At 40.9% G+C, this 204,783-nt stretch overlaps 10 protein-coding genes, 2 long non-coding RNA genes and 1 other non-coding gene across 18 annotated transcripts; 9 read left to right on the plus strand and 4 right to left on the minus strand.

Annotated features, from left to right (window-relative positions):
- The first annotated feature begins 19,922 nt into the window (after positions 1-19,922).
- On the plus strand, positions 19,923-39,216 carry LOC133220024 (ubiquitin carboxyl-terminal hydrolase 42-like). Its single transcript, XM_061367777.1, is given in 16 exon segments — positions 19,923-20,215; positions 20,890-21,041; positions 21,590-21,790; positions 22,807-22,917; positions 23,066-23,168; positions 23,330-23,397; positions 23,542-23,612; positions 24,157-24,239; positions 24,884-24,995; positions 25,603-25,743; positions 25,945-26,066; positions 26,505-26,559; positions 27,218-27,306; positions 27,973-28,814; positions 28,817-28,847; positions 35,918-39,216. Coding segments are annotated over 16 exon segments (2,784 nt in total). The 3' UTR covers positions 36,228-39,216.
- LOC133219745 (uncharacterized) lies at positions 26,739-28,048 on the plus strand. The gene is made up of 3 exons (XR_009727513.1): positions 26,739-26,838; positions 27,218-27,306; positions 27,973-28,048. It is a non-coding gene; the product is annotated as an uncharacterized LOC133219745 (long non-coding RNA).
- A 790-nt stretch (positions 39,217-40,006) lies between the features above and the next one.
- ZP2 (zona pellucida glycoprotein 2) lies at positions 40,007-53,359 on the minus strand. The gene is made up of 19 exons (XM_061366772.1): positions 53,280-53,359; positions 53,134-53,207; positions 52,869-52,952; positions 52,686-52,780; positions 51,988-52,143; positions 51,630-51,674; positions 51,207-51,371; positions 50,654-50,750; positions 50,393-50,574; positions 49,843-49,972; positions 49,487-49,668; positions 49,302-49,393; positions 49,090-49,214; positions 48,624-48,813; positions 48,212-48,347; positions 48,029-48,125; positions 47,856-47,942; positions 47,593-47,769; positions 40,007-40,017 (listed from the first exon to the last, which is right to left on the minus strand). Exons 1-18 carry the CDS (start codon positions 53,324-53,326, stop codon positions 47,624-47,626), a joined length of 2,130 nt encoding a protein of 709 aa, XP_061222756.1. The 5' UTR covers positions 53,327-53,359; the 3' UTR covers positions 40,007-40,017; positions 47,593-47,623.
- Positions 53,360-63,296: 9,937 nt separating this feature from the next.
- Positions 63,297-68,642, plus strand: ANKS4B (ankyrin repeat and sterile alpha motif domain containing 4B). The gene is made up of 2 exons (XM_061367263.1): positions 63,297-63,605; positions 66,938-68,642. The coding sequence occupies exons 1-2, from the start codon at positions 63,442-63,444 to the stop codon at positions 68,004-68,006; spliced, it is 1,233 nt and encodes a 410-aa protein (XP_061223247.1). The 5' UTR covers positions 63,297-63,441; the 3' UTR covers positions 68,007-68,642.
- A 2,715-nt stretch (positions 68,643-71,357) lies between these two features.
- On the minus strand, positions 71,358-83,485 carry CRYM (crystallin mu). Its single transcript, XM_061367282.1, has 8 exons — positions 83,277-83,485; positions 82,837-82,987; positions 81,730-81,792; positions 79,553-79,654; positions 78,205-78,388; positions 75,818-75,939; positions 74,339-74,423; positions 71,358-73,671 (listed from the first exon to the last, which is right to left on the minus strand). Exons 1-8 carry the CDS (start codon positions 83,447-83,449, stop codon positions 73,607-73,609), a joined length of 945 nt encoding a protein of 314 aa, XP_061223266.1. The 5' UTR covers positions 83,450-83,485; the 3' UTR covers positions 71,358-73,606.
- Positions 83,486-83,868: 383 nt separating this feature from the next.
- Positions 83,869-94,914, plus strand: LOC133219796 (cytochrome b-c1 complex subunit 2, mitochondrial). Its single transcript, XM_061367313.1, has 14 exons — positions 83,869-84,030; positions 85,571-85,663; positions 85,783-85,932; positions 86,940-87,004; positions 87,894-87,950; positions 88,311-88,435; positions 89,146-89,243; positions 89,565-89,622; positions 89,783-89,878; positions 90,783-90,982; positions 91,257-91,337; positions 91,905-91,981; positions 93,676-93,829; positions 94,670-94,914. The coding sequence occupies exons 1-14, from the start codon at positions 83,995-83,997 to the stop codon at positions 94,751-94,753; spliced, it is 1,374 nt and encodes a 457-aa protein (XP_061223297.1). The 5' UTR covers positions 83,869-83,994; the 3' UTR covers positions 94,754-94,914.
- Positions 94,663-103,844, minus strand: PDZD9 (PDZ domain containing 9). The gene is made up of 4 exons (XM_061367327.1): positions 102,777-103,844; positions 100,529-100,705; positions 96,741-96,936; positions 94,663-95,792 (listed from the first exon to the last, which is right to left on the minus strand). Exons 1-4 carry the CDS (start codon positions 102,895-102,897, stop codon positions 95,735-95,737), a joined length of 552 nt encoding a protein of 183 aa, XP_061223311.1. The 5' UTR covers positions 102,898-103,844; the 3' UTR covers positions 94,663-95,734.
- Positions 103,845-104,921: 1,077 nt separating this feature from the next.
- On the plus strand, positions 104,922-134,398 carry MOSMO (modulator of smoothened). 2 transcript variants are annotated; one of them, XM_061367338.1, is made up of 3 exons: positions 104,922-105,271; positions 127,235-127,447; positions 133,574-134,398. In XM_061367338.1, the coding sequence occupies exons 1-3, from the start codon at positions 105,166-105,168 to the stop codon at positions 133,756-133,758; spliced, it is 504 nt and encodes a 167-aa protein (XP_061223322.1). In that variant the 5' UTR covers positions 104,922-105,165; the 3' UTR covers positions 133,759-134,398. The 2 variants fall into 2 exon arrangements, with proteins under 2 accessions (XP_061223322.1, XP_061223330.1); XM_061367346.1 differs by lacking the exon at positions 133,574-134,398 and adding an exon at positions 128,313-132,368.
- A 3,810-nt stretch (positions 134,399-138,208) lies between these two features.
- VWA3A (von Willebrand factor A domain containing 3A) lies at positions 138,209-167,965 on the plus strand. Of its 5 annotated transcripts, none has more exons than XM_061367359.1 (32): positions 138,209-138,524; positions 138,763-138,883; positions 139,490-139,614; positions 139,692-139,766; positions 141,065-141,119; positions 141,879-141,977; positions 142,828-142,934; positions 143,214-143,339; positions 144,632-144,740; positions 145,946-146,011; positions 146,479-146,604; positions 147,803-147,941; positions 148,031-148,134; positions 148,387-148,467; positions 150,110-150,204; positions 151,189-151,308; positions 152,241-152,315; positions 153,023-153,167; positions 154,128-154,326; positions 154,772-154,842; positions 155,917-156,075; positions 157,650-157,740; positions 158,184-158,281; positions 158,433-158,585; positions 159,131-159,245; positions 159,807-159,951; positions 160,439-160,583; positions 161,583-161,734; positions 162,587-162,713; positions 163,334-163,431; positions 165,511-165,573; positions 166,760-167,965. In XM_061367359.1, the coding sequence occupies exons 1-31, from the start codon at positions 138,460-138,462 to the stop codon at positions 165,560-165,562; spliced, it is 3,438 nt and encodes a 1,145-aa protein (XP_061223343.1). In that variant the 5' UTR covers positions 138,209-138,459; the 3' UTR covers positions 165,563-165,573; positions 166,760-167,965. The 5 variants fall into 5 exon arrangements, with proteins under 5 accessions (XP_061223343.1, XP_061223351.1, XP_061223360.1 ...); XM_061367367.1 differs by having other exon boundaries at positions 159,131-159,239; XM_061367376.1 differs by lacking the exon at positions 165,511-165,573.
- Positions 167,966-172,446: 4,481 nt separating this feature from the next.
- On the plus strand, positions 172,447-188,154 carry LOC133219842 (putative short-chain dehydrogenase/reductase family 42E member 2). Its single transcript, XM_061367406.1, has 12 exons — positions 172,447-173,923; positions 176,055-176,290; positions 178,029-178,124; positions 178,868-178,928; positions 180,187-180,305; positions 181,835-181,910; positions 183,155-183,237; positions 183,738-183,875; positions 184,310-184,375; positions 185,186-185,249; positions 185,614-185,687; positions 186,881-188,154. The coding sequence occupies exons 1-12, from the start codon at positions 173,710-173,712 to the stop codon at positions 187,082-187,084; spliced, it is 1,431 nt and encodes a 476-aa protein (XP_061223390.1). The 5' UTR covers positions 172,447-173,709; the 3' UTR covers positions 187,085-188,154.
- Positions 188,155-188,309: 155 nt separating this feature from the next.
- On the plus strand, positions 188,310-190,048 carry LOC133219453 (uncharacterized). Its single transcript, XR_009727444.1, has 3 exons — positions 188,310-188,414; positions 188,861-189,070; positions 189,541-190,048. It is a non-coding gene; the product is annotated as an uncharacterized LOC133219453 (long non-coding RNA).
- A 1,426-nt stretch (positions 190,049-191,474) lies between these two features.
- LOC133219850 (putative short-chain dehydrogenase/reductase family 42E member 2) lies at positions 191,475-201,326 on the plus strand. Its single transcript, XM_061367418.1, is given in 14 exon segments — positions 191,475-191,518; positions 191,520-191,550; positions 191,552-191,592; positions 191,594-191,813; positions 192,312-192,407; positions 192,826-192,883; positions 193,677-193,795; positions 194,747-194,822; positions 196,256-196,338; positions 197,510-197,647; positions 198,250-198,315; positions 198,982-199,045; positions 199,742-199,815; positions 200,420-201,326. Coding segments are annotated over 14 exon segments (1,359 nt in total). The 3' UTR covers positions 200,669-201,326.
- A 776-nt stretch (positions 201,327-202,102) lies between these two features.
- On the minus strand, positions 202,103-202,184 carry TRNAL-UAG (transfer RNA leucine (anticodon UAG)). The gene has a single exon. It is a non-coding gene; the product is annotated as a tRNA-Leu (tRNA).
- Between the last annotated feature and the right edge of the window lie 2,599 nt (positions 202,185-204,783).

Genomic DNA, 204,783 nt, shown 5'->3' on the forward strand with positions numbered 1-204,783 from the left:
TGAGCTATAATGTGTTCCACATAGCACTGGTGGTAACATTTTCAGCTCTGAAGATAAGCTGGCCCCAAACTTCAGCAGTGGGATGAAATCATGCTCAGCCTTAGTCTGTGTTACTCTGCAGGAGACTGACAGGACTTGATGCTAGTTCATAAAGGGCTCCAGTAGTTACTAAATTATCTTTGAATGTGAAGGATTTACAGAATGGAGATCACACCAAGTGATTTTTTTCATCATTTACTAAGTAGGTAAAATATTCAGGTTTTTTTCAGGTGCTTCAAAGCTTTATAGCAATCAGATTTCGTTTTTTTATCTTCCAGTTAATAGTAGCATACAAGTGGCAAGAAGGAAAGAAAAAAAGAAGTAAGGAGAAGTATTCTCTCTACTTTCCTTGTAAGAAAAGCTAGTGCTGTGTTACTGTTTACATGATGTACAGCCTGGAGAAATCTAGCTGAAATATGGAAGAAAGTTTTAATGTGAATGGATGTACACAGTTTATTTACATTGCTGGGATTCCCAGTTTAGGATCTAACCATAGCACTTGTCAATTACAGTAGAGCTCTGCTGGTCTGCAGCAAGTGAGGATCAGGGTGAGGAATAGAATGGTATTCTTAACAATTGTGTGGTGCTGTGCAGTGATGCATATCACAGTTATAGGTAATGCAACCTAAAAGCAAATTCCCCAGTGCCTAGACAGGACTTCAAAAAAACTGAAAGATATGGGTGTTTGCAGGTGAAGAGATTCCAGCTAGGCAGTAGGTCGGGGCAATGAGGTGAAAGAGGCATTTTGCACTGGCTGGTAGATAGAATGCATTATCTCTTGTGCAGATGGACTGGTGCCTGCCTTTAAGAGCTGTGAAGTACTAAAATAAGAACTATTTCTAAGTGCTAGAAATCCTTATGACTAGCAAAAAGTGAGCCTTGAAATAGCAGCCTGATCATTACGGAATCCATCCTGCCTTTCACCATTCTACTGGCTCCCCTCAATTTGGGATACAATTTGTGTCTAACTTTACTTTGCAAATCTTCTTCTAGGCAGTAATGCCTTCAATCTAGGAGTTTACTGGCTGCTAAGAGAGCAAGGCAGAAATTAGTGTGACTTGATTATAACACAGTCACCACTTCATTTAGTTAATGTTTCCAGTGTTGTTTTTTTACATGTTGAACTGCCATGATTTCAAATACACCTTGAAAATAAATCCCTTGTTTATCTCCTGTTGTCTCCTACGAGTTCACCTAAAATGAAATATACATAAATATTACTGTGCTCGAGACCTCAAATGAATTGAAATGGAGAAGGCACTCCACAGGAGGGAAATAATGATGCTGTTTATCATCTGTGCTACAGCTTATCAGGCACAGCCAGAAAAACACTAGCTTTCTGCATACTCACTCACACAGCTTGTACCTTTTCACTTTTATGATCTTGCTTTAGAATCTAAAGAGATTAACCCCAGTCTATACTTGCAAGTATTGCTGCAAACTTGAGTTTAGCTTAACAGAGTTCTTTGCACAATTTTATTTAGATATTTATACTTAATTAGACCCTGAAAGTAAAGAAAGTAAAGTGTGCTCTCAGTGCTGCCTAGCCATCATTTTAGTTATAGGATTTACCTACTTCCAGGCCCCATTTTCCCCAGCAGATGAAAAGATTTCAAGCCTTTTATTAGATCACCCCACATGCAAAAAATACTTTGGTACAAAATCCCAGACAAGTAACAGTCCTCTGCTCAGGGATGAAACAACATCACAGTTTGAAACTCAGGGACTTTCAAGTTAACTTGTTTTAAGCCACTAAGGAGGAAAGAAGTAATTTGGACCATTGTATTTTTTTCACTGAAACATGGCTCAGGAACACAACAAACTTCAGAAAGGATTTTAAACAACAGGACAATTATGTTATCTTCTCCTTTCTAACACACCAGCTCAGTGGCATGTTTAACAGGGCGTGAGACATCAATAATTTTCTGTCGTTTTATGCCAACAAAACTGCCCATTTTCCAGAATCTGCAATTGTCAAGAAGTCAAATAAATATTCCCAAATACATTCAAATTAAAAGGAACCAGCTTGATTTATTCCAAACCACACTAAGAGACAGCTCTGTACCATCTTGTTAGGGAACAAACAGAAACCCAAATTACTCAGTTGCTAGAACACACAACCTACTTCAGTTTTAATAAAAGCTGCAGACTTCATCACTAGCTTGATTGATTCCTTCTCCCATAAAGTAACCAAATGTCAACACTGGGAATGAAGAAAAGCACCTACGGTTATTCACATGCATTCTGTAAGGAGGAGGATCTTTATCTCCACTCCTTAGATTTCCAGAAGCCATTTATTTTAATGATGCGTTAATTCAGCAAACAACTATTACAAAAACACATGGCCAGCAATCCCTGAAGCAAGGCTGCCTAAAACAGGAGGCACTTCCAAAGACAGAGCAATAAAACCCTTAACACCTGTCTCAAGCAGCAACACTCAAAAACTTTAGGCCACAGCTCATATGTGGAAGCACAGCTGAAGGGTTCTAATCTTTTTCCCTGAATTTCCTTTTGACCTTTATCTTTTGCTGAAGGGAGCAGGCATTGCTTAATGAACTCCGCAGACACAAGTGAATTTATTCCAGTTCAGGATCTGCCCAAATGAACTATTTCCTTCTGCATTTTAAACTGATTTTTCATTATGTAGTTCATTCTGTCCTCAGCACTTACCAGGAGCTAAAGCTGGAAATTCTCAGTTACCAGCAGGTAACCACGGAGCAGTTTCACTCCTGCTGCCCTTGCCTTTGCATGTTTATAAGTCACTGCTGCTTTAAAGTTTCTCACCACATCCTTTTACTAAAAGCTGATTTCAGTGCTGTGCCATCACCACAGTTTTTGATAGGGATAGGCTGAAGAAATAAAACTAGGTCAACCCAGACCACATGTTTTTACTGGAGACAATGGGGCCATCCCTCAGCTGAGGGTGTTGGTTGTTTAATGTGGGTTTGGTTTTAATTATTAAACACTGCAGTAAAACTAAGAAATCCTTAGCAAAGGGAACTGGGAAATGGTGGCAAGGCCCCATGTCCTCAGCCCTTCTTTTGGCTCCCTACAGAACAGCACTGGCCCAGCAGGAGCCTTTCCTACCCTCGCAGGAAAGTGGCACCGTTCTCAATTTGGCCCTCAGCATATCCAACCCCAAGGATATAGTTTACTGTCCCTTACTTCAAACATAAACGTGCCTCAATAAGTAGCAACTCCCATGGTGCTAATCCATACATCCTGAGGGAGTCTCAACATCCCAAGTCTTTCCAAGGAGATTTGGAGCAAGCAACTTTGTGAGAGTTCCTGAAGCAGCTGCTAGGACTTAAGCCACAGAGAACCCAAGGCTGACTCCACAGGCAACAGGTTCATTGACTCTCTTATGCCTCCTCTTGCTGCACTGTCATTCACGCTTCACCCTTCCATGTGTGTCAGAAGAGAGGGCCATCAGGCCTGAATGCAGTAAAGGAACCCTTTGCATTTGTAAAGTGAGCTTAAAAATTCCACAGCGCGCTTCCACAGTGGACTGAGAAACACCAGCACTTATACAAGAAGAAAGGAATGCATGTGGGCTGGGCTCCAAGATCAATTATTTACAGAGTAGGGGGCAAAGAAAACACTCCATGTTTTCCTTAACTCAGTTCCAGGAGTTTTCATTCAAACTTCCCCTGTGATGGCCACCAGTAGAGCATAACTGAGCCACCCTGGGAGTTAATCCTCACAGAGGCTAGGGCAGATCTCTCATGGGCTGTATGGCAGCCTTTCTGTAAGCAGACAATATTAACCAGGGACAGGAACCAGGCAAGAACATGCATCCCTTTGGCCTGGATGGCTGGCACTGTGTGCAACTTCTGTCTCACCTACCCAGAGAGGAGTGAAAGAGCAAGAGTGAAGCTTTTGCATCACTTACATTTAGTGGGCATAAGTATTTTGTGGTCAATGGCTGAATGTCCAGCTGGAGACCAGTAACGAGTGGTGTCCCTCAGGGATCAGTGTTTTGACCGGTCTTGTTTACTATCTTCGTCGCTGACATGGACAGTGGGATTGAGTGAGCCCTCAGCAAGTTTGCTGATGACACCAAGCTGTATGGTTTGGTTAATACACTGGAGGGAAGGAATGCCATCCAGAGGGACCTTGACACACTTGTGAGGTGGGCTGATGCCAACCTCATGAAGTTTAACCATGCCAAGTGCAAGGTCCTACACCTGGGTCGGAGCAATCCCAGACACAGCTACAGGCTGGGCAGAGAAGAGATTCAGAGCAGCCCTGCGGAGAAGGGCCTGGGGGTGCTGGTCGATGAGAAAATGAACATGAGCCGGCTTCAGTGTGCACTTGCAGCCCAGAAAGCCAACCGAATCCTGGGCTGCGTCAAAAGGAGCATGACCAGCAGGTCGAAGGACATGATCCTGCCCCTTCACTCTGCTCTTGTGAGACCTCACCTGGAGTATTGTGTGCAGTTCTGGTGATCTCAACATAAAAAGGACATGGAACTGTTGGAACAAGTCCAGAGGAGGGCCACAAGGATGATCAGGGAACTGAAGCACCTCCCATATGAAGACAGGCTGAGAAAGCTGGGGCTGTTCAGCCTGGAGAAGAGAAGGCTGCGTGGAGACCTCATAGCAGCCTTCCACTATCTGAAGGGGGCCTATAGGGATGCTGGGTAGGGCCTCTTCATTAGGGACTGTAGTGATAGGACAAGGGGTAATGGGTTCAAACTTAAACAGGGGAAGTTTAGGTTGGATATAAGGAGGAAATTCTTTCCTGTTAGGGTGGTGAGGCACTGGAATGGGTTGCCCAGGGAGGTTGTGAATGCTCCATTCCTGGTGGTGTTCAAGATCAGGTTGGACGAGGCCTTGGGTGATATGGTGTAGTGTGAGGTGTCCCTGCCATGGCAGGGGGGTTGGAACTATATGATTTTAAGGTCCTTTCCAACCCTAACGATTCTATGATTTTATAATTCTATGATTCTGTGATTCTACGATTCTATGATTCCATGATTCTATGATTCTATTTTAAACACCCTCTCTCACTCACTCAACTCTCCATACATATATACAAGTTCTGTGAGAAGTATTTTAACTTATGGGGATGTTGGCTAGTATTTCTCTTTTAGAGCATTCCTGTGACAGCCAACTTAATGTTCCTTTGTAAATTCCAACCATCCTGGATTGGAAGTTCAAACCATCCAGCAACAAAAAATAAGGAAATACTTTACTGCCTGAAGATGCACTGATCTTTTCCCACACTTAGGAATGAGGAGAAAGAGAGGGAGGAATATTAAAATATCAGCCTTGTTTGGCTCAGAAGAGCTAAAAGCTCACACAGTTAAGTACAATGTGCTGGCAAGTATATAAATCCTCATCTTTGAACACCACTTTCCTAGCTTTTGCAGAAATACTAAATACTCCGTCCAAGTGCCAAGTCAACAGGACTTAAATATAGTAGGTGGTTTGATGGGCAACAGCCTAAGTAATCACTTAAATCCTAACCCTTATCAGACTAATAATAGTAAGAGTGGCTTGCAAATAAACAGCTCCAGTATGAAATTCATAGTTTCTTTGCACTTTGACACTGTAACAGCAGCATAAATCCTTCCTAACGGCTATATTCTCAGCACTCCAATGCTCTCCTTGCATGGAATTTACATTAACATTTAGAAAATATACCCTGAAATCTGTTGTATTAAAAATAGCTCATTAACAGGGCTCATTAAGTGAAGCAAGGACTGTGACAGATAAGCCCCAGCCCAATGTTATTGATACACAGCATGCTTGACAATTAACATTAGTTACTTGTCTTGAGCAGTAACTTGTCAAGTTACTGACTTGAGCAGAAGAACTGCATGCCCAGAGAACAGAGCTGGACTTGTGATGATGAGCCTACCTGTTTGCACAAAGTTGTCAGACAATATTTAACCTAAGGCTGTTAATGGAACAGAGCACTTTCATCTCTTTCATTGTCACATGCAATTGTATTTTTATGTTTTGTTTCCTTGACTGTGTAAGGCAATGTGTACAGAATACAAAATAAAAAGCATTATTGTATGACTGAAACAGCCTCACTTCAAATGGACTCTCAAATCCACAGGTAGAGCTGTCCCTGCCTATACTGAAAGCTGCAGTGAACTAGAATGACATTTCAAAAATATACACTGACCTTTAACAAAACACTCATTACTATATTTGTTAAACTACTCAAGCTTGAAGCGCAGCCACCTTTCATGCCAGCTTCCACAAAGAAAAGTCTTAGGCTCCCTTTCAGGGATATTAAAACTAAAGGGCCAGCATGTTTGTGTGCCTCAAGCATGCAGCAAGTCTGAGTGACTCAGTCCTTTTGCTCTGCTACCAGCTCTAGGATGGAGGGTTTTTAATGTATTTGCTTTGGATGCAACTCCAAACTTTCAGGTGTTTGAAAAGGGCAGTACAGGTGAACCTCACTAATCCTAGCACTTCAGGACTCACTATTTGGCTTAGCACTGAAGAGTAACTCTTAATACAAGTCACATTCTTCATCTATGGCTACAGAAATGAAATTTCCCCTAAAAATTAGTATTTTGGTACAAAACAAAAGCAAAGGAAACGATAGTGTATATGTGAGAGCACTAAGCACAGAAGCTTAGTAACAGCAAGGTAGGAAATGGTATATTATTGGGTAGGAAATGGTATACCGGTTTAAGCCCAGCCAGTAAATCAGAACCACGCAACCACTTGTTCACTCCCCCCCTTTTCCTTCTCCCGCTCCCAGAGGAATGGGAACGAGAATTGAAAGAATGTAACTCCCACAGGTTGAGATAAGAACAGCCCAGTAACTAAGGTGTAACACAAACCACTGCTGCTACCACCAATAATACTCAGATACCCAGCCCAACCCGAGCAATGATCTGGGCCTTCCAGGTAACTCCCCCAGTTCATATACTGGGTATGATGTGCTGTGGTATGGAATACCCCTTTGGCTAGTTTGGGTCAGGTGTCCTGTCCCTGCTTCTTCCCAGCTTCCCTTCGTCACTGGCAGAGCATGAAACTGAAAAGTCCTTGGTTGGAGCAAGCATTACTTAGCAAGAACTAAAAACATTGGTGTCTTATAGCACTGTTCTCAGACTAAAGCCAAAAACACAGCACTGCACCAGCTACTAAGAAGGAAAAAAATGACTGCTACAGCTGAACCCCAGACTGCATACACCCCTTATTCCATACCATTCATGTCATGCTCCGATCCCACATGTTTCAATATAGCATAATTTTTGTCTCATATATATACGTATACACACACACACACACAGATATCATTCCTTAGTCCATGCACTATCCCTATAAAGTCTGCTGTATTCACTCAGTCCACAATGTCAGGCTCCACCTCTTGTAACAGCCTCTCAGGGCAGGAGAGACGGTGAGTTGGGTTGGGTTGTTGCCTGATGACGACACTGCTGAACTCATCTGGTCACTGCTGAGCTTGTCTGGTTTCATCAAAGTTCATTCTTTGTTGGGATGATGTTCAGAGGGAAGTCAAGGTCAGTCCATGCTTACCTGAGGACAGTTCTGTTGCTGCTTTTGGCTTTCTTATGACTTTATTCTCCACTGACGTTCATGACAGCACCTATCTTCTTTTCAAAGCCCAGAGTGGTAGAGATGGGCATCTGGCTGATGGGCTATAGAAGCATTGTATAGCAGGCAACAGCATATAATTGAGTTCATTGACTGTTTTCCCCCCAGATTAAACCCCCTTGAGGTACACACTGGACTTCCCCATGTTCCCACATTACCCACCAAGTATATCCAGGCACCTGAGCAAAAGCAATCCCACAAGTGGGTTTGCCTTTACCTGAAGCAGGAATAACCCAGACTGTCTTCCCCAGCAAATTCTTTATGTGCACCACAGGAACTTTATCCCCCTCTACAATATGTGAAAGTTCTGACTGGGCTGGGCCAGCCCTGTTGGCAGATCCTCTGGTGCTGACCAACCAGGTGGCTTTTGGTAAATGCGTATCCCAGTGTTTGAAAGTCCCACCATTCATTGCTCTCAGTGTAGTTTTTAACAGCCCATTGGACCGATAGTTACTATTAGTCTTCACTCTCCATTAGACTTTCACACTGGACATATAAGGCTATTAAAGGGTGAGCGGGTCCTACTGATCACTCCTTGGTTCTCCAGTCTATGGATCAGCTTATGGATGGGAATCAGGGAGTCTCAGTTGGTGCGATACTGCCACCGGTGCACTGTTGTGGTCACAATTGGCACTTGTTTGACCTTCATCAACCCCACAACAGAAGGATCCTCTGAGAGACCAGGCAAGGTGGACAGCTGCTTAATTTCCTCCATCTCCAAGGCAGCGACACCAAAAGCCCATCAGTACCCTTTTGGATCTTTGAAGTACCCTCCTCTGAGCTAGTCTATGCCAAGGATGCACGGAGCCTCTGGACCAGTCACAATAGGGTGCTTTTGCCACTCCTTCCCAGTTAGGCTGATTTCAGCCTCCAGTACAGTCAACTCTTGGGATCCTCCTGTAACTCTAGAAATACAAATGGGTTCCACCCCTTGATAGCTTGGTGGCATCAGAGTACACTGAGAATCAGTGTCTACTAGAGCCTTATACTCCTGTGGGACTGATGTGCCAGGCCATCTGATCCACACAGTCCAGTAAACCTGACTGTCCCTCTTCTCCATCTGGCTGGAGGCAGGGCTCCTCTAATAGTGATCATAAGATTCTCCACTTACATCTTGTAGAAAGGGATTAGAATTCCTTATCATAGAATTTGGAGTAAAATCAGCTCTTCCACCCCATCTGGAAGCTGCTCACCAAACACTGGAGCAGCAACTTTCTTGGGAGGATCATCCTCGACCATTGTTTTTCTCTTCAATTCATGGACCTGTTCCTCCAGAACTGAGGTAGGTTTTCCATCCCACTTTCTCATGTCTTCTGCATGATCCCACAGGTGAAACCATAGGGTGGCCCACAGCGTGTAATCCCTATATCCTTCCTCAGGCAATAGGGTGCCTTCTGTTAATAGCAGAGACGCCTGTTGGTACAACTGGGGAGCTGAATAGATCGGATAGACTGTCTTTCAACTGTTTGACCTCCTAGAACTGTTTTTCCACAGCTGAAATGATGGAAGGGATGAGATTGTCTCCAGACTCTCAGAGTTGATGACTCACTTCATCCACTGTTGGTGGTGCTGCCTCACTCCAGGTCATTGATGCCAATGAGTGGGCATACGATGATGGCGCACTCTGTGTAAGTTTCTGCCACATGGGTTGTGTACATTCGACTCACAGTTGTGTACATTCGTCTCAGTTGTCTCGGTTTGTCTCTCTAAAGTGGCTAGCTAAAGACAAATTCATACAGTGATTTTAATTTTTATTATTAAATGCTATCAGACTGCAATACACTTCTTTACCGGTCCTGCATCAGGAGAACAGTGAGTGGGGAAACTGTAGGAAACACAGGGCATCTGAATAATCTCTCTGGTTTATCCAAGCTGAGTTGTTCAGAGATGTCTGAAGTTTCATCATTATTTTTTTAACAATAAAAAGTACTTGCCCTACTGTTAATATATAGCATGAAAAATTTATATTTTATCTAAATACAGCATTTGCTGTTAAACCTTTGGTTGTTTCTGAGAACAGGTATTTTTAAATGAATCAAGAATGTATTTGTGTGATCCTAGCCTGTGTTTTTAGAAGGGTTTTTCTCAGGCTGTTCCATGAAGTTTTTCGGGGTAATTTTTGAATATTCCTGTTTCGTGTTTAGGATGTAAAATACCCTGAATATTTGGATCTTCGAGCATATATGTCCCAGTCAACGGGAGAACCACTCATGTATTCTTTATATGCAGTTCTTGTTCATTCTGGTTTCAACTGCAATGCAGGACACTACATCTGCTTCATAAAGGTGGGTATCATCTTGATTTCTAACAGGGTAAAATAAACCAAGAACATAAATGTTACTGGTGTTATAAATTGAGACCACAACGGATGATAATCCAATTAAAATTTTATTAATTATAGCAAGTAGAATATGAGCAAACCCAGCGCTGGACGACAGGGGAGTCTGCGCTCCGCCAACTGCCGTGCTGATCAGTTCAAACAGCCCCCTTTTATACATCTTTACTTCCGTGTTCATGAAGTAGTGGAGGTACTCTGCGCATGCTTCAGTTGTTGTTAGGGGGTCGTTTTCTGCCTCCTGGTGGTCATTGAGGCCGAAGTAAGAAGTCTTCCTCTTTTGTCCCATAGTTGACCCCTCTACTCCTATGTCCTCATATGGAGTGGTTTGTCTTATTTCTGCCAGTTCCTGGAACATCTTGCAGGCCAGGTCCTGGAACATCTTGCAGTTATCTTATGTTTGCATAAGCGGTCTCTGGTTTAGTTGGTGTAAGCGTTGGCGGTTATCTTATCTTGCGTAAGCTGTGTCCGGTGGCTATTTGCATAAGCCATTTCATATCTTTTGTTGCCTAACCTTTACATTGGGCTTAACATATATCTTAATAAACAATACCCTAGTCTACAGTTTCTCACACTGGCAACCACCATTTTGATGGAGAAAGGTTGAATGATGTATTCTGTTTGGTACGTTTTGTGCTGTCGTGTTCCTCCTCTGATGTCATTTGGACCACGTGCATTTTGTCTGAAGATACCACTGTCTTTTGTTTGCAGGCCAGCAATGAATTTTGGTATCGAACGAATGATGCCATAGTGCGGCATTCTGATATCAAAACGGTTCTCAATCAGCAAGCTTATTTACATTTTTGCATAGGTAATACCAGCTACGGAATCTGTTCAGAATATATTTACTTTCCTGTTACTGATACTTTTCTTTTTTTTTCCAAGTGTTTTTCTTTCTCTCCTAGGAAAAGTTTAGTGTTTCTGTAATTCAGTTCTGTCTAACTTGAACCTTCCACAGTCATTTACTATTTTTCATTGCTTGGCGTTAAACTGGTGTGCTTGTGTACTTGCTCTGTATCTGCTCTATGTAGCTGGCTAATACAGGGGAGGAGAAATTACGCCATAGATGGTGTAACGGTGTCATCGTTTAACCCCAGCCAGACAGCTTGCTCAACCACTCCCCCCCCTTCTTGCCCTCCCCCTACTCCTGGAGGGACGGAGAAGAGAATCACAAAGAATGCAACTCCCACAGGTTGAGATAAGAACAGTTTAGTAATTAAGGTATAACACAAATCACTACTGCTACCACCAATAACAGTAATGATAAAGGAAATAACAAGGGAAGAGAATACAACACCTCATCACTAGGCAACCGATAACTGTCCCCCTCAGCCCGACCAAGCACCGACTGATACCTCCTCCAGCCCTGCAGTCCACCTAGCCCTTCCGGGTAACTCCCAGTTACATCCTGGGCATGATGTGGTATGGAATACCTCTTTGGTCAATTTGGGTCAGGTGTCCTGTCTCTGCTTCCTCCCAGCTTCCCCTCCTCCCTGGCAGAGCATGAGGCTCACAAAGTCCTTGGCCAAACCAAAACATGATTTTTATCAGCTCTTCTCCCAGGCCGAAAGTCAAAACACAGCACTGCACCAGCTACCAAGAAGGAGAAAAATGACTGCTATTGCTAAACCCAGGACATTATCCACCCCTTATTCCATACCATTCACGTCATGCTCAGATCCCACATTTTCAATATACCATCACTCTTATCTAAGTGCACTCTTATCTTAGTCCATGGACCAGTCCCTATAAAGCTGCTGAGTCCATCTGGTCCATGATGTCACGCTCCATCTCTTGTAACAGTCTTCCAGAGCACGAGAGACTGTGTGCAGTGTTCACACCTGTGAATTACCTGGGCAATAGTGTCCATTGCTAAGTCCACCCCTCGACCATGAGTCCATCTCTATGTTGCATCTCTGCTCTGATGGCCTTAAGGGTTGTGGCCCACCAGGCTCAAAATAATTCACTGTCCGCTTCAGCAGTTTCTGCAGCTTGTTGCTGGCGACTCCATACAGATGCTTTCCATCTCCAATGCTTCCAAAGCACTGGAGGGGCCCAGTGGACTAGATACTTGCCCATACTGTCCCACATGCCCTGCCACTCATGGCTGTCCAGCCTTGGGGGAAACCTCTTGGGGCTCCCATATCGTTGTCTAACCCCAGACAAGACCCAAACCCGACTCTGCTTAACTTTCGAGATCAGACAAAATGGTGGTGGGTAAAACACACTCAGTGTGTGTGCCAACATGCTGATCCCCATCACAATCAGCAGGCAGATCCCAAGGATACCCAAAGGCCATCCAAAACGTTCAGAACTCTCAAATGATGCTGCTGTACTTGTCATTGGGGCTGGTGTAGCTGCTGTGCTTGCCGGTTCTCCCACCAACAGCTTCTCTTTTTCTGAGTCCAGCTCTTCCTCCTCTGCCTTGCCGGGAAATGCTGCGGGGTCTCCTGCATCCTCCTGGGGCTTGGCGGGCGGCTTCCAGGGAATGCTCTCGGCCGTTGCGGGGCTGGGCTCGGCGGCGGGGCTCGGCTCCTCCGCCGCCTCCTCCCGCTGCTCCGCAGCCACCTCCTTCCGCTCCTTGACCGCCCTGATCTCCTCCACCGGCAGCCACTCCCTGCCGGCCTCCGGCCCCGCTCCCGCTTGGTCCCGGGGGCTGCTCTCCCGGGCCACTTCAGCAACCGCCGGCTCCCAGGGCTGCTCCCCCTCGGCTCCCGGCGGCCAAATGCAAACGGAGGCGAGGGTGAGGGCCAGAACGGTGAAGAGCAGCCGGACGGCCAGGTACCAGTCCACAGCCACGTCCATCCCTCCCTGCTACTGGAGCCCGCCCGTATTACAAGTCATTGCCATAAAGTACAGTGAGACAGGAACCTTAGCCCAAGCCCCACACTTGATAAACACTAACACAGCAAATACTGGCTCTAAGTAAGTTACAATATTCTGAAGCTGTGAGATCAAGAGGAACAACTGAGAGCCAATAAATCAGCATTGTGACATGTCACTATTAATCTGGTCAGATCTGTCATTATCTCAAACCCTTTGAGCCCCACGTTGGGAGCCAAAAAGAACTGTCGTGGTTTAACCCCAGCCAGACAGCTTGTTCACTCACTCCCCCCCCCTTCTTGCCCTCCCCCTACTCCTGGAGGGACGGAGAGGAGAATCACAAAGAATGCAACTCCCACGGGTTGAGATAAGAACAGTTTAGTAACTCAGCTATAACGCAAATCACTACTGCTACCACCAATAATAGTAATGATAATAACAAGGGAAGAGAATATAACACCTCATCACTAGGAAACCGATAACTCTCCCCCACAGCCCCACCAAGCACCGACCGATACCTCCTCCAACCCTGCAGTCCACCTAGCCCTTCCAGGTAACTCCCAGTTACATCCTGGGCATGACGTGCTGTGGTGTGGAATACCTCTTTGGTCAATTTGGGTCAGGTGTCCTGTCTCTGCTTCCTCCCAGCTTCCCCTCCTCCCTGGCAGAGCATGAGGCTCACAAAGTCCTTGGCCAAACTAAAACATGATTTTTATCAGCTCTTCTCCCAGGCCGAAAGTCAAAACACAGCACTGCACCAGGTACCAAGAAGGAGAAAAATAACTGCTACTTGTAAACCCAGGACAAAGGGTGAGTTGGTGCTCTGACAAGAACAGTCATTGTAGGGAGACCGTTGTCTGTTTTTTAGTTTGTAGTCTTGGTTGAGTCTTTTATATATGTCTTTTGTGTCATATCATCTGTTCTTGTAAAATTATAGATGGGGTTTTTATCCAAGAATAGATTGAAAGAAAGACTCCAAACTTAGATCACTCTTATTTTTCCAAGGCGCTACGATTTGACACTTGGAGAAGGTGGTTTTTACTTACCAGCACCGTCTTATCCCCGTTCATTCCTTGGTCAGCGGTGGCCTAATAGTAAGCAGGCTGGATTTATGGGACCACGATTTCCTCCTCATATGATTAAGGTAATTTGCAGGGAGCAGATAATGGCACCAAATTGACAATGTTGTTTTCTTTTCATGGGGGGGGAGGTTGTTGTTCTATAGCAGGTGGTCGGCACATTGCAGAATTCCCATTCTTTCTGTGAGAGTGCTGAAGAAGAAAGATCCCATCATGAGCTGCCACAACATGATTCCCTAAATGGTGCTATTAGTTTAGATATTGGATCTAAACAAAAGGGACTGAAACATGATAATTTTGCTTGCCAAGTCAAACTGCTAAACCTTCTGAGATTTTCTTTGCTAAAACAAATGGATTGCTTGAAGCAGTGAGTTGTTTGTTCCATCTAGAACTTCTCACCTATGGTGTGTTTAGTATTCAGGAGCATTAAAACATTCCTAATTCATGTGAAATACTGTGAAAACAACAGCACAAATTTCATCGTTAACACTTTGTGCTGTTGTCCCGTTAGAATTTGCACTGCTGAACTGGCATGTGAGAACCTGTTAACTTCAGAAAATTTCACCTGAGATAGTACTTCATAAGTTTCATAAATATATTGGGGGGGGAAGGTGTGATGTGTGAAACAGCAACGGTGCATGTAAGGCAAAGTGATCTTGTTTAATAACTAATGAGGAAAATTTGCAAACCATTTTCTACTAAAGGTAGTACTTTTTTGCCTGTTAACGTCTGTGTTTTACTTGTAGATACCTGTAGCTGAGTCACCGAATCCTCAAGAAGTAATCTTGGGATCGCTGAACAGGATGTCAGAAAAAACAAGGTAAATTAACTACACTCTGATGAAAACAAGATTTCATACAAGTTTATCATTGTTTTACCCATTTACTAATTCTATTTAATAGAAAGCTTTAAACCAGTACAGCAAATTCCACACTGTACATGTAGGGTTGCAGACATGAGCACTGAACAGGCATTATTCTGATACTAAATACAATCAGACGCCTCCCAGAATAGTTCTGTTTCTTCATAGAATTATTTTCCTTTATTTTTACGATTGGATTTCTTTTCCTGATGTCAGTTCCCACCTCCTGCCCTCCCATTCTGGGGAGAGAGAGAAATCAATGAGTTGACTTTTTTCTAGTTGGGGGAGAGCGAAGGTAGTGGTGTTGGCTACTGATGTGAGGCAGAGCAGTGAGCAGAGGGAGACAAATGTGTTGGGTGTGGGTTTTAATGTACTACTTGCAAACTCAAGAGAAGAAAAACACCTTCTCTGGGCACTGCTGAACGTGTGAGAATCGGTTTCTAAAGCGACTGCCTTACAGAGTCCCTTTAGAAAGGTACAGTTTCCAAACTGTGTAAGGGAGTTTAGAAACATAGAGAGTTTACCAGTAGCCACCAAATCTTTTACTTCAAGGGAATTTGCTCCTGACATTTATCATTTAGGTGAACTTTTTCATGTGAAAAATTTGTTTTTATTTTGTCCCTGCATCTCGGAAGTCTGAGGAGCAGCTGCAAAATCAGATCGGAACCTCTTAAACAAGTATATCAGCACCCACCTCCCATGTATTCCTGGTAAATGAGGAGCTATGCAACAGAGTTTCCACACATTATTTTAGTCTCCAGGCTGAAGCAACAGGTCCTCCTGATAAATGAAAACGTTACTATTGCAGTGGATTTACATCGAACATCATATTTTTAACAATGATTGATGCAGAGCATGTCCTGTAAATCTCTTGTGTACACCAAGTAATACTTAAATCAGTCCCTCTCTGTGAAGCATTTACATTTTCTCACAGTTTCTCACAGTATGCTAGAGATTGGAAGGGACCTCAAAAGATCAGCTAGTCCAATCCCCCTGCCAGAGCAGGAACACCTAGATAAGGTTACACAGGAATGTGTCCAGGCGGGTTTTGAATGTCTCCAGAGAAGAAGACTCCACAACCTCCCTGAGCAGCATGTCCCAGTGTTCTGTCACCCGCACTGAGAAGAAGTTTCTTCTCAAGTTTAAGTGGTAACTCTTGTGTTCCAGTTTGTACCCATTGCCCCTTGTCCTATCATTGTTTGCCACTGAGAAGAGCCTGGCTCCATCCTCGTGACACCTCCCCTTTATATATTTATATACGCTAATAAGGTCACCCCTCAATCTCCTCCAAACTGTAGAGACCCAGCTCACTCAGTCTTTCCTCATAAGGGAGATGCTCCACTCCCTTAATCATCTTAGTTGCCCTGTGCTGGACTCTCTCCAGCAGGTCCCTGTCCTTCTTGAACTGAGGGGCCCAGAACTGGACACAATCTTCCAGATGCGGTCTCACCAGGGCAGAGTAGAGGGGAAGGAGGACCTCTCTCGACCTACTAACCACCCCCCTTCTAATACACCCCAGGATGCCATTGGCCTTCTTGGCCACAAGGGCACAGTGTCGGCTCATGGTCATCCTGTCGTCCACTAGGAACCCCAGGTCCCTCTCCCCTACACTGCTCTCTAACAGGTCTTTCCCCAACCTATACTGGAACCTGGGGTTGTTCCTGCCCAGATGCAGGACTCTACACTTTCCCTTGTTATATCTCATCAAGTTATTCCCCGCCCAACTCTCCAGCCTGTCCAGGTCTCTCTGGATGGCAGCACAGCCTTCTGGCGTGTCAGCCACTCCTCCCAGCTTAGTGTCATCAGCAAACTTGCTGACAGTACACTCAATTCCCTCATCTAAATCACTGATGAATATATTAAATAATACTGGTCCCAGTACTGACCCTTGAGGCACTCCACTAGATACAGGCCTCCAACTAGACTCCGCCCCATAGACTACAACTCTCTGGCTTCTCTCCTTCAGCCAGTTCACAGTCCACCTCACTACCCGACCATCCAGACCACACTTCCTCAATTTAGCTGCGAGTATGCTGTGGGAGACTGTGTCAAACGCTTTGCTGAAGTCAAGGTAGAGCACATCCACCGCTCCGCCATCATCCATCCACCGTGTTATTTCCTCATAAAAGGCTACGAGATTGGTCAAGCATGACCTCCCCTTGGTGAAGCCATGTTGACTGCCCCTCATAACCCTCTTATCCTTGATATGCCTTAAGATGGCACCAAGGATAAGGTGTTCCATCACTTTCCCAGGAATGGAGGTGAGGCTGACTGGTCTATAGTTACCCGGGTCCTCCTTCTTGCCCTTTTTGAAGACTGGAGTGACATTTGCTTTCCTCCAGTCCTCAGGCACCTCTCCCGTTTCCCAAGACTTGGTAAAGATGATGGAGAGCGGTCTAGCAATGACCTCCACCAGTTCCCTCAGCACCCGCGGGTGCATCCCATCTGGACCCATGGATTTATGGATGTCCAGATTGCTCAACTGGTCTCTAACCCATTCCTCATCGACTAAGGCAAACCGCTCCGTTGACCTGACTTCATCTGAGGTCTCAGCGGTACAGGGCTCTTCAGGACTGCCTCCAGCAGAGTAGACAGAGACAAAGAAGGCATTCAGTAACTCTGCCATCTCTGTATCTTCTGTCACCAGGGCACCCGTCCCGTTCATCAGCGGGCCTACATTGCCTCTGGTGTTAGTTTTATCTGCCGTGTATTTGAAAAAGCTCTTTCTGCTGCCCTTGACCCCTCTCGCCAGCTTTAATTCCAAGGAGGCCTTAGTCACCCTAGCTGCCTTCCTACGTCCTCTAGCAGCAGCCTTATATTCCTCCCAGGTGGACAGACCCTCCTTCCATGACCTGTAAACTCTCCTCTTCCACTTGAGCATACCCAGCAATTCCCTATTTAGCCACGCAGGTCTCCTGGCCCTCTTCCTTGACTTCCTATGTGTCGGGATGCTCTGATCTTGAGCTCAGAAAAAGCAGTCCTTGAACGTCAACCAACTCTCTTGGGCCCCTTTCCCTTCAAGCAGCCTAGCCCATGGGATTTCCCCTAGCAATCGCTTGAAGAGGCCAAAGTTTGCCCTGCTAAAGTCCAGGGTTGCGATTCTACTTGCTATTCTACTAGTCCTACCGCACAAGATCCTGAATTCCACCATCTCGTGGTCGCTGCAACCAAGGCAGCCCTCAACCTTCACTGCTTCGATCAGACCCTCCTTGTTAGTGAGGATGAGATCCAGCAGCGCACCTCTCCTGGCTGGCTCATCCACGATTTGCATGAGGAAGTTATCATCCATACACTGGAGGAACCTCCTGGACTGTGGCTGGGTTCCCGAGCAGTCCTCCCAGCAAACATCAGGGAAGTTAAAACCCCCACAAAGACCACGGCCTGTGACTGTGAGGCCGCTCTCAGCCGCCTGTGACTGTGAGGCCGCTGTCAGCTGCCTGTAGAAGGCCTCGTCAACTTCCTCACCCTGATCCGGTGGCCTGTAACAGACCCCCACAACAGTATCGCCCCTGCCAGCCTGCCCCTTAATTCTCACCCACAGACTCTCAACTCGCTCGTCATCTGTCCCTGGACAGAACTCAGTGCATTGTAGCTGCTCTCGCACATAAAGAGCAACCCCACCACCCCGCCTGGCTGGCCTGTCTTTCCTGAAAAGGACATAGCCCTCCATGACTATATTCCAGTCATGTGAGCTGTCCCACCACGTCTCTGTAATTGCCACCAGATCATAATCTCCTGACTTAACACAGGTTTCTAGCTCCTCCTGCTTATTTCCCATGCTGCGTGCATTGGTGTACAGACATTTCAGGGAGTGAGCTGAGCACACCAATTTCACCCTAGGATTACAGGAGGCCTCCCAGTCTTCATCAGTTCTGGAGTGCTGCCCCACTGGGGCAAGCCCAGCTACAACCCCATCTCCCTTTGAATCTAGTTTAAAGCTCTCCAAATGAGCCCTGCTAATTCGTGCCCCAGCATCCTTTTGCCTCTGTGAGATAAACCTTTCCCACATGCCATTGTCCAGAGTGGTGCCCTATAAAACCAGCCGTTTTCTGTTCAAACTGTAGCTAGAAACATTTTGCAAGCAAATACAGAAATGGAACTTGTAAGCCATAAATCTTAGTTTGTAGGATTTGGCCTACAAGAGACCTAGCTTTTCCAGCCAGCATATCTACATAGGTATGTAGTACTAAATCTTAAAACTGCATTTTCATCTAGAAAGCATTATACCTGCTGCTCAGTTGACAGAGGTTCAGTTTTGTACCAGTTTAAACTGGTTCAAAATGTGAAGCAAGGTAGAGCTTATTTTGTCAGAATAGTGTCAATTTTAAGTCAGCCCAGCTGAGCTGAAGTTTTCTGTAGATTTCTCTGCCTGCACTGCACTGGCACCGCGGCTGATGGAAGGGGCCGCACAGTTCCCATGCTGAGCGAAGCCACCTGCCTGGCTCTTCCTGGCCCCTGCAGCCACAAAAGGCAGCACTGAAAACAAGGAGCAGAAGAACTACACGAGTTTCAGTGCGACAGGAAGGGAGAAGTCTGTAGTCCCCACAGGGCTTTTCCTCAGCATGGCCAACCTCTAACAGGTGCTGCTTTAGGCCACTGAGCAGTCGGTCTGGCTCAGTAGCTACCCCTGGACTTAAAGCCCAATAGTAAAAGGGAAAAACAGGTTGAGAGTTTCTTCTTCACCCTGTGCCTCCAGCATGGAATTTGGGGCTTTCCCCTAAGAACAGTACATGCGCTGGGAGCAGAAACGCATCGTGGTAAAACCGCAGCTCCCGAGCCATGAGCGGCGTTGTTCCTTGCTCGGCGAGGAGGCGGCGGCTCCACTTCTCGCCGTCCTCACGTCCCGTCCGTTAGCTGCCATGAGCACAGAACCGCCCTGGGCCGCTCGCTGCTGCGGTCCCGCTTCCGGACGGCTCTCGAGGTGGGAGCCCGGAAAGCGACTCCCGGGCCGGGGCGGGGCGGGGCGGTCCGGGGCGGGGCGGGAGGGCGCTGAGGCGGCGCGGCGCTGCGGCTGTCCCCGCAGAGTGGTTGCCGCGGGTCTGCAGTGCAGAGCGCGGCTGGGTCGCAGCGTGAGGTGGAGTGAGAAGGGCGAGGCGAGGTGAAGCGAGGGATTCCTCGGAGCCGCGCTCTGCCCCCGCCTTCCGCGTCAGGGTCGCTTTGGTTTGGCTGTGTTTGGGCTCTTGCCGCTCCCGAGCGCGGACATGCTGCGTGCCGCGCCGGTCCGTGAGAGCGGCGGTGCCAGACTGCTTTTAGGGGCCAAAACCCGTCGGAAAGGCAGAGCGGGCGGTGAGCGGGTGGGTGCTTCAGGCCTAGCGCTGGTGACAGTTCCATTTGGAACTGGTATTATGACATCAACCGACTCTGAGAGCTTATCTTGCAGACCCTCAGACCCCGGTGACACACTGGGCAGCTGCGCCTTGGGAGAGCAGAGAAACCCCTGGGCGGACGGAGACCCCGATCCCGGAGCTGACAAACTCGGACCCTTTGCTTCCAGGTAAGGTTAAAGTGATAATTAACCTGCGGGTTTCCGGGGTTGGCAGCTGGATTATTTTTGATGAAAGTAAACAAGCATGGCATGTGTGTACGGGTTTGTGTGTGTGTGTGTGTGTGTGTTTTTGTATGTGTGTCTGTGTTCGAGATGTTCCTTATTTCGAATTTGTGTGTGTGTGTTTGGTTGGGTTTGGGGTTTTTTGAGGGGTGTTGGTTTTACTTTGTTGTTGTTGCTTTGGTTTGGGTTATTTTTCTTACGGTAGTGTTGCATTGTGGAAGTGTCGTTTGCAATTTAGAGACATAGAAGTGCCTTCGTGTCTTCATGTCTACCTGTAGTAGTTTTGTATTGCTCATATCTACTTAGGTGGTTGTGTATGTTACTGTTTTACGATCACCGCTGCAAATGTTTTGTCATGAGACAAATGTGTAATCGCTGCTCCCCACTTAAACGCAGTTTTGTGATGGGGGGGGTTTAGTTTGGTTGTTGTCGTTTGGGGTTTGTTTAGTATTTCTTACCAGCTATTTAGTTCTTCAAGTTATTTCTTTGATACTGAGTGACAGAATTTCTTTCTGGAATGCTTCTTGATAGTCTTAACCAGAACTTTTACCTCTGTTTCAGATAGGAGCAATGTCTTTAAAGAGCAGAATACCTTTGATATTTAAAGAGCGGTCATTCAGGTGCCCCAACAAACAGCCTGCCAAGAAGACAACAGCATGCACCGCAAACTTGGGCCGAGCACGTCCTGGGTTAGATGCAGAGAAAGAACCGAGAGGTTCTGTGTATTCTAGAACCTCTGAAAAACCTAAGCCTTTTGGCCGGGAAGAGCTAAGTAAGTGTGTCTTCTGTCCTTCTCCCCTTTTCTTCAGAACAAAAACCCAAAAGGTAGAAAACACAGTTCTCATTTGTTGCACTGATGTAAGACAGGCTTGTGAGGAATAAAGCCTTCAGCACTAGGCTGCAATTTTGTGGGTCCCCTAAGGCAACTGAAGGGGCTGGTGTTGGAAAACCTGTAGTTTTTTCTATTTAAAAATCTATTTGTAACTATCGGTTTTGAGGAGGTTTTTATAACACACAGACTCAGCAAGGTCTTCTGTGTTGTGCAGAGAAAAGTACATTTTACCTTTGTGTTTACTTCCATTATTCACAAGCCTTTGAATGCTAATCCTGCTGAGGAAGAGGTCTGGTATCTGTAGGGTTACCTGCTCAGCTAGTTACTCGCTTCCTTTTCCATCCTAGTTCTTACAATCTGTTCATTACGTGGTTTTGCGTGGTGGAGTAGACCTGGTTCCTCTGGGTGCTCCTGAAGAATGCTCCCTTTTAAACATCCCTTTTCAAACAGAAACAGTAAATATTTTTTGAAATCTAATTTTCTCGCAGTTGTTAACGATGGAATTGCCCCACCACGTAAAATTCTTTTTCCACCTGAGAAAATCTGCATGGATTGGCAACAGCCACTGAATGTTGGAGCTGGACTGCAGAATCTGGGCAACACGTGTTACCTTAATGCTACTCTCCAGTGTTTGACGTACACACCTCCTCTGGCCAATTACATGCTGTCTCGTGAACACAGCAAGTCATGTGAGTACTTTCTAACCTTATTATAAATATGTTGGGCAGCTGCAAAGGTGAAAGAACAAGAGTGATTCTGTGGAGAAAACGGGTGGCTTTCCCGTTTTACCTGTAGAAGCCGGCTTTGCACGCCACCTTAGTGGTCTTTTTCAACCTAAATGGTTCTGTGATTCCGCGCTTATTTAACAGGAAGCTCAGCATGGCATATCAAGTGCATTTGTTCATTTAATGCACAATGGTAAAATTGCAAATGAAGACCATTTCTTGCCTTGTGCGGATAACGAAGTACATTGTAAAGGAAGGCATTTGATGAACTTTTGGCATTTGGGTTTCCGGCTGGTAGAGAGGTGGTAAAATTTAGGATGTTGGCATCGTAGCTTCTTTGTCTCTGCAGCCTAGATACCGTAATGTGCTAATACTGCAATAAATGACATGTTCACTATTGACCCTTTAAGAAAGCCCCCACCCTAGAAAGCACTACGAGCTAATTTCTGCTGACGTGAAATGGAAATTTGTGTGGGGCAATGTTCAAATTTAGACTGGTTTTATTCTAGTTAAAGGTTTGTATTTTTTAACCCTTTGAATTTGCGTTCTTCCCATTTCCATTCTACACTCGAACTGATCTGGCATAGGAGCCTCTTTTCATATCCTTCTAGGTCTTTTTTGACAAAGGTACATGCATGCTTTTTGGGTTGGCATCTTAGTGTTTATTCCTAGAAATTTAACTGTTTTTCTGACATAGATAAAAATGTTTCCAGTTAAGAACCCTCTTGCAAAAAGGAGGGCAGAAATACCTATACATACCTTCCTTTAATCTTTCCTTTCTCCCAGAGGATTCTTAGCTCTGTGTCCTGTAGCTCACCTAACAGCAGCATGCTGAAAATCACACGCATTCTCTCTTAGCGCTGTGTCATCAATGTCAATAGTGTTTTTCATGGATAGTGTTTTTTGGTTTTGTTCTTTTTTGGTAGCAACGCTTATTTGACTAGACTGTCAACTAGGCTGTTGCTTCTTTCACTCTTCAGGTCACGAAAAAGGCTTCTGTGCGATGTGTACGTTGGAAGCTCACATTAACCAGGCCCTGTTTTTCTCTAATAATGCTATCAATCCTGTATCTGTCATCAATGGCCTTAAAAGTAAGTCATTTCAGATGGTTTTCTTCTGATATATTTGGTAACTTTTCAAAGCACTGTCTGATGCATAGAAACGATTTTGATACTTTTAGAAACGTGAGTTTTCTTTCAATTTCTAGGACATAAATATAACCACCTTCTTATTTATTAGGTATAGGAGAGCATTTCCGTTACGGCAGTCAAGAGGACGCCCACGAATTCTTGTCCTTCACTGTTGATGCTCTGCAGAAAGCTTGCTTGAATGGAAGCACCACGTACGCGTAAACAAATTATTTAACCTTTAGATTGTTCTCTAGCCCCTTTTACTCCTTTCTTTACTATACTGCATTAAAATGAATGTCCTTGGTAAAAACTGTTTGAAGAGTTAACTCTGAGCCTCGCATCATCGGAGGTCTGATTCATCATTTCTTTCCAGATGGGATCCATCTTCTGAAGGCACCACACTTATTTATCAAATATTTGGAGGATATCTAAGATCCCAAGGTACTTGTTAAAAATCTTCCTGTCCTTTGAACTGGTCTGTGTCTGTTTGTCTGTAGTAAAGGACTTTGTGCTTTGACTAAAGTAAAATGTATGAAGACTTTAAATTTGTCCGGTCAGTGTTGAGCATTTGTATTTTGATTCCAGTAAAATGCTTGAACTGCCAAGCTGTTTCGGAAAGGCACGAACCATTCCTCAATATTACTTTGGCTATAGAGGTAAGGTGGCTTGTGAATACGGGTCGAGCTGTAGGGGTAGAGCTTTCCAAATAAAGTCATTTTACACTAAAAATATACACTGCTAAAAGGAAAGAGCTTGGTGGTGGGTGGGAGTGGATTGGACTTTGCTCTTGTGTGGAAGGCATCGAGATGTTCTCCATGTTTGCAGTGGGTTTAAGCTGTAAAAACAGTTATTACATCTACACAAACACCTCTACTCTAACACTTCTCGATTATTCTGCTTCAGCATCTATACCTCTATTGTTAGGCTGCTGGGTTTGGTTGTTCTCATTATTGAGGCCATAGCATAGTACAGATGCTGTCTGTGGCACTGCAAACTTTATGTTTTTATTTCAAAGTAGCATGATTTCCACAGGAGGTAAATGCTCAGCGTACTCTGAGGTTTCTGCCTCCTTCACAGTGGTTGCCGGTTGACAGTAGGTCGCTTGAGGATGAACTAGCAAGGTTCTCCCATTAACTACCAGGAAGTGTTTGAAATTTTGCATTTCCAGTGACTCAGTGCTCTACTTTCTTATTCATCCAGACCGTTACATCTGTCACCAAGGCTCTGGAACAGTTTGTGAAACCTGAACAACTGGGCGGAGAAAACAGCTATAAGTGTAGCAAGTAAGAGTCTTACTAATTCCATCTGAGTCCAAGAGAAGGCATTTAATGTGTCACATGAATATTTGGAAATAGAAGTCTTGTGACCATTAGCTCATATTAGACTTTTATTCCTACTGCTGCCTCCACTGGGTTTTATTAGCCTTCGTCCGTGTGAGGTTGCACACAGAAATATTTGTGTGGCCAGGAGTTAAAGGGGATGTCTGCTAAGTCGTGGTGAGCTGAAGCACGGAGCTAAGGACAGCGATTTGGGGTGGGAGGCAACCTCAGCTGGCTGAAGGTCCTAGTGCTCCCTGTGCAACAAAGTGGGATTGGGTCTCAGTGCATGTGAACGGTGGTCGTTAACATGAGCAGCCTCTAATGGCTCACTGAAAAATGTCTTGCATGGTTCTCATGCTGAATTGTTGGGAAGTCTTTCCTTTTTGTCATTAGGATAGAGGCTCGGGTGTTTGCTTGGCTATGAAAAGACAAGTCTAAGTCCTTTCTTTTGGAGAGCTGTCCGCTTACATGCTGTTACCTTCTGTCTATTAACAAACCTGAAGTGCAGCGTATGGGTTCATAAGCCTGTGCGAGGGATGAAAACTTGTTTGAGTTTTGGGAGGGGGAAGAATTTGCTGTTAAACCTTTGTCTGTGCTTGTTTTTTAAGGTGCGAAAACATGGTTCCTGCCTCCAAGAGGTACACAATACATCGCTCCTCCAAAGTTCTCATCCTGTCGCTGAAAAGATTTGCAGATTTGACTGGTGCCAAGATCAACAAGGTATATTTGCAGCTGTAAAGCAGCTTTATCTTCTTGGAATGGGACATTTCCCCAGGAAAATAATCGTTTTAAACAGGGGAAGTTTAGATTGGATGTAAGGAAGAAGTTCTTTACTGTTAGGCTGGTGAGGCACTGCAATGGGTTGCCCAGGGAAGCTGCGAATGCTCCATCCCTGGCGGTGTTCAGGGTCAGGTTGGGCAGAGCCTTGGGTGGCATGGTTTAGTGGGAGCTGTCCCTGCCCATGGCAGGGGGTTGGAACTAGATGATCTTAGAGGGCCTTTCCAACCTTCACTGTTCTATGATTCTATGATTTAAAAGTTGTTAATGTTTGCAGGCTGTAAGTATAATAACAATAGTCTAAGAAAAGTCAATCTAACAACTATGGCTTACGGTAACCATGAGAGTATGCCTCAGTCTTAGAGCTAATTCTGCAGAAAACAGTTCTCTGCAGCTTAAATTATGAAATATTGTTTCTGAGAATAGGTATTTTTAAATGAATCAAGAATATATTTGTGTGATCCTAGCCTGTGTTTTTAGAAGGGTTTTTCTCAGGCTGTTCCATGAAGTGTTTCGGGGTGATTTTTGAATCTTCCTGTTTTGTGTTTAGGATGTAGAATACCCTGAATATTTGGATCTTCGAGCATATATGTCCCAGTCAACGGGAGAGCCACTCGTGTATTCTTTATATGCAGTTCTTGTTCATTCTGGTTCCAACTGCAATTCAGGACACTACATCTGCTTCATAAAGGTGGGTATCAGCTTGATTTCTAACAGGGTAAAATAAACCAAGAAAATAAATGTTACTGGCAACCACCGTTTTGATGGAGAAAGGTTGACTGACGCGTTCTGTTTGATTTGTTTGGTACGTTTTGTGCTGTCGTGTTCCGCCTGTGATGTCATTTGGACCACATGCATTTTGTCTGAAGATACCACTGTCTTTTGTTTGCAGGCCGGGAACGGATTTTGGTATCAAATGAATGATGCCATAGTGCGGCGTTCTGATATCAAAAAGGTTCTCAATCAGCAAGCTTATTTACTTTTTTATATCAGGTAATACCAGCTACGGAATCTGTTCAGAATATATTTACTTTCCTGTTAATGATACTTTTCTTTTTTTCCAAGTGTTTTTCTTTCTCTCCTAGGAAAAGTTTAGTGTTTCTGTAATTCAGTTCTGTCTAACTTGAACCTTCCGCAGTCATTTACTATTTTTCATTGCTTGGCATTAAACTGGTGTGCTTGTGTACTTGCTCTGTATCTGCTCTATGTAGCTGGCTAATATAGCAGAGGAGAAATTATGCCATGGATGGTGTAAGGGTGAGTTGCTGCTCTGACAAGAACAGTCATTGTAGGGAGACCATTGTCTGTTTTTTAGTTTGTAGTCTTGGTTGAGTCTTTTATATATGTCTTTTGTGTCATATCATCTGTTCTTGTAAAATTATAGATGGGGTTTTTATCCAAGAATAGATTGAAAGAAAGACTCTAAACTGAGATCACTGTTATTTTTCCAAGGCGCTACGATTTGACACTTGGAGAAGGTCGTTTTTACTTACCACCACCAGCAAATGTAAGTCCTACATTTGGCTCTGATGCTACAGTCCCTTCCAGTCCAGAGCCTTCAGAAAAATCTGAGGTGTCGAATGGCGTGTTTAAAATGAATTGCAACATATCTTCCGATGGAATTGTAATTGGCAAGGTGGTCGGCACATTGCAGAATTCCCATTCTTTCTGTGAGAGTGCTGAAGACTAAACAAAAGGGACTGAAACTTGATGATTTTGCTTGCCAAGTCCAACCGCTAAACCTTCTGAGATTTTCTTTGCTAAAACAAATGGATTGCTTGAAGCAGTGAGTTGTTTGTTCCATCTAGAACTTCTCACCTATGGTGTGTTTAGTGTTCAGGAGCATGAAAACGTTCCTAATTCATGTGAAATACTGTGAAAACAACAGCACAAATTTCATCGTTAACACTTTGTGCTGTTGTCCCGTTAGAATTTGCACTGCTGAACTGGCATGTGAGAACCTGTTAACTTCAGAAAATTTCACCTGAGATAGTACTTCATAAGTTTCATAAATATATTGGGGGGGGAAGGGGTGATGTGTGAAATAGCAACGGTGCATGTAAGGCAAAGTGATCTTGTTTAATAACTGATGAGGAAAATTTGCAAACCATTTTCTACTAAAGGTAGTACTTTTTTGCCTGTTAACGTCTGTGTTTTACTTGTAGATACCTGTAGCTGAGTCACCGAATCCTCAAGAAGTAACCTTGGGGTCCCTGGCCTACAGCCACCTGAACAGGTTGTCAGAGCAAACAAGGTAAATTAACTGCACTCTGATGAAAACAAGATTTCATACAAGTTTATCATTGTTTTACCCATTTACTAATTCTATCTAATAGAAAGCTTTAAACCAGTACAGCAAATTCCACACTGTACATGTAGGGTTGCAGACATGAGCACTGAACAGGCATTATTCTGATACTAAATACAATCAGACGCCTCCCAGAATAGTTCTGTTTCTTCATAGAATTATTTTCCTTCATTTTTACGATTGGATTTCTTTTCCTGATGTCAGTTCCCACCTCCTGCCCTCCCATTCTGGGGAGAGAGGGAAATCAATGAGTTGACTTTTTTCTAGTTGGGGGAGAGCGAAGGTAGTGGTGTTGGCTACTGATGCGAGGCAGAGCAGGGAGCAGAGGGAGACAAATGTGTTGGGTGTGGGTTTTAATGTACTACTTGCAAACTCAAGAGAAGAAAAACACCTTCTCTGGGCACTGCTGAATGTGTGAGAATCGGTTTCTAAAGCGACTGCCTTACAGAGTCCCTTTAGAAAGGTACAGTTTCCAAACTGTGTAAGGGAGTTTAGAAACATACAGAGTTTACCAGTAGCCACCAAATCTTTTACTTCAAGGGATTTTTGCTCCTGACATTTATCATTTAGGTGAACTTTTTCAAGTGAAAAATGTGTTTTTATTTTGTGCAGTGTCCCTGCACCTCAGAAGTCTGAGGGTGATCGTCTTATGGAAACCATAGTGACGGAAACAGTGTTTGCCTGTGAACATGAGGTGAAGATAGACGACTCCAAAAAAACTGACAAAGGGCGCTACCAAAGGAAGAGACAATACTCTGACATTGAAGAGGAGAAGCAAAGCAGGAGCAAAGTGGATGATTGTTCCTGCAAAAGGAGGTGCTCTCGCAGCATGGAAACAAATAAGCAGTATCATCATAAGCAGGACTATTGCAGTGAAGGCAAGTACAGACCTTCCCATAATGAAACAAACAGTCCAAATAATGGCAAAAGCTCAGGAAAATACTCTGATTATGGATCCCGAAGCAGAGAAAGAACAGAACAAGACAGGAATAGGTATTACCATTCCAAAGGAGAGAGAACCTGGAGCAGGAAAAGATACTATCAAGATGAAGCACGGAGATGGGAAATACGCAGATATTACGAGGATTATGACTCTTTTCGTAGAACAGGAGATGGTAGAGAGAGGAAGTCCTCTCATTTTGATGAAGACTTTGAAAAATGGAGTCAATTCTCGAAATCACAGAGGGATGATCCCTGCAAGAGCAGATGGGCTGACAACACTCCCTGCAGAGAGGAAGGTGCCCATCACTTGAGCAGCCACAGAGGAAACCTCCGTCATTGTTCAGTACCTCAGCAGCAGTCTGAAAAACACTCTCGGGAAGGGCACGCACCTCCACCTGCCTCAGCTCATGCACAGTTTGACAACTCTCTCTGGGAAAATGAGAAACTGAGGCTTGGCAAGAGGAAGCATGGCGACACAGAAGGAAGCGAAAGCGAAGTGGAAAAGAAACGCCGCTAGATGATAAATATCAAGAGAAGGATTACAAGTAAGCAGGAATTCCAGCATAATCCGCCATTTTTTCCCTAACTCTTTTCTGAATGTGTCTCATGCCTGCCTTTTTCCCATTTTGATTTATATAGGATAATCTGACTACGGGTTGGTCATTAGGCTGGTCATTAGGTTGGTCAAGCAAACATAGGAAGGATGTTGCCGAATAGCACTAGAATGCTAGATCTGGAGCACAAAGTTAAGAACCTGTCATGGTTTATGCCCAGCCTGCTGGACCCAGGACAGAACCACATCCGCGCACTGCTCTTGATTACGTTGCAACAATTACATATTTTTAATTCCACATATGTCACAATTAGCCCCTGTAAGGACTTGTGTACAAACTAAGACTTACTGTTCTTTAATCTGAGGGCTTATGTTTGTTGCATCTGAAGTCAGATGTGCAGAAATTACTACAAAACAGCTGACACACAGCAAGTCACCACCTGTGGTGAAATAAATAACATTCCATACATGCATCGAATGCTGCATCCATTTTCCTATTTTTAACCTGCATGTTTCCCTCAGACTTCAGGATTTGGATGGCCTTGTGTTCCGCATTGACAATGACTAGGACTGGTTTGGCTTTAGTGAATGCTTTTGCTCGCAGGTGGCCCACTCCGGTTATTTCTAAACCAGGCAAAAGTATAGGAAGAAGTTAAATGCCTTGCACCCCACCACACAGGTCAGGGGCACTAAGATTACTGTGCTATCTGTGTAGGCGTAAGAAATGTTAGCCAATAAACACAGTGATAGAACCCCACTTTGATCCACTGCTTGCAACACAAGTGGGTGCTGCAGAAAAAATAAGGACTTGGAGATCAGTATGATCAGACAAAAGGCGTTTATTGCAAAGCCTTAACTCCTTAAATACTATTGCTTACAAACACAGTGATTTGGCATATTATGATTGGATACATGTATGGAAGACCCTTAGTGACTAACATATAATTGGTTAAGCACAGGTGTGAGAACTTGACTTCAAAAGCTTGCCAACAGTCCACAGTTCTCATAACTCGGTGAATTCCAGCTTCTTCTTATCTTGCTTGCTTAAGCTTCCTCGGGGCTCTCATAGCCTTGCTGTATCTTTTGGGATTATTCAGAGTTCATGTACCAAATATCCATTCTCCTGTGAGAACAATGTCTCCACAAGTGGGATATGAGGGCTGTGGAAAGCAATTTGTTAAGTCTGCAGAATTTTAGTATTTTCTCAAGTCCATGGATGTTCATGAACTTCCTCCTGTGGAAGGTCCGTCTTTAAAAGTATTAAATAAATGGGTCCCAAGTAGGAATTTTCACCTTAGCATAGATCCAAAATGCAGTCAGTTTGGATGTGGGGAAGCTACCTTCTCAAGTCTGTTGGATAATATTGTCACAGAGCAGATGGAGCTGTGTGCAGGCTTGAGACTTCTTTTTCGGAAACCTAACTACTGAGACAGGGTTTGATGTTAAATGTCATGACATGGAGTGACATTGCTTTCTTTTGTCTTTCAGATACAAAGCTCACTGATGGAATCCTTCGATACCCAAACTAAACCTACTGTCAAAACCAACAATGTCTTATCATCTGACTCTTTACCATCAAAACTGTGTACAATCAAAGCTGATGGTTTATCATCAAACCTGGCTGTTTACCATCAAGAATGACTCTACCATCAAAACTGACTGTTTACCATGAAACCTGGCTTTGCCATCAAAACTGACTCTTTACCACCAGACCTGACTGTTTACCATCAAACCTGGCTTTACCATCAAAAATGACGAGTCTTTACCTTCAAAAACGACTCTTTATCTCCAAACTGGACTTTGTCAATGTTGACCATCAAAACTTTGAATTTATTATTGAAACATTTACCGTCAAAATCCATATATTTTAATTCCGTTTTCTTAATATCCTGTCACTTGTCTGAAGTCTCAGTTGTCTGGGTTTGTCTCCCTAAAGTGGCTAGCTAAAGACAAATTCATACTGTGATTTTAATTTTGATTATGCACTGGTCCTGCATCAGGAGACCAGTGACTGGGAACCTCTGTGAAATACAGTTCATCTGACGAATCTCTCTGATCTAATTAATCGACTTGAGAAGAGATCCGAGTTGTTCCCCTGCTTGCCTTATATTTGACCGAAGATCATGGAAGGCAACGGTCAAAATCCCTCCTTAATTCAGGGTGGGAAACCAGCTCTTAATGGAGTAACGTTCATAGCAAGACAGCTATGAGTGTTCAGCCTTACAAAAACAACCGATTTTGCAGCTGAGGAGTTTTCTCTCTGAAAAATTCAACCTGTCAATTTAAATCAGTGTGCTTAAAGGTAGGCAAAGAGGCCTTTTACTTACAGGAGCAGCTGCAAAATCAGATCGGAACCTCTTAAACAAGTATATCAGCACCCACCTCCCATGTATTCCTGGTAAATGAGGAGCTATGCAACAGAGTTTCCACACATTATTTTAGTCTCCAGGCTGAAGCAACAGGTCCTCCTGATAAATGAAAACGTTACTATTGCAGTGGATTTACATCGAACATCATATTTTTAACACTGATTGATGCAGAGCATGTCCTGTAAATCTCTTGTGTACACCAAGTAATACTTAAATCAGTCCCTCTCTGTGAAGCATTTACATTTTCTCACAGTTTCTCACAGTATGCTAGAGATTGGAAGGGACCTCAAAAGATCATCTAGTCCAATCCCCCTGCCAGAGCAGGAACACCTAGATAAGTTTACACAGGAATGTGTCCAGGCGGGTTTTGAATGTCTCCAGAGAAGAAGACTCCACAACCTCCCTGAGCAGCATGTCCCAGTGTTCTGTCACCCGCACTGAGAAGAAGTTTCTTCTCAAGTTTAAGTGGTAACTCTTGTGTTCCAGTTTGTACCCATTGCCCCTTGTCCTATCATTGTTTGCCACTGAGAAGAGCCTGGCTCCATCCTCGTGACACCTCCCCTTTATATATTTATATACGCTAATAAGGTCACCCCTCAATCTCCTCTTCTCCAAACTACAGAGACCCAGCTCACTCAGTCTTTCCTCATAAGGGAGATGCTCCACTCCCTTAATCATCTTAGTTGCCCTGTGCTGGACTCTCTCCAGCAGGTCTCTGTCCTTCTTGAACTGAGGGGCCCAGAACTGGACACAATATTCCAGATGCGGTCTCACCAGGGCAGAGTAGAGGGGGAAGGAGGACCTCTCTGGACCTACTAACCACCCCCCTTCTAATACACCCCAGGATGCCATTGGCCTTCTTGGCCACAAGGGCACAGTGTCGGCTCATGGTCATCCTGTCGTCCACTAGGAACCCCAGGTCCCTCTCCCCTACACTGCTCTCTAACAGGTCTTTCCCCAACCTATACTGGAACCTGGGGTTGTTCCTGCCCAGATGCAGGACTCTACACTTTCCCTTGTTATATCTCATCAAGTTATTCCCCACCCAACTCTCCAGCCTGTCCAGGTCTCGCTGGATGGCAGCACAGCCTTCTGGCGTGTCAGCCACTCCTCCCAGCTTAGTGTCATCAGCAAACTTGCTGACAGTACACTCAATTCCCTCATCTAAATCACTGATGAATATATTAAATAATACTGGTCCCAGTACTGACCCTTGAGGCACTCCACTAGATACAGGCCTCCAACTAGACTCCGCCCCATAGACTACAACTCTCTGGCTTCTCTCCTTCAGCCAGTTCACAGTCCACCTCACTACCCGACCATCCAGACCACACTTCCTCAATTTAGCTGCGAGGATGCTGTGGGAGACTGTGTCAAACGCTTTGCTGAAGTCAAGGTAGACCACATCCACCGCTCTGCCATCATCCATCCACCGTGTTATTTCCTCATAAAAGGCTATGAGATTGGTCAAGCATGACCTCCCCTTGGTGAAGCCATGTTGACTGCCCCTCATAACCCTCTTATCCTTGATATGCCTTAAGATGGCACCAAGGATAAGGTGTTCCATCACTTTCCCAGGGATGGAGGTGAGGCTAACTGGTCTATCATTACCAGGGTCCTCCTTCTTGCCCTTTTTGAAGACAGGAGTGACATTTGCTTTCCTCCAGTCCTCAGGCACCTCTCCCGTTTCCCAAGACTCGGTAAAGATGATGGAGAGTGGTCTAGCAATGACCTCCGCCAGTTCCCACAGCACCCGCGGGTGCATCCCATCTGGACCCATGGATTTATGGATGTCCAGACTGCTCAACTGGTCTCTAACCCATTCCTCATCTGCTCCGTTGGCCTGACTTCATCTGAGGTCTCAGAGGTACAGGGCTCTTCAGGACTGCCTCCAGCAGAGTAGACAGAGACAAAGAAGGCATCCAGTAACTCTGCCATCTCTGTATCTTCTGTCACCAGGGCACCCGTCCCATTCACCGGTGGGCCTACATTGCCTCTGGTGTTAGTTTTATCTGCCATGTATTTGAAAAAGCTCCTTCTGCTGTCCTTGACCCCTCTCGCCAGATTTAATTCCAAGGAGGCCTTAGTCAGCTGCCTTCCTACATCCTCTAGCAGCAGCATTATATTCCTCCCAAGTGGCCAGCCCCTCCTTCCATGACCTGTAAACTCCTCTTCCACTTGAGCATACCCAGCAATTCCCTATTTAGCCACGCAGGTCTCCTGGCCCTCTTCCTTGACTTCCTACGTGTTGGGATGCTCTCATCTTGAGCTCAGAAAGAGCAGTCCTTGAACATCAACCAACTATCTTGGGCCCCTTTACCTTCAAGCAGCCTTGCCCATGGGATTTCCCCTAGCAATTGCTTGAAAAGGCCAAAGGTTGCCCTGCTGAAGTCCAGGGTTGCAATTCTACTTGCTATTCTACTGGTCCTACCACACAAGATCCTGAATTCCACCATCTCGTGGTCGCTGCAAGCAAGGCAGCCCTCAACCTTCACTCCTTCGACCAGACCCTCCTTGTTAGGGAGGATGAGATCCAGCAGCATACCTCTCCTGGTTGGCTCATCCACCATTTGAATGAGGAAGTTATCATCCGTACACTGGAGGAACCTCCTGGACTGTGGCTGGGTTGCTGAGTAGTCCTTCCAGCAAACATCAGGGAAGTTAAAATCCCCCACGATGACCACGGCCTGTGACTGTGAGGCCGCTCTCAGCTGCCTCAGAAGGCCTCGTCAACTTCCTCACCCTGATCCGGTGGCCTGTAACAGACCCCACAACAGTATTGCCCCTGCCAGCCTGCCCCTTAATTCTCAGCCACAGACTCTCAACTCGCTCGTCATCTGTCCCTGGACAGAACTCAGCGCATTGTAGCTGCTCTCGCACATAAAGAGCAACCCCACCACCCCGCCTGGCTGGCCTGTCTTTCCTGAAAAGGACATAGCCCTCCATGACTATATTCCAGTCATGTGAGCTGTCCCACCACGTCTCTGTAATTGCCACCAGATCATAATCTCCTGACTTAACACAGGTTTCTAGCTCCTCCTGCTTATTTCCCATGCTGCGTGCATTGGTGTACAGACATTTCAGGGAGTGAGCTGAGCACACCGATTTCACCCTAGGATTACAGGAGGCCTCCCAGTCTTCATCAGTTCTGGAGTGCTGCCCCACTGGGGCAAGCCCAGCTACAACCCCATCCCCCTTTGAATCTAGTTTAAAGCTCTCCAAATGAGCCCTGATAATTCGTGCCCCAGCATCCTTTTGCCTCTGTGAGATAAACCTTTCCCACATGCCATTGTCCAGAGTGGTGCCCTATAAAACCAGCCGTTTTCTGTTCAAACTGTAGCTAGAAACATTTTGCAAGCAAATACAGAAATGGAACTTGTAAGCCATAAATCTTAGTTTGTAGGATTTGGTCTACAAGAGACCTAGCTTTTCCAGCCAGCATATCTACATAGGTATGTAGTAGTAAATCTTAAAACTATGCATTGTTTTCATCTAGAAAGCATTATACCTGCTGCTCAGTTGACAGAGGTTCAGTTTTGTACCAGTTTAAACTGGTTCAAAATGTGAAGCAAGGTAGAGCTTATTTTGTCAGAATAGTGTCAATTTTAAGTCAGCCCAGCTGAGCTGAAGTTTTCTGTACATTTCTCTGCCTGCACTGCACTGGCACCGTGGCTGATGGAAGTGGCTGCACAGTTCCCATGCTGAGCAAAGCCACCTGCCTGGCTCTTGCTGGCCCCTGCAGCCACAAAGGGCAGCACTGAAAACAAGGAGCAGAAGAACTACACGAGTTTCAGTGCAACAGGAAGGGAGAAGTCTGTCGTCCCCACAGGGCTTTTCCTCAGCATGGCCAACCTCTAACAGGTGCTGCTCTAGGCCACTGAGCAGTCGGTCTGGCTCAGTAGCTACCCCTGGACTTAAAGCCCAATAGTAAAAGGGAAAAACAGGTTGAGAGTTTCTTCTTCACCCTGTGCCTCCAGCATGGAATTCGGGGCTTTCCCCTAAGAACAGTACGTGCGCTGGGAGCAGAAACGCATCGTGGTAAAACCGCAGCTCCCGAGCCATGAGCGGCGTTGTTCCTTGCTCGGCGAGGAGGCGGCGGCTCCTGGCGGGGCTTGCTGCCTCCCGCGGGGAATCGAACGCTTCGAACGGTTCCACTTCTCGCCGTCCTCACGTCCCGTCCGTTAGCTGCCATGAGCACAGAATCGCCCTAGGCCGCCCGCTGCGGCAGAAAAAAATAAGGACTCGGAGATCAGTATGATCAGACAAAAGGCGTTTATTGCAAAGCATTAACTCCTTAAATACTGTTGCTTACAAACACTGTGATTTGGCATATTATGATTGGATACATGTCTTGAAGACCCTTAGTGACTAACATATAATAGGTTAAGCACTGCTGTGAGAACCAAGGACAGAAACACATCTGCGTAGTGTTCTTGATTTGGTTACAACAATTATATATTTTTAATTCCACATATCCCACAATTAGCCCCTGTCAGGATTTGTGTACAAACCAAGACTTACTGTTCTTTAATCTGAGGGCTAACGTTTGTTGCATCCAAAGTTAGATGTGCAGAAATTACTCAAAATAGCTGAAACACAGCAAGTCATCACCTGTGGTGAAATAAATAACATTCCATACATGCATCAAATGCTGCATCTGTTTTCCTATTTTTAACCTGCATGTTTCCCTCAGACTTCAGGATTTGGATGGCCTTGTGTTCCGCATTGACAATGACAATCGCAAACGGAAGAAAAAGAAGAAAAAGAAGAAACACATCAGGAAACTGAAAGACTTCTCAGAATATTTAGATTCTCGTCTCGAGAAGATGACACAGGAGGAGAAGAAGAGAGTACCCATTTTTTCAGGCAACTATTTACGTGAGCAATACAGAAACCAGGGCAGTGAAGAAAACTACAAGGACAGGAAGCCTTCTGGGGCAGGTGACAACAAGAAATACAGCTTCATCCCATCCAGTGAGTATGTGAAAGGTAAAAAGGCATAGGATGTTTGCAGGACTCCTTTTTACTGACAGAGACACTTGTTACGCTTGAAACAACCTTTAAATGCTTTTGTACAGTAGTCCAAGTTGTAGATGATGACATGAGACTTCCAGGCTAGTAATATTGTAGTAAAGCAACGTCTTCCCCAAAATGTCTGCCAGGGTAATTGATTTAAATAAAATACTATGTTCAGCTGTTTCACCACATAGAAACGGAGCTGACTGCTTATTCAGACGAACCTCAGTTGTTGATAATATTGAACTGTGGTTCCAGATATAGCTCAGTCTTCTCCTAAACACAGTTGTTAACCTCCCAGAGGACGCTTTGAAACTTAAGACCTGGAGAGTATGTTAAATTCCTGCCACTGGTTTAGTTCCTTCTGATTGTTTTCTGTTAGCATAGTCTTAAAAATATAGAGAAGCGGCCTGAGGGAAAACTCTTTTGTAATCGGAAGAAATTCATCTACTCTAGATCTGGTTTGGCTTTAGTGAATGCTTTTGCTCGCAGGTGGCCAACTCTGGTTATTTCTAAACCAGTCAAAAGTATAGGAAGAAGTTAAATGCCTTGCACCCCACCATACAGGTCAGGGGCATTAAGATTAGTGCGCTGTCTGTGTAGGCGTAAGAGATGTTAACTGATAAACACAGTGATAGAACCCCACTTTGATCCACTGGTTGCAACACAAGTGGGATATGAGGGCTGTGAAAAGCAATTTGTTAAGTCTGGAAAATCTGAGTATTTCCTCAAGTCCATAGATGTTCATGACCTTCCTCTTGTGGAGTGTCCGTCTTTAGAAATGTTAAATAAATGTGTGTCAAGTAGGAATTCCTGGATAATGGAATCTCTCTCAAAAAAGGCCACCGCAGCAGTGTGTTTTTAAAGAGCCTGGAACCTCTCAAACAGGCTAGGGACAGACAACAGCTAAGAAGGAATTGTTAGGTTGTGCCTTTTCACCAGGACTCCCCAGTAAATTAATAAGGATGGAAAGGGCATGTGATAATGTGTAATTTAAGGAAAATGGAGGTGAGATAGGAGAAGGAGCAGCTTTAAAGGAGTTGCTTTCCTGCATTCCTACAAATTCTCTCCAGCAAGTTTCTACAGGCTTCTGAAGGTTTAGTGCGTGAGATTTGGTGAGCTTGAACACAAGACTGTTGGTAAAACAAGGATACTGTCTAGACAAAACCTCACCTAAATTTACCTAAGTACCACTTGCTATGAAAGGAGGTAGCTTTGTCCTAATACTGTGTACAGTTTCCTCACCTTAGCATAGATCCAAAATGCAGTCAGTTTGGATGTGGGGAAGCCACTGTCTCGAGTGTGTCGGATCCTGTAGTCACAGAGCAGACGGAGCTGTGTGCAGGCTTGAGACCTCTTTCAGAAACCCAACCACTGAGACACGGTTTGATGTTGAACATCATGGCAGGGAGTGACATTGCTTTCTTTTATCTTTCAGATGCAAAGCTACTGATGGAAGCCTTCAATACCCAACCTAAACCTACCAACAAAACCAGCTACTTCCCACCCTCAATCCTGACTTCTTACCTTCAAAACCATCGACTCTTTACCTTCAAAAACTATGACTCTTTACATGGAACTCGACATCACCAATATTGACCATCAAAACTTAGAATTTATTATTAAAACATTTACCATCAAGACAAAATCCAATCATAAGTGGTGCTTAACATTTCTGTACAGAATTTTACCATGAAGGACTTTGTTCTAGCTTTGAACTTGAGACTTTGTTTTTTAAGACATACTTCTAATCCAAAAGGGTGGAAACTTCTTAAAACTGCTGAACATTGTAAATTACCATATTAACATCTCACAAGTGTGAGATAAGGCCCTGGAATAGACCATCTCAAATGCTGCTTATTACAGACTCAGGTTGACTTTATGTTATTCATATTGTGTTACTCCAAGTTAGACATCTGGTGCAAGAGCAACCAGGGATTACAAAAATTGCAACTGACAGTCTGTATATTTAATTTAAAGACTTATTTAATATTTCACAGGTAGAATTTTTTGCAAGAGCTTCATCTTCTTTCCTGTTCTTTCGGACACTAGGAACTAATGTACTTCACATACGAGTTATAGTCAAGATCTGGAAGGAAATCATCTGGTTCTCAGCATTGTGAAACAACAGATATGCAGTTTTGAATGTATTTCTCAAGATGATCACTGATTTTCTTCCATATGTTTTAACCACATTTTCTTAATATACTCTCACTTGTCTGAAGTCTCAGTTGGCTGGTTTTGTCTCTCTGAAGTGGCTAGCTAAAGACAAATTCATACTGTGATTTTAATTTTTATTATTAAATGCTATCAAACTGTGATGCACTTATTATTCACTGGTCCTGCATCAGGAGATGAGTGGGGAACCTGTATTAAATACAGTTCATCTGAATAATCTGTCTGGTTTATACAAGCTGTGTTGTTCAGAGATGTTTAAAGTTTGATCTTTGTTTTTTTTAAAGATAAAAAGCACTTGCCCCACTGTAAATATATAGCATGTAAAATTTATATAGTATATAAATACAGCAAAGTTAAAATGGCTTTTTACTGGAGTTTTACTGGAGTTATTTAACATGCAGTATGTCATGTGAATTGACAGCTTTCAGAGTGTGTTTGATGCTCAAGAAATCAGATCTTCCGTTCAGTGGTGGGGGAGATGATGCTGTCGCTGTGACCCAGAGAAGATCAGTAACTTGGGATTTCATCTGCCTAAACAAGAATGCAGAAGGCTTTCTCCTTTGGTGTTAAAAGCTTCCACCACCAGGCAGCAAGCTGGGAGCTCATCAGTAGCTTTTTACCGTGTGTGACACTAAATCAAAATCCAAAGGAGCAAGGTTAATGTTTCAGTAAATACTTAAAGAAATATTTTGGTACATGGAAAACCCCATAAAGCCAATCTATAAGTGTACCCTGCATAATGTTCCTATGGCAACAGTTCTGTGAAGTTACATAAAGTAACATGACAAAGAAACCACACACTGTTCCTGTATCTGGCTTTTTCTTCCTCTTTTGTCCTCTGGCTCCATGATTTGGTGTCTTGTCTTTGATGAATAACCCTGTCATAGGTGTATAAAAGGAGCTTCAGCATTGACTGCTTGTCATGGTTAAAGCCGAGCTGGTAATTCAGAACCATGCAGCCACTCGCTCACTCTCCCTTTTCTTCCACCCTGCTCCCAGAGGGATGGTGAGGAGTATCGAAAGAATGTAAATCCCACAGGTTGAGATAAGAACAGTAACTACGGTACAACACAAAACCGCTACTGCTTCTACCAATAGTAACAATGATGAGGGAACTAACAAGGGGGGGGGGGGAATATAAGCTAAAAGGGGAGAAGAAAAAACAAACCAATAAACACAAAGTCATGCTCAATACAATTGCTCAGCACCCACCAACTGATACCCAGCCCAACCTCAGCAGCTATATGGGCCTTCCAGGTATCTCCCCCCAGTTCATACACTGGATATGATGTGCTGTGGTATGGAACACCCCTTTGGCTAGTTTGGGTCAGGTGTCCTTTCCCTGCTTCCTCCTGGTTTCCCATGCCCCTCCTCACTGGCAGAGCATGAAACTGAAAAGTCCTTGATCAGCGTAAGCATTACATAGAAACAACTTAAACATCGGTGTCTTGTAGCACTGTTCTCAGACTGAAGTGGAAAATAGCACTGCACCAGCTACTAAGAAGGAGAAAAATAACTCCTACAGGTGAACCCGTTACAGTATCACCCATGGAATATCCATGCCATTTAGGTCATGTGCAAATCACATTTTTTTTTTCACTATACCATTGCTTTTTGTCTCATATATATATACACACAAAGAGATACAATTCCTTAGGCCATGGACCATCCCTATAAAGTTTGCTGAATTCACTCAGTCCACAGTGTTAGGCTCCATCTCTTGTAACAGCCTCTCAGGGCGGGAGAGACAGTGTGTTGGGTTGGGTTGTTGCCTGTTGACAACACTGCTGAACTCATCTGGTCACTGCTGAGCTTGTCTGGTTTCATCAAAGTTCATTCTCTGTTGGGATGATGTTCAGAGGGAAGTCAAGGTCACTCTGTTGCTGCTCTTGGCTTTCTTATGACTTTATTCTCCACTGACGTTCACGACAGCACATACCTTCTTTTCAAAGCCCAGAGTGGTAGAGATGGGCATCTGGCTGATGGGCTATAGAAGCACTGTAGAGCAGTCAATGGCATATGAGTTCATTGACTGTTTTCCCCCCAGATTAAACCCCCTTGAGGTACACACTGGACTTCCCCATGTTCCCACATTACCTACCAAGTATATCCAGGCACCTGAGCAAAAGCAATCCCACAAGTGGGTTTGCCTCTACCTGAAGCAGGAATAACCCAGACTGTCTTCCCCAGCAAATTCTTTATGTGCACCACAGGAACTTTATCCCCCTCTACAATATGTGAAAGTTCTGACTGGGCTGGGCCAGCCCTGTTGGCAGATCCTCTGGTGCTGACCAACCAGGTGGCTTTTGGTAAAGGCGTATCCCAGTGTTTGAAAGTCCCACCACCCATTGCTCTCAGTGTAGTTTTTAACAGCCCATTGGACCATTCAATTTTCCCAGAGGCTGGTGCATGGTAGGGGATGTGATATACCCACTCACTGCCATGCTCTTTGGCCCAAGTGTCTATCAGGTTGTTCCAGAAATGTGTCCCATTGTCTGACTCAGTTCTCTCTGGGGTGCTGTGTCGCCACAAAATCTGTTTCTCAAGGCCCAAGGTAGTGTTCTGGACAGTGGCGTGGGGCACAGTGTGTTTCCAGCCATCCAGGGGTTGCTTCCACCATGGTAAGCACATGGCGCTTGCCTTGCCAGGGCGATGGAAGTGTGATATAGTCAATGTGCCAGGCCTCCCTGTATTTGTACTTCAGCCATCGTCCTCCATACCAGAAAGGCTTCATCCTCTTGGCTTCCTTAATTGCAACATGTTTCACATTCATGAATAACCAAGGCAATAGTGTCCACTGTTAAGCCCACCCCTCAAATCATGAGCCCACCTTTATGTTGCATCTCTGCCTTGATGGCCTGAGGTGTCATGGGCCCAGCAAGCTAAAAATAATTCACCCTTATGTTGCCAATCTAAGTCCATCTGAGCCACTTCAGTCTTAGCAGCTTTTTCCACTTGTTCTGGTGCACCTCAGTGGTCTGACTCTTGGGTACATGAGCATATACATGGCATACCTTCACCACCAGGTTCTGCACCAGGGCAGTTACACCTTGCCCCAGTGGAGCAGCCCAGATGGGTTGACCTCTGCCATCTCCCCCACAGGGCATTTGCCACCACCCATGAGTCCGTATAGAGATAAAGTACTGTCCACTTTTCTCATTCAGTGATGTCCAGGGCCAGCTGGATAGCTTTCACCTCAGCAAACTGACTTGATTCACCCTCTCCTTCAGCAGTTTCTGCAACTTGCCATAAGGGACTCCATACAGCTCCCTTCCAACTCCGATGCTTTCTCACACCACATCAGGAGCCATCAATAAGCAAGGCATATTGCTTCTCACTGTCTGACAGTTGATTATATGGGGATTACATGAGGAGCTGGGTAGATTGGATAGATCATCTCTGAATTGTTTGAACTTCTGGGACAGTTTTTCCACAGCTGAAATGATGGAAGGGGTGAGATTGTCTTCCAGTTCTTGAAGCTGACAACTCACTTCATCCACTGGTGGTGGTGTTGCCTCGCGCCAGGTCATTGATGCCAATGAGTGGACATATGATGGTGGCGCATACCATGTAAGCTTCCACCACATGTGTCATGTACCTTCAACTTCATCTAGATCTGCAGCTGAATTCCTAGCATCTGCCCTACAATAGAATGGTTGATTCCCTCAGGGACTGGATGCCTCTCTCTATCATAGTCCACTTAGCTAAGCAACACATAACATCATTCTTGTAGGGAAACTTTTCCTTCACAGCTGCCAAGAGCCACCTCCAGAGGTCGAGGGCTCATTTCTCTTTTGCAATCGCTTTGCCAATTCCCCTTCCCTAGCAAGCGATCCCAGTTGCTTGGCTTCCCTACGTTCTAGTTCAGGACCATCTGCCCCATTTTCCCAGCATATGAGCAACCAGATGATCATGTGCTCACCTGGAAGATGGCTGAAATCTTTTTGCCTATTCTGCGGCTCAGTTGATGTCTGGGATCGAGAAGTTACCACTTCTTCTGCTTCACATATTAATAACTCCTATTCAGATGCCATTCACTGTAGGAAGTGCATTGGGTCTTCATCTTTCTTCACTGCACGAGTTGCTCTTTCTTTGTGGCCCTTGTTTGCTTTTCCCCTTGCTTATAGAGGCAACTGATACTGGCACAGATTGGTCCTTTGGGTTAGCTGCACTATCTACCACCATGTTTGGAGTGGCTGCAGGGTCTGTCACTGGAGTTGGAGCTGATGCTGTGCTTAGCAATTGAGTAGCTGCATTATCTGTTGCTTTGCCATCAGATCCAGAGACGTCTTTTTCCAGAGAGGGTCCATAGGCATAGGCCAAGCCCTAGCGCACTGACATAATTTGTCCCTCTCTGGTATTACCAGGGTGGCAGCACACTTTAAGTAAGCGTTTTACTAGTTTTTCTGGATTTTGCACTTTTCCAGGGGTGAAGTTCTAAAGCACCGGAGATAGCACTGTCCCAGATACCTGCCTATACTGTCCCAAACACCCTGTCACTCACAACTGTCAAGCCCTGGGTAAAAAATGTTGGTGGACCTCTTAGATCATCATTTAACCTTAGGTAAGACCTGACCCTGACTCTCCTTAACTTTCGTGATCAGACAAAATAAGGCATTCTCAGGGTCAGATGGTGTGTAAAACAAATGCTCTATGTGTGGCAACATGCTGATCCCCAGCAAAAGCAGCAGGCAGGTTTCAAAGATATTCAAAGGTGATCCAAAACCCATCCAGAACCCTTCAGAATTCCCAAATGCTGTTGTAAATAGCCTGGTAGGAGAGTGGGGAGTGTGAGACAATGTCTCCTTCACAGATTGACCCAAGGAGGGAGAAAATACACCCCCCCCCAGTGTATTTCCTTGAAATTTCCATTATATGACTCCTAATCTATAGCTGTGACAAGCACACTGGAAACGCAAGCCAGACCTATTTCATGATCAATGATTCTATTATATTACAAGTCATTACCTTGAAGTACAACAAAACAATTACTTTAAACCCAGGCCCCCCAGCTGATAAACACCAAACCAGCAAATGCTGGCTGCAAGTGAGATATAAGACCAGCTGCAACAACTGAGGAGACCAAGTGCAACAACTGTAGGGAGGAGAACTGAAAGAATGTAAACCCCATAGGTTGAGATAAGAACAGTCCAGTAACTAAAAGTACAATACAATACTACTGCTATCACCAATGACAATAAAGGAAATTAAAAGGGGAGAGAATACAAAACTAAAAAGGGAAAAAGAAAAAACAAACCAATAAACACAAAGAGGTGCTCAATACAATTGCTCCGCTCTCGCTGACCTATCGGCCCAACTCGGGCAGCTATCTGGGCCTTCCAGGTAACTCCCCCAAGTTTATATAGTGGGCATGATGTGCTATGGTATGGAATACCCCTTTGGCTAGTTTGGGTCAGGTGTCCTGTCTCTGCTTCCTCTCAGCTTCCAGCGCCCCTCCTCACTAGCAGAGCATGAGAGACTGAAAGTCCTTGATTGGAGTAAGCATTACTGAGCAACATCTAAAACATTGGTGTGTTGTCAGCATTGTTCTCAGACTAAAGCAGAACACACAGCACTGCACAGAATATTAAGAAGGAGAAAAAATAACTGCTACTGCTGAACCCCAGACAGTATCTACCCTTTAATCTGTACCACTCACACCATGCTCAGATTCTGTATTTGTTAGCATACCATCACTTTTTGTCTTATATCTACAGACACACACCCTACCCTGACAAGTAGTGAAAAGACACAGGGGGGAAATAAATAAAGGCAACAAACCTGAAACAGATCCAATAAAGAAACATTCATTTACAACCCATGATTTGCCCAAGGTATTTACCCAAGATGAAAGGTAAGAGCAGTAGAACCAGAAGTAGTTTGTTAATAATGAGCAACAAACCTGTTAGTGAACCTTTTAGGCAGGCCTTTAGTTTTAAGTCACTATTTTTCAAAGCACCTAGTCATCCCTAGCTGACCCCTACTGCAACACAGTATAATCTAGCAGAATAAAAACCATTGGATGATTCAAGAAGCCCAAGTTTTAACCTCCAAACTCTGAGCCTAAAAGGTATTTATTCACTTACCAATAATCATGAACAGGCTTCCTCTATTTCCCTAAAACCCACAAGAAATTCTATCACCTTTCTCTGTAGGGAAGCAAGGCAATATAGGGATAGTTCTTGCTCCTTTTAACTAGGCCAGTTGGGAAAACTGAGTTACAATATGGATACTTCATTTATAAGCTGTTTAAGTGACAGCAGAACACAACATCTGTTCTGGTCAGAATGGAATTTTCTACTTTGGAGAGATGTTTTTTATTTTATCAGTTACAGCAATCTCCAAAATAAGCCACTAATTGGGCTACAGGGAATAGAATAAGCAGATAATGTGTTAAGAAAACCTTCTAAGATACATTACTAACAACGCCTGATAACAAGGACCAGGCCTATTAAAGTAGAGACGGGCAAACAGAAACTACTGCTAACTATATCAGAAGATAAGGCAGCACTCAGATGACACATTTGCAGCATGAGCTAACTTCTTTTGAGAGCTTAGTTCCCAGTTTGAGACAGACACCAAGCACCTGCTGGTTAGTGAGGTGACTTGAAAGCCTGGTCCAGTCCTCCCATACTGGACATCAGCCTTGGGTTATCATTGATTACAGGTCCCTCACCTCCAGGTGCCTGTGGCCCCGTGCCACAGGTGGGCTGTTGGCTGCCCAAAAGATAACTCTGATGTAGCTAGAACAGTCTAATGCAAGGGAAGCATGGCTAGTAGGAAGGTCAGCTGCACTCAACAGCAGCACACCTGTGGCAGAGCAAATGGGAACAGGGTTTTTAATCCAGAGGTACAGAAAGGCAGCCTCAGACCAAGGCTGAACAGCTAGGGGTTTAATCATAGAATGGTTACAGTTGGAAAGGACCTTAAAATACCACCATTAAGCTTCATTCAGCCTCAAGAAACTTGAGATCTTTGACTCAAGTGTAGTTAAAAACCAGCCAGGGATCTTAAAAGCTGTGTTGCAGTCTTCAGCTCCTCAGGACAGAGCTACTGAGACAAAGGGGCACAAAATCACAAAATGGGATATAGAAACTTTTATAAGTAGTTTTAAGTAATGTTAAGTTTGATGGCTTTGTAACAGTAGCAATGGAAAATTACTGAGGTGCAAGATACATAGAGAAAAAAAAATAGAGTACAACTAGAGAACATACTGAGAATTCTCACAAGATAAATCGTTATAGTTGGCCTAGTTTTAAGGAAAACAGTCTAGAAGAACAGGACACAGGGATAAGGAGTATCTGAGAATGGCAGGTGTCCAGGATGGGCTACAGTTAAACTAACTGATAAGTAGGAGGATAGGAGGATTATTATGTCTCTGGTGCTAACGAACCAATTAAACTGGTATGAGCATCTACTGCGCGTGCTTCAAAGGCTGCCAGAAGTGATGAAGATTGTTGGAAGAAGTAAACGACCCTCAGAGACCACCACCACAATTCTGTACGCATGCGGGGAACTCTCTGGAAAATGATGTAATCCATACGTAGCCTCATGAATATGTATGTATGCCCAAGGACTATATAAGGGTGGCTTGTATAGCAATACGGGGACACACGTTAGGAGGATTTATCCCCCGTGTCTCCCGGCGCCGCAATAAAGAATACCTGCTTGTCAACTTGAAAACTTTGTTGGCAAGTTTGTTCCTGGAGTTTTCTCCGAATCACTACAGCACTGAAACCAGTTTGAAAGCATAAAACTAGCATATATATAAGTATCTAAAGTTATTCTAGAACATCTTATTCCTTCACATTTAGTTCTCTCTGCCTGTATTAGTAACACATAAAGCCAAATAAAATATCACAGCTTCAAGGGGTTTTGCTATTGCTGTAAACAACATACCTAATGCTATACAGCTAGTGCAGCATATTCCACATTTCTCTCAGCCACATCCTCTGTAATCACCTCAGTGTTACCCTCAGATTTTCCTTATGTAAAAGTTCATTTTATACATTAAAACTGACCTTGAGTTTGAGGCAATTAAAAGGTCTCCAAGCTGCTGTGGGCTACATCACATCAGCCTGTGCCAGAGCTAGAGGGCACTTCCCAACTATGTTCTAAGCTAAAAGCAACAGAACCATGCACATGTGCAGTTTTAAAATCCAGGAAGCTTAAACTGACATCACCCTCTAATGTGGCAGCTCTCTTGGCCTTTACAGGTTTCAGCAAGAGACTTGCTGGTCTCTGACAGCCATTTGATTCATTTCCACATTCACTAGCAGTAAGCTTAAAGCTCTTTACAGGCTGGTAGCCTACACATGGCACTCCCACACCTGCAACAGTGATTTATGAAAGCCAGAACCAAGTGAAATTACAGCTGACTTCACTTTTGCCTTGAAAAGCAATGTAGCATTAAGTACTGCTGCCCAGGTTGATCTTTAGCCACTAGAGAGAGGCTACTGCCTGGAACATGCAGCTCAGTGTGTATAAGTGCCACAAAATATTCACCAAGCAGCTACCGTTTGTCCTATTAAAACGTTATGCTCTCCCAAGATTGCATCTAGAGTTTGTAATCTAGTGACCAGCACTAAGTGCAATTCACAGTTGGGCTTTGATTCTGCCCAGCAGGTGTCATGAAACACTGCTTGTTTTCATATAGCCCCAGCTAAGCTACTAGAAGATTTAAACTGAGTATTTGTTTACTGCTGTGAAGGGCCTAGAGGATGTTGAGTTACCAGTATTGTGTCTAAACACTGCAAGTTAACTGCACAGTTAAGGAGCACTACACCTTAAACTAATACTTTTTTAGCTAAATCCTCTTCTACAGTCCTAGGAAAGGGCAGAAAAAGTATGGAATCTTACTGTGAGAAGTGGCTTCTTACTATACTAGAAAAGATTGATTAGTACCCTGTTAGTCATCCCACAGTGCAAACTAAGGAGGTGAAAAAGCTCTCTTATAGGGCAAGCTGCCACAGTCACTTGAGTCTTACCTAAAAAGTTTGGGCTTTAAAGAGCCTCAGTTCTGGTTTACATCTAGAGCACTCTGACTGAAGACACTGGGAGCAGTGCCACTGCTTAGCAGAACAGACATCCATTTTTGTCCAGTCTAGTTCCTTGAATCCTATACAGCAACAGCTCCACAGCCACACAATTCATCCAGAAGACCTTTGCAAACACATTTCTACTGAGTTTATTTGTAAAAAATACACTAACATACCACATTTACCATGGATGCTCTTCTCTTTAGGCATTTAAGAAAAGCCAAAAATAGTAGCACTGTGGCCACCAGAGAGAGAATACCAGCAGCAGCCATTGTAATGCCAGCCAATGCCTCCTTGCTCAGGAGAATGCTCCCTGCAAAGCAAGCAGAAAGGCAGTTTGTGGAGGTAGATCTTCACTCATCATAAGCAACACACATCAATACCATGCTGGCTCAGTACCTTGGGTTGCAGACCACTGTTCTGGCACAAGGAGGACAGGACCCTGTAAACTCACAACTGCAGAGTTCACACCTGGCATCCCACTCCCTGCAACAGCAATGTGGTAGAAGTGAAGCCCATAGTACAGTGGGTTATCTTGGACCAATGCAACCTAACATCTGCTAGGACATTACCTCGCTTGCTTCTAGATGGCCTGGGGCATCTTCTCATGCACAAAGGGGAGTCTGGTTGAAAACGGTCACAGATCAGAACACTGCAATGGAAATATACCTAGGACAGATAGTGAGAGGTCCATTCATTTTAGGACAATAACTGCTTCTACTTACTGCTCCAAGCAGGAGGATAGTATAACTTACTAAGCCAGGGAGGGTTTTGTCACCAGAGACAAAGGCAAAAGTTTTCACTTCCAGCCTTTGGCGATAGTTTGCATAGCTGACACTGTGCCCCACAGGATGAAACACAGTCCTGTAGCTGTCTAGGTCATATTCACAGCTGCCAAAAGATAAGAAGCAAGTCAGAACAGCAAGGTAAGGAAGGTTTAATTCTTATTTTTTTCTAAGCAGCAGGCCAAGGTTCAAGATAGTTCAGGATACGGTTGCTACCATCTTACAAGTCCCAGCATACCAGGGCAGGACCTGGAAGGCCATGTTGAATTAAGCCCTTGTACCTGAAGCTCTGTTCCCAAAGGAGTGGCATGGGAGAATGAGGGAATCCTCCCACCCACAGACACCAACAGAAGTGCTTCCATTTCTCTGGCAGGACACTCACCCATCAACAACAATACTCCATTGGGGAAGTGAACTGGGATCTTGTGAAGCTGTTGCCCAACAGTCATCCAATACTAGATGGAGGTTGGGATCATTGCGTTTCAGGACCTGAACTTCCAGGAAGATAGGCTGCCTTAGGTACCTCACTATTGGGTACTGATCATCACGGTATGGCTGCCTGTACGAGTCCTCTGCAAGAACAAGAACCAAAACCTTGTTAGGTAAGCTAGCGTGCAAAGAGAAATTCCTGAAAAAACTGGTTTGGAGCAATTCCACATCAGCCAGTCCACCAGCTGCAGTTTGCCTTAAAGTCACAGACTTGACGTCTACCTCAAGTAGCGTAGGTGGGAGAGAAGAAAGCATATCCAGTCACTAGAAGCCCATGCACCAGAACAGTTCACTCCTACATCCTTCCCCTCACAAACCCCACTTGCTTTCCAGTCACCTGAGCCCAGAATCAGCTTTACCTGGGTAGCTTAGAAGAACTAAGGAGAGGGGACCTTGGTTCACTGAAGAAGCCGGAGAAGGAAGCTGGTCTACCTTTATAGTGAGGGAGGCATCACCATTTCTGAAGGAGCACTGGACTGTTAACCTGTAATAAGGAAAGGCAAGCTAAGTATTATGTTCTATATACAAACATCCAGGACTAAGTATTAGCCAAAGAGGTTTGCAGACACACCTGAATTCACTGTCCCTTGAGATCCTGTGCACTACATGGTCTGCCCATAATACTCTCACCTCATTCTCATAAGTGATCTTCTCCCCATCTACCTGCAAATAATATATAGTGTACAGAATAACAGTGTTCATGAGGACATTCCCAGTGCATGAAACCCACCCCATCAGTCTCGGCTACACACTTACCCAATACCTGGTCCCACATCCTTTCAGTGGGACGTGAAACCAAACCCTGTCATTCAGAGATGACTTGAAAGCTGGCCGGCATGCAGGATCTCTAAGCCTAAGTGTGTCCAAATCTAGAAGTGGCATAGTACTGTCAGCAAGGACTTCAAAATCCATGTACCCATCCTGAGTGCATACAGCAGCTGTAACAAAGGTTCACAAGTTGCCATGCCAGTCAGTGACAGCTCAATCTGCCAAGAGCAGTTGTGCTCTGGCTATAGATACTGTCCTGTGAAGGACAAGCTCAAGAACAAGCCATGCTGAAGAATTATCTGAGCAACACTTGAGCCAAGTCACTGCAGAAGTCAGTCACTTACCTAGTGGTGTGTGCTGGTCACAGGGGCACTCTGGATGCATCACCATTGTCACAGTCTCCCCATGGTACTGAAAAGCCAGTTTCAGAGCAGACATGTAGGACTGAAGTCCTGAACAGCTCTCCCCATGTAGCTGGAAAGACAAGAGTTTCTCTTCTGGAACATAACTACAAGAGCTCACTTTAACACATGCACATATTAGAGTGGCTCCACTTGCCCTGAGGCCATGATACTCTCTAAACTCAACCAGTTTGTTAACTTACATTGTTCCAGACATGCCAAATACCAAGGTACTCCATAAGGAATATTTTCACCTCCAGCTGTTTTTGCCAAGAGGCTTCATGAAACCCAAGTTACCTTTGAATGCTGCTACCTATTATAAAGTAGGCAGTCAGTTTACACACATCTTAATCACAACCGCTCTGAGACAGCCTAGAACACACGGCTGACTTGACAAGTGCTTAGTCAAGGTTAAAGCTACCGGAATCTACCTCTCAGGGAGCACCAGAGTTGTGATCACACCAACCCCTGTAACTTGAAGATCAGGACTCACCCTGGACTTCAAGACTCGCTTGTTAATATGCAGCTTGACCCCTCTCTTTGTGTCCAGAACAATCTCATCTTCCTGAAGCTTGTCCATGGGAATGGTCTTATCCTCTACACTCACAGCCATAAGGGTCCCTGGGAAAGCTGGGATAGCAATAGTCATGTGCGTTGCATTACAAATTGCTGGACCTGCAAAAACATCTTTGTTAAATACAAGAATTTCCTTCAGGCAGAAGCAGTCCAGGTTCTGACTTTCTTCGTGCATTACCTGGGGCACACAGCATTCTTGACTCCACAGTCCATTTATGTTCAGGAGGGCCATACGCGAGTTTGAGTGCCACGGTGTAGAGCACCGTATTATTGTGCTGACAAAGAAGATAAAGCGCTATTAAAGAGTGCTCAGCTCATGATCCATCATATGACCAAACCTCCACGGCCATATACGATATCTGGTTCAGGACCACTGCTATTCATGCTTGCAACAACAGTTTCTTCCCATCTCAACACCCTTTCCAAAAGGGATCTGCTCATGAGACTACCAGATGTTCACAGGACAAGCTATGGCTAGAATTCCACCTATGTGGATGCCCATCAGCTGTGCTGATGTCTGCAGTGCACACTGTGCTTCCCTCTTTAGAGGGCTGGGCTGTTCAATGACAGCTATACAAAGTCAAACAGCTTTGCACACACTTGCTGCATGCTGGGCCTATAGCACTGCATCAGTTCTGCAAGTGCTTTCCACAGGTCTAGAGGAGGGAGGTGTCATCAAGCCTCTGTTAAAGTAGCACTGCCCCCTCCATGCCCTTTCTTTCTTCACCTACCTTGTAGGAGACAACTCCAGTGGCAGTAAAGGCCACCTGAAATATGAAGTTGTTGTCATCAGTTAGAAAGCTATAGCCCTGCTGCATGGCTTGCCCAAGGCTCAGCTGATGTATTGTGGTTCCATCATCAATTGATAGAGTCCAGTTCACTGGAGTTGTGAGAACCTGTAAAGCAGGAGAGCCTTGCTTCGGGAGGGAAGGCACAGAAGCACTAAGTCATTACAGAGCTCTTCACATGGCAGTTCTGTGACCTTGCAGGTTTTACATTCAAGATCACTATGCTGATAGCCTAGAATTAGGCTTCCCAACAAGATGGAAGTACCCCAGAGAGGTAACTACTCCTGCTTGGAGATACCAGGCTCAGTTTAGGTCCAAACCCCAGGCACTCCTGCACCTCCCCTCTGCAAGACAGAAGGCACATACCATATGCTCATCACTGAGGCTTGGAATGAGTCTTGGGAAAATAACCTGAAACACAGCACAAGGGTTAGACCACTGGAACAGTTAGTGATCACAACCCTACAGCTTTAAGAAAAATCTCTAGTATAGTTTTAAAAGGAGACAGCTGGCACCAGCATCCCTGTTTCCCCTGCAGTAGGGCTGGAACCAGACCATGTTCATTATTAATGCTCTTCAAAGAGCTAGTGGCCATGCCAAGATGGACATGCAGCCAACAGACCTCCCTGAAGCTGGCTGGAGCTTTCCCCAGCTTTCCACAGATCCCAGCCATCCAGTTCCAGGAGACAGCCTGGATCTATAGCACTCCAATTCCTCTACTTACTGCCATGAAGTCTTTTGTACAGTTTGTTGTACCAGCAAAGAAAGGAGTAATGATTTCATCGGCATGAGCACTATCACAGTGAGAGCTGTAGGTTATATTCTCCTCTCCCATTGTGTCATTCACCATCAGCCTCAATCTTAGCTGGTGCTGACCATACTATAGACAAGAGACATTAATTAGAAAAAGGCAGTAATGCTCACTACAGCATAAGGACAACTAAAAGCCATTGAGAGCAAACTTAAACTTGAGAGTTGTTTCACGGTGCTTATACCAGTGCAAGGACAAGATGAATTGTTATTTTAAAAGCTCTCTAGAAGAGCTAGGGTCACAAGGTTAGGTTGAGGAGCAGAAGATAGAGAATTGCAGGGATCAAGAACGACACTCCAAGGACCAGCAGGCTGCTGTAGCAGAATCAGCTGTTTGAGAAGCAAGTTAATAAATGCCAAAACCCAGAGTCTTGTAGCATTTCAAATGCCTAAAAGCAACAGATTCCAGAAAATTCCTGAGACCCATTTGGTAGTATTCTGGTAGTATATTTTTTTTTCTAGACTTCTGGCATGAACAGCTCTTGTAGAAGAATATTATCAGCAGTATAAGTATTTCTGTTTTTAAAGTTAAAGCTATTAAACCCAGTCCTTGCCAGGATAAAAGCCTCACATTACATCACAGCAGCTTCCCAGAATGAAGAACCCCTTTACCTCTAGGCTAGTGCAGTTGACAAACAGGACACTAAGCAGGAGTCTCTCATGGTCCACAGCATAGTCACAGTTCACCATCTCCTCATCACTCACATCTAGAGAGAACATGGAAGCTTAGCTCTGCAGACAGGAACCTGTTTTCAGGCCACAGCAGAAAGGGGTCAGGGCAGTAGCAATACATACCAACAACATACACATGCCAGGAGTAGTTGCCTAGCTCTCTGGAAAACTCAACATCCATTCTATCCTTGTGACAGGTCACACCCTCTGCAGAAGAAAATCTACTATCAGCTCCACTGTCCCCTCCTAGAAACACATATGCTACAAACCCTCCAGCAAGCCAGCCACACTTGAGAGCCCCCTTCCACACTAAGGCAGAGGGGAAGCAGCTCCAAGAAAACATAAAGCCCACATTCACAGCACTACCAGCTTGGAGAAGTCTCTTTACCCAAGAGATCCTGATCCCCCAGACCATGAGCACAAAGGGCTAAGGGCAGCAAAAATCCAAACAGAAGCAGCAACCTGCAAGCAAAAAGAGGACCAAATAAGACAGCAGCAGAGGAATGACCCAGTTCCTGACCATATCTAACTCACCACTTCCTTGAAGCATTCAAGCACTGCTGCTTCACAAACAACCCCATCTTCTCTCTGAGACCACAAGCTTACTCTCTGGCTGCCCAGGAAGGATTATATAGGGCCTGGTTCAGGCTCCACACAGGTGCTGCCTTTCTGCTGGCCAAGACACTGAGAGCTCACACCTGCCTCTAGTGTGGTCTCTGTACTATGAAGAGGTGGGCTTGCAGGAGACTTTGAGGTTATAATAAGTCTTTGGCATGGGTTGTTGTTTCCTTCTATTTTGAAGGTATTTCTTTTCTTGCTCTGATAGTGTACTCTTCATTCTCTTTATTTCCTTGTCAAGTGTTGTGCAGAAAAATGTGTGGGGGTTTTTGTTTGGTTTGGTTTTTTGTTTTTTTTTTTTTTTGGTTGGTTGGTTTGGTGGTTTTTTTTTTTTTTTTTGGTCAGTTATTTTTTAAAAAGGACATTTCTGGGCCACTTTTTTTCTGGTAATTTGAAACAATTCCACTGGTAGATTTGAATGTAAATAAGCGTATTTTGTTCCCCTGTATGAGCTAGTCTGCAATGCTGATATAGATATAATTAGGAAGAAAACACAAGTGACAAGTTTCAGGTCTTTAGTCTGGAAGATCTCTGGAGGCTTTGTCTTGGCTGTCACTGTTCAGAGCTGTGGGGAAAAGGCCTGAGAAGAAAAGCGCCTCAGATTTATGCTGCCTTTCAGCTTCCCCAATGCTTTTGATTTCAAACAGATTTGTAAAAAACCCAGAAACTCATATTTTTAAAAGTAATTGATTTCTTGAGATGTGAGAAAGCAAAAAAGATAGATCATAGGAAGAGACTGAAATGAATAGTATGGATGGTAATTTAGGAATGGGATGTTAAATTTGGCTTCAGGGAATGACAAATTTTGTATTAATGTAGCACGTGTTCATGTAAAATATATTCCCCCTTTTTTTTTTTTTTTTTTTTTTACAGTTACAGACCCAGACCTCTGCCTAGAGCAGATTTTAGAGTTTCCAGCCCAAGTGACAGTAGTTCCAATTCTCTTAAAGCCAGAGTTGTCAGAAAGAGCTGTCTGTCCACTGCTGGTAGATACCAGAGCACTGGGAAGTGGGACAACAGCATGAGTGGAAGTAGCTGCAAAGTGTGTGACTGTCACCAGTGCACTGTGTGGCAAAGCAGTATGATCCATACAGGCAATGCAGATCACTAGTGTAAGTAACCAGAAAGATTGACATTCTTTACGAGCATCTCCTTCATCCTTATGAGAACATGGCAAATGCAGAGTTAAAGCTAGTATGCAAGTGGGGATACCAAATGTGCACAATGCCACTCGTAGCAATAAGCAGCCCTAGCTTGGATCTATAACCACACCAGAGTAAACAGCACAAAAAGAAATCGCCCTTCCGCTTTTGTCATCAAAAGGATTAGCAGGTGGCTAACCTTTGGCAAGTAATTAACTTCCCAGAGATGCCTGAATTTGCAAACATACATCATGTAACTTTTTTTTTTTCCCCTCTCTTTTTTAAATAAGATTCATTGTTTTCAAAGGCCATGGTTATACAGAAAACTAATGGAACTAAGCCATACAAAGTTTATTTTATCACATATCTATTATTATTTAGCTTGGGATTAACCAACACAGTAGAGGAAAAAAGTGTTTCAAGTATACATCCTTTAACGAATACCACAAATTAAGTACTTTCAGGCTATCTAATCCAATGTAAAGTTAAATTTACTTGCAATTTCTCTGCCCCTGGTTCCCAGCTTCATTAAGTTGATGGGAAAGCTGTAAGTCCCAGAGAGCTATGGATCACGTTCTCAGAGTGTAGCTGACTCTGGGTTGGTAGAATCCCAGTCTTGCATCACACCAGGGTGATGCTGTTAGCACAGGAGACACCTGTGGAAGGCTAAGCAGCAGCAACGCATGGTCCCTGTGCAGAAGCACAGCCTGTCCTCACCTGCTAGAGTTAACTCAGTGTTTTACCAACTCCCAAACGCCTCATAACTGGTTGTGGCTTGCGTAGGTGAAAGGTGATGTTGGGCCAGACAACATTTAACAGTTAAAGCAACACTATTGTGACAGTCACCTCAACTGGGTCAGCCCTCTGGTGCTTTAGCATCTCCTAATACCAATCCTTGAGTATGTAAGTTTGTCAGATGTAATTCAGCGGGGTGTGCTATAGTAATTAGCTGTTGCTTCACTCAACACATCTGAATCCACATGTTAAGCTACAGAGAAAGCCTGGCCATTCCCCCTCCACAAATTGTTAACCTGTAACAATATGGCCTGAGTTGTAACATATGTTTACCACCACGGCTTGCCTTTTTTTTTTCCCTTCTGCAGCAAAAACCTGCAAGGTCTCCTCTTCCAGTTCTCTGCTTTTTTTCTGTTGTTTGATTTTCTAATGTCTGGAAAAAAGGCATTGCCCCAGAGCAGCGTTGAACACCCTCAAGCATTGGGGTGTTACATACTGTCTTCAAGGAGCACGGATCAGCTCAGCAGATAAGCACTTTCCTATGGGCTTTGCAGTCCCTGTCCCTCACACACTGGCAGCAGGACAGCATTTGCGACACCAGTGAGCTCAATATGGCTGGCCTTGGGACTGTTCGTATAGCACTGCTGTTGGTATCAGGGGAAAACGAAAAACCAAAACCAACAAAAAGGCTTTAGCAATGCAAAGAGCCCAAGGCTGGGTCAGGGCTTCTATTTTTGAAAAGTCCCAAAACACTCATTGCAAATGTCACTATGACAAAACAGGAAATGTCACTGCTTCTAGTCTTATAGAAACCCCGCAGTCTGCTTTTATGCGCCCAGTATGGTGGGGAATCGAGGTGTGCAGGTGAGAAGAGACAAGGCTTTGGTAGAGTTGGCTTTATTGACTTTCAATTTTAGTATCTTTCCCTACTGATTAAAGCCTTGCTCCTCTCTTTCACGGACACCCCCTTGTCGTGGGGAAAGAGCTTATGTGCCCTTGTGAAGTTGGGAGTTACGCTGGTGGTGGCTTATGCTTCCGGTAGGGTCTCCCATGCCAGACAGGTCTCAGCTGAAGGGTCAGACAAAGTGTGTCCATGGGCAGGATGGACACTAGCCTTCGGGCAACCATCCTAGGAGAAGGACAACTCCAACTTCAAACCCGGGCAGATGGAGCTCGTGTAGCCCTGTAAGGCCATCCATCTAAGAGAAGGATACTCTATTTAAACCTACGACCTGAGGACTTTGCTGTCACCGTCCAAGCTCGCTAGGCCCTGGCAGATAAACCTCAGGTGTAAAGGGTGAGGCCAGTCCTGCGCACGCTGTGCCTCACCTAAAATAAATCCACTGCGCAGGCCCGAAGGGTTTACCCACACTTGCGAAGCCCTGTAGCGACAGGCGAGGGACGAAACGGCAGGTGATAAGGTGCACTGGAAGTCGCAGACCCAACCCTGCATGCAGGCGGTTCAGGACATTGGTCGCTCAAGTCTGACCCAGGAGATGACAGTCTTGTTCGGCAGCATCCTAAATGAGCAAGCAGCCTTTTTCAAGGACAACACTGCTTGCTCCATATGGAGAGAGGCCTAGAAAAGGTGGCCTAACCAAAGCTCATCTCCCCCTCCACCTGGTTGGCTAGCCGCGGCCAACGGGCATCTTCTATTGCGGTCAATTAAAAACAAAGAGACAAAGGCATACACCTGCCTCCAAAGGTGTGTCCAGATTGACACTCGCATATTGGAACATCAGAACCATGCTTGATACAGTGAACAGTGGGCATCCTGAGCGCCGGTCTGCACTAACTGCCCATGAATTGTCACATCTTAACATCGATATCGCTGCACTCAGTGAAGTTTTCCTTCGTAGCCTCAAAGAACATGGTGCTGGCTATACACTCTACTGGTCAGGCAAACCCAAAACTGAAAGTCATCTTTCTGGAGTCGGCTTCATGATTAAAAACTCCATCACCTCTAAACTTGAAAATTTGCCAATAGGTCATTCTGATTGTATTATCTCCTTACGTCTTCCACTACACAATAAGCAACACGTTGTTCTTTTCAGCATATATGCTCCAACTCTGCAAGCTGACCCTGCAGAAAAAGAAAAATTCTACTCCGACCTGTGTCACCTCACTCAGAAAGTTCCTATAGAAGATAAGATCATAATCCTTGGTGACTTCAACGCCCGAGTAGGAAAGAACTTTGAAGCCTGGAAAGGAGTACTAGGCAAGCACGGTGTTGGCAGCTGCAATGATAACGGTCATCTCTTACTAGAGTTCTGTGCAGAGCAACAGCTTACCATCACCAACACTATCTTCCAGCAGAAAGACAGCTGGAAGACAACCTGGATGCATCCTCAATCTAAACATTGGCACCTTATTGATTATGTTTTAGTGCGCCAGAGAAATATTCGTGATGTCTGCCAGACCAGAGTGATACCTAGTGCAGAATGCCAAACAGACCACTGCCTTGTGCGTTGCAAACTTAATTTCCACTTCAAGCCCAAACCTAAGAGGGGCGGCATTCCGAGGAGGAGGCTCAATGTTGATAATCTTCAAATAGCTGCAGTGAGGAACAGCTTTCAGGCTAACCTTCAAACTAGCCTTGAAGACCAACTTATAGATTCTTCTCCTGATGTGCTTTGGTAACATATCAAAAATAGCATCCTGCAGTCCTCCGTAGAATCCATTGGGTTCTCCTCAAAGAAAAACAAAGACTGGTTTGACGATAGCAACCAGGAGGTCCAGGAATTGCTGACAAAAAAGAGATCTGCCCATCAAGCACACCTCGCTCAGCCACTCTGCCATGTAAGAAAAGCAGCCTTTCGTCTTGCATGTAGCAAACTCCAACAGAAACTTAGAGACATCCAGAACAAGTGGTGGCTCAGCCTAGCAGAAAAGACTCAACTATGTGCAGATTTGGGTGACCACAGAGGATTCTATGAGGCTCTGAAGGCAGTGTATGGACCCACATTCCAGGTTCAAAGCCCCTTACTTGGTGCAGATGGCCAAACGCTTCTTACAGATAAAATCTCCATCCTGAATCGTTGGTCTGAACATTTTCAAACCCTCTTTAGTGCTAATCGTGTAGTCCAAGGTGAAGGAATCCAGCACATTCTGCAACATCCGGTGAAAAACGAATTGGATTTGGCCCCTACCATGGGAGAGACTCTTAAGGCCATACAGCAGGTGAAAACTGGCAAGGCAGCTGGGGTTGACGAGTCCCACCTGAAATATGGAAGCATGGAGGCCAAGCACTTCACATTAAATTTCATGAGCTAGTTGTGTGCTGTTGGGAACAAGGCAAAATACCGTCAGACTTTCGTGATGCAATCATCATCACTCTGTATAAGAAAAAAGGTGTCAAGTCAGACTGCTCAAGCTACCGTGGTATAACTCTGCTTTCCATTGCTGGTAAAATTCTTGCAAGAATACTATTGAACAGACTAGTACCTGCTATCGCAGAAGAACTTCTACCTGAAAGTCAGTGTGGTTTCAGGGCTAATAGAAGTACCACAAACATGGTATTTGTTCTCAGACAATTGCAAGAAAAGTGTAGAGAACAGAATAAAGGGTTATACGTAACTTTCGTTGACCTCACCAAAGCTTTTGACCCTGTGAGCAGGAAAGGCTTGTGGCTGATCTTAGAACGATTAGGTTGTCCCCTCAAGTTCCTCAAAATGATTATTCTGTTACATGAGGATCAGCAAGGCCAAGTCAGGTATGGCGATGCACTCTCTGAGCCTTTCCCAATAACCAATGGTGTGAAACAAGGTTGCGTTCTCGCACCGACCTTATTCACAATCTTCTTCAGCATGATGCTCCAAAGGGCTACAGCAGACCTCGACGAACAAGACGGCATTTATATTCAATATCATACTGATGGTAGCCTATTCAATCTAAGGCGACTGAAGGCCCACACTAAGACCCTAAACCATCTTGTCCGTGAACTGCTCTTTGCTGATGATGCCGCCCTTGTTGCCCACACAGAAGCAGCTCTGCAGCATTTAACATCTTGCTTTGCGGAGGCGGCTGAGGTTTTTGGGCTGGAAGTCAGCTTGAAGAAGACAGTAGTCCTCTACCAACCTGCACCGCAAGAAGATTATCGCCATCCCCATATTACCATCGGCGAGTCAGACCTTAAGACAGTTCAGCAGTTCAGCTATCTGGGAAGCATCATTTCCTCGGATGCCACGATCGACAAAGAGATAGACAACAGAATAGCAAAGGCATATAGAGCCTTTGGAAAACTCCATAAAAGAGTTTGGTGTAATAAACACCTGAAGAAAAGTACAAAGGTCAGTGTCTACAGAGCCATTGTATTGTCTACTCTTTTATACGGGTCTGAATCATGGGTCATCTACCGTCACCACCTGCGACTCCTTGAACGCTTTCATCAGCACTGCCTCCGTACAATTCTAAACATCCATTGGACTGACTATGTGCCAAATGTCACTGTCCTCCAACAGGCAGGGGTCACCGGTATCGAGGCCATATTGCTGAAATTGCAGCTGTGCTGGGCAGGGCACATCTCTAGAATGAAGGATCACCGCCTCCCCAAGATCGTGTTTTACAGTGAACTTGCCACCGGTAGCCGCAAGAGAGGTGCCCCAAAGAAGAGATACAAGGACTCCCTGAAACAATACCTTAGCCTTGGCCATATTGACTACCATCAGTGGACCACCTTGGCCTCCAGTCGGGAGACTTGGAGGCACACCGTACATAATGCCGCTGACTCCTTTGAGAGTTCACGAAGAACTAGTCTCGAGGAGAAAAGACAATGCAGGAAGAATCACGCCCCACCTGTTCCACCCAAGGAGACCTTCTGCTGTGCTTTTTGTAGCCGGATTTGCCTATCCCACATTGGCCTTCTTAGTCATCAGCGCGCTGGTAGTAAGCGTGGGTAAAAGCCCTTCCCAAATCTTCGTTCGCGAAGTCAAGCCATGAAAGCCTTGCTCCTGAAATGATATGTGCAGGCAGATTGCAAGGGCTAACTTTGGACCCCTGACTTGGGCACAGATAAACCTGAACAGTGATCTTGTCAGGATGGGTCTTGGGCAGCACCAGTAAGGGTCATACTTAACTCCACTGTGGGAATGGGGCTGCTCACAGGACATCAAGCAACAGTGTCCTCAGGCACAGCAGTTTTGCCTCTCTGAGGAGTGAAGAAATAATCTCTTATTGTTGTTTAAATGTTGTCCTCATCTCTGAATTGTGTAGCCACAATTACCCTGTGTGACTAACTTCATTCTTCTCTAAGCCCATTAGTTCCAGAGATCTCATTAGGCAAGCAGAGACTTACTTGCCTCATCCCCTATGGCCTTCATCATACAACATTTGATGCTTATAAAAACTGTAATGAGGAAATGTTGTGCTGGGTAATACCTCATGCAAAACAGATGGCACAACATCACTGTTCAGATCCGTCTCTGCGTTATCTAGAACAACGTAACTAATGATGCTGTAGTCTTTCAATCTAAATAGTTTAACTGGTAATATTTTATTTAAGCTAGTTCTAAAAAAAAGGAGAAATAAGGATATCCATAACAAAATCCAATAACAAATCAGAGCTGCTAGTTAAAGAATTCATTAGCTTACAACAACACATACCGCCACAACAGAGTTTCTCCTGAGCCTAGTAAGACGTTTCAATTGGAAGTGGAATAGTTTTGAAGTTCTTTTCAAACCCCAAAAGAAAAGCTTCATTCTAACTACTCAGGCAATTTAAAAAGTTCACAATTTTGAGCTTTCATCCCAAAAGAAAAATCTCCATGCAGGCTGAGAAATTTAGCTCATTTGACACTGAATCACTATTGCATTTCAAGTTGAGGTTTTTTGGATGGGCCAAACATGAACAAGTACCAGGAGTTTAGAAACAGATGGAGATTTTGTTTGGTCTTTTCTTTCTTCTTTCTTTATTGTGATGGCCACTTTTGTGACATAAATAATAACAACACTTGCAAAGTGCCAGAGCTTCTCTCCAATTGATGTGGGTTTTGCTTTACCTCTTAATTAAAACTTGCCACAACAGTCTCCCACTTAGCATCATACAGATTCTTTCAAAATCAGTGTTTACAGAGATTTATGAGATCAACACTGTGTGTGCTGAATTAAAGAACAGAAAAGCAAATGAATGTACTTCTGCAGTAGAAATCAATAATACTGAAAATAAAAAGGTCTCTTTTGCCACCAAATCACTGTAATGGGTGTAGCTAACAATGTGAAATACAAGAAATTTACCGTCTCCTTCCTCTCTTCCTTCAGGCACTAGTGATATATGCAGTACACACCTTGGCAATCATTTTACGCTCTTGAGAGTAAAAAAGCTTACACTACCCAGTAAATGAAATAAAATTCAATGGCATCAAGAAACAGCTAATTGTAGCAAAAATAAACATATACATGTATTAGCTGTCTTTGTTCTGCAACAGCTAGTTTTTTCCAGTATCTGTAGATTTAACTTGGTGCTGAGCCTGGTTAAATAAAAAAATTGAATAAATGACTGCATGTTTATTAGAAAAGTATTAATGGCAGTGCAGGGAACTTGAAAAAGGGCTGAGGGTAAAACTGTCTTCTAACACGGGGATGGAGGTGACCTGGGTGAAGTACAGCCCTTCCTTACTGCCCTGAGATGGCAGGATAGCACTGGAGCTGGCTGTGTCTGTGGATAACTTGAAGGGAAAAGGGGCTTTGGTTTACTCCCGCCTAGACTTATTTATTCAAAGATTCAAACCTCTACAGCATCTAACTGACTCTCCCTGACCTCATGGAAGAAGAATACTGGTGCAAGTTTTTTTCCTGAAGAGTTCTTCAATCCCTGTCTGAGAAAATAATTAAGAAAGAAAGCTCTTTTGGAAAGGTCTCTGGTGTATTTCATGGGTAGCATTATGGGAAGTAAATGAGGTGGCACTCCATTCAGTAATTGCACCAGCTCTGGGCAATGAGTTAGTTTGCAATTGCTACTGCATCTGTAAAGGGGCATAATAAGGGACAAAACCTCACAGCTAATTGCTGAGGTAGGTTCTCCAAGATACAGGTTAATTTGGTTAGTCACAGATAACAGATTGACAAGAAGTAACATTCAACTCGAAACTGCTGTGAATGCGACCAGAATAACAGATAGCCTGCAGCATTTTATTAAGCAGCAGGTAGTTTCTTACTGCTTTCTCAGCTATTCTTTTAAAACTGACCTTTTACATGGTTTTCTATTAGTAATTCTTTTGAACATAAGAATTAGAATATGGTCTAATTCTATAAGCTTCTACTCACAGAGGTAGCCGTTAATGCCACTGAATCAAGGGATATGATTTCTAAAGCATGATTATAGAAGATGGGACCTGGACCCATATATTCCCAGACAAGAACCATAGTGCCCAGGCAGGGGCAGCTGGTGGAGGACCATCAGGTTCCTGTTTCTTGAATTCAAAGTGCTATCCTGAAGAAATCTTGCACATTTTTTTCTATCTAAACTAGAGATTACGATACCTGTTAGATGAATGTATATTTGCCAAATGCCTTAAGATCCTCTGATGAAATTCAACTTGTGGTTAAAAGGATCACACTCTATGCTGTGGTTTTGCCTACTCTGACTTGCAGACCTGCTGGTGGTTTTATCCCAACACCACCCTGGTCCAAACAGGTCTGTTTCCATCTGCACACCAATCTGTGTTCCCAAAACTGCTTCATGGATGTGCCCAGTTTGGCAGGGAAAAGGTTTGTTTTCAAATGCAGCAAACCAGTAAACGATAGGTTACAGAGGACTTCACCAGTAAAGGGAGCTGCTCATGCATTTCATCCTATCAAAACTCAGGGATACTTTATTACTAAGGGTGTAACCTGCTCATACTGACATTCATGGCTTTTGAAGGTTGCTTGAAGTTCAAGGTCCTTTTGAAGTTTTCTCAGAACAGTTAGGCAAAGGCACAGAGAAGATGAATGAATTCACTTTAAGTTTAAGTAGTCGAATATGCAATGAATGGTAAAAAGCAGAGCCACTTTCCAGAAAATGAAAGCATTCACCACACCACCACCTTATTACCTATGCAGAGCTGTAGCTAAGTTGTCTGCTAAGATGAACTTTGCCTCCTTATTTCCATCCTCACAGGGACGTCTCAACTTGTAATCATTAATGAACTACCCCTGTAATGGAAGGGTGACTGTACACCCTGGATATAGTTCAAGCTGCTTTGGGAAACCAGAAGTTACTGAAAATGTCAAGCAGATATCATAAAGCAGCAGCTGATGGCAATTTGGACCTCTTGAAAGAAGCAACTAGGAAAGACCTTAATACTTCAGATGAGGATGGGATGACGCCTACCATTCTGGCAGCATACCATGGATATCTAGAAGCTCTGGAAGTCATATGCCGGAGGGGGTAAGTCATCAGTCTCCATTGCTTAAAGCTTGTGGTTCAAAAGTGTAATGTGTGTCATGTTTCTAATGCCTGATGATCTCAGACCTAAAAGGCTGAAAATCACAGTAGTTTCCTTCAAAGCATTGCCAAGAAGTGTTTCCCTTAATTTGCAATGCCTTAGCTCCAGAACCTGCAAGCAGATCTGTACATTCAGTCGTTGAAACTGCATTGGCATCAGCAGAACCATCTCATATATGGAGCCTGCAGGGAGTGGTTGGTAGGAGCAGGGACCTGGGATCTTGCTTTGCTGTAATGGAGGAGAAGCTGGGCAACAACCTTTGATGGTAATGTATCTTTGAAATGGGCTCCATACGGAAGTGCATTGTTTGAAACATTTTTAACAAGAAATCTCTCCCATTTGCTTCCAAAGAGCAGTTGATAGACCCCTGTGAAGATTTAATGCTTTCCAGAGGCCAGTCACAACTAATAGTTTTGAGACAGTAACACCTAAAATTCTTATTTCTTTGCTTTTTACAGCATTAGCAACTACCACAATGCTAAAAATGATTATACTGTTTCAGAAGCTGGGGTAGGATCCTTGTCAAACAAAACAAAACAAATAAAAAGAAGAAAGGGAAGGAAGGTTTTCTACAGGTTTATTTTGTAATAATAATATTTCTGTTCGGTATCATTTAAATGTACTGCATACTTAAAATTCATAATTGACAAGGTAATTACCTCCCACCCCTCCATACTCTCTTGCTTGGAGCCTACCTTTTAAGCTGTGATTCTGTAGTAAGATCTAATGAAAGAAAACATGCTCTTGTGTAGAGAGACAGTTAATAAAATGCTACTTCACTGAGATGAAGATTAAGTAGACCTGTATTTTCAATCCTAAAAGAATGGATAAAAAAATCTAAATAACTACTCAGATGTATCTCAGTTTTATTAAAAATAAGAATTGAAAATATGGAATAAATTTTTTTTTTCATAGATTTGCTTTATGGCTCATTGAGCTCAGGTGTGGCTATAATAACATAATAAAACAGACCTTTGGACTGAATGGTTATTGCTTTGTCCTCAGGAGAAGCAAAAAATAGATTGACAGTTTTTCAACTCATATAATTAAGGCAGCTTCACAGAGATATCTAGAGTTGATAAAGGTTTGTTCCTGACCACCTCGAAGACAGACAGCTAAGGAATAATTAACAAAGTACTTTTCACTGTCAAAATTAGAGTGAGAAATACGTCTTCTACCACATGAGCTGATAGGAGTCACAGTGGACAACACAAAGATCAGGATTTCTATGTCATTGTTATTTAATGTATTTCTAGCTCTTTTTCTTGCTAGAAGACAGCTTGGGACAGCATTGCTCTCAAAATGTTCAAACACACACATTCACCTCTATTTTAATCCAAGATTTCCTGACACAATCCGCAAGCTGTGCCTGTCAGAGGTATGGGTGCAGCCTCACTGGTTTTCCTGAGAGAACCTGAGATTTGGAAGATGTTCAGTCTGTTCTGCAGTCAACATTTTCCTGAGAGAAAGTATTTTATTATTTTTAACAAATTCATCCTATCCTTGAAGAGGTTTCCTGACAAAGGCACTGGGGTACAGGATGGTTTTCTTTAGGGTGGTTGCAGATTTTAGGACTCTGAAGCTTGCAACATATTCAGCCCTTGGATGATTTAGCAATACTAACAATAACCCCTTTCATCTTGAAATAGTTTATCTTCCCAGGCATCAAGAGATATTTTCTCTGCTTGCTTTGCAGGTACATGAATAAAGACAAGACCAAGTAGCAGATCTGTTCTCTTTTGTGTGAGCCTCTTTCTTGGGAAAGCAGGGAAAATATGAGAACCCAAAGTAAATGTCAAATCTTACCCAAAGTCACACTGAGCTGGGAACAGACACTCCAGTTTGACAATTGTCTGAGACTCAAAGGCTGGAAGCATCTATGGGAAAGACAGACCACAAAAAGCTATGGAGAGACCTGAGGGAGAAGGGATGGCCCAGCACTCCCAAGTCTCAGGATAACACAGCCTGTTTGCTAATGTGGGAATTAAGGAATCTGGCATGCTTGCCGCAGCCAGGCAGTTCCAGAGGGCAGAGCTACAGAAGCAGAACCATGAACACATGGTTCCCACATGTCTAAGTGGGGAAACTTTGATCCACAGCTGCCACCTCCCTGTAGAAATGCCTGCGCTCCCACAGCCTGGCATGCTGGGGCTTCCTATTGTTTCTTGATGTGGGCAGCTCTGTGTCTCAGCTCTGCAGGGACACCTGACCTCTCTTGCCTGTGGCATTTCAGGCTGAAGGATGTTTTCAGATTTGGCCCTTGACAAATACATTAGTGTTTTTCTTCAGAGATACTCAAAGGCAGAGATCAGTGCCTGAAGGAGATGTGATAGCATGTACAATTTTGCTCATAGTTCGGCTTCCGTGGATCGAATCTCCAAGACATCTTTGAACTCCCCAAAGTAGAAATTCTCCTTGTAAATTGACCCCTGTCTCTGAAGTTATTGAAAGTTTTGGGCTGCTGTGGCTGCCTTGATCATTGGTCACACGACGGCTCAAGCTTTGTTCTGAACTTTGCTAATGTTGATTATGCCGAATACATATCAAAAGATTCAAGCCAATTTTTGTCTGCAGGCAGCAGCTGAGTGCAAAGTCAGTGCAAGAGTTAAAAATAAAGCAATATTTCTCACTGGCTCTAAATTTAATTGAAAAGATGTGGTATTTTATTTTCAAATGAGCTTTTGCTTTTCAAATGCCATGAGCAAAAAGCAGCTTAAGGAGAATAAAAGAATTGAAGAAAAACAACAGCATCTATCTGAGCTTAATATAATAGCAATGGAGACAAATGTGTAATCAGGGCTTTACTCCTAACCATTTACCTATTACCTACCAAAAAAGTTACTCCATGGGCTCATTACATATGTACCACTGTGGCCAGTGAATAATCCTCCTAATATTGTTCCTCCATTTGATATGCAGAAGGATAGTGTCACTAAAAAGTCTTTAAAATATTCCATACAAAATCTATTGAAACTGTCTTGCCATTAATTCCAGCAAGTGTAAGTAGAAGCCTGAGCCCATTTTGAGCTGTCAGCAGCAAAGCAGTCAGAGCTGCAGAGGCAGGAATTGGAGCTTATGCCACACATGCAGCTAAACTCAGTGCTTGCGTTAAGTAGGTGCAGCGTGGTTCTAGAGGATGGAGCTAAGCTGACTCATTTTCATTGGGCTGTAGTACTCATAGCAAAGCAAAGCTAAATGTTTAGTATCTGTTCAATCCCCCTGTAGTGCTATGCTTGGGTACATCCAGCTCACTCTGTGCTGTTTTCCTCCTCAGAGGCGATCCGGACAAATGTGACATCTGGGGGAACACACCTCTCCACCATGCTGCTTGCAATGGTCACATCTCTTGTGTTTCTTTTTTGATCAACTTTGGTGCCAATATCTTTGCTCTGGACAATGATCTCCGCACCCCCCTGGAGGCAGCTGCCAGCAGAGACCACAAACAATGTGTCCAAATCCTGGACAAAGCAGCCACCGAGCAGAACATGCTGAATCCAAAGAAGGTCTCCAAGCTCAAAGCACAGGCCCAGAGGAATGTGGAGAAACAAATCAAGGAATGTGAGAAGCGCCAAGAGAAACACCAGCATGAAATGAACAGGAATTATATGAAAGAAAAGGTTGGCACAGTAAACTCTTCCAGAGGGACATACTCCAGAGTAAAGTTGCCCAGTCTCTTTACTTCAACTACAACAAATTCTTTCTCCAAAAATCTGAAAGATACCTTCAAACTGAAGGCAAAAAAGATAGATGACAACACAAGAAGCCAGGAAAGCAACGCACAAGAGAATGGTACAGGTAGGAGAACGGTGATGCATTTGTTTGATGAGAAAGAAGAGGATGAATTACTGAATGAGCTTGGAGAGAAAAGCTTTTCTGATAATGACAGTCAGCTCTCCATTTTTAAGCGGCCGGGTCTTGGCAAGATTGTGTTTGGAAGGAATTTGGCTGCAGATGTAAATCCTGGAACTGTATCTTCTGAAAAAGAAGATACAAGCTTTAAAATGTCCAGTGAGCTCTTTCAGTTTGAAAATGCTGAAAACAGCAGGGAAGATGATGTTGAAAATGGTGCTGATATCCCTTGGTATGAGGAAGAAGTCACTTGGGATGATGAGGAAGCAGAGAACACACCCCTTGAGGTATTTCTGGCATCACAGATGCTGGATGAGTTTCTTCCTGTCTTCATGAGGGAAAAAATTGATTTAGATGCCCTGATGCTATGTTCTGATGAGGATCTACAGAGCATTCAGATGGAACTTGGGCCAAGAAAGAAAGTTCTGAATGCTGTGAATAAAAGAAAACAGGCACTCAAGACCCCTGGAAAGACTGTAGACACCTGCTTATAAACTAAGATATCTGCTGCTGTAGCCTGCACCCTGACTAATTATCTTTTCCTCTTTCCAAAGAGCATGCAATTCTTTTCAGAAGTCTGCTAAAGCAAAAGGCAGAAAAGTTACCAATTGCTTTAGGAAGTACAGCAAGGACAAAGATTTTTCTCTCTGGACAGATGGCTGTGATAAACAGGATATTAATTCAAGCATAATCTGACAAAAAGAAAGAATGTGAAGATAAAACCCTAAAAGCTACAGATTCAAAGCTTTTTCTCCCGGAACTGTTTATGGGGATTGGATTCCTTTTGGTCTGAATAACATAAAACATTAGTGAAGGACAGGCACACTACATTCCTTATTAAAGTCCTTCCTTCCTTCTCCAAAACCACAATGCAAAGAACATTCTCAAAGCTGGAGAGCTTTGAGTTTTCTCCATTCACTTCTGTTCGATTCTTACAAACTGCTCTTACTAGTAGTGATGATATGTTAGAAATAGGATCTGAATCTTGTTTATTGACTCAAATAACATCTGAATTAATGTAAATAAGACCGATTTACAGCAAATTTCATGTTCTTGTCAGTGACATGTTTTGCTATTGTATTGATTCTAATCTAAAAACACATGAAACATCTTGCCAAGAGATGTTCAGTCAGAGCTGTATATTCTTGTCTCTTCTTAGACTGGGTCCAGCTGCCAGTACCCATCATGTCCTAAATGGTCTCAAGACTGCAATACTTTTAACTACAAGAAGCTGAGGTTTTATTTTCAATATTTTTGATCTGTTTTGGTGTATCCTCAGCTTGGTTCCCATAGGGTGCATTTTTCATGTAAAGTCCCAGAAAACAAGATTCTTATCAAACAGCATTTTCTGTTGGATGTTGCCAGCCTTAGCCTGAAAGCTGCATGTAACTGGGTACACATTCACTCAGCTCATGAAAAGAGAAAGAAAATGAGACTGTGCTTCTATCCTTTGCAGTCTAACTGGAGGCATTCACAGCAGGGTCCCCTTTATCTCTCTCAGGCCTAATGCCTTGGAAAACCAGCGCTATTTGATATGAATTAATAATTCATATTGAGTTTTGTGAATCCAATAAGATGTTTGCAGCAGCCATGCTATGGCTGAGATCACAGATTTTAGATGCACATTCATTAGCAGGACATTTCTCTTTAAATCTCTTTATACAGCTTTCTATAGTCAGTGACGATCTTTTCCTTAGGAAGTACTGCATTTGTGGACATGAATTCTAGTTAATGATCTATTTTTTCAAGAGTCCTTTTTTCCACATCTTCTTGTTACTTGATTTATATATTATAATTCATTTGCTTGGCTAGACTTTATACCACCTTCTCTCCTCCTTGGATTCCTGTACTTCAGCAGCTTGGTATTTTCTTCTGTTAAGCAGTCACATCACAGTCCTGTTCTGTGCAACCTTAAATAATTGCTGTGCTCAGTGCAGTAACTAAACAAGACAGCACACCCCCACGCTCTGTGTTATTAACCTGCTGTGTTGTTCTCCTTTTGGCTAAGAAACTCCCAAATGTTTAACAAAGCAAGAAGGAACTGATGAATCTTACATATTTGAAGGCATTCAATGAGTGGATTTTGAAGGGTCGAATCCTACCATTCTCAGCCACATGACTGATGTAAAAAAGCAAGGCAGTCTACCACTCCTAACATACATGGTTGAGACTAGGTCTATATTGCTGCAATGACTTCTTACTAGTGCAGAGGTGAGCAAATTTTAAATAACTGGGTTAGATCTATTTATGCAGGAAACACTTTCAAAAAAGCTTGCTAACCACACAAGCGCCTGTTACTGAGGGCAGCCAAATGTAGACGAGAGAAGGCACCTGGAGTAATTAGACCTTGGGGGGGAGTGGGGGCGGCAAGGAATCAGGCCCCAAGTATTTCTAAAATGCACCAAAAATCTGCCTCCTTGCATACTCTGCAAATCTACCCCCTGCTGCCCCTATGTATGTACAGTAACTGCATGGAGCTAGCAAATACCACACATATAGAAATCCCTTAGACTCTGGAACCACATCTAGAGACTGAAGACGCAGCCCCAGAGCACCCCACAGCATATTTATTTTTAGGCAAAGGAATCAACCTGAATATATATAGACTTATAAGCAATACTGCTAGCCCTTTTCTGCAGTTAATTGTGGAAATGGGCCTCTGGCATAAAGCAGCCACATGGAAAAATTTAGGGTGGTGGTGGGGAAATGATAAAAAGGAACACTCACATTTCAGAGTTTTTTCCTCTAATGTGCTTTGTTATGTTCTACTTTTTTGTCACCAATCCCTTTGTTTATTTTGTAATTTGGAAGTATTTAAATTAACAAATCCTAGATCTAACTCCTTAGTAACATCTGGATAGTGCGGTTTAGTTGGAGAGACTTTTGTTCTAGAATGGTTTGGGTTGGAAGGGACTTTAAAGCTCATTCAGTTCCAACTCTTTACTACAGGCAGGGACACCTTCCACTAGACCACGTTGCTCCACTAGAACACTTGCCACAACTTCTCTAGGCAATCTGTGCCAGTCTCACAATAAAGAAGCTTTCTAGTATCTAATCTAAACCTATACTCTTTCAGTTTAAAGCCATCACCCCTTTTCTGATCATTGATTGCCTTGGTAAACATCCCCTCTCCAGATTTCTTGTCAGTCCCTTTAAGTATTGGAATACTGTTAAAAGATCTTCCTGGAGTTTTTCATCTACAGGCTGAACTCCTTCAGCCTGCCTTCATAGAAGATGTATTCCAGCCCTCTGAGGATCGTTGTGGCCTTGTCTAGACTCACTTGATCAGGTCTACATCCTTGTTATGTTGGGGGCCTCAGAGCTGGAGTCAGGACTGAAGGTGAGATCTCACAAGAGCAGAGTAGAGGGACAGAATCCCCTCCCTCACCCTGCTGGCCAGGGTCCTTTTGATGCAGCCCAGGACATGGTTGGCTTTCTGAGCTGCGAGCACACACAGCTCATGTTGACCTTTTCATCAATCAACACCCCCAACTCCTTCTCCTCAGGGCTGCTCTCCATACCACACGCCTAATCTTACAGCCCAATCCACACCCAAATCATAAGCCAGCACAGTCCTGCCAAATTCAGAATTTTCCTTCCTTAAGGATTTAATACTCTGCACTGGACAGACATCAAGAAGAGGGAACATGCAATATGGGACAATTACTGAGAAACTGAGTATCACAGTGGAGCAGGGCAGTCTCCATTTATTTTTCCCCTTTACATTCAGTGATCATGTTTACTGAGGCAGCAGTCACTGCAGGAATGTCAATGCTTTCCTTCCTCATCTTCAAAAAAAAAACCCAACCCCAAACCAGAAAAGCAACAGACAACAAAATGGAAGACAAAGAAAACCAGAAGTATCTATTTAATGTTAACAGAAATGAAAGTTACACAATTCTTGAGAGTCTAATTTGTAAGAGAAGGAAACATGGAAACTAAGACTATTGATTCCCAAAAAAAAATTCAGAAGACAGCATTCCAAGCAATTCCCATTGTAGCTGAACCAAATACTCTTCAGGAATTCAGAGGTACAATGCTGAAGCCAGGCTCCCAGAACCTCCTATTGTCAATGAAAGCTGAGAACACTGTGGGTTTTCAAATCCAGGCCTTTGTACTCAGTCCATCTACTTTTTAAAGAGCAGTCATTAGAAGTATTAAACTGGACTTTTTTCCCCAAACACCACATGTCACTTCAAATACCAATCTTGTTTTACACAAGCACAGAACCTGACAATATTGTCATAATTAGTGAGTGCAAGTTTCCATGCATTTCTTGAATTATGGAACACCGACAGCTGTCATTTTTGTCTCAAGCTAGTGAGGTTATCTATCACTGAATAACAAGCTAAGCCAACACATATGCTTCTGATCACTTCAGAAATGACAAAGAAAACACACATGTAAAAATACAGGGGTAATTTTGCTACAATTAAAAGATGCAAAAGCTGATATAGAAATTTCTGTTCTTGTTTCTGCTGATATGAACAAGATCAGTGGAGTTAGGTTTCTATCCATACAAACACATCCCTTGGCCCTGTTCACTTGCTGGTGTGGTACCCTTCCATGCTAAAACTGCAAATTACAGACTCAGACACTTACTACTTTTTTCCAACCAGTTTACACCAGGCTTATAATTTGGAGTATTGTATCACATCTACACTGTACTCAACCTCTTCTACACTTACTTGTCACCATCAAGGGCGTTAATGCTAACTGCTTCTAAACCTTCCTGTTGCTGTATTCTACTGGCACCATTGATCATGTTATCTAATGATCATGTCATCTAATCCTCACACAAACAAAGAAACACTTGATATCCTGCATGAAGTAATATACAAGTAGAAATATGATTTCACAAGGCATGACTCCAGTTGAAGACAGGAATTTGTTTCCAGGGCAATACTGGTTTTCAGCAGGTGCTCAGTCGTTTGTAAGGCAATTGTATAACAGCACAAAACTGAAACTTTTCCTTATGTAGAACATTACAGGGTTTTTCTGCCAGGAAAGAGACCATGGAAATTCCTGCCCTGCTAATATCTACTGGGATAAAAGAACAATTACCAGTTGATGCATGACACAGCCAAGCTGAAAATATTTGCCTGTATACTTCACATTTATCCTACTGAAATCAGCTTGCATGGCTGCAGCCTTCAAGAAACTTAGAAAAAAGAACTTGGAAATAACACAGATTAATAACAAAATCTCCCCATATAATACAGATAAAAATTAAATCAAAAGACATTTTAGTGCTCACATTTTTGGTGACTTCTTGCAGTATTAAAATGGCAATATCCCACTCGAATACACTAAGGGAGGCACTGGGTACAGTTTCCTTCCAGTTAAGTAAGATTTATACAATACTAGCTTTGACTTTTTTTGCACTCTAGCCTTAGTGAGCCAGGTCTTTTAGAAAAACTGGCAGAAATCTAGCTGTATGGAGACATCATTATTTATGTAAAGTCCCACTCAAGAGTGTGTCTTTAAATGGAAAGCCACACAGGGGGAGGGCAGGTGAGAGGGACTGTGGGTGGTGAAAGCAAGGATGGCAACCTCCAGATCCCAGTCTGAGCTTGACAGGAAGAGGAGGCTCAGGAATCATAAGTGGGCTGTGTTCTAGGAGACTGAAAACTAGGTTACTGTCACTCTAGCACTGAAACCCGCAGTTGCCCTTAATCATTGGCAGATATGATGCCAGAGTCCATCTTCCAGATGGTACCTTTTACACCAGTATGAGTTGCCTCTCTAAAAAACCCACAAAATCTACCCACAGACTGCTGCTACATAAATAATTAGGAAGGAAAGGCATTGATTCCAATATTATACCAAAATACATAGTTACCTTTGTTAGTATTCCTGCAAACATCTAGTACTTGCCATTATGCAAGTTATATTTATTAGCAATACTGCAGGTAACTAACACTTACCATTAGAAAACTATAAGAATTAGTCCATTGCTGAAATTTTACCATGCATTCTTGAATGCTGTAGAAGGGACATACGCAGATAGGGTTGGTGTCTGTCTTGTTAACATGAGTTCTGAGGAAACTAAGTGCAAACAATTTTCTTGGCCTCACTGACTGTAGACTTCTCTCTAGTTACCAGCAGACCATGAGTCATAAACAAATTTTGCTGCTACTGTATCTTCAACTGCTATCCCTGAAAGAGAATTGAAGTCACCTTCAAACAGTTCTTCAGCTGTACAAATAATATAGCTTCAAAAGGGAACAGAAAGACTCAGGAAGTTATCTAATTGGACAAGAATAGGAATCATTTCCCATCCCAGACACCTACAGCATTATATTCAAAGTTTATAGCTATCATGGTATGCTATATGGAGCTAATGTGATAGCACGAATCCAGTTTTCCATGTTCATATTGCAACTTGGGCTTTCAGACATGTTATGCAGTTCAGAGTGTGGTAACCCACTATGACTCCCACTTTTCCCAAACATTAACACCAACCCCACAACACACTGTCACATTGTCGGTAGGTCAGACAGGTTCCATGGGCACAACAATTAAGGACTGGGTTGGAGTTGTATTAACAAATGCTACAGTCATGTGTTCAATTACTATGAAGTAGAAAATGTACTACTTCTTATTGTTTGCTTGCTTTCCAATCACTTTTAATTACATCAGTCCTGCTAGACAAATAAAGAGGGAAATAGAAAAGGAAAAATGTAAATCACATTCTAGTTTTTAGGACAGTGCACTGCCATAGCAGCTTTGAAGATGATCAGCAGCTTTCCCACACATGGGGGCCCTAATAAATAATAGAGCATTGTTTTCTGTCAGACTTGTACACAGAAGGGGTTGTCCTTACCGAGTGATTTAAACACTGTTGTTTTCTCAGGCAGGGCTGGTTTTGTACCCTTCACTACCTCTCCCAGCTCAGCAAAAATCTCTGCCTGTGAAAAGAAATACATATTTATACAAAAGCATACATTCAGAGACAAACTTTCTTGTAAGTCACTTCATAAGAAGTGACTCCTTCAGTTCTGCTACCCCAGAACAAATTCCTTTCCATGGTGAAGCAGATCAGTATTCAGACAAATACTGAAATTATGCAGAAATCAGGAGAATGGTTTTCAGACAGGAGCAGCTGGCAGACTATCCTCAGCAGGGGGTATTATTTTTCACAGAAGATAGCTTGTTGCTTATCCAACAAAACACACAGGATTCCACACAGCTTACCATACCTGGACCTCTTATGTTAAACCTCAGAAATGAAAGTCATATTTATTCTACCAAAAGCATTAAAAAAGAGAAATAAAACGCCATTAAACCTAAGAGAGTCCCTGCTGTCAAATTTCTTCAGGTCATAGAATCATAGAATAGTTAGGGTTGGAAAGGACCTTAAGATCATCTAGTTCCAACCCCTGCCATGGGCAGGGACACTTCACACTAAACTGTGTCACCCAAGGCTCTGTCCAACCTGGCCTTGAACACCCCCAGGGATGGAGCATTCACAACTTCCTTGGGGAGCCCATTCCAGTGCCTCACCACCCTTACAGTAAAGAACTTCTTCTTTACATCCAATCTAAACTTCCCTGTTTAAGTTTTAACCCGTTATCCTTTGTCCTATCACTACAGTCCTTAATGAAGAGTCCCTCCACAGCATCCCTATAGGCCCCTTCAGATACTGGAAGGCTGCTATGAGATCTCCACACAGCCTTCTCTTCTCCAGGCTGAACAGCCCCAACTTTCTCAGCCTGTCTTCATACAGGAGGTGCTCCAGTCCCCTGATCATCCTCATGGCCCTCCTCTGGACTTGTTCCAACAGTTCCATGTCCTTTTTCTGTTGAGGACACCAGAACTGCACACAATACTCCAGATGAGGTCTCACAAGAGCAGAGTAGAGTGGCAGGATCACCTCCTTAGCTCTATCACTAACTGCCTGCTTGGTTTCTGTCATCCATTCTCTAGAGGCCTGATGCGAGTCATCACTGACATCTCATGGGAAGAAAGTTACAGATTTTAATAAACAGATCTGAAAAATATTGAACATAAACACCAAACATTGCAGAAATGTTGGGGTTTCAAAAATACATTGTTATTGTACACAAAGTCCAATGCTGGTATATGGTACTTTAATATGGTATCATGTAATGGTTGATACAGAACTTGCATTGCTTTGGCACAGACATACAGAAGTCTCAGACTGAAATCAATTTTTCTTTCCATTTGTGCCTCGAAAGTGTTAACAACTCTATCTAATGCTCTAAAGAGTTTTAGTGCAGCACATCATCAGTACCAATTCATTTTGAACACAAGCCAATTGCCAACAAAAAGTAAGTCTTACCCCTGATAATATAACATCTCCTGATTCTGTAAGAGCAGCATCTCTGGAATCCACAAACAGAACAGAATTCTTCATCAATTCATCGTCCAGTTCTCTCCAGTCTGGTCTGCTTGCTCCAATAGCTAAGACAACAAAACTGATGAACTCAGGAGGAATGTTTAAAACACATTTAAACAATATTTTGTCCAAAAAAAAAGGGTGAATTAACAATGGACGTTATTGTGGAAATGTAATACAGTCTGATGTTAGCACTGTAGACATGCTGATTGATAAAACAACAAAAAAAAACTATGATATCCCCAAGCAACTAGGAAAAGGCCTGGATTTCTCTCAACCTGTTCTCAGCTGTAATGCTGACATATGTATGGCCTGTTTCTATAAGGTGTTAACCCTTATATTTCCAGTGATATCAACAAAGGATAACATTGTGTGAAACCCTACGAACTACAGCTCATTAAGACGTACAGCACCCTGGATTTTAGCCATGCAGACGCTGCTCCAACAAAACCTTGTATTTCCCATAAGCACAGCTAGAACAACTGGAATCAACTGGCCTTCACATTTCAACCCGCTGAGGCATTACACTGCAACTCTCCAGTAAGCAGCGGTGAGATTCTTTACTGCCACTGTTTCCACCTCTTTTGCACACTGATCAAACTGCTCCTTCCAGATAATGCTGACCGAGAAGGGGAAGCAGTACTGCTTAACCATTCATCACTTCATCATCCCATAATTACACAAAAAAAAAGTAAGAATATGTGTAACCATGCATAGGTATGAAACAAACAAGCCTTTGCTAGCAGCTCTGAAAAACAATACCAGTGATTAAGTGTGACAATTACTCTCTTCTGCTTACAGAGGCCCCTTTAGAATAAACTTGGACCATTTGGTCACACAAGATAATCTTAAGAATTATACAAACAACTCTTGTGCAGACAAACAGCAACCTGTTTCTGTGACTGTTAAATTAACAGGTTTCTGTTGCTTTTCATTTTTAAATAAACTAGCATCTAGTACAGCACCTCTAAAAACATTCAATATCTGATTTGTCAGCAGACTCTGGGTAGTTGAGACACAAGAAAGTAATCGCCCTTTATCTCTAGCACTCTTGTCTTCCATCAGATCATTACCAAGAGATTTTTATAGCCCTTTGATTCAGATTGGGTTTGTTATGTGTCTATACAGAAAAATAAAATTTGAAGAATCCCTTCATTATCCTGAACAGATAAGAATCAAAAGTATTGTGCAACAAAGGCTCACACAAGCAGACAGAGTTCAGTGTTACTAATTTGGATTTTTAAACCTATAATCTTCTATTAATCCCCTGTAAGCTTATAAGCAGTACAAATTGAGCAGATTGTGGATTTTCACTTATCTGGAGAAACTGAAAAATCAAGGAGCTTAACTTTTTAAATACAGCAAGACCACTATCAACTTCTTGGCTAAAAAACCCAAACCCACCCAGCTATACTGTAGTTAAATGGTTTTTAATAATGTCTGTTATGGAATAATAAATTCCATGTTGCCTGAATGCCTCCTCAAACAGCACAAATGCCACAACAGAGAAAAAAAAAGAAAGCAAGGGAAGGAGAGGGGGTCTTTGTGCATGCATTGCCTCAGTGATTGTAAACCTTAATGGATTTTGCTTGTACTTCTGGCTTCCTTTTCATGACATAACACGAACAACACTCAATGACAAAGAACTGAATTGAGTTTGAAAAATTAGTAGGATGCTGCTGGAATGTGGGACATTGCTTTAAATTGTTCCCTCTGACAAGTTCCTTTTGTCTTACTACCATGCTATCTGGAAAGTACACAGGGTCATCTCAACCAGGCCCGCAATTAAAAGAACATGGGCATGTCCGGAGACTCAAAACAAGTGTGGCAACATCACTGCAAGGCAGGGAAAAGTAAGCCCCAAACCCTCAAAATAATTAGTGGTTAAATGATGAAGTTCTTAACTCAGTTATTGCATCTTTTTAACTCAAGTAAAAAAAAAAGTAAATCAGTGTGATCAGCCCCAAAAGGAACAGAGGAGCTTACAAAACTGGTTGAGAAGGTGAGTTTCCAGAGAAACATTACAATGAGCAGGAATCACTTTGGAAATAACATGTTTGTATGGATTATTTAAATGGCGAGCAAAGTGAGCATCAAATGACAACATGGTGTCAAAGATGATGCATCACTGGGAAAAAAACATACCCAATGCTCTAGCAAACATCCAGTGCTGGAATATGCTGGAGTTGTGACTCCAGACAAGAAGGAAAGCAGACCTGGGAAAAGTGGTCCTTGCCAAAAGGGAAAGTCAAAATGGAAAGCACATTCATTCTGAAAAGCTTTTGAACAGTTCATGATGCTATCCTTCAGATGATGAGAACATAGCATACCATTGATATGGGCACCTGGTTTTACCCAGTCTCTAAATAAGATTGGTGTTGTTGCCATAGTGACTGTTACAATTACATCAGCCCCAGTAACTGCCTCCTGAGCAGAAGAGCAGACCTGCACTGGACCATTAACTGAATTAGCAAACTTCACCGCCTTCTCTTTAGTGCGATTCCATATTCTGACCTTCAAGGAAAAAAGAAACAAACAGATTAGCTTACAGAACTTCTCCTTGCTGAAACAGGATATTTTCAGTTGATTGTTACACATATCCTAAAGGTGGGGTTTTCTTCCCCTTTACTGTTCTCATAGAATCATTTATATTTGAAAAGACCTCTAAGATCTAGTCCAACTATCAACAGAGCACTGCATCATACAAGTGACAGTTTCAGGTGTGTGTGCCTACATTTGAGTGACTGGTTAGTGATGCCAGAATAACAGCTCCTTGTAGAACTGTATTTATAAAATACAAAGATTTCCAATAAACGTATTTAAGGAAAAAAAAAAAAAACAAACCAAACCACAGAAAGCGTATCCACTAGGATTTTATCAAAGACAAGAAGCCATCTGAAACAACTTTGTTTCCAACCATTTCCTTTCACCCTGCTTTTTTTAAAGGCCAACATTTGAGCAAGAAATTTTACAGCTTTTCAGAGTATTCTCGGGTTCTATAGAAAAAGAGTCAAAATATGATTACTCTCTTAACTTCTGGGGTGGGTTGACTTTGGCTGACCGGCTGACCACCAGATGGCCACCAAGCTGCTTTATCATTCCGCACCTCAGCAGGACACCAAGGAGAAGAAAATTAGCAAAACTTGTGGGTCAAGATGAAGGTGGTTTAATAAAGGAAAAGCAAAGGAAAACAAAAGATTTATTTTCTACTTCCCATCAGCAGGCAATGTCCAGCTACTTCATGGAAAGTAAGACTTCAGTATGCATAGTGGTTGCTCCAGAAGACAAATGTCTGAATAACAAACTCTTCCTTCCCCCCCACTTCCCTTTCTCTCAGCTTTTACTGAGACATCAAATAGTATAGAATATACATTTGGTCAGTTTGGCTCAGCTGTCCTGGCTCTGTACTCTCCCAACATCTTGGCCCCCACCAGTGTACTGGTAAGGGGGAATGTTGGAGAGTGCAAGCACTACTCAGCAGTAGCCAAAACACTGGTGTGTTATCAACACCTGTCTAGCTACCAACACAAAGCAGAGCACTATGAGGACTGCTACGGGAAAATAACTTCATCTCAGCCAGACTCAACAAAACTTCATTGGCTGTATTCTATTTATATAAAGTGCTCCTGAAACACAATAGAGAGAAATAGATGTACACTGTTAAGACGTTGTCATTACCTCTTTAAATGTGAAGAGTTCTGTGAAAATATCATAGTGGCTGTATGCTTGAACACCAGCTCCCAAAATGCACAGCACTTCTGCAAAAGGTGGCATTAACAGCTAAAGAGTATCAAATACACAAAAAAAAAGTAAGACAATATATTAACAGATATCAAATATATACCAAAATGCCACAGAAGCAGCATCCTTAGTCCTTTTATCTTCAAAAGACTGTACGCAAATGCTAATATTGATTCATATTAAGAGAAAACCATATTTAATTACCGCTATTTTTTCTTTTGTTTAACTGCAAAATCTGTTGTCAATAGCACCAACATAATCTTGATTTAATTCTGGGTTTGAATTGTCTGACTCTTGAAATTCAGACTTAACATGCAACAACATAAGCCAATGCTAATTTTGCAACCTTGGCATGCTCCAGTATTACTGCAACATACTATACCTATGTGACCAATTCAGTGTAAAACCATAGTGCTGGTGTTCTGTGCTGGCTGAAAACAGGGTTTATGATACCAAAAGCTATTTACTGAAAGTGGTAGCTGTGTGGATAAACTGATCCTGGTAGCCCCACACTAAACCACCTTTTTCAATTCACTGAAGTCATAAATCATCTCAAGCATATTTTGGCATTGAAAGAGCTGTAATATGCATGCACCAAGCATTGTAAAAAGAGAGATGGTTCTGAAGGATGAGTAATAAAATTCAGTTCTGTAGCTGATTTTGGTTTTCTGGTTCAGCTCTTGCCTGCGATTCACCAGTATTCGGCAACAGGGAAGAGAGGGCTGCTGGAGTCCAGCCCTAAGCTATCATTGTGTTTTGTTTATGCATTTGCTGTGGCCACTCACTTCTGTATAAAAAGCTTTGGAGTTGTCTAGGCTCTCAACCCTTATTCTGCTGCAAATAAATTGAAAAAACCTCATTGATCCTTTTTTTTTTTTAATGTTCCTTTCAAAGACTCTAGAGCACCGATTTCAAAGGTTTCTTGCATAAAAGCATGGGTCTTTGAGAAGCAAATGCCATAAAAAGGAGAAGATGACAACTACGAGCTAAACTCAAACGCTCCTGAAAATCTCCCAAAACAGACAACAATAAAGGATCTGCTCTTAAAGATCCTTCAGCAGCCAAGCTCCTTTGAGGCCAGCAGAGCTTTGCGTGTGTTAAAAACTCTCAGAACTGCCCAAGTACAGAACAGCTGAGATGAATGACGACCTATAACCTCCCGCCCAGGGAACCCATTGTAAATTGTTCTATCCCTTGGTTCAGGGGAAGGTCTCTGGGACAGGTTCTTCAATTTTATGTCAGTTTGGCTCTACTGCCACTAAAAAAGTGGTGAGATCAGCCTTCATTCTGACACAAACCAGATGGGTAAAAAACAAGTATTTTTCAGCCCTGGCTCTCTTTATAATGCCTCATTCTTTGAGGTTAAGACTAAAACCTTCCTGTGCAATGGATAGTTACTTGCTCTCCCCCATATTACCAGCCCAAACAAATATAGCTTGAAAAAGGAATCCAAGCCCCACTATTTCCAATTGAAATTGAAATAATGTAAAGCAACATACACCTCACCTGTCTTCAAACACTGAAGTTTACAACTGTAGTCAGGGATAGTCATCTGGACATCTTCCAGTGACTACAGAGAAAGTGAGAAAGACAGCCACCTCTGGACAAGTCATCCATCTATCCTGGGCATCACTATTTTAAGAGTACTTATATTGCACCCTGGAAATGTAGTCTTTTCCTCTTTCTTCAGGTCCAGTGCAACCCACCTGTCCTAGCCAAACAGCAGGAAGCATACACCTGAACAAAACTGAATTTATCACCACAGCTACACACCTAAAGCCATAAAGGAGCATATTACGACAAGCACAAAAATCAAGAAAATTAGAGAGGAAGGCAGCTTCATAAATTCCCAGGGAAGTGTGCAGAACAAGCCACAGAATAACAGCTCAGATTCCTTCTTCACTCACACTGTTAAAGCCATACACGACTCGCTCAAAACAGAAAATTCCAATTTTAAGTTTTCCGTGAAGATACATATGTTATGATAAATCCAATTTAAAAGCTGTATTTGATGAAAACTCACACACTTTTACATGTCTTTTACATCACTCCTTCTACTTATTGTATATATAACACCACTAAATCTGTCTCAATTTAGCAACTGGAAGGCATACCTTGGTAGCAATTGCAGAAACTGCAGCTGTTCGTTTTGCTGTTATGACACTACCATCCATCACCTTAAAAAAAATAAAAAATAAATTCAAACACTCCAAAATGAATACTGAAAACAAGAGTAAATACCAAACATTTTCATCCAATTTGTGAATTGTGTGATATTACAGGACACAGATAAAAAAACATAGAAGTTGGTAGGTACAATTACAGCAACCAGAAACCACATACATTCACATTTAAACCAGGCAGATTCCCTGTCTGTTCCAGTTCTTTCATGTCATTCCACCAGTACAAATGAAGTGAAAACAGGTCACAGCTGAGCCGTCCCTAACTCACGACTCTTCATGCACTGCACTTCCCTGGCCCTGTAACGCATGGAATAGATAACACAACTGCAGTACTCTGCACTCCAGTGAGACCAGTGCAACTGGTTCATGAGCCTGCATTTTCTTGGTCTGCATAAACGGATAACGGAACCAACAAAATTCCTTTAATACGTACCACACACAGTGGGGCACTCCTCCCTCAGTACACATTAGCTACTTGTGTACAAAGGAATTCTAGGACTTAAACTAACACGGTTTTGAAATAAAAGCCCAATACAGTTTTCTTGACCAGTTTTGGTTCTTTAATAATAATTATGATTAAATTGTAATACAAATGGTCAATAGTCTTAAAAAAAATCTTAATTATTTAAGCAAAGAAAAAGAAACAAATCAAACTGAATATTATTCCTTGTAATGACAATAACTGTCTTGTGATTTAGACTTCACATGATTCAAGATCAATTCTTTATTCAGTAAGGTTTAGGTTTCTTTCTCCTTTTCAAATGCAAGGAAACTTTTCCTGATCATGCCTCTCTTCCAATCATCCTGCGAGCCATCAGATTCCCTTCAAATCACAGGCAGCAGTAAATAGCAAAATACAGTTCAACAGGTATAAAAGAATAAGGCTTTAGGCTAAATCCTCATTTGGCACAAACAAATTTTTGTTTACAATTAAGGAAAAGTCGGGCCAATTTACATCAAGTGCACCTTCTAAGAATCAGAAGGAAGCACCTACAGGGCATTAACAGAGAAGAACTCAGAAGTATCCGTGAAACTCACAGCTTTTAAAGAACCATTTCTTGGGTCAAATAAGAGAATGGTCGCTTGATGTGAAGGGACAGAGGAATCCTTCTTGTGCTCGTAGAAAGTCACCAACTTGGTTGTCAGAGCATCGTCAGCAGCACTGTAAGCAGGCATGACTCCTAGGAACCTTGGGAGAGATTCACGCGTATTACGTACATACCTACAGACACCGGCGCAATTAACATCGAACCTTTATCTTACAGTTAACCAGTAACTCGGTACCAATGACCCTTCTTGACGCTCAAAGTTGTTCTACGCGGTCCCTTCCCCACCGCAAGCCCGGCTCCCCCCGTTCTCGCTCTGGAAGGAACGCACAAAGCAACCCCCCGCTGTCCTGTCCCACTCCGGGCTCTGCCAGACCACCCCTCACAGCTCCCACCCTGGTGCCAGGCAGGTGACCCCGCAGCCCGCCTCACCCGCCGTGCCGGTGCACCGGCACCACGGTGCGCACGGGCTGCGCGACGCCTCCCGCAGCTCCAGACGAGAAGTTGGCCAAGGCGGCCTCCAGCGCCGGGAGCAGAAGGCTAGCGCGGTGCAGATGCTTCTCCACCTCCTCGGCGCCGATGAACACGGGCGGAGCAGACCCCATAGCCAGCACCAGACTAACACCACAAAAGCGCGCACAGCCAGTCGCCGAACTCCGCCGCTATGTACCCGGCGGGGGACCCGCCCCCGCCGGCACCGCCCCACGCCCTCCGTCTCTCCGCGCAGCGCTGCCCTCACGGGCACGGCGGGAATCGCTGCTGAGAACCGTTGAGGGCCGCTCCGCAGTGCGATGCGCGCTCCTGCCCCGCGCCCCCTCAGGCACCGCCGGTCTCCACTCCCGATCAGACACCGCCGCGAAGGGTCCGGCCGTAGCTTATTTACGGTTCACCGCAACGCGGAGCCACCACGGGGACCCTGAGGGCTGGGACAGCCCCGCTGACTTGGAGGCGGTGGCACTCTACGCATGCGCAAACGCCGCGGAAGCCGCGAGGTGTCGCTCTCCCCTCACAGAGTGACTGTCGGCGCGAGCAGTAGAGTTTATGCCTTCTCTCGCTAGAAAGTCAAAGCGGCGCAGGGCGTGCTGGGAAGGTCGAGTCCTCCTACAGGCAGCCATCTTCTCGCCGGGGCTGAGCTGAGGGGCGCGGAAGGATGAAGGGATTCCCGGTGGTCGCACGTTCCCTCTCGGTAAGGATGACCTGGACACCTTGGGTGTAGCAGGCGAGAGGCATAACGTCAGTTGACAGCGCTTGCCTGGGTCCCAGTGGCCCTGGCTGGGCCTGACCCCAGACAGCTCCGGGGCGGCAAGCCGGGCGGGCGAGCTGGGGGTGAGCTGGGGGTGAGCTGGGGGTCGGCGGGTGAGCGGCTGTGGGGTTATCAGCGAGGGGCGTAGAGGGGAGGTCAAAGCCGGCGGCGAACCGGATGGGCAGATGGTGGAGTGGGGCGGTGAGGCTGAAGGTCAAACAGGCCGCGGGCCGGGCCCGGGGCGGCCTCCTCGCAGCGCTGTGGCGGGGAGCTGCGGCAGCGGCGGCAGGTTTCTTGGGGGCTTCCCCTGAGGTCTTTCCGGCCGGCGATGCGGGGCTGCCTGTGTGGCCAGGAGAGAGGAGGAGGATCCCTTGTCGCTGTTTGAGGCAAGGTGCCCTTGGCAAGTGGCTCTTCCCGGGGCGTGGAAGGGGCAGAGGGCTTGTTCTGCTGCAAAGGATCTCCTGGAGCCCGCGGGCAGCTGGAGTATGATTTGTGTAGGTCTCCACTGGAAGCAGGATGGTGAATGACCTCTGAGTCATAGTGTGTTTGCAAGTCAATTCTAGACTCACGTTAGTAATTTATAAATAAGTAGGTTTAGTGGTTAAAATTTGTGGTTGGGGAAGAAAGTACTTTTTCCTGGACTCATACATTGAACAGAGTATGTGGCAAAGTGAGGGGAGTTATGTCATTGGTATCCCTCCAACTGACTGCAGTGGGGTGTCTGTCACTCAGGGTTTGCTTAGAGATATATGAAAATTAAATTGGGTTTTGGTTGTTAGGTTTTTTTTTTGTGTGGTTTTTTTTTTTTAATGTGAAGAATAATAAATTTGGTAGGTTTTTTAATAATCATAAGAAACTTCAGAAAGGGCAGAAGGAATAGCATTTCAGATTTGAAGTTAAAAGTCTTGTTATTTCTGCTGCCAGCTAATTGCAGTGTTCATTTTCTCAGTTTGAAGGTCTGTTTCTGGTTATTGCTCTGCAGTTTGGGGACTTGCATACACATCCTTTTTGTATGCAGCAGTCAGTGTAGTTCTGTTGGTGAGAGAGGTAATTCTTTAGGAGTTGAGCTGCCTACACCTAATAAGTTGGAAAGTTGTCTCCAAAGTTATGTTCTGAGTATGTGGAATTCTGTGGCTTTTTTTTTGAGTTAATTGCTACACAGTGATCCTACAGACTATACAGTATCAGTAGAGATACCCACTGCACAACAGCAAAGAAAGGGAGGGTGGGAAAAGCTTTCTTAACAATGCTGATTCTTGAGAATAGCACCAAGGTCCAGAGACCTCATGTAAGTCATTCCCCAGGTTCTAGCAGTGATTTAAAAAAAACAGTCAGAAGAATTACAAGGGAATCACTGGTTTTACTCTGGGACTTGAAGTTATTGATTGTATTTCTACTTCAGAATTAGTTGCTTCTTCAGTATGTAATGGAATGTGCAATGAACTAATTGAGGAAATCCATTTTCTTATGCTTTCTCCTCTAGAAGAGATTTTATTCACTTAAGGTAGCCCCTAAAATTTCAATCTCGAAACCTGCAGAACGAGTGAAATTATCTCGAGAGTCTGAGAATCTTGAGGTCAGTATGAATGCAGGTATTTTTTTTTCTGTCTCCTTTTTATTTTGTAAAAGTCAGAGTAGAGGTGTGACAGTATTTCTAGTGTGTAACTAAACCAAATGTTTTTCTGTTTAATACAGATCACAAAATTACCAAATGGCTTAGTTATTGCCTCTCTAGAAAACTTTTCTCCAGTTTCAAGAATTGGTGTGTTTATTAAAGCAGGCAGCAGATATGAAACCACTAGTAACTTGGGAACTGCTCACTTGCTTCGTATTGGACCGAATATGGTAGGTGTTTGTTCACTTTGTTATTACGTTGGCAATAGATGAAATGGTGAAAAGTTTATGATGGAAAAGTAAAGGATACAGTAAAATTTAGTGTAAGAGATCTTATAAAGTGGAAAACAATGTACATTGGTTTTTTGGTTACCTGGTTCAAGTGCAGGAGAAATGACATTACTTTCTGGAAGATAGGATGTGATGCTTAATTTAGAATTATGCTCTCCAAGTGGCTTCATTTATACAAGATGCTCTGGAGGAAGATACAGTAGGTTCAAAAAAAAGAACTTGTCAAATTGCTAATAGGAGCAACTCCTGCAGATACTGCAGGAATACCACTGAGCAGGTTGTGGTATGTTACATTTAAACAGCCTCTTCCATTGCCGCTGTACAGAAGGTTGGGCAAGTACAGAAGGCTGGGCAAGCCATCCTACAGCTTGATCCACTGTGGCCACCCTTCCCTTTGTTCCTGTTCATCTCAGTTGCTGTCTGGCTGTGGGTGTAGATGTAAACAGCCAGACTGTGACAGTTAATGCTACACAGCACCACTGACAAGTCTGTGACTGCTGTTGCATGAGTTCAATCCACATCAGCTTCAGGCAGAAAAAAAGAACATCCCAGCTGCTTATTGCCCATCCCAGCTGCTTATTACCCTTCGGAGCTGCTGCCTGAACTTCCCTCAGACAGCCGTCAGTATAATAGCATGTGTAGGTATTCTTGCCCTGGTCTTGTCAAGTTTATCTAATTCAAAGAATCCTAATAAATGTTCAGGCAAACCTGGATCATTCTAATATGGGGCTGGGGAGCAAACATGTGATCAATTAAACTGGAAAATTGGGAGGATGATAGAAATGATTGGGAGTAGGAATGCAATAAGCTGGCTCAGAATGGCTTTGTATAAATGAATAAACAGATACTGTTTCAGCGTTGCTTGAGCACTGAACAATGTTGGGCAAGTCTGTTCTTAAAATAGCTGGAATTCTAAGTTGCTTTTTTTTTTTTAATTCCTTTAATAGACTACTAAAGGAGTATCTTCTTTCCGGATTACTCGTGGCATTGAAGCAGTTGGGGGCAGTCTGAGGTTCGTAACCCCAAAGGATCTGTTTTGGTGACATGCAAGCAAGCTACATGATTAAAGGAAACTTATAACAATAAGCACAACAATACAGAGGCAGATAAGCTCAGTGTGGCAATGCCACTTGATTGGTGAATGTTGACAAGGAACATCTTCTGTACTTGTTCAGTGAAGGTGCAGAAGTGTACCCATGATTTGTATTTTTAAAACACCTTTCAGTTAACAAAACAAATGTTGTGTACCTGGAAGAAACATAATTTGTCCAGAAAGCTTAATGTTCTTTCTGCTTTTTCAGGCTTCAAGATTAAACTTTGTGAAGTCACTAGATTATTTTCTTTTCTACTATCTTTTGTGAATAGGTACCACTCATCACACTGCAGTTCTGGGAACAATTCAGACAGTAGTTGGCTTTCATTGTTTGAGAGTTTAAAGCCTAGAAAACAAGCCTAAGAGAAATAAAAGAGGGATCTTGCTGTGCCTGCTTTCTTGCATATGTAGGAATATATTTCTTCCATATATAGGAATACATGTTCCTATTAGTCACAGATGTGTTGAAGCAAGTGGGGAATTTTCTGCCCAAAGAGAATAATTTTGAAGTTGCCTTGTTTAATAAATACACACATTTGTCTTCAAGTTTTTTTATTCAAATTTGTTGTTTTACCTTGAATTAGCATTGTATTTTAAATTCTGATGCTCACAAGACACTTGTTATTACTACAGTACTTAGGATGGGAGTTCTAGTTATGTCTGGTTTTGCTGTGTTTGTATTATCACTCATTTTAAATGGTCATGTCAAGCAGATTTAAGGTTAACTAGATAGTGAGGAGAGGAATATGTGTGAAAAACCACTTCTGTGTTCTCTGCTGAAATGGGGTTTGTATTTTTTCTCATTTAGCGTGTACTCAACAAGAGAGAAGATGGCTTACTGTATTGAATGCCCACGTGACTACGTGTAGGTATCTAGATATGCTGTAAATGGCATGCTGTAAATGGCGTTGCATGCTTTGCAAACTGCTGTGTGGTAGAGACCATTTTACAGGGTAGGAGTAATATGTATTTTTGCATTTGTCTAGTAAATCTAACTACTGTATTAATAATTCAGTTTCTGTATCACATTATTGAGTATATGAATACTGCAGAACTGAAGTAGAATTTTGGCACTCTGTAGGGCAGTGCTAGGAACTACTCTGGCTCGAGTGATACATTTTGGTGTTAATATGTTGCTTACAGATTAGTTTAACTTGCTTTCAACTTCAAAAGAAATGTGTGCTACTTCTGTTGTGTTTAATGCCTTCGTAACTTTTTAATCTAGTGATACAGTTATGGAGTACCTCCTTAATGTCACCACAGCACCAGAGTTCAGACCATGGGAAGTAGCTGACCTTCAGCCACAGTTAAAAGTTGACAAAGCAATTGCCTACCAGAATCCTCAAGTTGGTAAGGGTACTTTCTGATCTACTGCATTGGCTTCAGGGGAGTTTCCTCAGAATTAAACACTTCTGGAAAAAATAGTTTCCCCTTTTGCTCTGTCATGTGACCATTTAATCTTTCAGTTTTTCCCCATGGATAAGTATGTGTCTTTCTGTTGTTACAGAACCCTTTTTTTATAAATACACAAGTTTTTGTAGCCTGTGCGTAACATTCAGCAAGTAATATGCTGATGACAGCTTAAACCATTCCCCATGGCAGCTTCCATTTCACCTTTTTAATTTAAGTACAGCTAAAGAATGTGCAGGACATGACTCTTATTGACAGTATATTTGCAGCAGATTGTGTTCTGAAAATGATTCTTAGGTATTGCTCACCAGTGCAGAAAAGACATTCTGCAAAAGACCTCTTGAATTTGTACGGTTATTTTGATAGAAAACCAGTATGGATTTTCATTACACTGAAAATGGATCCCAGCTTTAGGGTTATGAATTTAGGTTTGTGGGTTTGAAAAAAACCCAAAACAAAGCCTCAGCCAAACCAGTGCATTTGGATGAAACTTCTAAGTGTATTAGATTATTCTAGACCTGCTTTTGCAGATCTTGTGGGTACATAAAAAGGGCCACACCTCTGTTTCAGTGGGTTGACATTTCATTCATGATCTTCACTAAAAGTGGCTTTTACGTTAGTCATCATCATTGAAACGTTGTTCCCCTTAGGAGTGCTGGAAAACTTGCATGCTGCAGCCTATAAGAATGCTCTGGCAAACCCCTTATATTGTCCAGACTACAGAGTTGGAAAAATTACTTCTGAGCAGGTAGGATTATTTGTGTTGTGTTGTGAAGCTGTTTCAGTTTCTTTATCAAGGATAGATGATAACACTTGAGAAAGTAAACACTGACTATACTTATTATATAAATTTTCTATCTTCTGTGCATAGTAAGGTTGTCAGTGAAATGCAAGTGTTCTTGTATAAGAGGGTTTGTCAGAGAATGCGTAAAATGCTGTTCTATAGAGAGCTCCTTTTGGAAACGTTGGAGTTTGCTGCATGAAGAAGTGTAAGGGGGGATGTCAGAAACACACTTGCCATTTTTATAATTTATGCAAAGTACTCTAAAATACGAATTTACTGTTGCAGCTCCATGATTTCGTACAGAACAATTTCACAAGTGCAAGAATGGCTCTAGTAGGATTAGGTATGTACGTTCTTTAATGGGCATTGCAATTCGTAAGGGAAAACTGCCATGGAAAGTGGAGTTCTCCATAGAAGTAAAAAGTTACAGTACACTTAAAATACTTTTATGTAACTGCTGTAGGTTTTCAATGCCATTACTTGGAATAACTATTGTGTTGCAGGTGTGAAGCACTCTGTGTTAAAGCAAGTTGCAGAGAACTTTCTAAATATCCGTGGTGGAGCCGGTGTTTCCAGTGCAAAGGCTGTCTATCGAGGGGGTGAGTCTGTATCTTGTATCTGCTCTGGATGACCCTTTTCTGCTTATTGTAAATGTACTGGTATTCAAAGTTGCAACTGGAAACAATATAGTAGTACCTAATGCTGTACATGGGAAGTGACAGTTCAGACATCTCTCATCTAACTAAGCAGAGGATTATTCCCCACCATGGGAAGTTCTGGGATAAAACTGAACCCATATTTCCAGTAAAGCTTTACCTGTAGGATCATTTATTCCATAAAGTGGGAAACAAACTGGCTTGTGGTTTCTCTTGGCATTTGGGGAATATTCCCTGAAGAGTAGATTAAGGACTGTCTGGAAGTGGTGGCGATTTTTCTCGTTAGGGAAGATCTATTAGAACATTGTAAATCTTTCATAAAAGGTAACGTAAAAAAGATAACTTTTTCAGAGCAGTATTGTGTACTAGTTAATACCAATACCCAGTCTTCTCTTGGAGTATCAGGTCACTGTGACGAGATGGGGAAAATTATTAAAGTTTTCAACATTTAATATTTACCTGGAATAACTTCTTTTTCTATAAAACAGGATCAGTATTGTTATGAACAGAAGGCAATGCTGCTTTCCTGGGTATTTGTTATCTGGAGACTCGCTGGGTTTTATTATCTCATACTATGTATGGTTTAGGGTCAGTTTCAAATAAGGCAGAGGAAGGTGCATGGGTCTGTGATTGCAAGAAAATTTTTGAATGTTAAGGACTGTTTATAATTACCTATAATCTACTAACAGCTCTTTGCTATTTTCCTGAGGGGTTATTGCAACTTCACACCCTGGCTTTTCTCTCATGAAACAAACTCCTGGCTAGGAATGTTCCTTTCAATACCTCTGAATATGTAGTAGTTTCTAACTGAATACTGTATTACTTTTTATTCTGTTGTGTTTTTTAGGAGAAGTCAGAAAACAGAATGGTGAGAGCCTTGTCCATGCTGCTGTTGTCACAGAAGGAGCTGCTGTTGGGAGTGCAGAAGCAAACGCGTTCAGTGTTCTTCAGCATGTTTTAGGTGCTGGGCCCCTTATCAAGAGGGGAAGCAATGTTACCAGCAAATTGTGTCAGGGTATTGCTAAAGCTACTACCCGGCCATTTGATGTAAGTTCAGAGGTTTATTGTACTCTGATGTTTTAAGTAAAATGAGTATTATCCTTTAAGAGTTTACTACCTCCAGATGCAATCATAATTAGTCCACTCTTGCACAAGTTACAATATTTCAGAGAAGGAATTCCAGTCTGATCTTTCCTCTGCACAGATGGAGTTTAGCTTCCTGACTTACAGTATTTTAGATCCTGATAGTAATTATTTTTCTATGCTTGATGTTGAGTTGTTCTGATACTTGAAACAGTTGGTGATAATGTTTGTGTTGCAGGCTTCTGCAATTAACGTTAATTACTCTGATTCTGGGCTCTTTGGGATTTATACCATATCCCAGGCTTCAGACACTGGGGAGGTGAGTTGCTGATTAGAATTTAATTATTATGAACATAACCCTTAAACTGGTTTTCATTTGAGATACAGTCTGATTCATCTAAAACACTCAGTTCATCTGGTTTCTTATATGAGAATCCTGCATGGTCAGTTATAACTTAGCTTTGTAGGCTGGGATTGAGACTTGCTGTCTGGGAAGTATAAATACCTAATACAAATGAGAGCTAGTAAAATACCTTGGTTGCTGGCTGTAATTGCTGACTTACATGTGTAAGCCTAAGTATATCATAAGGAACATGTTGGCTCTTGAAGCTGGCAGAACTGAGTGAACTCTAATGAAAAAATGGTGAGGCCATACAGATTAATGTGGTGTTGCAGTTTCATTCCGCAGTTAATTTTGTGTCTTGCTTGGGCATTTATTATGTAATTATTATGGTTTTAGTTTTGTTATGAAGCTGTTTAGAAGTGAATTCAGGCAGACCATCCTGACATCATCAGCTGCTCTGAAGTTTCTGAGATGTCATGTAATAGAAATAACATGTTGAAATTTAATGCTGGAAGAAGTCTTAACTGGTGTAATTTTCCTCAGGTGATTAAAGCTGCTTTGAACCAGGTAAAGGGAGTTGCTCAGGGCAGCGTCACTGATGACGATGTCACAAGGGCCAAGTAAGTGCATAAAGAGCTCTCTTGTGTGTTGCAAAGAGAAGTTTCTTAACATGTAGCTACTTGTCAAACACTTAAATTATTCTGTACAGCAGAGCTTACCATTGTCCTGTAATTGTTTCCATGGGGAACTGCTCAATTTCCTGTGTTAAAAATGAAGCAGTGTCAGTAGGTTTTTTTCCCAAAGCAGTACTGATCCTCTGCTAGTGGTATTTACTTATAAAAACTTGGTAGATAATGGTTTCTGAAAACTGTTCCAGTGTAAGATATCAGCAAGTATCCACAGATGCTGTCATTTTAATTGTACTCTGTAGTATTGAGATGTATTCAAATTAGATTCTTAAATTGCATTATTTAGGTAATTTCCTTTATAGTTGCACTGCAGCAGTTCCGCAAACAATTACATTAGACAATCTTCTGCATCTTCAAAGAATAGTAGTAATTAAGGTCTGCAAGTGTAAAGCACTGAATTAGCACTTTAGTGTTTGAAATATGTGCCCATAGGAATATTTAAGATGTGGGGGAAATTACTATTAGAGATGCAGTAAAAACCAACAAAGTTTTAGGGTTTCTAATTTACAGAGGGCTGTGCACACTAGTTGGGCTTAATCTCCAGGTTTTCTTAGACTGCACTGAGCCTCTTGAACTGTAGTTACGCAATATGACAGTATGGTACAGATTCACTCAAGTAGCAACATTAAAGTATTGCCTGTTACACATGCAAAATACTTACAAGACTCCAGGTAAAGCCTGCTTACAGAAAACATAATAACCTAGACATGCTTGATTGTGCCTTTGTCACTAGTAGCTAAATGGTGAATTCTGGACCTTTATATGTGACATCATTTGTTTTGTATGTGGGAATTGTTTTGTGGGGCTTTTGGGGTTTGTTTGCAACAAAGCTGCCTAGTATTAGGGAGTTACAGTACTGTGGCTTTCTGGGGGGGAAGAGGGGTTCCTTTTCCTCAAATGGATTCACATATTTTCTATCTTGCTCTTTTTTCTTTAGTGATGAAAACCAACCAACCAAACAAAAACTAACCCAAAAACCAAACCAAATTCAAGGCCAGCGATATTTGCAGTCTGGCAATTCAGTCTAATCATATTCTATTGGAATGAAACATTTTCTGCCATTTTGTTGTTTAAAAATATCATAGAATGACTAGCTTATAAAAATCAGATTTTCATAGGTAGCAGTGAGACTGCATGAAACAGAACAAACAGTGTAAACTTGTTGTCTTTTAACAGAACATGGAACTATTGCTTAAGGAGCCTAACCATTGACATCCACTGCTGCTTTGTCACTTCCAACAAAATAGCTCTGCATTGTCTGTTCTTGATGAGAAACGGGAATCCATTTTAAACCTAATTTTAAAACTTGATGAATTAGTTTGTCTGAATCCTGTGGTACCTGCATCACTTCCTTCAAACAGAAACAAATTCTGAGCTTGAGATCTTCTGACTGCGGGAGGTGGCAGTTGGTGCTGGGGTACCCTGTCATTTTCATGCTTGGAGTATTTGTGGTACCTCTTTCCTAAGTATACGGAACCCTTCCATAGTTGACAAGGAAAATCTTCCAAAATGGAGAGGAATTTTTAAAACTTAAAAAGCACCGAAAACTCATTGCGCTTACAGGTGTGGTAGCTAAAGTAATAACTTTCATGTTCACTCATCCTTAATGCTTTATTTGATGGCAGAAATCAGCTGAAAGCCACCTATTTGATGTCAGTGGAGACTGCAGAGGGGTTGCTGAATGAAATCGGCTCAGAGTCTTTGATGTCTGGCACGCACACATCGCCATCTGTTGTTGCTCAAAAAATTGACTCTGTAGCCACTGCTGATGTTGTGAATGTAAGTATGTGTAAGCATTACAGGTGTTTATTAATCACTGTGTAAGTGGTTTTTGTACAAAAGGGGTGCTCATTTATGTATGTTTATAAACACACACACTATCTTTTAAAAAAGCCAAAGCAACTTACAGCTCCCAGCTGCCTGTCTTACTAGGCCTTTATTACCAGGGGACCCTTTAATCCAGTATGCTGCAAAACTGGTGTAGCTGGGAGTGTATGAAATTCTCATCTACTTTACTTGAGTTTACCAAAACTGTCAACTAGTATTCAAGAAAAACGCGATGCTAGTTCCAGTGCAGACACTTCTATGTCAAAGGTTTTAGGATTCCTGAGCCTAAAATATTTGCTGTGATTAATAAAATGATTACTCTTTCAGTAATAAACTGATGTAACTGCATTGCTATTTCAGTTCACTTTCTTGCTTAGCAACTTGAAGCAAACTTTATACAGAAATCCATCAGACATTCTAAGAAAACTTGTTTTTTTCACAGTTATCACTATTTTGTGTTGCAGTAGCAACTAGCAATAGCTTTAGTAGTAAGGAAAGATCCACTGTAGCTTGTGGTGTAATAATTATTCTAGACATAACTATTTTCTAAGAGTTTATGCCTTTTATATCCAACTGTCATTCTGACATTCCTGTTTAGACTATAAAGTAATAAGAAGGAGCTGGAATGGAAACAAGTTTTGACAGCAAAAAGAAAACTGTTTATTTGATGTATGATGGTAGTGTTGGGATTTGGCTTTTGCTTTAATAACTTGAAGCTGAGGCTGTGAGCAGCAAGATAAATTCTGTTGTAGTGAATATTTCCTTATATCTATCTTTCCAATATATTTTCAGGCTGCCAAGAAGTTTGTCGGTGGGAAGAAATCGATGGCAGCTAGTGGGGATTTGGGAAATACTCCTTTTCTTGATGAGCTGTAAAAATGAAACTGGGATGCAGATTCACAATGGACCCACAATGAGCTCTAAGTCACCTACGCTCGAATTACTACTAATTTGTTATTTATGCATTCATTTATTTCAGCAAATTTCTCTCAAGTAATTGTGAGCTTGCACTTGTCAAATAAAGTGCTGCGTTCATACATTGTGTTGATTTTTTTTTTTTTCTACTGAAAATGGTATGTAAAATGCTGGTAAGTCTGGCTCTGTACACTGAAGATAGAACTACAGTGAGCAAAGAAGGTGACATTTTAGACAATGTGAAAAACAGATATATCATCATGATAACTGTGATGCAGACAAATACTGTGGTTGCCACTAGTTGTCTGTATATTCTTGTATGTTCAGGAGGGGTTTGTGATCAGCTGTCTCCACCATCCTTATATCAAGAAAATGAAGAAACTTGCCTTCAAAGAAAGATGAATATATTAGACTTCCCTAGAGCTTGCAACTGCTACTTGTCAGGGATGAGCAGAGGTAGTGTCTCTGACTTTCTATTCTACAAGTAGTACTGATTGACATCTTTGTGGGGAGGGAAGGCATTGTTAAACAGCTTTCTGTAGCTAATACAGCATTTCAAATATCTTGGGACATTCAGATTTTTTGAAGGCATGTGTTAGAAGAAAACGGATACAACTTCAGAAATTTATATCGAGACAAGTCAGGTTCTGAGGTATTCTGCAATAAAGCAAATTCTTCGAGATGTATATGATATAGAAAGGCAGGAAGAAGAGAAACTGGTCTCACAGTTTTCTGTAGCTCGGTATGGAGGAGCTCTAATACTACTACTACCAAACTCAGGATTGTACGATGCTTCAATATCATTATGAAGAGCAGCATCACAAACATGGTCTGTGCCTACCCCAAGTGTCTGGTCCTTACCAGGTATCTTCCGGATTTTGTGCATTGATTGTAACTTAGGAGTGAACTCACAGCAGTTTGGGGAGATTTGTACTGAAAAATTTACAAGCCTTCATCATCATCAGTACTGGACCCGATGCCATCTTCATCATAGTCTGTGCTGAAAATACAGAAAATACTGGTGTTACTTAAACATGCAGTAATTGCCACAGCCATTTAGTTCACTAATAATGGACTCTTGTTCTAAAGACAAGTTTATTAGTTCTGAAGCTGCTCTAATATCAAACTAATACTATTTTCCATAGTCCTTTGCACTCTGTTTCCCTTGCACTCCACAGCTGAGTTGTAATTCAGTCACCAGAAAAGCAAACTGTCTTTTTTCTGCTCCTTCAGAATAGAAATAATTTGATGTATTTAAACGTAAGCATACAGGTTTAATCTCTTAGAAAGCCCCTTGTGTCCAAGGAAGCTCCAGCTTCGTTTCTGCTGTTCTAGCCTAATTATCTCCTTTAAATACTCAGTTCCTTCCCCTACCTTTTAGGCTTCTTTTCTACTAAACCTTTGTGCCTCAGGAAAACTTGCATCCCATCTACATTAATCATACTGACTATGGATCCTGTGCATGTAGGATTGAGCACAGTGTATTTTTAGGCAGTGGGTCTCACAAGAAGAGTTCTTCCGGAAGTTTAGTTTCAAGTCATACTCATTAGCCACTGTCAGTAATTAAGACTGATCAAAGAAAAGATAAGCTTTTTAGATGGTGGTAGCAAGACCTCCATCTTGGTACCCTCAGCTACTTGCAGTTGTCTATATCTTTGGCTATGACAAACTGACATGGCCTCTTGACTTCAGAGGCATTCCTGCCAGCCAGACTTCTGCTTGCTGTGGAAGCAGGAAGGGGCATATCTAAAAATGCTCATCCTGACCCTGTCTCCCCTGTAACTAGAAAAATGAGCTTTTCTTTGGTATATGTTCATTTCAAATCACAGGTTTTTATTTCAGAAAAAGAAAATACTAAACTGTAAAAGCTATTACACTATTTCTTGTTTCTCGCTGGAATTATAAGCAACATGTGAAATTCTAGTTATGTATAATAGTTATTTCTTACTCTACTGACACCACAGGCAGCTTTACTTCAGGAATTAATTCAATTGCACTTTGCCAGTCTTGAGGTACTTCAACAAAATCTCTGTAAACTCTGATTTGTAGAGTAGTTCCTACAGGGATATTGTGCAGGAGTTGCCTAAGCTGTCGCAGGGTCCATCCCAAAATGGTGGCATGTCCAATTTTTATTAGAACATCCCCTGCCATGGAAGAAAGCATACAACAATCAGTTTAAGAGACTTGATTTTTAACTGTTCATGTGATAAAACATGTAATCTTACCACTGTCACATTTTTATTGCATGTGTTTGGCAGTTCTTCAACTGGATGCATTTCTTTTTCTTTCTATTTTAATGAAAATGATTTTAGCTCTGTTAAGAACTAACTGTTCACAACACTAAGGAAAGCTGCAGATTGCTTGTTTACATCAGGATTTTTCTGAGTTAACATGATAAACTTTATGTTGCTTATTCTGTGCTATCTTCCATTTCTGTGGGGTTTGGGGGCCAGGTAAAAGTAGAATGGTGAATGCTCTGATCAGGATCACTGCCTGGAACCAGACAGACTCCAGCAAGGTTCAGCTGAGGTTTTAACAGCTGCACATGTCACCTTGTGTTTGTTTGGGCCCCTGGAGGCTTTCAGGGTTGGCTCTCCTTGGTGGCTGGTGCCTGTTGCTCTGTTGCCAGCACATTGGGTACATTGCAAGACAATGTCAAGCAGGCCAGGAGGTGCCTACAAGAGCTGGTACAGAAGCTGAGGAGTTAAAGCAGAAAGTGGTGGTGAGGTTTTTTGTTCATTGGTTTGTTTTAAGGGATAAGGCTGTAAATAGCATTATCTACTGCCAGTGGAAAGCATTGAGCTGCAGTTTGGCAAAAAGCAGTACTGCATCCGAGAAGAACAGAGTACAGAAGCCCCAGCACCTATATATACCATGGGGTGTAACAAGGTGGGCTTTGAGGGTTTGGGAGAGTTGGAGTTAGTGTGTAAACCTGTAGTTTTGGAGACTGCAAAAGGCAAACAGAATCTTCCTGCAGCAGACTACAGCTCCATGAGCAGCCTGGCAAAAACAGTTGCACAGCGGAGCAGTATCAGTAAGCATTATGCACTGAACTGCAACAGAGCATCATAGGGGATTTTAAAAATCAGTACAGTTGTCTGCTGCCACATTAGCAGAGCAAGGAGCCTCTCTCCATCTGTTCTATTTTCTTTATATCCTTTTTGGGTTAAAAATGCCTATAGCAAAAAAATTGCAGGCTTTCAAACTGTTTAGCTGAACTACTACCATTTTTTCATTCTCCTTTTTCCACTGACCACTCCTAATCCATCACCATCACACCCTCTCTCCACTCTATTTTATCACAAGATACTGGTTCTACTGGGGTGCAAACAAGAAGTTCTAGAACAACTACCAGGGTAGCAGATAACAAAGCAACAGAAAACATTTTACCAACAGTTTTATGTAAGCTCTCAGCATCAAGCAGAAAGATAAATTACCCAAATTTATGTTTCAAAATATACAGACATAAATTTACTTATGATTTAAAGTATCTGCAAGACACTCTTGGCTTTGAATAGATTCTTTTAGAATTCATTTTTTTTCTGCCCATCCTGTTCTGATAACACTGCTGTGGTGAGTCAAAGCCATCTCTGAACTGCAGATGGAGATAATTTTGCTCCTTTGCTCCAGCATCTAGAATCTGAACCACACAGCTTTTCAGCTCATTCATCAGTGATTTTGTGATTCATATCCTTCAGTGGCCACTGAAGATTAATGTGGAGAAAATCTCTTGTACTATGAAGGTATGCTGAGGAAACATGTCCTAAGCAGCCCTGTTTCTTCTTGCTGGCATGGAGAATAGGGCATGCATATGTACATACGAGTTTGGTAAATACAACCATAGAATTTTAAGACATTAATGCCTCCCACTACCTTTGTTAATTTCTAGCTCCTCCCATTAAAGTCAGCAGAATGCCACCAGCTCTTCCAAGCTGAAAGCAGTTATAAAACTGTTTTTTAGGTTTCTGTTTGACATTGTATAGATAACAATCAACTGGAAAAAAAAAGTTATTTAAAGATAAAACCTAATTCACTGCAAGAAAAAATCTTCAGCAATACATTTGTGTATCATATTTTTCTCAAGCCCATGCTCTGTACATTGGTATTAATGCCAAAATAACTGTGCTGCCTGTGGTATCCTTGAGGGATGGAGCTTCTACAAAATTTTACAGCTTTGGTCTTAAAGACAAAGGTTTTGTAAGTTCACTCTAAACATGAATTGATCAAATTCAGCTGTTTGCTGGTTTGGGGTTTTTTTGTGTGTGGAATATGCTGAGTTAGATCCAGGTGCTCCATGAAGCATGCTCAGATTGTTTCTTTTGGCTCCAAAATCTAAGATCAGCTACTACAAAGGGACAATGTTTGTTACCAGTCCTTAGGACCCTTTAAACTGTTCAATACTTGCTGCAGTAAATCAAACACATCACATACTGTAAATAATTTGACTCCTTGTCCTTGTAGGCTTTATTGAAAATGCTTTTGGAGCTTGCCTTTTTCAAACTATTGCAAACAGGACTACTTAGTTTCAGTGACTAATATTATTTATGTTTTGCTTTAGAGATGTAAAAAAACCTTAAACAAATCAACAACCAAATCAGTATCATATATATGGTTTTGTATAACATAGGGGTTTTGGATTTTTTAGGAAACAGATAAAAGCTATCAGCTCCTAAGATAATAAAGGTACTTAATTCATATCCAAATCCATTCCTGTATTATGTTCGGGATTTTTCCACTGATTTTTATACTGGGATCAAAAATGCAAAGCCTTTTCTAAAATGAGGTTAAGAACTCTACTCACTGGTTTTTATTTCACCAAACAAGTAGATCTTTCTTCTTCTAATTCTCTCTGAAAGGTGCAAGAAGAAAGAACTGCCCACATTATAAAGGTGATGCTGGGAAAATGGTTCTAATTTAAAGACATGCCTTTGCACTGTACAGCAGTAAAGTTCTAAATGACCTCATTACACTCAAGTCATAGCTTCATAGATTTCTACATTAGAGACAATTTAATATTTAGTAATAACATAGCACACTGACATCCCCAAACTGTAGTTCATGAGTCTAATATAATCGGTCTAGGGACCCATGTAAAGCATTCACATTTACAGAGCTTTCAATTACAAGCTTAATATAGGTGTCTGATGTTCCACAAGAAACCTTAATAACCAGTAATAGTCTGTTAGTACTGATCTGGCACATTTCAGGTTTAAAGCATTTAGCAAATGAACACCTGCATGGATTGTTAGAGCACAGAGATTTATCTATTGCCACTTTGTAACTGTTCTGTATAATACAGAGAAATAAAAAGCAAACAATAAGGCAAATTAATTTCAAACCTTTGGGAAGTTTTGTGTTACTTGTAGAGTGAAATTACTTGAACAACAATGCACTGAACAAAGAATGATACTACTCAAGTTTAGTTGCTATATAAAGGTAATAGTCGAACTATTTTTTGACAAACCTGATGAATAGAAAATCTGGTTTTGCTGGAGAAAAGTACATAGACTTAAATCTTGATCTGGTTATGGAACAGTCACCCATATGAGCTATTTTAAGATCACAGGTATTTCATTGCAATGGAATGCTGGCACTGCTTTACACGGTTTATGCTAGTTTCTTTTCTCTGTAATTTTAAACTGAGTTTCTTTTGATGTAAGTGTAAATAAATCAGAGCAGAAGTGCAGAACATTCTCAATGCTATTAAATTTGAGTATCACTGTTGGTTCTTTTTACCTGGTTTTAGCTTTCCATCGTTAGCTGCAGAGCTTTTCTCAACAATGCTTATTATCTGGAGATATGGCCCATTCTGTATGACTATGAGACCTAGTCCGTGTTTACCCATCTTAATAGTTGCCTTCAGTACTGCAACCATTGTACAGTGAAAGATGCTTTCCAGTGACGGCACCTGCCCTTTGAAAAGTGAGAGGAAAATTTTACTAGTTGAAAGTGTGATATAATTCAACAGGTTTAAGGAGACATTTGAGTAGGTGCTGGACCCAGTCTTAAGTGTCCAAATAGTTAAGTCCCTCGTCTTTAACTGCTTCTTTAGATAAGAGTTGCCTGCTGTGTCATACATTTTACCAAGAGAAAAAGCAATACTGCTGTTATTTAAGTGTTCATTACTAATGGTGATATATTCAGGGAAAGTAGAGAACACGATACAGGATAAAAGAACAGAGGAGCTGTCAGCTATGAAGGACTTCAAGAAAAGACAGAATTCCTATAAAAATGGATTTTTCAAATCAATATTTATAAAGGAGATTAATTTCTAAATTTCCAGCAGACTGGTTCCACACCCTACTGCTGACATGAGGGAAGGGGCTGCACTTGCCATAGCTGGCATCTACAGAAATAAAATACTCTTGAGCACCTGCTATGCATTAAAATGCAAAGTAATACAATATAAATGACATTTATCTCAGTATCTCCACCAAGAAGTATACTAGGGATAATAAAGAAATCTCCTCCATCTCTCAAGCCTGTTCTCATTAACAGCCAGGAAAAATTAAGACTGTCACATGAGTGCTTCAGACTCCTAAACCAAACTGTATTCTGTTAAAAATTACTTTCTGTCTCTGCTTTAAGATGTAATCTCTAAATGTAACTTCTGTCAGTAGAGTACCAATAAATTAACTACTTGAGACTGTCTCCAGCAGTCTGAAAACACTTAATGAAAATTCCCACCACTCTACCCTCCTTCTCTAAAGTACAGAAACTTAGTCATCTTTCCAATGGCTTTAGTAAAGTTTTGGATTAGGCTGCAAATGGCAACCCAGAATGTCTATAAAAGAATTAAGATGGAAAGTATAGCAATGTGAACATGTTATTTGTCAATTTGGCTGCTGAACTGAAAAACAGAGAAGGAAGCTGGAATGGGTTTATGTTTTTTTTCCTTCCCAATGAAAAATGCAGGGTTTTTTTAAATGTTGTTTTAAATTTAATTTGGATTAAATACTTAATTTGCATGGTCAAGCAAGAAAAGCAAAGGAAGACTCACTCTAGCACACCCTTTAACCTGTTGATCATTCTGACAAGTTGGATATCTGACCTGTGACTTTTTCTCTCGCTCAGGAATTTATGCAAGGTGGAACAGGATCAGTAGAAGTGATTAAAATCTGACCTGTGGTGTTCTTAGTCACTTTTCAATGTGTTTCAATCTATTTCAGCCAGAAAAGGGAACTGAATCCTAGTTTCCTACTTCCAGAATAAGTACTTAATTCCCAGGCCAATAAATATACACAGATTGTATGAAGTAAGACTATATTGTTTTCTAGCCAAAATTATTCATCAAATCCCATTAAAATTCATGAGCATTTGTAGGTCAGCAAATGCTCAGCAATGAAATGGCAAACAAAAAATGCTATTATAAATCTAGCTTTAGTTATAGATACCAGAATCCTGATCTTAGGCTGCTTCTTATTACATGACGTTATCTTGCTGGACATGAGAGTTTTAAAACCATGAAAACAGTGACAAAACCAAAACCTACAGAACAATTAGAAAGAATGCTAAAATTCACAGCTGAGTCTCTTGTCTTTTTATTATACCTGGTATCAGTCTATATACTGTCCAAGGAAGGTGAATTTTCTCTTTGTTCTGTGATACAGAAAGTTTAGGTACTTGACAGAACTTACATTACAGTTGCCCTAACACTCTCCTGATTTTCTCCAAGTTACCCTCCAATTCTTGAGTTTGCAGGCAGCAGTGCAGGATCTCTCTCTTCTCATGAAGAAACATCGTTTTCCTTGTCACCTGCCTTTAATTCTGTTCCACATACTTAACCTCAAGAGCAGAAATGCCTCTTGATACTAGGAAAATTTGGGGCACTGGGGGCTCTGTGAAGAAGATAAAGTGTCTGGTAGCACAAGGACTCAAAAACTTTCAGATACTGAAATGCAGGAGTGGAAGAATAGTGCTGAGGCAGCAGTGGGAAGGTGGAAATGAACAGAGGAAGAAATTACCAAAAGAGATGGAGACTTACTCATAGTTTCATCCCCAGGCTCTTGTAAAGACTGGGTATGTTCCATCAAGTCCTGAGGAAGATTTTTTCCTTTAAAGTCAAAATAACGCCGGAGTGTCCGAGGTGAGCCTTTTGGAAACATGTTACTGCTCCATGGTGACCTGTGGAGGAAGAGTCTACCAGCAGGTGAGGAAACAACAGTGTCTACCAACTACTCAGAATGCCAGGGCAGGCAGGTTCCAAGCTCCCCCATCACCACAACAGCACCACGGGCATAGGGAACTCTGGCATTGGGCAGAGGATGTGTCTGCATCTAGTGCATTGTTTCAGTCCAAGAGGAGTTAGATTTAGGCTGCCTCTCTGTCAATACCACAGTTCTGTCTGAAGCCCCAGAGCTTTCTGGAGAACCTATAGCTGCTGGTGTCCTGCCATGCAGCATCCTTAGGCACATACTCATTCCCTGATAAAACTGAGACAGATTAAATCAAATAACTGATCACACAGCCTGCATGGTATGAAGATGACTCTGTCACTATTTCAGATTTCATATTTTCTGTATATCAAAAGCCAATGAAAACCATCTCTTCCCTTTCTTTACCCTTTCCACCTCTCCTTTCTTTATGCCTTTTGCCACGAAGCTGAGTTATTTGGAGAGAAACTTATCTTGAGACAGAATTTTACATAATGCTTGTATTAAAAGCTATTTCAATACCACTTAAAGCCAGTTTATAGGATAGTCACAGGTGATTCTTGGAAATAACATATTTTCAAGGCTGCTGTATTGTTGTTGTTAGTGCAATATAATTTCTATTTTTTTTTTATAAAGAAATCAATTGTCCCATTTATTCCATGCACCAATTGTTCCCTGTTTAAAGGGAATTTCAGCAGGTTTTCATCAAAAGTCTTATTACTTTCTCTACCCTTAAGAAAATCTGTCAAGAATAGCTGATTTCAATAGAACCTAAGTACAGCTCTTGCCCTCCAAATAGTAAGCCCTGCTGATTGCTGTTGAACACTTTATTTTACTAACATGTTCATTTTGGTTGTATAGCCTTCCATCTACACAAAAGACTTACGTAAAGAGTTCAGATAGTTGCTCACTTGGCTTCTGGAGTGTGCTGTTGCTCTGGAAATAAACAAGGTGTTTGCTGTTAGAAGGAAAAAACTATGCAAACATTAGATATTTTTCCCATTACCTGTAGATGTGAGGCCTGCTAAACTGATTGAGTTCAGCATTCCCACGCCAGCATGACAATGTCAAAGGCACAGAATTATTGTGGCCAGAATTGGGCTGGTTTCTCACATTTACTGCATAGTTCATTTATTGGCTACAGATTCCCCCATGCTTCAATACAAGTAAATCCATGGACAAGCATGTAACCAAAAATCGCTCTATTTGGGTAAGTTTTCTAGTCAGGATGAACTAGGTTTTCTTCCAAGCATACAGCACAGACAGCAATGCAATGTAGCGCTGTTGTGGTGCTCCAGAGTCATGTAAGGCCTGGAGGGACCTCCATGAATCAGGCCATCCACTTCCCTGGTTTTACAGAAGCAACTCTGAAATTTAAGCTGACGCCCGCTGTTTCAAAGGGACAGCGTGATAGTGACACGTGAAACAATAAATTTATGATCGTTCCTCAACCCCCTACGCAGTGCCCACCAAGTTGCCCATTCTCGATTTCCCTTGGGGAAGGGCAGGCCTTCCCGCAGTGCACTGAGGTCTCCGGGCCGGTGCAGGTATAATAGGAGGGATGCCCGTGCTCCTGTTGAAAAACACCTTTGGAGACCGGGATGCGGGACAACTGCTGGACCAGATGTGACAAAACGAGGCACCGCTGCCGCGCGTACCGGCCGCCCTCACAGCAGACCCGCCCTGAGGCGGTGGCCGCCCCACCCTCCCCTCCCGGCACCCCCCCTCCGCCCCCCCCTCTTTCGACAGGCCCGCGCACAGGGCCCTGCGGCAGCGCCCCCTACAGGCCTCGCGGCGGCATCATGTCCCGCCCCCTCCCCTTGGCCCCGCCCACCTCGCGCACGGCCACCTCCCCCCCCCCCCGGTGGCAAGCCCCGCCCCCTCGGGCAAGCTCCGCCCCGCCCCTCGCCGGGCCCCGGGGAATCCCACCGCCTTGTTGAGCGTTCCCCCGCCCCGCTGCGGTGGAGGCACCGCCCCCCGCTGGAAGCTCCGCCCCTCCAGGGGGAGAACGCCGGGGACAGCGGGTTTCCCTTCCGGAGTATTCGCCGTACCCCCCCACCTGGCGGGTTCGCTTCCGGCTCCGTCCGGGGCCCCGTCTGTGGCGCTGCTGCCGAGGGGAGCGCGGGGCTCATGGAGCCGTGGCTGTGAGGCGCCCCCGGCCCGGGCCCATTGTGGGAGCCGGGCGGAGGCCGGAGCCGGGAGCCTCCGGAGCCGGAGGAGATGGACAAACTGACCATCATCTCAGGATGCCTCTTCCTGGCCGCCGACATCTTCGCCATCGCCAGCCTGGCGAACCCGGACTGGATCAACACCGGCGAGTCTGCGGGTGAGCGGGGCCGGCGGCGGGGACCCGCCTGGGGGGGGGGGGCAGGTGGCGGGGGAGGGCCCTGCCGGCACCCGAGGTGTCGGGGCCGGGCGGGGTGCGTGCCTGAAGCGGCTGCGGGGCTGGAGAAGCTCCCTGTAAGGGGCAGCTCCTCAGCCGGGGCCGCAGGGCCTGGCACTGCCGCGGTGGGGCTGGCGTCACGGAAGCCTGGGGGGCTAGAGCTGTGGGGGGCTCCTGGCTCCGTTCTTAGGGCGAGCTCCCCACGATGTGGCCATGGGCGAGGCTCTGGGTCAGAGCTGGCGGGACCCTCCTGCCCGGTCAGAGCCACCGGTGCCCCCCGCTGCCTCCCAGCTGCTGGTCCCAGAGCACATGACCCTGAAGCCCCTCCGCTGTCTGTACTGCCGGAGGTCCAGGGCAGCATCCCTGCCTGCGCCTCGGAGGTTCAGTCACCTTGGACAGGGAATGTGCATCAGTGTCTGGACATTTATGGCAGGTTTTAAGTCTTTCGAACTGTACTGATGCTTCCTTTGTTGCAGGGAAGATCTTGCTTTCATTCATCTTTTTTTTTTTTAGTTCCCCCCAGAATATTTCCTGCATGCTGATTGTTATCAGCTTTTAAGCCTAGATCCCATGTGGTTTTCATTTTAGAATGTGACGTTGCTTTCTTTTAGAGAACAAGGATTTGTGTGTCTTTTTACTAATGATGTAATTGCATAACCAATTTATTTGAACCTGTTGATAAGAACCCACATGTTCTGATCAGTGGAGGAGGGAGAGAGAATAGGAGGAGGGCTGCTCTTTCATTTCATGTCCCAGAGAAACCCAAATCTCCATGTCAGGAAAAGAAACCATCCTTACTGCGAACAGATGAAACTATGTTAATCACCTTTTCCAAAACTTGCGGTTTCCAAGCAAACCACAGGTATAGAATAGAGAAAAGCGCTCTTGGGGTAAAGGCTTCTGTCATACATTCTTGCAGAGGGTTTGAAGAATTTTCTTTGTTTTGTCTTGTGTCTTCCATGCCTAATATTCAGGCGTGTAAGAGGATCAGACTGGTTCAAATGGAGAAATATTTCTTTTATTCTGGTGAAGTAGATTACTGGAAATGTTGGCTGTTAGGGACTGATGACTGTAAGGGATTGATTGATTCCCTCTGACCAGGTTATCCTTATGGTTGTTTGAATTGCTTCTTGTTACCAAGGCTAGAACTTGGCCTTTCATATGTGGTCCAGAGGAGAGAAAGGAGTCCCTTTCCTTCCCAAAGTGCAGCATTCAGGAACTCAGCATGACTTCAGCATTCCTCCTATAGCTAATTATGATGTTCTTGCCTATGGCTATATAAAACAGTTTGATCTTTCTTCTTACAATTCCATCTAGAAGTACTGCTGTAGTGAGTTTCTCTTTAGGGGCCTGAAGTCAAATAAAACAATCTTCATTTTAAATATTTAAGTATGACTTTCTTAAGTCCTGCCTTGTGTTAACAGATCCTGTAAGGTCTGTGCAATCTGTAAAATGCTGGATTTTTTCTGCCTGTGTTGAGATGAAAGAACAAAAACTATTCTGATGAAGGTGCTGATGGGGGAAAAAAAAAAAGAGGTCTTTGGGGAACTAAGCAGAGCCCATTATCTCCTTCATTAAAGAAAAAAGTTTAGTATCTCTTTATAATGCAAAACTCGTTTTCTGAAATATTATACCTGGAAACCATAAATTCTTAGTTACTTGATGGATAATTACTTAAGATTAATTTGCCATTTTGGCCCTGTACTCCTATTAGGGGTGTAAATAACAGTTTTAATTGGGCTGGCAAACATGAAGTCTGTGTTTCTGAAGGACTTCACTAGTCAAATAATGTTTTGACAGACCTAAGCATTTTTCTTTGCTATATTTTGAAGCCAAACAAATTGTTGACTTGGTAAAATTGTAAAGGAGAACTAGCTGTCATCCTTCCTTAATGATTCTCTTGTAGATTTTTATTGGTGTGAGATTTGATGCACTCTAAGACGACTGGCTGAAAGCAATATAAATGTATCTTTCTAGTACTTAGACCTAAAATGAACCTTTTGCCCAAATTGTAAAGAAAGGAAGTGTGAGGATGTCCATTGAGTCAAGGACTTCCTGTGGCAAACACTGTAGTATTGAATTATGAGATAAATGCTTTTATGAGTGCCATTCATTACCAAGAGACTGCTGTGGAGAAGTATGGCACAGGGGGACACAGCCCTGATGGTAAACCCTGTCCCAGCTGCTAGAGAGATTCAGGTGCTCTCAGCAGGCTAATCTGCTTGGACCACATTCAAGCCATCCAACATCCATATGTGCCACTAAGAAGTACAGGGTTTTTTGAAGCAGCCTGCTCTCAGCTGGCAAAAGAAACTATTTGGTGAAGGAAAATGTTTGCTTTTCCTCTGGGTTCTTAAATTCATCTCCTGTGGGGATTATTCTAGATTCTCCTTCCACAAGTCAGCCTAATATGAAAGAGAAAAGGGAGTAATACTGTTTCTCTTGTTGATTGCTGTCCTCAGGGTTCTGAAAGACAGCATGGAACAGCCTGGTCATCTCAGTACTGCAGCTGTTTGAGAATTGCATAGAGCAGAGGTCTTGGCAAACCTGGGAAGGCAGCACTGCACTGGTTTGTTGAGAGCTGTTTACAGCTATTAAGGTTGGGAACCTGGGCTTCAAGGAAAGAAAGAAATCTGATTTGAATGCTAAACAACATGTACATCTTACTCCAGGGATAATTATGATTTTGTGCTAAATTGGATAGCAAAATAAATCAGTGGCTTTAATACTTTTCTGAAAAATCTAGATAGTTTTCAATTTATTTTTTTTTAAGGAGCTTATGTTCTGGGGAAGTCAATACAGGGGAAGGGCTGATCAGTCTCTGAAAGCTTACTCTTAAAGATAAGTTTTACAGTTTGAAAAATGTTGGCTATAAAAATTCCTCTCCAGCACTGTAATTATGAGCAATAGATTACAGCTGAGATCACTGAAGGTTTCAGATGCTTATCTTTCTTTAGGCCAGAGGAACTACACATCTGTGGACATGGGTCCAAGTCTCTATTGGGTGCTTTTTCTTTATGCAATTTTGTAAGAATTACTCATTAACTTGGCTTCAGGTATTTGATACGTCTATAAGATGATAAAGGAAAGATGAACATTTAATTGATTTTTTTTTTTCTCTCAGTCAGTGAGGTTTCATTATTCGTGTTGTGCAGGTACAGAAGACGATAACTCCAGTCTAGAAACCAGAGGCTTCTCAGCATTCCTGCACTGGCATCCTTTCCTTGTCAAACTGATACTTGATGTAAGAAATAAGGACAGAGTTGCCTTTAATTTAAGCCAATGCCTAAGCTCCCACTGGTTTCAGTAGTAGTGAATTTTGCTCCTGTATCTCTAAGCTTCTTTTGTGATGAGCTTTAAAAGCTGATAGTTTTGTCTCTGTATGTTCCTTTTTTGTGTGGGAGGGTCTTTAATGATTTTGATATTTTGTCTTCAATATGGGAGGAGGGGGAATAGAAGTTGCTTTAGCTTCAGCTCTCAGCCCTTTTGTAGGGAAATGAGCAGTAAGCACAGTTGAAATTAGACATGTTAAAAGCTGTACATGTAAGGGGATTGGCAGTTTGAAACGCTTTTAGGATAGGTCAAATAATTAAAGAGGATAATTTAGTCAAATTGCCTCTCAGAAAGCTAAGCTTTCACTTTGTTTATATGACTTAGTCATCCCCTCCTATGTAGCGTGTTTCTTCATTTGATTCCAATTTACAGAACAACTTGTACCTTTTTTATAGCAGTCATTAAGCTAATATGGATGTCAGGATTTAAGGCTTCTGAACCCTGATGGGTAACTTCTAAAGCAAGTATTTATCACATTCTCTTATGCTGATACATGCACCAAAACAGGACACATGGTATAATGTTATAGCGAGGCCACTCTGTGTCTGCACACAGTGCTGACTTGGGCGATCCTAGTGTTCAGCAGAGCTTCTGATTTCGTCTTTCGTCTGTGACATAGCATCAAGGTCACTTATGTCAGGAATTATACTTTTAATTTAAACTGCCTTCTGTTCCATGCCATGAAGCAGCTGTATTATAGTAAATTGTGAATCTACGACATGCCATTCATTTTAAATTGTCTTTTCTTTTTAACAAATGATGCCTTTCCACGTATCTTCCAAAGTATTATGTGTAGTTCTTCGTTTTGCATACTCAGTTGCATTTTGTTTGTGAAGCATGATTCCAGATTCTGTGTTATTTATAGTCTTACAGACAAGGAAGCTATACCCAACAAGCCATCCCTCCTGAAGCAGTTAACTCCCTGCTCTTGTGAAAGAAGTTGCCTAGTACTGAGTGACAAATTACTGTTGTTCAGTGCTATACCTCTGTGTGTGATAGCTCTTCCTGAGGAATTTTGCTCCACAGCTCCAACAGGAGCGGTAGCTTTGATGGCATCAGCTTAATGAAGTATCATAAGGTGATAGGACCAAGCAATGATTGCTGGTTCCTGCTGAGCTTGAGACCATATTGCCACAGAAACATTTTTCTGTACTTGGAGCACTGATTATGCAGGGAATAAACCCTATACCACATGAAGGTACTTGAATGAACCAGTATTTCTAAGTAGAATAGATAGAATAGAATAAAAAAAAATCAACAACTTAAAAGAGAGTGTAAACCCTAGTTCCAGCTAGCATTGTTGTTCTAAACCCAGTCATCTACTCAAAAAGTAGTCGTATGTAAAAATTAGTATGGCATATTGCCACTTACTTCTGCCCTTTAGGGCTTGTGCGGAGAAACTCTTGATGTACAGTGCTCCTCTGTGGAGAAATCATGGTATAGAGAAATCTTTTGCTGTCAGGCAAAATAGATAATGTTTAACACTGAACATCGGAGTGATAAAATTAGGTTCTGAAATAATAATTTTTAGGAGAATACCTTCCTTGTGGTAGATGCCTACAGGTGTGTGAACAAGGAGGGAAAAGTGGTCCTTTGTAATATATTGCTGATCTGGACAGTGAGGGGATTAGGACCTGTTGTTGAGGTGCAGAACCTGCTAACAGTATGTGTGTTTTTGTGTTTCAGAGATGTTGCCAGTGCCTCAAAACCAGCAATACAAAATCCAAGAAAGAACTAGTAAGGACTGACAAAAAAGCTAAATCCCATATAATCTGAATACTTTAATGAGAGTAGTCTGTCGTAGGTGTGACTGGACTGGGAGTGTCAGTGCTGTCTTTTAATATTTCCATTCTGCTTTGTGACTGTAGATGTCTTTTATGTGGGCATAAAATCTGACAAAGTGTTTGAATTGTGCTTGGTTTCTGTCATTGATCAGGCCTTAAGGCACAAGAGCAGTCAATAGTAAAGGCATTGTTGTAATGAATTAATTCTGTGCTAGCTCAACCACTCAACATTTAAACATATGGAACTATTTTAAGTGTAGGAAGAATCTCATGAAAGAGAGCTGTGTTGGCCTGGTTATTTGAGCCTGCCCAGGCCAAGATGAGAGAGCCAATTGGTTTTGTCCATAGAGGAACTGATCTTCTACATCTGCTTTTTGACCAAGACAAATTAATACTGCTTCTGTTAGGTGAATGTTTTGGTTTTTCTTTAAGGTGTGTAAAGGTGTAAAACTATTGGTTTGCCTCCTACCAAATCCTGTCTAATTCTTCATTCTCTAATTACTGTTAAAGAATTATGGAAGAAATACCTGATTATAGAGTACAGATCTGGGAGCCAGTATTTACCTTTCAGTTCTAGCATCTGGCACAACTGACTGGATGCTGGAAAGTTACTGTGGTAGTACCTCAGTTTCTTCCTCTATGCAACAGAGGTGGTATCTTTGTTGGCAGCAAAGCTTTAATTTGATACTTTATTATTTTTTTTTAAACTTACGTTTCCTATCACAATTTACTGAATAGAGAAAAAAAATCTAAAAAAAAATGGGTGTTTTCTGACAGGAGGTGTTTTTGCTAAGGTACTTGAGCATCAGGGATTTGGAATAATTTTTTTTCTTGAAAGTATTTACTTTCCAGCAGTATGTGCAGTTACTATAGAACCAAATTATATTCAGTATGTGCAGATACAGATTTGGTTTCTGTCTATCCTATGCTTTACTCAAGAAGTATGTAGTTGTAAATCTGCTTTATAGACAATACAAACTGTGGAAAAGGTAGAGACTTCAGCTTTGTGGCTTCAGGAACTGGCTGCATTGTGCGAACAGTGATGAGTTTTTAAACCAAATTAGAGCTGATTTTAAGCGTGGGTATTACATTTGTTTCCACAATATGATACTGAGATTAACATAAAAGTGACTTAAATAAATGAATCCTAAAAGTAAGGATTCTGTAGTATGTACTGCGAAACAAAGATTTAAAACTGTCTAAAATGAAATCAAAAAGGAATCCCAGTAATGACCGAGGCTTATTAAAAACATTTGTATCCTTTGGTTTCCAGCCAGCACTTACATGTGAGCAGCATTATGTAAACTCCAGTTGTACTTTTGCCAAAGCAAAAAAGATCAGTAGGTCAAACTTTTAAGCTTGACCTACTTTTTTTTTTTCTTTTTTATAGGTACCTCACAACAGCGCAACTTTTTTCCACCTGTTTTCTTGCTATTCTTAAAACAAAGCAGAGAGAATGAACTTTTCCCGTCTGCTGCAATAGAGCTGCAAGATGTAGGATTTTCATCTTATGCGGGAGTTTTCCACGTAGTTGTTGAATCCTTTTCCAGCAATGGTTGATACCTGTGTATTTCAGATGGCAATTTGGAGGGACTCATGGCAGAGAAGGAATAGTGACCTCTGAAGAGGTTAAGTGCTGCTATTGATTTTAAAATCTAATACAAAATTACATTTGTAATGTGGTGGAACAAATACAATATGGAAGCTGGTTTTATTTCTTGTACAAAGTAATTTGGGGAAATTATAAATTATAAATTTATAGCTTATACAATTATAAATTTAAAAATCCATTTCTTATTACATAATTTTAAGTTCTTACTGTAATTCACAGTGCCCATAAATTTAGTGATAGACAAGGCCTTTCTGTTTTTTTATTGGGGGCTATATGCAGGAAAAAATTCTGTGGTAATTCTGCAGTCAACCCCTTATGTGTGCTCCAGCTGCTTTGCTCAATCTCACTTTTCTTCCCCAAGCTTCTGACTGATGGAGATACACACAGATCTGAAAAACTGGAGATATGGCCAAAAAGAGGATCTGTGCAGGGTATGTGTCTATTTTAAGGAGAAGGGAAACAAGCTAGAGCATTTGACTGGCAAAGTACTTATATTGGCCTAATTCCACAGGAGTCTATACAGAATTAATAGTCCTAAATTGTATCCTTTCTCAGGCTGGAGCTCTTGATTTCTTCCTGTTATATTTGATTACCTGTTTGATGTATTAACCTGTGGCCTATTTTTTGTTTGTTTTTATCTATTTATTTTAATTTTGTAAATAGATTTGACTGTAAGAGTTTTGTCTTTCTGGTACCTTAGGAAACAGCGCCTGATTATGGTGGTTTATCTGTGGGATGGACTAATACAGTATGAAACACTAGCTGCTAGGAGTTAGAGGTTCAGAGTTCCTCAGGGTACATACTAGTTCTTCTCTTTGAGCAAAATGTACTCGGTCTATTATGTCTGGGTCCTTGATATGAACTAAAATGCTCCCTTGTAAAGGCATCAAAAGCCTGTCAGGGATTTACTACAGTATCAGAAGCTGGCGTTTGCTATCCACACAATGTAGTGTGATAAGCAACTGTTGGCTGCTACCCAGGAGCTCCACGGTAGCTGAGTTCTATGCCATAAGTTACAGAGCACTTTGGGATTATTAAGGATAACAGACTCTCAAGGTATAATGATTACTAACACACTTAGATGTTTAAGTATTTGTCCAGTTGAAGGACAGTTCACATTAAGTCTTTAACTTTACCTTGAGCAATTCTTTGTGCAGTTGTTTGGATACTGCATTAGTAGGGCTGAGTTGTCTCTGAGCTTGGCACAGCCAAGAATTTAGTAATCAGGTAACAGTGTTCATAGTCAATAAAGTCAAGTAGTTTACTTTTGCAGTGCTCATCACTGAGCTGACGTCCCAGTTTATAGTGTGGCAGTTCTAACTGGATTTCCTGTTCTCTTGCTCACCAATTATTGCCTAAATTGTTGTTGCCTTATTTCTGCTTCTCTTGCTGTGACTGCTTCCAGTTATTGGCAGCAGCGTAATTTAGTTATATTTTAAGGAATAGGTATGGGATCAAAATAAGAGAGAATTGTTTGACTCAGAACTGCTTTGCTGTGAATACTTCACAAGAGCTGCTTTTAATCTAGATTCTTTCTGCACTTCTCAAATTCATGCCATATATGCTAATGTTATTAGGATGTCTTGGTGAAACTGCTTGCTTTCTGCAATAAAATCTTTGTATACATCTGAAATGAGATGGATGCTGACTTCTGTGATAGGCAGGGCAAATGTACAAGTAAGAGGGAACAGTTCTGTTTGTAACTTCATCAGTATGAGCTTCACGCATGAAGCGTACATAGCCTTTAATTGTAATGTCTTTATACCAAAGCAAAGTGAAGACAATTGACCTTGAAGACAAGGTTTTCATGGACCTCAAGTTTCCTAAGGGGTGAATTTTGTATAGAAAGTGACTGATTTGAGTTGAAAATTTGCTCTAATGTTCAGTCCTTTCTGTACAAAATAGTGATATTATTAACTGCAGCATTAAGAGATCTCTTCTTGAGCATTGACAATGACCAGCAGTATTCCCACAGTCAGTGGAAGTATCAGCTCCAGAGCTACCACAGTGGAATATTCTGATATCTTTTCTTGTAGAGGAGAAAATGCATTGCATCTTCAGTGCCTGTTGATGCGAGGAGCATTGTGGGCATTGCGTGCTGCGGGGGAAGAGAAGTTAAAAGGATGAAGAAATAATTGTTTTTCTCCTCAGGTTGAATTCCACTCTGAAACTAATCATGAACCTGAATTCATGTATTAATGATGTAGCTCTCCATTGTAGAAACTCATGTGGGAAGAAGCATGTTTCACTTTGTGTTGTTTTTTTTTAACCCACACTTAATTCCATTTAAAAACTATGCAACAAGATCGTACAGGAAACCTGAAAAGATTGAATGGCCAAGAATTTCCAGTGTGGTCTCATAAATTCTTTCAGTGGAATATTACTGGGTCACTTGGCAAGTCAAAAGCACCCTGAAGCTTAATACATGAAAAATGGTGAAGGTGAGAAGTAGTAGTTCTGTTTTACAATCGGGAGTCTGTTGACTTATGCCCAGTGTAATCTGAAGTAAATGCTCTCTGTAAGAGTATGTTCAGTAAGATGCAGCCGGTTATAAAGACAGAGCATTTCTTGGCTGTTTATATTGAATCTAAAATTAGAGAGCCTCTTGTTCCACAATGTGAGTATAACAACTGTGTATGTTAACAGATATGCTCTTTGGAGCACTGTATAACATCTCATTGCTTTTTAAGAATAGTTCCACTTGTTCAGAAAGGACTGACCCCTGCTGTTAAGATAAAGTTGTATTTTATTTCAGTAAAGTGCCCATTTAACTGTTCAGGAGTGGTCTGTCTTCTTTTATTCTAGGGGAAAAAAAAAGAAGTCTCCAGACTCTTACAGTCTATTTTTGTAGATGTTGATTTGTGATAATGCAGAAAGTGTTATCAGCACACAGACAGCACCTGTTAATTGCCTAAATAATTCAAGCTTAAATTATGGATGCTTCTAAAACAAGGACTCCCCCTACAAGAAAGTAAATCCTGAATATGCACCCTGCCTTCCCATTCTTCTTTGGTTTTAATGTTCTTGTTGTGATGGGAATAGTAGGCAAATGCCTACATTTTAAAATTATTACTGCAGAAGGTGGTTGGGTTTTTTTTTCCAGTTTGCCTGAAAAGTTTAAGCTACCTTTTGTACTGGGAGGGGGGGAGGTTAAATGTTGTGCCAGCTGTCCCTGAGGACACACTGTATGCTAGTTAAGTTATATGTCAGTTGGTCTTTCAGCACTTAAAGCATTAGTCCTACAGAATAAATCTTTGTTGGCTCTGTACCTAATCCCTATTTAAAGTGCAGTTTAACCTGTATTTCTGGTTGTTAGAAGCATGTCATACACAGATTTGGCAACAGTTACAAAGTGCCTTCAGGGATAAAAATTAAGGTTAGGTTTTATTCTACTTGAAATGTTACTCTTGTTGCAATGAAATACATCTTAGGACATTTTAGAGGCCATTCTTCAATTGACAAAGATACTTTATAGAATAAAGGAAGTCTAGTAGAGATAGTATCTTTTATATCCTGTTAGTAGGCTTGGGGAAACCTGTGTGTCCAAAGAAGGGCCTACAAGACCAGAAATGTGCTTGATTTTTCCAACTATTTCAGTGGTTCTAATAAAAGGTATTACTTCTACCTGTAAACTTCCCTTCTCCTGGCTTCATTGCTGTAAATATGATCCTGCCATCAGTTATGTGATTAAAGAAATTGCCACCAAATTGTTACTACATTTTATTTGCTTTTTTGAGCGTTTTAATCTTTATTTAGGAAGGTCTGTCATACCTTATGGCAGTGTAGGCCTAAAATTTGCTCTTAGCAGTGGACCAGGATAAAGTTAGTCTCAGCTTTAAGAAAGCATTATGTGCTCATAGGGTGTATTTAGCTGAGTGTTTGCAGAGCAGACAACCAAAATGTGCAAGCCTGTTTCTAACCATATAAATGCCCAAAGTCATTTAAACACTTCTTTTTTCACCTCACACCACTGGGTGATTCATAAGGGCATGGAGGAGCCAGATCAGTGGGTGTCCTTGGAGCATGTCTGATGCAAGCTGAGATCAGCGCAAAGCTGCAACAGTTATGTCTGACAGAGGAAGATGATCCTTATTCCTCCTGAATTTCATTTGATAAAATGCACAATCTTGAGGGCAGGACCAGAACCTGAATCTTCTCCCTACCTTTGTCACTAGGCCAGAGAAAATGTTGACACCTATTTTTGTCTCTGTGAGTATAGGATATTGTACTTGGTGTGATTTGGGGGTTTGGTATATCTGTCCTGATCGGCTTGGACATCTTAAGTTTGAAACTGAAACTGGCTTGGTGAAATGGTGCAGGAGTTAAACTTGGAGAGCTCTGAAGTCCATTTGTTGCCAGCCTGTGAACAGACCACCTTATAAGACACCCATGTGTAAGGTGATCCTCTAAACCACGAGGATCCATAATTTCTGTGTTTTCTGGTTGTGCTGAGTTAGTACCATGTGGCAAACTCTGGTGCTGCTATTACTGACCCAGCCTGGCTACCTCACATCACTGGCTCCTTTAGGTGGCTGGCCAGCCTTGAAGAGCCTGTGCATCACCTGTAGAACTGTGAAGTGATCAGCAGACCATTTCTGAGAAGGTTGGGGTAGGGTTGTGTGATGTATTCGATGGAGAGGTATCATTTTACAGCTCTGTCTGAAGCCAAATATAACTCTGTTAAAAAGAACACAAACTCATCAGATGTTAAATGGCAGAACAGCTGTAGGTGTCATAGCTTCTAGCTTTTAGTTGAACATATGGTATGAGAGTGGTGTAGCTGACTAGAAAACTCACTTTTAAATATTGACACTGCCTTTGATCTTTCAGCTTTTTAGGCAGTGAAATTTGTCAGCTTTGAAGAACTTTATTTTGGTTGGGGAAAAAGGAAATAACTGTGGATGTTTTGGGTTTGGGGGGTTTTTTTTGGTGTTTGGGGGTTTTGGGTTTTTTTTTGGTTTGTTGTTGTTTTTTAGCTTAATAAAACATCAAGTTTTGTTTTCGCTTTTTTTAAGTTCTCTTTTTTATTCCCCCCCCCCAGGCCCTTGCCACTTTAGAAACTGCAAAGATACCAGTCACTGACAACACTGTCCTGTTGTGAAAGTGCTTACAGTGTCAGAAAACAAACAGCCAGAAGGATGCAACTTATTAGAGATCCTGTTTACCAACATTTAATTAATTCTGTCTTCTGAAGTAGGAAAGAATACCTTTAGCATAGGTGGATTTCTTGGCTGTGATGCGTGAGAACACGTAGAGCCTTTGTTAAGGCCTCAGGAGAGCTGTTCCTGTGATGTTGCCTGAGGAGAGATCTTTCAGTGTGTGGCAGTTCAGCTCTTCTAAAACTAATTTAAAAAAAGGGCAAAACAAACCCCAAGCATTCAAAAGCTGCACCCCAGCACAAAAGCAGCACGGCATTGGAACTTGCGTGTTGGAATTCAGAAATAAACTTGGTTTTTACTGGTCCAAATGCCTGCAATTCAAGCAGTGCTTAAAACTTGTATATCATAATGACTGTCATCTGTAGTAATAAACTCTTCTAATACATGTAAGTCATAAGGATCTTTCCCAGTAGATGGCCCCTGATTTTTATATTTTTCCTCTTTGGGGGTGGGAGGAGGGAAGGAGAAGTCTGTGGTTTTTGTGGAGGGGGATTTGGTTTGAATTAGGCATGATGCAGACACTGAATCGAAAACTTGTGAGACGACTCAGACACCAGATGGGCTTCAGCAGCAAGGCAGGCTTTTCTGTTCATATACCACAACTCTTTTAACAGTGAGTTTAAGCTTTCAGAATGAGAATTCTTCTGTTTAAAAGCCAGTAAGCTTTGGAGTTCTAAAGAATGTCAAAAATGATACCTAATAAATTAAATTCTCTGCAAATTAGATTGTTATATAACATTCTATTGGTAGGTTTCTCATAGCTAGCATAAGCTGGCTTTTAAGCTAGGGATATTACCTCATCTGTTGTTGCCAATGTGAGTATCTTTAAGAAAGATGGTTAGTTTCTGAAACAGAGAAATGTGCTTTATATCTCTAGAGCAAGAAGGATGGTGCATTTCAGAGTTGGTTTGAAAGGGAGAGAGCTTTTTGATTTCAGAGAAGGAGATAAATGGAGTAGAAGAGAAATAGCTTATATAATAACATGCTCCATCTTGCAGTACTGACTTGAATGGCTCTTAAAAGACACACTGCAGATATAACAATGACTTTGCAAGTAAATCTAAGTCTTTTTAAAATTGATCTTTTAACATTTTATGAATACTTTTATGTGTTCGTTTTGTACCATTAAATATCCAGCAGACATATGAATTATCTTGCATCTGGTCTGCTTCAGAGTGATAAACTCCCAAAGCTTTTCTGTCAGGGTTACAATACCTATTAGATTATTTGAGAGACAAATCAGAGTGAATGCCAAAACCATAAGATCTGGCATACAAAGGATAGGAAAGATAATATATAATCCTTTTGTTTTGAACTCCTCTATGTTCTGTGCCTTTGCAGTTAATCCTCTGCTATTCTTTTAAGCCTTTCTCTAGATCATCTTTTGACATCCATAAATCTTATTTTAGTAAGTCTGAACTTGGTTGCCTTTTAATCTACTAAGTGAACAACATACTGGAACATCCGCAGTAAAAGAATCAATCTGTCATGCCACATCCTGAATGCTGTACTTGCATGGTAACCTTGAAGTTATTTTAGTGGCATAAGTACTAAAGAGCATCTATTCAAACTACCCCCATCCCTCACAAAAGAAGTAATTATTTATGCAAGAACAGTAGCAGATACGGTATTCTCATACTTCATTGGAAACTGGCAGTTGATCCTCTTATGTTTTGATCCATTTATATACTCTTTATAGTTATTTAGGTATAACCCAGTTTTAATAGAATCATAGAATGGTTAGGGTTGGAAAGGACCTTAAGATCATCAACTTCCAGCCCCCCTGCCATGGGCAGAGACACCTCGCTCTAAACCATATCACCTAAGGCCTCGTCCAACCTGGACTTGAACACCCCCAGGGATGGAGCATTCACAACCTCCTTGAGCAACCTATTCCAGTGCCTCACCACCCTAACAGGAAAGAATTTCCTCCTTATATCCAATCTAAACTTCTCCTGTTTAAGTTTTAACCCATTACCCCTTGTCCTATCACTACAGTCCCTAATGAAGAGTCCCTCCCCAGCATCCCTATACGCCCCCTTCAGATACTGGAAGGCTGCTATGAGGTCTCCACACAGCCTTCTCTTCTCCAGGCTGAACAGTCCCAACTTCCTCAGCTGATCTTCATATGGGAGGTGCTCCAGTCCCCTGATCATCCTCATGGCCCTCCTCTGGACTTGTTCCAATAGTTCCATGTCCTTTTTATGTTGAGGACACCAGAACTGCACACAATACTCCAAGTGTGGTCTCACGAGAGCAGAATAAAGGGGCAAGATCGCCTCCTTTGACCTGCTGGTCACACTCCTTTTGATGCATCCCAGGACACAGTTGGCTTTCTGGGCTGCAAGTACACACTGCTGGCTCATGTTCACTTTCTCATCGACCAGCACCCCCAAGCCCTTCTCCGCAGGGCTGCTCTGAATCTCTTCTCTGCCCAGCCTGTAGCTGTGCCTGGGATTGCTCCGACCCAGCTGTAGGACCTTGCACTTGTCATGGTTAAACTTCATGAGGTTGGCATCAGCCCACCTCATAAGCGCGTCAAGGTCGCTCTGGATGGCATTCCTTCCCTCCAGCATATCAATTGAACCACACAGCTTGGTGTCATCAGCAAACTTGCTGAGGGCACACTCAATCCCACTGTCCATGTCAGCGACGAAGATGTTAAACAAGACCGGTCCCAACACCCATCCCTGAGTGACACCGCTCGTTACTGGTCTCCAGCTGGACATTAAGCCATTGACCACGACTCTTTGTGTGCGGCCGTCCAGCCAGTTCTTTATCCACCAAGTGGTCCATTCATCAAATTGATGTCTCTCCAATTTAGAGACAAGAATGTCATGTGGGACAGTGTTGAACGCTTTACACAAATCCAGGTAGATGACATCAGCTGCTCTACCGCTGTCCATCAGTTCTGTAGTCCCATCATAAAAGGCCACCAAATTGGTCAGGCAGGATTTCCCCTTACTGAAGCCATGCTAGCTGTCACCAAGCACCTTGTTGTTTTTCATGTGCCTTAGCATGCCTTCCAGGAGAATCTGCTCCAAGATTTTGCCAGGCACAGAGGTGAGACTGACTGGTCTGTAATTCCCCGGGTCATCCATTTTCCCCTTCTTGAAAATGGGGGTTATATTCCCCTTTTTCCAGTAGTCGGGAACTTCACCTGACTGTCATGATTTCTCAGATATGATGGCCAGCGGCTTAGCAACTTCATTTGCCAGCTCCTTCAGGACCCGTGGATGGGTTTCATCAGGACCCATGGACTTGTGCACGTTCAGATTTTTAAGATGGTCTTGAACCAATTCCTCTCCTACAGTGGGCCCAAGGTCTTCATTCTCACAGTCCCTGCATCTGCCTTCCAAGACTTGGGTGGTGCGGTCAGAGCCTTTGCTAGAGAAGACCGAGGTAAAGAAGTCATTCAGAACCTCAGCCTTCTCCAAATCCTGTGTAGCTAGTTCACCCGAGAGCTTCCTGAGGGGGCCTATGTTCTCTCTAATCTGTTTTTTATTTGCTATGTACCTGTAGAATCCCTTCCTGTTATCCCTAATATCCCTAGCCAAGTTTAATTCTAACTGGGCCTTGACCTACGCAAGAAAGTGGAAGAAGAGGTGTTCAGCTTGCTTAGTTTCTTAGCTGCAGTTTATGTTTATATGCTATCTTACAAAATGGTCTGAGATGACATAATTTGAGGTTATAAACATTTTTAAATTGCTTTAATGGGTCAATGGCTGAAAATTTAGATGAGGACAAAGGACTTTTCCATTTAAAACTCTATGAGCTGTGGCAGTTGGCATCATTCAGTGGGACCTTATGTACAGAGAGACCTTATGATTTTAAGTATTACAACATGGACCATGCCTTTGGGAATCAAGAAGTCTTCCCCAGCCTTATTAATCTTTTTTTCTCCCCAGATTTGCAATGTATCTTTTTCCTCTTCACACCAGAGGTGGTGCATATCCTGCAAAGGCCAAGCTTTTTCAGTAACCTTCTGCACTGCTTAGTCTAAGCATAACTAATTTTCTCATAAGAGAGGGTATAGGGCCTTATGTCTGATCAGAGTTTTACACTGGAATAAGTAGAATGTACTATATGTACCCTGAAGTACCTCCTAGGTTATGGCAGGGAAGGATCAGCAATGTCAGTTCCCTAGATTTTGGGAAAGGCTGAAGGAAGAGTACTGTGTTTCTAGGGAGCCAATACTTAAGAGTATAGAATTAATAGAAAATTTCCCCAAAACAAAATACATATAAGTAAACTTGAAGAAGTCATTCTGTTCTCCCTCTTTGTATAGTAATATCATGTAAAGTGCCCACTGTAAGGAAATAAATTCCATATGTAGGACTGGAAAACATCCCACTTAAACTGCCAAATTCCTTGGGTGACTTTGAAAAATTTTCTTTGTAGAAATGCCTCCTCCTTGTTTGCTGTTACGGGCAGTTGCATTGGAACTATTCTTACCATGCTCTGTTGTTTGTTCCTCTCAGGAATTCCTCGGCTATGCTTCGCTCACTTTGAAAGCGGTCTTCTGTCAGAGAGGCTTGGTTGCAGGCAAGGAGCAGCAGACATGTTAAAGGCAAGGTGGCCGATATCAACTTGATGGTTATCCTTAACATTGGTACAGGGAATTGGTCTGCCATGACAAAATAACTGCGCTCTCTTTAAACCTTTTAAGTCTCCACTTGGACTGGGTGACAAGCTACAGCAGTGCACTACAGCTGCAGCCTGTTCCTCCTCTTAGGTGAACCTAGACCTTTTCCCATTCAAGTTTATTAATTTCATAGAACTTAGAAACTTTACAAGAACAACTTGATTTCCTCCTGTCCGTGTCTGTGGCCCAACAAGAGCTACAGGGAATGGCTTAACTGAGCTGCCCTTGTTTTAATATATGTCATTCTCTGGGATGTGACTGTTACCTAACCAGCAGCAATGAATGTTGTAGTGTGCCCAAATAACACAGCTCCATGTACTGTGCTCATTACTAAAACATAAAACTTATCAGTGTCCTTGCCATATTGGTGGTACTCTAAGATTTACGTCACCAACAACTCTGTTAACTGTGCTCTTCACATAGGAAAGATGGTTTAGGAAGTCCACAGTAGACTAAAGAAAAGGATCGTGTTTGAGCAGAAATTGTCTGGCAGTCACAACTGGGGTTTCTAGCAGAACCACACCATTTCATCAGGACAGGGAGGGTGGGCAGGCAGGCTGGATGGAAGCGGTTGGATGTTTTAACCTCCTCAGTAGGCATATTGGCCTGTAATATTTATTTAATGTTGGTAATCAGGATTTTGCTAAGGATGTGGTTCATATACGGAAGGCAAAAGTGAGGAAGCTCTTGTCAAAGAATATGAAGGATTGCAGGGGCATTTAAATGCAAGGAATAACACTTTTCTTTAAAATGCGAGGAAAGAGTAAAGATACTGTCAAGTGGGAACTGTATGGGAGGACAGAGGAGGAGCAGGTACCCCAAGTGGTATGAGCAAGAGCAGTTCTGAAGATTTGTGCTTTGGTATGTTCATGCTACAGCATAGCTGTTGAGTTCTGTGACCTTCAAACGTTTGAGCCCCACCTCATTCACTACGTCGTTCTTTTACCATATCAGTTGCTTCTTATACTGTGGTAAACTCTTCATGGCAGTGGCACCTCTCCTGTGTCCATGCTTTATCCCATGTGTTCCAGCAATGAAGTAACAGATGAGCAGCCATCATTCTACTACTGCTTTCCAGCTGTGATACTGCTGTGCCACTTTTAATAATTCAGAAGTGGTGGAGAGGTGGGAGAGCAAAGGGCTGCAGCAATCTTTGTTTCCTTGTAGCGTGTGATTCCTTCTTGGTGGCTCTGGAGTTAGCACGGAAACGGGAGAGGGATGGCACAGCACTGTGGTACTCGTGGGTCAGTTGATGGTGGTGGCACTTCAGCATGAAGGGATAATACGAGGTCTTCCCCTTCTCTGGTTTGGTGCTGTTCCCCCTCTTCCCTCAATGGTTCTGTGAAATTTGATTGTTAAACAGGTGATGCTCCCAAATATTTGTTAAAGCGACTTTTTTTGTTACTGATTCAGGTGAAAATATGCAGTGTCAGAAAATGAGCATTACTGGTGGTCTGGAGGAGTTGGGGTAGTGTAGGAATATGATCATGAAATCTTTCACCAGTATAAACTGGAGTCCTGGTTACAGTCAGACTGTCACTACTGGAAGGTTGTTTCATGTGTTTGAAATGAACTGGTACTTTGGAAAACAGATCTACTGGAAAAGACCGAGGACTACTTGACTGACATTTGTTCAGTGCAGCATTCTCTGTTCTGATGAAGGCTGAATCTCGTCTCATTACCAGTTTTTAGTAATTAGAGTATCTATCCTAATCACCTCTCACGCTAGCTATACTGATGTGCATAATACCAGTCTTGAAGCTATGGAGTGAGTGGCATATAAGAGAAAAGGAGCAGCATCTTGCATCTCAGGTTGTTATAGCTGCCGGTGGTTGTGCAGTATGGGCACTGGGGAGTGGAGGCTGGGCAGCTGTGGTTAGTCACTGCACGTGGTTTAGGGCTGTATCCATCTTTAAGCTGCCTAATATGCTAGCATTAGCTGTGCTGTTTGCTTTATGCCTGTGTTAGAGGCTTAGATTTCCAGCTATTATGTTGGAATTGTTTTGAGGGAATGACTAAAAGCCTCTTACCTAGGGATCAGAGTAGAACTTGGTGACTGGATTGAGATGTACTGTTGGACTATTCACTAACTACAGGCAGAAGGAGACTATTCAGCTTAGTATCTCTGTCCCTTCTTTCAATGATAGTGACGGATATGACTAGACAGATAATGACTAGAAAAACATTAAACAGGATTTTCTGGAAGAAGTTAGTTTGTTGGCAGCTGCCTGGCAACTGTTTGCTTTATTGCTCTGAAATGGGACCAAGACAAGAAAATGCCATGTAAACCCACTGTTCTTTTGAATTTTGTAGCAAATAAATACTGGTTTTCCACACTAGAGACTTCTGTTGAAGTCTGCCTCCAACAGGAGATTTGTCACTATGGGAACAGCTATGAGGTTTAATTTTCTTCTGCCCAGTTTATGTACACAAGTGAGGTATCCCTGTAAAGTGAGCCTAAATATGAACTTTAAATTTATTTACAACCACATAATGAATGTTTTTCTCCCAGTTACTTGTGAAACCTTCAGAAATAGTTCACAGAGCTTCTCTTGCTCTCTGTGTGCCTCTCTAGATTCTGCAGACTCAGGGTTCAAAACCTTGAATGTGGAATAACTACTTCAAATTTGTAATCCATGAAGCAGAGTTCAGAGAAAATACTAAGTAGGTGTAGCAAAAGCTTAACCGTAAAGTTCAGTATTTTTCCTCCAGAATGGCAGATACTTGAATTTAATTGCTGGTGCTTTAAAACTCTCATTAAAGTAGAGTGGAACAACACAACTGGGCACCAGAAGTGATGTTTAGGAAACCCTGCACTAAGTAGCTTCTTGCAACTATCCTTGTGTCTTCAAAAGGGGTGCTACCATGGTATTCACAATTCCGAGATTTGTATTCTATTCTTTTTCATTTTCACTCGTGGGTTTCTTGGGCTTTTTTATGTTTTAGAAAATCAGCCTTTGGAGAAGTAGACATTGACAGCAAGAGTTGCACTGGAAAACAGCAGTTCAAGATGGATTTATCTTCTGTTTTATATAAATATGGCACTGCTGGCCTTAGCTTTGGTCCTCTCTGAATCTGACATGTTGTATGTGCTCTTACTAGTTGAAAAGGTTTTCAATATAAACTTTAAATTGCATCTGAAACACAAATTTGTTGTCTCTTTCTCATACATGCTCATCTATAGCAACTGTTCTTCAGTTTCAGTTAACAGACAAAATGGAACAGAGTCCAGCACAGTGGTTCTTAGCGCTGTTGCTTTTGCCAAAGTTAAAAATGCACTAAATTATTGCCACTGAATTCAGGAGACATGTCTGAACTCATAAAGCATCTGTTGAGTGTGCGATGTCATTTTTATGAAGTCATTTTCTAGATTAGAATTGCAGCTTAGAAAAAAACCCTGACTTCTACTGCAAGCATAGTAAAATTATCAAATCCTATTCTTACAGAATGATTGGGATTAATTTCCTGTTCTGTGATACTGCAGTGAATAGGCTCTTTACCCCTAAACTACAGGAAACTACTTAGTGTTTTGTATGAGGATCTGCAAAATGCTTGTGTTTCAAGGAGCTTGACTTTTAAGGACACATGCACATCTTCCCTCTGCCCCAGAAGCTGATGTAAAATGAAAACATGGCAGGCTGTAAAAAAGCAACTGAGAAGCAGTTCATGTAAAACTGTGTACTGCACAGGCATGTGAGCTGTGTAGGATTGCTTGTGTAATTCTGGCTCAATTTTGTGTAATCCTGGTGCTCAGCAATGGTGTGATTGCTATATATTTGGAGTAGAAAATGCCAATTTTGTTGGGTTTGTAACTGACAATTTTTAAAAGGATTTTACTTCAACTTTTATCTGAAAAGTAATCTCAGAATCTTTCAGTTGGTAAACACGTAGTTAAAAGGATGTATATGATTAGGGCTAAAAATTTGTAGTCTAAACAGGTTACAGGAATGCTTCAACAGAACTGATTCAGTAATGGTTTTGTTCTTGGTTCTTCTCATCCTCTATGAGTGTATTAGAAGAGCTACATCTAATAAAACGTAATATTCTGCCTCCTAACCCAATGACTCTAAGCTCAGAAACTGGTTCTGCTGTTACTAATCGCTGAGGTGTAAGCAGACAGCATCTGAACACTTGCAGAAGTTGGCTCCAGAGTGCTAGGAGATGCGTGCAAGGACTGGTTACCCTTTTGACTCTTAGCTTACTTCTTTGTTTCATGCTCTCCCCCTCAAAAAAAAGTTAAAGTAGTATGATAATTGTTTCTCCCTCCAAAAGACATGCTATACCTGAGCTTCCAAGTCTTACTGTAATTGTTTCTCTGAGTTTCCTTCTTTGGGTTTTAAACAGGTCAACTACAATAACATTAACTTATAATAATTTGTGGAGGAATATGTTGATTCTAGTATTATCCACTGTTGGTTTTTTGCTCCTAATTTAGATAAAGGACAGTTGTGATTACTTAGGAAAGCTGTTCAGAACAAGGGAAAAATAAGAAATACATGACATAATGCTTACAAGATACTGAAAGAGATGGATTTTAATCTTGTATGTTAATCTTGGGTTAAAATTTTCCACATAAAGATAGTATCATTATTAAAGCTTATTAAAAGCTTCTTTATGAGTCTAAAAAGCGCTGAATTGGATTTTAAATCAGATTTTTATATTTAATAGAAAATACCTTATTTTATGTAAAACTCTAGGTTCCTGTACCAGCCTCATCCTTTTCCTAGGATCTTTTTGATAGATCTCTTGTGTAGAAATCCCAGTTTGTGCGTAGTAACGCGTTAGCTGTCAAAAGGATTGGCCAGCCTCCTGTGTAGAGGGATTCTTAAAGAGTCACTGTAAAGAATGGGGCTTGGGGGTTTTTTTTAATGTTCTTAAAATTTTGGCATGAATCAAGCGCAATTTCTGCTGCAAGACTTTGAGGAGTAAAGCTGTATTTACAGATAACGAGAAAAGGCATTTGACAGTTAAAGGCATTTTAAGGGCTGCAGCTCATTTTGTTAGATGATAAAAGTATTTCATCTTGCACAGATGAGGGAGTGGTCCTCCATACAACTCTGTTGCCACTTTAGCTATTATTGGCAGGCTTTATAGGAGTGCTTTATCCCTTTGATTAGACCTTGATTGCCACTCAAGAATCAGATACAGCTTGCAGCCATCTCGCTTCAACTTGTGCAAGCCTGTGATGAAAGAACATGAAAATAGATGTTTAAAGCATGCCGTCTCCCCCGTCCTCAGAGTTTGAAAGGCTTACTGAGGTTCATCGGAGAAAAAATCCCTCATTTTTGGAGAATTCTGAACTTTGGTTTGCAATTGAGCGCCCCTCAGAGAGGATTTTGAAAGTTTACTTGCCTCTCTGCTATGTATTTTCAGGTGCTCTCACAGTTGGCCTTGTGCGACAGTGTCAAACCATCCATGGACGTGACAGGACCTGTATTCCTCCACGGCTGCCTCCTGAGTGGGTCACTACGTTATTTTTCATCATTATGGGAATCATTTCACTTACTGTCACATGTGGTTTGCTGGTGGCTTCCCACTGGCGAAGAGAAGCTACTAAATATGCCCGCTGGATAGCTTTCACTGGAAGTAAGTGACCTCAACCTCACAGTTGACCTGTATACAGGATAAACTGATGGAGTCTGCAGTAACAGTATAGTGTTGTTTAGGAGCACTGCTTAGGGCTCTTACTATACAAACCATTCCTTCTCTTTAAATGCCACATCTGAGGAAAAAATAATATTCTTCAAAAATCAAGGGGTTTGTATCTTAAGTGACTGTGATTGAGAGGGAGTAATAGAATGTGGGCCCAAAGTGAGATAAAGAAAGGCCTGATCCTTTTGCCTTCCTTGGGCAGTGTATTAACTGACCTAAGAAAATGAGCAGGGATAGAAGAGGTCAGTCACGAACTGTGCGTATGATAGTCTTTCATTCTTCCCCACTCCCATATATCTAGGGCTTATTCCTAGCAGAGTGGAATGACTATAAAGATTCCCTCCCCAAGTAAGAGGCAGCAGTTTGATAGATATGACTTACTGCAGTAAGTAAAATCCATCCCTCTTTCAGGTGTCTCATGAATACCTTGTTCAGGGTTGATGCTGGTTCAGTTGTTCATGCTCACAGTAGGTGTTTTATTCAGAGTATCTGTATCCTAATTGGCTATGCAAGAGGACTGCCCACTGCAGAGCATCTGCTGTGCTTCACAGCACTGAGACTTTTGCTTCCCTAAGTGACCTGCAGCAGTGCTCTAACTGGAAGGAGTATCAGTGTTTTATTGCCTCCCTTGATCCTGCTCTGTATGAGCACTAGCACAACTCCTCATAGCTGAGCCTTCTCTAGCAGCCCTATGTTTCTGCACAGGGAAACACATCCTATGGCTACTTCAGTGCAAAAGAAAAATACAGTGAGGAAGGGGAATAACTTTCAAACTTCCTTTTCTTGGTGTGTGTTACAGGCTTAGCCCAACTGTGAAATGGTGCCTTAATGGTGGGGATGACTGCATGAAAAAACTCAAAACCTGAGGGCTTTAAAATTGCCTTGAATTATGACATACCACTAAAGGTAGTGTGAATGCTAACTAGAAAATGCAAGTTTGTGGTTTCCACAGGCATAAATAACTCTGTGGCATCTGTGACATCTAATGATATCTACTATGAATGAGATTTAAGCTTGTTTTGGGGAAGGGGATAATATAAAGAAGCACTTAGCTTCAAAAAAGGTACTTCACTGAGGCACTTGTACAATCAAATCCATCCTTCTGACAACTTTGCTACACAGCATATTAAAGTACCAGTGCAGCTCTTGCAGACAATGGAGCTATTGAAATGCTGTATCCGTTGTGATTGACTTCAGTTTATTTTCTGGTGAAAGATTAAAATGGCAGACAAGAGTATTACTGAATATTCCATCCCAAGTTTTCCAGTACCCTTGTTTGTACGTACATATTTCATGTATGTCTAATGTATGCAGGGAGGGTTTAAACTCAAAATGTCATATAAAATTAGGATGTTTACAGTAAGCTGAAGTCAAAGCTCTAGAGTAAAATGAATTTTTGGACTACTGTACATCAACAGTTAATATCACAATATATTTACGAAGGGTTTTTTTCCTTAATTCAGAGCTTGTATTTTGGGCTTTACATATTGCAATTTTTTAAAATATCTCCAATTGTAACATCCCTGCATTTCAGTTTTCTACAACTGTGATGGTTAGTTCAGCCAAAAAGCCTGGTACTCTAAAGCTGGGTTCTTTTTCTGTAGATCTCTTTAGGCTTGCCACAGATCCATTATTGGAAGACTAAATATAGAAGGACACTTTTATTTCAGCACTTGCCTTTTTGTTATAAGATGTTTAATAGTGAAACATACCGATCTTTTCTCTTGCAAGTCAGTTATTCATAATTCTATTAAGATACAATCTCTGCGTCGCTGAAATTCTAAAATTCAACATCTTGAGTAGTCAGCTTCAACACATACAGCCGTGACCTTTGTATTCCAGTTAATGATGATGGGAAATACTATTGCTTAACTTGCAAGAGAAGACACTTAAAAAACCCAAAATGAAAGGGAGGAAAAGTTCTGTGTTTTTCATTTTTCAAAAAAGTTGATGTGACTTCTGTGTTTCATTAGATGGCCACAAAAATTAGTAACCTACATGTAGATCAGTATTAGGAAACCGCGTGGAGTCAATCTGGAATACCATGAACAGGTCCCTCCTGTGAAGTGCCAGCGCTGGAAGATGAAAACATGTAGAAGGGGGGTAGGGAAAACATAGTTGTATTACATCCCTTCTGCAAGCAGTTTCAAGACTCATCAGCTTAGCACAGGCTGCTAGCAGATATTCTTCCCACAGAACTTTCTGAACACAACATAGGATGTGCTATCCTAGGCAGGCAGGGAAGTCTGCTGGGACTGCCAAAGGCAGCTCTGGGACTGGCAGTTCCATTCCCTTTGAATGCAAGGGGTCTAGAGTAAATCATCTAAAGGCAAAGGAATCCTCTTGCTCAGTCCTTCCCTTGCAACTCTGATAGCAGCAAGGAGAGCCTGATAAGAAGTCACTCTTTCCCAGTTCATGCTGGAATTTACATGGCAATGGGTAGTTCATATTTTTCATGGAATTTCTGCTTGTAATCTTGTCACCTTGAGTGACTTCAGATTTTTTCAACCATGTATTTACAAATATGAATTACTGCTGAAGCAGTATTGTCTGTCTTGGTTAGCTATGGGACACATGAAGGACAGAGGTTTGATCTGTCAGTTCTCTTTCCAGTATACACTTCTAAAGGGAGGCATCTGAGAGAGTATTTACTAGCACAGTGTTTGCATCCTTCCCCAGCCGGGTGATTTTACTGCACAGAAACTTGTCTTTCTGGTTTCTCTGTGAAACAGCTTTGTAGAAAGGAGAGATGTTTCCTTCTTCCAGGTAATATTGTGTGAGTGACAGAAGCCTTCTAAAGGCAAATGTGAAATTTTACCTTCAATTTCTGTAGAGTTTTTCAAGAATCACAGTATTCTTTCTGGTGTGATAGGTATTGTCACTTTGGGCATAGTTTCGTCAAAACTAGCACTGGTGTCTGGGTCCTGTTTAGTACCAAATTCATACAGTGTAATGGAGATTAGATTCCTTCTTCGTGTTCATTCCTTGGCTGTTGCAGGAATTCACAGAGCTCCCACAAGATCCGTTTACATCTTACACAGATTTTGGTCTCTTACCATCTGCTACAACTAGAAAAGGAATTAATTCTGTGTCTGCTACCACTGAATGAGATGCTTCTCTGAGATGTGTCAGGGGAGGGGATGCTGGACAGAAAAATATTTCTGCTTTTTTTCAAGCATTTACCAGATAGTCTAGTATTCTTTTGCCAGGGGATTTCAATGTTGATGAGTATGATGGCCTTGGGTTTTGGAATGCAAGTAAAAATGGGGCAGAGAAATCACATTTTTAATTAACCACAGCTATCCTGTAAACGTCTATCCCTGGTGTTCCCCAGTGATAAAGTGCTGCTTGAGTTACTACAGATTTGTGCCAGGTGCTGCTTTCTATGTTACCCATCTCTAAAGAGACAAGCAGGTATTACAATGAGGCCTCTAAAGACTAGACCATAGCTTTTTCCTTCTTTTAATATGATGTATCCTGGATTTTTGAAGTTATCATTGGATGCTCAAAACAATTTCAAGCTAAAGAATTACAGGAACTAGATCTTTTTGTGACAGCCACCATCCAGAAGCAGTCTAGAAATTATTGTGTTTTGTTACCTAAATATTTTTGTTAGTAGAAATCGTAGTCATTAAATGCCTTTTCTGCAAATTTTCCTACCCAAGGAAGAATTTTAAATCAAAAGCAACTACTCTTGAGGAAGAGGTTCTGTATGGGTTGCTGGGAATGTTTCTGGAAATTCACTGAGTTGGTACTGCCAGATATGGAGAGTTGTATTTGGGCTATAGCTTGTGTAAGAAATTCCTATCCTCTAGCTTACAAATCTCCTTCATAGAAAATACACTAATTAATTGACCACTTCATATATTGGATTTTCTCCTTATTTTCTTTCCTTTTTTATATTGGATTTTCTCCTTAGCTGCTGCTTATTAAAATGAATTTATCATGCAGTCTTTTCTTAATGACTTGCCAAACCTTTGCCCTAATTCCTTTGCCAGGCTTCCTAATCCGAGAGAGACTTTGATGAATCCATTTTTTATTTGCTATTTCAGTAGACTAAAAAATTCAGACCACACTAAGAAAATTGCTTGGACACCCCCATAGCAGAACATGTGCGCTGTGAGGATGCAGAGTGGAAAAGATGGCTGGTTACTTGTGTAGTGAATGTGTGAAATGTGGGTGCACATCAGCATTCTGCACACACAGAAGTTATTTTTTGGTCCTGCTATGAACTGATGGAGAGTTGAGGTGCCTGCACGCTTCTGCCCCCGAGCAGAACACAAGGAGACACCAGGCACACACTCCACAGTGCCACTAGCAGATTGCAGACCTGGTGTGTTATGTCCAACACACCTCAAAGAACAGCGGTTTAGTAGAGAGGATTAAAGATCTGTTCTTCAGCCATATCCATGAGTCCATCAGAACTTTTCCAGCTGTGTGGTTTTTGAATATAATAACAGAGATTTAATCTTGGAAGTGCAGGTTGTTTTCTGAATCCTGAAGCTATTTCCTGTGTTAAAATGTTGCAGAAGTTTTGTAAATAACTGGAATGCTTATCAGGGACTAACTGGATGTAACAGGAAGCGTGCTGAGTTATAATGTGACTTACCCTGGGAATATTGTTCAGATTGTTACTTATTATACGTGTGTGTTACTATTACACATCAACCTCTGTTTTCTGGACTACTCAAGCATGGAGCTCTTCTATGCTTACACAGGTGTGCTCAAGAAGCACATACCCAAGCTTCCTCTCCTCAGATAGACCAGCTGTTGGTTAAGATACATTTGAAAGAAGGGAGACATTCTTTAAGGATTAGATTGTGGAGTGTGGAATTTCATGGGCCAATAATCATGTAGATTATTTAATGTTTAACGTCTGGTTGCCAGTTGTTTGGTTTTGTTTTAATAGATAGCCTAGCGAGGTAGCACTGAGCAAGAGTGTAGTAACTATGCAGCTGCCAGATGGTTTTTGTTTGTGCTCTATTTCTTCCCCTTTTAACAAATATTCTGAGGTGTTACTACATTAAAAGTGGGACCGGAGCTCCCTCTCGTGGAACATTTGGGTTTTTTCCTTTCCTGAAAGCAAGGAGCAGCTGATGCTCCGGTTGTAGACCGTGATTCATGAAACCATCTTTTTTTGTTTATGCCCAAGTTCTGCTTGGACACGTTTTGAGTTCAGATCGATCATGCCCAAAACTAGTCTCTTCTATGGAACATGAGTGCTTTTGTCCTTAAAACTGAGGCCTGTGCTATGCAAATCATAAGCTTTGAGCATTGAGATATATGGGATAAACTATTCATCTTGGATAAACATGGAGTCCTTTAAAGTTTTTATTATGGGCAGGTAATGCCGTAGCTGGATAAACTGGAGCATGTGTGTTTAGTCAGGAAAAGCATTGGTGAAGTTACATTAAAAATATTGGGGGTGCTCCAGCCCATCATTTCCTGGTTTGGAAAGACTAGAAACTTTGCCCTGGTAAGGCAAAAGGGGATAGATGAGCTCCTGAATCTGTTTTATGTACCTTGGAAATAAAAGCAGCTGCAACACTGCTGACTTGCACAAGAACCAGTGATTAAGGTTGGCAGTGGATTTTGCTGTTGCCTGTTTGACTTGTGGGGAAGCTGAAGCAGGGAACAGCATCCACACTTTGTTCTGTGTCTTAGTAGTGGAGACAAGAAGGGAAAGAAAAAGACAGCACATAGGTCCCTTACTAACAAACAAAAAGCAGCAGTATGTGTTACCTGAGGGAAGACTGAAAAAATCAGCATGAAAAAGTCATGGGCAACCTGATCTAGATGAAGATGTCCCTGCTCATTGCAGGGGGGTTGGACTAAATGACCTCTAGGAGTCCCTTCCAACCCAAACTATGCTATGATTCTGTGTTTTAAAAGCAAGATAAAGCCTCCTGAGTCATTTCAAGCAAATTAAATACTAGAATCAGCTCTTCAGTTTGGTCAGAATATTTTGCTTGCTTTTCTGGACTGCTCTATGAACAAATAAATAATTTTACCTTAACACAGCAGTGACCATTTTTTTTTTCTCTTCTTTTTTGTTTGCAGTGATTCTATTCTGTATGGCAGCCCTAATATTTCCAATAGGATTTTACATCAGTGAAGTTGGAGGTCAACCATATAAATTACCCAACAACACAGTGGTTGGGTCTTCATATGTACTGTTTGTCTTATCCATTTTCTTTACAATAGTTGGACTTTTATTTGCTGGCAAAGTTTGTTTACCTGGCTGATGAATGTCTGAACTGCGGGACTTTATTTTGCAAAAGACCAAGACATCAGAATTGCATTCTCAGGAGGATGCCTGGATCAGACTGTCAAACATGTACTGAAAAGAGGAATGCTTTGACTTGTTCTCACTATGCACTTTGGATGAAAAAAAAGGAGAGCCTTTCCCATAACCAAATACAGACAACGCTGACTAATCTCCTGAGCATATTTTAATGCAGTCAGGTCTGCACTGTGATAGAACTAGTGAAGAATGCTTTACACTGAGAAGCATAATGCCCCGTGTTACTGTACTGTTCCTGTTTTTAACGTCTCACGATTTGGAAGTCGAAATACGAACTTTGTGGTAGACCAGAGGGTTGCAGAGGAATTCAAGTGAGGCTGGCCTCGCTGTTTAGGAGATTAGTATTTTACATCTTCCTTCTAATGAGCAAAGCCTTTGGCACCAATGTGGATCAATCTTGCATTACTGCACCAAGAAGCCAATAGATCAGAACATGTTCTCTAAATGTATGTAAGAGCAAGAAGACATACATCCCCTGCTCCCCCATAAGCTCTAGAAAAACACTAAGGAACTTTTTACAGGGGGATTTCTTCCTTATATTTATATAAATATATATATATATATATTTTGCTGATGCAGTATACAGTGTGTGTGTGTACATGTGTGTGTGTATATACACATATATGTAATATATGTATATACACACAAATGGTTCCTGGAAAAGAACTCGGAACGCTTTGCTAGCAAAACACTGTGGTGTGCAAAACTAGGACTCAATAGAAAAAAGCCATTTCTCTGAAGGCCGCATAGCTGAGAGTCTTCAGTTTACCTCATTCTTTGTAGCAGCCCTTGATTTTAACAGTTTTTTGTAATAGGTACAAATGATCCCATGCCTTTTTAGGTGCAATTTTAAGTTAAGCTAAAATTCTTTTTATGGTAATTTATTTGTATATGAGGGTAGAAGGTGAAATCATGTCATACCTTAAAGTTAAAATCCTAATTTTGGGAAACTGACACTATTTAAATTATTAGCAACTGTTGTACAGAGTCTCTTTTTGTACTGCATTGTCATATTAGCATTCATACATGTTCAAGCACAGCATTTTACCACAGGTAAGCATTTCTCTAGCACATGTAAAATTCAATGCTCAAAGTAATGCAAACACTATTCCACTGAAAGATGAATGAACTTACTGTCACTTAAGTATTAAAATGAGCAATATAATTGTTTAAATAATATATGCCTTGTTTACTGAAATGATTTTAAATGTGGATTAAAGGGCCACCCAAATTTGGAGTAAATATTCATCACTAAAGGTAGTTTTATTTTTCAGCACAAAGATAAACCTTGGAATCCATAGATGTCTTAATTCATTACTCCATCTAACCTTGCAGGAAGTACAATTTAGTGTCCTAGGAAAGCTGCCCTATTAGTATTATCAGTATTTTCCAGTTAATACATGGTTTACCTAAGATTCATTATGAAAACAATAAAATTCTGTATTTCAAGTGCTGTTTCACTGAGCTTATTAGAACTGTGTTACTGAATAGACATTTTCCTAACACATTAGTGAAATTGTAAAATATTCCAAAGTAATCACTTATCTGATAAGCTTAAGTGTTTGACAATAAGAGAATTTGCACAATTCTTTTAAACTGTGTGCCATTCAAACCCTAGTGGGTCCCTGGCCTCCTCCTCCATCTTTCTCCTCTCTCCATCCCAAAGGTTATTTGCTGGATTAAGTATTTTTTTCTTTTGATATTTTTTAACAAACTCATCGCTGGAATGGTCTATAAGCAACTTCTTTCCAGTCAGCTCACTCACAGGTGGAAGGGGGTGTTTACAGATCACTACATTTTTCTGAAGTGTATTAATCTGTAAATATAGCCAGGCACCAACTTGAAAGTAATGGTTTAAATATGATTTGGTTTCTAATTTAAGCCTTCATCTGCACGAGCTGCCTGAAGTCCCCAGTGATGTTGATGGAGACAGAACACAGGGTTCAGCTGCTGCATGTGTGTCTAAATTTCTGGTGTTACCACTGCTGTATTCTAAGCTGAAGTATTCACTAAAACTTAGAAATTATGATTTTGGGGAAAAAAAACCAAAACACCTCTGTCAGAAATGTCATTCTTGTAAATAGTTTTAGGAGATTTTTGTAACTGGAACACGGGGAGAGGAGAGTTTCTCAGCTGCTAAGATTCTCCCCCCTCCCCAGCTTTATAGTCCAGTTATAGTAACGTCATGTATACAGTGGATTTAGGCTTAGATTAAGTGGATCGATGTTTGATTAAAAAATTTAAACTCTTATCTTGGAGAATACCCAGACTGTGGCTGGGTGACTGGAAATATATCTGGTCTGCCAATGCTACTGTTATGAATTATTAAATGATAGCAGAGATTTAACAAGTTAATCGGTGAGATAAATATTTCACCAGGAGCATCTTAAATCCAGAAACAGATGCAGCCACCTGCATTAAAAAAACCCCAAACACCTCCACAACCATTATTTGAAGAGACAGCTGTCAACAGTTGCTTTTAATGAGGTCACTAAGTACTATATAGTACAGTATTAATTTATAGCAGAAAAAGGTCATATCTTGTAAACTGTATATAAAACACTGTTTTATGGTGCAATCATTTGTCAAACTTATGTCTGTTACTTTTGTTTTAAAGCTGTGTGCATTTTTTCATACCTAAGAGCATCACTGTACAATCTGCTGAGGACTATAGGTTTTATTTGCACAAGGTTTTGTTTTAAACTACAGGAAGTTTGTATTGAACATGCCTAAACTTCTGTAGACTTTTTCAGTTCATGAAAAGCAAATGTTTCCATGTGGGTCTTCTCCAGAGGTAATCCCATATTTGTGTTGGGTGTTTACATAAGCTTTTCTGATTATGCCATTATTTTTCACTTTTAAAGGACAGCTCATTTCATATGTCACTAGAGAGTCTTATTTAATCTTTTGCTTCAAAGTTCCCCCAAAGGTTTAATGTCCCAATGTAATGTAATTTATGCACACATTGTGATGCGTGTAGCTAACAACATGTAAGATTGGAAACTCAAAATACCTTCAGAAGGAAAACTATTTGATTTGTCTGTATAGATCTTACCATTGAGCTCAGCTGAAATCATCGCTTGGAAGCTGTTTGTCTCAGATGTGGGGAGGGTGTGCTTACCTGAAGGCACCACTCTAACCATTTGACACCATTTTATGTTGTGAATCTTGTTGGTGAGTGATAGCAGTTTTCAAAAGACGCTAGTAGCGTGCAACACCACTGAGCCCCATCCTCTGGCTGAGGTAAAGCCGCCAGACTAGGGCTCCCCTGTCAGCCCTGTGTTTCAGAGCTGTTGTTTAACCACTTCAGAACACAACCGTAGATGACTGCCCCAACACACAAGAAATGAAAGCTGTCCTTTAAAACCTTTGTGAAGGATGGAAATAATGAAGGAAACGGTGTCTGCAAGCGGGTTGTCCTGCCTGGGCGTCACGTCGCTCCCCGCCCGAGGCCTGACCGTCTGCGTCCCCCGCCCCGGCCTTTAGTGAGGATTGTTTTCTAATTGGTTAGAGCATTTTTCAATTAATGATTTCCGAACAAATGTTAATACAAACTGTATAAAATGAACATAATTTTCTTCACTTGTATTTTTGTTATTGAGCAAGTTTATCAAAATAAATTGTCTACTAAAGCGACTGGCCTCGGCTGCGCTGATTGGAACCGGCTTCGCGGGCCCCCCCCCCCCCCCCCGGTTTCCTCAACCCCGGCTCCCGCCTACCACCGCCCCGGGGCTGTGGGAGGCGGTGTCGGCTCCGCCCGCTTAGGGCCTGTCTGTCTCCACCGGCAACGCCGTAACACGCCGAACGCGGACGGCGGACGGCCCGCTTGCGGGACAAGGGTCGGGCGAGTGCCGGGAGGTGCCTTGGCAAGACGAGGCTGAGGGGTTTGGGGGGAATCTCTGTCACTGGCTCAGTGGCCGCCCGTGCTTTCGGGGCCTGACCAAGTGAAGCGGAGGTGGAGGGAGGGTGTGTGGGGAATGGGGGAGCTTTTTTTTCCCCCGTGAGGTGAAGAGAGTCTCTGGGGATAGGGCGCCGGTGTAGCTGAGGGGCGCTTCCCCCGTGAGGTGGGGACAGTCTGGAAGGCAGAGGGCTGGCTGCCCTGACGCACTGTGACCGGGAGGGCACAGGCGGGGTGAGGCGCGGAGCCTAGCGAAGTGAAAAGCAGGATTTTATCCTAGTTTTTGCTCGGTCTTAGTGCACCACAACAGGAAGGGCAGCTCACCCACGGCCTCCATCCGCGCATCCCACAGACCGGGGGTGTGCCACAGTCCGGCTGTCTCCGGCTGCTTGCCCCTCACACACCGCAGAGCTGTGGGGTTTGTCTTGGTTAATCTTTTCCTTCAGGTTGAGCCGTGTAGTTAGAATCCTTGCTTACTGTGCATACACATAATTAACTGTGTAAAATCCCTTAGCAAATAGCTCTTTCAAGGTAGTTCCTAAATGTGTTCTCTGTAGATAGGTAATTGTAATTCCTCTTTGCAGCTGTGTTTTAATTTGCTGTTGTCCCACGTGCGATTTAATTACCACGTAAGTTGCTGGCGATATTAATACCTTTTTAAGTAGTATATACTCCTGAGGAGTTAAACTTTTTAATACTTTGAATTTTTCCTTTTTTTTTAACAATTCTAAGTCTATTTGAATAATGGATACACGCATCAAGAAAACGGCACAGTTGTTGGACAGCGATCAGGGTTTGGAAAAAGCTGGGTGAGAATACTGGTACAAAAACGTGTTGGGACTTCATACATAAATACAGAGTAAATAACCAGTTTGTATAAATTATGTACTATGTCCTTGCAAAATATTTATCATATATCAAATGGAACGTGTAAACAAATGTCAAAGCATAAAGCATTTCCTGCAGAAAAAACCTTGCAAAGATTTTATGGCAATACAGGAATATTAGGAGTAATGAAGCAATAGAGTAAAATTCATTGTTTTGTAGGTTGACCAAGAAATCCAGTCTGCAGGGTGTTCATCCACCATGGCATGACTTTACTATGTCGCATCCAGGATCAGATAATGGATTGCTGGTCACACACAGCAGCAAGATTCATGATATGCTGGTAGGAGAGTTTTGTTGCTAAATGGAACAACTAGAAAACTAACGCATGGCCACTATTCATAGAGAGTGGGGAATAAATGCATTGATAGGCAACTAATATGTTTCCTTACATGTATTTGCATATAATATAATGACAGATATAATCACTGAGGTTATGAAACTACATGCAGCGATGAATCAGTCTGTGAAAAATCAGGCAAAACAATAAAGGTAGTTCAGTTGTTCGTACTGCCTTTTTCTTCAGAAGAGGAGAAGACAATATATACCCCTTTGAACTCTGTGAAGCAAGTTTTAGAGATACTTGATATTTTTTTTCCACTGGTAAATCACTGGGGTATGTATTTCAATTCTTCTGCTAAACTCTCCAATTTCTTCCTTCCTGTCTTCTCCAGACTTAAGTTCTCCTTCAGTTTACAAACTGGGGATGTGCTGAAAGCTGCTTTTCCTTTGCATCCCACATCCAAGAGTATGCCAGTGCGTAAGATTGTGGTGTTCTTCGACATGCACTGCCTACCAGCAACTTTCCTTAGGATGTACATTTTGTCACATTGGAACAGCACATTTCTTTTCTTGTATTGCATTTAATTTTTTGTTACTTGATCTGCAGAGAGTACAAATGAAGGAAGTACAGTTTGAAAAGGTGCAAACCTCTGAAGAATGGCTAAGAAACTACAGTTTAGAATCCTTGCAATTAACATTAGAACATCTGGTAGATGAAGGCAATATTATTTTGTAAGTACAACAGTGCCCTTTCTTTGCTCTGTCATTTTTGTGTGCACCTCTGATGTTAATGATGCATAATGTTCCAGGAATTTAAGAAATGGTGTTGAAGAGATAGAGTTTCCAGAAGAGACTGTTAAAGATTTTGAGTCCAGACTTTCTGAGTAAGTATCCATCCTGTTTATGATTTTGATGCATAACTGATGCTGTTATCATCACCCATCACCCGTAACTACAGGTAGTGCCTTAAATCTTAATTTGTTATTGGTGGGAACTTTAGAGTATCTCAGCATTAATCCTTTCTGCTGAGATTTAGGGTGGGTGATAATTCTTTGTCACTACAGCTGAGGTTTTACTTTTTTAATGAAGGTGCCAATCAGGCAGGTTTTGAACTGAAGCAGTTAGCTCATTTTAGAAAGTCAGCTAATGAATGGTTGGGTTTTCAGAGGTAAGACTGCATATTTGTGGATTATGTTTACTGTAACTTGGGTTAGTTTCAAGTCATGGATCTAGTGAGGACAATTGGAAGTTAAAAGTTTTCTAAGTGAATTTCAAATATATAAAATCAAGGAAACTTAAATTGAGAAAAATGTGTAATTAATAGATTGAATAAGCTGTAGAATAATCACAATGTTTTTGCTGGTCTTCACAATACTTGTAAGACTGTTCTTAGGAGTGCCACTACTTCAGCATATGTTACTGTGCCAAGTCATGAAGGTACAGAATCTTCCAAAGGTCCAACCTCAGTACTTGGGCCATGAGCCATTTAAGCAAACTGTCTGCAGATCTAGTTTAAAAAAGAAGTAGCTTTTGTGTTTTGGAAAAGCAAAACAGTTTTTCCCTTTAAAATGTTGATTTAAACTGTTTAAATTACAAAAACGATGCATATAAGTTGATTGAAGTAAAACAATTTTAGACGGCAGCAAGCATTTCATTTTACCTCAAGTTTTACCTGTTTTGAAATGGAAATTGTTGAAAGTTAAGCTGCAGTTAGTCTGGCACTTCAGTGAGTGTGCTGCCTTTCAACCACAAGGTTCTATTTCATGAGTTTCTTAAGCAATAGTGTAGTTTGTATTAAATACATCTCCTGACAATAACCTGTGTGTGCTGAACTAAACTCAGTTTTGCCTGAACTTCTGTTGTTCACGCATACACATGCTGAATACCCTTCTCCTGCGTCTGAACAGAATAAGCCAGCACCTGATTAGAAAACGTTCTAGTGTTCTGTTTTTTCAGACAGCCACCTATCTAATCAAATAGCTTTAGGAGAGAAGTATTTAAATGGTTAACCCTGCAACCACCAGCTGTATGAGAACACTGGAAAGAGTAGTTTTAAATACTACTTCTCACAGATTTTGCATCTGTGAGAAGAAGGATGTGATGAAGACAAATGGTTGATTGTAACATTGATGTACAATGCAAGAGATTTCCTTAGTTAAATGTGTGCTATGCCTTTTGTCAGAGCGATTGAACTTTACCAGCAGCGAATTCAGTGGCTGTTGCAGGACAGCAGAAAGGTAACTTTTAAATTTGAAGTATGTTTTTAGAATGGAACTGTATATGGCATTAAAGAATAAAATATTTTTTTAGTATTAGTGAAACGTGTCTTCCATATCTTGTATATTTTTGTTATCTACTGTTAGACGTAATATGCAGTGATACTTATCTTGTCCATGGATTGTTTTCTTGATCTTTTACTGGTATGCGATTTTCTGCTTTCTAGATCTAGCCTTTTTCTTTCTCTTAGCAGTCTTAATCATTAAAACCTCTTGCTGACATTTAAGCTGGAGCAGACAATGCTGAGCTTAACCTCTGAGGGAAGTGGAGCTGTCTTGTAGTCCATTGTGCCCTCTCTTGCACAGCTGGTTAATCAATCACTTACTGTGCCTAGCAGGGCTAATGATCAGGAATCAGAAAAGGATATGACTGCTTCTCAAAGGGGAGAGGGATAGAAGCAGCACTCCAAAATTTGGTTTCCACAAAGCTCCTTGCTTTAACCTGAAGGAGATGCTGTAGACGAAGTTATTTTTTATCCTTTCAAATATTGAATAGGTTGCTTGGGAAGGATTAAATACGATTCACTGGTAAGGTTTTAATTCTTTTTCCTTGGATTTGTCAACTGTGTCATCTTTATGCTAAAACTCTTAATGTGCAAATAAATACCTAATATTTGATTTTAAAATGGTGTTGTACAAAATAAGCAGTAAAATTAATAAACAGTAAAATTATTTAGCTGTAGATAAGCTTTGTATTTATAATAACTTTTCTCTTTTAAGGTGTTTGGCCTTATAAAAGGAACCAAAGTTGGACTTTTGGTTGATGTGTCTCATGTAAGCTGTAGACCTAGACTGCTGGATTTTCAGAAAGATCTTTTAGTAAGTTGTAATAAAGCAGACTTTGGCAATTATACTAATCAAGCTTTTATGTAACTACAAGCCAGGAACTACGTAGAAGAAAAACCTGCTTAAATTCATAATATACAATACATAAAATTTGTCTGTTGTAGGACAGTATGTTTTAAATGTCTTTGAAAGTGTAGTCTTAGTTCATGTCTAGATTCAAACTCCAGTATAGACTGTAATAATAATACTTTCCTTATTAATATTTGGTAGTAAACTTGCTTAGCAGAAACAGCTCTAAGAGCTGGAACCAAGTTGTACATAGAGCTGTTTATAGTAAATATGTTTTCCTTATGTTTGTTCCAACAAGGTACACTCCGCAATTACAGTCAGAACCTTGGTGAATTAATCACTTTCTCAAGTCCTAGGAGAAACTTGGACTTTATTGTGCATTTTATTTTTATAAAATTCTCATAGTTTGGTTTGTTCAGCCTTAATATCTGAACTGTTGTTTAGCTCTACCCTTGAATAGGTGTTAAATGTTTTTTAGTAATTGCTCTGTGGGTGAGTAGGCCCATTCTAGATCAGTATGTTGTTTCATGTGCTCATCAGCTGAAGAGAAATCCTGATACCAATTCAATAAATATTCCCTGCCTCTTGCCCCATTAACAAATTGGTGGGATTACCAGAGGCTTGAGGGTTTTGTCTGTCTATACCTTACCAAATATTTGAATCTGTGTTACTTGTTCCCAGAAGCTTTTTTCTGTGGTATGTGAAAATATTGCTGTCAGCTATTTTTAGGAAATTACTGTTTTCAGTGGTTTACGTAATAATCCTACTAGAAACAACATGGATAGTAATGCAATAATATTTCTTAATTTATTAGTGCTTAATAGATGAGCAGCTATGTTATAAGAAGCAACTGTACTGCCTCTCATTCAGTGCAGAAATGTCAGCTCTGTGGGAGAGTCCAAAAAACATCAATGTTCATGTGTAAGTACATTTCTCTATAAAATAAAGGTTTTCCAAACAGGGTCTCTGTTTAATTAGAGCAGTCCCTTGTAGATAATAGTGGTTTTCATCTTGTTCCTGCAGTGATTTTTAAGAAAAAAAAAGCAATGAATTTTAAATGCAGTCAGTGATTTCAAGGTGGTTGTTCCTGCATAAAATATCTTGGCAGCTCCTGTGGTTTGTAGTAATCTTCATAATCTTATCTTATTTAGCACCTGCATGTTAAGTGCATATGGTCTTTTTTCTGTTTTCCTCCCCCAGGCTACATGAAGCAAGACAGTGGATAAAACAGCTGGAGCCTGGTCGAGGCTGCAATTTACTGAAAGGCTTAAAACATGTCTTTACGATGAAAGAACTCAATTCTCTGGTTCTTATTTTAGGAAGCTGGTAAATTTTTTATCTGTCCTAACAACTAATTTTAACTTGGATACAGAATTGGTTCAAGAATCTGAACCCGATACAAAAATAAATAGAAAATTTAAGATCCAGGTTTTATGGATAAAGTTTAGTTCATATCCCTGAACTTCTTTATTTTTTCCAATTTTTACTGATTATAAATCTCTTTTTTGATACAAAGCTAGATTTTTCCTTTGCAGATCGATTATCACACTAATCCACTAGAAGTCTGCTAGCTCTAATTTTACACTAATAAAAGTCCTTCAGCACCATTAAGGATGTCACTGAAAGGGCCCACACTGCTGGGTTAGATCAGATGACAAGGTTGATTTTGCTATAAAATGGCATTAAACATTCAAAGGTAGTTTTGAATGTGTTTGTGAGAAGACATTCTCTCTGATCTCAGTGGTGCTGATGGAAAACTTAAAATACCTGATTTAAATATATGAAAAGAGGCTGAGATTAGATAAAGTATGGACTTAAATTCTAAAGTTCTACTGTCATGTAAAAATTTTTAGTACTGGAGTCAGGATTATAAGCAAAAGACTGCAGTAAGGATTTGGGGAGTGTTACTGTACTCCCAATTTATTATTTGTATTTATTTTAAATGTGCCAAATGGGATGATGTAACCTTTGACAAGATTGATATTTAGGGAGATTGAGATTACATTTACTGAATGCTCAGTGTTCAGCTGAAAGGTTCCAAGTTTTGCTTAGACCTGCTTTGAGCAGAAGGCAAAGTTTAGAGTGTGTGCACATGAAAACTTGATTAATTTCTATCCCTGGCAAAAGCGTAGCTGGGAGGAAATGATTTTACTAGGCATGAAGAACCATGGGTGGCTAAGTTCTGAACGCAAAGCAAAGTTTTACTTCCTTTAATGAAGACAGTGGACATCTTACAGGTTGAAGATCTGAATTGAAAGCTTTTCTATCAGAGATTGTCACAGTGGGCAAAACCTCAGTTCCCAATTTTTAGCTTCCAGAGCTAGCAAGGAATAACTTGGAACATTTCATCCACAAGCCATTGTGAAGTAGAATAGAACTTTAGTGCTTTTGTTACCCTTTGGGTTTTCAAGACAGAGCTAATCTGTAGTAGTGGTACCTCAGTAATGGTTGAAAGAGGGAGAGGAGGTCAAGCTGTGCCAAATGACTGGATTACATTCCCATGATTTGTTAGATACTTCCCATTCATTTTCTTCCCTGTCTTCTTCAGTGTGGTCTTCTTCCCCCATTTGATTACTGCCATTGTTATTATTCTTTTCTTATTTATTTATTTATATCAGCCCTGATCAGTCTTTGCAAATTCTGTCTGACTATGCTCAGCAGTGTATGCTGGGGAGAAAACTACACCTTCATGCTGTTACATATGATTGCAGCAGTCCTTCTTCTCTTGTAAGTAATTGTATTAATACTTCTTTAAGTATCCTGTCATTTGTTTCCTATTCAGCTGCTGTGTCTTCTCACATACACTTTTGTGGGAAAGCCAACCTACTCATTAAAGAGTTCTTGATCTATCATTGTATTTGCACACATGAAAAAGTCTGTTTTGGAGTATTTATCATGATTCATATCAAAGCCAGAAGTGGCAACCAGGTGGTGTTGACAGGCTTAGCAGCTAAAGGGAAGCAGTTATCTCCAGATACCCTGTGTGTTTCCAGGGAAGACTCGGGCTGAGAGCTCTTTTGCAGGTGAAAGCAGAAAGAGGGGACTTTAGGTAGGCAATACTGCAGTAAGGACAAGTGGGTACAGAGAAGGATCATAGGAAAAAGGCAGGGACTTGGGAGTGAGATCATATTAACATGGCAGTCTCTGGATAGGAATATTTTGGTATGGAATAGCATCAGACCTAGTAGACTGCTCAAATTATAGTGTTGATCATGAGCAGTGGTTTGGATGTTGGCAGTGACTGCCTCAAGGAAGAGGAGGACAGAAGGATAAGCAGATATTTTTTATTAGCTTCTTCACAGGAACTTGGATTTAGGTGTTGATTGCTTGCTAAAGCTTATCCCTAAGGCATGTAGTAACTTCAGTAGAAGGGAGGACATGACTGAAATCCTGGTTTTATAGAGAATCATAGAATAGTTTGGGTTGGAAGGGACCTTCAAAGGTCATCTAGTCCAACCCTCCTGCAATGACCAGAAGTTTCTTCAGTGAGAAGATTGGATGCAGTAAGGGGATTGCAGTGGTAGGTAGTATGAGAGAAGGAGCTGGGAGAGATGAAAAAAGCAGCAAAGTATTTAAGAGGTAATTATGGGCAGGGGAAGGTTAGCCTAGCATTTGTACTTGTAGACTTCAGCGATATGCCTTTGATCTGACTAGCAAGAGCCTGCCCTAAAAGGAAGAGAAAGTGACACAAGGTGAATAAGCTTGATCCTTATTGTCTGTTTTGTAAATTCTTTACTGAGTTGATTTTTCAGTCATATTAAAATAAGACTGGTAAGAAAACAGCGGAAACATAATTACTTTGGCTTTTTCATTACATGTACCTCAAAGCTTCTTTCTTTGTCACTAATTCAGAATTAAATACCAACAACCCACATTATTAAAAGATACTACTGAATCAAAGTAACTGTTTTTCTTCCTATTTATGTATGTAGGCAGTTCTAAAGAACCTTGCAGAAGCTGTAAGAGGCCGTTATCATTGTTACTCTTCAAAAGGAGAGGTAGGTGACAGCTAGAGGGGCAAAATATTTTTCTCTTTTTGATGATTCTTCACTTCAAAATGTAATTTAGTTATAATATGAGTAGAAGTTCACAGCAAGAACTGGTGCTGAAAGTCTCCATCATGGTAGTGCTAAGGATGTGGTCAATAAATTGTGGCTAATTCCTTCTGCAACTGAAAATGCTTTTCTAGAAGCACAGTAAATTTTGCAGGTGTTGTTCACTGACTTAAAGTTGATGAATAGGATGAAAGCAGTGGCTTATTGTAGACTGACTCAAAATAATAAAACAATGTCTTGTTTATAACATGATGACTAAATTATCCGTGGTGCATTAGATACATTTTCACTCAGTTCTGCAATGCCAGGCAGTCTTGTACAGATACATGCACATCAAAGTAAGAAAGCTGCGTTTGGTTGGTGTTTGAATAGTAGTTAACTTATTTTTCCCTTTGTTTTTATATGTACAGAGTTTTGATAGCAGTGACTTTCAATTGCTACTTCAGGAATCCCAGAAGGCCAAGGATCTACTTCGGAGCATCAAGCAGACTTTCCAAAGAAGAATTGGTGACTCACTTACTGGTAGAATAGCAGATGTATGTATCTTTTTATTTTCAGATGTACATCAGATACTGTGAAGTATTGGTAGAAGTTTTTAGTGTTTACTATCATTTATCACTTACTATTTTAGTGTTTACTATGATTAATCAGGTATTTTGGTAAGTGAACTTTGAATATTATGTATTGGCCATCCACTGTAAAAGCAAATTAAGGCCCAAACCAGTAAAGAAGACATTTTGCTATATGTTCTCCGAAATGCAGTAAATTTTATATATCAACGGAAGTATGATGAAAAGAACATTGTACTATGATCATAATGGAAGTTTAAGAGAACCACTGGCCTAACGGTATGCATAATCATTTAAATGAAGTTTCAATAGTCCTTTAAATTGGTAAAAAGATACTTGTCCATGATCAAGATGGACAGTTACTTGAGTTGCAAAATCATAAGGGCTTGCCTAGATCTATTACTAGTATTGATGTTAGGAAGCCAGAGTCTGCCTGTTACACATCTGTGTCTGTTGGTCCTAGCTTATAATGAGGATTTGGTGCCATTTATTCTGTAACAGTTGTCTTAGTAATGTTTCTATTTTTACGCTTTATTTGATCAGCATACCAGGGATTGGTTCTTTGTTTGCTTGTCTTTTCTCCAGTAATGCAACTTCTAAATACTCTTGATGGAATACGTGTGAGGAAGAAAAAGAAACTCTGTGATTTTTTCTTTTTTCTACAGAATATTTGGAAATTCTAGTTTTGCTTTGATCTGGTAGAGAGTTTGTTTACTCATGTCTGTCTTTCACCTTGTTTAAAGTGGAAATATGCATCTCTCTTTTGCCGTATTCTCATCTCTGTACTATTTAGGGGCCTGGAAGTGTAGGAAGTGGCTAAATTTGCTTATGGTCACTAAACTTGAAAGCTAAAAATTTGGCAGCACTGCTCATTTTCATAGTTACTTTTCTTGGAAAAGATGATTTCCTGTATGTACAACCATGATCTTTCCATTTTCCTGTGGGTTTTTGCATTGTGGCAAGCATAGTGAAGTTAGTGGAACATTGTCCCCCAAACCCATCTTTAGGAGGACCAGTTATAGCTATTTTCAAAGTGTTTTTCTTATTGAAATCCCAGTACTTTGAAAATAAGTAAAACGTAAGTAAAATGGGATATTTTGGATTGAGGGTAAAAAAAATATAAAATGCAGAAAGTTTAAAGAGTTTTTCTTAAAATCCATTTCAGGTTTCCACAGAATTTGCAAGTACAGCACCTTGTAGCTTCTTCCCAAAGCCTCCAAAGCACGAAGGACTGTTAGTTATTCAAACACCATGCATCCTGGCCAAAACCTCAAAAGAATGGTTGAAGACATATGGATTGAAAGGTAATGCAGAAAGAAAATCTTAACAGGTGTGAAACATGAACACAAGGCAGAGCATGTGTTTTATTTCATTTCTTTGTTTCTTGCTATAGCTAGAAAGTTAAACCTTTACCAAGTTCTGGCTCCTAATGCTTTCTCTCCTGTGGAAGAATTTGTACCCATTCTTAGAAAAACAGTATCATCAACTCTACATGAGGTATGTAATGAGGACTCTTTCTTTTTCTCATTGTTTTCTTTTTTCTTCCCTTTTTCTTCCTATTGCTACATTTTTCTATTTGAAATCAGTACTTTATAAGTCATGAAATTCTACAGGCCTTAATTGAAATTTGAGTCACTGATTCAGATCAAGTACTTACGCATTCTTAAGAATAATTCAGGAAGGAATTCCATGTTAGTGTAGCTTCTATAGGCTTCTGTAAACACACAATTGTGTTATTTATCATTCTAGAAAGCAATGATTCAGTTTGAATGGTATGATGGAACTGTGAAAAATATCCATGTTGACCTGCCAGTGTTGTACAACTATCAGGTGAGTTGTATGTAATGATGCGGCCTTGTCAGGGCTAGAGATAATCATCTAGCTAGTTGTGCGCTTTGTGAAATGGTGAAGTCCAAATGTAGCAAGTTCTACATGATTGCCAAATGGCAATATTCTGCAGGTCGTCACATTAGAAGTAATGCATCTGAAGTTACTTTTTTTTTTACCAAGAGTAGCATTTTAGCCTTAATGGTGCTACTACAACACTCTTGCCATGCATTTAGACATGTTTGCTAATGTGAATGTCAAAGACATGAGATTTCTGCATAGCCAACTGGTTTTTAAGAGTCAAAGCAGAAACTATTTCTGCTTGCTTGACGGCAGGTTGTCATATCTTTGCTTTACTCTGAAGTGTCAGTAGAATCTGGGTATTTGTATTTCATGTTTTAGCATATGCTCAAACAGTCTTCATACTTAATATGAATTCCCAGAATTGTGCCAACATAGTTTTTGAACTGGCTGTACCAGCGTATTATGCTGCTTTGCATTTGCCTTCAGCCCAGTAATTGCCAGAGTTTCTTCAAGAGGATAGCAAGGCTACTGCTAGAGTTTTGTCAAGTTTGCAGATGAATTAAGAACACTGTCAGGTGGGAGATGTAGGAATTTTTGATATTTGCTATGGTGTGTTACTATATAGGAAATCTTAAAAATACTGGGGTATCAGGAGAACATTTAAACTGTACAGGATATTGAGGACCTTTGAGGACTTAATTTGCTCTTTTCAGTATAGAAGTAGAGATACATACATACATACATACATATATATATAATATATATGCAAATAACATAATGAAGGCCACTGGAATTTTTATAGACAGTAGCTGTTCTTTAAGATTTCCTCAGTCAGAATGCAGATGATCAGAGTGTGGCCCAAGTTTAATGAAATAGAAGGTGCGTGTGGATATTTGCAGCCAGGGTGTGTTATATAGTGGTCTTTTCATTTTCTTTTCTCTCTTCTGCACCACTCCAGTAGCAGCCCTGACAAAGGGCTGTGGGTATATTTCCAGGCAGGACAAATATTTCTTTAAAATGGAAGAGGGGTGAGAAATCTGTAGATTTCTATAGTTGGGTCAAAAAGGAGAGTGTAAAGTTTAACAAGCTGACGTGGAAGCAGCTTCTGGCTCCTTGATCACCGCCAGATGCTCGTGTCCTGTGCTCCAAAAGTACGCTATCTTGTAGCTTTATTACTTAATTCAGTGTCCTTTTCTAGCTTGATTTGCCCTCATACATAAGCTTGCAAAGGTCATGTTCTGTAGGGTTTGGACAAATTGCCTTAATGTCTTCAGATTGATACTGTGTTAAAAGAACAATATGTGTTTGAAAATACTGTGTTTATTTTAAATTATGTGTTTTGTTAAGAACACTGCCTAAAAATGCTATTGAAGAAATTATAAGCTTTCAAAAAAGATCTTTAGACCCTTTGTTGCTTTTCTATCATTGTATGTTCTTATGGACTGTATTGTCTTTACAAAAAATTAAATGCTGCTGTCGAATGAAAATCATTTATTTTTTCATTACTATGCTGCCATGTTACATGACATGCTACATGTTGTAAGTCAATGCCACATTGCATTTGGTAATAAAAGACTTATTTGAACTCTTTATTTTTATCTTAACTGTATTCCATCCATAGAAACTCCTTGTTAAAATGGTAAGAATCTATGAGAAAAGAATTGACTGGCTCTCTGTTGCTAGCAGAAGAATATGGGGAAGCATTTGTGAAAGGAGGTATCGTACTTTGATAGTCCTTTCTTTGTGTATGGTTCTAGTTTGCCAGCCTTTCCTTTATGCATAAGTCAGCACCAAGAAACACAGGGCAGAAACCAGTTAAGATGTAGAGACAGTCATTGCAGATATGATCAGGGTAAGCAGTCCACTTCTGAAAACAGATATTGATATTCAGCTTTTATAATGATCCAGTGAATGTAAAGAATCCAGTGATCATTGGTCAACACAAAATGACAATTTCCATTTGACAGGTTTAGACTCTGAAGTTTGAGTTACCTAGCAAGTAAGCCTTTGGGGAACGTTCTATCATAAATCGCACATGAACAGAACCTGTTGGCAAAAGGTAGTGTTTACAGTCAGCTTTTGAAACCCATGGTGGTAGTATTTATGCAAAGAGTTTTTTTGCACTGACAAAGGAGGTAGTTGATACATTGAAGCTCATTTTCCAATAAGAACTCATGAGAGTCATCCATGCTTTTCAGGAGTGTTTTGGATATTCCAAATATAGAGAAGAAAGTGGGCATGTTTAGGGTTTGATAGCCATTATGGCACTACATGTGCTGGTACCCTGATTGTTGCATAGCTTAGGAAGCATAAAACCGTACAATGGTTTGGGTTGGAAGGGACCTTAAAGCTCGTCTGGTTCCAACCCCCTGTCACAGGCTGGAACACCTTCCACTAGACCAGGTTGCTCAAAACCCTGTCCATCCTTGCTTTGAACACTGCCAGGAATGGGGCAGCCACAACTTCTCTGGGCAACCTGTGTCAGGGCCTCACCACCCTCAGAATTTTCCATTATTGTTGCTATTTTTTTTAATTCTCACCTCATGTTTTGCAGATTTTTATTTTTTTTAAATACAGATTCAGTGTTTATACATTTTGATACATAGCTAAAAGATACTTTCTCTGGCAAGTTAGAGTGTAGTGATGATAAGAATGTGTAATCAAGATTTGTTCTTTTTTTTTATAACATTTCTTATCTAGGGTGGTTATACTTGTTGATGTATCAGTGACAAACTCTATGTACATCATCCATATCCAACATTCTTTGCGACTTTTACTTGAAGAACAAATGTCAAATAAGGATTGCTTCAATATTATAGCGTAAGCAACTGTTTAAGGTTCTTTTGGAATAATTGTAACACACGGCAATGAAAGAAGTCTGCTGAGAGATTGTACTTGCTAATGGATCTATTTTAAATTTTTTTAATTGTATTGAACATTTTATGATGAAGAGTCAGTAAGAGTAGCGCTGATTTATCGTTACTGGTTAAGTGTGTGGATCAGATGTACAGAGACCAGATTAGTAATTAAAATCACTGGATGGGTGATGCTCACTGGAACTGATTGTGTCATATGTGTTAATTAAAATCACTGGTTTGGGTGATGCTCACTGGAACGGATTGTGTCATATGTGTTACAGATTCTTATCCTGCTATATTGTTCATAACAATGGCATTAATTAACATGCTAAGTTTTCATTGGAAGAGGATTTTGGTATCTCAGGTGCCGTAACTGAGAACACTGTTTACATTTTGCAGTAACTCCAATACTTTTTATTATATAATAGTACTAAAATTCCACACTCCACACTGGGAGTCAGAAACATATGGCACAGTTGCTGAAAAGCAGCTGGACAGGTTTATGAATGACAGGTAAAAGGAAGAGACAGCAGCTCATGGAGTTCCAAACCTGGTGGGAGAACAAAGCCCTGACCTCATGAGGGATACAGACAGAATCTGAAAGCTGGGTTGTTTTTTTTTTGTTGCAGTCCTTCTGCTGAGCTTTCACTAGCTCACTTCAGTCCTGTTCTTCAAATAAAAATGTAGTCTGGCCCACTGCCTTGAAAATCTGACAGCCCTTGAGTGGTGGATAAATGTGCATAACTAAATGGTTTGAAATAGAAAGTAGTTAACATCAGACAACTTTACATTTGTAATACCCCAAGTGAGAGTTTTCTTTTAAAGTCAGTTTCTTCTTTTTGCTTGTTCTAAAGCAAAATCTGAAAATTAATTGCTGTTATTTTTCCGTTAAAGATTTGGGAGTGATATTGTGCCTTGGCAGCTGGAACTGGTTCCTTCCCAACCAGAAAACTTACAAAAGGCTTGGAGGTAGGATCAGATAACTTCCCCATACATCTGAATTAAATGATCATAGGTACTGTGACATGGGTAGAACCAAGAAAGGAATTTGTGAACAGTTTAGAAAACTGATGGGTTTAACATACTACAAAGATACGTTGCTGTGAATTGTTCTACAGTGATTATTCATGATGGTTTCTCGTGAAAACCACATTATAAAGTTTAATATGTCTCAGTGACTTTGTATTTTTTATGTATACAGAATATATATTACACAGATACGGAAGTGTCTGTGTGAGAAATGCACAGGTGACATGATGAATTAAAAACTGATTCAGATTGAACTGGGACGTGAAAGCTAAACTACGTTTTTTCCAACATACACTGGAAACAAATCCCAGATTGCTTTTTGTAGAGTCACACCCTCAGTGTTTCATTACACCTCTGCCATTTCATTTTTATTCCTGTTAATTCTACTATATGACAATATTTCCACATGAAAATAAGAGAGAATTCTTCCCTCTCTATGCTCAGCATCTTACCTTAGAATCTGGTTGTCCATGGTGGCAGTACAGAAATTAGAACAAATAATTCAGGTCATTCTATAATCTGGTTTTGCTCTCTGTTAAAATTTTTTTACTCCAGAGCAATGGTGTTTAAGATTTTTAGTTCTCTTTATCGCTTTAAGCAGGAACAAAAGGTTTTGTTGCTTCATTCTTCAAACATTTTTTTTTTAGATGGGTGTTAAGCCTGCAGTGCAAAGGGAGTAGAAATCTCATGAGTGCACTGAGGAGAGCTGTAGAAATAGATTTCAAAGACAAGGATAAACACAAATCACAAGGAATTTACTTGCTGACTACTGGAACACCTGATCAGGAAACAGTAAGTATTATCACAGGGTGTGCAACATTTCTGTAAGTTCCCATTTTTTGTTTCTGTTTCTTTTCTAGTCATCATAGCTTGTTGGCAAATACTTCTTCACATATCTGAGCCAGCACAACTGTCAGGATCTTAAACTTACATTTCTGCAGTTGGTCCTTCCGTGTTGGAGGTAGCAATTGTTAATAATCTACGAATTATAGCAATTATTAATAATGTGTGAATCATAGAAAATTCAAGAGGTGTTTTTAGGGTTCCCTTCCCACTCCAGTTCTGGCCATCATTTCATTGCAAATTTATGAGTTTAAAAGAACCCAACTCTGATTTTTTTTTTTTTTTTTGTATGATATTATTTCCTTATAGCTTATGGAAATAAAGCCACGAATAATTCTACTATGGAGCTTATAGTACGCTATGTAAAGCTCCTGTTTTTAATAACAGTAATCTATTGCTTGGATATATGTTCATAGTGCATGTGCTCTGTGGCCTAGAGTTTCTGAACCTATGGTAATCCATCTGCCGTAACTATGTGTACACAGTAGTGTGTCTCTTGCTTTTGTTACCAAATTTCTGGAAATTCTAGGTAAACCTAAGAAATCATTAAAAGCCTATGTGGATAATAAAAAAACAAAGGGTATATACAGAAAGCCAAATGGATAGTTGCATCCCTGCTACTTTGCTTCAGTGCATGGGTAACTTTAAGTCCATGGCCTGTGTCTATGATTTCCATAGATGCCCTGTCTTGGCTGCAGTAGTGCTGTCACTGGTAGTAGTGACAGGTTTTGTGTATATGCATGAATTGAGGAGGCATTCAGCTACTCAGGGTATGTTCCTGGACTGAATTGCTCAGTTTGTGAGTATTTGTGTGTCAGTTCAGGAGTGAGTGAAGTAGCTGGGAGCACATCTGAGGAAGAGGGTCACTACTAATCTGTTAATTATTTTCCCCTCCCCTCTGTGTTTCAGCACACAATCAGTGCTTATGTGGCTGAGGTTTGCAGAGGTTTTGATTTACAGCTTCATGTCTGTTTGTTCAGTGTAATGGAGGAGGTTGACTCTAATGGGATCATTCCAGCTCGCTATGCTAACCCAACTGAAACTGCAATTGCTTTTAAAGAAATAGTACAGAGAGCCAATGGGAGATTTCATTGGTTTGGAGAAGCAGGTATGTGAAAAGGAAAGTCAGCTCATACTTCTTTTTCATTAATTAAGTAATATTTATTAATGCCTCCCCCATCAAGTAGTTTACTTTTTTTAGGATGTGGTAGTGTTGTACTAGCACTAGGATATAAACAGAGGTCCTAGTTTGATGAAAGCTTTCAGTTGTATTGCAGAATATTATAAAAAAGCCTTAATGCAGGAATTTGATTTATTTTTCTTTTAAAGTTTTAATTCCACTAGATATTTTAAAGATGTGCATTTAAAATATAGTTGCTAATGTGTTAGGTCCAGACTGCCAGGACCTAACAGGAAAACAAAGGCTTGTAGGAAACAAAGGCTTTTTGATTATTTTCATTGATAATTTGGCATGCTTTACAAATTGATGTATGTTTTTAAAAATTATATATTTTGTACACTTAAAAGTTGATTAGCATATATTTGATTATCAGGTATTTTTGAAAGTGATGATATCACTGTTATTGTGTCTGAAGTGGAAAAAGCAAACAAGTACTCCCAAAAGGTATGAATTATATATATCTCCTTAAGTTGTCTGTTTCTTCAGAAAAAAAATCACCAGTGTTTCTCAGCTGACAGTGCAGAAGATTGGACAAAATGAAAATCCTTGTAAGATGAGCAGGGATGCTTGAGAGTGTGAGAATAGTCACCACAGAGTAAATATGGCCTAGAAAGCAGTTGTACAATGACACTGAAGTGATGGGTGTTGGAGTGGCCATGATTCCTTATCAAATACAAGGAGTTTACAGTTGAAGTGATTCTCCTTTCTGTGGCAAATCCTATGATGAATTCTTCTCAAATAGAATTGTTCTTTATAACTATATATATAATATATAAAGATGTATATATAAAGAAATACGTTAAAAAGTTATATATATTCTATAACAAACATAATATTTCATGTTCCTGTAAGTCACACTTCAGGGAGGGTTCATCAGTGGCACAATACTTTTGTTCAATTCCGAAACAATTGCTTTCTTAAGTGTACTAGGGGTGTAGAACTAGACCATATCTCTCTATATTATATGCCTATATATATTATATACTATATAAAGTTATCTGAGTTAGTGACTGAGGCAGTGTACCCAGCCTGGCCATATAGTGATTGTGTGTTACAAAAGTGTGGTTAGAAAGCTATATGCAGTGAGATCTATATCCAGAGGTCTATACGGCTTGTTGCATGCAAGTCTGAGTCACAAAAATCTTTTGTTCTTTTTTTTTTTTCTTTTAAGAATTGGTGGATATTTAATGGGATCTTAAAATATTTTGTTGCCAGTTAATAATCTCATATTCTTGATTCATCATCTTCCAGTTTGTTCTGGTCTTTGGCATGCAAACCATTGCCTTTTCTTTTAGAATGTTTGCTCAGAGCAGGAAGGATTTCCCTGCTGCGTATTAAAGCAACCACAGCACAAAGGGGTTTCTATTCAGTTAGAGGTGTTAAGCATTACCAGATTAATAAATTTGCTGTGAATTTTATTTTTATTAAAGTGATAAATACAGAATTGCTGGCTTTGAAATGTCAATTACCTATATTTCACGTATATGAATTACTAAATGCTGTGAACTTCCATTTCAGTGCGCAGTCCTAGTGGAATCCTTAAAGCAACGTTCAGTAAATCAGTCTGTTAATACATTTATACCAGAAGGAGACCCAAACGTGCTTACAAAGAAAGAGAAAAGAAGGCCACAGAAGTTGCCATCTCCTAAACCCACAGCCCTCAGTCTGGCTAGAATGGTTTGAAATGGTCCTATTTTTAATATGCTGTGTGTTTTAATTAGAGATCTTACCTGGCTGTCAGATGCTGCTCTTTGTGAGAGAAGTTCTTGGGCTGAAAATTTGCAGGAATTAAAACAGCACTGTGAGAGTACCCCAAATCAACGTTGTAATTCGAATTCAAAATGCTACATAAACAAAAAAAATACATCTTATTAATTCCCACTAAATAATTAATTATAATGGAACAACATTGCAGTGTCTGAAATTGTCTAAATAATCCCTCTTCTTACTTTAAATATTTAGTGTTTAATGAAAACAAAGACAAAGCAGAAATGTGTTTTACCGAATTACATCTATTTTTCAAGTCTTTCTAGAAAGTACCGAATTTTATGGTATTCTGCTCATTTCCAGATAAGACAGCTGCCAGCTGAGTAGCATGTCTTTGGCAACACAGAGAGCCAGCATAAAAACTAGAAATAGGATTCAGGATTTGTTTCCTGCCTGCTGTGCTGATTGCCATGGAGTTCCATTGCCGAGTCCTTTGGGATTTTGCTGATTTTTTCCTTGTCAATTTTGACTGTGTGTGCATCTGTTCTGAGTGGCTTTGCATATCTGTAATATATACAAATGGCCAGTGCCAGCGCATACCACTTCAGTATAGAAACTACTAGATAAGAACTTCATATTGCAGAGAATGTAGTTAACTTTTGACCTGGAATTTTCAGGTCTCATCTTTGAAATGGGAATGGCACTTTAAATATAGGCATGTTCATGTGTCAAAGACCTGGTAGGTAAGCTCAAACAGGTCTTCCATGCTATTTTATCAAGATCAGTATATGCTCAATACTTTTTCACAAATGCAGGAAAAAAGTAATCACTTAGAGATGTGACAATGTAGCAGAGTTTTACAGGGATTAAACTTGTAGGAAACTGATACAGGTTTGTCTGTAGATGTTTGGGGATATTTATAGTTTGTTATGTTTTATAGTATTTTATGTTGGGAGCTGGACCTTTTGAAGGTCCCTTCCAACCCAAACATTTCTATGATTCAGTTACATATAGTATGTTATTTTGCATTAGATGTCAGTTACGTGAAGTCTCTCTATCACAGCAAAAGTCTGAGCCTAAAATAAGGTTAAACAAGTGTTCATGTTGTTTAACAGACTGCTTATCCCCTAGAGGGTTGACCCTAGAAATTTCTATACCTAAAGGAAAAGCAAGTGATGCCAGCACTAAATTTCAAATATTCATTAAAACTCTGCAGAAACTATATACTTTATTTTATAAAACAGTACCATTACCATACTAGACTGCTCCTTCAAGTTGCAAAAATGGTCCAGAATCATCTGCCTGGAGATGTTAGTCTTCAGTTTTAAAGCAGGAGATGAAATTGGCAAGAGCAATTAGAGTTACTTAACCTAGCAAGAAATTACAAAGTAACGGGTCATCATGGCAAGTGCTGACTTTTCAGAAGAGCCAAACAGGAATTAGAGAACAATGAAGGGTACTTGTAGTTCTGAGTAATGACATTCCCACTGAAACACTTTTTAATTGCCTTTTCTAAAAATTATTATTACTATATGTGCTTATAGTATATTAAAGACAACCATGGTGCAGAGAGAAATGCTTCCAGAAGAGTACAGGCATGGCGTCCTACTAGTGCCAAAGCAGAAATTCCACCAGGTCTGTATAGATCAGGGGCTTTTTGTCTTCAATTTGTTTTGTGGTTTGCTTAAAACACCGTATTAAATTAAGGATTTAATTGAAGTTTTTAGAAACACTTGCAATTGGAATGCTGGGGATGTGTTGGGGAATTATGTTTTTGTAAAGTCCTTTGAGACCTTGTGGTCAAAGCTGCTCTAAAGAAAAATGAAGATTCAGATGATTATGGAGTATTTGGCTTGAAATTTTTTGCAGGTGACTAAAAATCAGGATTTTTTTTTTCAAGTACTTTGATATATAGAAATTCCACATTTGTTTTCAAATGCGGAACTGTGTATGAAATGCTTGTCTGTGGGGATGGGGTTGGTTGATTGGTTTGTTTTAATCCATAGTCACATGTGACTCAAAGGCCTATGATTTAAACCTCAGGCTCTCAATATTGCTTTGTTCATTTTCTTAACTAGGTCCAGTATACCAAAAGTATCCAAAGGTAATGTGCATAGGAAGGTCTGTTCCCTCTGTTACATTGCCAAACAAAGAGGAAATCTGTTCAAGCAGAGAGGTACTTTGCCCCTTATTAATGAAATGCCATTTGAGAATTATCCATATGAATTAATGTGAACACGTTAATTGTGATTCCTTACAATATATTGTTACTTAATCTGTTCTACTATTTACTAGCAACCAGTTGCTTCATCTGTTTGTCTTACCAGTGGCTATCCAAATACAGTATTAAAAAGCTTAAACTGGAATTGCCCCGACTGCTGTTTGGTCCAGGCTGTACTCACCACCAGAAAACTCTGACATCACTGCACAAGAAAGTGTCAGCAAAATACTGCGCAGTCTTCCCTAGCGTGGAAATTGATGTAAGGATTTACATCCTTCATCTGCCTACATCATTGAAAGGTTTTGTGTTTAATACAATGCATGTTGATCAGCATTTGTGGCTTGCTAGTGTGGTATTTCCTTTACTCTTCCCTGGTCTTCTTTCTGAATCATGTTTCTGTTAGAAAGCTAGAGAAAGTTTCTTGTGGTGAATAAAAGATCATTTAGTATGTTTGAAGTGGAAAATGCATGGAATCTGGAGAATGCATCTCCTCTGTTCATACAGTGTGGAAAACAGTTTCAAATTTTAAGTAAAGCTTTTAAAAACTATATGTGAGTAAAAAATGGAAAAATATTGCATTGTTAGTTGCATTAATTCCGGAATACTATTGCTCTATTACATCTATAAAAATGTCAGAGATAATGCAGCTGGTTCACCCCTCTAGTCAAATTTTGTTGTTAGCTCAACTGGCTAGGTGTTCCTCATTTGGGTAAACCAGTTATTTAATAGCAACAGAGTCACAGAAATTTTTTTATGCTATTTCATAGAAATGAAGACAAAACCCCCAAATCTTGATTTTTCCAGGGAGTTGTGAAACATGTGCAGTTTCAACCTAAAGAACTGGAAATCTACACTGAACAACTGGAGAAAGTGTTGCAGCGATATATAGAAAGAATACAGTGGCTTCTGTCAGGTACTAGTGTGCATCTGGTGTATAAAGCACAGTTGAAACATACATAAAATATTCTTGTCTACTGCTTATCATATGATAAATCTGAATATAAATCTGGACCTCAAATATAAATAAAAATAATTGGGTTTGCATTTCATTGACTTTTTAAATGTATTTTTATGAATACAAGAACACAAGAGAATTCATTGTCTGTGTAGCTGAAACATCGGGCTTGCTGTGAAGTAATTAGGGCTATGATGTAAACTTCTCATTTTTGTATGTTGTATTCAGAAATTTAAGGTTCCTGGTGTCAAAAGCTTTGTATCCATGGAATACATACAATAAAATCAACAAACAAAATTAGCTTTAAAGTTTCTTTTGCTAAGAATGTGCCCTGCTGGTGAAAAGTATTTTGATCCCTCTGTTACTTGTTGAACTACCTAGCTGCACACAGATTAGAATTTATTTTGTAGAAATATGTCTAGAATAACCCCTAAAGACTAAAGATTTTACAGTATGCTCAATAAAATAATATGTTCAGTAAAATAAACCTATGTAATGACAATTAGTTTTAATGTTCTGGCCCAGGAAGCCGAAGATTGTTTGGTACCATTTTAGAAGCAAATGTCTGTATTTTGATTGATACATCTGGTTCCATGGACCCATATTTGCCACATATCACGAAAGAACTTACCACCCTTATCTGGGAACAGCTGAGAAAAAATAAAGTCAGGTATGATGAACTACTGATAAAGACTGAAATCTGCACTACTTATTATGTCATAAGATTACTTAATAACAAATAATACAGTACTGAAGAAATACAGGTAACTAAGATATGTTGGTGCATAATACACATGTGACATGAACTGCTCTTTCTGTTCTTTTTAACCAACTTTCAGTTCTGAACTCTTTAAGACTTGAGCCTCTTTTGCCTGATGCCGTTTGTCATTTGTGCTCAGAATACTCGTAGATATTCTGTTCATGCAGAGTGAGATCTGCTTTCTGACTCTCCTAAAGCTGAAGACTTTAATCCAGTATTAGGCTCTTGGGTTTTGTGATGAAGAGAAGTTGGTTGGGTTTTGTGTTTGGTTTTGTTTTGTTTTTTCCTATTTGGTTTGCTTTTGTGTTTGGAATTTTATTTATTTCAAAACTGGCTTATCTGAAGTGACTGATAATATTGATTAGAGTTTAATGTTGTGTGCCATCTTTCTCCTTAGGTTTAACTTGCTGAGATTTGCTGAAAATACAGAGACTTGGAAGGAGTGTCTTGTAGAGGCAACTGATGAAACATGTCACAGTGCTGTGCAGTGGGTGTCCACATTCCACGCTCATGGAAATACATGTACCCTTATGGCTTTACAGGTTAGTAAATTGTGTACTACGTTTTGGAGAAGATGCTGTGTCTTAGTGATATAACACTTTCATCTAATTTGTCATGGTTTAGGAAAATTATTTGGTCAAAACATACAGCATTTTTACATGAAAAACATGAACAGATCTGGAATCAAGCCACTGTTTCTGTCCTCAAGGCTAGTAGATACTAGAATTCATTACTCATACTGAGTTTAAGAAAATTTGAAATAACTGTAGTTGCATTAGTATTTGTTTTCAAATACTAGTGAGAGAAAATAGCTCAAAGTGATGCTAATGCACAGCTGTGGCAGTGAGATACTTGCTATGAGCCAAACGGAGATTTTAAAGAAGTGTTTGCTGGAATTGCATGAGCATTGAGTACACAATCTTTGAACTTCAGGAACAGATGAATAAACTTCTCTCCTGTAGAAATTTAGTAGTAGTAATAATTTAAAACAGAGACTGAAATAACTTCAAATTTCATAAGATTTAAAATGTTAATAAAAAAAAATGTTGCCTTAAATGCATGGTTCTTCTTTCAGACACCCTTGGAGTAAATTTTATGGAATCCATCATGAATCAAATCGAGTAGAACTGTAAGGCATGTCTGTATTAAGAAATGTTCACAAAGTCAATTACTGTAGCAGTTTTCAGTAATATAAGAAGGCCAATTCCCTGTGAGCCTGATTTGCAGACATTGAGCATCCTTAATTCTTACAAAATGTTATGCAAAAACCTTCTGTTAGCAGTTCTCCAAACCCAGTTAATTTGCTTACTTCAAATTTTTGGTCATGTTCTTCTTAGGAATATATTGCATTATGCTACAGATTATCTACTTGTTTATTTTTAAATTTATATCCTTATTTTTTCATATGAAGTGAAAAGCCAAAATTCATTTGATTAATGAGTGGTAAATATGAAACAATACTAAATCATTGAAATAGTATTTTCATTCTTAACTTTTCATATAAATGTACTAATTATTTAAGCTTATTTTCTACTTTTCAGAAGGGTCTCAGTTTCCAAGGTATAGAGGCACTGTATGTATTGACTGATGGAAAACCAGACACCAGCTACAGTCTGACTTTGACAGAAGTTGAAAGATTGAGAAAGAAACAAGATATTAAAATTCACACCATTTCTTTTCACTGTGCAGACAGGTATATGATACTTTGCAAGAACAATAAAAACTTTAGAATTATTAGTTTATTGTCAAACTGCTGGGCCACATGCTCAGTTCACTGAACAGCATGGTTGTCATTTTTCAGGCCATTAAAGGGGGATGTAGTAGAGTGCTCAAAACATAGAATTATTTGACCTAAGTTGAAAAAATCAACTTAAAAGTATTGTAATTACGAATATTTTGAGTTTCTTTATTTGCATATCATTTGGTTAACTGGTCAGTAGCCAGTAACTATCTGTTCAGGTTTTCTGCTAGTGAGGGAGAAACATGTCACTTCTGATGTCTAGTTGTTCTTTTGCTGTTTCTTTCCAAAGAAATCTGCTAGTTAATTGTGGATATTTTAGTGTCCCGTTTTAGGATGGAATCAGTCCTTGCAGCTTACTTGAAATTAATGGCTGTATGACTATTTTTGACGTTGCAGTGCTAGTGCTTGGAAGACAGGACTCTAAAATAATGATGTATAAATGGCAGTACAAGTGTGTGACTCTTTGTGGAGTCTCCTGGCTTTCAGTTTTCTCCCCATATGTAAAATATCAACTGCCCTTCACCTGCCAGCCTGGCTTCTGGATTTCTTGATTTACTTTAAATTTTGGTTCCATTGCTACACTGAACGTTGTGTCCAAAAGTAGCCTGTTATGACAGCTAAGCAGTGTATATTCCACATTAACAACTGTTAATGAGAAATGATACAGTGGTTTACAGTCATGTCCTCCAAACCATTTGTTTTTGGTGTAATATTTTTTGAGGAATTCTTAGAAACTCTTCTTCTATTGCTGTTGCTTTCAAAGAAATCATTTTCCTTAGTAACGTAGTATTTTGTTGTTAACAGAGGAGCTAATGAATTTCTGAAGAAGCTTGCTTCCCAAACAGGAGGGCGCTACCACTGCAGTTTTGGAGATGTGGATGGACAATTAGCAGCACACAGAATGTTGGCAGAGGGATTTGATGATGAAGATGTATGTTGAATGGATTGGTTTTGTTGGGTTTGGTTTTGTTTCATTTCAGCTTAGTTCTTTACTAATAGTCACACTTCATTTGAAAAAGAAAAATCATGAGAAAAATAAGTAGAAGATTCATAAGATATTTCACATTGAAATTGAAAGGAGACTTTTGAATATCTGGCTTTGCCTCTCTGCCAGCTGCCTTGGCCAGGTGATGAAACCCATGAAAGAATTACACAGTGCAGCATAGTTTTTGAAAGAGAAGCAAAAAAACCCCAATAATAATCTTGCATTTGGACACTGGGTTTTTTAAGTTAACTTTAGCTTTTACTATGCCTTCTTAGCCTTGCCATCTTGTATTTCATTTATGTAAATGTAAAATCCTTACACTGTTTGTAGCACTTCAGTGCTGCAGCAGGAAACCTCAGGGATTGCCAGAGCAGAAGAATATGTTAGTGAACAGAACCATGTTCAATCCAGAGTTGCTCTACTCTCCCCTTTTAAGAGCAAGACTTTCTCTGCAAGTAGACAGGAGGAGGAAGATTGACAGTTTAGGCTCAGGTAATTAAGTTGGTAAAAATTGAAAATAGTAAACAGGTGCAAATTAAAGTAGAATATTTTAATTCTGTTTTCAGGCTCCAGTTTTCCCTTACTTTGAAGGAGATGATTTAAAGAAGCTTATTCAAGAAGTAGCAAAAGCTAGAGGTTTCTTAAAGCAGGCAAAATCTTTGAGGTGAGTATTAAGAATTTTTCAGTAATTGCTTTTGTATTTCATGAAAGGAAGACAAAATATCTGACTTTGTGTCTGATATTTAAATATTCTTTCCTTGTGCTGTCAATTTTAGTGGGGTTTTTGAGGCTTAGAAATGATATGCAAGCAAGAGGGACTTAGTTTTAAGGTTTTACACAATTAGCTACCATCATAGTAGAGGATCTGAGCATATTCTAATGTATTAAATTTCAGGGCTGTTGTTTTCTCAGTTGTTCCTCCATTTCTTATGTCAAAGCGAAATTACATTTTGTTCGTCTCCTTGCTTAGTTCTGTCATCTGCCAAATCAATGTGTTTCTCTTTGCATGGGTTATTAAAAGAGAAAATTGTCTTTTGTGAATGTGATGTAATGTTCTTTTCAATACCTCTTCCTTTTTTTATGACTTCTTAGAAATACAAATTACTTTCATTTTCCAAAATCTTTTCGGGCTCCTTCTATCCTACCTCATCCTGACTTACCTAACTGCATCATTGTCTATTCTGTCTCCTAGAGCTATATTTTCTGCATGGAATAATGTGAGATATTTCTTCTGTTCTCAGACAATCCCTTCTCAAACCATTTACTTTTCAAGTTATCATCAGTCTCCCTTTCTTTTTGCCCCTAAAGACTTGTAAATTTTTTACTAGCCTTTTTCCTGGGAAGATTCCCTAAATCTTCCACTTCAGTTCTCTTATATTTCCTGAAGCATCTGACAAATTAATTTTTCTCAGATCTCATCTCAATCTCAAACTTTTTCTGCTTTCCTAAATAATTTGACTCTCTTTTCCCTTTCCCTGTTAAGTCTCAATCCTACTGGAATAATTTGTTCTGTTGCAGAATCATAGAATAGTTAGGGTTGGAAAGGACCTTAAGATCATCTAGTTCCAACTCCCCTGCCATGGGCAGGGACACCTCACATTAGACCATGTCACCCAAGGCCCTGTCCAGCCTGGCCCTGAACATTGCTGTGGGTGGAGCATTTACCACTTCTCTGGGCAACCTGTTCTAGTGCCTCACCACTCTCACAGGAAAGAACTTCTTATAACTAGACTGAACGTCCCCTGTTTAAGGTTAAACCCATTACCCCTTGTCCTATCACAACAGTCCGTTATGAAGAGTCCCTCTCTGGCATCCTTGTTGGCCCCCTTCAGATACTGGAAGGCTGCTGTGCGGTCTCCATGCAGCCTTCTCTTCTCCAGGCTGAACAGCCCCAACTTCCTCAGCCTATCTTCTTACGGGAAGTGCTCCAGTCCCCTGATCATCCTCGTGGCCCTTGCCTGTACTTGTTCCAACAGTTCCATATCCTTCTTAGGTTGAGGACACCAGAGCTGCACACAGCACTTTTAGGTGGGGTCTCACGATAGCAGAAGGGGAGGATCACCTCCTTTGACCTGCTGGTTATGCTTCATTTGATGCAGCCAAGGATACAGTTGACTTTCTGGGCTGTGAGTGCACAATGAGTCTTCCCATCTTTCCTTCTTTACTGTAATTTTTAACTCCCTTCTTTCTGCATAGAATAAGTGGTGCCAAGACTCCTTAGGTTTGTCTCCCTTTCTTTTCCTCATCTTCTCTTCAGCATCCTCCCTCAACATGAAGTTTCCTTTTCCCTTTTCTGTTAGCTGTCGTGTAACAGGTAACAGTACAATGTGATGCCAGACAGAGGTGGACTCTAATGTGCTAGTTTCCTGGAAGCAGCATAGCCCTGGTGGCACTGCATGCCATCTATATCTCAGCAGTCTGAATTAGCTCGGGTTGCACACTATTCCCTGCTGCTTCTGGTATAATTCAGAGTTAGTTTTGATACCTGCCTAGAACAGGTATCAAAAGGACAGTTGAATTGTATCATCCTTCCGTTCATTGTTACATTTCCTAACTGCTAATCCAAAACCAGAAAGTGCCATTTCAATAGTAATAGCAGTCAAAGAGCTTTAAAATGCAATGTATCTCCTTAATGAAAAGATTTTCTGTCACACAAGAGCATGGCTAAACAAAGATACGAAGGCACTATATGTCTCTGTGAAAAGCTGCATATTTCTTTAGATTTTGTTTTTTTTTCAAACAGGTTATTACTTCAAAAACGGAATATAAACCAAAAGGACAATTCTGGCTTTTAAAAAATGCTCAGGTAAATACCACAAATAGGTGATAGTTTATATATTTCAGTAGAAGGATAATATCTCATAACCCTAATGTAAAATGTATTAATTTCCAGCGGTGACTTTCTGCAAAGTTGAAAACATTTGTAATGATTTTAGCTCTTAGCTGGGCCAGCCCACGGTATAGCTTAGTACACAAAGAACAGTTCAAAGGGAACTATATCATAAAAGTAGGAAGGGAAATGTGTATTTGTAATTATTAATGGTTTAGCTCTTTCAAAGAGCAAACAGCTAAGCACATGAGAGGGTTAGGACCAGATGCAATGGCTGTAATAACTATTGTTACATGAGCTGCATGATTTATCTGTTAAATGAACAAGGCTGATTGAAAAAAGCCCCCACAAATAGTAAAGACAGTCTCAGCAAACACAGGACTATTGTTACAAAATTGTGGGAGAAGCAGCTGGACAAACTAAACCTCTGGCAGAGCCAACCTGCTTTAAAAATTACAGGAAAAGAGATACTGCTGGGTGGAAGTACTTTTCTCAGTATTAAGCAAGACAGAAGCATTTGTCACAGAGCTGTTTGGGAGGAAAAAGTAGACATGCAGACAACTACAGAGAGTTGCTCCAGAGAACTTAGGCCTGTCAAGATATTCATCAAAGAACTGGGTAAGGCAGATATGTAGTGAGACTGTTTTTTAAATTCTTATTTCTATAGCTGAGGTTTGTATTTTGGTTTATAAACATTGCCCAGTCGTTCAATGAGAAGGAAAAAGTACTTAGTCGGGCCCACTGGTTAAGAATGCTTGATTTCTTCCTGGAGAATGGAATCTGGAGCCTGGTCAGGTATATGCAGAATTCAGCACATAAAGGCTGATCACTAAAGAGAGATGGCTTAGAGAGGATATAGATATATAATCACCCTGTAGTAGCAAGAAAGTTGTTACAGGCATATAGAGACAGAAGCTACTGTCTCATGGCCATCTCTGTCTTTCAGCCTTCCAAGGTATACTATTGCTTGTAGAGTGTATAGAAAGACATACTTGTAGAATGATTAAATTAAATATTTCCTTACATGTAAGTAAGGAAAACTGAAAGTTAAGTTAGTTTATACTAGTTTTCCATTACCATTTTGCCAGGGGTGATGATGAGCCTATGCAGTTTATATGTTTTGAATTGTATTTTTAAAACTATTCATGTGCTTGACTTGTAGGATTAAATTTTAGATGAAGAAAAGATGGAAGAGGTTTGGAGTGGTACCACTAGCCTGCTTCCTTTCAGAGTGTGCTTAAAGCTTACAGCTTCAAAAAGAAAAAGGGAAGATGTATTCTTTGTTGTCTCAACTTCTGGAAGAAGTTATAGATAAGTGCTGCTGACTTTGTAGGACTCAAAGTAAATCAAGCCCTGAACACTAAGGGCTTATGTTTAAACATATGTAGAGGATATTTTTCAATATAACTAATGCAAATTTTAAAAGTGCATGTATATTTCTAATATAGTTAGTAGTTATACAGGGTCACAGCTTTTGTTTCTCTTCTATTCTGCTGCATCATACTAATAATTGCTTCAATCAGTTGGTGGTATGACCAAGATAACTTTTTTGGCAGTTGGTTTGAGACTTCTTTGCTGGTGCTCATTATCCCTAACAGATGGGACAGGTGGCTGTGATACTAGAAAGAGAATTCTTTGTGCTAGTTTTGCATCAGAAGTTTAAGAAATAACCTTAGTACAGAAAAAAGGCTTGGAATGAACGTTTTTGCCACAGAAGTTTACTCATGTTTATTTCAACACATTGTTCTTTGTGTTGGCAGTAGAGAAAGATTTAGAGTTGGTAACTGAGAAATCATCAGACATACAAATAAGTAATGTCTTGTTGCTGATAAAGCCTGATTATGTTTGTATAACCAGACACTGCCAGTCTTCTAAGCAATTTTGTTAGGTTCCTATATGTTTCCTGTCCTAAAAAGATAAACAATGTTTGCTAGTACCATGTAAGAAAATGAAGTTTAAGCTAACTACAGTGATAAAGCATATATTTTTCTAGTTGATTTACGAATATGAAATACACTTTGCTTTTTTACTGAGAAACTCTGCAATGACAGCTCATTGCTATTTTGTAGATGTTTACTGTTGTCTTTCAGAGGGTTAAGAGTTCATCTCAGTTGTTTAATATATGTAATACTTAATAAAAATGGATTCAGACTGCAAAATTCAGACACTTGATCTGAATTTGTTCAGGAGCCATTTGCATGTCTGAGTGCCAGCTGATGGGAATGACTGGATATACCTTCATATGGGAGATATCTTTTATGTCACTCCATCTGTTTTGTCTCCATAAGGAATTCAAAATTTTCTACCATAAAAGCCTCTTTTTAGTGTTGTATGCTCTGCAGCAGCTGACTCCCACTTTCTGTGCTAGTACCAGTACTGTGGTTAAAATGGTGTTTTGTGCTGTGCATCATCACTTCTTGTGGCATATGTGTTAGCATATATGTTGGTACAAGTGTAACTATTGAGATGCTTTGATATGAAAATGTTAATTGTAAATAGGATCATTACATTTTCATTTGGGGTATGTAAATATTAAATGATGAAATATACTTGTGCAGGTATGTTAAATTATATCAGAGACTTCCTGTGAAATAAGATAATGCACATGTCAGATTTTGCAAATGTGAATAAGCATCAGAATCTCTCAGTGTGCTGTTTAGACTGCATTCTGACAAACTTCTCATTTACAGCCTGTTGTTTTTCCCTGTGTAATATTTGGTGTTCAGTGATTTTACTCATTCAAAACACAGTGTCTCTGTAGACTGATCGTCAGTGCGTATATCCTAAATTCATGACAACCTACACTAATGCTCACCCCATCACTCAGCTGTTCTGGTGTAGACTGGTCATTTATTTCTGTTGGCAGAGCATAGCAAGTTTCTCTAGTTCCCTTCAGCATGCTCCCAGGCTTGCAGAAGGTGTTAGGAATTCAGGAGTCTTCTCTTTGCTGGTGGTGTGAGCTCAAGGGGGTTTTAAGTTCAAGAAAAATGCAACTGAAAAGCAGGGAACAAATGTTGATGTTAGAATTTGTGTAACCACAGAAGCTATGAAAGAGTTGGATGTTACAGTATTTAGCCATTACATCCTGTCCAGCTTAACTTCTTTGCAAGTGTTTCCAGGCTGTGCAGCCTCTCTCTATGCTTCTGAAGCCTTTGTCTTGCTTGACAGGCTGCTGAGTCCTGCTATCTATTCAGAGCAGTTCCTTCCTTTAAAATATAGTTTCTGTCTTCTGGAAACTCCCATCCTACCTTCTCCCAACAGTTTTAAGGAGATGGTTCAGTTGTGATGACCTGACTAGTTGAGTGCTCTGTTAATGACACTTCAATGTTGGTCTGTCAGGTATATGTCACTTGCTTCCTGGAATGCAATTCACTGTATTCATGACATAATAAAAGAGGAGTTTTACAATTAACAAAGATACATACTTTTTCTGGCAGGTTGGTTGTAAGTCGTGTCATTGCCATGACTCACTGAATATGTTGATTTGCATGCAATGAATTAAACAGCCAAACCAGTTGCCCTTGAAGTATGTGTTCTGCCACCTATCAGGAGAGTGCTGTTTTTGCAGCAAGAATGGGTAACTGTGAATAGCTTTCAGTTAGAATCATCAATTCTGCCCAGAATTTGGTAGGTAGATTAGGCTGACCTTGTAAGCCACAGGTTTATATGCTTTCAATGATTTGGGCTGCCTTTGTCATTGTGACCACAGATTATCTGGTACCAAAGCTCTTCCTTAACAGAGAAATAGCTAGCAAACAACAAATCTCTCTTAGAAGCTTTTTTCTTTTTCCTACTTGGAAAGCTCTGCAGCTTATGTTAAAAATTTCTGGGTTAATAATAACAATAGAGATGAATGGAACTTTGTAAATTAAACTTGGTAGAAATTATCACAAGTTTTAAAATGGTATCTGTTTGGCATAGTGCAAAACAGATCCTTGTCTTCCGTCCATCCTAAGCCGTCTCCTATGCTTTTGTAACTGCTCCAATGTTTTTTAGGTGTGAAAACAAACCATGTAGTAGTCATGGTGATTTGTATTTCTCTCTTCCTGTGCAATAGCTGTTGGAAAACCTTTAAATTAAAATGAAACCTATTAGGATTGGTCTTCAATAATCTTTTTAAAGCCCATGTATATATATAGCTCCTGTGGCTTTCGTTTCCTCTGTGATTCCTACATGTAAGAAGCCAAGCTGTCATCCCTACTCATTATATAGAAACATGCCTTTATTCAATACAAGTTAATGCAGTATTTTTATTTATGATGCATGTTTTCCTTCCCTTCAAATATTGCATAAACTGTCTCCTTTTCTAACCAGACCTGAGAGAGAGCTGATAAAGGGCATATTCATTGTTGCTATGAGAAGTTGCTTTGTTTCTTCCTGTGATTCTACCCTGATGTGGCAATGCAGTCTCACAGTTATCATTTCATTTGACCTGTAAATTAGTCTGTGCAGCATGCAAAGCAGCCAGGAACGCAGAGTAAATGAGAACAACATAACTGGAAAAGCATTTTAGATGACACATTCCAAGGCTGTGCTTTGAAGTGTTTGTGTGTGCTTTATTCCTCCCATGAGGAAATGGTGAAATATGCAGAATCCTTACACAAATAAATATCCAAAGACATAGGAAAAAGGAAGGAATAGATTGGGGATGTTTATGTATGTTAATGAAGAACTGAGGGATTTAAGGAGAAAAGGAAAAACACATCTAAAGTGCTAGATACTTTTGGTTTTAGAAACACTGTATCTTGTAAAAAGAAAAAGCCATTAACAGATGACTGGCTATAAGAAAAACAGAAAAAGCAAAATATCTTCTCTATTAAATGTACTTTTGGAACTTTGTTAGTATTATATTAAACAGAAATGTGTAATTACATTGTTATACAGAGAAGAATTCTTTACAAAAGGTACTGAAATGCATGGTGATGAATGCTTAGTATCTTTCTGTAATGAAAAAATGAGAGGGAGCTTACTGCCCAAAGGATCTTAACTTAGTCCTAGCATACAGTTGTTGTTTTGCTGTATTAAGCATCGAAAATACGCCTTTTGTCCAGTAACAGGAATAAGGATCTGCATCTCCTTTTACCCTTCTGGCATGCACTTACAGTGTGGTATGGGTAAGTTGTTTTGCCTCTGTATCTTACTTTTCTAATTTAGCAAGGAATGTGAAGAACATTGTGTTACGTAAAGTATTTAATGTTGCATTTGAGCAATGCATACTTGGGGTATGTAAATTAAATCTGTTGTTGCATTAATATTGTGTTGGGGAAATCTTTTAAGGACATCTTCATTCCTTAGAAATATTTGATATGGGCCAATATTTAGCATTTGATTATATGAAAAAATAAATATTCTTAAGTGTCCTTTCCCAAATTCAGATCCCATGATTTCTCTTTTTGAAGCAAAAATTCTAAGCACAGTGAGATATATTGTTTAGAAGAGAGTTCCATTATTTTCCATTAACATTGCAAGGCCTTCTGATTTAAATCCTTTTTGAACATTTCCTGTCATCTCTCACTTAAAATGTGAGTATCTCACTATTGTGACTTCAGTTCTCTCAGCTCTCTGGTTTAGACTCAATCCTTGTTATGAGGATGATCGGTTTTGTAGTCATAAAGAGCTAAATACTTTTAGTCAAAAGTACTTACACCCTACAACAGATCTGTTCAGACTTCTTTGGGGTTGCAGAAAGCATCAGCTCTCTGGTACACTGTCCAAACGAGTCTCACCACTATGAGTTCATATGATTGCATCAGTACATACGATTGGGCATCTGGATGTGAACAAGTGCATAAGGAGATCTACAAACACATGATGAGCTTAAACAACTCTACTAATTTACAGCTTAGATACAGAATTTTTAATAAGACAAATGAGATAATATTTTTATGCTACACTTATTTCAGCAAAATCCTATCTTTGAGATAGCTTTAAAAGAGAGCTTAGTCTCTTAAGCTTTTTTGCTATTCTTATGCCCTTGGGCACTGTAGAACATCCCATCCTGCCTATGACTCATGCCAAACATCCGGCTGTGATTTTAACTCAGACCTCTGGCTAGCTTTTCATGCTTTGGTTAAGGCTTCTTTCTGCATAGTGTCTTCCACAGAATTAAAACCCCTTATCCAGGTTTGCATTACCTCACAGCTGGAATTTTGCTCCTGTTCTGTGACCTGAAATGCACATCTATGAAGTTAATGTGACATGCTGAATGAAAGGGACAAAGACCCAATCTCCACACATCTGTCTTCTTGGTCATGGTCTGGACCTCCTCACTGTGGTCCAGTACCCAGCACTGGTGCCCATAGAATTAGCATAGGATGAGTCTTTTCCTTTGTATGCTGGAGAACAGGTAGTGTCTTCTCTTTTTTTATGCCAAGTTCTTCTTACTCAATTCAGATTTATCAGTGCATCTATCAGCTTGTGATTTCAAATTAACTCATGTAAGCTTACTAGATTCCTCTGTGAAACAGTGCAATGACATTTCAACATGGCTTTACAGTCTGGATGTGAGTACCATTTTGATAAGCTGACATAACATTTCAGAAATGTGGGCCTTGTCCGTGTAAATAAAGAAGTAAACTCTCTGACACCTTCCTTTTGTATTTTATGCAGTCATCTCCTAGAAGCACTGGATATTTTGTTTATTTTGGTGTACCTACATGAGCTGAGTGATTATAGAAGAAAAAGTAGAAAAAGGCTGTACAGAGGGATTCAAAACCAAAAGCAAGTTTAAATCCTGATTTAACAGCTTGTAACTTCAGCTTCTGTTTTTTTCAAATGGACTTAGCAGCATACAGTGAATGACATAAGGCTACCTCACTTCTTCATTAAAGATAGGCGAATAAGTGTAACAGGAGAGGTACAAAATACCAGTTCTGAAAGCTCTTCTGAGGTGTTTCCTCTTGGCTAAGGTGGAACCTAAAGCCAATTTAAAATGCTCTTTGCTGATTTTCACTGAGCAATGAGGTATCAATACGCTATGAATAAGCTGACCAACAGCTTTGACTTGTGGAGGAGTTCTGTAGTAGTCCAGAGGTAGAACAGCTACTTTCTTTCTCCGATTCAATAGTAAAAGCTATCAGTGCTGTGGACAGCTCCTAACAGAGAATTTGGTATTCTTGAGGTTTTACTCAGCTGGGTTTTCACTCACCTGGCAATCTGAGAAGTGCAGATTAATTTGACAAGTTCAAATATTCTAGTCCTAATGCAGACTACAGGGACTTAAATGCATAATATGTTATGCTAAAATATATTTGCCTAAGTGTCAGTTTGAGTTCTTGTCAGCACATGAGCATTAAATTACATTTAAATGGCAAAGTCACCTGTGAACTTGAGATATTTCTAACATGGGATCACTTAAAATTGTACTCACTTAGATTTGGGAGTGTTTCTTTAGCATCTTAACAACTACTTTGAGACCTAATTTTAGACACACCCACTTTATAATGTTGGCTTTAATTTCTCATTGTTTAGTTTGCGAAAGGATATGTGTTTTAAACATTTTAGGATTACAGAACTACTATGATTATTAATAATTTAATTCATTATTAATTTTTAATGCATTATGTAATAGTAAATCACCTTTTCCAGGTCTGCTGTGCACCAGTTAGTTTGCTGCCTGCGCTTCATCGACTTGGAAGCCAGAGAACAACTCTTGTACCTACAGTTAAGTCTCTTTGCAAATACATAATTGGGTTGGGGATGAAGATAGAAAACTCAGGGTGAAAGTGCTAAGTACCGCTCCCAAACAAGATTTTATGTTTCTTTATTCAAATTTAGATTGAAAACTGCAGGTAAAAGGAGACTGTGCTCTTAGATGAGATATATCCCACCAAAGTTTCACACAACTGCAAGAGAGGTTTACTTTTAAGCATTAGTGTTAAGAATTTCTTTCCCGTTTTCTTTACTTAAGAACCCTTTTCTCGGTGCTTTGTAAAAACAGTGTGAGATGTTTCAGTAATCTAGTACAATGTATGTACAGAATGATGGCACCAATAGTATATTTGTGTTGTCTAACATCTTATCAATACTTTTACAAGGTAAGAGATACCATCCTACTTAGAAGGGTCTCATGTGGAGAAAACATTTCTGTTTTCCTGAAAAGGAACATAAATTATGTACGCATTAAGCCCTGCCCTCTTTTGGCTCCCAGCCCAGCCACCAGCTACAAAGGAGCAGGAACAGCAAAAGGGCCTGAGCACACGTGAACATCTCTGTCTGAGAGTACTGGATGTCCTTGTGTTACTAATTGTCCAGGAAGGAGAAATCTCGCCATCATACTTGGACAAGAAGGACTGGGAGAACGCTGACATCCAGGATTCTGCGAAGGGTACTTACCTACTTCTTTAGCTGTTTTTAAAAACCTGAAATGTTTGAGTCTAACTCTTTATGGAAGTAACTTGTGCATATCTTATATTTGAAATGAAAGTAGGGGAGCTAAGAGCAACACACGCAGCGTGCACTGTGTAACTATGCTCATCATGCAGAATACATTAATAAATCAGAATAGCTCCATAAATTTAGAGAAACAAGGAAGTTAGTGATTCTGGAAATAAGTATTTTCTTACAGTAAATTATTTACATTCAAAATTCGATTATAATTTTCAAATTCCATGAAGCAGATTAGTATATTAATGCTATTAGTGCTTTTTAAGAAAGAAATTTCTAGTAAAATCTTTAAACTTTTTAATACAACTTCCATCTTACTTAAAATTTAAGGAGATATTAATAACAAGTATTCAAATATATGCCATTTTTCAAATACATCTTTTTATGATGTATGTCACAAGCTTGACCTTGGTATATAAAACTGTGCATTTTCACAGAAAACAAGGCAAAGTATTTTATATGTCTTAGCTACTATGTAGCATAATCCAGAGATGCCAGTTTAAATTTCATTGACTGAACAAGAAAGCTTACTTGCTTTAGTTTTATTATGTTATTTCTAGTTTAAACTTTGTTTGGAAATGTGGATTACTTTTCACTTTTGAAATGTCAGGATGTTTTTCAACATAAGGAGCTCATATCTTTTCCACTGTATTATGCCATTCAGTTCACTGAACCTAGTGAGCTGACATTGGTGTGGAGGATCTGGTACTTACTTCCCTGTGTCTGAAAGCTTAAAAATGTATAAAATAAGAAATATATCACAAACTAAACTATATATATATTAAAAAAAACCCTAACTAAGCAACAGCAAAACCAATCTGCAATCTTGTGTACTGGAGGCTGCATTTTCTGTTGCTTTTCCAGTATTTTTTAATCACCCTGGAAGTGATGCATCTACCACTTACCAGTTTTTGCATAATCTCTATTGCAGCCTGGTTTAAAAGACTGAGAGCTAACTATGCTTATATACCTAAGCTAAGAAGCCCAGCTGGTGGCAAATGGTGTACTCTTATGTGTGGGGACGTTGCTATAAGGACCCACTCCAAGTATGAGAAAACCATAATAATGTGGCAAAATTGGGTTTATATTCCTATATTAGACTGGCAGGCACCCAGTTTGGCTCCCACTTTAAAGTGGCTTAATTTAACAGATTTCAGACTTATTTATTCTGGATTTCTGTCTGGGGACCTAAGAACCTAGATCCTAACGTGCAAAGGCTGTACAAGTTATCAGACAGAGAGGCTGCCTGTGGGGGAAAATATGCTGGGCTAATTTCTAGGAGTATATTGTGATCTGAAATACCAGTCACATTAAATGCAGAATATGAGTGAATTTCTGAAGTGATTACTGTAGAACGAATTCATTTTTAATACAGAACAAAGTGTACAGATGGGTAACTCCTGTCAAATGGCTTATCACAGAATTATATTCTAATCAGTTTGCCCAAGTAGATGAACCCCCAGGGCAGAGGGCTTCTGTTCCTTGTCAGTATAGCCGTATATGAGTGCTCCAATGAGAAGAATATGGACAAAGGTTAGTAAGAATTGGGCAGAAGACTAACCAGAAAGGTTTAAAATGGTGACTGTGACCCAAATGTGAAATAAAGTGTATTTAAAAAGCAGAATAAATCCTTTCTTATATTCTTGATCTATTTTTTTCCCCTGACTAGTAGGCTCATCTGTCTTTGGCATTAATATATCAGAAGTCATGAGTTTTCAAGGATAAAATGTTTGATATACCAAGCATTCAAAAAGGTAATTGTACCTGTTAGGTAATTATAACGTCTTCAAAATCCTGCAATTTCTCTTTTTTTTCTATGTAATATGAAACTTGTGAGTATGAGGAAAAGACTAGATCTTGGAATATAAAAGCATTCAGGCTCATTAGTCATTGTACATAGAAAACCCATCACCAAAATCATTATACATTTTAAACACATTAAGATAATAAAAATATATAAATAAATATAGTCAAGAAAGGAGTAACATGTAACATTGTAACATGAAAGTTACCGAAATTGTCTAGATCTTAAAAGTATTAGCAGGATTTTCAGGAGATCTTCTGTCTTGCAGTCGTGATGCAAGAAGGATCCACAGAAGAGCTCCACTGCAGCCAACCAAGTGAGAGCAACCTAAATGAGCATGCTGGACTACTGGCTAACAGAAGCAGAAAAACAATGGTGACAGGAGGTGGAGGCTACCTGGGATACAATCTGGGATGTGCTCTTGTTAGGTCAGGAATTGCTGTTGTTCTGTTTGACGTACAGGAACCTAAATGGGAAATCCCAAAGGGAGCAGATTTTTTCAAGGTATGTTGCAATTACTTAACTGCAGTGAATTAAGTTCTACTACTTTTATGCACATTAGCAAGGCTTCCTCTTAGGGATTTTTGATAAAAGCATTTACTGAAAAGCCTTTAAGGACAATAAGAAGTCATGGTAAAAGGTCCTCATGTGCATAAGTAAGAGGCAGCAGAGTCAAGGTGGTCAGATCTTAGTGTCACCAGTGAAGTTCGAGAGTCCTCCCACCAGTGGGAGGTGCCATTCAACACATAGCTCGCATAGGTGAAGAAGTTTACTACTCAGGGAGATTATTTAGAGGCAAAAGGTGAGAGCAAGACAGGGCAATAAAAGTGATCACAAGTTTAGAATGCTGTGCAGAGAATGATTGAGGAAACACACTTTCCAGGATAGGAAAAAGATGACTTGGGAATAGAAGAGGTCTGCAAACTGTGAGTAACACTGAGACAAGTACATATTGACTGTTCACTGCCCTTTCCAGTACAAGAAGGAAGAGCCGTCAGGTGAAATGAGGAGTCAGTTCAACAGAAACAAAAAAGAGGTTGTTATATTCATCTACATCCACACAATTTGATTTAAGTTGATGAATTGATGGCAGTTTACATCTTGTAAAGGAGAACAACAGTTTTGAGGATTTTAAATCCAATTTTTAAGAGAATATTTTATAATAATAGATATTAGAACGTCTAGGTGAATTACCTAGGAAATGGAACTATGGAGTCCTGGTAAATAATAAGTCACTTCAGAGATCTTCAACAGTGATTCAAAGATTGCTAATATTGTTTATACTGGTTAGCTATTTTAGCATTTGACTGAAGTGGGGTGTAAGTCAACCATTTTTGTGAATTTCTTTGGCAACCTCAGAAGAAAAATGTTGAGAGGTAAAGACTGATTAGGTTACCTCTTAAAATTAGGTTACCTCTGAAAATTACCTCCAGACATTTCTTTTGTGATTCCTCTTTCAATTTCATTATAGTACAATAAAGAATATATAATATTCAGAAGTATCACAATTCAGCAAACAAATGTATTGTATTTTCACTCATATCTGTATGTATGTGGAATATTATTCATATAGTATTACCCGGTATGCAAAAATGTAATACAATACTAGATATAGTGTGTGTATTTAATACAGTACAGTGTTCACTAGTATATAGTATTTCAAATAACATGATTATAATACACTAATGTATACTAATACAATATTAGATGCATACAGTGTGCATTTTTTTGTTTTAATCTTGTACAAAACTGTAATTAAATTTATCACTCAATGCACCTAAAATAAAGCTTAAATCAGCAGAACCATTTGTCCAGATTGCGCAAGTTAGACCTTAAGGTGCTGACAGAAAAGGGGTTCTTCTGTTTGGCAGACAGCTGAACCACCAAATCCTGCTGTGATATTTTGTCCTTGAGGCTTGATTCTCCAGCCTTCAAGCATATGCTGCTCCCATTCAAGTCAAACAAGTTTTGTCAGCCTGCAGGATGCTGGACTAAGTGTGAAAATACGCGTTATAATTGAAGTCAACAAGAGTCATATTTGTTTTGCAACAAAAAACTGACAGAATTCTTAGTCATGGATTTTTCTCCATGTTTATAATGTCTTACTTAAGTCTAGTTAAGTATTGTGAAAAATAGATCAGAATTACTTCAAGTTTTCCTTGATAGCCGTAGTTAATACTAATTCTATAGAGAATGTAATGAGCTCTACCACTCAAAAATCCATTCTTTTCTCATTTTACAGGGTGATGTGAGGGATTATGATGCAGTGTTCACAGCATGTGAAGGGGTTGACTGCGTTTTTCATGTGGCTGCATGTGGAATGTCAGGATTAGAACAAGCAAGTAAAATTTTCCTAACATTTTCTGTCATTATTCTCGTGAAAGCAAAAATTTGTTTGCATGTAGCAAAGAATGTAATTATATGTATATGTCAGACAGAAGTTAGTCATAAAGGTCAGATCATCCCTACATAATAAAAGTCAAAGCATGAAACTAATGTACTACATGAAGTACTCTAGAAAAAGGAAAAGCATCTTGGATATGAAGGCATATCCTTTTCCTCTAATCTGAAGAAGTTTGACAAAATTGCCGTAGAAATAGTACGGATGAATTTTCTTCTTCTGAGCTCATGAGGAAACAGACCAGCAATTCAATATAGGTAAGCTAAATAACAGTGATTTCATAGAGCATGTTATCAAAAAATGTCATGAAACTACTAATTTATTTCTAGGAACAGAACAGATTGCCACTGGAACAAGAATTATTGAAAGGTTTCAGAGAGCATAACCCCTGCCTGTATTACTGTTTCTGTATCATGGATTATCTGGGGTGTGACAAAAAAAATGAAGTATTGTAATTTCCTTTCAGATGCATTTTATCTTTCAGTTTTCAACTTTATTCATGCACTGATCAAGACAATAAAAATGAGAACTGCTAGAAATCATTGTATGTCAGAAGGACACAGAAATGTAACACATACATCACAAAAAGGCCACAGCTGTTCTAGGTCTGGCAATAGTAACGATCATACTGCGAAAGTGACTTGTCCAATTAACTGATCTTGTGCAAACTCTGTTCCTAGCTTCAAAAGAAAGATCAGATTGAATCCATAAATGTGGGAGGCACAAAGATAATAATTGATGGTATGTACCTAGATTTTCTTTCTTTGCATCTGAACCAACCCATGAATTAAAAAAAACTTCTAATTGGACGTCTTTTGTGTTGATGTGGCAATAAAATGAAGCTCTTCTCTCCCTCATTTCAGAGTATGATGTAAAGCTAGGTGTGCAGGTCCTAGTAAAACTCATAGATTTGCTGCCGGTTTGAACTGGGGATAGCTTTGGACTTCATTCCTTGGCAGACCAACTTAAACTGTCCTCCATGAACTGGTTATGTGTTCTCTTTACTCCATGTAATGGAGACATATTATCTTCTTCCCTCATAGAGTAACATGAGAAAAATTGTACTGTTTGTTGTGTTGTAAACATTTTGTAACAAGAGCCGTAGATGTGCTAAGTATATTTAGCTATTATTTTATCACATTAATATAGAAAATTTTCTATTTGTGCCAATCATCTATCTAAATATGATCACCTTTTATTATATTCTGATTTATAAATGCTGTCTCTGGAAAATATTAATAGATTTATTTCTGTATATTCAATTCCAGAGAAAATATTTCAAGTGTATTGTAAATAGCAAAGTGACTTTCTCTTTGCTTTTTACTCAAAAGCCAATTGGCAAAACTTTAAAAAAGCAAAATGGTAAAAGCAGCTTTTATTTAGACCCATTTTTATGGGTTATCACTGAAAAAAAGAAGAAGTAGTTAGAGTGAAGTGGTAGGCAAGTAAAACTCTAAATGAGTTAGAGGGAAGAAGTTGCCACACTTTCCCTTCTTACCCCAACCTCTGAACCCACAGAAACATTGCACGTCAAATTTCTGTAGGCTTCCAGCAAAGCAAGAATCTGGGAGGAGCTTGAACCTGTTAATTTACATTTAGTGATAGATTTTATTATCCTATTTTGTTCCAAATATTTACAACACAGTAATTCATTGTTTTCAAAATGAGGCAACTGGATTGACTGCTCTGTAGATGCTAAAATTTCCTGATTTTGCATATTAATTCACTTAAACTTCAGTAGTAAAGTTCAAGTAATAAAACATTTGGTGAACACAGTATGTAATATTTACATAGCAGATATTTGGATGAAAAATTCCAGCTGAATGAAAGGTAATGCCATATTAAATTATAAGCTAATGTTAAAATCTTCTTCTATAAGCATGTTTGTTTTCAAAAAGAGAAGCTGCCAGTTCATGTGTTGTTTCTCACTCTTTATTTTTGTTTAAAAATGATTTCTTTTAAATAATTTATTTAAATAATTTACAATTTACCATTGTAGTCTGCAAACAAAGAAATATCCCTAGACTGATATATACCAGTACAGTGAACGTGGTATTTGGAGGGAATCCTATTGAAGAAGGAGATGAAGAAACTGTGCCGTATTTTCCACTGGAAAAGGTATTTGGTTCATGTGATGACATGGTATTTACTGTGCTCTAATGGATAGAATATGTGAAGGATGTTCTGAGAGCAGAAGCTGGTTTACTGTAGATATATCACATTCTGTGAAATTATTTTTCATTAGTAAAAATAGACCTATGGTCAATGAAGAAATACTCAAATCATTGTGGATTTGATATGCTATAACTAGACAGATCTGAGATGATAAAATACCTAAGAAAAGTGGAATGTGACATTTATCAAAAACATTTGAAGAGGAAGGGCTTTCAGGGCACCGTCAGCTGTGTAAATACTGAGTATTATGAGCATAATATGAATATTATGAACTGTGAGCCTTTGCATTGGAGAATATTGTTAAATAGCAAATTTTACATCTTTATCACACACATTTTTGCTTCTTTGAAGTTCCCAAACCTTGCTTTCTTGCTGCAGGCCAGGCAGTAGTTACAGTCATTTCTGGGCTGCTCAGAAATACCATTTCCTTCTCTACTATGATCATTTAGGAAATATTTTCTAGCTGAAATGTGAAGCTCAATGCATTCTGGCCACTCTTTCCATTTGTTCTTTCCTGCTCCCAGTACACTGCCTGCTGTTAAAAGCTATAATTTCAGAATGTACATCCTGTGTCCAGGAATCTTAAATAGGACTGACTGCTACTCTGCTGGTGCCTCCTAAGTCACTTAGTTGTATGTGTCAGTTTGTGCACAGCTTGCACAGCACAGCAGACTTTGGAGGAAGCATTTCAGGAATTTGCAATTAGTTGCATGTGTCTGAGCCCTACTTGTATGTTCTCTCTAATGGTGATCATGTAATAGTGTACATAAGAGAGGTGGGGCATAGAGGGAGGTGAAGCAGGTGGAGCAAGCTACCTGAGAGTAATTTTCCATGGTGGGACTTTTAGGTATATTTTTCAGTGTCAAGTATGACAATACAAAATTCAATATATGATACATAAATAGCCTCATGTGGATAAGTAATCACTAAGCCAGCACATGCTAGCTGCGTCCAGAATCCTATTGTCTAAATACGCTTGGGTGCAATTGTTAATGGTAAAAGATGCTGCTGGGAGAGAAGTATTTATAACTTCCCAAATAGTTTCAATAAGAAATGGAAGCATTTTTAGGAAAGTCTGAATTTTTAATTTCAGATTTAATTTACTGTTTAAAAAAACTTTTCCCAGCTAAAAATAGATTTTTTTTTCAAAATCAAATTACCTGACCCACCAGAACATTTAGCTTTATATTATTTCTTTTCAGTATATCCAGCACAAAAAAGCAAGTTAAGTAAATACTAGTGGATTTAAATTCACTCTGAAGCTAAACTTGTGTATGTAAGTCAGATAAGTTTCTTTCTCATTAAAAAAATACGTATTTGCTAAATCTTCTTGTTATTTCTAGTTTGGTTTTACTAAGCTGATTTCTACAAGCTGGCTAGATTTAAATGGTATCAGACATAAACAGGAAGTTTACCTTTACAGGTGCAATAATGTGATTAAAATGTTGATCATATTCTGCCTTTCTTTATAGCAATTTAATCATTATTCTAGAACAAAGGCAATTGCAGACCAAATGGTTCTTGCTGCTAATGGAACTTTACTCAAAGGTACATATAAAATATTTGGGTTTTTCCTATTGTTAGTAGTGCTAATGGGTATTCCATTCTCTGGAAGCTCATTTATCAATAAATAGTATACTTTAACTGAAATAAGGATTTATTTTGTTTGTTTCTACTCCTCCCTTTGGTGAGTGATTAATTTTTTTAATGTGTATAACTAGACAGATAAGGGATTATATTCAAACAATAAATGGGAGAATTCAGAAAATTTACCCTTATTTATTTGAATCACCTTAAAAGTTAACCAGTTTTACAGTAGATCCAGGAATTGTGTGTTTATTCTCCATTCAGTCTATCACTTCAACCTTCTCTGATAATACCAAACTGTAACACTATCCAATAGGTCACTCTCATAATCCCCAAAGGCTTCTACGTGTCTGGCAAGAATAGCTGCAGTTTCTTAAACATATCAGCAATATCAGGGTTATGTCAGCTTCTAAAGTCAGACATGCATATGAAGAGCTGAGGCTAAAAATCTATCTGTACATGGCAAGGAAACTATTTTTATCTTTGCTTTTACAACATTAATAATATTTTGCTATTACAAAGATAAAAATATTTTGCTCTTCCTACTGATTTGCTTGAACTGAAAAGTTGACATTACAAAATTAGGTGGGGTTTCAGTTTTAGCATCCTTGATTAACTGCTGAGCAAATCCTACCACCTCTTGCCCGCATAAAAAGATGTAATTGTGCCTGTTCTCAGGAGTCAGAGTCGTCTGCTTACTGATTCACATGTAAAGCTTAAAGTATCCATTTTGAGTTAAAATATTCTAACTCATTCGAAAGCCTCTGTATAAGAAACATCTTCCATTCCTTTGTGATGCCATTGAGCTGCAAGCAAGCAAGGTTTCTAAATAAAGCAAATCGAATGACCTTCTTCTAGTTTTGCATGTGTCTACAATGATGGACAAATATGTACATGATAAACTGTATCTACAATAAACAGCAAAAGTCAATCAAGCAGGAGGCATAGATGAAGGAAGTTTTGATTTGTTCTGTCCCTGTCCATTTGTGGTTAGAGAGATCAGGTTTTCAGGCTGCTAAGCTAGGGTCTTTTCACTACTATTGCATTCAATTTTATACATGAATGAAAACAAGGTACTAGGAAGCCGAATCACATAGAATGGTCAGACTGGTCCTTTTCTTCATAATGTAAAATTCAGACAATATATGTCAGCCGGATGTTGATATTAAAGCTATCTGAAAATCACGTTTTGTTCTCTCTCCAAGGAGGGGATAAGCTCCATACTTGTGTGCTTCGTCCACCAGGCATATATGGACCAGACGAGCAGCGCCATCTGCCGCGAGTAGCCGTATGTGTTAAGTAGTCATTTCTGAAGGACACTGCAACTGGTTGTAAGGGGATAGCATAAGTGGAAGTACCTTGAATGTAGTTCTTACTAAAGCTTGGTGATAGGTCATTTGATGCAAGATAACAAGTAGCATGATACGAGCATTGCAGAAATGTCAAGGATCAAGTAGTACTTTTAAGTGAAAAGAAAAAAATGCTAGGCTGACATGACATGGTAGAACTTGCATCCCTGGCCGTTTAATGGAAATAATGTCATGTAAATATGCACTTTAGTTGCAGCCAAACACTAATGTCACAATGTTTTACCACTGCATATCAGTGCAACAGTCCTTGATTTATAAAACTACCACCTGGTTGTTTTTTAGCCCTGTGACACATTTCTTGTGCTGTAATTGTACACAAATACAGCAAATTCTAAGTATTCAGGCTGAACCAAAATGAATGTGTTACTCTGCATAATAAAGGAATAAAGTAACTACTGTGTATTTTCTGTTTCTACAGGTAAATATCAAGCGGAGACTATTTAACTTCAAGTTTGGGAATCATGAAGTTCAGATGAACTGGGTTCACATAGGAAATCTAGTACAAGCTCACTTACTAGCTGCTGAGGCTCTCACCTCTGAGAAAGGATATATAGCTGTAAGTAAACAATATAAACATTGTGTCCCAGGAGTTTTAACATTCAAATAGGTTTAAATTTTGATTTTTTGTTGCTACTTCTGTTGGATTCATGAAGATGATTCTGGCTCCTGCACATGACAAAGAACTTAATGCTCTAACAGTTGGGTTAATACCTAGTGAAATCAAGCTCTGATCTACATTGCATGATCTACATTACTCTTATTTACACCATTAATCATGATTAGCTCTACTGCCACCATGGGTCTGCCCAAAAGTATGAGACATGTTTGAGATCACAGTGAAGTCCAGTGATGGTAGTTTGCTGATCTGATCTGTATACATTCACTGCTGGTATATTGTCCAAAAATCAAGATGGGTAGGTGTGAGAAAGAAAGAAAATGTGATCCTGTGTTTAGTGTTGTTTTAATTGTTTTTCTCTGCTTCTTTAACAGAGTGGCCAGGCATATTACGTACATGATGGTGAAAATGTGGTATTTTCTGAATGGATAGTCCCTTTAGTACGTATTGCACGCACATTCAGCTCTAATGCACTATATGGGCACTATTCACATGGTTAGCTAGAAGACCATAATAACTAAATGAAGTTCAGTGCACGTTAATTGCTTAATTACTTAACATTAGAGTCAGTCCCGTTCTCCCTGCATATCCCAAAGTTCCACTGGCTGGAAGGGAAGTTTTGGCTATGTGTAACTGTGGAGTTTGGCCCTTATTGTTTCGAGAGAATGTAGCTGAGAGGTATAAAACCTACTATGGAACAGCAGCATTTCTGTAAATCAAGCTCACAGTGTGTGAGAAGTTCCACTATTAGCCTCTGGCAGGCCTTCTATAAGTGTTGTTTATTTCTTTGTTCTGCCATCAACTGCATCACAAAAGGAAACACTATTTAGAGTCGTATTTTAAAAGCTAAAAAGAGGCAACATTATATTTTCATAAGCATCAGGCTGGAATTTGGGACCATGCTAGATTTTTGATCCTGCGATGCCAACATGGAAAAGCCTTCCAGGAAAATTATTGCAGTAGATGGGCCTATATCCAACTGTGATGAAGTATTCCAGTCTTGGTCACTTGCTCCTTGGAAATAACTTTTTTTCCCCTTTACTATCCAGTAGTATTCAAAGGGTGGGAGGGAGGTGGGCACTGGAGATTGAGTAGTGGGTTTCAATCGCATTTCTTACTAACACTATTGAGGGGAAGATGAGCTGGAAAAGTTCTGATACATGTTTTATCAACAGTCATTTTCATGCTTCATTGACACCCACAATTTGGTACAAATTCTCAAATTTTCTTTCCTTTTATACCCCTTCTAGTTTGAGAAATTAGGCTACAGTAAACCCTGGATACATATTCCCGTTCTTCTCGTTCATGTATCAGGTAAAAATAATAAAATACATAATTATTGTGCTTTTTATTTGTATTCTTATTCTTGTAAAGCCATACAATGGTTTTATAAAATGCAGGGACCCAAACTGTGGGAATTATATAACTTAACATTATTCTAGGTAATAATAATCACTTCTGCCATTTAGCTTTAATTATGCCAGATAAAATTTAAATAAGCTGAGTCCATCATGTACTTTATAAATTAAATACTGCCTTCTACCACCTTAATTGCCTCCTCTGATACCAGTAGGAATTATAGGATGTGCAGTGTCAGCATTTACTGACACTCATTCTGTTTGCTGTCATCTCATTTTATTGTTATCCAGCTGTCTCATTAAGTAACTTTGTTTCACAGCCACTGTGATGGAGTATCTGCACGTGATACTCAAGCCTGTTTTTAGCTTTACACCTTTCTTGACAAGGAATGAGGTAAATATATAAAAATAGAGAATGTTTCTATATCTCCGACAAAAATTCTTGTAAAGTTCTGTGATACACCCTTTAGATGCAGACAGGATTGTCTGCAGTAGAGCTCTGGTTTTCTGCTCAGGGCAAAGTCCATCCAGGGCTTACGCAGTCCATTCATAGCCTGATTTTTCCATGGCCACCCCTTATAAAATTGTCAGAAATTAACGCTTACTTGATGATCCAGGGAAACACCCTAAAGGTGCAAGACAGAGCGACTGACACAGAGCTGGCACAAAGAGGAAAACAGATACTACATCACTGTTTCCAACGAACTGTCCTATGCTGTGGAACTACTTATTAAAGGAAAGTGGGCCAAGAGCACAGAGCAAGAGTCTCAGATCAAAGCAGTTATCATAGTACCAGGCTAGCCAACAATTAGGAAGTCTACTAAAAATAATTCTAAATTGTAATGAAAAGTCACTTTTCTAGAAAACAAACAACTTCTAGACAAATTAATTTTGATCTAGCTTACATTTTTGTACAATATTATGATTTATAATATAAGCCAAAATGCTTTAATCCATCATCTAGTCTCTTACTGTATTGTAACATGATAGGACACTGAGGGGACCTCGTTAACTTCTGCTGTAGATTTTCAGTTATTCGACAGTGTATCTGGTTTTGCACTTACTTCTACATTAGTTGTATATCTGAAGCAGAAATCATTGAGACAATGCAACTTAAGCATTTTCACAGGTACCAGGCATTCAGAGGTGGAGGATGTAATTCCCCAAAGCGTGTGTTTTCCACTCATAGATAATGCATTTCTGCAGAGTTGAGAAACCACACCACTCTCCTGCAATTGTTTATCCAGTTCCATTGCACATTTCTCTGTACAGAAGAGCCAGTTTGAGGGAAGGGTGCTGGTATGTTGCACAGGATTTCCTTAGTCTTTTGTCTCACATTCACAAGTGAGAAGTCGGTACCATAAACTCATCCTGCACTCCATCTACTGAGCTTTGTCTCTTTACCTGTTAGCTGCATCAACTCATTCTGTTAGCTCCAGACAGAATCCAGCTCCAAATGCATACATTTTTGCAAGTCTGCATTTTTTGTTTTAATTCCATTGTAATATCATTGTTGATGTATTTTCATCCAAGTTCTAGAAAATCAGATATTAAAGTCACTTCTGTAACTGTCCTTTTTGATTGTAGGTGTGGAATGTTACTGTAACTCACACTTTCCGAATAGACAAGGCACGAAATCAGCTTGGCTACAAACCAAAGAAATTCTCATTTGCTGATTCTGTGGATCATTATATTAAAACAAGACCTACTTGCCAGGAAGATCACTTGTGCCTTAAAATGCTGTTTGCTTTTGGCATATTCTTAAGTTTGATCATTCTTTCTTTCTTCTAAAATCAAAAAAACAGTTCCAAAAACCCTAATTTTGTTTCTGACTATTAATGATCTGGTCATAGTATATTCCTCAATTGTTATGGCCTTTATTGTTCTTAAGATGACATCTCTCTGATCTCATTAAAACCAAATCAGCCCCACAAAAGTGAAAACACAGGACACATCAGGAACTGTTCCCAAAGAACAGCAGTGCCACAAAATGCAAGGAGTTAATCAATAATGGGTGCAGGAATTGTTTTAATGGATTTTCATGAATTGACTGCTTTATGCTGAGAATGATTCTTCTGAAAATGATAATTCTGGAGGGTAAGAAATTGGAAGAAGAGGAACCACTGTGGGACTGCAGCGCTGGAACAAGTCCAGTAGCTCCAATGAAGAGAAGGCTGACTAAACTCCTCTAAGGAAGTTGCTGCTACAGCTACTATCTGTTAGTATGAGGAATTATGAAGACCTGGGTAATAGTACGAACCATATGAGAAGTAAAGATTTATAAATGACAGGTGGTGAGAGGATGAAAGTCATATTTATGTAAAATAGTTTTATTGTTCAAAAGCTTTGTAAAAATGTAATAAATAATATTATATATGTTTGTAAATCAACTAATACCCTTTCAGTGCAATAATAAATAATCACTGAACCAAATACTTGTTTTAAGGAGCCTGTGGGAAGGGGGAGGGAGGAGGTCACATAAGAGCTTGGAGTCCAGCACACTGTCACTGCTACCTTGCCATGTAAATGGAGCCAGGTCTGACTATCCATAACCCTGCACCAGTGCTAGCACACTCTGTTTGATCAAAAAATTGCCACTTCAGGATGAGCAGACAAGCCAAGCACTAAGACCTGAGTGAGTCTCCAGCCTCTCTTTTCCCCTTTCTTAAGACTTAGGTTAGTTACTACTTGGGTGGATTGTCTTATGTGAGCTACCTGTGCACCCCATGTACACATACTGTGTGTAGCCCAGATGCATTTCCATAAGGTTACCTGTCACAAGGAGTTTCTCAGGGACCAGCTTTGCTCTCACCCAGGAGCAGCTGTTCCCTGTCTTGCACCCCACAGGGATAAGGAAGGGGGGACTTGCTGTGGTGGGTCACAGAAGAGAGTGATGAAAAAGCTCTGCCATCTGGTAATCTCCACTCTGTGTTAATTTTGTCTGTTTGCATTTTACAGGATTTTTAAGACCAGTAAGTTAGTTTATAGAGACTCTCTCATTGTATCTTTATATTTACAGGAAACCTAACAGCAACCTTAGAAGAATAAAACATTATAGGTGAAAGATGATACACATTGACAGGAAAATGTGCAAGCAACCACAATTACCACTGCAGCTTATGTGAGCAAAGATTTGTTTTACTCTCATTTTCTTTAAATAAATAGTTCTGTTTGCAGAGAAAGCAGTAAAGCCTGGTCTATTGTGGATGAGCATTTGGAGATTGTCCTCATCCATACAAATTAAGCTTACGTCTTCCCTTAGCAGGGGCACTACTCAGCTGTCTCCTATTGTCAGGAATCTTAAAGAAACTTGCTATATATAAGACCTTTATCCAAGTTTAATCAAAACCAGGTAAGTTCACAATTTATCAGTAGAGAGGTGCAGCTGACTGACAGACAAGTGAGCACTGCAGGAGGCAATGCATAAGCCTATGTTCCCTAGAAATGCAGAATAGAAAATCACAAGTGTCAAGTTACATCCCAGCGTGAGCATTTTAACTGTATGCAAACATACAACTTGCTTTTAAATTAGTTATTTATGAATCTTTCATATATTGCTTTTATTAGACTAATAGCTCAAGCCTGCATCCCAGATTACACCAACAGCTTGCAGCAGAGACATCGGGCAGTTGGCTGCAGCCCAGTAGGAAGTGCAGACTGTGGCCTTTTTGTGGGTGCTCCTCAGTAAGGACTAACCAAGGAACTCTCTGGCTTTGTGGCTGCAAGGCCTGCACCATTCCAGTCCTGCAATACCAAACCTCTGATGTGTTACTTCAGGTAAGGTGTATTTTATATCACTGTTATAACAATACTGACTATTACAGGCTTCGTTCAATTCATTTATCAATTACAAATCCAGTATCTGAAGCTTTAAGACAGCTTTTAGTACCTCTTTGGAACAGCCAGTTGTCGTAACAATAGTGATTATTACGGGCTTCATTCAATTGATTTATCAATTACAAATCTGGTATTTGAAGTTTTAAGGCAGCTCTTAGTACCTGTTTGGAACAGTCAGTTGTCTAATTTCTGTCAGTCTTTCCTGAATGTTAGTTTAAGCTGGATATTGTTCAAGTTGCTTTCATTCTAACATAATTGCAAATGTGTCTTTAAGTGATTAAAATTTAATATGAACGTTCAGACATGGCACAGCTATAACAGAGGAGGTAAACATGTTCAAGGTTTAATTTTTGCCTGGAATGGGTAACTCTGAAGTTCTGCAGCTCCTGACCATTTTTGCATCCTCCCAGGCACGAGCAACCACAGAGCTGAACAGAGACCCACCACCGGCTGGGGAGGGCAGGGACCTTCGTACCTACTTGTTCATGATCATGTTTCCTCTTTGGGAATTCCTGCTGGTTTGGAGGTGTTTCTGATGCTCTGCACCTCTCCAAGCTATGTCCTACCGACTATCCAGCCGGCAATCAAGACGTGGTGGTTATTCTCCTGAACAACCTGTTCAACAGGTATCTCAGTTGGATGGAGCCCCAGTTACTGCCAGGATGCTTTAGTGCAGCGGTCGCGGCTGTATGAAGACACATGGAGGTAAGAGCCACCAGGTAATTCTGTGGGATCCCAGGGATGCTCTGGGAAGCCAGGAATGCTATGGAATCCCAGGGCTCCCACGGGTGCTGTGGCATAGGCAGTATCACAGGAAGAGTTTGGGGTTCCAAAGACGCTACAAGATGAGTGGGACACGGGAGTGCCGCGGGACCCCCGCCTGCGTGCACGGTGGGATGCCGGCGGTGCTGCGGCTGAGTGGGCCCCGGGTGCTGCGGGAGCCCGGCGCGGCCCTTGTGCGGGAGGAGCCCCGTGCACAGCACCCGCTCCCCGAGGCGGCGGGTGAGCAGCGGGGGATGGCGGCGGAGGTGAGCGCTCGGCCCGGCCCCTCTCCTTCAGGGTGGGGGTCCGGGGGCCGCCGTTCACGCCCCGGGCCGGCCTGGCCCGGCCGAGCCCCGCAGCCCCAGCGGGGCGGGCAACAGCCCCAACGGCTGGTCCCCGCCGGGGAGGGGAACCGGTCCCGGGCCGGGGCTCCGTCGCCGGCGTGTTTCCCTGGGGCATTTGCAAGTGAGATGCAGAGAATAGCTGGAGGAGCTCGGGTGACACTTAATGTTTTATTGCGGCACGGGGAAGGGTGAGGGAACATCGGTATCTGCAGCCTCTGAATGCCTTCTCTCTCAGTGATGAACCCTTTACCATTGCAGAGGGAAAGAAACTCCATGCTCAAGAAGTAAATGGTTCACTATTGCATTTCTCTTACTGTACTCTGATCCTCTCTGTCATGTAGCAGTTAGTTCACTCTAGATCCCCCCAAAAGTTGTGTTCTCAAGTTCTAAGCATCAGGCACTCCTGTTTTGATGGCTTTGTAACACTTATGAAATCCTCATGCACCTCAATTTTACCACTGTCAATGATAAAACCACTGTGTGTTCTCAACTTACATTTAGCTGCTGCTACTTAGGAGCTGAAATACCACTTTGTGACGGATCTGTTACAGATCTGTCTTTGTGACAGATGTCTTTGGGACCAGTGGAAGAAGCATTGAAGGTTTCTTTTGCTCTAGGGGACATTCTGCTCTGCTCAGCCCCGCTTGCTTGTTTTTTAAGCACAGAAGCTTAAATGCAATTTGTTCATCTTTAGAGTTTTCCTAACAGTTCAGGATTTCAAGCTCAGGTGTGGCCCTCTATCACATCTGACCCCTAAAGGCTGTCTCAGAGCTTGTGACACAGAGCAGAATGAACTAGGGCAAGCAGATGCATTTCAGAGAGTCAGCAATTTCTTTTCTGCTAATAAAAAGTTATGGTCTATACCATTATTCTAATTTTGACCCATCTGTAAGAAATATTTGGATTCATGTTCTCTGCATTGGGACCTTTTGTTAATTATTTTTAGTTTGTTATTCTGGATTCCATTTGCAAATAAATATTTAGTCTAAAACAGGCAGCCCTTGTTATGTAGCCTCAGGATGCTGTCTTTACTATCTAGTAAACAGACATTTCAAAAGTTTGTAAAATGTGAAAATTACTGTTAAGCAAACTCTAAAACCATCAAAGCAGAACACTGAAATGGAGCTTTTAAAAGAAATCTTTGAAATGTGAACATGTTGCAGCTATTGTTTGCTCTTGTCTGTCTTAAACAGGTTGCGTTAACTAAAACTTTGCTGCTGTGAATAGAGCTTCTTAACATGAAACTCACTGGGACTGTCTGCATCCATGAGCACTATGAACAGTTTCAACATGGAGGAGAAATTGCTACATGTTGTCTCCTAATAGCAGACAGCATTTCACTGAGGGCAAACATACTGAGTGGAGTAGCAACACCCTGGCACCAAGCCTCTAACTCCAAAGTGAATGGATATGCTGGAGTACTGAATGAAAACAGGATGAGAGCAGTGGTGACAGGAGGCGGAGGCTATGTTGGATGCAAGCTGGGATGTACTCTTGCCAGCCGAGGAGCTTCTGTTGTTCTGTATGACATACAAAAGCCTATCTGGGAAATCCCCAGTGGAGTAGTGTTTATCCAGGTATGATCAGTTACATTTCCATAACAGTCAAAGTCAGTTTGTTTGCCTTTTCCATAATGTCTTACTAGTTTTCCCAGAACCCAAATACCCAATTGCAAATAATTGCAAATTTCAATAACCCTTTTAATTGTGTGAATATCCCACATGATTTTTGGTCAACTGATTTTAGTGTATGTGAAATAAGCAAAGCAATGAAACTGGTAATGTGTAGCACAAAGTACCCGCTCCACCTCCTGACTCTGAAGTATTGCCCTTAGTTCAAGCACTTGTAGAATGACCACAAGTGGAAGGTTATAAGGCTTAATGAATGTTTTTAAAGTTTCATAGAACTCAACTCCTTTGAGTTCTATGAAAGAAAAGTATAATTATCAGCAAGAACTTAAATGGGCCTGGGATGTACAATAAGTACAATTACACATAAGCATTCCCTCTGTGTATGACAAACACTAACCTGCAGCTTTGATTTCAAGACCAAATATCTTTTCTTATGTATTACAGGCAGATGTCAGGGACTATGATGCCCTATTTGCAGCCTTTGAAGGGGCTGACTGTGTGTTTCATGTAGCATCATATGGAATGTCAGGAAGAGAGCAAGTGAGTCCAAACAGGTTTGGGTTTTTTATTTCTGTGTGACTGCCCACACTGAGGATGAGAGACTTGATGCTGTAACGCTGCATGTTAGATTTCATCTCCTCAGATTATCCTGAGAGCCTGAATCCATATTATGCTGTTTTGGTAAATTGGTCAGTGCAAACTGGTGTGCCAGCTACCAGCAGTCTGTTTACAGGACTGTTTTCCTAGTTGTGAAATCATTTCCTGCCCCTTAGAGGCTCCATCAGCAGCCTGGGAGGGTTTTTTGAGTTGGAAATGGTATTGAAGAGTTCTGAAATAGTGTGAAGACAAAAGGAAAGACAGGCGAGGCTGGTTCTCTCCAAAACCTTAAACCTGCCACCATGGAACTCCTAGGTGTAAGGTCACAATGTGTAAATGCACAATTTCTTTATTTTACTAGCTGCACAGAGAAGAGATTGAAACTATAAATATCCATGGAACAAGATTTGTCATCAATGGTATGTATCTAACTTTACCACTGGGTGTTAGTATAGCACATCAGAATACTGCAGCACTTAGAAAAAGCCAGTTGGCTTTTTTTGGCACATGCTATTCTTTACCAAATACTTCACATTTTTGGCAGAAAATGAGGGAAAATGTCATGGGGGTGGGGAGGTTATGCTTGATTCTTTGATGGGGTGTGACAGGAGAGCCAGCACTGTGTAGTTTAACTAGTTCCGCTTTTCATAACAGCACTTGCCCTGATGTTGGAATCTGTATCCATGTAAGGAGTTAACTACTGCCATGTGCATTTTGTAGCAGTCAACCTCCTTGCTCTCTAGCAGCTTGTGCACAGGATGTGGGCAGCCCTTGCAGTGGGTGGACTCCAGCCAGCTCTCTGGCTGGAGCTGAAGCCTGTCTCAGTGGGCTGGCAGCAGCCCTCCCTGAGACATGATGTTGGCTTACGGCATCCAAATGGGGATGTGCCAGATCATAAAGCACTTGGTTCTACTTCCCTGGCAAGGTTGAAGGCCAGGTTGGATGGGACTTTGAGCAACCTGGTCTAATGGAAAGTGTCCCTCATAGTGGCAGGGGGGGTGGAACTAGATGATCTTTAGGGTCCCTTCCAACCTTAATCATTCTATACTGATGTCTTCCCTTTAAATATGCTTCACATTTTAAATAACACAATCATAAAATGGAAGGGTTTGCCTTTTTAAGATTTGTCAGTTTCTCAAAAAAAGGTCATGCAGACTTTTTTCCATATTGTTTAATTTTCCACTAAATTAATTTACTTATACACTGCTGCAGCCTGCAAGCAAAGGAACATCACTAGATTGGTATACACCAGTACAGTAAATGTGGTGTTTGGAGGGCTTCCTGTTGAAGATGGTGATGAGGAAACCGTGCCATATTTTCCAACTGAAAAGGTATTTTGGATGTATTGTTTTTTTCTAAGTTTCCTCTTAATTTACTTTCTTGTTTCTGAAGAAGCCTGGAGTTTTCATGACCATGTTTTGCTTGATGCCAGAATCCAGGCACAAGAAAGAAGAAAGAAAACCCTTGACACTGTCTGTGGCTTGACACATCACAGCCTTGACACATCAGTTTTATGTACATTGCAGTATATATTTCTTTGTTTCCTATAAAGGCCTTAATTTTGGAAAATAACTCATTAACATTAATGAAATTCCACCTTGACATGGGGATTGCGTTATATGGCTTGGTGCCTCTTTAGCCATTGGTTATTTATATTATTTTTCTGTTTCTCCCATATTGAACATGATGTATATTCAGTGTAGGGCTAATATGGAAAACCAGACTGGTTTTATATGGTTTTATTGCATTTCATTGAAAAGGAGAAAGTACTTTTGGATGTACTTGGGTTTTGTGTCCCGGCTCTCTCCATCAAGTACTTCACAGTCTTTCAAGAAGTAGAGATGGATAGAGAAAATGTTGAATAATATTTTCAGTAATATATCAAATAATATGTTCTGTGGGCAGTGCCACAAGAAAGAGGCAACAGCAGGATAATTCAGACCAATCATAATGTCCTCAAAACTTGGCTTTTGACTTTTCCGTTACCTGAAAAGAAATCCAGATTAAAAAGCAGTGATCTGTTACATTCCTGGCAGCATTCAAAGCATACATATATTAATTGCTTCTCAAATGTGCTGAAATTAATTAACTGGATTTGCATAAACAAAAATGCTTGCTTACCTTAGCAATATGCATCTATTTTATCCTAAACTAATACCCCATGGCTTCTGTATTTTAAGCTATTTGTTGCCATCTGCTAAGTAAATACTAGTGGGGAAGAGATGTCCCTCTGCCCTGTCATTTCAAGAACAGATAAAAACATATTTGCTTTTTCTCCGTAGCATGTTGATCATTATTCCAGAACCAAATCAATTGCAGAACAAATGGTACTAGCAGCTAATGGAACTCCACTGGCAGGTACTTTTGTCTTAGCATGAATTCATAGTAGAACTTACTCCTCCTCCTCTTGTTCTTCACTAACATCCTGTATCCTGTATCAATACTTAGTGGACAAGAGTGTCCAGAAATATGAAATCAAGTTACCTACCCCTCTCACAAACTGAAATATTTTCACTTAAAAATCACTTTTAATTGGTTTTAAGTTCACACAGTGTCCCTAAAAGGCTTTAGCATGGTAGCAAAGAGTTCAGTGCATTAACTGACAAGATTAAGGCAGCTATAAATTAAACAAGAATGAGTGTTTAATGTCACTGTATTATGCACCATCAGCAAAACATGAATGCCAATTAAATTGTTATCCCCCTCCTCCCAGAGTTACATATTAGAATCTGAGGAAGCCACCTGATACTACAGCCTGGAATTATTTATTAGTGCTTCCCAAAGTTTTCCGTGTTGAGGAAGCCAGTTATACACTTGAATACTTAAGTTCTCCTGTGAGATACTATAACTGCCCGTGCAAAACAAATTAATGTAAAGTGCAACATGATTCTATGCGACCAGGTGATACTGAGCTAAATTTAGCTGTAGACAACTTAGAGACTCTCTTCACATGATACTTGCAGAGGGCTGTAAAGTCATTGATGGGCATTCCATCCCAACGGGATCATTTTGTTTAAAAAATAAAGTGGGTTGTTTTTTTCCCCCCTTATTTCCTCAGTAGCTCTTCACATCAAAGACTCTATTAATTTTAGGAGCAATACTCAGTTATGCATTTGTCAATGAAATTAGAACCAGTCACTGTTCCAAATATCCCATTTTGATCCTGTTCCGTAGCAGGACTGAGTATGTTGAATGTTTCCAAGGACTATGAAGAACAGTTCTTGGTAGATGATGAACCAGCCAACTGATACACTTGGGAAGTGATGGGATTTTTAGGACTGTCCTTACTTTCTCCCAAATTATCAAGAGCTTCTGCAGCAGCTTTAATGGGATGTGGCTGTGCCTACTATTGAGAGAACCTTTCATCTCTACCTTGTACCCCTAGCAAGTCACTGTCTCCCATCAGGAATTCTGTATGCAATTAGCTAGTTTCATTCCACTTTCCTACCAACAACTTGCTCACTGCAGCAAACTCATCATCATAGTTGGCATGTTCATTCACTGCTGGGTGCAGAGACAAAGGAGGAGTTAGAAAGAGGTTTTGAAATTTCTGGTAATTTCTAGGAATCAAATTATGCTGGCAGGACTTCTCTGAAGCTTATCTGGCTGTTTTACATGTTCTGATTCTGCCAACTTCATTATCAAGTACTAACCCAACACCCTTTGGTATGTATTATTTTTTAAGATGGTGAAGTTAATTTGTTTCAGAGTAAGTTCTGCACAGTCTCTGGTTCATACAAAGATATAGTCGTGTGAAAGTTGCTCAAGAATGGTCTTATCAATTCTTCTAGGAGGTGGAATACTCTATACATGTGCTCTTCGCCCACCAGGAATCTATGGACCGGAAGAGCAAAGACACTTGCCAAGGCTAGCAGTATGTATTTAAATCCTTTAATCAGTACGATTTTCTATGATATACAGCAGCACCTCTTATTTGAGTTATAAATTGACTGAAGTTATTGGGCAGCAACTCAACAGTTCAGTTACGTGCTGCAGATATCACAGCTTTTGTTAGCAGGCACTATATTTTATCTGTAAAGAATGTATAATACATTAAAAAAGCCTTTTTTTATTTTTATACAAACACAGGTAAATCCAGCTTTAGAATTTAATGTCTACTATAAGATTGAGGCCAATCTATGATATTATAAATGTCTGTTTGCATGCAACTTACACCAAATGGTTTATAATATTCATGAAAACAGATACTGAGAAATACCTTCTTTCCAGTCTCAACTATTAACAGCTTTCACTATCCAATGAAACAAGTTAAGCACCTTCTGGTACTGAAGGGCAAACAGCAGAGGTGCTCACATTTTACTCTTGTTCATTTGCTCTCTTTTGAATTGTAGGACTGGAAGAGTGTTCAGAATGTGACCCCTGTGGAATTGTATGAGTTGGTTATTTTAAAAGCATCAGTACAATACAAAGTTATGCACAGCTTTTAGGGAAGAATAGATCCAAGCTTATCACATAATAAATACATTTTATTTATATACAAAATATACTTTAGTCTTCTAAATAAAATAAATTTTTAAAAAGGCAAATGTCATTTTAGTTGAACCTGAGATGTTTGCTTTTGTAAATTTCCTGTCAATATTTTAAGCCTATTTGTTATGAGCCCATGTTAAGGCATTATGCAACTGTTGCATCTTGCAGTTTCTAAAGTGTATCTGTCAAAGGAAAACTGTGACACTGAGCACCACCTTCCATTATTTCCCAGCCAAAGTGATTTGTTAAATTTGATCCAATTTTGTGAACACTTCTGATCATTCAGAACTTGTTCTTACCTTCCCATACAATATTTTATTTACCCTTAGAACAGACCTGGGTTTTTTTGTAAATTCAGCAGACGATCTGTTCTTTGATCCTTCCTCATGGGCCATATTTTTTAGACCTTTTTGCACTTCTCTTGATTCTTTTTAATCAGTTAGTGGGGGAGGTTTAGAATAGAGACAAACCTACATTTAGCTGGACAAGAAAGTGAACTATATCTCATTTTAAAACCTATTTTGCTTTGGTTTCATGTTTGTTTATGTCTACAGAAGAATATCAAGAGAGGGCTACTTAACTTCAAGTTTGGGGATCCTTCTTCTAAAATGAACTGGGTGCATGCAGAGAATCTCATACAAGCTCAAATTCTAGCTGCTGATGCTCTCACTCCTGGAAAGAACTACGTTGCTGTAAGTGAACAATAAGAGCACCACAGTTTTCATTTGACAGTGGATCCTGCCACTGTATCCTATCTGGAGTAACTACTGTAGTAGCAGTAATTAGTTTATCTTACTGTCCTTTAGCTTATGTTGTTGTCTGTGGGTTTAGTTGAAATGTGCTGTGAACAGTGTGAGACCGGGCAGCATGGGCTGTGCAGCATGTTAAGAGTTGGAATATTCTGTTCTGTGAGAGTATCTCCATCTTTGCATTTTTGTAATGCAGTACTTGCCATTTCTAGAAGATGAGCAAAGAATCTTTGCTGTGTTGGAAATGAAACTGGAAGTTCAGGTGGATTTATAGCCCCCTCCCCTTTATATAGAATGAGACTTAATGTTTTGAACTATGATAATCAGACATTTGTAATAATTTACACCATGTTAATTGCATAAACCACTCAGCTACTCATTTCACTGCACACATCAGTGCAACTGATTGAAATGCCTATAGTTTGTTGACTTGTATGTGCAGCCATGCGTATCTTATACTGCTGTATATAAGGAGTGAGATAAAGAAGTCAATACATATGCAGTGTGATTTCTACTAACTTGTCTCTTCTCTACCTTTTTAACAGAGTGGCCAGGCATATTTCATTAATGATGGTGAAAACTTCAACATTTTTGAATGGTTAACTCCACTTGTACGTACAATGTACACTTTATCTCCAAATATGTTGATTTCTCTGCCTGTATACAACTCCAGCTCTTGTGTACAGGTCATATCTGGTGTGTTTGCTTCATGCATAAGAGTCCCATTCCGAATGGGGATTTAATGCTTGTGGCTCCCTGTGATTAGGGTTGTAACAAAGCCTACTGAAAATATTACATTAAAGCAACTGCCTTCTCTGAGACGAAAGGACCACCTAAACCAGCATCCTCTTTTGAGTTGCCATTATCTTCAGTTCTGGGGCACACATCTCTTAAGAGTGGCAATTTTGGGTGGACATAAAATATAAATCCTAATCTGTAATATCCATTCTTTTCAAAAGATCATGCTATTGTTAATGATGGGCTCAAACCCATAAGTATGTCACAATGTTGAATTAGGTATCAGCACACCATAACATTTCAATCAGTTATTATTAGCTTCTCCCCCCTTTTTTTAAGACTGCCCCTTGAAAATGACAGTGTCTGTGCATGTGGCATTGAACTGAAATCCCCTGACAAATGAAAACTCCAGTAGTAACAGCCATGATGAATTTTTCTGCTTTATCAGTAAATATTGCCACAAATATTTTCTCTGTTGGAACTTTAAAACTTGTTTGAGATTTTTGATTTTTTTTCACTGTTCTTAAAATTTCTTGCAGTTTGAAAGATTAGGCTGCAGTACACCATGGATACGTATTCCTACTTCCCTAGTTTATGCATCAGGTAACAACATTTTCTCAACATTACTCTTTTCTGTCCACACTATCCCTGTTCATAAGTGTAATAAAATCTTGGGTTTTCTTAATTTGCCCACAATTTTCATTTTCATGTATAAAAATACTACGCTGTGGGCTCATCTAGTGTGCAGCAGTTAGGGGTGAAGTTCAGCTATGTGCAGTGTGTTGAAAGCAGAATGATCTCTAATTTAAGTCCCACAAAACCAGGTGTAGGACTTAACAGATTTGTAACTTTGTGGAGTTAATGGTATAACAGTTAAACGTAAATATCGTGACCTCATGAAATACACTGAAGAGTGTCTGCTTTGCTGCTTCAGTAGGTTTCTTGTCCTTCTGTGTCCTGTGCTCTCTCCAGAATCAACCCCCATGTGCAGCCAAGACAGAATCCAACTCTGAGTATTCTGTTGTTACCACATTTTTTATGAAGCCTCATGATCACTTCAGTGGAGCTGTCACCAAGCCTCCAACCCCTTTTCCCACAGGCACCGTCATTCAGGCTGGGCAAAGTACTAAGTACCAACCCCCTTGTGAGCAAGTAGCCCCACTGATGTTAGTACTGGTGCCCCGAGCTCTTGAGTATGTGATTGTCCTTCACTATCATATGCAGTGCAAGACAGGCCATAATCATAACTGCATAGCAATTTACTATTCTTACCTCAAGTAGAAATCTTTTGTTTTGCAGCCTTGGTAATGGAATACCTTTATCTGCTGCTGAAACCCTGTGTTGAACTGTCCCCACTGCTGACCAGAAATGAGGTGAAGTCTTTGTAAACTCTCCTTAATTCTCACAGGACACTTACATACATGGTAATGCTGAGGTACAATTTAAGCCAGTAGAAAGTAAAATCCACCCAGCAGTACTACAGCCTCCAATGTCCAGGGCAAATGTATGCATCATGTATGTTTTAGGCAATATAGTATGCTCCTTACCATGAAAGAGAAGAACTTACGTTTACTCTCTGGGAGAGGCTGCTTCAGTTCTTCCTTATCAGGCCCAATTTCCTGTATGGCTGTGGCTGGTCAGTTGGGCCCAAATTACTGAAGATAATTACGCACCTCAGAGATGGCTTTTAGCTGCCTCCTCCCTAGGTACCTAAGCACGAGTGCAGAACATTTTTTGTGGGTGCTTTCAAGAGCAGAAGATTCTGCTCTGCAGATTTTACTGGCAATCTGGGCTTTTGAGATTGTCCTGTTGTGAACCATTTTAAAATGATGTGACACATGTCAACAGGACACTGATATAATGTTGGGGAAGGCTATTTTATATTTCCTTTAACTCTGTCTTTGCTGTCATTTATGGACTTTGTTCCAATTTCCTATGTATTCATCTCTTTGTACGTTGGCTCTTTTTGCCTTGTAGGTACTCAACATTTCTACAACTCACACGTTTCGGATAGACAAGGCGCGGACTCAGCTGGGGTACAGCCCAGAGAAGTTCACGTTTGCTGATTCCGTGGACCATTACCTTAAAACCAGAACAGAAGCCCAGAATCATCACATTTTCTTCAAAGTTTTGCTTTCTTTACTTATTAGTTTAAGCTTGATCTTCTTCTCTTTGAGGTTTGATGGCCTTTCAGTTTTGCATTTTTTTAAAGAAACTCAACACTGACTTGCACAAACTGCATGAACTCGCTCCCCGCATTGTTCTGAACTGTACAAGTTACTGGCCCTAATGCAATAAACAGGCAGTTATTTTCAGATTTAAACCCAGTAACAAGTAGTTGTACTTGAGAAATTAAATTACAGTGAACAATTACAGCCAAGTCACTGAAACACTGGAGTCAAGACTGTTGCCCCTGTTTATTTCACACCAAACCCCCTCAACTTTCCAAGTTGATTGCTGAAGTAAAGGAGAACCTGCAGGAAGAACAAGAGCTACAGTCAGCCTACAGTGCTTCAGCAGTGAAGATACACAGCTAAAATAAGGAGAAAGACTGACCACGGCTGCTGCCATGGCTGACTACCTTGGGGAACTATGAACAAGCAAAGGGACTGACAGAACAGATTACTGTAAATACCAGCCGTACAGAGAGAGTTCAGTGTGAAGTTCCTTTGTGAATTAGCTGTACCACACTGCATATGAGGGCAAATAAAGGTGTACTTGAACCCTTGCTGGAGTGAGCCCTGTGCCTCTGTGAACACACAAAGACTGACCCAGAACTGCTCCCTGCTTACTCAGGGGTGCAAAGCCACCGGTGGCAACACCTCCCTGCAGCTGGAGAACTGGCAGGCTCATAGAGGTATAGTTTTACATGAGTCACCCCTCTATGTCCTGTAGTCATTGAGGACAACAACTAACAATAAAGTTTAGTTGAGTATCAGCTGAACTTCAGGTACAACTATGATTTGCACCTGATTTCTAAAGCAGGTGTACAACAGCAAATCCTTGCAGTAGCTAAAGTGAACAGTGTGCTTTTGGAGTTAGTGTTCAGCTAAAACGGGCCTACACTACAGGCAATCTGAAAGCCCAGATCCCATCGTCCACCACTCCTGCTGCTGATTTAGCACAAATTCCACCCCACCTGCAATCTTTTCCAGCTTTTGTCATGGCAGGGGGCAATCAGGAGCATAATGTGAGCAGTGATAGCTTGAGAAAGGAGACAGCACTAGGGATACGGCACAAGTAAGAGGAATCAAGGTCTGGATGTGGACTTGAGAACTCTGGAGAAGGTGAACGCACCCAGAGCTCATCTCGGTGCAGGGCAGGCCGCAGAGGGCAGCACCACCCTGCGGGTTGAGGGTGCAGTTACCCAAACACAGCACAGGACTGCAGGGCTGCCCAGATGGGTATTTCTGATTGTGTTTGTACACCAGAAGACGCGCACGGATCAGAACGCGCTGCACCCCGCACGTACACAACTCGCTACAGTTTGATTTCGAGGCGCCTGACATGAAACGCCCCCATGCCCCCGTCCCGAGCGGCCGCGGGCACCGTGCCCGGCTCGGGAAGCCCGTGCCGTGCCAGGCCGGAGCGCGACATCCTCGCGGCCACACTGCTCGGGCGGCGAAAAGGAGCTGCAGCCGCGGTGGGACAAAACAAGCTTGGCAGCGGTGGGATTCGAACCCACGCCATCGAAATGACTGGAGCCTAAATCCAGCGCCTTAGACCACTCGGCCACGCTACCGCCTGGCTGCTCAGGCGCCCGCCAGGCCTCTTTCAGGGGGCGGCGCCGGCGCTCTCCCCACCCACCCGTACACACCGCCCACCCGTGCCCGCGATACCACAGCGGCTCCCGGCGCAAGCAGCCGGTGCGCCCCGTGGCCGGGAAGCGCAGCCGCGCAACAGGGCGCGGCCCCCCCGCTCTCCACCTGGGTCTCCAAGCCCGGGCTGCTGGGGGCATCGCCACCGCCCTTGGCCCGCCCCAGGCCCCGCCCCCGCTCCACGCGGCCGATAGGTGGCGCCGCTGCCGCGCGTCCGGCGCAGGCTGTACACGTGGCCTGGGCGCTGCCCGCGTGACCTGCGTGGGGAGGTAGGATCGTGGCTCTTCTTCGCTGTACGGTGCGGTTGGGCCGCGCGTTACCCGTGTTGTCTATGGCACGCACAGGCCACAGTGCCTCGGCAAAGGGCTGCCCCGTGGCCTGTTTATACAGCAGCGCTGGCGGAGCGCCTGCTTGTCCTCAGGACGGCTTTGCCCCGCTGCGCAGACCTGTCGCCCCGTGGGTGGCCGTGCCGTGGCCAGGCAGGGTCGAGGGCAGCCGTTACCGCAAGAGTGGGTCTGCACACATCTCCGTGGCAGGAAGAGGGTCCAACCACACCCAGTCCCACAAATGAGCCCCCTGCCTTCTCCCCCAGCTTCTCTCAGTGGGTACTGTAGCCTCCTGGCCCACCACCGCCGGAGCGCTGCCGCCCTCGCACCACAGCGTGCCTTCATCTGAATCACTCTCATCCAAAAGGGGAGGGCCCTTTTGGGGTGCGGCTCAGCATGGTGCTGCGAAGTCCAGTACCAAACGCAGCTGTAGGCACGGCTGCTCACGCTTCGCTCTCCGTCCTGCCGTGTTGAAGCCTTGCCTGCCCGTTGCTGCTGAGCTCACCACGGCGTAGGCAGGAGCTTGTCCTGTGAAGGAGCTGGGTTTGGCAACCAGAGCCAGATTCAAGCTGCCACTGGTGAGTAGAAAGATGAATTCCCTTATTCCGGAAGGCCTGCAGGAGGAATCTGTGTAATTACTGTGGACTGAGCTAAAAAACATCAGGGCTAAATGTTGTGTGATTACAATAATACATAGAAATTATGTCTGCCATTGCTTTTCTTCCCATAGGAAGTCCTGCACTGGTGCTCCAGGAAGTTCTATGCAGGTATATTGTATGCACCTACCACAGGGGGGTTTACAGATAATGAAATTTGCCGTGTAAGAAGGGACTGTCACAGGAGTATGTAGGTACAAATTGTCAAATAATTAGTTGACTTACAAGCAATTTTTCAGCTGGATTTTCAATGGAAGTTCAGTGTTGTCAGGGGCATGCTTTCCTCTTTCCTTTCAAAACCAACAGTTCCCTAGGACAACAATTTCGAAACAGAACCTCATTTAACACAAACATGCTGGAACTTTTCAAGCTTCAGTGCTCTTGGAAAATACGTATATGCATTGCTGAGCATACTAAATGAAAGAATGACATATTGCACTTGCAGGTCACCAATTTCCTAAGTTGCCATTTTTAATTTCTTTTTCAATTTTTTTCAGACAAAAAAATAACAGTGAATCAAACTCAAGCATTAAGGATATAATAGGTAACAGATAAACAGGAAACTAAAACTGGAAGATGCAGTGCATCTGGGCTCACATCTAATTTCAGTATTAGATGCTTGCAATATTAGATCATTTTAATATTAGATGAAACCTTTAGTATTTCATCCAACACTGTTTCATCATCACTGATTGTTCTTTTAACTAAATGTTATAGAGAAGCCCCAGGCTTAAACCTGAAAATGAGTACACCCTTACATCAGGGTGCCAAAGCTGGCTTATTTAAAAGCATGAAAAGTATGTAGCTTGAGATGGTATAACCTATGTTCCTAATTTAGCAGAACCCTCTCCATGAGGAAATACAGCATGATACAGTCATCCTTTTAATCCAAAACAGTGCTGTGTGTTTGCATGATTTTAAAGCCAGTTTCTCTCATGACTATTCGGTTGTGCTCATGTATCACATGTTAATCAGTAACCTAAGATAGCAGATGGTGATGTTTTGGTTTTTTTTTTAACCGTTATCAACACATTTTCATGCAGTGGGAGCCAGGCATCTGGCTTCCACCAGGCCTTCAGAATTCATTTGATGAGCTTGCCCTCTTCCCAGGCCCTGGGGTGCTGCTTTTCCCAAGGTGCTCAGCTGGGCTGCCCACAGAATGGAAAATGGAGAGACTCATATCCTGGTGTTGATGGGGCAAAAGCACTTAGTTTATCCACAAACATTGCAACTGTGTTTAACTGGAGCTTAACTCTGCAGGAATTTCAGGCTACCCAGAAATGTCCCTGTGGGAGGTGGCATTAAATGGGAGTTCACTCATGTCTCTGCTTTACAATCTCACACGAGGGCTCGCACCTTCAGCACAGTGCTGGGAATTGCTGCCAGAATTACAGACACCCTCCAGTCGCAGGCAGTGTTCCTGTGCAGATGTGCTGCTTTCTCCAGTCCCCCAGCTAAGATGATTTTATCTGTGTAAGTAATGGTGGTGGCAGGTGGGTGTTGCTGGCAGAGACTCAGAGCATCTGTTCTGGGTGGTTTTA

Source organism: Neopsephotus bourkii, unplaced genomic scaffold (assembly GCF_033783945.1).
Source record: "Neopsephotus bourkii isolate Nb327-2 ecotype Australia unplaced genomic scaffold, CSIRO-AGI_Nbou_v1 NB_126, whole genome shotgun sequence".
Taxonomy (NCBI): domain Eukaryota; kingdom Metazoa; phylum Chordata; class Aves; order Psittaciformes; family Psittacidae; genus Neopsephotus; species Neopsephotus bourkii.

Bases quoted from the DNA above. Each gene is read 5' to 3' on its own strand.
- ZP2 (XM_061366772.1), bottom strand. From the start codon at position 53,326: ATGGGGTTGTTTGTGAAGCAGCAGTGCTTGAATGCTTCAAGGAAGTG. The intron at 51,675-51,987 runs GTAAGTAGAGGA...GCTGTGTTTCAG, and splicing joins GTACAAAAGACTTCATGGCA to GTTATTTTCCCAAGACTCAT. The intron at 48,348-48,623 runs GTGAGTGTCCTG...ATCTTTTGGCAG, and splicing joins TGGAGTATTGTTGTTGATGG to CTGTGAATATGACCTAGACA.
- ANKS4B (XM_061367263.1), top strand. From the start codon at position 63,442: ATGTCAAGCAGATATCATAAAGCAGCAGCTGATGGCAATTTGGACCTC. The intron at 63,606-66,937 runs GTAAGTCATCAG...TTTCCTCCTCAG, and splicing joins GAAGTCATATGCCGGAGGGG to AGGCGATCCGGACAAATGTG.
- CRYM (XM_061367282.1), bottom strand. From the start codon at position 83,449: ATGGGGTCTGCTCCGCCCGTGTTCATCGGCGCCGAGGAGGTGGAGAAG. The intron at 78,389-79,552 runs GTAATGACAACG...TTTTCCTTGAAG, and splicing joins AACTCTTCACATTTAAAGAG to GTCAGAATATGGAATCGCAC. The intron at 75,940-78,204 runs GTATGCTATGTT...TTGTTGTCTTAG, and splicing joins ACCAGGTGCCCATATCAATG to CTATTGGAGCAAGCAGACCA.
- LOC133219796 (XM_061367313.1), top strand. From the start codon at position 83,995: ATGAAGGGATTCCCGGTGGTCGCACGTTCCCTCTCG. The intron at 87,005-87,893 runs GTTCGTAACCCC...TTTCTCATTTAG, and splicing joins GCAGTTGGGGGCAGTCTGAG to CGTGTACTCAACAAGAGAGA. The intron at 91,338-91,904 runs GTGAGTTGCTGA...AATTTTCCTCAG, and splicing joins AGGCTTCAGACACTGGGGAG to GTGATTAAAGCTGCTTTGAA.
- PDZD9 (XM_061367327.1), bottom strand. From the start codon at position 102,897: ATGTTTCCAAAAGGCTCACCTCGGACACTCCGGCGTTATTTTGACTTT. The intron at 100,706-102,776 runs GTAAGTCTCCAT...CACTTTTCAAAG, and splicing joins GCCTGGGGATGAAACTATGA to GGCAGGTGCCGTCACTGGAA. The intron at 96,937-100,528 runs GTAAAAAGAACC...CTTCCATGGCAG, and splicing joins CGATGGAAAGCTAAAACCAG to GGGATGTTCTAATAAAAATT.
- MOSMO (XM_061367338.1), top strand. From the start codon at position 105,166: ATGGACAAACTGACCATCATCTCAGGATGCCTCTTCCTGGCCGCCGAC. The intron at 105,272-127,234 runs GTGAGCGGGGCC...ATGTATTTTCAG, and splicing joins CAACACCGGCGAGTCTGCGG to GTGCTCTCACAGTTGGCCTT. The intron at 127,448-133,573 runs GTAAGTGACCTC...TTTTGTTTGCAG, and splicing joins CTGGATAGCTTTCACTGGAA to TGATTCTATTCTGTATGGCA.
- VWA3A (XM_061367359.1), top strand. From the start codon at position 138,460: ATGGATACACGCATCAAGAAAACGGCACAGTTGTTGGACAGCGATCAG. The intron at 146,605-147,802 runs GTATGTATCTTT...AATCCATTTCAG, and splicing joins TTACTGGTAGAATAGCAGAT to GTTTCCACAGAATTTGCAAG. The intron at 148,135-148,386 runs GTATGTAATGAG...TTATCATTCTAG, and splicing joins TATCATCAACTCTACATGAG to AAAGCAATGATTCAGTTTGA.
- LOC133219842 (XM_061367406.1), top strand. From the start codon at position 173,710: ATGTACGCATTAAGCCCTGCCCTCTTTTGGCTCCCAGCCCAGCCACCA. The intron at 173,924-176,054 runs GTACTTACCTAC...TCTGTCTTGCAG, and splicing joins CATCCAGGATTCTGCGAAGG to TCGTGATGCAAGAAGGATCC. The intron at 183,238-183,737 runs GTATGTGTTAAG...CTGTTTCTACAG, and splicing joins GCCATCTGCCGCGAGTAGCC to GTAAATATCAAGCGGAGACT.